General features: G+C 44.9%; 3 protein-coding genes and 1 long non-coding RNA gene across 5 annotated transcripts; 1 reads left to right on the top strand and 3 right to left on the bottom strand.

Annotated features, from left to right (window-relative positions):
* Window positions 1-38625: 38625 nt before the first annotated feature.
* LOC115480151 lies at window positions 38626-173341 on the bottom strand. The gene is made up of 3 exons (XR_003943790.1): window positions 173064-173341; window positions 106762-106876; window positions 38626-38796 (listed from the first exon to the last, which is right to left on the bottom strand). It is a non-coding gene; the product is annotated as an uncharacterized LOC115480151 (long non-coding RNA).
* LOC115480149 (mRNA decay activator protein ZFP36-like) lies at window positions 63668-67525 on the bottom strand. Its single transcript, XM_030218633.1, has 2 exons — window positions 67406-67525; window positions 63668-65852 (listed from the first exon to the last, which is right to left on the bottom strand). The coding sequence occupies exons 1-2, from the start codon at window positions 67439-67441 to the stop codon at window positions 64938-64940; spliced, it is 951 nt and encodes a 316-aa protein (XP_030074493.1). The 5' UTR covers window positions 67442-67525; the 3' UTR covers window positions 63668-64937.
* A 752-nt stretch (window positions 173342-174093) lies between the features above and the next one.
* On the bottom strand, window positions 174094-184166 carry LOC115480150 (mediator of RNA polymerase II transcription subunit 29-like). Its single transcript, XM_030218634.1, has 3 exons — window positions 183928-184166; window positions 175531-175615; window positions 174094-174801 (listed from the first exon to the last, which is right to left on the bottom strand). Exons 1-3 carry the CDS (start codon window positions 183954-183956, stop codon window positions 174571-174573), a joined length of 345 nt encoding a protein of 114 aa, XP_030074494.1. The 5' UTR covers window positions 183957-184166; the 3' UTR covers window positions 174094-174570.
* Window positions 184167-189968: 5802 nt separating this feature from the next.
* Window positions 189969-208683, top strand: LOC115480559 (suppressor of cytokine signaling 5-like). 2 transcript variants are annotated; one of them, XR_003943843.1, is made up of 3 exons: window positions 189969-190104; window positions 206004-207965; window positions 208064-208683. XR_003943843.1 is itself a non-coding variant. In XM_030219323.1 (2 exons), exon 2 carries the CDS (start codon window positions 206197-206199, stop codon window positions 207493-207495), a length of 1299 nt encoding a protein of 432 aa, XP_030075183.1. In that variant the 5' UTR covers window positions 189969-190104; window positions 206004-206196; the 3' UTR covers window positions 207496-208681. The 2 variants fall into 2 exon arrangements, 1 of the variants encoding a protein (XP_030075183.1); XM_030219323.1 differs by having other exon boundaries at window positions 206004-208681.
* The last annotated feature ends 17384 nt before the right edge of the window (window positions 208684-226067 follow it).

The following is a 226067-nucleotide window of genomic DNA, read 5'->3' on the forward strand; positions in this document are numbered from 1 at the left end:
ACTCGGGCGGCGGAGAAAGGAAAACACTGTCCCTTAAGGTATCCTCTAAAATTGCTGTCCTCAAGCCACTAACTGGTGCTTTATCCACAAAAGCTCTTTAATCTTGTCAATCATGGAAGGAATGGATCCTGAGAAAGGACAAGAGCCTCCCCCTTGTGCCCCTTCTGCTCTTATAGGCTACCAAGTGTATATGGGTGGAGTTACTGTTTGTCCCACTAATATTGGGTAGGGTGAGGGGAGCATTCATTCTGCAGGTCTATGGGCCTCATGACAGGCTGGGGGGGGGGGGGGTGGTTCTAGAATGAGAGAATAGATAGTGGGAGGCTTTAACCACTGAAGCCAGCTTTTCTCTGGAAAGAAGCAAACCCATGTAGTTCTTGTTCCCTTTGCAGATATTGGAAAAAGGGTTACACCTGTGAGTAACCAAGTAGTGTGTTACCCAGAGGACTGTGTAACAGACTCATAAGAACACAACGTAAGAACATAAATATTGCCATACAGGGACAGACCAAAGGTCCATCAAGCCCAGTATCCTGTTTCCAACAGTGGCCAATCAAGGTCACAAGTGCCTGGTAAGATCCCAAAACAGTATAATACATTTAATGCTGCTTATCCTAGAAATAAGCAGTGGATTTTCCCAAGTCCATTTTAATAATAGCGGATGGCCATTTCCTTTAGGAAGATAGTCTAACCTTTTTTAAACCCCGCTAAGCTAAATGCTTTTACCACATTCTCTGGCAATGAATCCAGTTTTATCATACATTGAGTGAAGAAATATTTTCTCTGGTTTGTTTTCAATTTACTACTTAGCAACTTCATTGCGTGCCCCCTAGTCCTAGTACTTTTGGAAAGAGTAAACAAGTGATTCACATCTATCCAGTCCACTCCACTCACTATTTTATATACCTCTATCATATATCCCCTCAGCCGCCGTCTTTTCTCCAAGCTGAAGAGTCCTAGCCACTTCAGCCTTTCCTCGAAGGGAAGTAGTTCCATTCCCTTTATCATTTTCATTGCCCTTCTCTGTACCTTTTCTAATTCCACTATAACTTTTTTTTGAGATAGAGTGACTCCCTAGGGTTTAGCTTATAGTCAGCATTCCTTTCTGCCCCCCACCCCCACCCCACATACAGCTGTCCTCTTTCATGCCTAGGCAGTGAATTCCAGCAAACAGCCTGGGGTGAGGGAGACTGCCTCCAGGACAGAATGGGGGGGGGGGGTGTCTCACAATCAAAGCAGCTGCTCTTCTCGCCCTTGAAGTCACATGCAGAAATCTTTGGTGGAGAAAAGTGCTGCCTTACATTGAGATGCATTCAGATGGAAAGAACAAGGAGTATGTGTGTTTGTATTGGGGGGGGGGGGGGCTTGATTCCTCTGAGGCGATTTCATCCTTAACAAAAGATAGAAATTTACCCCTTTCCCTCCCTCATGTATAAATGATCTGGAAAATGGAGAAACTAGTGAGGTGATTATATCTGCAGATGACAAAATTCAAAGTTGTTAAATAATGATCTGATTATGAGGAGTTACAGGAGCGTGAGACTAGGCATTTAAATTGAAGATGAAATCTAAGGTACACATGATTCTGTATACAGAAAAGCAACATGATCAGGCAGGGCCGGTCAAACCCGGTAAGCAGGGTTCAAGGGCCTGCCTTCAAGGGCGCCGCTGCGGCGCTGCACCACCATACCGCGCCGCCCTTGGTGCTTTAAATCTTTAATTTATCTCCGTTCCAGCAGCCACATCATTTGAAAGCCCTGCCCCATCTCTAGCCTTCCCTCCCTTCGTGAGTTCGTTCCGCAGTCCCGCCTTCTGACGTCATTTCCTCGAGGGCGGGACTGCAGAACGAACTCATGAAGGGAGGGAAGGCTAGAGACGGGGCAAGGCTTTCAAATGATGCGGCTGCTGGAACGGAGGTAAATTAAAGATTTAAAGCACCAAGGGCGGCGGGGGATGGGGGCGATTCGGGCGAAGGAGAATCGCTGGACAGGGGCAGGGTGGGAGAAGAGAGAAAGGAGATGCTGGGGGGGCGGGGCGCACAGGTGCCAGAGGGGGGCGCACGGGTGCCAACTCATCATCTGCAGGGGGGCGCCAGAGACCCTAGGACCGGCCCTGTGATCAGGCAACACCCCTGTCAAAACCAGGGGCGTAACCAGATCTCGGCGGGAGGGGGTCCAGAGCCCAAGGTGGGGGGGCACATTTTAGCACACCTCCCCCAGCCGCTGACCCCCCCCCCCCCCCCCCACTGGAACATGCAGGACATGCATGCAGGATATCAGTCAAGACTCACACCACAAATCAGCGAACGGGCCGGAGACTGGCGCCGAAGAAGACTAAAGCTGGCGGGGGTTGGGGACCCCCGCCAGCAAAGGTACCTGGCGGCGGCGGGAGAGGGAGTCGAAAGTAGAGGGGGCCAGGGCTAAATCTGTGGGGGCCCATGCCCCCACCTAGCTACGCCCCTGGTCGAAACATCAACAGTGGCTACCAGTAGAATATCCTTTGGACCCAAATTAACGTCCTACTATAAGCGACTGTATTACCCTTTTATCACCATCCCTCCTTATTTCACTGTTGCTTTATTCTTCAGTTATTTTATGCTCCTCCTTTATATAGTATTTGTATAAGCCACATTGAGCCTGCAGCTATGTGGGAGAATGTGGGGTATAAATGTGTTAAATAAATAAATATAAAATTTGGATTAAATCCAAAATACTAACTCTAGCCCACAAAGTACTTTTTGATGGCACACCTGCTTATCTAGCCACATCATTCTGTACACACCTGCTTGTACTCTTCAAATCCCTTAATGACAATAGACTTATTCTTCGTAATCCATAAAGAGCTAAATGGGAACCCATTAGAAATACTGCCTTTTCTTTGCAGGCACCTGCACTTTGGAACTCTTTTCCTCAATATCTACGATTGGAAAAACATTATACTACCTCTCGCTCTGCTTTAAAGATTTCTTTGAAGCGGCTTTTACCGTTGTATGATTATCTCTCTGCCTGTGGGGTAGGGGATTCAGCGATGAACAGTGGGGTCACAGTGTGTGAATGAATGCCTCTTCCCTCTTGGGATGTTTCTATTTTATTATGGAATTTTGCTTTTATGTCTTTCATAATATTTTGTTGTACATCGCTCTGACTTGACTGACAAAGAGAGCGATATATTAAGGTTAATAAATGCTAAACATGTCTGAAGTGATGCATAATGATAAAACACAATACAGCTGTATCCAGTGGGGGTATTAAACATTCAGGGGCGTAGGGCAGAAACTGGGGAGGGGGATCCAAAGCCCACTTGCAGGATATACATCCTGAGGCAGGCCTGGGACCACCTGTGGCATGGAGGCCAAGGGAAATTGTTCTGTTTACCACCCTCTACTGCTGGCCCTTGGAACTGCACCTTGCTTATGGGTGCAGCAGTTCTGGTCACCCCACCTCAGGAAAGATTTAGTGGAACTAGAAAAAGTACAGAGGAGGGAGATGGAATGATCCCCCTATGAGGAAAACTGTGATGGAATTTTTTAAAACAGTAATAGACTGAAAAAAAATGTTTGGGATAAACAGAGGATGCCTATATAGAAAGAGCATGGAATCAAAGCAAAATTAAGGGGCCCTTTTACAGAGCGGAGATAAGCCCAACGCGGGCTTACTGCTCGCTGTTCCGGGATTACCGTCGGCCCAATACGGCCGTCAGCAGTAGTCCCGCCCCGATCGCACGCCATTTCTGGGGGAAAAAGAAAACCCTTGAAAATGGCTTGCGGGGTGGTAACCCAGCAGTAATCAAACATTGCCGTGCACTGCTCGGTTACTGCCTGGTTAGTGCGGGAGCCCTTATCAGTGGCCATGTGTGTTTGGGGGCTGTTTCACCCAGTGGTGTACCGAGGGCGGGGCGGTGTGGGCTGTCTGCCCCGGGTGCACGCCGTTGGCTGTCGGCTCCGCTGATTCCCTGCTCCCTCTGCCCCGGAACATGAGGATGTTATAATGCCTTTGTATTGCTCCATGGTGGGACTGCACCTTAAATATTGTGTGCAATTCTGGTCACTGCATCTTAAAAAAGATATAGTGGAATTAGAAAAGGTACAGAGAAGGGTGATGAAAATGATAAAGGGAATGGGATGACTTCCCAATGACGAAAGGCTGAAGCAGCTAGGGCTCTTCAGCTTGGAGAAAAGACAGCAGATAGGAGATATTATGTTTAAATCATTTTTATTGGTAACAATGCTGAAACATCTGTATCCAACACAATACCTTTACGTGAATTAGAAAGCAATGTTAATATAATACAGTATAACCTTCACTAAAGAAACCCATACCCTATTGGTATCAACCGCCTTCCCACCTCCCCCCCCCTTGCCATCTTCAAAGTGAAATGAGTGGACTCGTCTCCATCACCAACCTCAACTTTTTCCCCTTATCTCACAATTAGTTTCCCCAACATGTACAGTCGCTAACGAATATCCATTTATCTCAATGAACTAGCGCAATTAGTTACAGAAGTCTTCATTAAAACCTTTTGAGTCCTCTTTATCATTATAGAGGTCTATAAAATAATGAGTGGAGTGGAATGGGTAGACCTGAATCGCTTGTTTACTGTTTCCAAAAATACTAGGACTAGGGGGCATGCGATGAAGCTACAAAGTAGTAATTTTAAAACAAATCAGAGAAAATATTTCTTCACTCAATGTGTAATTAAACTCTGGAATTCTTTGCCAGAGAATGTGGTAAAAGCAGTTAGCTTAGCAGGGTTTAAAAAAGGTTTGTATAGCTTCCTAAGAGAAAAGTCCATAAGCCATTCTTAAGAAGGACTAACGGGGAACATCCACTGCTTATTTCTAGGATAACCAGCATAAAATGTATTGTACTGTTTTGGGATCTTGCCAGGTACTTGTAACCTGGATTGTCCACTGCTGGAAACAGGATGCTGGGCTTGATGGACCTTTGGTCTGTCCCAGTATGGCTATACTTAAGAACTTATAAATTTAGAGTCTGTAGGAGGGCCTATTTTATTTATGATTAATAGACATCATCTAAGAAGTTAGAATAAATTAACACTGAACTTTCCCACTATGAAAAAATATGAGTTTGAAATCAATACGGGAACATTCATTTGTATTTCAGGGTGCTAAGATATGGAATAATATTCCTGTTGAACTTTACCAAATAATGCCATACGAGTCCTTTCATAAGGCCCTTAAAACGTATTTATTTCTAAATCAACAATCCTAAATTTATTAAGTGGTTGGAGATTTTATGAATATAGGAATGTCATTGGTAATTTTCTTGTAAGTTCCTTCTATTTGGAAGTCTTCCTGAGATTGTAATCCGCTTTGCATTATTTGGCTAAAGACGGAATAAAAATTAAACAATACAATGTAGCAATTAAAACCCTAAACTACTGGATCTACAAGAAAGCATTGGGGGTACACTGCATGGAGTAGAAGTTACCTCCTGCATGACTTGAAAAGGCTGGGCACTGGAATGCATATGGGAATGTGTACCCACTTTTAGGGGGTCTTTTACATAGGTACGCTGGCATTTTTAGCACACATTAAAAATAGGCACGTGCTAAACACTAAAGACGCCAATGTATTCTTACGGGCATCTTTAGCATTTAGCATGCCTATTTTTAACGCACGTTAAAAACACCAGTGCGCCTACGTACAAGACCCCCCTTATTGATTTATTTAATTTATTTTAGGTTTGCTTTTCTGAAGTAGGCTGTGAGGGGAGATATGATAGAGGTCTATAAGATAATGAGTGGAATGGAACGGGTCGATGCGGAACATCTGTTTACGCTTTCCAAAAATACTAGGACAAGGGGGCATGCAATGAAGCTGCAGTGTGGTAAATTTAAAACGAATCGGAGGAAATGTGTTTCTTCACTCAACACGTAGTTAAACTCTGGAATTCGCTGCCGGAAAAGGTGGTAAAGGCGGTTAACTTAGCGGACTTCAAAAAAGGGTTGGACGGCTTCCTGGAGGAAAAAGCCATAGAATATTATTGAATAGATGAGGGAATAATACAGTATTTCTAGGATGGGTGGGACGAATTGCTTGTTCTTTTGGCCACTGTCGGTGACAGGGTGCTGGGCTCGATGGACCCCTTGGTCTGTTCCAGCATGGCGATGCTTATGTACTTAAAACTGTAAAGCGGTTTATAGCTATTCTGCATACATAACGTGCAGGACGTCAGACTCACAGAAACAGAACGAAGCCTTGACCCGGAAAAAGAGGACCTCGGCTGGTGGGGGTTGGTGTTCCCCGCCATCAAAGGTAGGCAACGGCAGGGGAGGGTTGGCAGCGGGAGGGGGGTCGAGAGGGTCGTTGGCAGGGGAGGGGTCAAAGTTGTTGGTGGCGGCGGGTGGCGGCGGGGGGGGGTCGGCGGCACCAGGGGGGGGCTAAAATGTGCCCCATCACTTTGGGCTCTGGACCCCCCTCCCGCCGAAGTCTGGCTACGCCCCTGACGTGATGAAAGGGATGTTATTTCTTTTTCCACTGCAACTCCTTGTGACTGTGGGCAATGAAGGGTTAAGTGACTTGCCCAGAGTCACAAGGAGCTGCAGTGTGGGGGGTTGGGAACATACCTTTAATTGCACAATTAATTGTGATTAAAATATGAATCGAAATGCAGGCTTAATTTTTTTTTTAGGATTTATTCACTGCCTTTTTCATAGAGATTCACCCAGGGAAATGTACAGTAGGTACAGCTTGATATAAAACTTACAATATTGTTAACAGTGTAATAATAGTAAAACGACCAAACATAAGCACAAATACAATCAATGAGATAAACCTGAAGATGGCAAATTGAATCCTGGTAACAGGATTAACATGAAACAGTATCAGAAACATAAACATTTAACAGCACTGTACAACAATCATATAACAGGAATATAATAAATGTCATCAAAACATGAATGATACCATAATAGGCAGTATCAGTGGCATTCCTAGGGGGGCGGACACCCGGGGCGGCGCCCCGCCCCCCGGGTGCAGCACCCCCCCCCCCCCCCCCCCCGATGCAGCACGGACGCCCCCCCCCCCCGCCAAAGCACCCCCCCGGCGAAAGAACCCCCCCCCCGGGTGCATGCCGCTGTGGGGGGTGCCGCAGCGCGCGCCTGCTCAGCGTTGGCTGAGTTGGCGCGTTCGCTGCAGCCTGCAGCTCCCTCTGACCCGGAACAGGAAGTAACCTGTTCCGGGGCAGAGAGGGAGCTGCAGGCTGCAGCGAACGCGCCAACTCAGCCAACGCTGAGCAGGCGCGCGCCGTGGCACCCCCCCAGCGGTGTGCACCCGGGGCGGACCGCCACCACCGCCCCCCCCCTTGGTACGCCACTGGGCAGTATAAAAGATACGTAAGTACATAAGTATTGCCATACTGGGACAGACCAAAGGTCCATCAAGCCCAGCATCTTCTTTCCAACAGTGGCCAATCCAGGTCACAAATACCTGGCAAGTTCCCAGAAATAGTGGATTTTCCCCTTGTCCAATTTAATAATGGTTTATGGACTTTTCCTTTAGTAAGCCGTCCAAACTTTTTTTAAACTCTGCTAAGCTAACCACTTTTACCACATTTTCTGGCAACAAATTCCAGAGTTTGATTACACGTTGAGTGAAGGAAACTTTTCTCCGATTCGTTTTAAATGTACTACTTTGTAGCTTCATCGAATGCCCCCTAGTCCTAGTATTATTGGAAAGAGTAAACAGACGCTTCACATCTACCCTTTCCACTCCATTCATTATTTTATAGACCTCTATCATATCTCCCCTCAGCCGTATTTTCTCCAAGCTGAAAAGCCCTACCGCCTTATTTTCGAAAGAGCAAGACGCCCATATTTCGACCCAAATCGGGAGATGGGCGTCTTTCTCCCGTGGGCGCCCAAATTGGTATAATCGAACGCCCATTTTGGGCGTCTTCAACTGCAATCTGTCGCGGAAACGGCCAAAGTTGACGGGGGCGTGTCGGAGGTGTGGTGAAAGCGGGACTGGGGCGTGTTTATCGTCCAAGTTATTAAAGTTTAACAACCGGCTCTCAAAATTCTTTAAAAAATAACAAAGCCTGTGCGAGCTGGCTGCAGCACACAACTGGCTGCAGGTCCCATAATGCATCAGGATGAGGTTGGCAGAAATCCAGGACTGGTCTAAAATCTCCCTTCTGGAACTGGGTAAAAAAGATAGACACTAACACAGCTTGGTGTGTTGTGCAGTTTTAAAGTTTCTGTTTGAAACATGTCAAGCACAACACTTTCTGTGCTATACTTTAGTAGAGAGGTGTGGTAGCCGTGTTAGTACACTCTTAAAGGTTATCAATAGAAATCAAACAAAATAAAACATGGAAAAGAAAATAAGATGATACCTTTTTTATTGGACATAACTTAATACATTTCTTGATTAGCTTTCGAAGGTTGCCCTTCTTCGTCAGATCGGAAATAATGTGTTATTTGCAATGTGCAAATGTGTTAGCAGATAGTATATATAAGAGAAACATCAAAGCATTACTTTGACAGTCTGACAGAGTGGGAGGGTGGGGGTATGCATGGGGACATCAAAGCATTTCATTGATATACTTTATCAATAGAAATCAAACAAAATAAACCATGAAAAAGAAAATAAGATGATACCTTTTTTATTGGACACAACTTAATACATTTCTTGATTAGCTTTCGAAGGTTGCCCTTCTTCGTCAGATCGAAAATAAGCAAATGTGCTAGCTGCCAGTGTATATAAGTGAAAACATTCAAGCATTACTATGACTGTCTGACAGGGTGGGAGGATGGGGGTGGGTAGGAGGTATGCATGGGGACATCAAAACATATCATTGATATTCTAACAGGATGGGTGCGGCTAGGTGAGGGGTGGGGTGATCAACAGAGAAATACAGCTTTATGGTTTATAATGGGCTAGGAACCCCAGATCCTTGTTAAGTCCTTTCTGTTGGGTGTTAAAATATTCAATCATTCTGACTTCAAAGGTCTTACGCTCTTGTATGGTTTTAAAGTTACCTTTCAGTATTCTCACTGTGAAATCACTGGTACAGTGTCCTGGTTCTGTGAAGTGCTGTCCCAGCGGGGTGGGGGCCCTACTGGCTGTTTTGTTCATATGATGTTTATGTAAATTGAATCTTGTCTTAAGCATCTGGCCTGTTTCTCCAATATAGCATCCTTCGTTACATTTTTTACACTGAATGATACCACATTGGAAGAGTGGACTAACACGGCTACCACACTCCTCTACTTATTGATATACTTTGAAATGATTTCTTTTACTACCTGGTGACCCATGTACAAACTGTCATGCCAATAACATTTTTGGTTCTCTGTGCCTGTGTATTTCTCCATTATGTCTTTTCCTGTTTATTGCCACATGTTTCCTGAGAAATCAGGCTGAGTCTAGTTTGCTCTTTCAAGGTAACATCTGTTCACAAACAAGTGTCTGTTCTGTATTCAAATTTCCTAATGGGAAGTCTTAAAGAGCTTGAAACCAATTGTCCGCTCAGCTCCTGTGGATGGAAGCAGGAGGTGAATGAATGAAAGATTTCCTTCTCACAGATGTTTTAGTATCTTTATGGTAATTGAATTATAAATGCTTATGAGAAATGTGTGAAGAGCCTGTAGGCAGGGCTGAATCTGTAAAACAGGCCCTACTGTTCACAAGCTTCAAATCTGTGTCAGTTGAACCCCTTTGCATATCTAATGTAGATCTGCTATTTTTCTGTGTCTAAGAAGCAGTACAGGCTTGGGGAAATGGAGAAGGAGGAGCTCAGAGAGGGGTTCTCTTTCCTCCCCCACTCCTCTTTCTGTGGTCTGGGGGACTATAGCATAGGAGTGAGCTCTGTGGGTGCCAGAGGATGCTGAGCACCTCCGATATTGAGCAACTTTCTTCATTGTGTCCAGGGAAGGGTAATTTGTAATGTGCTTGGCACCAGAGCCGGTCAAACCCAGTAAGCGGGGTAAGCACCGCAGGGGGGCGCCTGCCTTCAAGGGCGCCACCATACCGCACCGCCCTTGGTGCTTTAAATCTTTAATTTACCTCAGTTCCAGCAGCCGCGTCATTTCAAAACCCTGCCCTGTCTCTAGCCTTCCCTCCCTTCGTTAGTTCGTTCCGCAGTCCCGCCTTCTGACGTCATTTCCTCGAGGGCGGGACTATGAGGGAACGAACTCACGAGGGAAGGAAGGCTAGAGACAGGGCAGGGCTTTCAAATGACGTGGCTGCTGGAACGGAGGTAAATTAAAAATTTAAAGTACCAAGGGCGGCGCGGTATGGTGGGGGATGGGGCGAAGGAGAATCGCTGGACAGGGGCAGGGTGGGAGAAGAGAGAAAGGAGATTGGGGTGGGGCGCCAACTCATAGTCTGCTGGGGGACGCTAGAGACCCTAGGACCGGCCCTGCCCCTGTCATTCTGAAGTGTTGGCGCCTATGGTAGAAAAGCCCATGTGTGCAAAGTTCAACTCCTTGCTTTAGTGCATGGAAGAGCACCTACAGCCCGGAGTGAGGAAGGGGATAAATGGGGCCATATTCTCCATTGCGGCAGAAACTTCTTTGAATATCAGGAGTAGAAGAAGGTGTCTGGAGAGGGGCAGGGGAGGAGACTTGATATTAATTCCCCCTCCCAGTCATTGGTTCCAATCTTGTTTATTTATTTATTTATTTATTTATTAGGATTTATTTACCGCCTTTTTGAAGGAATTCACTCAAGGCGGTGTACAGTGAGAATAAATCAAACATGGGCAATAGGCAATTACTGCCTATTTAAGATATGTGTTTTGCATTAGCTATAGAATCTGATACATAAGCCATCCGCACAGCAAAACATCAAATAAATCTAATAAACAAATAAATGAAACAAGCAAACTGCAAAAGGGAAAGGAAGACAGTGGGATAATGACAAACATCCAGAGCAGGCCTTCTCTCTTTTCACCCTAACTTTTCATGTTCCAGTTCTTTCTGAGCCCAGCTCTCTCTGATTGCTAGAAAAGGAAGCAAAGACTTATGGTTCTAAGAAATTGGAGGACTTTTAGATGATAACGTTACCTCTTTTTCTCCTGAAAGCAGACCTACTACTACTACTACAAATCATTTCTATAGCGCTACCAGTCGTACGCAGCGCTTCACAATTTAACATGAAGAAAAGACAGTCCCTGCCCAAAAGAGCTTACAATCTAAATCAGGACAGACAGACAGGACAAATAAGGGATAAGGGTAGGACAGACAGATAGGACACATAGGGAAAAAGGGACTATTGAAGAGAGGAAGACAAGATAAAGGTTACGAGCAGGTGGCAAGTTAGGAATTAAAAGCAGCATCAAACAGGTAGGCCTTTAGCCCGGATTTGAAGGCGGCCAGGGATGGAGCTTGACGAAATGGCTCAGGGAGTCTATTCCAGGCATAAGGTGCGGCAAGATAAAAGGAACGGAGTCTGGAGTTAGCGATGGAGGAGAAGGGTGCAATTAGGAGAGATTTGCCTAGTGAACGGAGATGTAGCCTATCATCATCTTAGGAGAACAGTGTGGTAGCTGAAGAAAAGTCTGTTAAAATCTCTTTGACACAGAGCCATGAGATCATATTCTGTGAGAATATATAATTCTTTTGTATTGACATGCTCACTACAGCTCTATTTTAAGTCTCCATACAGTGTTTCCTTGATGTATGGCTGTCCGCAGAACCTTTTCCCTTCCTGTAACCATAAACCTTGGAAAACATGTAAATGATTTTTATTAATGGACGGGTGGCCTAGTGGTTAGGGTGGTGGACTTTGGTCCTGGGGAACTGAGGAAATGAGTTTGATTCCCACTTCAGGCACAGGCAGCTCCTTGTGACTCTGGGCAAGTCACTTAACCCTCCATTGCCCCATGTAAGCCGCATGAGTGGGAAAGCGCGGGGTACAAATGTAACAAAAATAAAATAGATACTATTGGAGATTCTACATGGAATGTTGCTATTCCACTAGCAACATTCCATGTAGAAGGCTGCGCAGGCTTCTGTTTCTGTGAGTCTGACGTCAGACTCACAGAAGCAGAAGCCTGCGCGGCCACATTGGTGATCTGCAAGGGCTGACTTCTACATGGAATGTTTCTAGTGGGACTCTGGGCAAGTCACTTAACCCTCCATTGCCCCATGTAAGCCGCATGAGTGGGAAAGCGCGGGGTACAAATGTAACAAAAATAAAATAGATACTATTGGAGATTCTACATGGAATGTTGCTATTCCACTAGCAACATTCCATGTAGAAGGCTGCGCAGGCTTCTGTTTCTGTGAGTCTGACGTCAGACTCACAGAAGCAGAAGCCTGCGCGGCCACATTGGTGATCTGCAAGGGCTGACTTCTACATGGAATGTTTCTAGTGGGACTCTGGGCAAGTCACTTAACCCTCCATTGCCCCATGTAAGCCGCATTGAGCCTGCCATGAGTGGGAAAGCGCGGGGTACAAATGTAACTAAAATAAAAAAAATAAATAAATAAATTACTAAGGCGTGTAGGTGCCTTTGCAGTCCAATCCGCATGCCCTGGGCAGTAATTCCATTTTTTATGCGTGTCCGATATGCGTGGCACTAACCGGGTGGTAATTGGCAGTGTACCGTCCAGTTAATGCGTGAGAATTACCGTTAAGTCAGTAGGTAGCAGTAAGGTGTCAGGCCCAAAATGGACATGCACCAATTTTTATTTTGCCGCACGTCCATTTTCAGCCAAAAAAAAAAAGGCCTTTTTTGCAGGTGTGCTGAAAAATTGGACCTGCGCAAGTCCAATACATGCACCTACAACAGCACAGGCTATTTTTTGGTCACCTTAGTAAAAGGACCCCAGAGTTTGCTAACATGACATTACTTGATGAGTTGCAGTAAAATTGGTATGTACTTTTAATTCAGTTCACAAATGGCTTAACCATCAGAGAAATTAGGCATTCACCTAAGATAGTACCTTCTTTGGGGGTAGCACAGAGCAACTCCAGTCGAAGCAAAGTAGATCCTTTTAGCCAGATGAATTCAGAGCATTATCAGTCCATGCTTTTACCTATTTAATAAGTATGAAGTCCAATTATGTGTATTCCCAAGAAACAGACAGACAAACGATCCACAAGATCCTGACCAAGTGTTGAAAGAAACAGCAGATTGCCAAAAAATGAAGATCAAAAGAAGTCCAATTTATTCACCACAATAAAATAATAAATGGATACCTAAAAAAAAGCCCGACACTGCCCTAACAAGGTCTGCGACAGGGGCTTTTAAATACTGTCAATAAACACGTGGAAGGGCATTTTCAAATGGGGATGACCATCTCTAAGGGTGCCCAACTCTAAGGATGGTGCCGCGAAAGGGCGGGGCAACGTGTATTATCGAAACAAGATGGATGTCCATCTTTCGTTTCGATAATACGGTCGGGGACGCCCAAATCTTGACATTTAGGTCGACCTTAGAGATGGTCGTCCTCAGTTTTCGGCAATAATGGAAACCAAAGGCATTTATATCAAAAATGTCCAAATCCAAGCCCTTTGGTCGTGGAAGGAGCCAGCATTTGTAGTGCACTGGTCCCCCTCACATGCTAGGTCACCAACCGGGCACCCTAGGGGGCACTGCAGTGGACTTCAGAAATTGCTCCCAGGTGCATAGCTCCCTTACCTTGAGTGTTATTTTATGTTAGACCCGAGGCAGGCGTTTGTACGCCGAAACACGGCCCGTGTCGGGTCATTTTCATAATAAAAAGGACATCGATTATCTCAATCCCAGTGTTGCTTCTTTTTGTTTCTGTACTATTTTTGGATGCTGTTTTACCCTCTCTTTTGTGACTCCATTTTAAAAGTAGTACCATGTAACTTTCTTGACTGTCCCCTAGTCTTTGTACTTTTGGAAACAGTAAAAAATCAATTTACATTTACCCAATCTACACCACTCAGTATTCTGTAGACCTCTATCATATCCCCCCTCTGCCATCTCTTTTCCAAGTTGAAGCGCACTAACCTCTTCAGATATGAGAGCAGTTCCATCCCCTTCATCATTTTGGTCAGCCTTCTTTGAACCTTTTCTAATTCTGCTATATCTTTTTTAAGATACGGCACCCAGAATTAAACACAATATCCAAGAGATGAATGCAGAGATGAAACAGGAAGTGATGTCAGCGAGAGCAGGATGTGGCAAAGGGAAGCCTGTGGTGACGGCACAGGTAGTGGATATGAATTGTTGCTGCCGCCAGAATTGCTGGGCCATAAGCAGAAAGGAGCAGGTACTGGATCTGGAGGCGGAGGAGAGGGACACAGATGCAGGACTGGGAGGGGGGTGTTGGAAGGACCCGCCCATGTGAAATCTGGGCCCACCCAAAATGGCTGGTCTGGCTATGCTACTGGACTCCAGTCCAGTGGCGTAGGAAGGGGGGGGCGGTGGGGCGGTCCGCCCCGGGTGCACGCCGCTGGGGGGGGTGTCGGCTCCGCTGGTTCCCTGCTCCCTCTGCCACGGAACAGGTTACTTCCTGTTCCGGGGCAGAGAGAGCAGGGAACCAGCGGAGCCGATGCAGTTCCCAGCGACGTGCACTCGGGGGCGAATCGGCCCTCTCGCCCGCCCCTCGCTTCCTAATTCAAGTAAGAATTCACTTCGGGGGGGAGGGTGCGCTCCAGAGGGGGGAGGGTGCGTGCCGAAGGGGGGTGGGCGCCGTGCTGCACCCGGGGGGGTGCGCAGCGATGACCCGCCCCGGGTGTCAGCCGCCCTCGCTACGACACTGCTCCAGTCAACTTGTTTTACAGTTCAATTTCTCTGAACTTCTGTTGCAACAATGTCTCTTTGTTTGCGTAAATAGGATTTTCCTTTATGCAAAGTAAGCACTGCAACACAGTATTGTCAATGGTGGTTTTTAAATATGTTATTATTGTTATAGAACTTTTATTGCTCATACATTATTATTAAAGATCTTGATCATTTTTTATTTTATATTCTTTCATTAGGTATTTTTAGAATTATGTATATGTTGTTTTAGACAATTGAATTAATTTATATGTTGATTTTCATATTTTGTTTTTTGTATATCTGATTAAGTGTATTGTAAACCCCTGACGTAGCCTTTTCAGGCGAAACGTGGCCACGTTGGGTAACTGAAAATAAACCTATACAGCTATCCATTCTTCAGTCTGCTAACTTGATGCATATTACAGGTCAAATGACAAAATGATCTTCTAGAAATCAACTAAGGTTGATTTTTCCAAGTCCGAGAGGTATGAAATCATTAAAATCTTTGGCATCTTCTTTTTCATATTTATTTATTTGGTGGCAAAGACATGGAATTCATTATCTATAAAAATAACTTCAGAATCAGATTGAATTCATTTTAGGAAGGCCTTAAAAACAGCCTTATTTTTGAAATACAATAGTGTCTAAAAATTTCTAGCTTTTTTGGCTTGATGACTTGAAAACTCTGTGATAATGTTGTTGTAATTCCAAGGTAACTGACCTTGTCTCTGATTGTAATCCACATTGAACTTGATGTTTTATTTTTATTATTATTATTATTATTATTATTATTATTATTATAGGAGAGACTGGCTTTATAGAAATAGACAATGTGCGATGTATTGACTGGATGAAGCTTTGGGCTTTCCTTTGCGTGTGTGTAAGTGTTGTGCAATCACTCTTTGTTGGCCATCCATGTTATTTTCTGTTGTTCTAGTTTCTGATTATATATATGTGCTTGTAATCTGCTTAGTTATAGGCAGAATATAAATGAATAAATAAAATAAATATAGAGGGGTAGATATTTAAAAAGGATTTAACTGGGTAGGAAAGCTCCTACCCAGTTAAATCCTGCTGGTTGGCTCTGCCGCTGATATTCAGTGGCAACTTAGACTGGCTTGGTAGTTGGTAGGGGGATTCCTCAAGGATTTGGTTGAGAAACCCTGCTCTAATCTGAGGAAAAAACCTATACATATATATATACATTGTCCAAGACTGGTTTCCATAGACCCTATGATAATGCTACATATCCAAAATGCTTCTGAGTCCACACATTGAACAGAAATTTGGAGTCTGCTAGGGCTTACCAGTTACTGTGGCAGATTCATCCCACAGCTGCTACAATTACACAGTCTCTTCGGAATCTCACCAAAAATGGACAGATGAACATAAACATGAGTTTGTTGAACTACTGAAACATCTCTTGCCAGGGATGTTTTCATGCTTTACTTTGATCCCGGAAAGAAGACTGAGCATTTGGTGGCTGCCTGGCCTTTTAAGAGCAATTCTCATGCACGTGGCTGAACAAATTCAAGGCCATTTTATGGTTTATGTCAACAAGGCCCCCTTTCCAGTTGACCAGAGGTTCTCTCTGACAAAAAAAGAAGGATTTTAGAGTAATTTGACATGTTCCCATTTCCATTTCTACCCATATGGCTGTCCTTTTACGGATAAAATAGAGAACAAGTTTTAACAATCTTTCTCTTCATCTACCAGCTCACGTTGAGGCTGCAGTGCTCAAATACCAAAGCTATGATTGCAAAGTTGTCTGTTGGCCAGGTAAAGATAATTCAGCAGCCAGTTTCTCCAGCATTGCAATACTGATCTCACTACTCCACAGAGCCCCACTTAAAAGACAGTGACACACATCAGTTCACAGGGGACCTTCACAACCGGTTGGGTTTTCAGTATATCTATAACAACTCTGCTTGCGATACATTTGCGTTTACTGACATTCCAATATATGTAAATTCATCTCATGGACAATCACTGAGGATATCCTGAAAATCTGAATGATTGCGGGGTTCCCAGGACATGTTTAGGAAGCAGGCTTGAAAGAATTGAGAATTTTCCAAACATATCATGCAAAGACAATCACAAGCTGAAAGATGCTCCTAAAGCTGGGGGGCTGTCAAAGCTGATCTGCACCTCCCAGGGCTCTGCTGCTTGAACACGTCTCAAGGCATAAGAAAAAGCTGCCGTATGAGCTACCAGAGAGGTGGGTCTTATATGGCACAGAGTACAAAAAAGACAACCAATGGAACTTCCCTCACTTCAAGCTCTTCTCAAAGTTTATTGTAGATTTGGCAAACAAATGACCCTAACTTCACAATTGATACTTCAGAAGAAGCAAACAAGGCCAGCTACTTCCAAACTGAAAGGCCAGCCAAGAAGCAGAGCAATATAAAGAAACCCATATTGGTGCAGAAGACAGAAGAGTCGCCCACAACATCTACAGTTGATCTTCCTCTCACCACAGATAAAGTGAAGGATTTAAACCATTGGTCTTCACTAATTTTTAAGTCAGGGCCATTTTGGATCTGAATGAGCTGAACTAGTGCCATCAAATATCTTCCCATGCGAGGACATCCACCCCACCAGCCTGCCTTCAAACTTTTTGTTGCGTGTATTCTCAAGGAGACAGGCATTTCCAATTACATTCTCTTCCTTCGAGCATGTGGCTCTTCCTCCTATCCACTTCCCCCTTTCTGCCGTGCTTGGGTAGAGAGGCAGAGAGTAGCAGAACAGATGTCAGAATGATGATGAGGGCTGCCCTAGAGGTCTTCAGGGGCTGCCATTGGCTCCCAGCCCTTGCATTGAAGGACTTGGATCTAAACAGACATAAGAAACCTCACCCTTTGAGAAAGTGTCATGAGTTTTGAGAGAAACCATTGAAAGAGAGATTTAGATCAAGAATGTTTTCAGTGCTGGTCTAAATATCAGCCAGTGGCCAGTTAACTGAGGGGTGACAGCTGATACCCAGATATTCAATGCTAGGAGCCGCTCATGCATTGGCATTGAATATCGGGGGGTCAGTTTAGCCCGTGGTTGTGAATGGGTCAAATATCGCTTAACGCTGCAGGCTGAATATTGGACGATAAGAGTTTGTCTTCCATAAATGTTAGATTGGTATGTTATACTGGTGTAGTTATTAATATTTCTCAAAATAATATGTTTGTTTCTATATATCCATAAACAATTTGCAGTCACACTCCTTCATATAGTACATTAAAAAAAACTAACAAAAAGTGGAGAAAAAAAAGACCTCAGCTTCCAATGTTACGCTCCAGGGGCGAACTAAACGCCCATGAGCAACCAAATAGCCATCAGTGGTCTGAAAAAAAATCTCCACTTGTAACATTATCACTGTCTGTCTCAAAGAGTGAAACTGCAAAAATTTGCAAAGGAACAGAATCCAGAAAGCTGTTCAATGTCCATAATAATTGTACTTATCTTCAATTGTACTCAATCTTGAATCCACTTGCAAAGACACAATACATCCATGCACACCAGTACAAACAAACAAACACAGCCAATAATCCAATCCCGACAAAGAACCCTGTTTCACCACTGCTGCTTCAGGGGAAATATTACTGTTCCATGGCCTCCACCATTTTCAAAATGGCATCAAGGTCACAGAAATGCCCCAATTTAAAAATTTCCCATGAGGCCCTACTTTCCCACACTGTGGATATCCACAACGAATATGAATGAGATAGATATGCGTGTACTACCTCCCTAGTATGCAAATCTATCTCATGCATATTCATTGTGGATATTCTGAAAACCTGACTGGTTGGGTGTGCCTCAAGGAATGGGTTGAGAACCCCTGTCCTAGGCAACCACCTAGTTCACCTAATGGTTAAGCCAGCCTCAGATACAACTTATCACTCAAGGAAGTTAACATGGGCAGCAGAATGGGGTGGACCACAGGGGCCATGGCCCTACCATTTTTTTTGCCCCACATAGCATCAGGAACCACAGAAATGGAGTAGGGGAGTGGAGGAAGTAGGTAAAAAGCTTGATTTGTTTGGCCTCCTAAGAAGATGTTTTGTTGCCCCTAGAAGGTGATGTAGATAAATGCTGGTCTGTTACCAATCAAGCAAAAGGAATAAAGCTCTGTGACTGAAACCAAAGGAGTCTGCAAAGTGCTGATTACAAGCATTTTGAAAAGACCTGAGACCACATCCTTCCCTGTCTCCAAGAAACTTCAGTAAATGAGCATGGAAAGGAGATGAAACAGATACCTCAACAATAAAGCAGATGACCCACTCTCAGTGCTAGAAGACATTAGCCTCCCACACTGTAACCTTTCAGAGCAGATCCACAGGTCTTATCCCACCCATGTCTATCCTCAGTCCTTATTCTGGACACGGCAACTCCACCTACCATATCCCAGTCATAAAAATCCGTAGGCCTACCTCACATCTGTGACTCCCTGGGCTTTCTTCAATCCCTGTGATTCTCCAGGCTTTATTCTCTCCCTACAATTTGTTGTAGATGAGATGATGGCTGATCAGGCCCATCCAGTCTGCCCACTTGTCTTCCTGCCTGAAACCAGGAAAGCCAGGGTTTAAATCCTACTGCCACTCCATGTTTTCTTGCATAAGTCACTTAACCCTCCATTGCCTCGGGTACAAGCTTAGACTGTAAGCCTTCAGGGACAGGAAAATACCTACTGTAGCTGAATGCAAGTCACCTTAAGCTATAATTGAAAAAAGGTATAAGCTAAATTCAAAATCCCCTTCACTTAAATTCTTCAATCTGGGAGATGCCTCCCACCCAAATGTGTTTCCTCACTCACTGTCAGGCTCTCAGGGAGTCTAGCCAAGAGTGCCTGAATTCCTGTACTATTCTTACTACAAGATTTTATGTATAGTGCAGAGTTAGGGAACAATGTAACTCAAACTCACAGAGAACTATGCAGTGCTGGAAGGTAGAGAATGACACAAGGACAGAGTTTGTCCATGTCCCCACCCCATCCCTCAGGCTCTGTCCCGGCCCCTGCATGCCCTGTCTCTGTCCCCACCCCATCCCTACAGGCTCTGTCCCCTTCCCCCGCGGGCTCTGTCCTCATCTCCGCAGGCTCTGTCCTCATCTGCAGAAGCCTCGAACACATGATTTTATATTTAAATCTTTTTATTAAAGTATAAAAAGAAAAAATATTCTGTACAACTGTTGTTGATAAATCACAAATAGAAAACAATAATAACAAGCAACTATAATAAACCCCCACCCTCTACCCTTCAACCCCAATAATAGTTGACTTCTTCTACCCCAAGGAACACTAATCCATCCTGCTAAAATGTCCAGGGGTACAAAATACAACCCACTCTGTATTGCCTAGCGGGAGAGAAATATGCCCTATGATGCACTGTTATGATTTTTTAATCTGTGGATGAATAATAAGTCATCAATAATCTCAGGATTCAGTCTAGATCTCCTGTCTTCCACAGTGCTTCCTGTAATAGAAAATGTCTTTTCAGAAGATGTGCTGGTAGCAAGAATGCACAGGACCCCCCCTCCCCCCCGTGCCAATTTTGACGGTTGTGGCCAGCACTTTTGCTTGTTTTTCTAAAAAATCAAAACATCACCGTCTGCATCACTTGAACACGAATAACTGTCCAATTCATTAACAGCCTTCAAAGTAGAGAATGACATGGGGCAAAGTTTGTCCCCATCGCTGTGGGATGTCCTTGTCCCCGCCCCGTCTCTGCGGGCTCTGTCCCTGCCCCAACCCCGCGGGCTCTGTTCCTATACCTGTCCCCGCAGTTACTGCAGGTCCCCATCTTTGTGTCATCCATTACTGGAAGGCATCAACCATGATAATGTGTACAATTCTGGAGATCACACCTTTAAAAAGATGTAAACAGGGTGGAGTCAGTCCAGAAGGCAGCTGCAAAAATGGTCAGTGATTTTCATCATAAATCATATGGGGTCAGACTTAAAGACCTCAATATGTATTCTTTGGAAAAAAGGCAGGAGAGGAGAGAGAGAGAGATGTTTTGTATGTGCTTTTCTGGAGAGGCAGAATTTTTTGTTAAGGAATGTATTCCTGCTATGCTTGTTATTAATTATATGTGTATATTAATTATGTATGTGTGATTGTAACCCACCTTGGCTAAGGCAGGATATAAATTTTATATAAGAAGAGCCACACGGAGGTGGAAGTGTACTGGATCCCTAGGGACAACAGTTCAATGTAGAGCAGAGAGGGAGCAGGGACGGTAGGCTCTTTCCCATCAGTGAAGGAGACATATGGATGATAAATGACTTTATTGGATAACATCAAAGGTGACTCGACACAGCTGCTGTGTTTCGGTGCCAAAGCACCTGCCTCAGGAGTCTTATGATGTGATGTTAGATGGTAACATTGAGCACAAAAAAAAGGAAGTATTTGACGCGGTGGGATTTTTTTAACCCACAATTAGAAAAAAAGCAACTTTCACGGACTAATGAAGCGGCATTTAAATAGTGGCATAAATGCACAGGGGGCGAGTCTTTTTCAATTGAAAAGAAGCTTTGGAATGAGGATGAAGGTGAAAGAGGTCAGACTATCTCCCACTGAATATCTCTGCATAGCAGGCTAAGTACTATTTAACTGGCCAGGTTTTGTTTTTTTTACATTTGTACCCTACACTTTCCCACTCATGGCAGGCTCAATGCGGCTTACATGGGGCAATGGAGGGTTAAGTGACTTGCCCAGAGTCATAAGGAGCTGACTGTGCCTGAAGTGGGAATCGAACTCAGTTCCTCAGGACCAAAGTCCACCACCCTAACCACTAGGCCACTCCTCCACTGTTGCTACAGTCCATGTAGAAGTCGGCCCTTGCAGATCACCAATGTGGCTGCGCAGGCTTCTGCTTCTGTGAGTCTGACGTCAGACTCACAGAAACAGAAGCCTGCGCAGCCCTCTACATGGAATGTTGCTAGTGGAATAGCAACATTCCATGTAGAATCTCCAATAGTAGCAACATTCCATGTAGAACCTCCAATAGTATCTATTTTATTTCTGTTACATTTGTACCCTGCGCTTTCCCACTCATGGCAGGCTCAATGTGGCTTACATAGGGCAATGGAGGGTTAAGTGACTTGCCCAGAGTTACAAGGAGCTGCCTGTGCCTGAAGTGGGAACTGAACTCAGTTCCTGGGTTCCCCAGGACCAAAGTCCACCACCCTAACCACTAGGCCACTCCTCCACTTCAGGTTGTATGAAGCGCTGCAGATCTGAAATAGCTTTGTGCTATAGGAGATCACATAGTCCATATGAATTGCTTTATGATGCCTCCTGTCTGGTTTTTTCCTTCATTAAGGTTTGATGGGCTTTTCTGTATATGTGATCACCTTATGTTTTTTCACCACTTCTGCTCGGTTTTGCTGCTCCTTCTGTTTTTTTTCAATTTCTCATTGAGGAGTGACAGTTTTTCCCTATTTGTCAGGTACTTGTGACCTGAATTGGCCACTGCTGGAAACAGGATACTGGGCTAGATGGACCCTGGTTCTGACTCAGTATGGCTATTCTTATGTTCTTATGTAACAGGTGTCTAATGATCACAGCAGGAAGAGATTGTTACGACTGCTCCCATTGTCTTCCTCAGGGCAGCACTTCACTTGGCATTAGGCTGCTTCTGTCTATGGGCCTGAATCTTTTGAGTACCTAGCAATGCCTCTGACCTGATCTAAGGATGTTTCAAGTCTGCTACCGTGCTGACCTTCACCTCCTACAATGGTAGGTCATTCTGTCTATAAATCTCATACTGTATCCATTCACCTGGCCTCCCTGCCATGTCTAAAGTTTTGTTAAAAGTCATACAGCCACTAAAACTGTCATTGATATTAGGGTTACAACAACCAACTCTTAGGCAGCCAACTCTGGAATGCCCTCCCCAGACCCATCCGATCAATCAGAGACTATCTACCCTTCCGGAAAGCACTAAAAACCCATCCTACCCACAATTTAATCCTATGACCCATCTACTCAATACATATCCAGGTGACAAGGACAATGACCCAGACTACATCTCCCACCAAATCTCCCTATGCTTATCCCTTGTCCCATCCCCTCTACCCCCCCTCCAATGCTCACCTACCCCTTACTCCTACCTCTCCCACTCCCTTCACCCTTGCCCATCTCTACCCACCTATCTCTTTTACTATTCTGCTATAAATATCTTACATTGTCTCTATCAATACTCTGTAGTCCTTATTATTATGTAAGCCGCATTGAACCTGCTTTGAGTGGGAAAGCGCGGGGTACAAATGTAATAAATAAATAAAATGGATGTTCCATGCAAGTTACCCCAGTGCCGCCACTCCTGCCCACTGCCCTGTATTCTCATCTATTTGAACTTCTAAAATTATTTATGACTGAGAAACAATCAACCCCCTCCCTCTTTTTTTTTATCTCCTTCCCCTCCCCCCCCCCCCCCCCCCCCCCCCACCTGTCCTTTACACTGCTCTGTGACTGTCCCACATGGTTAAATGATGTCATGGTTTATCTTGCTTTTCCTCTTTCGGTAGGCTATTCCAGGCATCTATCATCTTGTCAATAAGAAGGAATTTTTAAAATCTTTCCTCTAAAATTTCCCTAAAGGCTTTAGCTCCTTCCTGGACTCTCTGGGCTTTTACTCTGTGTTTGCAAGACCCAAGGCTTTATTTGTGACCCACTGAGCAAAAAGGTACTAAAAGTAGGGTATGTGACTTATTTATACCATAAGACATAGATATCAACTACATAATACTGCAAAATTTCAGCCTCAGGTATGGAGTAATTACGTCTTTTAAAAAATGAGAAATGTTTATCAATAAAAAAAAGTAATTAACCCCTTAGGCTGTAGAATATAAAAAACATCAAAGCTGTGAAAAAAACTGCATAGTCCCTGCATATAGGGTTACCATATGTCCGGTTTTACCCAGACATGTCCTCTTTTGCCAGCCTGCCCGTTGGTCCGGATTTGCTGTTGTTTGCCGACTCTGGTCCCGGCGCCAATTCAAAATGGCTGATAAGAGTTAAGTGGCCTTGTGAGACTTCTGCAGAAGTCTTGCAAGGTCACTCTCGGTGGCCATTTTGAATCGGCGCTGATAAAGGAGGGAGCAAGACAGTCTCTGCAGCCATTCCAGGCAGGAAAGAGGGGGCTCTTTCCTGCCCCGAAGAGGTCACTAGGGCAGTACAGTAAGGTAAGGGGAGGGGAGGGGAGGATAGGACACCCTTAGGGGTGTGTGATGGGGGGGAGTGGGGGTGTGAAAGGGGTGGGGGCTAGTGTTACCATATGTCCAGATTTACCCGGACATGTCCTCTTTTTGAGGTCATGTCCGGGCGTCCGGACGGGTTTTGCCAGTCCGCCCGTTTGTCCGGATTTCTGGACAAACGGGCGGGCCTATCCTAGCCTCCCCTTCCCTTACTTACTATCTACTGCCCTGGTGGTCTAGTGACCTCTTCAGGGCAGGAAAGAGCCCCCTCTTTCCTGCCCGGAGCGCTGCCCTTGCCCTGCATCCTGTTGCTGTGATGGTCTCGGGATTCAAAATGGCCACCAAGAGTTGAAGCGGCCTCGCGAGACTTCAACTCTCGGCGGCCATTTTGAATCCCAAGACCGTCACAACAGGATGCAGGGCAAGGACAGAGCTCCGGGCAGGAAAGAGGGGGCTCTTTCCTGCCCCGAAGAGATCACTAGACTACCAGGGCAGTAGATAGTAAGTAAGGGAAGGGGAGGGGAGGTGACCCGGGGGAGGGGAGGGAATATGTGACCAGGGGGAGGGAAGGGGAATATGTGACAGGGAGAGGGGTGAGGATGTGAAAGGGGTGGGGCGTGGGTGGGACAGGGGCGGGGCATGTGTCCTCTATTTTAGGACAAAATATGGTAACCCTAGTGGGGGCGGTATGTGACAGGGGGCGGGGCGCGGCACATGTCCTCTTTTTGGGGGGAGCAAATATGGTAACCCTACCTGCATTGTCCTATTTTACTGACCCTGTAGTACACAAAACTTTCAAAAATGAAAGTTGCTCCTCCAAACTTTTATAACCTTTATCTCTGTTATTTGTAACCCCACTTTTGGTACCTTTTTGCTCAACGGGTCAAATTTGATTGCTGAGATGTCCCAGGAGTTATATTCTCTACCACCAGGTGGCAGGCTGGGCTCATTTTTTTTTCCAGCACTTCAGGTTTCTGTATCTTTGGAAACCAAAAACAGCAGAGACACAGCAGATGTCCAATAGTCCAAAGAAAGAGCAGCCAGGCGAACCAGCTAGTGGCAACAGCAGTTTATTAGTAGCAAGGTCTGATATGCACTGTCCTATCATAAAGATGTCTCAAAAACTGGGTGTTTTTCTTTGGACTATTTGACTTCTGTATCATTGGCCCATGCTCCGCAAAGCTTCAGTATCATTCAAAATATTATAGTTGCTGTATTCAGGTGTGCTGGTGTTTCTCCTTCCCTGCAAGTATCTGTCAGTCTCTTTCACAGTCCTGGTTCTGTGTTTCGGATACCTTTCATGTTAGATTCTCTCTCCATATCCACCCCTTTTGCAGCACTCTTCCTGTGACAGTCTCTCCCTCTCCTCTCCTCTCCTCCCCCCCCCACCACAGTTATAGTAACATAGTAGATGATGGCAGAAAAAGACCTGCATAGTCCATCCAGTCTGCCCAACAAGACAAATTCATATGTGCTACTTTTTGTGTATATCTTACCTTGATTTGTAACTGTAATTTTCAGGGCACAGACCATACAAGTCTGCCCAGCACTATCTCCGCCTCCCAACCACCAGCCCCGCCTCCCACCACCGGCTCTGGCACAGAACGTATAAGTCTGCCCAGCACTATCCCCGCCTCCCAACCACCAGCCCCACCTCCCACCATCAGCTATGCCACCCAATCTAGGCTAAGCTCCTAAGGATCCATTTCTTCTGAACAGGATTCCTTTATGTTTATCCCACGCATGTTTGAATTCCGTTACCGTTTTACTTTCCACCACCTCCCGCGGGAGGGCATTCCAAGCATCCACCACTCTCTCCGTGAAAAAATACTTCCTGACATTTTTTTTGAGCCGCCCCCCCCTCCCCCCCCCCCTTCAATCTCATTTCATGCCCTCTAGTTCTGCTGCCTTCCCATCTCCGGAAAAGGTTCGTTTGCAGATTAATACCTTTCAAATATTTGAACGTCTGTATCATATCACCCCTGTTTCTCCTTTCTCTCTGTTTCTCTCTTTTGCTTTTTTCGTGGCAACCAAAACTTGTGACAGAACTGAAGAATGCTGGGGACAGATACAGGAGTGGTTGTACCTTGGAGAGAGAAGAGAGAGAACGAGGACCAGACAGCAAGTATATAGTGATAGTAACATAGTAGATGACAGCAAATAAAGACTTGCATGGACCATCCAGTCTTCCCAGCAAGATGTATTGCATCATACCATATGCTTGAGTTTAACACATGCATACTTGATCTTGATTTGTCCTTGCCATTTTTGGGGCACAGACCATAGAAGACTGCCCAGCAGCACTGGTCTTATTTCCCAACTACTGGAGTTGATATAGTGGGCAAAGGACCACCCAATGCAATTTACAACAACATAAAATACACAATCAAACTCATTGATGGAAGCCACTTTGATGTCTCTGGGCATTATGAAGCTTCAAACTAGTAAATTTAAAACGAATCAGAGAAAATGTTTCTTCACTCAATGTGTAGTTAAACTCTGGAATTCGTTGCCAGAGAATGTGGTAAAGGCAGTTAGCTTAGCGGGGTTTAAAAAAGGTTTGGATGGCTTCCTAAAGGAAAAGCCCATAGATCATCATTAAAATGGACTTGGGGAAAATCCACTGCTTATTTCTAGGATAAGCAGCATAAAATGTTTTGTACTTTTTTGGGATGTTGCCAGGTACTTGTGACCTGGATTGGCCACTGTTGGAAACAGGATGCTGGGCTTGATGGACCTTTGGTCTGCCCCAGTATGGCAATAGTTATGCACTTATGCATTATTTATATAAATATACAATCATAATCATAATAATGCATATCAAACATAAATGCATAAAAAATCAATACATTCAAAATACATAACATAATATATATAAAAATATATTTTTTAAGAATTCATTTTCTGGCTCAGCAACAAGGATCTAACCCACTCTTCCTAAGTAAACCTCCATTTGTTCATAGAACCCAAAATGGCACAAATACATTGCTAAAAAGCAAGGATGGATTTCTTCAATATATTTTTTAAAATTCACAGACTGACTCCCTCCCTATATTCATGAATAGGTGGAAGCAGACTGCATTGACAGACTACAACAAAACATCAAAAGAAACAAATGATTCCACACACCCACAATTCAAAATAAAACAAGTGGGGAAAGCATGCAGAGTATGGTTCATGGAACTATGTATGTATCTATTTGTCTGTGTTAGTGTTTCTGTGGGTGATATGTGTGACTATGTTTACATTTTTTAGGTTGACTGTGTGTCTGTAAGCAGGAGCGGACAGAAGAGGGGAGGGGCAATTTGAAAGGAGCATTACCCTAAGAGCAACGTCTCAATATATTAATACTTCTATGCTGCAGGTGCTGGAACTCCATCTCACATAAAAATGCACTAGGCCACTCTTTGGAGTGTTTATTTCTCTGTGAACCTTGATCTAATTCAGTTTATTTTCAGACTTGGTGTGTTATTTCCCCTTCTTTGCCCCATGCCAAATTTGATTCCATTCCATTCCATTAAATTTGTGGGGGCAGGAAGGAAACACTTCTGTCTCTTCTGTAGGGGCGGACTGAGAGTGGTCTTGGCCCCCAGGCACTGAGGGTGGTCTGGGCCCCCTGCCCGGCCGCTGCCCAACACCCCCCCTACCACCGTGCTGGTGCACACCCTACCGCCGCAGCCAAAGCCCCCACTGCCCCGGTCCTACCTGAAGGGACCTGGTGGTCTAGTGGTCTCTGCGGGGGGGGGGGGGGGGGGGGGGAGGGGGGAGGGAGCATGTTCTTTCCTGCCCGCTGCACTGCCACTATTCCCCTGCATGCCAGCACTGCCGTGTTTCAAAATGGCAGCCGAGAATTCCCACGGTAGTCTCGCGGGTCTCGATAGTCTTGCACTACTTCCGCAGATAGTCTCGGTGGTGCCCGGCGGGGGGAATAGCGGCAGCACAACGGGCAGGAAAGAACATGTTCCCCCCTGCAGAGGTCACTAGCTCACCAGCGGCGTGCCTTTAAAGCTAGGACCGGGGAGGGCTGTAGTGTGGGCAGGCATCCGGGCAGAGCCTCTGGGCCCTTGGGCACTGCCCGGCTGCCCGAATGGTCAGTCCGCCCCTGCTCCTTTGCTATGCTCACACATTCCCTATTGACAGATTGTGGAATGCCTGAGCAATGGCAGCAGAAGGAGGAGGAAGTAGCGGCACTGCAAGAAATAAAGCTTCCAGCTTGTGGTCTGCCCCAGGGGCGTAGCCAGACAACAGATTTTGGGTGGGCATAGGCAAGAAATGGGTGGGCACCAAGTGTTCTTCCCAACCCCCACCAGAAAAATATCTGAGCTGGCAGGAAAACGCTTCTTTCCACCTTGGCAGTCTGCAGTAGGCATGCACTGAAAACTGAGCATGCACAAGTGCCAGTATCGTGGAGAGCAGCATTTTAATTACTATCAGGGGGATGTCTTCAGCTGGCAGAGCTTGGGATCCCCACCAGCTACCGCTATACGTGTGCTACTGTTGGGTGGGCCTGAGCCCTAAATGGGTGGGCCCTGGCCCACCCAAGCCCACCTGTGGCTACGCCACTGGTCTGCCCTACTGTGGCAGGGGAGATGTATAGCAGCACTGTGCCAAAAGATGTGCAAGTGGAGCAGTCACACAGGATGTAAATATGAAGGGGTACAAAAATTGCTCTCAGCCCACCATCTCCTCTCATCAGTGGTGATGAAGCATGTGGGGCAGGGGCAGCAGTAGGAACGTGTCACAGGGCACACATAGAGCTTGCAGGGGTGTAGCCAGCCCTCTGATTTTTTTTTGGAGGGGGGCATTCCTTCTCCCCCCCCCCCCCCCCCCCCCGCCACGGCATGTTAAAAATAGCTTTGCTGGCAGAGATGCCGAAGACCCGCCAGCCAAAGAACTTCACTAGTGAGCCACTCCCCTCTCCCTCGTGCTGCTGCAGGAAACAGGAAGATGGTGATATGTCTCTAGCCACCAACTACTGGACACCCGAGCATGCTCAGTTCTTGCACGAGCTGACTATACGCGAGAAGTCCCGGAGTCGGACACTGGAGGCATGCCGCCAACTTCCTGTTTACTGCAGCAGCAAGAGGAGGAAGGGAGTGGCTCAGCATGAAATTTCTTTGGCTGGTAGGTCCTTGGCATCCCCACCAGCCATGTAATGGGTGCTGTAGGTTTGGAAGGGGCATGAGCCCAAAGCAGGGGAACCCAGGCCCCCAAGACTCCCCCATGGCTACGCCACTGTAGCTCAATACATAGCTAGTATTTCCAACTTACCCAGTGCCAGCAGGGACATTTTAGGCCAGTCCTGATTTTGACTTACTCCTTTCATCAAGGACATCAAGGTGCTGGTTGTCAGGACCGCCTTTTCCCGTCTTCAACTTGCTACCTGCTGACATTCATTTCCGCCGGCTTGGCATTGGTGTGGCAGAGCTGGTGGAGGGAGGCGGGGCTGGTGGTTGGGAGGCGGGGATAGTGCTGGGCAGACTTATACGGTCTGTGCCAGACCCGGTGCTGGGAGGCGGGGCTGGTGGTTGGGAGGCGGAGATAGTGCTGGGCAGACTGTGCCGTGAAAATGACAGTTACAAATCAAGGTAAGATATACACAAAAACTAGCACATATGAGTTTGTCTTGTTGGGCAGACTGGATGGACCATGCAGGTCTTTTTCTGCCGTCATCTACTATGTTACTTTCACTTCTTCACGGCAGCCCTTTGCTGATATCGCCAGCTCTGCTTCCCTGTGATGCCCTGTCCACCAGCCTAACCGAGACTTTGCGAGTCAAGACCTGATTTTAGACTTTTTCCTTCCTTCCTCCTCTTTCTGCTTTCCTCTCCCTGCCTACTCGTTAATTTGCTTTTAGATTGTATTTATATTCCCTTTCTCTTTCTGTTCCTTCTACCCTTCCATTTCTCATTGTCTTTGATTTAGTTTTATTTATTAGTTCATTGTAAGCCGCTTTGGGGCTGCAACACTGTGGCAAAAGGCGGGGGGGGGGGGGGCGTATAAATGGCCTAAAAATAAATAAATAAATAAATAAAAAATGTGCTCTATTAGGCCAGAAGCAAAGCCAAGTTTTGATGTCAGGGGAAGCAGACCTTTTGGTGGGAGGCTGCAAGCTCAATTTGCATAGGTGCCAGTTAATTCAAAATCTGTTTGGGGGGGAGCAGCCACTCCCCTTGCACCCCACCTACCTACACCTCTTATTCAACCCACAACAGTCAGCAATGTTAAAGCCGCTGACAGCAGCAGGCTGAATGAATTAGACCTGTCCAGGCACCATTACGCTTTGGCTATCAGACATGAGACCACCGCTCACTCCTCTTCCTTTTGCTATCTTGCCCCTGCGCTATGGTATAACCTTGCCCCCCTCCCCCGCCCATCTCCAGATCTCAAAAGAAAACCTAATTGCATTCAATTCAAGACTGCCTTAAAGACCTGCCTCTTTGGCCAGGCCTTGTCATCATCATTCTAGCATTGAATAGCCAGGTGATTGGAGAACCCGGAAGTTATGTGAGTACTGGACATCATTTAGTGCTGGAGCCAGTACCTGCATACTTAACTGGGCAGATAGGATTGCACACAAAAATAGTCCTTTCTGCCCGGTTAGGTATTCAGACGCACTGAATATCAGCGGAGTCTACATATTTTCTGGCTCTGCCCTGGCATTAACTGGACAGTGCCATGGTGGTCAGAGGGGATACTGAGTGCATTGCCCAGTTAAGTGCCACTGAATATCCCTCCCAGCCCAATGATTGGAGTTTAAGCAAGTAGAAGCCTCTCCTGCCCACTTAAACCTCTTTGAATATCTACCACATATCAATTCGCAAGAGAAGAGAAGGGAGTAGTAACAGTCTAAATATGGAGCGTGTAAACACTAATTAACAAAACATACAGGGTGTCATTATACGAAACTTACAAAAGGATTCTTCAAGTGCACTGGAGTTAATATGAGAGAACCGGCTGCTAAGGAAACATATGAAAATTAGTCCTTAAAATTCATCAGCCCTGGTGGAAAGTGTCAGAAAATAAACAGGGGGGAAAAGGAAAGGAAACAACTCTGCCCCAAGAAAAGACTGACATTGGCAAGAAAAAGGCAATGAATTATCAGAAAATCAGAGAGAGGGGGGCCTGGGGAAGGACAGGAAGAGAAGGATGCATACCCAAGAATTATAACTCAATTGAATATTCTACTTTTGACCCACTGGGCCTTTGGAGTTATGGACTGTACAAGCAACCAGTGATGGTCAAAGGGCAGTGGAGTGCTATGGTCATATTTGCCAGCCTTATGAAAGAGTCTGAGTGGGGGAGCAGCTGGAGTTTTGTTAATAGAAGACAGTTTTGAAGCCACGAAGGAGAGTTGTAACAGTCAAGATGTTTAGAATGAGAGCATGAATGAGAAAGTGGGACTTTCTTATCCAGCATCTATCTGACAGTCCATTATTTCCAGAGTATGGGGAAAGAAGAATGAATGAAAGCAGATATTTGTTTATCAATAGAGATGGGAGTCAAGCTGGACCCCCAAAATGGTCACCGACTCTTCAAGACTCATTGAACTGCCCAAGAAGACAGGAGCCAAGTTGGGCAAGACTGCCCTTTTCGAGAAACAAATGGTGACTGATTTTTGCAAGTTAAGTTGCAGACAGTGTTCTAGTCAAGCAGCAACTGTGTTGAGATGAGAGTTAAGGAAGTGGTGGGATCAATACAAGTGAAAATCTGAATGCCATCTTCTTAGGTGAAACTGATAGTACTGAAGCTCTGAATTAGTGTGAAGAAGCTCACTGACTCTTTTTATGCTCTTATTTGGTCATTATGCTGTTAATAAAATTGTAAATTTTATGTGAAGTTGTACATGCTTTTACACTGCCTTGGGTGAATCTTTTCATAAAGGTGGTTAATAAAGTCTAATAAATAAACACTGAATAATGTGGGAGCCAAGATGAAAACCAAGGGACACCACAAACTCAAAGTAAGAGGGTTAAGGGAAAGGGAAATTGGACTTGATATACTGCCTTTCTGTGTTTTTTTATAACTACATTCAAAGCAGTTTACATATATACAGGTACTTATTTTGTACCAGGGGCAATGGAGGGTTAAGTGACTTGCCCAGAGTCACAAGGAGCTGCAGTGGGAATCAAACTCAGTTCCCCAGGATCAAAGTCCACTGCACTAACCGCTAGGCTACTCCTCCACTCATTCCACCAATAAGAGCCAACCTCATCAGTGATGTCACAATGGCTTGATTGCCCAATACTTGGCTCACTTCTGATATTGTGATGTCATAAGGGACAGGGGGGAAAGGGAAATGGGACTTAATATACTGCCTTTCTGAGGTTTTTGCAACTACATTCAAAGCAGTTTACATATATTCAGGTACTTATTTTGTACCAGGGGCAATGGAGGGTTAAGTGACTTGCCCAGTGTCACAAGTAGTTGTAGTGGGAATTGAACTCAGTTCCCCAGGATCAAAGTCTACTGCACTAACCACTAGGCCACTCCTCCACTCATTCCACCAATAAGAGCCAACCTTATCAGTGATGTCACAATGGCTTGATTGCCCGATACTTGGCTCACTTGTGATATTGTGATGTCATAAGGGACAGAGGGGAAAGGGAAATGGGACTTAATAAACTGCCTTTCTGAGGTTTTTGCAACTACATTCAAAGTGGTTTACATATATACAGGTACTTATTTTGTACCAGGGGCAATGGAGGGTTAAGTGACTTGCTCAGAGTCACAAGGAGCTGCAGTGGGAATTGAACTCAGTTCCCCAGGATCAACATCCCCTACACCAGGGGTAGGCAACTCCGGTCCTCGAGAGCCGCAGGCAGGTCAGGTTTTCAAGATATCCACAATTAATATGCATGAGATAGATTTGCATACCATGGAGGCAGTGCTTGCAAATCTGTCTCCTGCATATTCATTGTGGATATCCTGAAAACCTGACCTGCCTGCGGCTCTCGAGGACCAGAGTTGCCTACCCCTGCCCTACACTAACCTCTAGGCTATTCCTCCACTCCTGGACTGGCAGTTCCAGTCTACTAGAAAAGCTCTTTCCAATAAAGATGACCACTGTTCTCTCTTAGCTAAGCAGGAGTCTTCTACTTACAGTCCTGCCAGTGGGGGGTGCTGTTTCACTATCACATTTTCAATAGCGAGTGACTGACAGGCAAGCTCTGCAGGACTCCAGGGAACTTGTCTGTCCCAAGAAATTGAAAACATAATATTGAATTACCACCACCCACTGGTAAGAATGCAGTTGGAGGACCCCCGCTAAGCTTAACTGGAACAGTGAAGATGACCTGAACCAGGAAAAGTCTGTACTTCCCAAACCCATTCCCTCAAGACCTGTTAAGAGCTCAGGTCTATTAAGTCAAATGGTATCCTTACAAGGTACTAGTGAGCAGGAATAGAGGGATCTAAGTTAGTTTTCTTCAAGAGAAGTTGAACTCTTGCTGACTGCCAGCAGTTAGGAATAGATCCTGTGACAGACTAGAATTAACCATTGAAGGGATGAACTGAAAGAGTCCAAGCTGAGGATCTTTAACCAGTGTAGAAGGCAAAGGATCAGATGCTGAGACTGAAGGCTTGGTTTGAAGGGAAGTGTAAAGGTCTGCCATGAATGAGATGTTCTAGAGGGGGATATTGATAGACCCAGGAAGGTTAGAGCTTACAGGCAATGAAGGTGAAGAGAGCATAGCTGCAGGAAATAGCTGTTCCTTGGGGACCAAAATCTCAGAGAGAAAGAAGTTTGGCAATTTCCTCTGAAGAGTGGAATGCAACAGCAAGTCAATCATCCTAAGGAGTTGTTTTAGGTAGTTTCAATGAGAGTAGATTCATCTAGAGTAGGCTCTTTTTTTTCAGCTTTGACTTTGGATTTATAATTTGCAAGTGGCTTCTGATCCCATAAAGCATCGGGACAGTATCTAGCCCTGGACTAAAATGCCCCTACTGGAACTGGGTCAGTTGGCAACTATGGGGAGAGGGGGAGAAGAGTAGCTGACCACAGGAGTGGGGAAAAGGAACTGAAAAAAAAAAGAGGAACTGGCAAAAAGGTTATGAATAAGGGACAGATGGGAGAGCGACAGACAGGAGCTGAAAGATGAACAATAAGAAAAGAAGGGGACTATGACAGGGGATACTGACTGGGAAAAGTGACTATTGCTGTCAGAGCCTGGCAAAGAGGAAGGGGATACAGGCTGGAAGAGAAGGAAATGAACTATGAAGGTGAGTTGAGAGAGGGGACATGGGCTGAGAGTAACATAATAACATAGTAGATGATGGCAGATAAAGACCTGTACGGTCCATCCAGTCTGCCCGAGAAAATAAACAACAATGTATGTATACCTGATCTTGATTTGTCCATTGTTATTTTCAGGGCATAGACCGTAGAAGTCTGCCCAGCACTGTCCTTGTTCTAAAACTTTTGAAGTTGTTATCGAAGCCCTTGAAAAGCTCCATTCCAGCCCATCCAAATCTATCCAGTCACAGTCCGGGCACAGATCATAGAAGTCTACCCATTACTGGCTTTGCTTTCCAATTACTAGTATTGCCACCTAGTCTCTGGTAAGTTTCTTTGGATCAATTCCTTCTAAACAGGATTCCTACATGTTTGTCTCATGCATTTTTTAATTCTGTTACACTTTTCATCGCCACCACTTGCCACAGGAGTGCATTCCAAGTATCCATCACTGTCGGTGAAAAAATCCTTCCTGACATTATTCCTGAGTCAGCTTTCCTTCAACCTCAATTCATGTCCTCCAGTTCTATCACCTTCCCTTTTCTGGAAAAGGTTTGTTTGCGGATTAATACCTTTAAAATATTTGAACATCTGTATCATATCAGCCCTGGTTTTCCTTTCTTCTAGGGTATAAAGTCTTTCCTCGTATGTCTTGCTACACAAACCACACACCATTTTTGTTGCTTTTCTTTGAACCACTTCCAGTCTTTTTAAATCTTTAGCAAGATACAGCCTCCAGAACTGAACACAAGTGGGATCTCACCAGCTTGTACAGAGGCATCAATACCTCCTTTCTTCTGCTGGTTATACCCCTCTCTATGCAGCCTAGCACCCTTCTGACCATGGCCGTCGCCTTGTCACATTGTTTCTTCACCTTCATATCCTCTGACACCAACACCCCAAGGTCTCTCTCCTGAGTCGAGCTTACCAATCTCTTCCCTCCTATCTGATACATCTCTTTTGGATTCTTATGTAGCTGAAATTGCGTGTGTTGGGGTTCCAGTATATGCAATAATAAGGGAAGGGAAATGGGACTTGATATACTGCCTTTCTGAGGTTTTTACAACTACATTCAAAGCGGTTTACATATATTCAGGTACTTATTTTGTACCAGGAGCAATGGAGGGTTAAGTGAATTGCCCAAAGTCACAAGGAGCTGCAGTGGGAAGTGAACTCAGTTCCCCAGGATCAAAGTCTACTGCACTAACCACTAGGCCACTCCTCCACTCAGAAAGGTTTGGCTAGCTTCTTAAAAGAAAAGTCCATAATCCATTATTAAAATGGACTTGGGGAAATCCACTGCTTAAGCAGCATAAAATGTATTGTACTGTTTTGGGATCTTGCCAGGTACTTGTGACCTGGATTGGCCACTGTTGGAAACAGGATGCTTGGCTTGATGGACCTTCGGTCTGTCCCAGTTTGGCAATACTTATGTAGCTGAAATTGCGTGTGTTGGGGTTCCAGTCACTTAACTTGCCCAGAGTCACAAGGAGCTGCAATGGGAAGTGAACTCAGTTCCCCAGGATCAAAGTCCACTGCACTAACCACTAGGCTACTCCTCCACACAGTGATGAAACTATACTGCTAGAACAGCGCAGAAATTAGCTCGACAATGCTCAAAAGAAATGGTATGCAAATTATATTTGCACTGTTAAAACGAAAGCAAGGAGGGGGGAGACGTGCTTGGCGCATGAACAGAAGTGTTTCACGGTAAGCCCAGCTCCTGTGTGTATACGCAGGCAAACCTGAACATGAAGCACACATTGGCATCTGTTTTCTGTACATTTAAATATAAGCATTTCAATTTCAAATTTTTTTTTTTTACTTGGAAGGGCTTATATTTAAATGCAAGAAACAGGCGTTAATGACTGAAGGAAAGATGAAAAAATTAGCACTATCACATTGCCTAGTTCTGGATGAAACTACAAAACAAAAATGGGAAAGAAGGTAGCTAGGAACCAAACCATATAATATTAAAAAAAAAGAAAACACGCTAATTTAAAAAGAATTCTGGCATCAATTGGCAGTGAAGTCTGACATAGACAAGCAGATGATCAAAAGCCCCACGCTGTTCCAAACAGCATTCTAAAATAGCACTGGAACAGTGCAGGGCTTTACCGACGATCCCCCCCCCCAGGTGGGTGACCGAGCCCCCCCCCCCAGCGACAGGGGGGCTGGAGGTCCGCTGGACCTCCGGTTCCCCCCCCCAGGTTCTGGAAGGGCTGGAGATCCAGTGGGTCTCCAGCCCTCGCTAGTCCCCCAGCGAGGGGTCCCTGGTGGTCGAGTCCCCCCTACCTTGTGTGTAGGAGGAGGGAGGGTAGCCTGCCTGCCTCCCTCCTCTTCCTGCGACGCCACAAAATGGCAGCGCCCAGCCCTGCCCAGTGTATCCTGGGATGCGCTGGAGGGAGAAACTCCCTTATATCGTGTATAGCCCCGCCCAGCGTATCCCAAGGATACACTGGGCAGGGCTGGGCGCCGCCATTTTGCGGCATCGCAGGAAGAGGAGGGAGGCAGGCTACCCTCCCTCCTCCAACACACAAAGTAGGGGGGACTGGACCACCAGGGACCCCTCACTGGGGGACTAGGGGGAGCTGGAGACCCACCAGATCTCCAGCCCTCCCTCAACCTGGGGAAGGGGATCATCGGGGAAAACCGGATATCCAGCGGACCTCCAGCCCCCCTGTCACTGGGGGGGGGGGGGTTGGTTGGTCACCTTTGCTGGGGGAGTTAAGGGGGGCTGGGATCGTTGGGAGGACCGGAGGTCCGCCAGACCTCCAGCCCCCTGTCCCTGGCAGGTTTGTTGTTGGGGGGAATGGGGGCCTGCCAGCATGTAAATGCATGCTGGACAGGGCTCACTATTCCTCCCCAATGATCTGCAAACCCTAACGCCAGCTCAGAGCTGGCGTAGGGTTTGCCACAGCCAGCGACCCAATCTTTGGCGCGCTGGCTGATCATTGGGGAGGAATACCTAATGCCCTGTTTAGCATGCATTTGCATGCTAGTTGCGTTCAGAGCCCTCAAGCGTGTTGTTTCACGCGCTCGAGGGCTCTGATCATGGGGCGTTAGCAAACGCCGGCACTAGTATGCTGCTAACAGCAAAATGAGGAAATACTGTCATATTTAGATAGTCCAAAGATTAACTGTATAGCTGTGTTTTGCATGGTTTCAGGCGAGTTCCCCCCCACCAATTCCCCCCAAGACAATTCCCACCTAGGACAACTCCCACCAAGGACTTTCCCCCCCCCAGTAATTTCCCACCCACCCTAGCCTTTTTTTTTTCTACTGACTATAACTTCTTTCTTGTATTGGGTCCCATAAACTCTGGTAATTTGTTACAAATCGTAATCAGTGTGTAATTTTGAGGGGCTGAATTAGGTTTAAACCTAGTTTGGGAGGGTGTGGGGGGGGGGCATTGCCTCCCCCTCACAACATGAACTGCAGTTTGTATTTATCTATTTATTTATGTACTTATTTATGACATTTAGATCCCAGATTAAACATGAATTAGGTTGAAACCTAGTTTGAGGGTGTGAGGGGGCATTGCCTTCCCCCCCAAACAAACTGCATGTCCGGAAGGGGAAAGAGATGTGTAAAAGATAATGTTGTTGGGGGGTGAGGGGGTACAGCCCCCCCCCCCTCGATCTGGAAGAGGAAAGGAAGGGAGATTACTTGCTTGCCTTGTGTGTTTTGTATTTTTGGGGTTATGGGTGGGAATTGTCCTCCCTGGTGTGGTGGGAATTGGTTCAGTGGGAATTGTCCAGATGGGAATTGGTGAGTGGGAACTGACCTAGAACTGTGCAAAACAGTCTGGAGTCTCCTTAATAATCCCTTCGTGTAACCCATATACACAGAATTACAATAGTCAAGATATGACAGTAATAACACATGGACGGCTCAAACTGCTCAGCTTCGAAAAAAATGTTGAATTAAGAAAAAGCATTTCTTGACTAACATGCTAACCTGTGCTTCCATAGAGATGGAACTATCAACCCTATATGATCTTCTGGACAAAAAGCCTTTGAACCAGTTTAAGACAATCCCCATGATTCCCACACCCTCAAGATTTTGTAAAAGGAGAGCATGAAGGTGGAAGTCCAACTTAGACATCATATTGAAAATGCCCCTCTATGTAACTTTGCAAGTCTAAGTGCTTTGAAAATACACCTTCATATTACTATGTTATTAGATTTTTTGAAGGTGTAAACAAATGTATAAATAAAGGTGAGCTAGTTTATTTAGATTTTCAGAAGGCATTTGCTTGATTTATTTTGAATGATGATCTGTAATCTACTCAGAAGTTTGGATGGCTTAGCTACAAATAAATAAATAACATCATCCCTCATAAGAGATATCTTTGCTTACACCCTACGCTGTATATTAAAATGTTTTATTGTGTATGGTATTGACACTTTGTATTGTTGTTTGACTATTTTTACTGCTGTAATTGTCTATCGCTTATGTTTGACTTATTCTTGTTGTACACCACCTTGAGTGAATTCCTTCAAAAAGGCGGGAAATAAATCCTAAGAAATAAATAAACAAGAGACTCCTCAGGAAATTGAAACGTCATGCAATGGGGAGTTTTGGCCAATGTGGCATCCTGAATAGAGGCTGCTGCGGGAGCTCTTCACCTCTGGTGCTTAGTCTTGATGTTTCTGCTCAGATCTGGAATGGGGATGAAAAGAAATGATGATCTGTCAGTTCCCTCCAGCAACCTAGCAAACTGGCACTGCAACAGACACTGGAGTGGAGGAGTAGCTGATAGCCTGGAGAACCAATTCCCACTGCAGCTCCTTGTGACTCTGGGCAAATCACTTAACCCTCCATTACCCCAGCTACAAAAACTCAGATTATGAGCCCACTAGGGACAGAGAAAGTACTTGCACATAATAAATGTAAACCACTTTGTACCACAGAAAGGTGGTATATAAAATCCCATTACCCAATAATTGTATTTATTTTTATTTATTTATTGCACCAGTATCCCACATTTTCCCACCTATTTGCAGGCTCAACATGGCTTACAAAGATCTGTTATGGTAACAGAGAAGAAATACAATTGGTGTTGCAAAGGGATAAAGAAGACAAGAAGATCAGGTTATGTCATCCACAAATTTGACCATCACCCCTATTTCCAGATCATTTATGGATATGTTAAACAGCACAGGTCCCGGTCTAGAACCTTGGGGCACTCTACTGTTGACCCGTTTCCAATCTGAAAACTACTACTTAGCAGTGGCGTAGCCACAGGTGGGCCTGGGTGGGCCAGGGCCCACCCACTTAGGGCTCAGGCCCACCCAACAGTAGCACACATTTAGCGGTAGCTGGTGGGGATCCAAAGCTCCATCAGCTGAAGACTTCCGCCTAATGGTAGCAAAAACGCTACTCTCAACGATACCGGAACCTGCGCATGCTCAGTTTTCAGTGCATGCCTTCTGCAGACTGCCAAGGTGGAAAGAAGCGTTTTCCTGCCAGCTTAGACATTTTTTTGGTGGTGGTGGTGTGGAGAACACTTGGTGCCCACCCACTTCTTGCCTAGGCCCACCCAAAATCTGTTGTCTGTCTACGCCCCTGCTACTTAGTCCTAATCATTTTCCTGTCTTTTAGCCACTTTCAATCCACAATGAGATATTGTCATTGCATTACTTACTTTTTTTTCATATTTTCCATAATTATAATCACAACATTTGTGGGATACAAGGAAATAATTAAAACATTTAAGGAAACTTAATTATCAAGAAAAAAAAAACCCATTCATCCACAATACATGTAGGCCAAGATCAAGAAAATGAAAAGAAAAAAAAAACAACACTAACACAAGAAATATTCTTAATTAACAGTCTCCAGTTCTAGACAGCACGTCATAGCCAGCCTAACAGTGAACAGAAGTGCTTACATAAGAACTCTAACTTCCTCTTTTGACATAAAAAATTCCGATAATTGTTCAGGGTCAAAAAAAAAAATACATCATTTACTCTCAAATGTAATCGCATATGGACAAGGAAATTGAAGTACAAAACTCAGTCCCAGGGTTAATGCTCTGGGATGCAATGCCACAAACCTCTGACATCGCTTCTGAGCTCCTCTAGAATAATCAGGAAATACCCTAATTTTAGGCCCTAAAAACAACTCATCATCACACAGAAGCTTTTACCACATTCGAGTCATTTTCCAAGGAAAAAAGTCACTATTAGCATCATTCTTTGTGTGATAACCTCCAACGAGGATTCCAGGAACTCAGTTAGATTTGAGCTAGTCTCATCCTACAGAATCAGCGCAAGTTGGCAAAGATAAATATTGAGCTTGCACTATAGATAACATTAATGTCTTCTAGTTTTATTTATTTGCTGCATTTGTATCCCACATTTTCCCACCTATTTGCAGGCTCAATGTAGCTTACATTATGCCGCAATGGCGATCGCCATTAACGGAATGAGAATTACAGAGTAGCGTTTCAATTATGGTACATAAAATGTCAAGTAAATTAGAAGAAATAAACAAATAATTCATGTCAGTATATGAGATAAAGGATAAGGAATGACGTTCAATAATAAGAAAGTGAGTAAAGTAACCAAATTAAGAGAATTCAATGCTGGCTTGTTCTGGTACATTTTTGATATTAAGTCTTTTATGGATGATTCTTTTTATAAGACTCTTTGAACAGGTTAGTCTTCAGTAACCTCTGGAAGGCTGTCAGATCGTGCGTTATTTTTACAGCTTTCGGTAGTGCGTTCCATCGTTGCGTGCAAACGCAGGAGAAGCTAGATGCATATATTGATTTGTATTTAAGTCCTCTACAGTTGGGGTAATGGAGGTTTAAGAAAGTACGTGATGACCTTCTTGTATTTCTAGCTGGTAGGTTTGTAAGGTTAGTGTATTGGAGGTAAAGGGAGGGAGGAGTAGATTTATTTATTTATGGTGACATGTGGAGACTGAAAGAGTCGGGGTCTTCACATGCTTTGGATGGGAATTTCAAATCTCTCGCATATACTTGTGCACCATTTCAAAAAGAGAAATCACTGGTGATTGTGGAATGTGTAAAAACCTTAAAGTGTTCACAGGATTGTGAAGATTTGCACGAAGAACTTCCGAGTCTTGGAGACTGGGCATCTAAATGGCAGATGAAATTTAATGTGGACAAGCACAAAACGATGCACATAGGGTAAAATAATGCAAACTAAAAGACCAAAATGCTGGGTTCTGAGATAGGAGTCACCACCCAAGAAAAAGATCCTGGAATCACTGCTGGCAAGATGTCGAACTTTTCAGCCCAGTGTGCCATGGTTGCCACAAAAGTAAATGGAATATTAGGCATATTTGAAAAACAATGAGGGAGGGGGGGGGGGGGGGAGGGATGATGACGACCCTGGAACACAGAGGAAGGGGGGGATGACCCTGGAACACAGAGGAAGGGGACGACGACCCTGGAACACAGAGGAAAGGGGGCATCAAACATAATTCCAAAGGAATATTATTCCAAAAGCAAACTGCCAAAAACAAAAAGGAACAGGAAAATAAGGCCTTGAATCTCACAAATTTAATAGTAGGATAAATCAGAAGTAATTGATTACAACTTCTAAGGGCTGCATTGGAATTTAATAATTTCAATAACTGAGACAAGCCCTCCGAGCAATTGCCTTCCAAGATTTTTAATACTAGGCATAACACCTTAAAATAAATACAGGCTTGCACCGACAACCAATGCACCTTCCTCAACAAAGAGGTCACAAGGTCGCCACAAGATTTACAAAAAATCAATCTTGTAGCTGAGTGTTGGACCAGCTGAATTTTATGAATCAGCTTAGAAGTTATACCTAAATATAGGGAGTTGCAGTAGTCCTGTAAAGTAAGAATCGAAAGTTGCAAAATAATTCTAAAATGGTCCCTCAAGAAATAAGAGCATAATAGACTGGGCTGCTTCATCTTAAAATAAGCTCTCCTTACTAAACTATTCATCTGAGGCTCCATAGTCAGAGAAGAGTCCAAAAGCATCCGCAGAACTTTTGATACCCTTTCAATATTAAGTTGAATTCCATCACTAATTTGAATAGACTGTGGGATGTTTGACAGATTAAGAGTACATCATAACATTTTGGTCGTTCATCATTAAGCTTGAAATGTACAGAGATTGACCACTCTCTAATCCTCCTGATACACTTATCAATAACAGATGAAATAAGATCTACATCATGACTGATAGGAACCAGCACAAAGATATCATCAGCACCAGTGGCGTAGGAAGGGGGGGGGGCGAGGGGGGGCGGTCCGCCCCGGGTGCACGCCGCTGGGGGGTATCGGCTCCGCGCTGGTGCACTGCCCTCTCTGCCCCGGAACAGGTTACTTCCTGTTCCGGGACAGAGAGAGCAGTGAACCAGCGCGGAGCCGACACACCCCAGCAACGTGCAGTCGGGGCGGATCGGCCCTCCCGCCCGTCCCTCGCCGCAGGTATGCGGTCCGGGGGGGGAGGTATGCGGTCCGGGGGGGGGGGTGCGCCGCAGCAGGAGGAGGGTGCGCCATGCTGCACCCGGGGGGGGGGTGCGCAGCGGCGACCCGCCCCGGGTGTCAGCTCCCCTCGCTACGGCTCTGATCAGCACATAACAACATGAGCTCATCTGAATACCAAAACATTTGTCCAAGTGAGCTCATATATAAATTATATAAAGAAGGGAAATAGGGGAGTCCTGTGGTACCCTACACGGGGTCTTCCATGACGACGAATAAGTACCATCTTTCAACATCAAGTTCTGTTTTTCAAAAAAAAGATGTAAGCCAACTGAAAACAGGGCCCACTAATCCAACTCCATAAAGTAAACCTAATAAAATCTCATGATTAGCTGTATCGAAGGCTGCAGAGATGTCAAACTGCAACAAGATCGCCTTCTTAGTGACAACAATAGGATCTCAGTACTATGAAAGGATCGAAACCCATGTTGGGAACTGAGCAACAATGTACTTCTAGCTAAATAATCAGAAAGTTGAGTACCAACCACAAACTCAATTAATTTAGTGAGAAAAGGAACATTTGCAATTGGCCTGAAATTGGAGACCTGAGACAAGTCTCTATCAGGCTGTGGTCAGGACAAGGGGTGCTGTACATTGGGCCTGTGATATGGTGATCTGGGGCTCCTCTAGTGAGCCATGGGCCTTAGGCCCACATTCCCCTTACACATAGGCGCCCCGTATAAGAGGCTTGGGAAGGCTAAGCCTCCCCAGCCCAATCGTGGACTTCCCTTGGCTGCTAGCCTGGTGGGGCGCAGGGGGAGTGGTCGCTCCCCCAAACAGATCTTTAAAAGAGATGGCGCCTAAGCAACAAATGCTGCCTCCTCCCCCCTCCCGCGCGAGTCTTGCACCTCCCCCCCCGCTCTCACCCGTCCACGTGGTCACTCCAGCCTGAGGCGTTCTCCCTCCGACAAATATGGATTTAAGCTCCACCCCTGGCCTCACCCCTAACCCGCCCCTTTAGCCTCCCCAAACAGTTGGGCCACCGACCGCCTATGCCCTTACAGACAGAAAACCAAGGGACTCCATATTGCACTGGCCTATACCACTGCACCATTCTGAGACACACAGGCTCTACAGTCCCTTTCCGAACAAACTTAGAAAGCCTCAACTCCATCTGAGCAGTGGATAGGAGGCAGAACATGTTTAACCACACACATAGTTCCCTGTATCCGGCAAATCTCCCTCCTCAGCCCAATTTTAAACACCTTCGTCCAAGGCAGACAGACACTACCTACTTCAGGGTGTAACCAGGGCCTCCAGTGGGTCGGATCAGTGGACAAACCTATCACCTCCCCCAGCTGACATCACTCTAACCAGTAAAACCGAACAATGATGTACTGGGCAAGGACCCAACTCGTCCCTACCTAATACTTTCCCCCACACAAGGTTTGCAAACCCACCTAGCTAAGTCCCACTTACTTCTTTGCCGTAACTAACTGTCTGTGGAGGGGAGGCCTAACCTTCTCCTTTGCACAGTGGACAGCACAGCTTGAAGCCTTTACCTTTCTCCCACATAAAGGCCACAGCTAGACCATCCCAAGAACTGATCTTTCATGGTCTCCCTCGAACTGAAAGTCCTCTGACAAACACGAGAAGTATACCTTCTAGAATGTGAACTCTTCATGCCCTCAGAAGACAACACAGCCCCCTTCTGGTACTCAAAAGAAAGTGTAGCCCCTTCCAGGCTTGCCGACATCATCTCCAAGGCATTATAGGGAGCCATCAAGCTCACAGGAACCAACCTTAAAAAAAAGGGGGGGGGGGCTTAATCCAAAATAAACCATTCATGGTACTCACTGAAGGAGTTTACCCAATGTTGGGGGATGCTCAAGCACCCACAGTACCCACAAAGTAGGCACCTATCATGAAGCTCTGAGTAATGCCCGTCCCTCTGATGTATGGGCCTTTGTGATCCTATGTCGAATGCACCCATCCCCTGCGTTAGCCATCAGGCCCAGAGTTGTCTGGTCCTCCATGCACACACATGCTATACACTACTGCCCCGACTGTGCAATCCACACCCTCGACTGGCTCAGCCACGTAGCCCTCCAAATAGGGCCTCCTATGGAGCAGTGTCCCCCCCCCCCCCCCCAATGCCACAGGGCTTATAGACATATTGAACTAACTTTAGTATCTCTAGCTTCCCAGTATCGCTAGCCTCCCAGGCAGGTCAGTCGCAACCCAACTGTGGCATGTTGCCTCTTGAGAATGTCCTGGTTGCAGACCAACCAACGCAGGTGGAATGTTAACAACATTCTGCTTGCAGACTGGGGTTTACTGCTCTCTATCCTCCATTACAGTTTGGGTTCACCCAATTTCTTATGCATTGACTATTATTACCTATAGGCAACCCCACCTCTCTGCTATGCTATGTTCTCATTGCATCCCGATCCTACCAGGTTCTCATTCTTGATCATGGCCCACCTAAGAGAACCTCCATACCAACAGTTATAGAATGCATCCCTGATCCATTCAACCTCAGTACACCAGCTTCATGCTGACACCTGTTTCACACTGACTACTTTCTCTCTCTTACAACTGGTGGGCTCAGTTTCATCCTACCACAACACGTCTCGGGATGTAAAGGACACCTAGAGGCCATTGGTACAATTCCCTTTATATCCCTTTGCTCGTGAGTCACCTACATGTGGCTGACGCATCCTGCTTGTCCTAAGAGAAAGCGAGGTTACTTACCTGTAACAGAAGTTCTCTGTAGACAGCAGCAGGGGTGTAGCCAGACAGCAGATTTTAGGTGGGCCTAGGCAAGAAGTGGGTGGGCACCAAGTGTTATCCCCCCAACCAAAAAATTATCTCAGCTGGTGGGAAACTGCTTCTCTCCACTTTGGCAGTCTGCAGCAGGCATGCATTGAAAACTGAGCATGCGCAGGTGCCAGTATTGTGGACAGCAGCATTTTCGTTACCATCAGGGGAAAGTTTTCAGCTGGTGGAGCTTGGGATCCCCACCAGCTACTACTAAATGTGTGCTACTTTTGGGTGGGCCTGAGCCCTAATTGGGTGGGCCCTGGCTCACCCAGGCCCACCTGTGGCTACACCACTGGACAGCAGGATACGTTACCACACAACCCTTCCACCTCCCAATTCTAATGAACCCAGACAAGCTTGGAACTGACAGAGGCAGGAAGTGGGGATGCCTGGGCTGGCCCTCCAAGGGTACTACTGTATTTTTGCAAATATAACCCATGGGTTGTACACTTTTTTACAGTTGCAAGATGCCTGGTGTGGGTAATACTCATCTTTACATTTCATGGCCACAGTGGAGGAAGCATTCTACAGTACGCAATTTTCTTTTTGGCATTGTAAACTGACTAGCAGTAATTTAAAACTTTTCTTTATATTGGCTTACCTTGCTTTTTCTCCTCGCTACCACTGGTGGCGTGTTTCAGTCGCCTTCGCCCACACTCCCTCGCATGCTCAGTTCAGCAGCATGAATTGAGCATGTGCGAGAGTGTCGGCATCAGCAACTGAATCCTGCCACTGATTTTATAACGGAACACCCGGCGGGGAATACAAAGGTGTGGGCAATGTAAAACAATTTTTACATTGCTCTTTCTTTTCTGTAGATTATACAGTAACATAGTAACATAGTAGATGACGGCAGAAAAAGACCTGCATGGTCCATCTAGTCTGCCCAAGATAAACTCATATCTTGAATTTGTACCTGTCTTTTTCAGGGCACAGACCGTATAAGTCTGCCCAGCAGTATTTCACGCCTCCCAACCACCAGTCCCGTCTCCCATCACCGGCTCTGGTACAGACCGTATAAGTCTGCCCTCCCCTATCCTCGCCTCCCAACCACCAACCCCTCTTCCCCCCACCTGCTCCGCCACCCAATTTCAGCTAAGCTTCTGAGGATCCATTCCTGCTGCACAGGATTCTTTATGCATATCCCACGCATGTTTGAATTCCGTTACCATTTTCATCTCCACCACCTCCCGCGGGAGGGCATTCCAAGCATCCACCACCCTCTCCGTGAAAAAATACTTCCTGACATCTTTTTTGAGTCAGGAGGTGCAGGTTATATCCGTGAGCAGGGTATATATGCGGAAAAAAAAGGCCCTTAAAAAAAAAAGGTGAGGTCTGGCTGAGCTACTGGAGAGCATTCCATCCAATGGGGCTGTCAGATAACTTCACCTACATGTGGCTGATTTACCCTGCTGTCTACAGAGAAGTCCTGTTACGGGTAAGTAAGTAACTTCGCTTTTAGAACAGGCAGCACCCTGAGCCAGTGTTTCACCTGGTCCATAGGTTGAGCCAGTCCTGCAAGTTAGGGCTCTTCAGCTTGAAGAAATCTATAAATTCCAGAGAGAGGTGGAAAGGGTAATAAGGAAGAGTTGTTTGCCCTTTCAAAAAGCACTAAGGCCCAGATGCATCAAACAAACGTAACAAAATCTAAATCGTTAAAGTCCTTAACGATTTTGAAAAACCGAAGCATGCACCAAAAAAACAGGTCAAACATGTTCGTTACGGTATCCAGAAGTACAATGTATCACTGAATCGTAATCCCCATCGTAATCGGCCCCTAAATCATGCGCAGAGCAGCCAAGCATTATGCTGGCTGCTCTGCGCATGCCACAAACGTCCAAAAAAACCCACAACACAAACACGTGGCTCCCCACTTCCCCCTGCACTAACCAAAACATAAAAAAATCCAAATAGATCGGGAGGGGGCAAAGGCGCACGTCAGGAGTGTCCTGTATGGGTGCCCTTGCCCCCCCCCCCCCGAGATCGCCGCTGTTCCCCGCTTCAGCCGGTTTTAATAAAAACAAACCTCCAATTTTCTCATCCCCGGTCCCCCTCCCTTCCTGTGTTTCCTGTCCATTGCTCCAGGGCTCCACCTCCCGCCATCCTCCGCCTCTGCCCCCATGCCCCGCCCCCTGGGATCGTTGCCGCCGCTCCCACCCTCCACCGGACCCCCCCTCCACATTACCGTCCCGTGCAGCGCTTCTCACCTGTATGTGAAGGTGCTGCACGGGATAAAACATCTGATCGCCAATTGCTTCTCCCTTCTCCGACGTGTTGTTCCTGGGCCCGCCCTCCATTGACGTAAGTTACCTACGTAGATAACTTACGTCAATGGAGGGCGGGCCCAGGAACAACAGACTGACGTCGGAGAAGGGAGAAGCAATTGGCGATCAGATGTTTTATCCCGTGCAGCACCTTCGCATACAGGTGAGAGGCGCTGCACGGGACGGTAATGTGGAGGGGGGTCCGGTGGAGGGTGGGAGTGGCGGCAACGATCCCAGGGGGCGGGGCATGGGGGCAGAGGCGGAGGATGGCGGGAGGTGGAGCCCTGGAGCAATGGACAGGAAACACAGGAAGGGAGGGGGACCGGGGATGAGAAAATTTGGAGATTTGTTTTTATTAAAACCGGCTGAAGCGGGGAACAGCGGCGATCTCGGGGGGGGGGGGGGGGAGCAAGGGCGCCCATACAGGACGCTCCTGACGAGCGCCTTTGCCCCCTCCCGATCTATTTGAATTTTTTTTTTGTTTTGGTTAGTGCAGGGGGAAGTGGGGAGCTACCGGTTTGTGTTTTTATATAACTTTTTTTTTTTTTACATGCCAGCTTGCATTTTTAAGGTGCAGGAGGGAGCGGGGAGATGACAGCTCAGCCCTGAACGACAGGTCTGAGAGCTCGCTAAATTTGTCACTTTAAATGATTCGTTAGAATCGTCGGTATGGTTAGTGCATAGCGAATTGTCCACATTTCAATGGTAGTTTCTGGTTTGCATTCCGTTTTCGTTATCTGCTAGTTGCTTCAGAAAAAGGCCTATAATGCATGCAACGGTCGCAAATTTTGTCGTTAGAGGGTCATTAAAGGGTCGTTAGAGTTTTGTGCATCTAGGCCTAAGAGGACACTCCAAGAAAATAATGACCAGCCCACAATTAAGCTCTGGCATTTGTTGCCGGACTTCAAATGGAAGTAAAACCCGGCTGGCTCAATTACTTCCATTGAAAGCAATGGAAGTAAAAACCCGGCTGGCTCAATCCATCCTCCTTTTTCTGGAGCCATATGGTAACCCTAGGTTTGGGCAGGTTTCTAGAGGAAAAATACATTTAAAAAAATTATTAGCCAGGTAGATTTGGAAACCTACCACTTTCCTGGAAATGAGCTTATATAAAATCTGACCTATTTTTAAGATCTGTCTGGTACTTCTGAAAAGAAACTGGGAGTTGGGAGAAAGGATGAGGAGCTGAAAGGTGCAGAAGGCTGGGAAATGACTTGTGTGAAACTGGAAGTGAAAGGGACTATTAGGGCGGCAAACAGTGAGAAGAGCCCCTCTCAAGAGGGGGAATTATGCTGGAGAGGAGAGACATAAAGGCAGGGGTGGGGGGGAGAAGGTTGGAAGTGCTCTAGGAGGCAATTACATGAAAGACTGAAACAAGTTGTTGAAAGACACAGGGAGAAATGAAAACAGAAATACTAAGGAGAGGACGAGGGTAGATAAAGTTTTAGAAGAGAAGGAATGAGAAGGCAGAGAAAAAAAAAAGAGAAGACCAAAAACAAGCGGGGGAGGGAGGGACAGATCAAATTTTAATTGAAAAAACTCGCTTAAGATTGGGGGATATTTCTGTGCTTGGTGGCCTGTGTCAGAGGTGGGCTGGGGGAGTGGGTAGCCGGTATCTGCCTTTCTCTATCTAGCCCAAAGGTCACCCACCACCAGGGGTGAATGAGAGTATTTACAGAAATAACAGTGGTGGGGGCAGAGGAGGTTAGAACGGAAACAGCACAGCACACTGTGGTCCACAAATGTCCCTTTTAACCCTCCCCCTCCCCTGAAGCTGGCCAGACCGAGATGCAGCCCCGATGTTATGTCACTATGTTGTGTTACTAAGGTCTGTCTTTTCCTGATCCTCTTTTCCTGCCTCTCGTTTCTTTTCTCTCCTGCGCTCGCTTTGCGGGTGTGAGGTAAGCTGCCTCTGCTGTCACAGCAAATAAACAACATTGGGTTACCAGAGTTCAGAAGAAGAAATCTATTTCCCAAGAAAGATTTCGTAAACTGCTAGTTAGGTTGCTGAGCAAACAGAAAAACCCAAGAAAAAAAAATAGCCAGAGTGGGAGAGAGAGAAACAGAGTAGAGTGGGGGAGGGTGGACGGAGAGGGAGGGGACATAGTTGGCAACACAAACAAGATATCAGCCTTTCAATCAAATTTCCTGGCGCTGACTGAGAGGGAGATAGGGCAGGAAGAAAACCACAAGGCTTGGAAAAGTCCTGTGATGACGCCCTGTATCTAAACTTGGGCTGTAAGCTCACTAGAGCAGGGACACGCAGCTGTCCGCCTCTAAGCACGCAGACAATGCATGGCAGATAGATTATAAAGCAGAAAGCAAAAGAGTCACTGATGGGGAAGGGCTGTAGCCCTGGGTTCCTGGGGTGGGAAGGAGAGCTGGGTGCAGGGGTGGGGCTGCTTTGCCTTCAGAGTCCAGCTGTTTGCAATAGCTGGGATGGTTTTGCAGGCAGCTGAACACAGCTGCATTCCTTAGCTAGATGTGCCCAAGGCCCCTGCGCCCACTGACAGCTTCATTCAGAACTGAAGTGTCCCTCTTCCACTACTGCTACTACTTAACATTTCTAAAGCGCTACCAGGGTTACGCAGCGCTGTACAATCTAACAAAGAAGGACTGTCCCTGCTCAAAGGAGCTTGCAATCTAACAGAGGTGGCCTGCTGTCTCTCAGGCTACAAAATGCTAGAGGGGGGGGGGGGGGGGTTGGACCCCTAGACTGACTTGACTGCCGTTTTGGAGCCAGTGAAGACTAGGTGTCTGTGGCTAGTAACTTGTGTCATCTTTTGGGGCCTAGTGCTGTTTCTCAGACGTTCCTGTTCTGTTTGCTCACTGTTGCTTGGGAATAGATGTGAAAATGCTTCCCGTTTTCCATTTGCCAGAGCTGAATTTCCTGTTATGGGTTGCCCTCTGGCCTTGAATGTTTTCATTCCGAGAAGCTTTTACCTAGAACAATGTGAAAGAACAAAGATTTATGTGCCTGAAAGTTGCAAAACCAGGTCCCTTCTCAGTACATTGTCCTTCAGAGGGCAAATGCCTGTGTCAGATGGGAGGGTGGAAGGACCTGAGTTACCACTGGGTATAAGGATGTGTGCCTTTCATAAATACACACTCAGATTAGAAACTTAACTCACAGACCTTTAATTACCTTTCAGCCAGCAGCCTATCACACATTAACTAGGTGTGCTAGACCTTTAAACACACCTTTACACCTACACACCCTAACACATTACCCATAGTAAGCACACATGGATTCCTGTATACCAGGTGGCACTCCTTTAGCATACACACTCACAGTACATGCACATACTACACATATAGACACAGACGCCTATACAGACACACAGAACCTTCCATTTGTCTTATCTGTATGCTAGAATGTAAGATCCACAGGAACAGGATTGTTTCTCATATGCATAGACTAGCCGTTAAGCCCGTAACAACAGGCTAGTTTTTTGTTTTCCTATGGCCTCCCCCCCCCCCCCCCCCCCCCGTCCACCAACCCTGCTCTCTCCCCTGCCCTCCCTCCATGTCCAGCAACCCTCCTCTCCCCCCTCCCATCCACTCCATCCACCCGTGTCCATCAACTGTTCTCTCCCCTAACCTCCATCCTCGGGCTCCCAGCCACCGCGATTGTGACCTGTGCCCTGCCGTCCCCGCCGCCGCCATTTCGCCGTCCCCCCCGGCGTCGCCCCTCCTCTTTCCGCCGTCGTCATGTCGTCAGTTCTCCATCGCTGCGTCTGTTTCCCTCAGTTCCGCCCCCTCCTTCCCTGCCTGCTCCCTCCTCCTCCAATTTCCACCCCCATGTCCAAGCCCTCCTCCCTATTGGGCTGTACTGCTGGTGGAGGCGGGGCTTGGACTTCTACACTCTCAGCGTTCCGACTCTACTGCGCATTTGCAGGTGAGTCGGTCACTTGCCGTTTATATGTTTGATGTCAACATTTCAACATGAATTATTAGGAAACGGATAGAAAATAAGACAAAGAATACTATAATGCTTCTGTACCACTGCATAGTGCAATCACACCTTAAGCATTGCGTGCAATTCTACATGGTAAGATAGTAAATGACGGCAGATAAAGACCTGCACGGTCCGTCCAGTCTGCCCAAGATAAACTCATTTCACATGGTATGTGATACTTTATACGTATACCCGAGTTTGATTTGTCCTTGCTATTCTCAGGGCACAGACCGTAGAAGTCTGCCCAGCACTGTTCTTGTACTAAAAGTTATGAAGCTAACGTCGAAGCCCCTTAAAATTTACACTCCAGCCCATCCATATCTATTCAGTTATGAGCAGGGTATAGACCGTAGAAGTCTACCCAGCACTGGTTTAGCTTCCCAATTACTGGCGTTGCCACCCAATCTCCACTAAGATTCCGTGGATGCATTCCTTTTAAACAGGATTCCTTTATGTTTATCCCACGCATGTTTGAATTCCATTACCATTTTCATCTCCACCACCTCCCGCGGGAGGGCATTCCATGTATCTACCACCCTTTCTGTGAAAAAAATACTTCCTGACATTACTCCTGAGTCTGCCCCCCTTCAACCTCAATTCATGTCCTCTAGTTCTACCACCTTCCTGTTTCCGGAAAAGGTTTGTTTGCGGATTAATACCTTTCAAATATTTGAACGTCTGTATTATGTCACCCCTATTTCTCCTTTCCTCCAAGGTATACATGTTCAGGTCGGCAAGTCTCTTCTTGTACGGTTTGCAATGCAAATCCCATACCATTTTTGTAGCTTTTCTTTGCACCGCTTCCAGTCTTTTTACATCTTTAGCAAGACACGGCCTCCAAAACTGAACACAATACTCCAAGTGGGGCCTCACCAACAACTTGTAGAGGGACATCAACGCCTCCTTTCTTCTGCTGGTTATACCCCTCTCTATGCAGCCTAGCATCCTTCTGGCTACGGCTGTTTCCTTGTTACATTGTTTCTTCACCTTCATATCCTCTGACACCAACACCCCAAGGTCTCTCTCCTGAGTCGAGCTTACCAATCTCTCCCCTCCTATTCGGTATCTCTCTTTTGGGTTTCTGCACCCCAAGTGCATCACTCTGCACTTCTTGGCATTAAATTTTAACTGATAATATCTACAATTCCACCACTGTTTATTTCTATATCATATGTTCATATATATGTTTTTTTAAATATATTTTTTAAATTAATATGTAGTGCTCAGAACTTGCTCGGGTGCCATGCACCATATGTTATAGAATCGGCCCGCAACATCCAACCATTATTGCACTGGTCCTACCTGCCTCCTAGTTTGAAACCATTACAATCGATCATAAGTATTTGACCACTACTGACTTGTAAATAAGATCGCTTATCTGTAGACGGTCAATTGGTGCCAGTGATAGGACTGGTGTCGATGCTGCTAGACCTTCCACCCTTGTGCTGTAGTGAAGTTAAAATTCTAGTTTCGTCTTTATTCCCGACGTATCACTAGAATTATACATCAACACTGGCCAATTTTGCAATTACATCCTCAATTTAAAGACAAACCGCAAATAGCATACAGCAGGTCTAAAAATATGGGCGAATTTTTATCGATTTTTAGACATGCACGCCCTCGATCGGCAGCAACAGAAGGAGGACGTAGTAGCTGTCAAAATTGCATATATTGCCCTCATGTGATGCATACTACTTTTGTCAACAATCCTGCCACAGGCAAACGATTTACATTGAGATCTGAGACGGACCGCAATACTGCCCAAGTAATGTATGCCATCTGCTGCCCATGTTCAAAATGGTACATAGGACAGACAAAGCGTAAGATCAAACAACAGACAGGAGAACACCTAAGTAACATCAGGTTAAACAAAATTGATACTCCATTAGTGGCACACTGGCAGGCAAAAGGCCATGGGGAATCTGACTTAAAATATGTAGTTCTCATTCGCATTCAATTACAGTGGGGGTGGGGGGTGACATTACATAGTAACATAGTAAATGACGGCAGAAAAAGACCTGCATGGTCCATCCAGTCTGCCCAACAAGACAAACTCAAATGTGCTACTTTTTGTGTATACCCTACTTTGATTTGTACCTGTCCTCTTCAGGGCACAGACCCTATAAGTCTGTCCAGCACTATCCCCGCCTCCCAACCACCAGCCCCACCTCCCACCACTGGCTCTGGCACAGACCGTATAAGTCTGCCCAGCACTATCCTCGCCTCCCACCACCGGCTGGCTGTGCCACCCAATCTCGGCTAAGCTCCTTAGGATCCATTCCTTCTGAATAGGATTCCTTTATGTTTATCCCACGCGTGTTTGAATTCTGTTACCGTTTTCATTTCCACCACCTCCCGCGGGAGGGCATTCCAAGCATCCACTACTCTCTCCGTGAAAAAATACTTCCTGACATTTTTCTTGAGTCTGCCCCCCTTCAATCTCATTTCATGTCCTCTATTTCTACTGCCTTCGCACCTCCGGAAAAGGTTCGTTTGCGGATTAATACTTTTCAAATATTTGAACGTCTGTATCATATCACCCCTGTTTCTCCTTTCTTACAGCTAAATTAATGCAGCAAGAGCAGAAATTAATATATCTATGGGACACGGTACAACCAAAGGGATTGAATAAAGAAGTGGAATGGTTAACAATATAATTGAAACACTCGTTGCATTATGCTGGGGATCCATGTATAAAAAGAGCGTCTCAGGTTGGCGCAGGGTTCGTGAAAGCAGGGAGGAGTCAGAATCGAGATCGCTCCCGGTAAGCCTTTCAGTGAATGTTTATAAATAGATATAAATATACGGTTGTTGTTTAGAATGCAGTACATTAGCAACCATATGCTTTAAGCCTTATACACAGTTGTGAAATACCATTCCCTTGAGAAAGCCATGATGCTGAAACGTGGCCCCACATCGGGAATAAAGACGAAACTAGAATTTTAACTTCACTACTGCACAAGGGTGGAAGGTCCAGCAGCATCGACACCAGTCCTATCACTGGCAACAATTGACCGTCTACAGATAAGTGATCTTATTTACAAGTCAGTAGTGGTCAAATACTTATGATCGATTGTAATGGTTTCAAACTAGGAGGCAGGTAGGACCAGTGCAATGATGGTTGGATGCTGCGGGCCGATTCTATAACATATGGTGCATGGCACCTGAGCAATTTCTGAGCACTGCATATTAATTTAAAAAATATATTAAAAAACATATATATGAACATATGATATAGAAATAAACACTGGTGGAATTGTAGATATCAGTTTAGCACACCAGCTTGAACGGAGGAGATCCCTAAATATAGTATTGATTACATTTTAATTGCCAGACTCTCCACCATTCTAACTTTTAGAGATCCCTTCTAATTATTTCTACTCCCTCCAGGGTATCCACTCTATTGTCTATCTTCGTGTCATCCACAAAAAGGCAAACCTTTCCTTTTGCTGTATCTCAAAAAAGGTATAGCACAATTAGAAAAGGTTCAAAGAAGGGTGACCAAAATGATTAAGGGACGGAATTTATCTCATATTTATTTATGCATGCTTGTATCCACTGTTATCTAAAAACAAGTTTCAGTTCAAAGTGGCTTACAACTTACAGTAAAATTTCAGTAGTGTTTTATAGTTGTGACCTAAAAGAGGTCATTTGTAGCTCATGTGGTTAGCTATAGAATTTTTTGAAAAGGTATGTTTTTAGTTCTAAAGAGGTTAGGGCTCTTTAGCTTGGAAAAGTGGCAGCTGAGGGGGGATATGATAGAGGTCTACAGAATGCTGAGTGGTATAGAATGGGTAAACGTGAATCAATTTTTGTACCCTTCCAAAAAGTATAAAGACTATGGGACACTCCATGGAATTACATGGTAATACTTCTAAAATGAATAAGAGGAAATATGTTTTATTCAGTGTACAGTTAAGCAGGGCCGCCCAGAGCCTGGGCCCGGGAGAAGGCCGCCCCGCCTCCGCCCTCCCGCCGCTGCTGCCCTCCGTCGCTCCCCCCACCGCTGCAGTCCCCGGTCTCACCTGCCTGCCTCCATGGCTCTGGGCCCCCTGCATTCAAAGCGGCAATCGCAGATCGCCTCTTTTCTGGCCTTCCCTCCCTGTGTCCCGCCCTTGTCTGATGTAACTTCTGATGTGACTGCCACTTCGAATGCAGGGGGCCCAGAGCTGAGGAGGCAGGCAGGTGAGACCGGGGACTGCAGCGCCGGCAGCCTGACCTCGGCGCCGGGCTCCCCTTGGAGGCCCGGGGAATGTTGTCCCCCCTGCCCCCCCCCCTCTCGGCGGCCCTGCATTGCCGGAGGATGTGGTAACAGCGATTAGCACATCTGAGTTCAAAATAGGTTTGGATAAGTTCCTGGAGAAAAAGTCCATAATCTGCTTTTGAGACAGACATGGGGAAGCCACTACTTATCCCTGGGATCGATAGCATGGAATGTTGCTGTTCTTTGGGATTCCGGAATCTTGCTACTCTTTGGGTTTCTGCCAGGTACTTGTGACCTGGATTAGTCGCTGTTGGAAGCAGGATACTGGGCTAGATAGACCATCGGTCTGACCCAGTATGGCTATCTTTATGTAATGTTCTTATGATTGGGAGCACTAAACACAAGATACATTTCCTCTCTCTGGATAATATGGAGAAGCTTGCTCAATATTGGGGCGGGATGTGCAAATGATGCAACCACACATGGTGCAAGGGGAACAGAGTGCACAAATCGTGTTGATTCGGATGTATTTCTGGTTGGTAGGTCGATCAAGTCTGTCATGTATCCCGGTGCTTCGCCGTAGATAATTTTGTGAACCATAGTACAAACTTTGAAGACGATGCGTTCCTTGATTGGAAGCCAATGTAGTTTTTCGGAGGGGTTTTGCATTTTCAAATCGTGTTTTTCCAACGATTAGTCTTGCTGCCGTGTTTTGCGCGGTCTGAAGTTTCTTTAAGGTTTGTTCTTTGCATCCCGCGTAGATTCCATTGCAGTAGTCTAGATGACTTAGTACTATTGATTGTATTCGGTTGCAAAATGTTTCCCTGGGGAAGAATTGTTTCACGCGTTTGAGTTTCCACATAGAGTAGAACATCTTTTTTTGTTGTGGATTTTACTTGGGTCTCTAGGGTTAGGTTGCGGTCCAATGTAACGCCGACTATTTTGAGGCTGTCTGAGACTGGAAGGCTGTAATCTGGGTTAAAGGCTTGATGGAAAAGCCAAGACTTCAGGGCTGCCTTGAATTTTTTCAAAGACAGTTCTGCTTGGATATCATGGGGAAGTGAGTTCCAGTAAGAAGGAGCAGTAAAGTAAAATGCCTGATATCTTGTGGATTCAAGCACTGCTTGTTTGGGATTGGGGAGAATCAAGCAATAATTGTTAATGGATCAGAGAAGGGGAGCTGGGGAGTACGGGATAGTGAGGTTTGCCAAGTATTGCTGTAACCCTGTCCTAAAAGCCTTGAAAGTCAGTGTCAAAAGTTCTTGAATAATTCTTTGGTCAACCAGAAGCTAGTGATGTTCCTGAAGAAGAGGGGAAACAGAGAACGTTTATCGTGATATAATTTAATTGTTGTATTTTGTAGAGATTGTAATCGGCATAGATTGTAACGAAAGGATCCCAAATAAACTATTCTAGTAGTTAACAATGAGAGAATTAGCTTTAGCTTGTGAAAAGTATTGTGGTTAAAGAATAATTCCCTGAGAATAAAGAAACCAGATTTACAGAGAGACCAAATCTGTGGGGTGAAGATTAATTGAGAATCTAGGGCAATACCTAGATATCGAAAGGAATGGACTGGTGGAATCAGCGCTCTAAACAGATCTAAAGGAACACTTGGAACTCGGAGGCCCCCACTGAACTAGCATACCACTGTCTTATCTTTATTCAGTACTAATCTATAGTCAAGAAGCCATTGTTGAACAGAGAATAAATAATCCTGTAAAGTGTAATAGATGAGGCATAAAGAGTAATGAAAGGAAATTCCATAGGATTGAATCAGAATAGCAAGAGGACTGAGGAACAAACTGAAAAGAAGGGGGGACTCCACAATGCAAAGGGCAAGACGAGGCAGTAGACTGAGAGGTGGTAACCTGGAAAGAACGACCCAAAGGAAAAGAAGTGAAGCAGGCAAGTATGGGCCCTCTCAGTTCTAGCAAGCTAGGACGGGATAGTAAAAGGGAGTAGTTGAAGGCTGCTAATAGATCGAGAGAGACAGCACAGCTCAGGAGAGGGACCTTGGGGTGATGGTGTCTGAGGATCTCAAGTTGATGACACAATGCAACAAGGCATTGGGCACGGCTAGAAGGATGCTAAGTTTGGATGTGTCTACATGTATTCCTGGGTTAGTAAACCCATGTTGTGTGTATGTTTATATTACGGAAAACAGATTGAGCCAATCCAGGTTATACTTCCATTGCTTTCAATAGAAGTAAAACTCAGACTGGCTCCATCTGTCCTCCTTTTTCTGGAGCCATGTGGTAACCCTGTTTATATATACATTTGTGTCCTGTGTTGATGTATGTATGCTCTGAGACTGCTGAGGGATGTCCATTCTAGAGAATGACACGGGGACAGGGGCCCGCAGTAACTGCGGGGATCGGTGGGGACAGATCCCACGGGGAGGGAGCAGGGACAGGGACAGATCCCGCGGGGATGGGGACAGAGCCCAAGGGGGATGGGGACAAATTTTGTCCCCATGTCATTTTCTACTTTGAAGCCTGTTAATGAACTGAACTGTTATTTATGTTTGAGTGATGCCTACAACAATATTTTGATTTTTTTGGAAAAGCAAGAAAACATGCTGTCCACAACTAGCAAAATTTGGAGGATCCTGCACATCCTGCTACCAGCACATCTTCTAAGAAGACATCTTCTATTGCAGGAAGGACTGTGGAAGACAGGAGAGCTAGACTGAATCCTGAGATTATTGATGACTTCTTATTCATCCACAGATTAAAAAATCATAACAGTGCTTCATAGGGCATATTTATCCTCTCTAGGGCATACAGAATGGGTTGTATTTTGTACCCCTGGACATTTTAACAGGGTGGATTAGGAGGGTTATTATAGCTGCTCGTTGTTATTATTGTTGTATTCTATTTGTAATTTATACACAACAGTTGCACAGCATATTATTCCTTTTTATAATTTAATAAAAGATTTAAATATAAAATCAAAAGTGTTCAAGGCTTCTGCAGATAGGGGCGGGGACGGAGACAGGGCTTGCGGGAACGGGGTGGGGATGGAGACAGAACCTGCAGGGATGGGGTGGGGACGGAGGCAGAACCCACTGAGACCCCTGGGGGGGGGGGAGGAGGTCTGTGGCATTAGCACTAATGATTAAGGACCTCATGACCTATCTTTGGCTAAGGACTGAAGGTCAAGGACTATTTATTGAAACCTATGTGTGTGGGGGGGGGGGGGGGGGGGGGGGGGGGAGAACAGCAGAGAAGAAAGAAAGAGGGGAGAGGAAAGGAGATGGCCTAGCAGGAGCGTTATGGCCATGCACCAGTTGCACAACTTCTTTCTCAGTTCTGCCGATTTTTGGCCTGTGTTAAGATAGTCTTGTGGCTGAGTCACTTCCTGTTGTGTGCACAGACTGCAAGCTCCACTTCCTTCTCTGACAGCTCTTGGCAGGAACAAGAACCCAAGAGGTGCAAGAGGCTGCTCAGTCTGATGAGCCAGAATATCAGTTGAGGCAGACCCTATACAGGAAACCCCTGCAAATCTTACTGACTGTTCTGCCCCCGAGTTTTTCCTTGGAGACAGCCATTTCCTCCCACCCATTTGTACTTCTCACTCAGTCACATCTAGGGCTGGGAATTAGGGTCATGAGCCTTTAATCACAACTTCCTGAAGATTTCTTCCCTATTTTTATATTCTTCTCCATGCCTCCTCGAGTATATCTGGCCACTATAGGTGTCATGGCTCTTTCCCTCTGAGGTCGTCGACGTCGCCCCCCCTCCACCTGCCCCTTTTCGTCCACCACCGGGCTGGGCCCCCCAGAATTCAAATCATAGCGCCTCCCCTCGACCTTGCTCCATGTGAAAGAAGCGCACCAGCGGCAGTCTGCAGATCGCCTCCCTTCAGGCCTTCCCTCCCTGTGTCCCACCCTCGTCTGATGTAACTTGCGCGAGGGCGGGAAGGCCTGAAGGCGATTTGCAGACTGCCGCTGCTGCGCTTCTTTCACACAGAGCAAGGTCGAGGTGAGGCACTATGATTTGAATTTAGGGGGGCTGAGCCCGGTGGTGGATGGAGGGAGGGGACTGCGGCGCCGGGCCCCCCTTGGAGGCCCTGGGAATTTTGTCCCCCCTGCCCCCCCCTCTCGGCAGCCCTGCTCTGAGGGCTGTGAAGGCTACCTCTGTAGCACCCCCCACCCATGAAGAGAGAAGACCTGACTTGGGGATCAAACTACAGATCTTCCATACACTTGCCATCTGAGCCACTGGACCTGCGCAGTCCTAAACCTCATAGGAAGTGGTCTTGGACACCCCTTGTTTATCTCAGGAACTTATCTCCTCTGGTAGAGAAGCAGAGCTGATAGGAAAAGTCCTGGGCTTGTTTTAGAGTAATGTGGCTCTAGTTTCTTCACCCTACAAACCAAGGGCGTAGCTACGTGGGGGTATGGGCCCCCATAGATTTGGCCCGTGCCCCCCCCCCCCCCGCCACCAACCCCTTTGACCCCCCTCCTGCCACCAACCCTCCCCGCTGCCGTCAGGTACCTTTGCTGGCGGGGGTCCCCAACCCCCGCCAGCTGAAGTCCTCTTCTCCGGCGCGGCCGCGTTGCTGATCTGTTTCTGCGAGCGTGACGTCCTGCATGTCACTCACAGAAACAGAAGCCTGCCCTTGCAGATCAGCAACACGGCCGCGCAGGCTTCTGTTTCTGTGATTCTGACATGCAGGACATGAAGCCTGCCCTTGCAGATCAGCAACGCAGCTGCGTAGGCTTCTGTTTCTGTGAGTCTGACGTGCAGGACATCACGCTCATAGAAACAGAAGCCTGCCCTTGCAGATCAGCAATGTGGCCGCACCGGAGAAGAGGACTTCAGCTGGCAGGGGTTGAGGACCCCCGCCAGCAAAGGTACCCGGCGGCGGGGGAGGTTGGCGGCAGGGGGAAGAGCGAGTCGAAAGGATTGGCGTGGGGGGGGGGGTCTAAGGTGGTGGTGGCGGCGAGGTAAAAAATGGTGTGGGGGGGGGGGGGCTAAAATGTGCCCCCTCCCGCTGAAGTCTGGCTACACCCCTGCTACAAACATATAGAAAATAGGTAGTTCTTAAGAAAACAGGTGTGCAAAAACAGAGGGTTTGGCCGCAGTGCTGGCTCGGAGGAAAGCTGGCCTGCCTGAGCCTGTTTTCAGTCTGCCAACCCACTTAAAAGTCTGTTCTTCTTTAGGTGAAGTGTATAGTGTAAGGCCCACTACGCACACCACCCCTCCTAGTGCTGGCTCTTGCCTGGTTTCCATAGCACAGCTTGTGTTCCTGGACACAGCCTCCATGCATCAAGGGGGTGCTTAATACCACAGGAATGAAGTCATTGCTCAAATTATATGTTTGAAGCCATGCATCATGTGTGTCGTATGTACAAGAAATTTCCTGCTTAGTCTCTCCCCAGTCCATCTGCAAAGTAATCCACACTGTGTCTTATGTACTAGCATCCCTGTAGAAGACAATGGGAAACCCTCATTACTAGATTTGGCCCTGAGTGCAATGGGGTCACTATATGTACCTGGGGGGGGGGGGGAGCCCACAGGTCTACAGGGCATGGGGTCCCTTTCTGTGATAAGCGGAGAGGAAGAGGAGAAAGGGAGCAGTGGACAGACAGGGAGACAAGTCATAGGAAGGAAGCACAGGCAAAGGGAGAGGCAGATAGGAGAGAAGAGACCCAGCAGTGGCAAAAGGGAGACACATTGGGAGAAAGAGACAGGGTGCAGTGGAGAGGAGACACGGACACTGGGAGGAAGAGACAGGAAAGGGGAGAGGTAGACAGGGAGAGGAGACAGCAGCAGAGAGAGAGGGAGACAGGCACACTGGGAAGAAGAGACAAGGGAAGAGGCAGACAGCGAGGACAGAGAAGAAACAGTGGAATGGAAGACACTGGGAGGAAGAAACAGGAAAGGGGGAGGCAGATAGAGGAAGAGAGAGCGGAGACAGGGAGCAGTGATGAGAGGGAGCCACAGATATGGAGGAAGAGACAGGCAAGGGGAGAGTGTGTGAAAAGGAGCAGTGGAGAGAGGGAGACACTGGAAGAGACAAGCAAGAGAAGAAGCAGAGAGAGAGACAGGCAGGCAAAAAAGGGAGCAATGAAGAGAGGGAGACAGACACAGGGAGGAAGAGAGAGGGGGAGAGGAGAAAGGGAGAGGTGATGAGAGGGAGATAGACATATGAAGAGACAAGCAAGGGGAAAAGCAGAGAGGAAGAAGAGAATGGGAGCAGTGGAGAGAGAGAGACAGCCAGGGGAAAGGCAGAGGAACAGAGACAGGGAACAGCAGAGAGACAAAGAGGTCTCTCTCTCTCTAACTGTACCCTCTATTTACTTTCCTGTTTGGACTTTGTATTCTTCTGTTTCTAGTTTTTATATACTGTTTGAAAGAACAGCAGTATTTCAAATCTAATAAACCATAGAAGTTGGCAAGGAGAAGAAAGGGGGAGAATTTCCTGAATCTGGGAGACAGATGTGAAGAGGAAAAGCCAGGCAAGGAGAGGGAGAGGCAGTGTGACGCAAATTAACTTTGTACCTGGGATTATTTCTCCCAACTCCTTCCAATGACCCCGGCCTCATTCTGTGTTGGATGTTGTGGCAGCAGTCAGCAGATGAACTGTAACCTTTGCTTAGCTGCATCCAACGTGGGTCGTGGGTCGTCAGGACTGCATAGGGAGGGGGCACTGCAGAAGCAGGCAGATACAAAAAACACTGGGGGGGGGGGGGGGGGGGGGGAGGAACAGCAGAATTCAGCAGGGAGGACTGGGTTATCTATTTTTTTTTTTAAATGGTCCATCTCCCTGTTACAGCCAGCAGGGATGAGGTTTCTCAAGGGAATGGGGCAGTGGCATAGTCAAAGGTGGGCCTGGGCCCACCCATTTAAAGCTCGGACCCACCCAACAGTAGCATACGTTTAGCAGTAGCTGGTGGGGATCCCAAGCTCAGTCAGCTGAAGACTTCCCCCTGATGGTAAAGAAAACACTACTCTTCACAATACTGGCACCTGAGCATGCTAACTTTTCAGCACATGCTTGCTGTGGACTGCCAAGGTGGAAAGAAGTGTTTTCCCACCAGCTGAGATATTTTTTAGTGGTGGTTGGGGGGGGGGGGGGGGGTAGAACACTTGGTGCCCACCCACTTCTTGCCTAGGCCCACCCAAAATCTGTTGTCTGGCTACGCCCCTGGAATGGGGAAGAGGAAGTCACCCTGGCTGGATGCACTTGGGGATCTCTTGTGAAAAGCTGGAGTGGGACATTCACCCAGCCATTCTATTCTCCACATGCTCTCTGTGCCTGTATAGTGCTGTGTACACCAACAGTGCTTTGTAAATAATCATCACTTCCCAAGGACTGTACAGTGCTGTATACAGACAGCGCTTTGTAGATAATTTCTCAAGGACTGTAGTGCCATGTAAGCTGATTGTGTTTTATAAGCAATAATCACTGTCCTATGACTATGCACTGTCCTGTACCCTGACCATGCTTTGTAAATAATCATCAGTGCCCTAGGATTGTACAGTGCTGTGTATGCTGACAGTGCTTTATAAGCAATAATCACTTCTCTGTGACCCATAATACTATGCACACAGATGGCGTATCATAACCAGTGATCACTGCCTAGGGATTGTGCACCCTGATAATGATTTATAAGCAATAATCACTGCTCTGACTGTATAGAATTATCCGTATTAATGGTTTATCATAAGCCATAATCACCAGCAAGGGATTGTTTAGTTCTGTGTAATCATGACTCTGTAGCTACACATGAACTGTGTTCATTGGTGGAGCTTTATAAATATTATTCATTACCCTGTGACTGTACAGTGCTTTGTACACTAGTGGGAAAAGAATCATAGGCTGAAGACACTCATCATTACATCACACTTTTATTTGCAATTAATCACATGAAAGATACGCCGAACATTTCAGGACATACAGTTTATTACTCTTACACAAAAAAAATATATTATTTTGAAATATTACAAAAAGATAAATATATATAAAATTTGTTTCCTTCTGAATAAATAGGTTACATAAATATACATTATAGGTAAACTTTTGCATTAGAATGAGGCTGGGTGCATGATTAGTAGTTCAAAATTTCCATTGCTGATAGAGGGGTTTCATTTTCCCTTTCTACACTGGAAAAATTATTTTTGGCAATTTCAGCCAGTGGTTGCTGATGTATTTTCTTTACGCAGTGTTGGTGTGGTCACACTATCACGTGTGCCAGCCTGTGCATCAGTGACATTACATTATCATATGTAACCCTTTGCCACAGCTGTGACACACTATCACACATGTGACCCTTGAATGCCACTCTGCCATAGCTGTGATCCTGTGACACAGCTGTGCCAGTTTTGCACATGCATTGCACTCTTGACATCTGTGCAGGAACCACAGGCGTGATTTCAGCTCAGCAAGAAAATTGTATTGAACTAGAAAGGCCCTGACTGGTGGCTCTGCCTTGCAGAGATGAGGCACTCTGCGCCCTATAACACCCTCCCTAAAGACTTGGAACCAGCCAACAGCCCTTCGGGAGAGGGGGAGCACCAGAGGGCAGGCAGTACAGTCTCTAAACTCTGTCTTTTCTCCACAGGTACTGCCAGAATCGGAGGAACATACCTCCCAACTCATCCCTTCCTTCCCCCCCACCCACCCACCCAAATATTCCCATCACCACAGCAATGGCCCCAGCACTAACATGTCCCTGAGTGCCACTGACAGGTGCCTTGCACAGCGCAGTGGGCTAAACCCTGCTACATAAACCCAAGGCCCCGAGCCCAAGTTAACCTCCCACACCAAGGCCTGTTACCAGACAGCTTTTTACATGAATAGAGACCGTGGATGGCATTATGGCAGAAAGCCTCAAACAAATCTAGCTTCTTCACAAGATTTACACCCACATGCCAAGTATCTTTGGCTAGAGTTTTGCATTAAGTAGAGAAGGCACCACAATGTCACCCCTTGGCTCACCCCTGGACAGCAGTGGCTTTATTGACGGACACAGAATGAGTTGAACCTGCTGCCTTTGAACAGTCTTTGTAGACATGGGAATTCACTTGTGCAAACCAAGCATATATGTATGTATGTGTGAATGCATGTGTGTGCATTAGCTCTTTAGGGCAAGCATTCCTGTTCAGTCGGACACAGAGAGACGGTTGAAGATAGGCAGTCGGTTGAAGATAGGCAGTTGTCTGCTGCTGCTACTTGTGGGCTCAAAAACGGGAGAATCGGAACCACTCAGACTGCTAGAGCTACTGTAACAGTCCTGGTCAGACAGGGAGCTGGCTGAGGAACTGCGGACCATTGGCTGTGGCCCAAGAAAGTCATTTGCTGGTGGCCGGCACTGTGGCATGCTGGGGGTCAGCCATGGACTGACCTTAGCACAGTGGCAGCTGCAGCAGCCAGAACCCACTGGGAGGTCAGCAGGTGGTGGGGAAATGGAGGGCTCAAGGATTCCCGGTACCCCTGAGAAACTGAGGCTCTGGCGCAAGTGGTGGGGCAAAGGAATGCCCATTTCCTCACGATAATGGATGAAGTTACAGCGGGAGCCATACGGGCACTCCCCATATTGGCAGAATTTGCGGCACAGTTCAGTCTTGTACTTGGGGTGACGGCTTAACGTGCGCAGTTCTTGGGATCCATGTGCGAACTGGCACTTATTGCCGTACTTGCATTTGCCTGTTTCGCTGTAGGTCCGGCACAGCTCTGTTTTGTAGCGACTGGAAAGGATGGGCACAGCTGGCTTCAGAGGTGGGAATCCTGGAGGAGGAGGCACTGGTGACCTGGTGCTGCTGTAGCTGCTCATGGCGCTTTCAGTGAGACTCAGGGAGCGATCAGTGCGGAACAGAAGCCGGCTCGAGTCGGGGGTAGGACTCCAAGGGTTCTGCAGGAGCCAGTGCAGGTCTGGCAGCTGCTCCCGGCTGCTGCTGTTGCTGCACTGTTTGCCAACTGCCAGCTGTGTGCTGCAGGTTGAGTGCCGGCGGTGGTAGCTGCTGCTCTTCTCTGAGCAAGCATCAACGTCCTCCGGTATGTTCAGGTTTCTGAGATTCTGCAAGAAATTAAAAATGTGAGGAGGAGATTGGAACAGGTAACACAGTCTACATTACTCTAACACTCACTGCTTCCCTGGGTTCGAACCTACACAGGTGTGCACCTGGAATGAGATGAAACGATTTTCTGGACTGCTCGTTTCCTGCTGGGAGGTACCTGGATCTTTCACTGATTCAAAGCTAAATAGTGCACAGAGATTTCACAATAGTATTGTGACTTGTTTTTCTTTAATTAATATTTCCCTGGTAACAGCACTGGTGCCTGCGCGAAGTGGCGAACGGGCAAGAAATACCAGTATTTCCTGAATAAAGAATTATAACCCTCTTGCACCACAGAGGGATGATCACCCTGAGTTCCCCACCCCTGCCAGAAGCAAGGCAGGAGAACTGGATGAGCCTGCCTTAAGCCTATCTGGGATTCTGGGGTGGGAGTACAGGAGGCATCAGCTCTAGAAAAGCTGGCTCTCTACTTCTGTGTGGGCTGAGCCCTTTAGGGGTAAGCATAAAGGAGTGTTGGAATTTAAGAATAAACAGATGCACAAGAAATTAAGGGGGTGGGGAAGCTCAGAAAAAGTGACAACAGCGCAGTGTGTGAATGGAGAGGGACAGAAAGGTATAAGGGAAATAGGATGGGCAACAAGGGAGAATGAGAAAGATGGGGTGACAGGGTTGAGAGGCGACGAGGAGAAATTGGGTGAGAGATGACATTAAGTGTGTTGTAGGTCTTAAGGTTATATGTGATTATTACAGGTCCTTCAGCTGGTGGCAGTGGCAGTTCCTAAAGCCTGAGCTTATGCCAGCTGCAAACCGCTCCCTGCTCATTCCCTCTCTTCTGTCACTGTCTCTCTCCAGCAATTTTTCCCGTTCCTCCCTTTTACTAACAAGTGACCACTGTTTCACTGGACATTTTAACACAATCTCTGCTCTGGCTTTTATCTTTAAGCATTGGAGCCAACATTTCAAAATGATTGGGGATGCTAAACCCAATGGGCACAGTCAAAGCGGGGTGCTCAAGCACCCACAGAGCTGACTCCTATGGCTCTAAGAAAGCATTTGAAACCCTTCCTGCTTAGCTCATGCAACCCCAAATGCTGGAGAATGGTTGAAGGAAAACTTGAAAAACAGGGTGTGGTTATAAGAGTTCCCAGTTTTATTCCCTCTCATTCCCCAAAAGCCTCCAAAACAAATTCTGTCCGATACTGGCAATACAATAAAATAAAAAATCAGGGGGCCAAAAGGATCGGGAAGCTATTGGATAAAGAGAAAAAGAGTTGGGACAGAAGCCACGTGTTATGAGACGACTGTACCTGAAAATATCATTTCGCAGCTAAAGTACAAACCGGTTTATTTGAAGGCGCAGGGAGAAGGGTCCAAAGGATAAGACATCGACTCCCCCAAAACGAAACTCATCTCCACCCAAAGTTCCCACATCAGCAGTTCTATCCCATTCAGAGACCTCTGCGTGGTAGTCAAGCGCCCCCCACCCCGATCAGACAAAAGGCTCATTTCCCCCCAGCTCCCTGTGACTGTCTCCGATCCGGCTATCGCTTACCTCAATGAGAGTGTTTATATCCAGAATGGAAGACATGGCCGCAGTCACTTATGCTCGGCTCTCAACTGTCTCTGGTCAGTTCGGATCCGGCTTCCTTCCCCTGATCCTTCGTCTGCTCGGGGCAGCAACTTTATAGGAGGCGATGAGAAACGCCCCTGGGATGACCTCACTCTTCCCAGCAGCCCAGGCAGTAAATCAGTAAGCAGGAGGGAGGGAGGGGCTGTTGTATAATGCTGTCGATACTGTACATACAGGGATCCCATTTTTCCGTGGGGCTCAGCATCCGGTCAGAAATGAACATTTTCTCCCAATCTCTCCCATCGTCCCTAAATTGTTTTCTTTGATACGGGTTCTCTCATTTATTTATTGTTTTTCTTCTTTATAGTCAACAGGATTAATAGGGCTAAACTGAACACAAATTCCCCCCCCCCCCCTCACTGGGTACAGTGAATCTTGAGGGCGCTGCAGTGCACCCACCACTACTACTACTTATCATTTCTATAGCGCTACTAGATGTACGCAGCGCTGTACACTTGAACATGAAGAGACAGTCCCTGCTCAGAGTTTACAATCTAATTAGGACACCCAAACAGACCAAACAAGAGATAAGGGAATATTAAACTGAGGATGATAAAATAAGGGTTCTGAACAAGTGAATAAGGGTTAGGAGTTAAAAGCAGCATCAAAAAGGTGGGCTTTTAGCTTAGATTTGAAGACGGCCAGAGATGGAGCTTTACTACTGGCTCAGGAAGTCTATTTCCAAGCATAAGGTGCAGCAAGATAAAAGGAACGGAGTCTGGAGTTAGCAGTGAAGGAGATGGGTGCAGATAAGAGAGATTTACCCAGTGAATGGAGTTCCCAGGGAGGAATGTAGGGAGAGATGAGAGTGGAGAGGCACTGAGGAGCTGGCACATCTGTGACAAGCTCTGCCAGTCTGCGCTCGGATCTACCGCTTGTCATCCAGCAGAGGGCGCACACGAGAGCGCCTCACTCTTTCACTACAACACCCTTGCTCCTTTCATTAGTTTTCCCAATACTAAGTTTTCATAGAAGAAACATTAAAGCTTTTCTGCTTTTCTTTAGGCAACAGTGACAGGCCAGGGTAATGCCAGTTTCTTGTGGCAACTCCTGGATCAATTTTGCAACATATTGCTGCTCTTATGTGGCACAGTTGCATAAACTTGATTTATTTTACACATTAAATAATATACATTTAATAGAGTCGCAAAACAAACTAGCTTTTTTGTGTCTGAATAATTTAATTCTTTTGGGAGTGTAGGGGCGGGCAATCTAGGATGGGAGAGGAAAGGGAAGAGAGAATGAAGGATGGGGAGAGAAGAAAAGAGAGGCATGAAGAGAGGGAAGATTCTAGAACAGCAGGGGGAGGGAAAAATATAAAGGCTGGGATGGGACGAGGGAAAAGGCAAACAGATTCAGAGATCTAGAGAGGAGGGAAGTGGTGGCCATCTCCAAGCTCAGTCCATGCTCTCCTTCATATCTTCACTATCTTTGCTTTCCTCCAACCCACCCTGATCATCTGTACCACCCTTCTCCCCTTTTCAGATGCCCCCTTCTCATTTGAAATGTAAATACCTACACACACACACACACACACACACACACACACACACACACACACACACATAAACCCTCCCCCACCCTTTTTCATATATCCCCATCCTCCCCAATCTCCTCTTTATTTTTTCCTGTACTTCTCTCCACTCCCCTGCTAACCATCATAAGAGGAGGATGAGAGTGGATGCATCTGAGGCCATAGGAGCCAGCTCTGTGGGTAACTTGAGCATCCCCCACTATTGATAAAATTATTTTACAATGTCCAGGGAGGGGACATTTCCATTGGGTTTAGCACCCCCAATCATGTTGAAAAGTTGGCTCCTCCTGCCTTGAACTGCATCTTTAAAGTAACAGTTGAGCCCTGGGTGGCATAAGAGGAGGAAGACTTGGGTAGAAGTATTGATTCTGTTCTCCTCTTGCTGTCCTGATCAGCCCTGGGAGAGGGAAGGGTTACAGTGGTCTGCTAATGGAAGCGGTTGGCAACCTCTGCTTTTCTGAACTGATTAGATCCCCAGTGTCCTGGAACCACTGGGCTGCAGTGCTCAGGAAGGTGAGGGTAACTAGGTGATGCCACTCCCCAAGGGGAAGCGGGAGGAACAGACCAGTGTGGAGGTGGGCTGCAGGTGAAGGATAAAAGGGGACGAGTCAGTTGGCTTGGCCCTTTTTCTATTTCCTGTTTCTGCCCTCCCAACCACAACGTAGCATGGATGGTGATGTAGATGTTGGGAAGGCAGGTTCCTGAGCCAATGAACTGGAGCCCTTGGAGTTGTGCTGTGAAGGGTGCGGTACAGCTGGGGAAGAAAAGTTAGCACTGCTCAAGGGGCATAAATGGAGTCACAACAGGAAAGGGCACAAGCATCCACCCTGGACTGCAGATCAAGGGCTATACGCATGTATGGAAACTGCAGACTGTATCTAAGTACATAAGCATTGTCACACTGGGACAGACCATCAAGCCCAGCATCCTATTTCCAACAGTGACCAATCCAGGTCACAAATACCTGGCAAGATCCCAAAAAAGTTCAATAAATTTTATGCTGCCTATCCTAGAAATAAGCAGTGGATTTCCCCAAGTCATTTTAATAACAGTCTATGGACTTTTCCTTTAGGAAGCTGTCCAAATCTTGTTTTAAACCCCGCTAACTGCCTTTACCACATTCTCTGGCAATGAATTCCAGAGTTTAATTACATGTTGAGTGAAGAAAGGTTTTCTCCAATTCGTTTAAAATTTACTACTTTCTAGCTTCATCACATGCCTCCTAGTCCTAGTATTTTTGGAAAGAGTAAACAAATGATTCATGTCTACCTGTTCCACTCCACTCATCATTTATAGACCTCTATCATATCTCCCCTCAGCCATCTTTTCTCCAAGCTGAAGAGCCCTAGACATTTCAGCCTTTCCTCATAGGGAAGTCGTCTCAACTCCTTTATCATTTTCGTCACCCTTCTCTGTAACTTTTATAATTCCACTATATCTTTTTTGAGATGTGGCGACCAGAATTGCACACAATATTCGAGGTGTGGTTGCACCATGGACCAATACAAAGGCATTATATAACATCATCATTTTTGTTTTCCATTCCTTTCCTAATAATAGCTAACATTCTATTTGCTTTCTTAGCCGCTGCAGCACATTGAGCAGAGGGTTTCAACGTATCATCAATGATGGCGCCTAGATCCCTTTCTTGGTCTGTGACTCCTAACGTGGAACCTTGCATTACATAGCTATTAATTGGGGTTCCTGGCTCAGGATAGGAATTTTTTGCTTGCTGTGTACACATCCAATAAAGCTGCAACCTTGTAGGTCATCATATCATTTCTTGTGTGATTATTGAAGGGTACCGGGGGGGAGGAAGGGAGTATACGGCTGCATGATTATGGGGAATTCTATTGGAAAAGGGTTTCCTCAAGGCTGTAGAATCACAGAAAACTGGTGGGGGGGGGGGGGGGGGGGAAGAGAAAGAGAGCTTGTCTATGATTCATTGGTTATGTTGAGGCATTATCATCTTTTGTTCTAATTTGCTCATCTATTTTGACCTGAAGGGAGTTTTGGCATCATAAAGTTAAACAAATATGGTAAGGTAGTGCAGTAAAAAAGTATCATGATTTTCCTATAAATCTTAGACACGATGATAAAGACAATACAGCATATCCAGTCTGCCCATCCATACCAACTACTAAGCTCTATAATCCCTCATCTACTCGACACGTGGTTCTGATCTCCATCACAGCCACCTCCTTTCCTTAAAGAAATACAGTGCACTCCATTTAAGTGCACGTCGGATAAGCGCATGCTCTGTTTAACTGCATGCCGTACTTCGGTCCCGTTTTTGGTGCCATCAATTTCTATGGGGACAAACTTCGGTTTAGCGCACCACTAATAAGTGCAAGATTTGCTTATATGCATGGTTTAAGACCGCTCCTCTGCAGGGAAGACTCCGCGTAAGCGTGCGCAAGGAATATGGAAGCTGATTGGCACGTGACAACCAACAAGATTTCAAATTTACCGCCCCTTTAACTGCCACAGGCAGAATAAGTGAACGAATGTTGTTAAGAGTGTACACTGGGGTCGTCATCGTCGTCGTCATCGCGGCAGAACTGTAAGACTAACACTGGCTGAACGAATAGAAGTTCTTACAAAATTAGAAAACAAACAAAGTCAAGCATCTATTGCTAAAGAATATGGTGTCAATCCCAGTCAAATTTCATGTCTTGAATCAGAAAGACCAGTTTAAGCTTCTCCTATTAACCTACAAATGCACTCGATCTGTAGCCCCTACTTACCTCTCTACCCTCATCGCCCCTTACATTCCTACCCGTAACCTCCGCTCTCAAGACAAATCCCTCCTTTCAGTACCCTTCTCCACCACCGCCAACTCCAGGCTCCAACTCCAGGCTCCGACCTTTCTGCCTCGCCTCACCCCATGCCCGGAATAAACTCCCTGAGCCCATACGCCAGGCCCCCTCCCTGCCCATCTTCAAAGCCTTGCTCAAAGCCCACCTCTTCAATATCGCCTTCGGCACCTGACCACAATACCTCTATTCAGGAAATCTAGACTGCCCCAACTTGACATTTTGCCCATTAGATTGTAAGATTCTACCCCTGATATCTCACCTTGCATCCAAACCAAAGTTTCAGCGTGCTTGTCTGACATTGCTGTCTGGATGTCTCAACGCCACCTGAAATTAAATATGACCAAAACCGAGCTTCTCATTTCCCCCCCAAACCCACCTCCCCGCTCCCCCCGTTTTCTATTTCTGTTGATGGCTCTCTCATTCTCCCTGTCTCCTCAGCTCGAAACCTTGGGGTCATCTTTGACTCTTCTCTCTCCTTCTCTGCTCATATCCAGCAGATTGCCAAGACCTGTCGTTTCTTTCTTTACAACATCCGTAAAATCCGCCCCTTTCTTTCCGAGCACTCTACCAAAACCCTCATCCACACCCTTGTCACCTCTCGTTTAGACTACTGCAATCTGCTTCTTGCTGGCCTCCCACTTAGTCACCTCTCCCCTCTCCAGTCGGTTCAAAACTCTGCTGCCCATCTCATCTTCCGCCAGGGTCGCTTTACTCATACTACCCCTGTCCTCAAGACCCTTCACTGGCTCCCTATCCGTTTTCGCATCCTGTTCAAACTTCTTCTACTAACCTATAAATGTACTCACTCTGCTGCTCCCCAGTATCTCTCCACACTCGTCCTTCCCTACACCCCTTCCCGTGCACTCCGCTCCATGGATAAATCCTTCTTATCTGTTCCCTTCTCCACTACTGCCAACTCCAGACTTCGCGCCTTCTGTCTCGCTGCACCCTACGCCTGGAATAAACTTCCTGAGCCACTACGTCTTGCCCCATCCTTGGCCACCTTTAAATCTAGACTGAAAGCCCACCTCTTTAACATTGCTTTTGACTCGTAACCACTCGCCTCCACCTACCCTCCTCTCTTCCTTCCCGTTCACATTAATTGATTTGCTTACTTTATTTATTTTTTGTCTTTTAGATTGTAAGCTCTTTGAGCAGGGACTGTCTTTCTTCTATGTTTGTGCAGCACTGCGTATGCCTTGTAGCGCTATAGAAATGCTCAATAGTAGTAGTAGTAGTAGTAAGCTCCTTTGAGCAGGGACTGTCCTTTTTTGTTAAACTGTACAGCGCTGCGTAACCCTAGTAGCGCTCTAGAAATGTTAAGTAGTAGTAGTAGTTTATCAGACGTCAAGCTTCTTTGGGTCACAACGGTTAAGTGTACGCTCCGGTTAACTGCATGCATTTCTTTGGTCCCAGACCCTTGCACTTAAGCGGATTGCACTGTATTTCCATAGATTACTCCTGAGTGCATCCCCTTACCCTTTTCACTCTCTGTTTTTGTTGTTGTTTATTTTTCATTCCTATACAGTTTACAAACTACTGACACTTCCCTTCAATTTGCATCTAACAAAGTTGAGTGCCCTCAAAAGCCTAGACCTCACTAAATTGACCTCTATAAAGTTCCAGGGGTCACTGTGTTGTTTCTGCTTCCTTCGACTAACAAGACTAACCTTCAGGAAACTTTTAGCATGCTGAACTGTGGGTTAAAACATATTGGGTCCACTATTCAGCCTGTGATGGTCAGCAATTTTTAATAAGCTGCTGACTGCTGCAGGCAGAATTTTACCCCGATATTAAATGAGAAATATTCAAATACAGATCTCCAGACAATTTTAAACAAATTAAAAATATTTATTAATACACTCACAATCACTCCATCTCATTCATACTTACCAACATATTATTAACAGCTTGAACCAGTGAAAGCACTAAGTATAAAAGTCCTTCAGATTAATATGCAATCAAATAGAACTTTTATCCAAGGAAAGACCTTTATGAGGAAAAAGTGTGTTGCTCAATGCTCTCTTACCACCAAATAGGGAAGCACCACAGAACAGTAAAGAGTTCATGTATGAAATATCACCAAACGATGAATTAACACTCCACTCTGTGAATGCTAATATCCAAATTAACTTCCTACTTCCTGCGACACAGCAAACTATGGACCTTACTAGACTTCTATCACTACCCCCTCTGTATTTGCTTGATGTTTTATACGATGTTTGTTACATGCTTAATACTGTTACTATGTATTTGTATTATTGAATCGGAGCCTACCTCTATGGTATTGTGTAAGCCACATTGAGCCTGCAACTAAGTGGGATAATGTGGGATATAAATGTGTTAAATAATAATTAAAAAAAAAAAGATATTGCCAAGTATCAGTTCTCCAAATATACAGCAGATCCTTCAGATGGACTCAAAATCTTCACACTCATCAAAGCTACACCATAAACGTTAGGTTGCCAGTGGGTCAGCTTTCAGTACCTTATAAAATTGCTCCTGAATGTGAGACTGCATTCCATGTATCTTCTTCAGGAAAAGCAAATAAAATCCCGCAGGAATAACATGCAAAGCATGTTGACAGCATCCTACACTCCAGCCGATATTAAATGCCAGGCCTAATTTGGGCACTGGTACTAAATATCCGAGTGTTGCCTGGCTACTGCCTAATATTCAAGGCCTGTACCCAGAGAACTATCTGGGCAAGTTAGGACACCTATCTGTGGGGTCCTACTGATCGGATAGGTTTCCGAGCTGCACTGAATATTGGTGGTGTCCTGATAACTTCCGGATTTGCCCTAACTCCATCTCTGGCACTCACTGGTTAGTACTGCAGCAGTTTCTCTGCATTTTCAATGGCACCATCTAGTTACATAAGTAATGCCATACTGGGAAAAGACCAAAGGCCCATCAAGCCCAGCATCCTGTCCCCAAAAGCGGCCAATCTAGGTCAAGGGCACCTGGCAGCTTCCCAAACGTACAAACATTTTATACATGTTATTCCCAAAATTGTGGATTTTTCCAAGTCCATTTAGTAACGGTCTATGGAATTTGTCCTTTAGGAAACCGTCCAACCCCTTTTAAACTCTGCTAAGCTAACCACCTTCACCACATTCTCCGGCAACGAATTCCAGAGTTTAATTACGCGTTGGGTGAAGAAAACTTTTCTCCTATTTGTTTTAAATGTACTACACTGTAGTTTCATCGCGTGCCCCCTAGTCCTGCTATTTTTGGAAAGCGTGAACAGACGCTTCACATCCACCTGTTCCACTCCACTCATTATTTTATACACCTCTATCATGTCTCCCCTCAGCCGTCTCTTCTCCAAGCTGAAAAGCCCTAGCCTCCTTAGTCTTTCTTCATAGTGCCACTGTAAAACTGTAGTTCCTTTCCCTCTCTTATATTTTTGTTATTTTAGACTGTAAACTGCCCAGATCTGCGAGTTAGCTTGGGTGGTATAGTAAGTTTTAATGAATATAAACTATTTATACCCTTGGGACATTTGAATATCTCTGTCATGCTCCCTCCCACCGCCTCTACCCCAGGGGCTTAGCTACAGGTGGGCCCAGGTCCACCCAATTTCCCCTCAGGCCCACCCAGTTTAAGCGCCAAAAAGTACACAGCCACAGCCTTTCTGCCGTCGCGGCTCAGCCACCCCCTGCCTGCTTTTTGGCAGTCAGCACTGGCAGGCTCTTTTGGTCCTCGTAGACCTGCGCTGCATTGCCATTCCGCGCTGCATCGCTCTTGCTTCTCGCGCTCCATTTCCGATCTGTTCAACTACTACCTTCTCGGCCGCTGTGTCTGCATCACTCTGGTTTGGTTATTTTGGTATGTAAAGAAGCTCAGCTGCACGCTGCACTGCCTTGCTCCCTGCAGTGCACATAGCACGATGGCGCCGCATGGGAAAGGCTGTCGGCTGTGTCGCGGGCGCGGCGCCTCCACCCTGTGCCTACCAGCTGGGTCTAGATGATTTTATTTATTAGTCTCCTCTCAAATCGATCATAGCAGCACTCCCCTGCGGCCCCACACAACAGGAACAGGAGCCAGGGTGCTTTTCTGCACCACATGCAAGCAGCTGCCCAGCAGGTAAAATACATATATTTTTTAAAATTTGGGGTGTCATGTAATGTGTTCATACTCAAGAGTGTAATCAGAATGCCCCACCCAGAAGCTCACTACCAGCCAGCATTTTGATTACTCTTGTAATCAAAATGATGGCTCTGATGGATTATGGCATAATTTAACTGTATTTAAAAATATTGTTTTTTTTCCCTCCATTAAGTATGTATGTGGTTTATGTTGATGCAGGGCAGCTGTTGGGCAGACTACTTAGAAATCCATCATCAAATGTATTATTTTGTAATAGCCCAAGAAACACTACTCATACATAGAGCCCACCCATATTAGCTATGTGCCCATCCAAAATGTCAGGTCTGGCTACGCCACTGCTCTCCCCCTGCTGTATATATTTTGGTCCTCAAGTCTCATTTCATAAGATGGTGGAGACTCAGCAACAGCCAAGACAAGGTCTCTTTAAGGACTTGTACAGAGGCATTATCACTTTTTGCAGCTGTAATGCCTTTCCCTTTACTCCCTACCATCCCCTCGGGCTCTGGTTGCAATGTGCTCCAGCCATGAAATCAGACAGGGTTACCCTAAAATTCTTTGCCTATTTATTTGCTACATTTGTACCCCACATTTTCCCACCCATTTGCAGGCTCAATGTGGCTTACATTATATTGCAAAAGATATAGTTATGAACAGAGTAAGAAGTTTGTTCTAAATTAACATATTACTATGTAAGAATTAAGGATTAAGGTCACACCCCATCACACATTATTCTTTAGCGTTTCTGTTCCTAAAATACATGACTCAGTCTCTACTTTTTTGTTTGTTTGTTTTGTTTTTAATCTTAGAAGGCAAACTGCAGATCACACTTGAACCTTTCTCAGTTACTTTCCATTCAAGTTCTTCTCTTTCTAGCAGCAAAGTGACAAATCTTCCCAACAAGCCCTTCCACAGCATTGACTAGAACTGTCACAACAGAGAGTATGATTGTCACAAGCTGCCAGGAAGTTACTGAAAGAAAGAAAACAACTCTTATGGACTGTTTCCAGCCTGAGGTTCTTGAGCTGCCATAGCCTCCTCGTTCCCTCTGTGCTGACTCACTTTGCACAGACAGCAGACCTGTTCCCGTCACTCCCTGAGCCCTTGAAGAAATTTCCCCTGTCCCATCTGACTGTTCTTGTTTCGCTTTTCTCCCAGGTATAATATAACTGTAAACAGAGCAGAGAATCAGTGCACTCCATTCTGGGACCTGAAGCCACCCTGAGGGATGGTGACTCAAAGTGGCTGTTCTCAAGGTTCTGCACGTCCCATGAGGGAACCTTCTGTATTTACCCCTGAAGAGCTCCAAAAGGCTTAATCTGCAGTTACAACTACAACAACAAAAATATTATATATTTAAGTGATAAGCAGAGATAGAACTCCCAAGTAAATTATGCCAAGAAACTAAAAAATGCATCAAAGCACCAAAGATACTACACCTTCCTGGAGAGTACACTCAGGACAGAAGGGTATAGGACAGTGGCATAGCCACAGGTGGACCTGGGTGGTTGGGGTCCACCCACTTAGTGCTCAGGCCTACCCAACAGTAGCATATGCTTAGCGATAGCTGGTGGGCAGTGGTGTGCTGGTAAATGTTTAACAACAGGCTCTCTCCCTGGTCCACCTCTGTGCCCCCCCCCCCCCAAATTGCAGAGCTGGCTATAGACGGGGAGAGAGCCTGGGGGGGGGGGGCAATGTATTACTCTCTCCAGGAAAATAAAATTAAATGCTCCCAGGTTCCAATTTAATTCATGTTTAATGTGGGATAAAATGCCATAAATAAGTAAATAAATATAAACTTTTAATGTTGAGCGCCTGATTCTCAAAGTGGACATATTCCAAACACTATAATGAAAATAAAATGATTTTTTCTACCTTTGTTGTCTGGTGACTTTGTTTTTCTGATCATGCTGGCCCAGTATCCGATTCTGCTGCTACCTGTCCTCTTAACTCCGTTTCCAGGGCTTTCTTTCCTTCCATTTATTTCTTTACTTTCCGCCTTTCTTCTTCATTTCTTGCCCTACATCCGTAAGTAAAAGCTGGTTCCTCCGCAGACTTGACTGTCCAGTGGACCCAGCTTCTGCCTATTTTCTCCATCCATGTGCAGTTTTTCTCTCTTCTTTTTCCTTCTTCTCATCTTCTTCCTCTCTCTTCCCTTCCCTCCATCCATATCCAGCATTTCTTCTCTCCCTTCCCTCTCCTCCATCCATGTCCAGCATTTTCCCCCTCCTCCCTCCATCCATTTCCAGCATTTCTCCTCTCTCCCCTCCATTCATGTTCATCTCACTTCCCTCCCCTCCTCTCCATGTCCAGCATTTCTTCTCTATCCCTTCCCCTCCATCCATGTGCATATCCTTCCTCTGCCTTCCCTCCCCTCCATCCATGTCCAGAATTTATTCTCTCTCCCCTCCATCCATGTGCATCTCCTTCCTGTCTTCCCTTCCCTCCCCCCAACCATGTACAACAATTCTCCTCTCTCTGTGCCCTCCCCGCCATCTATCTGTCCAGTAACCCTCCTCTCCCCTGCCCTCCCCTCCATCCGCCCATGTCCAGCAACTCTCCTCTCCCCTGCCCTCCCCTCCATTCACCCATGTCCAGCAACTCCTCTCCCCTGCCCTCCATCCATATCCAGCAATTCTCTTCTCTCCCCTGCCCCCCTCCATCCATCCATACCCAGCAATTCTCTTCTCTCCCCTGCCCCCCTCCATCCATCCATCCCCAGCGATTCTCCTCTCTCCCCTGCCCTCCCCTCCCGCTCCCATCCACGTCCAGCGATTCTCCTTCACCCCCATCCTCCCCTCCCATTCATATCCACCTGCCCGCCCTCTTCTCCCCCCAACATCCCCCCCAACAGCCATCGAAGCAGCTGCGCCACTGAAAGCCCTGCCCATCTCTAGTCTTCCCTTCGTGAGTTTGTTCCCTCAGAGTCCCGCCCTCGCGGAAAGAGGAAATGACGTCAGACGGCAGGACTCAGGGAACGAACTCACGAAGGGAAGGAAAGAGAAGGGCAGGGCTTTCAATGACGCGGCCGCTTCGACGGAGATAATAAAAAAAAGATTTAAACCCCCCCAGAGCAGCGCGAGGCAGGCGCAGGCAAACGAGGGCTGTGGGAGGTGAGGTAAGCGGGATAAGCATGGCTTGTGGTGCCTTCCTGCTATGCTTACCTCATTTACAAGAGCCGGCTCGCCGTGCAGAACAATCGGCTCGCAAGATCATAAAGAATTTAACAACCGGCTCTTGCGAGCCAATGTGAGACGGCTCCAGCACACCACTGCTGGTGGGGATCCCAAGCTCCGCCAGCTGAAGACTTCCCCCAGCTGAAGACTTCCCCCTGATGGTAACAGAAACCCTACTCTCCATGATACCGGCACCTGCGCATGCTCAGTTTTCAGCGTATGCCTGCTGCAAACTGCCAAGGAGGAAAGAAGCGATTTCCCGCCAGCTATTTTGTTTGGTGGTGGTGGGGGTGAGAGAACACTTGGTGCCCACCCACTTCTTGCCTAGGCCCACCCAAAATCTGTTGTCTGGCTACGCCCCTGGTATAGGAGCAAGGACGCATGAAAATACAGGGCTCAGCTTCTACCAGTGCTAGTGGTGCAGCTCAACAGCCCATGTCTTCTCTTCACAACCACCCCAGGAACACAAAGTTCTAACTAGTGTAATGTGTCTATAGCAGGTGAGAACGGAGCACACTGGGGATGATGAAGACCTTGAATGTTTTGTCCTTAATATACAGCTGTGGCATAACTCAAGTAATGGGGACTGCAGAGGAAATAAGGGGTCCTTTTACTAAGGTGCACTGAAAAATGGGCTGCGGTAGTGTAGATGCGTGTTTTGGGGTGCACAGAATTATTTTTCAGCACACCTACAAAAAAAATGTCCCCCCTTTTTTTTATGGGTAATATGGCCTTTATCTGCTGTCATGTTTCAACAAACAGAAGTGTGGCAAAATCAAAATTGCCGCGCGTCAATTTTGGGTCTGAGATCTTACCACCAGCCATTGACCTAGCGGTAAAGAATCCGGGTTGTAATGACCTATGCATGCCAAATGCCACTTGGCACGCATTCGTTATGCGCACCCAAAAATAACAAATATTTATAGGAACCGCACCAAAAATGAAATTACTGCAAGAGCCACGCGGTAGTCAGGCAGTAACTCCATTTTGGCGCACGTTGGGCGCGCGTAGACGCTTATGTGGCTTAATAAAAGGGTCCCTAAGTGTTTTATCCTTAATATAACGTTATAGAGCATAAAATGTCTCTGCTATTCTGCTCTGCACTTCTGGCCAGTCCTGGAATCTCACCATTCTCCCCCTCCCTGATTCCTGCCTGCTTCTCAGGCCTCTCTCTCTCTCCTTCCCCCCTCTGTGGCACAGTAAGACAGAGGGAGCAGCAGCCTATTGGCAACACTAGATTCATTCACGTGGCAGATAACGCCTCTCCTTTTCCTCCCGCATGGTTCCGATCAGCTGTTTGAACCATGGGGATGGGAAAGTACAGTACTGATTCTCTTAACAACAACATAAAAAAGACCATGGCAGGGCTAATGAGGAGTTTCTCCCTTCACTCCAGCTGCTATAGGGAAAAGGAAGCAGGTCCAAAAAGGTTCTGTGCCAGCCATAGGAGCCAACTTTTTAAAATTATTGGGGGGTGCTAAGCTCAATGGAAATAACCCCTCCCTGGACACATACAAGGAATTTTCTCAATATTGGGGGTGCTCAAGCACCCACAGCACCCACATAGTCGGCTCCAGTGGTGCCAGCAACCTGCAGCAGAAGCCTCATGGACACCATTAGGAAGTGGAGCAGGTTGCAGCAGCCAGATTATGTCAACAAACACCTTCCCAATGCTGCCCCCATCAAACTGTGCTGTATAAACCAACCCTGTTTGAGATCTCTCCTGGTTCATCTGTGTTGCTGTCTGTGATGCTTCCTGATTACGGAAATAAATATTAGGGATTATCTTTTTGTCCTTTGCTAAGACGGAGGAGCTCTTTGAGGCCTTAGTAATATCTGCAGAGAAGAGAGTCACATTTAGTACTATACTGATAGTGATTGCCATGTTAGTCCACTTGAAAGCAGAACTTTAAAAGTTAAGCAATAAAAGCAAAACAAACAAAAAAGCACACCCAAAGTATAAGGTGATACCTTTTTATTGGACTGTCTTAGTATATTTCCCGACAAGCTTGTGGAAGATAACACCCCATTTCTCAGAACTGACCAAAATAAGCAAAAGACAACATTACTAGAAAATATAAGTGAATCATAAACCATTCCAATGACAATCTAAAGGGGAATGTAGAAAATGTGAAGAATAATATTAAAAAGACAAGAAATACATTCACATAGACATAACATCGGATGGCACAAAGCAGACCAAAATAGTAAAACACGTTTCAGGACCAGAGAAGTGCATCAATGATTTTATAATCAGAATCAGAACTGGCCCAATGATTTCTGATGCCCTAAGCAATCCTTTATTCAGCACTACACTCCTATCCAAAGGTTTCCCCTCTGCCCACAACTCTGTGGTATCTCCCCTTCCCCCTCCCTGGTGGCAAGCATCGCTTTCCCTCACCCCTCCAGCCAGCATTTCCCCTTCCCTTCCTACCCTCCAGGTGAAAGGTAGCCAATATCTCCTCTTTCCTTTCACTTCCTATCCTCCTTCCAAGAGCCATGTGGTCAGTATCTCCTTCTCCCCACTTCCTACCTTTCCCAGACACCCAGATACTAGGTGGGTAGCCGGACTGTGCCCTGCTGCTGTTATTGCTGCCAGCCTACCTCCCTCCAAGCTGAGACTGCAAAAACTCAGCATGGTGCAGGGCGTTGAGCACAGAATTGCTGTCACATTCCCCCCTCCACCCCAATCAATACACATTTCCTGTTGGCTTAGGGGGAGGGGATGTGGCAGCACTTAAATGTGGCCCCAAAATCTGCCTTCTCTAGGCAGATGCCTAGTCCACCCAGAGACAGGCTCACCCTAATCAGGATACTCAAGGGAATTTTAACACAATCCAGGAACAGGAGACATTCAGAACCAAAATGATCAGTCATTTTGAAGCTGGAAAGGACAGATTTAAATATCTGGGTTTTAAAACTAATTATGAGCCATAAAATTCTACTGCTTGTCACCTGATTACCCATCAATCTTCCCTCCCCCCCACTCCACCCTTTCCCCTCACTGGAATGTTTTTATGATTCATTCACCTAGAAGGACATCTGGAAGGGCCCAGCTAAATCCAAACTAGTCAAACAATGTATGAAGTTAGTCCAGTAGACAGATGTGAGCTTTGGTCATTTATTATTTAAAATCTTTCATTTCTGTGCATTCAGTTCTACACAAGGCAAATCATAACCTTTTGGCTTGGCTGCCAGGAACCTTTTGATGAAGGTAATTGATTTACCCTGCAAACTATAGGATAGAGAATGACACAATGACGAGGGTCCATGGCAATCAGCGGTAAATCTGCAGTAATGGTAATAATTTTCACAGAATTTGCAGGGATGGGGACAAACTTTGTCCTCATGTCATTCTCTAATGAGAAGTTTCTGGCTAACTGATATTCCGTAAGAAGGTACCTAGAATAGGCTTCAAATAGGGGTTTTCCTAACACCTAACTCAGTGATTTCCACAACTATCCTGAGAGAACCCCAGCCAGTCAAGTGCAGCTTCAAACCAGTCACAGGATCCTATTCATAAGCGCTTTCCCTTCTAATTTTGTGCCGATGCAGAAAGCTAATGTGGACAGACTCCTGAGAACATTAAAGAGTCATGGAATAGGAGGCAATGTTCTGTTGTGGATTAGGAATTGGTTATTGGACAGAAGACAGAGGGTAGGGTTAAATGGCCATTTTTCTCAGTGGAGGAGGGTGAATCGTGGAGAGCCACAGGGATCTGTACTGGGACCGGTGTTATTTAACATATTTATAAATGAGCTGGAAATCGGAACAGCAAGTGAAGTGATTAAAATTGCAGATGCTACAAAACTATTCAAAGTCATTAAAACACATACAGACTGAAAAATTGCAGAAAGACCTTAGGAAATTGGAAGACTGGGCATCCAAACGAAATTTAATGCGGACAAATGCAAAATGATGCACACTGGGAAGAATAATTGAATCGCTGTTATTGATGCTAGTGTCCACCTTACATAAGAATATAAGAATAGCCATACTGGTTCAGACTAATGGTCCATCTGGTTCAGTATCCTGCTTCCAACAGTGGCCAATCCAGGTCACAAATACCTGGCAGAAACCTACCCTGGGAGTCAGCACCCAAGAAAACAATCTAGGTATCAATGTAGACAGTACGGTGAAATCTTCTGCCCAGTGTGTGGTGGTGGCCAAAAAAGCAAACAGGATGCTAGGAATTATTAGGAAAGGGATGGTGAATAAGACCAAAAATACTATAATGCCTCTGTATCACTCCATGGTGCAACCTCACCTTGAGTATTGCGTTCAGTTCTGGTCGCCATATCTCAAAAAAGATATAGCAAAATTAGAAAAGGTTCAAAGAAGAGCATAGTAACATGGAGGGGCATTTTTGATATGACGTCTAAGTCTGACTTTGGATGTTTTGCACAAAATGTCCAAAATCCTAATAGGAAAGAAGGTCATTTCTGAAAAAGTACCATTTTGAACAAGGTTTTGTGCTTTTACTTTTTTTTGGACCATTAAAAAAAAAATTCCAAGTGAAAAACATAGAAAATCAAGCCATTGGGATATAGGAGGGGCCAGCATTTATAATAGACTGGTCTGCCAGACATCCCAGGAGAGCAATGGGGCACTCTAGGGGACACTGCAGTGGACTTCAAATAAGTGCTCCGAGGTACACATCTCACTGTTGCTCCTTTATCTTGTCTGTTGAGCCCCCCCCCCCAAAAAAAAAACCCCCATCCAAAACCCACTACCCCCAACTATACATAACTACAATAACCCTTATGGGTGAAGGGGGCACCTATATGTGGGTACAGTGGGTTTCTGATGAGTTTTGGAGGGCTCAAAGTTTACACCACGTGTAACAGGTAGGGGGAGGAGATATGGGCCTGGGTCCACCTGTCTGCAGTGCACTGCACCCACTACTAGACCACTCAATGGACCTGAATATAACATCTGAGGGCTGGCATAGAGGCTGGTAAGTAATGTTTTTAATCACATTTTTGGGAGGGGGGTCAATGAGCACTGGGGGAGTAAGGGGAGGTCATCCCTGATTTCCTCCAGTGGTCATCTGGCCATTTAGGGCACCTTTTTGTGTCTTAGGCAAATAGGTCTAGCTTAAAACGTTGTAGTTTTAGTCTTGGATGGTTTTGTTTTGTTCCATTATGTCTGAAAAACATTAAAGTCTTAGGAACACCCAATTCCTGCCCTTAACATGCCCCCTTGAGATCTGGACACACTGCAGATGAACAGCACAGAAAGAGTCTGAAAAATAGGTTTTGAAAATTAATTAGACATTATTGTTAGAAAAACATCCAAATGCTGCTTTATACCACTTTTTAGATGTTTTTCTCTTTTGAAAATGAGTCCCATAGTAACACAGTAGATGACAGCAGATAAAGTCCTGTACGGTCCCATTCAGTCTGCCCAACAAAATAAATTCATAGCATAAGGTATGACTGTAGAAGTCTGCCCGGCACTGTCCTTGTTCTAAAACTTCTGAAGCTGTTATTGAAGTCCCACTCCAGCCCATCCAAATCTGTCCAGCCACGATCAAAATACAGACTATAGAAGTCTGCCCCAGCACTGGGTTTCCTTCCCAGTTACTGGTGTTGGCATCTAATCACCGCTAAGCTTCTATGGATCCATTCCTAAATAGGATTCCTTTGTGTTTGTGGCATAAATATCGGTGAGTAGATTTAGGCGCAGAGGGGTATATTCTATAGCAATGCGCATACATTTTGGAACGCCCATTTCCCTGACCATAATCATGCCCCTTTTTGGCTGCACGCATTAGAATTTGGACGTAGTGCGTTGCAGAATATGCTTAAGGCCCCTTTTTCAAAGAGGCGGTAAGCCCAATATGAGCTTACCACTCGCTAAAAAGGAAGAACCGCAGGGCTACTGCAGCAGCCTGGTGGTACTTCCCACCCCCAGCGTGCCATCATATCTGGCACTACAAAAATATATTTATTTTTGTGGCGCTGGTAGGTACCCGGCGGTAATTGAGCAGTGCTGTGTATTGCCTGGTTACCACCAGGTTAGCGCTGGAGCCCTTACCGCCATCTCAATGGGTTGCAGTAAAGGCTCCCCCCACCCCCGAAATGGCCATGCGGCAAGTGCTTCACTTGCCGCATGGCCATTGCTTTTTTAAAAAGACCTACCTTTTACCAGCTGCGGTAAAAGGGGGCCTTGGCGCGCATCAAAAAGATGCACCGACACCAGCGCAGGCCCTGTTTTGCCGCAGCTTTGGTAAAAGGGGCCCTTAGCGAGTTGTGCGTGTAAATTCAAATTATTGCCAATTAGTGCTCATTATTGCTTGTTAAGAGCTGTTATCAATACTGATTAGCTTGTTAAGCCAATTAAGTTATGCGCATTGTTATAGAATACACTGGATTTCAGCGCAGAATACTAGGCGCAATATATAGAATCATGGAAAAATTAGCAGTAAGCTGGTATTCTATAAAGGATGCTCTGTACAGAGCAAAGAAAAGCTACAAAAATGGTATGGGATTTGCATTGCAAACCGTATGAGGAGAAACTTGCTGACCTGAACATATATACCTTGGAGGAAAGGAGAAATGGGCAATGTGATACAGACTTTCAAATATTTGAAAGGTATTAATCCGCAAATGAACTTTTTCTGGAGACGGGAAGGCGGTAGAACTAGAGGGCATGAATTGAAGTTGAAGGAGGGCAGACTCAGGACTAATGTCAGGAAGTATTTTTTCACGATGGTGGTGGATATGTGGAATGCCCTCCCATGGGAGGTGGTGGAGATGAAAACAGTAATGCAATTCAAACGTGCGTGGGATACACACAAAGGAATCCTGTTTAGAAGGAATGGCTCCATGGAATATTAGCGGAGATTGGGTGGCGACGCAGGTAATTGGGAAACAAAAAGGGAGCTGGGCAGACTTCTACAGTCTGTGTCCTGAGAAAGGCAAGGACAAATCAAACTCGGGTATACATATAAAGTATCGCATGCCATGTAAAATGAGTTTATTTTGTTGGGCAGACTGGATGGATCATACAGGTCTTTATCTGCCATCATTTACTATGTTACTATTTTACTATGATTATCCCATGCATTTTTTAAATTATGTTACTGTTTTCATCTTCTCCACCTCCCGCAGGAGGGTATTCCAGGTACATACCACCCTCTCTGTGAAAAAGTACTTCCTGACATTATTCCTAGGTTATCCCTCCTGCAACCTCAATTCATGTTCTCTAGTTCTACCACCTTCCCATCTCTGGAAAAGATTTATTTGTAAATTAATGAAGCAACCAAAATAATAAAGGGAATGGAACTCCTCTCATATGAGGAAAGGCTAAAGAGGTTAGGGCTCTTCAGCTTGGAAAAGAGATTGCTGAGGGGAGATTGAGGTCTACAAAATCCTGAGTGCTGTAGAACGGGTAAAAGTGAATCAATTTTTTGCTCTTTTAAAAAGTACATAGACCAAGCTATGCTGGAGATTGAAGGTCAATGAGTGAGGTTTTTCTCGTGGGCCCCATAGAGATCTAACACCAGTTCTGACATATGTATATTACAAAAACTAACATAGTCTAATAATCAATAAATAGAAAATACAATTAAGTTTTCTACCTTGTTGTCTGGTTATTTTATTTTTCTAATCATGTTGTTCCCAGTCTGTGGTTTCCACCTTCTTCTGTCTTCTCTTAACTCTTTTGCCAGCCTCCTTGTCCACCTGGCATTTCTTCTCTGTCCATATCCATCATTCAACTCTCCTATCTCCCCTCTCTCTATCTTATTTCTTGCCCTGTCTAGCAGCACTTCTGTGTCCTTCTCCTCCCTCCCCATGTCCAGCATCACATCTCTGTGTCCCTATCTCTCCTCATGCTCAGCTTCTCCCTTTATTCCTCCTTCCCTCTTGTCCTCTCCCCCAGGACCAGCATTTCTCTTCCTTCTCTCTTATCCTCCCCTCCCCCTTCCATTCAGGGTGTTTCTCCTCTCTCTCCCCTTTCCATTCAGTATCTGCTCTTTTTCTCTCCCTTCCATCCAGGGTGTGCCTTCTTTCTCTTCCCCCTTACATCTAGTCCCTTCCATCCAGAGTGTGTCCTCTTTCTCTTCCCCCTTCCATCCAGCCTCTGGCTTTCTTCTCTCCCCCTTCCATTCAGCCTATGCTCTCCTTCTCCCCTGCCATCCAACCTTTGGCCCCTCTCTGTTCCCCCCAATCCAGCATCTGCCTACTCTCTGTTTCTTCCTCCCACCCTGATACCCCTGCTGCTGCTGCTACTGTTGCTTCTCTAGATGAGCAGCAACAGTGGCAGCAAAAGAAGTTGCACTCACTGAAGGGCCAGACTCTTCACTGGCACGGCTGCCAGCTCTGCCTCAGAACAGGAAGTGTTGTCCAAGGGGGAGGGACCAAAAGCCACGCCTATCGAGAGTCTGGCCCCATAGTGTGTAGCTTCATTTGCTGCCACTGCTAGAGAAGCAACAGCAGTAGAGGCAGGAGGGAGGTGGGGAAAAGTCCCAGTGCTCATGCTGCACACAACTTTAAAAATGATGAGTGGCTGCGCAGCCTAGAAGGAACATTGGCCGGGAGCCAGAATGTGTGAGTGTGTGATAAAGTGTACAAATGTGTGTGTCACATGCTGAATGCATGTGACTTGACATGTCTGGAACTGGACAGTTATTTATGATCAGTTAATGCTGACAATGATGTTTTGTCATTTTGGAAAAATAAGTAAAAGTGCTGGCCAAAACTAGCAAAACTTGCATGGGGGATCTTGTACATTCCTGCTACCAGCACATTTTCTGTTGTGGAAAAGATTGTGGAAGGAAAGAGAACTAGACTGAATCCTGAGATTGCTGATGACTTGTTATTCGTCCACAGATTATAATCATAAAAGCATTTTGATTAAAATTTTAAAATATACATATTTAATGTTTTTCTTTGGTTACAGGCCTATAGAAGGCCTAAACTTCAAAGCTTGTAGGGGTGGGGATGGAGACAAACTTTGTCCCAGTGTCATTCTCTACTATAGGACAACTTTCCTGTGAGAGAGAGGATTCAGATAAGGGGAAGACGTCTCAAGGTTGAAATTAGCAAGTAAAATGGTGTTAGTTAGATATACTGTTGGTTTGTTGGATTAATCTTGCATTGATAATGTATACGACTATGGTGCAGTTTATCAGACTATTTGCATGTGTTGAGGGGCATTTTCAATAAGACGTCTAAATCTAATTTTGGATGTTTTGCAAAAAACGTTTAAAAAATAGTAGGGAACATGAACATAGACATTTTCAAACCAGAAAAACATTCAACTTTTTGTTTCAAAAATGGCCATTTGCTAGATGTTTTTGTGCTCAGTGTGTGTCTATCTTTTAGGACAATTTTCGAAAAACCAATCAAGGGAAAAATGTACAAGAACAAGCCATTGGAATGTATGGGGGGGGTGGGGGGCAGCATTCTTAGTACACTGGCCATACAGACATCCCAGCAGAACAGTGGGGAACACTAGGGGGCACTGCAGTGGACTTCACATAAAAGGTCCCAGGTACACATCTCAACTTATATTGTAGGGTGAGCCCTCCAAAACCCACCAAAAACCTCCTGTGCCCAACTGTACACCACTATAACATAGTAACATAGTAGATGACAGCAGAAAAAGACCTGCACGGTCCATCCAGTCTGCCCAACAAGATAAACTCATATGTGCTACTTTTTGTGTATACCCTACTTTGATTTGTACCTGTCCTCTTCAGGGCACAGACCGTTTAAGTCTGCCCAGCACTATCCCCGCCTCCCAACCACCAGTCCTGGCACAGACCGTATAAGTCTACCCAGCACTATCCCCGCCTCCCACCACCGGCTCTGGCACAGACCGTATAACAACAACAAAGAGAGTCCAAATCTCCCGCAAAAAAACAAGAAAACAACAAAAAGGAGGCAGAAGATATCCAGAAAGACCAAACTAAAATCCCAGATGTCAAAAAGCCAAAATCCTTTATTAAGACCCTACACGGTCCGTGTTTCGGCCAGAGAGGCCTTCTTCAGGGGTCTACAGTTTGGCATTTACAGATATTCTTCCAAAGATGCTCACAAATTGAGACAATCTCCGGGTGCTATCCAAGCAAAACATAAATTCTATAGTCTATAGTCTTTGGAAGAATATCTGTATATGCCAAACTGTAGACCCCTGAAGAAGGCCTCTCTGGCCAAAACACAGACCGTATAAGTCTGCTCAGCACTATCCCCGCCTCCCACCATCGGCTCTGCCACCCAATCTCGGCTAAGCTCCTGAGGATCCATTCCTTCTGAACAGGATTCCTTTATGTTTATCCCACGCATGTTTGAATTCCGTTACTGTTTTCATTTCCACCACCTCCCGCGGGAGGGCATTCCAAGCATCCACTACTCTCTCCGTGAAAAAATACTTCCTGACATTTTTCTTGAGTCTGCCCCCCTTCAATCTCATTTCATGTCCTCTCGTTCTACCGCCTTCGCATCTCCGGAAAAGGTTCGTTTGCGGATTAATACCTTTCAAATATTTGAACGTCTGTATCATATCACCCTTGTTTCTCCTTTCCTCCATGTTTAGGTCTGCAAGTCTCTCCTCATACGACTTGTAACGCAAATCCCATACCATTCTCGTAGCTTTTCTTTGCACCGCTTCAATTCTTTTTACATCCTTAGCCAGATACGGCCTCCAAAACGGAACACAATACTCCAGGTGGGGCCTCACCAATGACTTATACAGGGATATCAACACCCCCCTTCTTCTGTTGTTCACACCTCTCTCTATACAGCCTAACAACCTTCTAGCTACGGCCACCGCCTTGTCACACTGTTTCGTCACCTTCAAATCCTCAGATACTATCAAGTGAGCCACCTCTTTGCATGTTAGAACAACTTAATGGTTGTATTTTGTATAAGGTGTAATTGCTGGACAAGGAATGGATGATGATTTCTGGAATTAGGAAAACTACAGAAGGGTGACAAATTAGAAAGGGGATGGAATGGCTCCTTTATAATAGCCCTTATGCCTGAAGGTGTCACGTATATATAGGTACAGTAGGTATTTAGTTTTTTTTTTGTAGGGCTCACATGTTCCATCACATATACCAGTTAGAGTGAGACCTGGGCCTGGGTTCCCTTTTCTACAGTCCATGGCACTGACCACTAGGCTACTCCCAAGACCTGCCTGCAGCTCTAACAAGAATGGCCATCATATGTGAAGCTGTCATACAGCCTGTATGTACTGACACTGTTACATCTTAGGGGGCTGGGAGGGGAGTCAGCAACTACTGGGGAAGTAAAGAGGGATATGCCTTAATCCCTCCAGTGGTCATTTAGGGCACCTTTTGGTCACTTAGTTGTGATTGAAACAGGTCTAGACAAAAACATCTTAAGGTTTAGCCCTAGACCTTTTTGTTTTGTTCCATTATTGCACAAAAACATCTATCTTTTGGTGCCACCCGTGTCCCACCCAAAACATGACCCTAACACACTCCCTTGAAATCTGGACAAACTGTGGAGCAAAACATCTAAAGTAAGTGTGTAAAAAATTGCAACTTGATGTTTTGTTTTTCTTTTTAGAGAAAAATGTCCTTCTACCACCTTATGACTTTTTTTTTTTAATGAGCCGCATTGTGTTCCAATATTGCATCATAAAGAACTGTCTATATGGGGTTGGCATAGTGGCAAATTGCTGACTGCTCTGTTTGGATGCAAGTGTCTAATCAAGATACGACTCTGGTCGTCCTATTGGGCAGGCTGTCATTTACTATGTTGTATTACATAAGTAGTGCAGGGGTTCTCAAACCATCTCGGGACACACCCAGCCAGTCCGGTTTTCAGGTGCTATCTCCACTGTATATACAGATCTCTCTCTCTCTCTCTCTCGTGTATATTCATTGTGGGTATTCTGAAAACCTGACTGGCTAGGCCTGCCCTAAGGACCGGGCTGAGATCCCTGCGGAGTGGGACTAGTCCATTTTATATTATTATAGCTGGACACAGTAGTTTTCTCAAGATCCTTTTTTCTTCCAGCTCAGCAAAACCAGGGTTGGAATCTGGTATGGGCTTGCTCAATATTGGGGGTGCTCAGCACCCACAGAGTTGACCCCTATGATCTCAACTTATATTGCAGTGATGGTCGTAGTCTGAGGCCTTACAATTATGGGTTTTAAATCCAGTCATCAACCTCTGCAGCATCTCCAGCCAACTCAGATATATATTAAATAGCAATAGCCACTGGATATGCATGCATAACTTTCAACAGTATTATGTTCGTTTTTAATGCAATTTGTATTGTGAATTTATATGTTTAAAGTTCAGCTGTATTTTATGTTGTTTTTATTTTTATAATTATCATGTTATCTGCTCTGAATTGCAGATAACAACATAACAACATAGTCCAAACTCAAAGCCCACCTCTTTACCACTGCTTTTGACTCCTAACTCACTGTCATTTATCCTCACCTCTTTATTCCCTTACCCTTAATTGTTCTGTCTGTTTACCTGTCTTATTTAGATTGTAAGCTCTTTGAGCAGGGACTGTCTTCTGTGTATGGTGTACAGCGCTGCGTATGCCTTGTAGCGCTATAGAAATGATAAGTAGATAGAGAGATAGATACCAGGGATCTTCTACCATGGTAGTGCATGGTTTAAATACTGTGAGGTTTCAGTGGCACGGTAACCTTATAAAGTGAAGTGAATAACTAGCTTATTTCTGTGGATGTTCAGCAATCCTATCCAAATAGTATCACTGAAAATACACATATAACTTTAAATGAATAACGTATCTGGTTACAGTCTGACTTGAGCAAAGAAAACAAAGAAGTTACTGGTAAATAGCTGATCACCTGAGTAGCTTTTCACTTTGCACCAACAGTGCATCAAATCATGCCCCATTTTAACACAAAGTAAGTTCCCCCAGTTAATAACAGGAAAAGGATTTGATATACTGCCTTTCTGTAGTATAATCAAAGTGGTTTACATATTACATACAGGTACTTTTTCTGTCCCTAGTGGGCTTACAATTTAAGTTGTGCGTGTGTGTTTGTGTGTTCTGGGTTTTTTATTTTGAATCTGGGGCAATGAAGCGTTAAGTCACAAGGAGCTGCAGTGGGAATCGAACTTGGTTCCCCAAGTTTTCAGTCCACTGCACTAACCCACGTCAAAAATTACGTTTTAATTTGCTTATTGAATTTGTACTGATTGAATTGTCATATGCTATCATTATGTTTTAAACATTGATGTTTTGTTTAAGATAAGTGGGTAAAAAATATTAAATGTAATATAAAGTTATACAGTAACTCTTCTACTGGAAAATTTGGGGCAGTAGAAACTTTATTCCTTTATTTTTTTTGTACGCTATATATTAAGAAACATTCTTGATACAGAAGCAAGCACTCATGATCATACTACAGAAACGTAAGTATAAAATGAAAGAAAAATATACACAGGTACTTCTAATAGCCCACAATTAGTGTGAGGAGACCATCAAAAGCATTTTTCAGAAGCAAATGTTATTATAAAAAGAAGCATGGTGACCTGACTTTACTACCAGCTAATTGTTAACATTAACAATATAGCTTATATTCCACTCCATACCTCGCGGTTTAGAGCAGATCACATTATACAAGAAGCTGGACATTTCCAGGAAGAACAATCATCCAACCCTGACATTCAAGAATAAAATGAACCCAGTCTACTTACTATTGCAAAACACATTTCCTAAATAAATAAGTTTACATTTCTTATGAAACTGAAAATAACTTGAAGAAGAAAATAGAAGGATCTCAACATCTTTATCAAGGCAGGCAGCCTGAAATGAAATAAGATTATTACAAATCCTAGGTCTTTTCATAGTTTTTAGAGAAGGAAAAACAAAGCTGTTGATCTAGTAATCCTTGATTTTTTTAGAAAAAATTAAAGTGGGATAGAAAATACATGGGAGCTAATCCGTGAACTACTTTACATACAATAAAAGAATTTAAACAAAACTCTGGCATGAACTAAAAGCCAGTGACTTTGTAAAATACGGTAGTACATCATATTTTTTCAAAGAATATATCAAACCAAGAGCAGTATTTTGAATAGATTGCAGCCTAAGTCCCAAGTAAACAATGTTACAATAATCTAACATTATTGGAGTGGAGGAGTGGCCTAGTGGTTAAAGCACCGGTGGTCTTGCAATCCAGAGGTGGCCGGTTCAAATCCCACCACTGCTCCTTGTGATCTTGGGCAAGTCACTTAACCCTCCATTGCCTCAGGTACAAACTTAGATTGTGAGCCCTCCTGGGACAGAGAAATATCCAGAATGTAACTCACCTTGAGCTACTACTGAAAAAGGTGTGAGCAAAATCTAAATAAATAAATACTCAAAATTAGAGATTGTACAATGAGTTGAAAATGATCTTGGTCAAAATATTTGTATACCTGCCTAAGATTAACTCAAAAACACCTTTTTCATTATGCACAAAGTATTAACATTAAATTCAAAAGACAATTTAGAATCTATTAGGATTCCTAATACTTAAAGGAGAAAATTGGTAGTTTGATTTGTATCAAAAGACTAGCGAGGTTGGGAGTAACTAGCGAGGTAATTAAATTTGCTGATGACACAAATTTATTCAAAGTCCTTAACTCGCGACAGGATTGTGAAAAATTACAGAAGGACCTTACGAGACTGGGAGACTGGGCGGCTAAATGGCAGATGACGTTTAATGTGAGCAAGTGCAAGGTGATGCATGTGGGAAAAAAGAACCCGAATTATAGCTACGTCATGCAAGGTTCACGTTAGAAGTTACAGACCAATAAAAGGGATCTGGGTGTCGTCGTCAATAATAAACTGAAACCTTCTGCTCAGTGTGCTGCTACGGCTAGGAAAGCGAATAGAATGTTGAGTATTATTAGGAAAGCTATGGAAAACAGGTGTGAGGATGTTATAATGCTGTTGTATCGCTCCATGGTGCGACCGCACCTTGAGTATTGTGTTCAATTCTGGTCGCCACATCTCAAGAAAGATATTGTAGAATTGGAAAAGGTGCTGCGAAGGGCGACTAAAATGATAGCGGGGATGGGACGACTTCCATATGAAGAAAGACTAAGGAGGCTAGGGCTTTTCAGCTTGGAGAAGAGACAGCTGAGGGGAGACATGATAGAGGTATATAAAATAATGAGTGGAGTGGAATAGGTGGATGTGAAGCGTCTGTTCACGCTTTCCAAAAATACTAGGACTAGGGGGCATGCAATGAAACTACAGTGTAGTAAATTTAAAACAAATCGGAGTAAATTTTTCTTCACCCAACGCATAATTAAACTCTGGAGTTCATTGCCGGAGAATGTGGTGAAGGCGGTTAGCTTGGCAGAGTTTAAAAAGGGGTTAGATGGTTTCCTAAAGGATAAGTCCATAAACCACTACAAAATGGACTTGGGAAAAATCCACAATTTCAGGAATAACATGTATAGAATGTTTGTACGTTTGGGAAGCTTGCCAGGTGCCCTTGGCCTGGATTGGCCACTGTCGTGGATAGGATGCTGGGCTCGATGGACCCTTGGTCTTTTTCCAGTGTGGCATTACTTATGTACCACCATCTCTAGGCTGTTTGGGAATCACAAAAAATGTCTCTCCTTCGGAAAGTCAATGGGCACTAACAAGGAAAGCAGATCTTTCAATCTTAATATAAAATTATATAGTATAATATGCATCTCTGGCCGTCTTCAAATGTAGGCTAGAAGCCCACCTTTTTGAAGCTGCTTTTAACTCCTAACCCCTGTTCACTTGTTCAGTACCCATGTCTGTTGTATCATTCCCACCTTAAATAATTTTCTTATCCCTTATTTGTCCTGTTTGTCTGTCCCAATGAGATTGTAAGTTCTTGTCAAGCAGGGACTGTCTCTTACACGTTCAACTGTACAGCACTGCATATGTCTAGTAACGCTATATAAATTATAAGTAATAATAATAATAATCTCATCTTCAACTTCGGGGAGGGGAGGGGGAAGGGGTGACAGCAGCTCTCTTTCAGACTGGGATCCTCTGTTGGGTCTGTGAAATGAAACCGAGACCAGCCGTTCCTCTGGGAAACTAATACTGGTCACACTGCACTAGACTGAAAGTATGAATGATGGTGCTGGGAAACGGTAAATATTTCTAAAGCTGTGGTGAGTCAAGGATTAGACCCTGTAACTGAAGCTTGTAGAAACAGGAGACAAAGAAACACCTCTCCCTGCTGCCACCCCCCACCCCCTTGGTAGTGTCAGGGTTCACCTTCTGTTACTGAACTCACAGGAGGAGGGAGAGAGAACAAGGTTATTACCCTTCACAATATCAGTTGAAAGAATTATAACCAGGTAACTTATCAGAGTATGGACACTGTCATCAGATAACTTATGTATCTGGGACCTCTATTCCACCCCCCCCCCCCCCCAAAAGTAAATTTTAATCTAAATTCTCAAACTTACTTCTTATCCTGAGAAAGCACTATCCCATACATAATTCAGCATGACATTGGACACATGTGGCAAAATTCAGGCTCCAGCTTTATGACTATATAGCAAAGTAAACACGGTACCCAAGCCAAAAACCATCAGAAATAAGAAGTAAATGTTAAGGCTCACTCTGGGAACCAGCAAGGCTGCTCTCGTCTGCAGCCCTCTGGTGGGGCAAGGGGCATGAAGCAAAGTGGCCCACTCCTATCAACAACTTGGCCCAGTGTGAGCCTTGTGGAGTGTCTGGGGTTTTACACCCTTAACAGGGGGCTGCTATGGGGCACCTTGCTGCTTTCAGCCCCAGTCCATAAAAAAAATCACCTCTGGCTTGGGTACACCCGCCACCGTGACAGCCAGTATGCATCTGTCCCTGCATTTATAAGAGGTGGGGCAGAAAGAGGCCCTCGGAGGTTGGCTTTTAACCCCAGCCGATTCAAGCTCCCCCCACTCAATGGGGGTTCAGCTGCAGCAGGAATCGGCAACTGTGGTTTCCATGCCTGAAAGCTGTGGGGAGGGGCATAGTGGCTCCCACTCAAAGAACGCATCACGTTCAAAATATGTACCCTAGTTCACAAAATCATTCACGGAGATGCCCCAGCCTACATGTCAGACCTGATTGACTTACCACCCAGGAATGCTAAAAAATCATCCCGCACATTCCTCAATCTTCACTTCCCCAACTGTAAAGGTCTAAAATACAAACTAATGCATGCATCATCCTTTTCTTACTTGAGCACACAATTCTGGAATGCGATGCCGCGAAATCTGAAAACGATCTACGAGTTAGCTAGCTTCCGCAAACTACTGAAGACCCATCTCTTTAACAAAGCATACCACAAAGATCAACAAATGTGAATCCCTACACATATATCCAGAATTGTCTTACAACATTTGCTTGTTACTCTACTATCATGTTTCATCACTATCATAGTACCCAAGATCCTTATGTTATACTAAATGTATATTCTCCTATACATTTCCATCATTCATGATGTATTGTAAGCCACATTGAGCCTGCAAAGAGGTGGGAAAATGTGGGATACAAATGCAATAAATAAATAAATAAATAAACTCTTCCTCTCTATGATTCCCAATGTGTCTATAACACATGAACCTTATCCAATCACCAGGGGCGTAGCCAGACTTCGGCAGGAGGGGGGGCCAGAGCCTGAGGTGAGGGGGCACATTTTAGCCCCCCCCCCGGTGCCACCGACCCCCCCCCCCCTGCCATTGCCGGACCCTCCCCCCCCCGCCACCAACTTTCACTCCCCCCTGCCAACGACCTTCTCGACAGATCAGCCAGGCTTCGTTCTGTTTCTGCGAGTCTGACGTCCTGCACGTACAACGTGCAGGACGTCAGACTAGAACAAAGCCTTGCGCGGGATTGGGAAGAAGAGGACCTTGGCTCGGCTGGCGGGGGTTGGGGTCCCCCACCAGCAAAGGTAGGCAACGGCAGGAGGTGGGTCGAGAGGGTCGTCGGCAGGGGGTCCAGGGGCAAATCTATGGGGGCCCAGGCCCCCGTGGCCCCATACTGGCTATGCCACTGCCGACCACACTAACTCCTTGTATTTGTTTCACTACTGGAGATGGCGAACGCCTCTATGGGACAATGTAAGCCACATTGAGCCTGCAAATAGGTGGGAAAATGTGGGATACAAATGTAACAAATAATAATAATAATAATTGACTGCCATGCACCTTGGACTGTCGTCTCCCAATTACGACAGAAGACTATGGAGTTTAGGTATTACCACTTGAGGACTGTATCCAAAGACATTGACACTACAACCTGTTTACTGTTTGACTGGCAGAATAAAAGAAATCTTCAAATAAATAGGATTATCAAACACAAGGCATAATCTCCAGACTTGTACACCCCAGAGCAAATGCAGAGCATTATCACTGGATTACAGCACCCTAGAGTATTACATTCAGAAGAATAGATTTCTACACCCCAGAGCATGAAATCTAGGATGTTTTATTATCAATTAATTAGGCACCAGACTATCAAATTCAGAGCTCTCCTGCTGCATTACTACATCACAGAGTACCAAATCTGGTATCGCCACTGGATTATTGCCGAATCTAGAGTATTTGGTGGGAGGGATACAGCTACCAGCTTTAGAAACAGAAGGATCTCTGTTCTGCTGAAGAGAGGTTTGGCCTTGCTGGAGTTGTGGATTCTCAGAGATCCTGTCACTGGGAGAGTAATAACTCTCTCCAATGTTTGCCAGGGCCTCTCCCTTAGTAACCCTTAGCAGGATAATGCTATTTACTGTCTCTAGGGCTCTGGAGAGCTCCACTCCTTCCTTTTGCCTGTAATCAGAACCATAGAATTAACCCTGAGATAACAGATAGTGCAGGCAGGCAATCAAGCCAGCCCTGAAAGGTGTAGTCATTCCAGACTCCCTTCTGCACACTTTCTGCAGACAGAAAAGGAATATATGGTTGCATATTAACCCTGGAATAACAAGGGACCCTTTTACTAAGCTGGTTTAGGCGCTAATGTGCACTTAATGCAAGAAAAAAAAAACAAGGCATAGTGCCCCTCAGGTGCACGGAGCCGCCAATAACATGGCGTTGTGCCCAGACGAGCCTGCGCAAGGGATGCAGCGGGGTGGGCGCTGGGCGGTAGGAAAAATTTTCCTACCATGCATCGGCACCCCGCTGTGAGAGGAGGAGTGAAGCCGGGGGGGGGGGGGGGTTATAATCCCTGGGAACAGCCCAAATGCCATCTTTGCACGGCGTTTGGGCATTAGCCTGCACCCCTCCCTTCCTCCCTAATTGTTGGATAGAGCACGCAGGTATTATGTCGCAGTTTAGGGCGGGTGTACCCAAGCCTGATGGAGCTAAGCTAGGCAGCCGGGACAACTGCGCTTACGGTTGAGCGGGGAGCTCTGGTTACTGTTTGTGTCAGTCTTGCTAATGGCAGCGGACTGTGTTGGCATTTTAAAGCTGGAAAGTTTTGGTTGGCTTAGGTATACTCAGTGCAAGCTTTTGTTGTATTTAAATAAAGCTGCAGCCAAATTGTTGCCACGTTCATAAAATACCTTGAGTCCTGTTTTTATTTATGTCATCATGAAGTCCTTGGCAGGCACGAGAGGTCTTGACTGCCTATGTTATGGCCTAATGCAAGACACACTAAAGCATTCTGTGTTTTGACATCTGTGTAAGCTACGCACACGGTATTTATTGTTTTGTTCTGGTTTTTTTTGAGGGGGCATGTTAGGGGGAGAGAATGGACACGGATGGGATAATCAGCTACTGCACTGACATTACCACTGCGCTAACTGGTATGCATGTTCAGCGCTTTGTGGGCCACACTAAGGATGTCTTGAGCGTGGCCTTCTCTACCGATAACCGCCAGATTGTCTCTGGCTCTTGGGACAAAACCATCAAGCTCTGGAACACACTGGGTGTCTGCAAGTACACAGTGCAGGTGAAGGGGGATCTGCAAAACATGGGGGGTGGGGAAGCTTGGGAATACATGGCAGGGTTTGGCTAAAAGACCACCTTTTTGATGCTGCTTTTAACTCCTAACCCTTATTCACTTGTTCAGAACCCTTATTTTATCATCCTCACTTTAATATTCCCTTATCTCTTGTTTGTCCTGTTTGTCTGTCCTAATTAGATTGTAAGCTCTGTTGAGCAGGGACTGTCTCTTCATGTTCAAGTGTACAGCGCTGCGTACGTCTAGTAGTGCTATAGAAATGATAAGTAGTAGTAGTAGTAATGTTCATAACTAAGTGCCCTTAGTGCCTCCTAAGTGGGAGGCAGTAACAGCTCCTGTGTTTTGTTTTGTTTTTTAAATGGCCGCCTGCTAATGCTATTAGCGCATGGCCAGAAAAAGATATAATGGAAAATTGCCTCTTTTATGGCCTTGCTAGAGACCAGTGTATGAGAGTGATAAGGCCATTAGCAGGCTTAGTAAAAAGGCTTCAGATAGTTCCATGTTTGCTTAAACTACCTCAGGGTAATTGAGGGAGTGGGTGTTAAGAAATTAAGCTGTAAAAAGAGTTCAGACACTGACAAAGATATAGAAGTGACTGTATTAGCGAATTACAATGCCTGGACACTATGTATTATAAGCACGTTGTGTTAAGTGAAAAGTTAATAAAAATCATTTAAACATAAACTACCTCAGGGGTATCTAATACTGAAGTCCAGCACAATGGTCAAGCTGAGCTGGAACCCTTTTAGAGATCCCGGAACTGAACATGATAGGAGCGGAATGAGACCAAGGAGTGCCTTAACGCTGTGCAAGGCCACAGGAATGAGAACATAAAAACTGGCACATCTCAGCTTCATGTGACACCCAGGATTTGGATATGTGAAATGAACTGAAAGTCCTAATGAGTGTTTCAACTAACTCTGTGTGATATTTTGGGATTAGGAGTACAAAGAATGGAGTGTCTCGGGGGCAATTTCTGCAAATGGGTTCTTTTTTGCACATACCATGACAGTAATGAACCTCACTCCTAAACCAGCTGTGTTTGACAGTCTTCGATTATTTATGTTCATGTTTATTGTACTTCCTACATTGCCTTTTCTGCAGTAACAGCAAAACAATTTACAATACAAATATACATTAAAAAAAAAAGGCAAACTGAAGAACAAATGCAAATAACACACATACCCACATATAAAAGTGCCTCTCTTTCCCATATTGCAGTTCTCAGGATCCAGAACTGGCCACTTTGCTAAAAGCCTTATCTAAGAAAAGTCTTTAGACCTATTTTGAACTTCTTGTAAGATGTTTCAGTGTAAAGAGACTCAGGCACAGATGCATCAACCATACGTTAAAAAATCAAAAACGTAAAAGTCCTTACCAAAGTTGAAAAAACGAAGAATGCACTAAAAACAGAAGTCCCACATGTTCGGTTCGGTATTTGAAAGTCGAATGCATTACAGAAGTGTAATCCCCATCGTTAATCTGCCTGCAAAGCATGTGCAGAGCAGCCACAAACGTCAAAACCCAAAACAAACAAACAAAAAAAAACACGTTGAAAATAAAAGGGGCAAAGGCGCTCATCAGGAGCGTCCTGTATGGATGCCCTTGCCCCCCCCCCCCCCCGAGGTCGCCGCTGCTCCCCGCTTCCGCATGTATTAAATAAAAAACAAAAAAACAAAGTTTAGCAGCCCCGGTCCCCCTCCCTTCCTCTCTCTGTTTTTCTCCTTCACCCACAGCTCTGCCTCTGGCCTTCCTTCGCCCCCGTGCCCCGTCCCCCTGAGCTTGTCGCCGCCACTCCCCCCCTCTACCGGACCCCCCCTCCGCTTTACCGGCCCGCGCAGCGCCTCTCACCTCTGTGTGAAGGCGCTGCATGGGCAAGAACAGTTGATCGGCGATCAGTGCTGCCTTCTCCGACGTCCCTCTGTTCTTCCTGGGCCCGCCCTCCTCTGACGTAAGTTACCCATGTCAGAGGAGGGTGGGCCCAGGAAGAACAGAGGGACGTCGGAGAAGGCAGCACTGATCGCCAATCAGCTGTTCTTGCCAGTGCAGCGCCTTCACACAGAGGTGAGAGGCACTGCGCAGGCCGGTAAAGAGGAGGGGGGTCCGGTAGAGGGGGGGGAGCGGCGGCAGCAACGAGCTCAGGGGGCAGGGCACGGGGGCGGAGGATGGCCGGAGGCGGAGCTGTGGGTGAAGGAGAAAAACAGAGAGAGAAAGGGAGGGGAACCTGGGCTGCTAAACTTTGTTTTTTTGTTTTTTATTTAATACATGCAGAAGCGGGGAGCAGCGGCGACCTCGGGGGGGGGGGGGGGCGGGGGCAAGGCCGTCCATACAGGACGCTCCTGACAAGCGTCCTTGCCCCCTCCCAATCCTTTTTTGATTTTGTTTTCGTTTCATTTGTATTGTATGCAGAGGGAAGCGGGGAGCCACATGTTTGTGTTGTTTATTTTGTTTTTCAACATGCCAGCTTGGAATTTTAAGGTGCAGGGAGAAGCGGGGAGATGACAGCTCAGGCCATACATTTAATATGTCGCGCTAAATGATTCGGTGTAATCGTCGGTATTGTTAGTGCATCCAGAATCGTTCACATTACAATGGTAGTTACTCGTTTGTATTCCGTTTTCGTTAGCTGCTTGCTTCGTCAGAAAAAGGCCTTTAATGCATGCAAGGGTTAGGAATTTCCTTCCTTAAAGGGTTGTTAGAGGGTCGTTAAGGTTTAGTGCATCTGGCCCAGAGGAAGGGAATTCCACAGAGATGGAAAGTAAACAAATAAATGGCTAGCAAGTAAAAGGCTAAATGCCTGGTTGATTCTAAAGCCAGCAGATGACTGGAGTGCACAAGATGGCATATAACACAGTAACATAGTAGATGACGGCAGAAAAAGACCTGCATGGTCCATCTAGTCTGCCCAACAAGATAAACTCATATGTGCTACTTTTTGTGTATACCTTACCTTGATTTGTATCTGCCATTTTCAGGTCACAGACCGTAGAAGTCTTGCCCAGCACTAGCCCCGCCTCCCAACCACCAGCCCCGCCTCCCACCATCGGCTCTGCCACCCAATCTCGGCTAAGCTTCTGAGGATCCATTCCTTCTGAACAGGATTCCTTTATATAACAGAGCAATAAAAACGGACAGGGCCAGATACTCAAGTGTGGGGCCCTGTGCAGACCTATTTAATGGGGCCCCATCCTAGCCCTGCCCCTGCCCCGCCCCAGCTCCACCCCACTGATAAGATTATTCAATTTTTAGAAAAACTTTTATTTATGAAATTTCAAATAAAGACAAATGAAGCTAAACGTACAGAAAAACTGATTGAAATAATAAGCACAATGCTATCATGAACCCCCCCCCCCCCTCCCCAGAAATTATTCAGTTCAAGTCCACTACAATTAGTAGTTCCAATTCTCATAACCCCGGGGGGGTCAGAGGTGCGGACACACAATCTCTCCACTGCAAAACACTATACACAAACTATACACACACTCATAACCTTACCAAACCATAACAGCACTAATTCCAAGGACAGGACGAGCTACAACCTTATGCGTGGAAAGGCAGAACTGTAATTACACCAGGCTCTAAAACATCAATACACTACCTCGTGAAAAAAAACAAAACAAAAAGGGCTGCAAATACTACACGCTAGCAGGATACTGCACCTTGATCACACATGAAAAACACATGACACAACAGATATGAAGGCAAAATACTGAACTGGAAAGTTACCTCAAGAAGTTAGACTCGGCATGCAACAATACTAGAAAAACTGAAACTTAACATGCAAAATATCACAGATCCACATTTCCAAAAGCTGACATATTCCAATTAATAAATTCTGAATAAAATACTTTTTCTACCTTTGTTGTCTGATCATTTAGTTTTTCTATTCGCTTTGGTCCCAGTGTCTTCTGTTTTATGCAGTGTCTTCTTTCCATTTGATATTTTTTCTCTCACCATGTCCACCATCCTCCTGTGTCCTTATGTGTCCTGTCTACCATCTGTAGCCCTGTCCCTATCCTTTCTCCGGTTTCAGCATCTGCTTTCAAAGTGTTCCGATCCAGCCCTTAAATTCAGCAATTTTCCCTCCATCCATATCCAGCATTTCTCCTCACTCCCCTCCATCCATGTGCATCTACTTTCCTCCCCTCCCCTACATCCATGTCCAGCAATTCTCCTCTCTCCCCTGCCCTCTCCTCCATGTCCAGCTATTTCTCCCTTGGCCCTGGCCTCCCATCCATGTCCATCGATGCTCCTCTCTCCCTTTCCCTCCTCCATCCATCCATATCCAGCAATTCTCCTCTCTCCCCTGCCCTCCCTGCCATGTCCAGCAACTTCTCCTCTCTCCCTGGGCCCTGCCCTCCCATCCATGCCCATCGATGCTCCTCTCTCCCCTGCCCCCCTCCATCTATCCATGTCCAGCAATTCTCTTCTCTCCCCTGCCCTCCCCTTCATGTCCAGCAAATTCTCCTCTCTCCCTGGGCCCTGCCCTCCCATCCATGTCCATCCTGGTCCATCGATGCTCCTCTCCCCTTCCCTCCTCCATCCATCCATATCCAGCAATTCTCCTCTCTCCCCTGCCCTCCCTTCTATGTCCAGCAATTTCTCCTCTCTCCCTGGGCCCTGCCCTCCCATCCATGCCCATCGATGCTCCTCTCTCCCCTTCTCCCCTCCATCTATCCATATCCAGCAATTCTCCTCCCTCCCCTCCATGTCCAGCAATTTCTCCTCTCTCCCTGGACCCTGCCCTCCCATCCATGTCCATCTATCAATGCTCCTCTCTCCCCATCCTTCCCGCTCCCATATCCACCTGCCCGCCCTCGTCTCTGGTTCAAATCTTCTATTATTTAAATTTACCTCCGTTGCAGCAGCTGCGCAGCGTCAGTGAAAGTGATGTCTGACGTCTCTCCACCAGCCTTCCCTTCGCTCGTTCGTTCCCTCAGTGCCCCGCCTTCTTCTGACGTCATTTCCATGCGAAGGCAGACACTGAGAGGGAACGAACGAGCGAAGGGAAGGTTAGAGACGTCGGGCAGCGCTTTCACTGACGCTGCGCAGCTGCTGCGACATCTGAGGTAAATTTAAATACTGGAGCGGGATTGAGCGGAGGAGGCTGAGGCGCACCGCACGGGGCCCCCTTAAGCGTGAGGCCCTATGCGGCCGCCCCGGTCGCCTCGGCCTAAGATCGGCCGTGTATCCGGGTATAGGAAGCCAGCTAAAACACAACCCAATATTCAGCACTTAACTGGCTATGAAAAACCACATAAAGTGGAGGAGTGGCCTAGTGGTTAGAGCACCAGTCTTGCAATCCAGAGGTGGCCGGTTCAACTCCCACTGCTTCTCCTTGTGATCTTGGGCAAGTCACTTAACCCTCCATTGCCTCAGGTACAAACTTAGATTGTGAACCCTCCTGGGACAGAGAAATATCTAGTGTACCTGAATGTAACTCAACTTGAGCTACTACTGAAAAAGGTGTGAGCATAATCTAAATAAATAAATAGAATAAATAAAAGAGAGGACTATGCTTTATGTGGTTATCTTAACCAGCTGACTCCACCAAGGCCACCGAGGGGCAGGGCCGCTGCCACAACAGGATTGAAGATTGAAATACCTTGACTGGGGGGGATCTCCCAAGGGGCAGGGCTGCTGCCAGCGGGCCCGGGGCAGAGCCGCTGCTGCAACAGGATTGAAATACCTTGACTGGGGGGGGGGGATCCCGAGGCCCCGCCAGCAGAACACATCTTCCTCCAGCACTGACTGCCTACCCCTGCGGCTGCTTTTCCTCTCAGGGCATGCTCAGTTTCAAAACTGAGCATGTGCACCTGAGAGGAAAGCATCCACTCAGCAATGGGCAGAAGAACAGTGCTGGAGGAAGCTCTGGGTCCTCCCTAGCCTCCAAGGGGGGGCCTGTCGCTAGAGTTTTCTCCCTCCTGCACCTGTCAGGATGAGATCACTAGGGTCCTGTCAGAGAGAGAGAAGCGCTGGGCCTGGGGAATTTTGCCCCCTTTGCCTCCCCCCCTTCTCAGCGGCCGTGGACTCCACCCCGGAACGCATAAATAGCTGGTTTTGGCTTAGGCACTAACCAGGCATTTTCAGCGGTACTATCTGGTTAAATGCTGCTGAAAATGCCTGGTTAGGCCTGGATGGACGATTTAAATGGCCAGGTGGCCAGGAGCCACTCCTGGCCATTTAAATCATTTTGAATATCGGGCCCCCATATATTTCAGCATATCTTATAAAAAGCCTTATGAGTCAGAATAAGACTCTTAAATGTTATCCTGTATGAAAACGGAAGCTAACACTTCTCTATTGATAGAGATGTGATGTGATCATATTCTAAGAATAACATAAAAGTTTGACAGCTCTATGTTGAATTATTTTTAAGTTAGTTCTAGATCCAAGTCCTTAACACTATTATAGACAGAATTACAGCAATCGATCTGTAAAATCATTAGTGTTGGAAAAAGGATATTCAATGCAGAAGAGTCTAAGTGCATTAAACGATGCCCTAATAGTAGCAGAGACCTGGGTTTGAAACACCAGTAGTTGATCGATGGTACCGCCTAGAATCTGGACTGAATTAACCAGTATGACAGGGGAGCCTAACGACTTCTGCAATAACCAGCCTGTGACCCACACTATTAATGTTTTACCAGGTTTAGTTTTAGGCAATTATTAGCAAGCCAGAGGGTTACTGCATGTACACCAGAATTAAGGGAAGGAAGATCTGGGATACATAGATTTGCATATGGACTACTGCAGCTGTACATGACACCCTAGATTTCCAACACAGAGAACTGAGTGCCTCGTTTGTATGTGACACCCTAGATTTCAGACACAGTCCCGAATGTCTTGGTTGTATGTGACACCTTAAATTTAAAGCACAGAGAATTAAGTGCCTCAGGTGTACGTGACACCCTAGATTTCGGGCACAGGTTGTGACACCCTAGATTTCAGGCACAGAGAACTGAATGTCTCTGTTGAACACGACACCCTATTTTCCAGACAAAGAGAATGAAGTGTCTTGGTTGTGTGATTTCAGACTGGAAACAGATGAAGCTGGGTGCCTATGGATCGACAGAGCACAGACTGAAGGCTTTTGGTCCATGCTGTGGGAGTGCTGGAATGTCCTAGATGCACTCTGGCTGGGCCTGGATCTCATTTTCTCTGCTCTCTGGGACAGGCAGAAACATGCAGCACTGATTCATACCTCCTGCTGGCCTTGCGCAAGTGCTGAGCTCAGCAAACTACCCTCAGGAAACTGGAATTAAGAGTTTTGTTTCTTAAGCATGGTGCTAAGTATAGAATTAATGACAGCATAAAAGCCGAATATTTCTACAGTGCTACAAGCCGGGGGGTGGGGGGCTAGCTGCAATTCCTGTCTGTATTGTATTTTTCACAAGGATCTACCAGGATGCTGTTTAGATTGAATGTGACATCAGATGCACACTTCCCCATGAAGTGTGACACGTCAGTTGTTAAATTCTTAGATGCCAAGTGTGAACCATCCCAAAGAGTACAAATTACTCTCTCAAGGAGTGATACTGAAGGCTAAAGAGTGAGATTTTAAATATGGTGCATCTGGGGTATAAATGTAGAAGGATTACAAGTATCAGCAGCTAGAAGTATGTGTGCACAGGTACCTGTAGAATAGATGCAGGGAAAAAGAAATGAGGCAGTAGACAGGAAGGTGTGCTCAGATTTCTTCCTACTGGATATGCCACTTGGATTTTCTTCCCTTAAGCTTACCTCTCATGAAAGTAGTGATCAGGACGGATCAGAACACTGGTGATGAGCTTCTCCATGGACAAGCATATAAACTCCTAGTGGGTAGTGGGGGAGGCTTGGCATCTCTGTGGCTTTCCTACAACAAAAGGTCAGAGAGAAATGTGCATGTTAATAAAGATAGCATAGTCTGGCTTGCAAGGCCATGCCCGTGGCAGCTTAGGATCAGAGGGAAGCCAGTCCAGAAATATGACTCAACTGCACTTCCAAGAACGTTACCTTTCCCCCTCCTTCTAAAAAAAAATCATTCCACCATTGGAGTCCCGTTACTTTAGTAAGAAACAAAAATTATTTATGGCCCACAGTGCACTGAGCATCATACACAGATATAGCGTCTCCCCCACCAAGAGCTTAGAGATATAGATCTTTCAGGGCTACAGAGGGCTAGTCATGTGCACACGTAGGTTCTACCCAGTACTTCACCCTGACACATATTGAGCAATCTTTGCTTAAAAGTCCTCTGGTTCAGGGATCATCTCCTGAATCTACACTGCAGCCTTCTGTTTCTCTGAAAACGGAGCCACTACCAGAAATACCACAGCATTTAATCAGAGATGTAGCCATGAGTGGGCCATGGCCCCTCCAATCTGGAGTCAGGACCAGCCCCCTCCCCCAAATCAATGTTGGCAACTCAAATCAATTACAGGAGAACCGGATACGGTATCAACATCCACATTTTCCTAGTGCCCACCCCATGTTAACCTCAGGCCCCACCAAAACTCAATTCTGGCTATGCCAGTGCATTGAATCAGGAGACAGATTAATAGCAAGCTAGGACAGACTGTGCACCAGCACAGCAAGGATGCTGCTGTGTGTGTTCTTGTGTGAGATATCTGTCTCTATCATGTTAGGGTCTACAACCCCTGTACTAATGGAACAACACAGAGAATAAGCTTGTACTGAACTGGGGTGGGGGAAGGGGGTAGCTCTTTACGCTGCCTCAGAGCACTCAGGGGCAGATGCACAAAGTTTACCGTGGTCGCAATGTTTGCTTTAGACCGGCTGTAGCCGGTCTAAAGCAAACAATATGTAGCGTCTAATGCACAAAGGGGTTTGCGTGGCTTTAACCGTGTGCCATAGCTGCTACCAAAATCCTATGCAAATATATTACAATGAGCTCATTAGTATCATAATTAGCATTCTGTGCAATGCACAGAAAGGAGCAACCACCTTTAATGTGCTAGATTTTATGGCAGGTCAGGAGCTGTCGGAGAGGAACCCTCTTCATCCACAGTAGCAACTCCAGGGCTGACCCCCTGTACAGTTCCTTTCTGAATATATGTAAACCGCTTTGAATGTAGTTGCAAAAACCTCATAAAGGCGGTATATCAAGTCCCATTTCCCTTTCCCTCTTCAGCATCTGCCTCTCCATCACCCCTGGCCTAATGCAGGTAGCCCTCCCCACCTTCTGGCACTTTGCTGATCTTTATTTCTCCTGCCAATCCTGGAAACAACTGATCCTGTTCTGTGCACGTGCTAGGCGCTTTCAGTGGTCAACACACAAAGCAGTGGCGTAGCCAAGGGTGGGCTTGGGTGGGCCCAGGCCCACCCACTTTGGGCTCAGGCCCATCCAGCACCAGCATAGCTATAATGTGGCTGGCAGGGATCCCCAAATCCCACCAGCCGAAAACTCCCAACAACTGTCCCTCCTGCATACCTTGTAAATAGCAGATTTTCGCCTTCAGTGAGCAGTGACTGCTCGCACCGGCCCCCATAGCCTTCGCTCTGATGTATTCTTGCCTAGGCAGAAACAGGAAGTTGCATCAGAGGGAAGGGTATGGAGCCAACATCAGCAGTGTGTATTAGTTGCTGCCCGTTGCTGGTGAAAATGTGCTATTTAAAAGGTATGCGGGAGAGGGAGGATATTTGAGAGACCATATGGCATGCAGGTGAGAGACCACATCATCTGTGGGATGAGGTGGGGTTCTTCTGCCCACCCATCTTGAGCCCAGGCCCACCCAAAATTGGGTGTCTGGTACGCCCCTGACACAAAGGTTGCCATTAAGTTTCCATGCATCTCATTTGCATGCCATCCCCTTTGTGCATCGGTCGCCGTTGCGAGTTGCGACTCACTAAGTTCATTCACTTGTGGCTGCTGTATTTAACAGTGATCTTTGTGCATGGGCCCCTCAGTGTAGCTTGCAGGATGCTGGGTAGAAAAAGGCAGTCAGTTGCTTGTCCACCTTTTTTGAGGTCAGGCAGTGAGCAAGAGGAGCCCAGTGCAATCTAGATAGAAAGAGGGCCCCTAAAATAAATGTTTAAAACACTTTCTAAAAATATCACTTTGGTGTTACAGGAAGAAAAGTAACCCTGGGAAGTTCTGTGCCATAGGCAGAAACATGACAAGAGAGAGGACTTAAGGAGGAGGATGGGGTGGGGGAGGAGGAGGAGGAGGATTGGATGTGGACAGCTGGGAGGAAGCCTGCACCCAGCCAGCAGAAAGGAGTTCAGAGCCTGGGTGTGTTCTAAGAGCAGTCACACAGGCCAACTTGCTAGTCACACTTAAAAACAGAGCAGAGAATGAGGTTCCTTTCACCAAGAATCCTACAGCTGTGAAGTTGTGCAGCTGCTGGTTAAGGATACGCCATAGACACAAAGTAGGTCAAAACTTGGATCCTCTCATCCGAGCTCTGCTAATCTTAGGAAGGAATGCTGTCCAATCCATCTCCACTTAATTAGAAACCGTTGCTCCATGGCTCAAATGAATAAGATTTTCCACACAGTCAGGGGGTGAAATCCCTGCAGATGCACAACATTTAGACACAGAATGCCAGAAAGAAACAGCTTGGGCCAGCCCTACCCACAGTACTAAAAGCACACCTTCCCGTTCCTCCACAAAGGCCACGCTATGCATAGAGGGGGCAATATTCAACTGGCGGCAAAGGTATTTTTGTTGTTGTTGTAATCTTTAATACATCCAGAAATGGCTTATATCGTCTTTTGCTTTAACACTATCATGTATTTCACTACCATGTAACCCAAAACCCTTTGTAAAACCAAATGTATATTCTCTTCTACTTCCAGTATCCATGATGAATTGTAAGCCACATTGAGCCTGCAAAGAGGTGGGATAATGCGGGATACAAATGCAATAAATAAATAAATGCCGGCTGAATTGTAGCTGTTCAGTGCCTGCACCAATCCAGGTACTGGGACTATCTGGGCAGTTGGCAGCCTGCCAGGAGTTACTTGTGTACCACTAATAGTTAATGGTGGTATCTGGATAACCACCCAGTTAACTTAGGACAACTGTTTTGCTTTCTTAAATTAATCACATTGTTATCCAGCTATTGCAGAGAAGGGCGACGAAAATGATACAGGGGATGGGACGACTTCCCTATGAGGAAAGGCTAAAGTGGCTAGGGTTCTTCAGGTTGGAGAAAAGGCGGCTGAGGGGAGATATGATAGAGGTCTATAAAATAATGAGTGGAGTTGAACGGGTAGATGTGAAGCGTCTGTTCATGCTTTCCAAAAATACAAGGACTAGGGGGCATGCGATGAAGCTACAATGTAGTAAATTTAAAATGAATCGGAGAACCTTTTTCTTCACTCAACGTGTAGTTAAACTCTGGAATTTGTTGCCAGAGAATGTGGTAAAGGCAGTTAGCTTAGCAGAGTTTTTAAAAGGTTTGGACGGCTTCCTAAAGGAAAAGTCCATAGGCCGTTATTAAATGAACTTGTGGAAATTCTACTATTTCTGGGATAAGCAGTATAAAATGTTTTGTACATTTTTGGGATCTTGCTGGGTATTTGTGACCTGGATTGGCCACTGTTGGAAACAGGATGCTGGGCTTGATGGACCTTTGGTCTTTCCCAGTATGGCAATACTTATGTACTTATATCAGTAGTGCCAAGTAACTCCCGTCTCCATCTTATCTCCACCTGTCTGGCATTAACCAGATAGTGCTATGGCAGTCTCCCCTGGTCTGAAAACCTAGGGGTCACCCAATCAATGGAAGATAACCGAGTAGGGGCCTCTCCTACCCAGTTTTATCCATGACACAACCAACTATCGACCAGTAGCATCAATCCCCCTGGTAGTCAAACTAATGGAAAGTATGGTAACCAAACAACTTACCAACTACCTAAACAAATTCACAGTACTGCATGAATCACAGTCAGGATTTCGATCCAACCACAGCACTGAAACAGTGCTAACCACTCTCATAACCAAATTCAAACAATTAATTGCAATCGGAAACAATGTGCTTCTCCTACAATTTGACATGTCCAGCGCGTTCGACATGGTCAGCCACCAAATACACTCGAACATCCTAGACTACTTCGGGATTGGAGGAAACGTACTTAGATAGTTCAAAGGCTTCTTAACAGCAAGAACATATCAAGTGATATCAAACTCAAAAAAGTAAACACAATGGAAACCTGAATGTGGAGTACCACAAGGATCACCGCTCTCACCAACCCTTTTTAACTTAATGATGACACCTTTAGCCAAATCGCTATCCAACCAAGGACTCAACCCGTACATCTATGCAGACGATGTCACAATATACATCCCGTTCAAACACGATCTAACCAAAATCACAAATGAAATCAAACACAGCCTCCAAATAATGAATTCATGGGCGGATGCATTCCAACTAAAGCTAAACGCAGAAAAGACACAATGAGGCTTATTTTCAAAGCACTTAGCCTCCCAAAGTTCCATAGAAACCTATGGAACTTAGCCTCCCAAAGTGCTTTGAAAATATGCCTCATTCTGTCCTCACAATATAACACAAACAAACCCAGCACCATAAACACCCCAGACTACACCCTTCTGGTCTCAGACAGTCTGAAAATTCTGGGAGTCACAATTGACCGAAATCTCACACTCAAAGACCATGTGAAAAATACTGCCAAGAAAATGTTCCACTCAATGTGGAAACTGAAAAGGATCAAACCTTTCTTCCCAAGGGAAATATTCCGCAGCCTGGTACAATCGATGGTGCTAAGCCATCTAGATTACTGCAATGCCATTTATGCCGGATGCAAAGAACAAATCATTAAGAAGCTTCAAACTGCTCAAAACACAGCAGCCAGACTCATATTTGGGAAAACGAAATACAAAAGCGCCAAACCCCTAAGAGAAAAACTACATTGGCTCCCATTAAAAGAACGAATTGAGTTCAAAGTTTGCACCCTGGTCCACAAAATCGTTCACGGGGAAGCTCAGACCTATATGTCAGACCTCATAAACTTGCCTACTAGGAACACAAAAAGATCAACATGCACATTCCTCAATCTCCACTACCCCAGCTGTAAAGGACTAAAATATAAATCCACATATGCATCCAGCTTCTCCTACATATGCACGCAACTATGGAACGCACTACCGAAGGCCATAAAAACAATGCATGACCTCACAATCTTCCATAGACTACTGAAAACTGACCTGTTCAAGAAGGCTTACCATAACGATCCATCCTAAATACAATATAATTAGACTTTACATGGACTAGACAAAACCGAACTCTTGCCACTTGACTGTTTAACCTCATTGCTATTAATGAAAACTACGCAATACGCACTACCACTTTATTTCTTATGTCGAAAATGATCTCTCTATAGTCGATGACTTAACTTATGTTACAATTCACTCTATCACTCAGAAACCTCTATGCAATACCATAATGTATTCTTCTTTACCATGTATGTATGCACCTTAATGCAATATCATTTGTAATTCTGTACCTGGAAATGGTGATCACTCAGAAACCTCTATGCAAGGGGTTCCTAACCACGCGATCATACCAAGTTACATCTAATTCGACTACATCAGCCAAATGGATACCTGAATGCGGAGTTCCACAGGGATCCCCCCTCTCACCGACCTTATTCAATTTAATGATGATACCCTTGGCCAAACTACTATCAAACCAAAACCTTAACCCATATATATTCGCAGACGACATAAAGATCTACATCCCATTTAAACAAGACTTGAAGGAAATCTCGAAGGACATCAACCAAAGCCTACATATCATGCATTCATGGGCGGACGCATTTCAGCTGAAACTCAACGCAGAAAAAGCCCAATGCCTAATACTCACCTCTCAACATAATACGAACAAATTCACCACCATTAACACACCAACACTGAGTCTTCCAATTTCGGACACCCTAAAAATTCTTGGAGTTACCATTGACCAACACCTAACACTTGAGAACCATGCGAAAAACACAACCAAGAAGATGTTTCACTCAATGTGGAAATTAAAAAGAGTAAGACCTTACTTCCCAAGGACCGTCTTCCGCAACCTGGTACAATCAATGGTACTCAGTTATTTTGACTACTGCAACGCACTCTACGCTGGCTGCAAAGAGCAAATATTCAAGAAACTTCAAACAGCTCAAAACACTGCTGCTAGACTCATATTCGGCAAAACAAAATATGAAAGCTCTAAGCCCCTACGAGAAAAGCTACATTGGCTCCCACTTAAAGAACGCATCACGTTCAAAATATGTACCCTAATTCACAAAATCATTCACGGAGATGCCCCAGCCTACATGTCAGACCTGACAGACTTACCACCCAGGAATGCTAAAAAATCATCCCGCACTTTCCTTAATCTTCACTTCCCTAACTGTAAAGGCCTAAAATATAAACTAACGCATGCTTCAACTTTTTCCTACTTGAGCACACAATTCTGGAATGCGCTGCCGCGTAACTTGAAAACGATCTATGAACTAACTAACTTCCGCAAACTTTTGAAGACTCATCTCTTTGACAAGGCATACCACATAGATCAACAAACGTGAACTCCTACACAGAAACCCAGAACAGTATTACAATATTTGCTTGTTAAAACTACTATCATGTTTTATCATCATCATGTTACCCAAGATCTTTCTGCAATTCTAAATGTCTATTTTCTTATGTATTTCCACTAATCATGATGTATTGTAAGCCACATTGAGCCTGCAAAAAGGTGGGAAAATGTGGGATACAAAGGCAATAAATAAATAAATAAATAAATGTCTTCTTCTTTATCATGTATGTATGCACCTTAATGCAATTTGTAATTCTGTATCCGGAAATGGCGATCGCCATTACGGCATAATGTAAGCCACATTGAGCCTGCAAATTGGTGGGAAAATGTGGGATACAAATGCTACGAATAAATAAATGTAACAGACCCAGAGAGGAGTTCTTCAATTTGCTGGAGTTTGGAACATGTCAAGGCTGATCTGTGTAGAATTAGTAACAACACAGACCAGGGGTGGCCTGACCATACAGACAACCGGGTAGTGCCCGTGGGGCCCGAGGGTCTGGGAGGCCCAGTGCCTTTCCTCCTCCCCCCCCCCCCCCCGGGCCTACTTGAAGGGCCCTGGTGGTCTAGTGGCCTCTTTGGGGGCAGGAGTGGAGGAGTAGCCTAGTGGTTAGTGCAGTGGACTTTGATCCTGGGGAACTGAGTTCAATTCCCACTGCAGCTCCTTGTGACTGGGCAAGTCACTTAACCCTCCATTGCCCTTGGTACAAAAATAAGTACCTGAATATATGTAAACTGCTTTGAATGTAGTTGCAAAAACCTCAGAAAGAATGTAGTTGCAAAAACCTCAGAAAGGCGGTATATCAAGTCCCATTTCCCTTCACCTTCCCCACTCTTTCCTGCTTGCTGCGCTGCTCTGTCCAAATGTCCAGCATTGCCGCATCTTCAAAATGGCTGCCAAGACCTGTAAGACTGCTGCAGGAAGTCTCGGCAGCCATTAAGAAAAAGTGGCAGCGCCGGGTAGAGCAGCGGCTGTGCTCACGAGTGGGGTTCTTTCTTACCCCCACCAAAGAGGGGGGGCTGTAGTGTTAAGGGGGTGCTAGAAATGGCAGTGGGGGCGGTGGGGACCCAATGAGCCCCTCTGCATGGAGGCCCAGATCACTGTCAGTCTGCTCCTGCCTTTTCACACCCCCCCCCCCCACACACCTGTGTATGGGTAGAAGTGTGTAGATATAAAGGTGTGAGAAGATGTGTGTAGGTGTGTGTAGCTAATAAAGTAGTACAGTAAATTATGGTACAAAAAGGCCAACTGGCTCCACCAGTCTGCCCAGTTATACTGGTCCACATTGCCAAAGAAACAGCCCAGCTGTCAGCTGCAAAACCTTGACTGCATATAGGATATTGCTCCTTACTAAAGTCAGCTTTTATTGACTTTTTTTTTTTTGTTTCCCACCAATCCAAGCAGTTGAATAAACAAAGTTTCCACACCCACATCAACACCAATCAGGTTTTCCCCAATACCACCGCCACAATCCAGGCAGCCACTAAAACCAGTGAAGCCACTGCTCAAACATCCAGTGGCTAAGGTCTTATTAACCCTCCATTGCCCCAGGTATAAGTAAAAATAATAAGAAACAGCATAAGGAAAGTCAAGTCAAATGCAAAGCGCTGATAGGGAAGGCTAAGAGGGACTTTGAAAAAAAGAATGCATTGGAGGCAAACACACACAATAAAATTTTTTTTAGGTATATTAAAAGCAGGAAGCCAGCAAAAGAATCGGTTGGACCGCTAGATGACCAAGGGATAAAAGGGGCGATCAGTGAAGACAAAGCCGTAGCGGAGAGATTAAATGGATTCTTTGCTTTGGTCTTCACCGAGGAAGATTTGGGAGAGATACTGGTGTCAGAAATGATATTCGAAGCTGAGGAGTCAGAGAAACTGAACAAATTCTCTTTAAACCTGGAGGATGTAATGGGGCAGTTCTACAAATTGAAGAGTAGCAAATCTCCTGGACCAGATGGTATTCATCTCAGAGTACTGATAGAACTGAAAAATGAACTTGCGGAGCTATTGTTAGTAATATGTAATTTATCCTTAAAGGTTATCAATAGAAATCAAACAAAATAAAACATGGAAAAGAAAATAAGATGATACCTTTTTTATTGGACATAACTTAATACATTTCTTGATTAGCTTTCGAAGGTTACCCTTCTTCCTCAGATCAGAAATAAGCAAATGAGGTAGCAGATAGTATATATGAGAGAAACATCAAAGCATTATATACTATCTGCTACCTCATTTGCTTATTTCCGATCTGAGGAAGAAGGGCAACCTTCGAAAGCTAATCAAGAAATGTATTAAGTTATGTCCAATAAAAAAGGTATCATCTTATTTTCTTTTCCATGTTTTATTTTGTTTGCTTTCTATTGATAACCTTTAAGAGTGGACTAACACGGCTACCACACCTCTCTACTAATTTATCCTTAAAATCGAGCGTGGTACCGGAAGATTGGAGGGTGGCCAATGTAACACCAATTTTTAAAAAAAGGTTCCAGAGGAGATCCGGGAAATTATAGACTGGAGAGTCTGACGTCAGTGCCAAGCAAAATGGTACAGACTATTATAAAGAACAAAATTACAGAGCATATTCAAAAGCATCGATTAATGTGACAAAGCCAACATGGATTTAGTGAAGGGAAATCTTGCCTCACCAATCTATTACATTTCTTTGAAAGGGTGAACAAACATGTGGATAAAGGTGAGCCGGTTGGTATTGTGTATCTGGATTTTCAGAAGGCATTTGACAAAGTACCTTATGAAAGACTCCAGAGGAAACTGGCGAGTCATGGGATAGGAGGTAGTGTCCTATTGTGGTTAAAAACTGGTTAAAAGATAGAAAACAGAGGAGTAGAGTTAAACAGTATTCTCAATGGAGAAGGGTAGTTAGTGGGGTTCCCCAGGAGTCTATGCTGGGACCGCTGCTTTTTAACATATTTATAAATGACCTAGAGATGGGAGTAACTAATGAGGTAATTAAATTTGCTGACGACACAAAGTTATTCAAAGTCGTTAAATCGCAGAAGGACTGTGAAAAATTTGAAGAGGAACTTATGAGACTGGGAGACTGAGCATCTAAATGGCAGATGGCGTTTAATGTGAGCAAGTGCAAAGTGATGCATGTGGGAAAGAGGAACCCGAATTATAGCTACGTCATGCAAGGTTCCACGCTAGGAGTCTCAGACCAAGAAAGGGATCTAGGTGTCGTCGTTGATGATATTTTGAAACCTTCTGCTCAGTGTGCTGCTGCAGCTAAGAAAGCAAATAGAATGTTAGCTATTATTAGGAAAGGAATGGAAAACAAAAGTGAGGCCGTTATAATGCGTTTGTATCACTCCATGGTGCGACTGCATCTCGAATACTGTGTTAAATTCTGGTTGCCGCATCTCAAAAAAGATATAGTGGAATTAGAAAAGGTGCAGAGAAGGCAAAGAAAATGATAAAGGGGATGTGACAACTTCCCCATGAGGAAAGGCTAAAGCGGCTAGGGCTCTTCAGCTTGGAGAAAAGGTGGCTGAGGGGAGATATGATAGAGGTCTATAAAATAATGAGTGGAGTTGAACGGGTAGACGTGAAGTGTCTGTTTACGCTTTCCAAAATTACTACGACTAGGGGGCATGCGATGAAGCTACGAAGTAGTAGATTTAAAACGAATTGGAGAAAATTTTTCTTCATTCAACGTGTAATTCAACTCTGGAATTGGTTGCCAGAATGTGGTAAAGGCGATTAGCTTAGTAGAGTTTAAAAAAGGTTTGGACGGCTTCCTAAAGGAAAAGTCCATAGACCATTATTAAATTGGACTTGGGGAAAATCCACTATTTCTGGGATAAGCAGTATAAAATGTTTCGTACTTTTTTGGGATCTTGCCAGGTATTTGTGACCTGGATTGGTCACTGTTGGAAACAGGATGCTGGGCTTGATGGACCTTTGGTCTGTCCCAGTATGGCAATACTTATGTACTTATGTAGTAAGTAAGTACCTGTATATACTAAGGCGGTATATCGTTCTCTTTCCCCCTTATTGGTTTTGTCAGACAGTATCTGCCCGCTAAACTGATGCGTCAAACAATTTAGTTTTTGTGAATTTTGACATGCTGGTACTCATTCAGCCTCTCCAATGCCAGGCCTTTCAACACTGTTCCTACCACCGCCTATGATCTAAGCATATTCAGGTTCCATTACATACTGGCCTTCCCTACATCCATTGCTAGGCTATCTCAGCGTCCTCTTCTATTTTTACAGTCCTATCTTAATTCAACATTTAGGACCTCTTCTATTGTTACCATCAAACTGCATAACATCCATACAGCTGGATGCAGCTGGGCAAGGGAAGATTGAATGTTTTACTAGTTTTGAGCAGCTGGATGGGACAATCAAAGCAGTTTACATTTATTACATGCAGGTACCTTCTGTCCTTATGGACTACCCCAATCTCCTTGGAAAACTGATGTAGCTGTACTGATGCTCTTAAGGTTGTGTGTGTATAGGGAAGAGGGAAGGAGAAGAGATGTGGGGGTATATGTAAATGCAGATGTGTTTGAACGTAGATATATAATTTGTGAGGGGGGTTTAGGTGAAGGCAAGTAAGTGTGTGTGTTGTGGAAATGTGTGAGTGCATGTGCATGAGAAGGTTAGCAATTATTGTATTTGTGTGTATCTATGACAGCTAAAATTAAAACCCCCAAAAGCAAATTATTTAAATAAAATGCAGAGAGGAACAATGTAAAAGTATTTAATCCCTTTCCTTTTTATCAGTCTACAAGTAAATTACAGCACAGCCAGATCTGGAATAAGGAGAGAACAATTTACGGCGTATCAACTTTGGGGCAAAGTCTATGGCTATTTTATACCTGTGAACTTTGCTCCAAGTTCCAAGGTGCAAATTCGGGATGTGAACGGAAAACATTTTTAATTCTTTTTTTTTTTTTACTTTTTCTTTTGTTCCTATCAGACATTTGTTTGGTTCATTTCAAATATTTCTGTTAATAACATTTTTTGTAATGTGTATTAATAGACTTCAAGAAAGTTAAATCAATTTGACGCGCACCAAATGTTTTTGAAGGCATTCTTTAAAAAAAAAAAACCCTAAGTGCGTGCTAATGAATACGCATGCCCAGTGAAAGTTTGTACTTTCTTTCACTTTAAAACTTGGGCTCTCTTTGGGAGAGATATAGCGAACTGTTGGGTTTGGAGGCTCAACAGCAAATCCCGCTGAGATATTTCCATTCCCACCTCAGAGAGTCTACGCAGGACTTTGATTTTTCAAAAGTGGTGAAGCAATGAAACCCAGAGTTGGGAATTAACCTTCATGAGGAGCAAATGAAAAGACAACTACTAGCTGTTGTAAACCTTACAGAGAATGTGGCATGGCAAGAGACACAGATGAAATTCATACTGAGACTATATTTCGCCACGCAGAACTTGGAAGGCAATGCTAAAAGAAACTGACACCTGCCCTAAATGCAAGGCAACTGGGGCACACCTGGGTCACATGTTTTGGATGTGCCCGGGGATGCAGAAATTCTGGAAGGACGTGGGATTACATGTGTCTGCATGCTGGCATACGGGCTGGAAGACAGACCCGGGGCAGTTGTTTGATCGCTTTATCAGCAGAGAGCGCATGCCAACGAAAATGAGAGCATTCTTACAACGCATGGTGCTCATGGGAAAAAGGACAATTTTGCAGCTGTGGAGAAGCGAGGAATACCCTACCACAGCGCAATGGTGCACAGCAATGCTTCAGATGTGCTCCTTGGAAAAAAGGGGCATAAAGGACTTATCCTATAAACAGGGCGACTCCTTTAGTGCCACGTGGGCACCTTTTTGGGACACACTCACCCCAACTGCCCAAAGTAGAATTTTGAACTTATGAGGGGGGGGGGGGGGGTTAGGGATGGGAGGGGAGGGTTGGGAGGAGGAAAATGTGGACATTGTGTTTGTACACTAGTTGGCTTCAGTCCTGTTTGTATCCAGTTAATGGTTGATTAGGATGTATACAAAGAGCCTGCATGTGTGATTGAAAACGTTCAATAAAGATGAGTAAAACAAAAAAAATACAAATCTTTCTCCTTCTAGCACACCTAAAAATACGAGCCTTGTTTCATAACATACCTGTTTTTAGGGGCCCTTTTACTAAGGTGCGGTAGGCCTAACGCAGGCTTACTGCGCACTGAAAGGGCATTACTACAGGATATGCTGAGGCATCCCATGGTAGTTTTTCGCTCAGCGCATGTTAATCCCACACTGGAGGGAGGTGTGCCCATGGGCATAGAGTAGGCCTGCCCATGGGTAAACCCCGCGGGCACACCCATAGAGTAGCGTGGGCACATTATTGCATGCTACCCAATTAGTACGGGAGTATCACAGGAGCCCTTATCGCCTTCTAAATAGGTGTAGTTAAGGGCTGCCATGGTAACAGCCATGCGCTAATGGGAAATTAGCACATGGCCATTACAAATATATATGGCAAGGCGGCCATTTTACCGCCACACTAAAATTGGCCAAGTGCATAGAAAACCCATGGACCTTCACTAGCACCTGCGGCAGTAAAAGAACCTCTTAGTTATATGGAGGGAGGGCAATTTTCAGACAGTCAGCATACTTTTTACCCATGTAAATGGCTTTGAAAATTACTCTCCCCATTATTCATCTGGCATAAAGAATGCTCTAGTTGGTGCCAGAGAAAACGTGGAGGGGCATAATCGAACGCGAACGTCCATCTCCATGGGCATCTATGTCTGAAAATGGGTACATGAAGAGGCGGGACAGACCGTATTTTCGAAAAAAAATGGGCGTCCATCTTTTGTTTCGAAAATACGGTTTGGACGGACCAAATGCCATGGATTTGGTCTTTTCTGAGCTGGACGTTTTTTTTTGGGTTTTTTTTGCGATAATGGAAAATAAAAACGTCCAGCTCAGAAACGTCCTAATCCAAGCCATTTGGTCGTGGGAGGGACAAATGTACAACACCGCCATAGCTCTTAGGGGTGAAGGGGTTAGGGTGGTGGACTCTGGTCCTGGGGAACTGAGTTCCCACTTCAGGCACAGGCAGCTCCTTGTGACTCTGGGCAAGTCACTTAACCCTCCATTGCCCCAGGTACAAATAAGTGCCTGTATATGTAAGCCGCATTGAGCCTGCCATGAGTGGGAAAGCGCGGGGTACAAATGTAACAAAAAAAAAAAAACTACAAGTGGGTACAGTGGGTTTTAGAGGCCTCCCATTTACCACCACAAGTGTTACAGGTGGGGGGGGGGGGGGGGGGGACGGGCCTGGGTCTGCCTTTCTGAAGTGCACTGCAGTGATCCCCGATTCCCTCCAGTGGTCATCTGGTCAGTTGGGGCACTTTTTTGGGACTTGTTCATGAAAAAAAGGGTCCAAAAAAAGTGACCCAAAATCGCGGTAAAAACGCCTTTTTTTTCGATTATCAGCTAAAGACGCCCATCTCTCCTCGGCCGATAGCCACGCCCCAGTCTCACCTTCGCCACACCTCCAACATGCCCCCGTGATCTTTGTTCATCTCCGCGATGGACTGCAGTTGAGGACGCCAAAAATTGGGTTTCGATTATACTGATTTGGGCGCCCACAGGAAAAGGACGCCCATCTCCCAATTTGGGTCGCTTTTTGGACGCCTTTCACTTTCGAAAATAAGCTGGACAGTAACATAGTAAATGATAGCAGATAAAGACTTGTACGGTCCATCCAGTCTGCCCAACAAGATAAACTCATTTTACATGGTATGCGATACTTTATACGTATACCCAAGTTTGATTTGTCCCTGCCTTTCTCAGGGCACAGACCGTAGAAGTCCGCCCAGCATTGTTCTTATACTAAAAGTTCTGAAGCTAACGTTGAAGCCCCTTAAATTTACACTCCAACCCGTCCATATCTATTCAGTTACGATCAGGGCGTAGACCATAGAAGTCTGCCCAGCACTGGTTTTGCTTCCCAATTACTGGCGTTGCCACTAAGATTCCATAGATCCATTCCAGGATTCCTTTGTGTTTATCCCATGCAAAACATTTTGTTGTTGTTGTTATTGTTAAGGGGGAAGGGGAGGGTCTGGTAGTTTCCCCCAGCTTCTGTATCATTAGAATTAGCCTCTACTGGGCTATGCTGATTGGCTACATTCCCACACCCAGGGTTTCTCCTATTTTATAACCTTTGGTAGCCCAGTCACTGTATAAACAGTTCAGTCCCTGGTATTGTGTGTGCGTGTGTATTTATTTATGGATTTAGTTAATATCTTTTTAGCAGTTCAGAGCAAGTTACAGTTCTTTCCCTGTCCCTGGGGGGGGGGGGGGGGGGGGGCTTACAATCATAGTTTTGTGCCCAAGGCAATGGAAAAGCAGTGGAACTTCAACCTAGCCTTCCCTGATTCTCAGCATACACTGCTCTAACAACTAAATTATTCCTCCACTCCCACCCTATGTCTACACAAAAGAAGTCACAGAGACCTTGAAGCAGGCAGAAGGCAAAAGAGAAAACCAGAAAGAAAGAAAGAAAGAAAGAAGTCAGAGTCACAGGGCAGAGACCTTGATGGGGAGGAAGGCTCCTGCAAGCCTCATACTGTGTTGTCAGGTGTATTACTGGTAGCAGACAACCACAGCCAGCCTGAAACTGACATCATGGTATCTCAGTCAAATAAAGCTGTAAAGCACTAGAGAAGGTAAGGAAAGATCACATGAGGCTGATGTCACCGGCCTAGTAGCGTCACATGCGCTCAGTAAAAGACAACAACATGTTATGAGTAATACCAGCCCCTGGGAACAGAGAGTAAGGTGTTACAGTATCTTACATAACCTCAGGCAGAACAGTACACAGAACCCAGTGTCTCATCCCTGGGGTACGTTTTGGTGTTATACCAGGGGGCACAGCCGGACAGTTTGTCCAGGTGTCTCTCTGGATATGATGGAATGAAGCCTAGTTTAGTGTGCCTATTCTGGTGTATTGTACTCCTAGGAGAAATGAGGTGCAGCTTGGCTTGCTGTGCCTGTTCTGGGGTACTCCTGAGGGTGATGGGTGAAACCTCGCTTGTTGTGCCTGTTCTGGTGTGTGTTTTCTTTGAGTGTCTGTCCTGGTAAGTCTGGGTGTAACGGGGTGGTATACCTGTTCTATGTATCTCTCTGGGTGGGATGGGATGGGGCCTGGCAGGGGCATCCACAAAAAAATGTTTCTTTATTGTAGGGGGGGGGGGGGGGGGGAAATAACAAGAACCATAGGTAGGTATAAAAGCATAATCATAGCTATAAAAACTATTGGCGTGGAGGAGTGGCCTAGTGGTTAGAGCACCAGTCTTGTAATCCAGAGGTGGCTACTTCAAATCCCACTACTGCTCCTTGTGATCTTGGGCAAGTCACTTAACCCTCCATTGCTTCACGTACAAACTTAGATTGTGAGCCCTCCTGGGACAGAGAAATATCCAGAGTACCTGAATGTAACTCACCTTGAGCTACTACTGAAAAACATGTGAGCAAAATCTAAAAAAAATAAATATTAGCCATTACAATCCAGAGAAGGGGAATGATTGCCCCCCCCCCCCCAGGACATACAGTTTTGTCTTGCTGTCTTGAACAGGCTTACTGTGTGTGTTTGCCCCACCAGGCATTACAAGAGCTACTGTACCTTGCACTCTGTAGGTCCAGCCCCCCTCCCTCAGGGTCTGCGAATACCATGACATCATTGTGTTTGCTAAAACAGTCTACTGAAAGCAAGGCTTCCCAGAATCAGAATTAACCCCTTTTCTACCAGACACCTGCACACTGCAGTAAATATTCATGACAGCGGAGCCTCAAACAGAAAGCAGACAATCTGTCTAGCTAGACAAAAATACATCAGCTCCCCTACAGATACTCTGACATACAAATGTAGTGAGGTATATACACCCACACACACTCTCCGTCTCTCACACACTCAGATTCAGGGAACTTTTATTTGCTGAAAAGTTTGAACACAATTAATCAAAATAACACATGAGATTAAAAAACAAACCCCCCAATATATTATATATATATGAAAATACAACAAAGACAATTCTAAGGTACTAGTGCTGGTCTGTATTGTCTCTGGTTAGATTGTGTTGCTACAGTTAATCTTTCTCCTATTTGCTCCAGGATTATACTGAATTTTCCCTGTACTTTATTTTGTACAGTGTTTTCATATTTGTTTTTGGGTGGTTATATCTGTAGCTCAGTCAGAAATAGGATTTGGATCCAGTGCTATTCTTTTTTATTCACAACAAACTGGGAAGTTTTCTCTGACTTTTTTTTGTTGTTGTAATATCTCTCAATGTCTTCAGACCAATCACCACAGTAACAGCTGTAGCCCCAAAGCAAGCCACTAGAACACCAAGGTAAAACGAGGTATGTGCGGGGAGGGAAAGCAAAGTTCCGTTAGTTTTATGGTTCCACGAGAACCCTGCAGGACCCGGGTCAATCCCCGTGGACCTTGGTCTATCCCCATGGGATCCCTGCGGTCCTGGAGGGGATGCCGCAGGATTCTATCCTCGCTATCCTCGTTCCCATGCAGCTCTCAACTCCACACCACTCAGGATTTTGTAGACCTCAATCATATCTCCCCTCATCCGTCTCTTTTTCAAGCTGAAGAGCCCTAACCTCTTTAGCCTTTCCTCATATGGGAGCAGTTCCATCTCCTCTATCAATTTGGTCACTCTTCTTGGAACCTTTTCTAATTCTATTTCTTTTTTGAGAAATGGCGACCAGAATTGAATGCAATACTCAAGGTGAGGTTGCACCATGGCGCAATACAGAGGCATTATAATATTTTTGGTCTTATTTTGCATCATTCTCCTAATGATTCCTAGCATCCTGTTTGCTTTTTTGGCAGCTGCCGCACACTCAGCAGAAGATTTTAGTGTATTGTCTACAATAACACCTAGGTCTTTTTCTTGAGTGCTGATGCCTAAGGTAGATCCTAGAATCAGGTAACTATGATTCAGATTATTCCTCCCAAAGTGCATCACTTTGCATTTGCCCACATTAAATTTCATCTGTCATTTGGATGCCCAGTCTTCCAGTTTCCTAAGGTATTCCTGCAATTTTTCACAGTCTGTATGTGTTTTGATAATTTTGAATAGTTTTGTGTCATCTGCAAATTTAATCACCTCACTCATCGTCCCGATTTCCAGATCATTTATAAATATGTTAAATAGCACTGGTCCTAGTACAGATCTCTGTGGCACTCCACTATTCACCCTCCTCCATTGAGAAAAATGGCCAATAACCAATTCTTAATCCACAGAAGGACATTGCCTCCTATCCCTCGACTCCTTCATTTTCTAAGGAGTCTCTCATGAGGTACCTTGTCAGCCTGTGGTAATCTAAATACCCAGTGTATCTGAATGTAACTCACCATTAGCTATTACTGAAAAGGTGTGAGCAAAATCCAAATATATAAATAAGCAACAGCTTGTATATTTTTGCTGGAAAACACCACTAGACATGCAAAAGAATAGATTGGTGTTGCAAAATCCAGCTTACACCATAATGGACCCCTCTTCCTTCTCCTCTGTACCGTTACACCACAACTGGTTTTGAAGTGGCTGTTGCCTCAGTGATCAGTTAGAAAACTCCAGCTGTTCTGCCTCCGATTGCTGTTTCTGTGCTATATTGAGGTGATAAAGGAGCAGGCATTGCTTGAATTCTCAGTAGTTGGGTTTACTGGGGCCTCCCCAAACGTGAGGAACTGAGTGTGAACAAAGCACACGGAGTCATTAAGCCTCAGCAGGATATATAAAGCTGAGGGCAGCCAGACCACCAGCAGCTTCTTATGACTACACCTAACCACCTGCTTTCCTATTGTTACAAGATTCAGATTAAATGAAAGCAGTTCATCCGCCCCAGAAGAACGTTCTCACTGTGATATGAGACATTGCCAGACTCAGCATAGTACTCTCATTGCAGTGCAGCATACTTCTAAGCTTTGCACTTTACTTTCACTGCGAGGCGATACTACCAGGTGTGCCATTGCATGCTCACTGCAAAATGACAGGGTGGGGCATAACTGAAAGGGACGCCCAAGTTTTGCTGAGGACCTCCTCGCAAAATGTCCCCGCGAAGGGGTGGGGAAACCTGTATTATCGAAACAAGATGAGTGTCCATCTTTCTTTTCGATAATACGGTCGGGGACGGCCAAATCTTGACATTTAGGTCATCCTTAGAGATGGTCGTCCCTAGACTTGGTTGTTTCTGATTTTTCAGCGATAATGGAAACCAAGGACGCCCATCTCATAAACGACCAAATGCAAGCCCTTTGGTCGTGGGAGGAGCCAGCATTCCTAGTGCACTGGTCCCCCTGACATGCCAGGGGGACCAGTCCTTTAGATTGTAAGCTCCTTTGAGCAGGGACTGTTCTTCTTTGTTAAATTGTACAGCGCTGCGTAACCCGGGCAGCGCTTTAGAAATGTTAAGTAGTAGTAGATACGCTAACTGCCGTTACCACATCCTCCGGCAACGAGTTCCAGAGCTTAACTATTCTTTGACTGCAACAATATTTCCTCCTATTTGTTTTAAAAAGTATTTCCATATAACTTCATTGAATGTGCCCTAGTCTTTGTACTTTTTGAAGAGTGAAAAATCCATTATCAAGCCATTCCACAAATTCACCATCCTTTCCATGAAAAAGTATTTCCTTCCCCTTTCACCTTCATCCTTTGCCCCCACATTTCAGAGCTTCCTAAATCAAATCCCACTGTAGCTCATGTGATATTGGGCAAGTCACTTAATCTTTCATTGTCTTAGGTACAAACTTACCTCCTCCTCCCCCCCCCCCCCCCCCCCGTTTACTAAGCCACACTAGCAGCTGCTGTGCGCTAATGCCGACATGGCCCATTCAATTTGAATGGGCTGTGTCGGCATTGCCATGTGGCTTAGTAAACAGTGGTGTTAGATTGTAATGTAACTTACCTTGAGCTACAACTGAAGGGGTGGGGGAGCTAAATACAAAAATAAGTTTGTCTGCACTATTCTGAGATTGCACAACTGCCATACTTCATAGGTGCTGAGATGATGATTAACTGCGCAGTACAGAAGTTCAGAGAAGAACACAATGGAGAGCTAACAAGCTGTTTACTTCTAGATTGGACTATATAAGTACATAAGTAATGCCACACTGGGAAAAGACCAAGGGTCCATCGTGCCCAGCATCCTGCCAACGACAGCGGCCAATCCAGGCCAAGGGCACCTGGCAAGCTTCCCAAACGTACAAACATTCTATACATGTTATTCCTGTAAGTGTGGATTTTTCCCAAGTCCATTTAGTAGTGGTTTATGGACTTGTCCTTTAGGAAACCGTCTAACCCCTTTTTAAACTCTGCCAAGCTAACCGCCTTCACCACGTTCTCCGGCAACGAATTCCAGAGTTTAATTATGCGTTGGGTGAAGAAACCGTTTCTCCGATTTGTTTTAAATTTACTACACTGTAGTTTCATCGCATGCCCCCTAGTCCTAGTATTTTTGGAAAGCGTGAACAGACGCTTCACATCCACCTGTTCCACTCCACTCATTATTTTATATACCTCTATCATGTCTCCCCTCAGCCGTCTCTTCTCCAAGCTGAAAAACCCTAGCCTCCTTAGTCTTTCTTCATAGGTAACATAGCATACCTGGGTTTATTAAGCTTTCAGACAAGACGGTTGCAGACTTTACAGAATACTGCAATTAGGCTCCTTGGAAAGGCCTGGATCTTTGATCATGTGACTGTTTTGTTTATTAAGTATCATTGGTAATCCATTACCTTTTAGGAGTAAGTTTAAGATCCTATGTATAGCACACAAATCATAATGGGAACAGAAACCACTGTGTCTAAGTAGGTGGACAATCTTGTATACACCCGCAGGATGTCTTAGATCAATGCTGGATTATAAGACGTCAAGTTCTTCTCTGTCTAAGGTGTTCTAGACTGTCACAAAGGAAAAGGCCTTCTTTTGGCTGGCTCCAACAATATGGAATGACCTGCCTAAAGAAATTTGTTTGGAAGTTAACTAAAAAAGGTTTAGGATGCCATTGAAATCCCATTTCTTTAAGCTGGCTTCTAACCTGTAGCCCGGGGTGTAGGGAAGTCTGCTGTGTCCTCTATTTTATATCGAGTTTGCTTGTTAAAAGAATGTGTTGGGAGAAAGAATGCAATCTTTGGAAGTGTCAGGTCTGTCCTTTCTTTATCCGATTTCGATTTTATTTTGTAAACCGCTCTGATCTGGTAAAAGGTGAGCGGTATATCAAGCTGCTTAATAAAAAAATAATAAACATAAACAGATCAAGAAAGGCCAAATGATGAGTTCCTGAACAATGAAAGCAGCAGCGGAAGCTTAAGTTGAAAGCGCATCCATGACATGCAGAGCTCTTGCAGTCACTACTGTATCCTAGTGTGTGGTTACTGACCTGTAGTAGCCTATGAAGTTACACATTAACAGTGGGGAAACTTGGAACTGAAAACCAGGGACTGACTGAGCACCTGCTTGTGACCTTCAGACTAGGAGAGGCTGTGAGGCTGGAGGGGGCAGGCACAAGGGGAAGGATGAGTAAAGCTAGCAGGGAGCAGTGGAAAGATGAAGACAAACAAGCAGATAGTGAAGGACTGCAAGGAGAAGATGGAGGATATGGTGAGACAGAGGATAGAGAGCTGAGGTGGACTTGAAGAGAGAAGCAGAAATGATAAATACAAGAAAGGTTAGGAGTATGACAAGGGATGGAGAAGAGATGGGTAGAAAAACAAGGAGATTCAGGTTAGATATTGAAATGGGAGGCAGAAAGGTGCAAGATGAAGATTAAAGCTAGGTGAGATGTGGTATTCAACAGGGGTAAGAAGTAAAGAAAAGTAAAATGGGAAGTGAAATAAGAGTTTTGTTTGTGGAGGAGGAAGGATGAAACAACATGGAAAGAAAATTAAGAAAAGGAAGACAGACAAGTGCAGATACTGCTGAACTTTACAACAGAAAAAAAAATATTGACAATAGTTTCCATTTGGAAAAAAGGGCCAGCCTTAGCACAACACAACAGGCACCATCATGCAGGGTTGCCATGAGAGTGGAGCGGGGGGGGGGGGGGGGGGGGGGGCAAGATTCCCCAGGCCTGGCATAGACGTCGCTACGAGGTGACAACTGCTACCCGAACAAATGGCTTGCCACACTGGTTTTGGTAGGCGTAATTGGCATTTTTTTTAACCTTCTTCCTCCTGCCCCACGGAGTTTTGTATCGCTCTCATCCTTCCCTCCTCTCCTTTGGTGGTCCTCCATTGTTTCTGCAGGCTGCCAGCAGCATCAATAAGGAGAGCAACCTGCCTCCAACTGGCACCAGAAGCGTTCCCTCTGCTGCGTCCTGCCTCCTATGTTAGTACTGCTAGATTTCTCAGCAGCTTTTCAATAGAAATCAAACAAAATAAAACATGGAAAAGAAAATAAGATGATACCTTTTTTATTGGACATAACTTAATACATTTCTTGATTAGCTTTCGAAGGTTGCCCTTCTTCGTCAGATCGGAAATAAGATGGAAGATAACTTAAGATGGAAGATACCGCATAGAAGGCTACCACACTTCAGCAGCTTTTGACACTGTGGATCATGATATCTTGCTAGCACGACTGACAGAAACAGGTATCAATGGTACAGTATTTGCCTGGTTCAGATCCCATCTATCAGACAGGCAACAATCTATAATGATTGGCAGCAACTCATCACCACCATGAACACTGACCTGCGGGGTACCACAAGGATCGATACTGTCACCTATTCTGTTCAATATCTACCTCAAGCCACTAGCTGAGCTGATTCGGTCAATGGACACTCAGTTCTACATCTATGCGGATGATGTGCAGCTACTCATACCAATTGAACCTGACTTACCTACAGCCTTGAATAAACTGATTACTTGTCTAACATCAATTCAAGAATGGGCTAAACACAACAAACTTTGCCTGAACCCAAGTAAAACCAAGCTTTTCTGGGTCCCTAACACAAGTGGATACATACCTGACATCAAAATCCCTGTTGGGAAGTATGAACTCCCCCTCAAATCACAAGTCAGGAACCTTGGAATACAGTTAGATTCAACACTTACTCTGATTCCCCAAATCCAAGCAACCTTCAAGACCTGCTTCTACTATTTGCGACAGCTATGCTGCCTCTCTCCTTACATCGAGAAGGTAAATCTTATCCCAGTTGTGTATGCCATGGTAACATCAAGACTGGATTACTGCAATGCACTATACAATGGTCTGACTACAAAGGGCCTGCACCAGTTCCAGTTGATTCAGAATGCAGCAGCAAGACTCATAGAAGGTTGCAAGCGACGTGACCACATCACACCATTTTTGTAAAAACTTCATTGGCTACCAGTACAATCCAGGGCTAAATTTAAAACTCTATGTCTGATCTTCAAGGCCCTGAAAGGAAATGGCCCCGAGTATCTAAAGAATAGGATGATCCTCCACACACCGCCAAGGACACTAAGGTCATTCCAAGGACTTTCACTAACTACACGCTCTCCAAAAGACATTACACAATGTGATACCTGCAAGCGAGCCTTCTCCAGAGTAACCCCCACCCTCTGGAATGCATTGCCTGAAAAGCTCCTCTTAACACAAGACTACCTCTACTTCAGGAAGAAGGTGAAAGCCTGGCTTTTCAACCAAGCCTTTAATGGAAGTAACTAACTTGTTAATCTCACTCACACACACAAGGATTGACTCGGGCTACACATACTGCAGTAGGACATTTTTTATCCACTCCTACCCTGAGATAATATTTAACCATCTCTCTGACCTCACGTGCAACTTTCTTCAAATCAATCACCTTACTTTCTAATTCTTCCTACTTCCTTACTCATCTATATGTTACAACTTTGCTTTACCCTTCACTACCAATTATAATGTTCTAGTACATATGGAGGCATATTTTCAAAGCACTTAGCCTTCCAAAGTTCCATAGGTTTCTATGGAACTTTGGAAGGCTAAGTGCTTTGAAAATATGCCTAATTGTGTTGTCATTGCAAGTAGTATACCATGCCATACTGTGTATTGTTGTTCGAATATTTTTACTGCTCTAACTGCCTATTGCTCATGTTTGATCTATTCTTACTGTACACCACATTGAGTGAATTCCTTCAAAAAGGTGGTAAATAAATCCAAATAAATAAATAAACAAACATCCTGTGTTTGTATAGGTGGGACACAGAGGAAAATTCTTCCGGGGTCAACCAGAGGCAGCTTGCTCACCTTACTGACACTGCTGGCAGCCTGCAAAAATTCTGGAGGACTGCCAAGGACGACAGCAATACTGGACCACAAGGAGGGGGAGGGGGAAGAGGGGTAAAAAGAGATGCCAGCCTGTGTGGAAGGGGAGGAAGATATATGCCAGAAGCAAGAATGGGGAGAGGGAGGGACAGACATAGCCAGTGTGTTTCTTCTAGCAAAAAAAGTGCCGGTACTCAAATGCCAGGCCACCCTTCAGGGGTGGGGTGATCACTGAGGGACCCTCCCCACAATAGCCAGACTCCCTGCAACCAGTCACAGAATCTATGACAAGGCAGAACTGGTGTGTAGAGCCTGAGCTCTTTCTTTAAAACTTAAGGACCATTGGTCAATTTTAGCAGACAATGGAAAAGGTGCCGGTACTCAGTACCCCCAAGTACCCCCTCAAAAAAAGCCCTGGACATAGCAGACCACTGGGGTGGGGGGCGGCAGGGCCCTTAAGATTGTTTGCCCCGAGCCCAGAGTTGTCTCTTGGCAGCCCTGCCATCATGTGTATATGTTTAGGAGGCCTATAATGGAAACTTGCACTCAGATCAATGTGATTGTACCACCAGTGAGATCCTCAAAGGCCACCCATGCCATGCCAGACCCCTCCCCCTCCTCCCCTGAGCTTAGCTGCAGAGTTGCAGCATCTCAGTATAAAAATCTCTCTACCCCACCCCCAAAATTCTGATATAAGTAGGAGCTGAAAGAAGGAGCAAGGAGGAAGTTCAACAGCTGCTATACTAAATAAGGAAGGAGGCTCCTGGAAGAAGGGGGGGGGGGGAGTATGTTTGGAGGGGGCTTTTCAGGCTATGCTCCTTTGTCTTTTTCTGATACATGCTTTTCACTTCCCCTGCCAGTTTCACTTCTCATTCTCACAATGGTGGCTATGGAACACAGAAGGTTCAGTGGCCACTTCCTGTGCAGATGTACAAAGGCCAAATTACCAAAGAGGAAATGTCTCTGGCGCACAGGAAGCTGTAGAATATGCGCTGCTCCCCCATTTCTCAACCTTCTTTTACTTTTTTCACACAAGACATGTGGGATGGTATCTTGTTACCAAAAATACCCCAGTGATGCACAGGTGAAATTCTGGATTGCACACAGGGCTTGCGATGCAGGTGATGGGGATAGGCAGGGTGTTTGTTTAGTGGTGTGTGGGCTGATTATGCTCACACACATCCATACCCTCAACCACTTGTGCAGGGTTAGGGTTAGGGTCTTTGTTATAGTAACATAGCAAATGATGGCAGATAAAGACCTGAAAGGTCAGTCCATCCAGTCTGCCCAATAAGATAAACTCATTTACATGGTATGTGATACTTTATATGTATACCAGAGTTTGATTTGTCCTTGCCAATCTCAGGGCACAGACTGTAGAAGTCTGCCCAGCACTGTTCTTGTACTAAAAGGTCTGAAGCTAATGTCGAAGCCCCTTAAAATTTACACTCAAGCCCATCCATATCTATTCAGTCACGATCAGGGCGTAGACCGAAGTCTGCCCAGCACTGGTTTAGCTTCCCAATTACCGGCATTGCCACCCAATCTCCGCTAAAATTCTGTAGATCCATTCCTTCTAAACAGGATTCCTTTGTGTTTATCCCATGCACGTTTGAATTCTATTACCGTTTTCATCTCCACCACCTCCCACGGGAGGGCATTCCATGTACAGTGGGGGAAATAAGTATTTGATCCCTTGCTGATTTTGTAAGTTTGCCCACTGACAAAGACATGAGCAGCCCATAATTGAAGGGTAGGTTATTGGTAACAGTGAGAGATAGCACATCACAAATTAAATCCGGAAAATCACATTGTGGAAAGTATATGAATTTATTTGCATTCTGCAGAGGGAAATAAGTATTTGATCCCCCACCAACCAGTAAGAGATCTGGCCCCTACAGACCAGGTAGATGCTCCAAATCAACTCGTTACCTGCATGACAGACAGCTGTCGGCAATGGTCACCTGTATGAAAGACACCTGTCCACAGACTCAGTGAATCAGTCAGACTCTAACCTCTACAAAATGGCCAAGAGCAAGGAGCTGTCTAAGGATGTCAGGGACAAGATCATACACCTGCACAAGGCTGGAATGGGCTACAAAACCATCAGTAAGACGCTGGGCGAGAAGGAGACAACTGTTGGTGCCATAGTAAGAAAATGGAAGAAGTACAAAATGACTGTCAATCGACAAAGATCTGGGGCTCCACGTAAAATCTCACCTCGTGGGGTATCCTTGATCATGAGGAAGGTTAGAAATCAGCCTACAACTACAAGGGGGGAACTTGTCAATGATCTCAAGGCAGCTGGGACCACTGTCACCACGAAAACCATTGGTAACACATTATGACATAACGGATTGCAATCCTGCAGTGCCCGCAAGGTCCCCCTGCTCCGGAAGGCACATGTGACGGCCCGTCTGAAGTTTGCCAGTGAACACCTGGATGATGCCGAGAGTGATTGGGAGAAGGTGCTGTGGTCAGATGAGACAAAAATTGAGCTCTTTGGCATGAACTCAACTCACCGTGTTTGGAGGAAGAGAAATGCTGCCTATGACCCAAAGAACACCGTCCCCACTGTCAAGCATGGAGGTGGAAATGTTATGTTTTGGGGGTGTTTCTCTGCTAAGGGCACAGGACTACTTCACCGCATCAATGGGAGAATGGATGGGGCCATGTACCGTACAATTCTGAGTGACAACCTCCTTCCCTCCGCCAGGGCCTTAAAAATGGGTCGTGGCTGGGTCTTCCAGCACGACAATGACCCAAAACATACAGCCAAGGCAACAAAGGAGTGGCTCAGGAAGAAGCACATTAGGGTCATGGAGTGGCCTAGCCAGTCACCAGACCTTAATCCCATTGAAAACTTATGGAGGGAGCTGAAACTGCGAGTTGCCAAGCGACAGCCCAGAACTCTTAATGATTTAGAGATGATCTGCAAAGAGGAGTGGACCAAAATTCCTCCTGACATGTGTGCAAACCTCATCATCAACTACAGAAGACGTCTGACCGCTGTGCTTGCCAACAAGGGTTTTGCCACCAAGTATTAGGTCTTGTTTGCCAGAGGGATTAAATACTTATTTCCCTCTGCAGAATGCAAATAAATTCATATACTTTCCACAATGTGATTTTCCGGATTTAATTTGTGATGTGCTATCTCTCACTGTTACCAATAACCTACCCTTCAATTATGGGCTGCTCATGTCTTTGTCAGTGGGCAAACTTACAAAATCAGCAAGGGATCAAATACTTATTTCCCCCACTGTATCTACCACCCTTTTTGTGAAAAAATACTTTCTGACGTTATTCCTGAGTCTGTCCCCCTTCAACCTCAATTCATGTCCTCTAATTCTACCACCTTCCTGTCTCCGGAAAAGGTTTGTTTGCGGATTAACACCTTTCAAATATTTGAACGTCTGTATCATGCCACCCCTGTTTCTCCTTTCCTCCAAGGTATACATGTTCAGGTCGGCAAGTCTCTCCTTGTACAGTTTGCAATGCAAATCCCATACCATTTTTTGTAGCTTTTCTTTGCACCGCTTCCAGTATTTTTACATCTTTAGCAAGATACAGCCTCCAAAACTGAACATAATACTCCAAGTTATTAATGTCTAAGCAGTGACATGGAGCTCCGAGAAGCACAAGCAGATAACCAGCACAAAATCTTTGCAACCTATCAATTCTCTGTCCCAGCTTGTGCTTAGATTTTACCTTTAACTGCAGCAGGGGTGGGCAACCTTTATACACAGAGGGCCGCATGAACGTCAGTGCTATCTCTGACGGGCCACAACATTGCGTAATGTCAGAAACAGAAATGCACAGAGTTCCATAGACCTGTGATAAATAAGTAAAAATTTAACTAAAAGTGATGGAAACAAAATCGCCAAAAGCCTGTGACGTTTTGTGTGCATACTTACCATAGTCTCGTGGGCTGGAGGTTGCCCACCTCTGGGATACGGCATGATTCCCAGTTTCATGCACAATAAGACTTTATAAACTTTTGATATTTGGATCAATGATTATTATGCTGAATAGTGACTCTCTATAATCGATGATGTCTCTAATGTATGTTGCAACCCAATTTATTCTCAGGAACCTTCATGCAATACCATAATTTATTCTTCTTTACTATGTATGTATGCACATGGTGTATAATATATATATATATATATACCATGATCTGTTCCATATATGCTATGTTCCATGTATGTAAGCACCTTAACGCAATAACATCTGTAATTCTGTTACCCGGAAATGGCAACCGCCATTACGGCAAATGTAAGCCACATTGAGCCTGCAAATTGGTGGGAAAATGTGGGATACAAATGCTACAAATAAATAAATGTAAGTTTGGAGGCAGAAGCTGAATGGCTTGCTCCATGAAGGTATGATGGTCCATTTCTCATTACTATTACAAGGGTTTGTTTTGGTTTGTCCAGTTTGTTTCCAACCTACATTGCTCTTTTTTGGTGGATTCCCAGTTTCCTGCGACAGATGGAGATAGATTCTGCAACAATAGAAAATTTGTCCAAGTTTTTGAAAATATTTGGCACATTGGCATATCTTTTAATTATTTTGCATTATTAATGTAAATGTTCTTTGACTATAAAAATAGTTTTCCAACCTTGCTCTTACTGAATATTTCAAGGAGGAACTGTGAAGGAGATGATTTTTTTTTTGGTGGTGGGGGGGTGTTAATGAGTGGAAATTGCAGGGGAGGTACAGAGTAAGGATTAGGAATGAGGGAGGACTGTTTGATGAGGAGGGAAAGAGGGAGGATTGGGCACAGGGGTGGGGAAAAAGGAGGGAAGATTAGGATGATAGAAAACGATGAGGAAAGACTGTGATGGGGATGGAAGGAGGTTCTGAAACGACACAAAAGATATGGAGGGGAGGGGGGAAGAAGATGGTTCTGGGATCCTATGGGAATCCAGAGAGAAGAGAGAGATATGTCCAGCCCCACTCTAGCTCACATGCCTTCCTCTATCCTCCTTCCCACTACTATCTTCAACTATCGTCTTTCTTTTTTCTTCTCTCCTTTTTTTGCCCCCATTGCCTAGAAACACACACACACACCTATCTCCCATCCCCTCTGTCACTCAAACCTCCTACCTCCTTTATCATACACCACTCCTACCACCAGGGCCAGTCTTAGGCAGGGGCGACAGGAGCGGTTGCACAGGACCCCGTGGCACTCCCTCCCGCTCCCTGCCATTGCATGGCTGGCGCAACCCCGTAAGCACGGCAGAGGGGCATTGACCTCTGGAGGGCGCCACAAGCCATACTTACCGCCATCAAGTGGCTCACAGTTCCAGCCCCAGCTGCAGGCAGCTCTTGGTCCTCACCTACCCACCCTCAGCTTCCTGACAGCTCTCCTTTCCTTCCTGCCACCCTGCATTTAAACCTTTTATTTTACCTCAAGTCACAGCAGTGGCAGCAGTGAAAGCAGCAGGCTCACCTCCAGCCTTCCCTTCCCTCTGTGTCCTGCCTTCCTTTGATGTAATTTCCTGTTTCCACGAGGGCAGTACACTGAGAGGGAAGGGAAGGCTGGAGGTGAGCCTGCTGCTTTCACTGCTGCCGCCACTGCTTGAAGTAAAATAAAATATTTAAATGCAGGGTGGCAGGAATGAAAAGGGGATGTTGTGGAAGAAGAGGGTGGGCAGGTGGGGTTGGGGTTGAAACTGGAACTCGGGGGCTGAAACTCCAGGCTCTGCCCTTTCTGTCTCGCCTCACCCCATGCCTGGAACAAACTCCCTGAGCCCATACGCCGTGCCCCCTCCCTACCCATCTTCAAATCAATGCTCAAAGCCCACCTCTTCAATGTCGCCTTCGGCACCTAATCACTACACCTCTTCTCAGGAAATCTTAACTACCCCAACTTGACATTTCGTCCTTTAGATTGTAAGCTCTTCTGAGCAGGGACCGTCCTTAATTGTTAATTTGTACAGCGCTGCGTAACCCTAGTAGCGTTCTAGAAATGTTAAGTAGTAGTAGTTAGTAGTAGTAGTAGGTGGGGGCTGGGGCAAGTCACTGGACATGGATGGGAGGGGAAAGCAGAGGAGAATCACTGGACATTGATGGGAGGGGAGGATAGGGGCAAAGGAGAATCGTTGGACATGGATGGAGGGGAGGGCAGGAGAAATGCTGGACATGGATGGAGGAGAGGGAAGTCAGGAAGGAGATGCACATGGATGGAGGGGAAGGGAGAGAGGAGAAATGCTGGACATAGATGGAGGGGAGGGAAGACAGAGGAACTAGATGCACATGGACGGAGGGGTAGGAGAGAGGAGAAATGCTGGATATGGATGGAAGAGAGGGAAGACAGGAAGGAGATGCACATGGATGGAGGGGAAGGGAGAGAGGAGAAATGCTAGACATGAATGGAGGGGAAGGGAGAGAGGAGAAATGCTAGACATGAATGGAGGGGAAGGGAGAGAGGAGAAATGCTAGACATGAATGGAGGGGAAGGAAGACAGAAGAGGAGATGCACATGGATTTAGGGAAGAGAGGAGAAATTCTGAACACAGATGGAGGGGAGAGGAGAGAGTTGAAAAGCTGGACATGGATGAAGAGGAGGGAAGAGAGAGGAAGTGAGATGAACATGGATGGAGGGGAGGATAGAGAGGAGAAATGCTCGGCATGGATGAAGGGGGGAGAAGAAAATGCTGGATGGAGGAGAGGGAAGAGAGAGGAAGGAGATGCATATGGATGGAGGGGAGGGAAGAAAGAGGAAGATGATGCATATTGACAGAGATGAGGGAAAGGGAAAAAAGAAGAAAAACTGAACATGGATGGAGAAAATAGGCAAAACCTGGATCCGCTCTATACCTCCTCCAGTCAAGTCCGTGGAGGACCCAGCTTTTACCTATGGATGTAGGGCAAGAAATTAAGAAGAAAGGAGGAAAGTAAAGAAATAAATGGAAAGGAAGCCCTGGAAATGGAGTTAAGGGAACAGATAGAGAGTAGCAGAATCAGAGACTGGGACCAACATGATCAGAAAAACAAAGTCACCAGACAAAAAGGTAGAAAAATTTCATTTTATTTTCATTTTAGTGTTTGGAATATGTCCAGTTTGAGAATTTACATCTGCTGTCTTATTTTGCAATGTATAGCAATGTGTTTCTTTCTGTTTTTCTGGTATTGTGCTGCATGCAGAGTCTGTATGCTAATTTGGTTTGTGTCATTTTGGGTATACTGGAGCGTAATATTTTCAACTATTACTGTTTATATGCACCATGGCTAATAAAAGGGGTGTGGCTAAATGTGCCAACATTGTCCAGTTCAGCACACTATTAGCAGCCAAGTTCATACAAAGTTAATTATGTTCAGTGGAAAATAAATCTGTTGCCTCAGACTGTTTCATTACTGTTACCAAGTATTACATATTAAGGGGATTCACTTTAATTAATTTATCCAGTCCTTACATGCACATGGTTTTACTTTTTAAACCCAAAGGTTTCCTATGATAGCATTTTACATATTTGAATGAGTTTTTCTGTACAAGTTTTGCTTGATTTGTCTTGATTTGAAATAAAAAAAAATGTTTAAAACACATCTTGTCAACAAGGGGTGGGGCCCACTGAACTGGTCTGCATAGGGCCCCGCAATTGCTAAGACCGGCCCTGCCTTCCACAGCTGTTCCTCTTTCCCATTTCTTTTATAAACTCCCCCTCTCCCCAACTCCAGGCTTCCTATCCCAACTTCCTTGTCTTCCAGGTCCTCTTTCATATAACCCCCCCCCCCCAATGCTGATCATGTACGCCTGGGGCTCGACTGCTTATTTGAATTACAGAGCTGTATAGTGTCCTAACAAGTCAAAAGGCAGAGGAGATTATATGCTTCTGCTTTCCTCCTCATCTTGCCATGCAACTAGCATGAGAGCGTAGGGGAGTAGAAATGCATCACTGCCATGGATAGCCAGCCCCTGAAAAAAAAGCCAGAAGGATGCTTGGGTGCATCAGGAGAGGAACGACCAGCAGGAAAAAGGAAGCGATAGTGCCTCTGTATAAGTGTCTGATTAAACCCCATTTAGGAGTACAGAGTACAATTTCAAAGACCACACCTTCAAAAAAATAGAAACAGGATGACGTTGGTCCAGAGGGCAACTATTAAAATGGTGAGTGGTGTTTGTCATAAAGTGTTAAAAATCTCAAAATGTACTTTGGAAGGAAGTCACCAGAGAGGAGGTGCGACAGAGACATAAAAAAAATCTTCATGATATAAATGCACAGGAGGCGAGTCTCTTTCAACTGAAGAAAAAAAAAAATCCTGGAATAAGGGGACATGGGACGAAGGTGAAAGGGGATAGAAATAATCTAAGGAAATATTTCTTTATGGAAAGGGTAGTGGCTACGTGGAATGGCATCCCGATGGAGACTGTGGACACCAAGACTGTAACCACCAAATTCAAGAAAACGTGGGACAAGTACAGAGAATTTCTAAGGGACAGGAAGAGATTGTGGATGATATAGGTCCTCTAAAGAAGAGGAAGGTATAGTGGATAGTGTAGATGAGTAGAGTACATAGGCCATATGGTCTTTATCTGATATAATTGGATCCAGTCCCCAGATGATTCTTCAAGGACCAACAAATTCCATAGCAGGCCTTCCCATTACTTTATCTTACACCTCAGGGACCCTGGGCAAGAGGTAGCGAGAGAGTGCGAAAGACAGTCTACTCACACTCTGTCTTGCTAATTCCAGCAGATGTTGGTATTTAAGGTTGAAAGTAGAGCAGGAGAGAGAATAGTTTACTGCTGTTATTATTGGGGATAAATCTTTTTCAAGCCCTTTGAACTGTTTCTAACCAAAGAATATCTTGGACTAAAAATAACCCTTGCAGGTTTTCAAACATAAACAGGAAAGAGTGTAGGTGTATGTCTCAGTGTGAGGGGATGTTGTGAGCAAAGGAAGGGTGTTGTCTCTATACTCAATACCACACGTTTGGTTTGTGTAGGGAGGAGGTATTTCCAGCCACAGCGGCAGAGTAACTTGCCCCCGGTATATAAGTTCATCTATGTATCTAAGTCCTGCTCTGGACAGAATAGAACAGGAGGAGAGGTCGATCCAGCCTACGTGAATATTTATTCTCCGCTTCTTCTGAGGCTGCCAGGCATTTATAGTTTCACCTGTGATGGTGGCTTTTATGATGTGGACACAAACCACGACTTTTCAACTTATATTGTGTAGCACATGAGTTCTGGCCTGGACCGTGATTCCAAGATTGAATAATAAGTAGCACACTACAGCACTCTCTGACTACTGCTACTGTCGACCACTTTCCATTATGGCTTTTTGGAGATATTGCTCCAGTCCAAACTATTTTAGTAAGAGATGCTGGTGTACCTTTTCTCATTGGAGCAATTTCTCAGCTAATGTGGGCTGTTCATTGTAAAAGGGATTGCAACTACTGAGAACTTGAACTGGCTTACTGTCCGAGTCAGGTAGAAACCAGCAACAACTGAGCAGGTAGTTTTAGGTCCTGAGCATGCCCTGAAATTAGTGATTTGATGTACTTTAGGAAGGGTTTGAAGACATTTTTTCCCTTATTATTAAAAGTTAGTGTTTAATTTTAAGGCTCTTTGAAATTCGTTTTACTCTGGCTTGTTGTGTTTCTCTTTTTTTCTGCTTTATTTATTTTGCCGTAAACCATTTTGAATGAACTTTGTTCACTAAATGGTGTAAACCTTGACAAGGATGATGCTGCAGCCTGAGCAGAGAAAGAGGAAATGGTGGCAGAAGAGGACACGAATGGCCCATCTAGTCTGCCCACTTCCAATGCCATACAATAGAGCTCCCTTCCTCTCAGGCTCTACTTCCACATTCCTCATATACTGCTGCAGCAGAGCTGGGAACCCGCACTTACCATCCAACAAAGCACACATGCTGGCATCACCGACTCACTCCATTTCCTTTAATATTAAAAGAAGTATCATGGTAGTCATTCTCACTTCTGCTTGGTGGTTCGACCGGTTCTGTTTTGTGCACCAACCCCACAACTCTATGTGAGATTCCGCAAAATAATTCTGTTACCTTCGCCTCCTTCCTGAGAACCTCTGCTGGTTTCTAATGGGTATTGCCGACTCTTGCCGCCTCTCTGAATGCAAAGGAGAACACAACTTTCTGTCATGGCCTCTTCTGAGTAATCCCTGAAATCCTAATGTCAGCAGGAAAAATGAGGGCAGAAGAGGGAGAGGCAGTTGGAGAAGCTGACGTGTGCAGGCTCTGGGCCTGGGGCAACAGCCATGGGGATCTTGAGGTTGAATCATCTCCCAGCCCCCACATTGAGCAACAGTGCAGCCCTGCTGCAGAAATACCCAAAGGGATGGGATGGGAACAAAGCACTAAGAATTTCTCAGATGTCAAAAAGTAAAGTGAAGACTTCATGTGTTGTAAGATGCAGCCACAAGAAAAAGTTAAGTCACCTGTGTGCTGTAATATTACAGGCACTTATGAGCCAGACAAACTCGCATGGCCTCATGTCTTAACCACAGGTCCTGGCCCAGCTGCAAGCTTTATATTAACTATCCAGTTCTGTAGCAGGTTACTGGAACCATGAGGCGCCGAGTGTTGTCAGAATGTGGAAATGTTGCAAAGCAAGCTGCATTTTCCTTCCTGAATTAATGTATGAATGTAAGGAGTCTGGTCTGGTGAATCAGGGGTTAACGATCACTAAGAATCACCAGCATTACTTGCTGTAACCAGGTTATTTCCCTCAATGAATGTATCTGGGAAGTGAGTATGGCTGCTCTGTAATAGGGTGATGAGGTCTAATTGCTGTTGGTTAGGAAAGTGAACAGTTTCAGTGCTTTGTAAAGGAGGAAAAAGCTGATAGCTGTTGGTGAATGGCATGATATAGGTGCTCTATAATGGGATAAAGAAGAGTGAAGGATGTGGGGGCTCTGTAACAGGGATGAAGAAAGCAGACAACAGTTGGTTATGGAAGGAAGGATGCGATTGCTCCTCAGTGGGGTAATGGTAGCTGTTTGTTAGGTGAGCAGATAAAATGGAGCCGTCAACATTTTTAGTTTTAGTAACATTAAAAAGTTAAGCATGGAAGATATAGATGTGTGTGAAATTATTCTTTTAATTTATAGGGGGGGGGAAGAGGTATAAATATGCAGAACATAGGTCTTCTGTGTCTCAAATGTGTGTATAAAGAGTCAAATGGCGTGTGACTGGTTGATAAAGTTCTTCTCTGGGGAAAGGTGTGTGGGGGCGGGGGGAGGCTGTGGGAGTGGTAAGAAATATCTAAATACTTCCCCATCATGTTCCACACATGCTTTGGTGGCTGCAATGAGTCATGATCAAAGCCTCAAGCATTTCAAAACAAATACAAAACAACCCCTCGATTTAACCATGTGCTAATGACTCTGCAACCAAGACGCTCTTACCGTAAAGTCAAGACAAGTCATTGGCCATCCGAGATTGCACCAACAAAGAAGAAATATTAGGCAAGGGTTCAGAAATCCAGGACTAATAAACTGAAGAACGGACCCAAGTTCCTGTCATAGTTCAGGATAAAAGCGAGCAACCACAGTTGGATCCTAATAAAAAGTGTGTTTGCAAGATTGGAAGTTTAAGAGTTTTCTTCCTCCTTGTGCCTCACAGAGAGTGGGTGGGAAAACGGACTAGGTAGCGCTATAGAAATGATTTGTAGTAGTATGTCAAAACTGATAGAAGATTCTGATAAACTTGAATGGCATGACATTACTACTACATGTGCATGCAGCCACAGTAATACCTATAGGGAAAACATTTAACACCCCTCCCCCATACTTATTTTGGACCAGCAGTTCCTCATCTCATTCTTCCAGCTCAAACAGAAGTGAAGCCAGAGCTGGAATTCCAGCACCATAAACCTTCATTCACAACTACCTAGGGATTTTATTTTCCCCTCTTTTAATACATAGAACCCCCCTCCCCCGTTACTAGTTTCATCATTACAGCAATGGTCCTGAAGCTGGGAGTCACACAACAAAAACTCCTTCTCGAATCCTGATCATGGGCCTTAAACCTAGGCACCAGCTATCACACTCTCCAGTGGTTGTGAATACTGGTGCCTTAGTATTTTGAGTCTTATGTAACCTCCCAGGGTGAGGAACAGCCAGCCCTACTCCCCAGGAATTCGAATCAATACAGGAAGACTAGATATGTTCAAAGTACTTAGCCTTACAAAGTTCCATAGTAATCTATGGAACTTCGTAAGTGCTTTGAAAATAAGCCTCTGTAGTGGCCACAATAAGAAACAAAAAAAAAAGCCCCAGAATGAGGTCTTCTTTTCAGCACCCTGATGGACACAGGAAGAGGATACTTCTCTTGTGGAAAATAATGAACAGAAATCTCAAACCAGGGAGATTACTGACCATTATCTGAGGTTCTTGTTTCATTGTAAGCAGCCATAAACAAATATTTGGATTGGTGAAGTAGAAGATAAACAGAAGACAAAGGAAGATCCATATTTCTACAGCAATACAACAAACAGGCAAGGCAAGGATCGGGAAAGGCTAAGAGGGGGTAAAATCAATCAGTAGTCCATCAATGGAATAAAACAAGCTTTATTAACCACAGACACTTAACAGAAGGCAGCCAACAACCCAACAAAGCCATGTTTTGGCAATGTGCCTGCATCAGTCAGCCAAATTATCAATTATATAAGCATAAATACTAGACTTGAGCACACACAGGAAATTGCAGGATATATATGCATATCAAATAAAAAAAAGCCCTCAAATAGTATTTAAAGCCCCCCCCCAATCAAAACATGAAGCTTATTGTGTTTCTAAAGGTTACTGTGGGCTATGGGGGAAGGAAGAGCGAGGGACAAGTGGGAACTGGGGATGAGAGACTTGTACCCCACTTCCCGGCTCTGGTACTGCAGTCCAAAACCAATGCAGCAGAGCAACACCTTGCTGAAATTTGTGTTCCGACACCCACACTTTCATTTCCCTTTTCTGCATGGTCTCAGGTGACTATGCAGTTTTTGCTTCTCAGTATATGAACCAGATAGCTTAACAGCAAGCCATTGTCAATAAGATGACTCATTTAGTTCACGGTGACACAGAAACAGCTGAACAGGGTGGTGAAAGAGGACAATTTTATATGAAAGGATGATTACGCAGGAAAAGGCACAAATGTTGCACCTATTTTAGAAAGGCACCATATGCACTGACCTGTGTGTTTTCATTGCATCCAAATTCTTGATCTGGGAGTGAGCTGCTTGGTAATAAGTAGAATTTCCTCTTAGTGGACATCACTGACTGATATTTGAAGAGGAAAATTCAGTGTTATTAAATGAAGTTCGGACTGATACTTACCAAAGGATTCCTCCAACTTGGTTTCCTAAAGGAAGAGAGTTTGCCAGAAAGCTTTTGCTAGCTCCTACTTTAATTAAGGTGATAGACAAATGCATATGTAGGGGGCAATTTTTTTTTAATATACTTGAGCATGTAGAACTCAAGTAGGCACTCATAAAACTGCCCTGGGAGATACAAGAGACATTTAAATAACTTTGCAGCATAAATACAGAGTTGTTTTTTTTTTTTCCAACTGAAAGTTCGAACTGGAATAACAGGATTAAGGTGAAAGGAGTCAGGAATAATCTAAGGCAGGGGTTGTCAACCCAGTCCTCAGTACACACCCAGCCAATCAGGTTTTCAGGATATCCACAGTGCATAAGTATGTGATAGATTTGCATATAATGGAGGCAGTGAATGCAAATCAATCTCATGCAAATGTATCCCAAGGACTGGGCTGAGAACTCTTTCTCCGAGGACAAGCAGGCTGCTTGTTCTCACTGATGGGTGACGTCCACGGCAGCCCCTCCAATCGGAAACTTCACTAGCAAAGTCCTTTGCTAGCCCTCGCGCGCCCGCGCGCACCGCGCATGCGCGGCCGTCTTCCCGCCCGAAACCGGCTCGAGCCGGCCAGTCTTCTTTTGTCCGCACTCGGTACGGTCGTGTTTTCGCCGTGTCGAGCCCCGGAAAGTCGACCTCGCGCGTCCAATTTGTTTGAACGTGTTTTTTTCCTTCGGGAAAGCTTTGTCCTAGTCGGGAAGTGCTCCGGAAACCCCCCGCCGGGTTTCGTGTAAATCCTCCCCGTACTTCCAGCTTTTTTGCCCCGGTAAGTTTTCTTTCGTCGTCGGGGTAGGCCTTTTTTCGGCCTCGGTCGAGATTTTTTCTCCCTCTAAATTTGGTGCTTCGAATTTCGCCATTTCGGCTTTTGATTTCGCCGGCGTGATTTTTCCGCCCATGACATCGAAGCCTTCCAGCGGCTTCAAGAAGTGCACCCAGTGCGCCCGGGTTATCTCGCTCACTGATCGACACTCGTCGTGTCTTCAGTGTCTGGGGGCCGAGCACCGCCCTCAGAACTGCAGTCTGTGTTCCCTGCTTCAAAGGCGGACTCAGGTAGCGAGACTAGCCCAGTGGAACGTGTTGTTCTCGGGCTCTTCGTCGGCATCGGCACCGGGATCTTCGAGTGCATCGACGTCGTCAGCGTCCAGACCATCTTTCTCGGCCGCCCCTGCATCGAGTGCATCGAGGCATCGGGCCTCTGCATCGGCGCCGAGACATCGGATAGCTGCATCGACGTCGGTGGTACCAGGACCTCGTCTGCTGATGTCGTCGGACGGTGGTGCATCGGGTGGAGTGCAGGTGAGGGCTGTCCATTCCCCTGCTGGTGGCGGTGAGCCCTCGGGTGGGTCTCCGCCTACCCTGAGGGCTCCTGCGGTACAGCCCCCCCGAGATCGACCTTCTTCAGTCTCGGCCCCGAGGAAGCGACGGGTGGATTCGACGTCCTCCTCGTCGGTGCCGGGGAGCTCCGGTGACATGCTCCGGAAGAAATCGAAGAAGCATCGACACCGGTCTCCTCCCCGTGTCGGCACCGAGAGCTCTGGGTCGCCGAGGGATTCGGCACCCAGCAGGCATCGGCACCGAGAGGACCGCTCACCCTCTGTTCAGGAGGTGTCGATGCGCTCCGCTCTGGACAGCCCGGAACAGCCTCCACGCCCGGAACAGGTACTGACGTCGACGCCTGCATCGACCTCTCAGCCTTTCTCTGCAGCCGCTCTAAACGAGAGCCTCCGGGCCGTTCTCCCAGAGATTCTGGGAGAGCTGTTGCGCCCTACCCCTCCGGTACCGGCGGTGCTTGCGCCACCGGTACCGTCGAGCGTGGCGCCGGCTGGCCCATCGCCCAGGTTGAGGTCCCCGACGTCGGTACCGCGTGCGGTACCGACCGCGGCCACCTCCCAGGAAGGCTCCCCGACTACGTCGGCGGAGGGAGCTTCGCCGATGCGGGCGAGGGAGTCTACCTCTCGACGCCCCCATCGTGGACAGGGTTCCACGGAGTCGAGCAGGGCGAGGTTGCAGACACAGGTCCGTGAACTTGTGTCTGACACCGAGGGTGAGGCCTCGTGGGAGGAAGAGGAAGATCCCAGATATTTCTCTGACGAGGAGTCTGGGGGTCTTCCGTCTGATCCCACTCCCTCTCCTGAGAGACAGCTTTCTCCTCCCGAGAGTCTGTCTTTTGCCTCCTTTGTCCGGGAGATGTCTACGGCCATCCCCTTCCCGGTGGTTGTGGAGGACGAGCCCAGGGCTGAAATGTTTGAGCTCCTGGACTATCCTTCTCCACCTAAGGAAGCGTCCACTGTTCCCTTGCACCATGTCCTGAAGAAGACATTGCTTGCGAACTGGACCAAACCATTAACTAATCCCCACATTCCCAAGAAGATCGAGTCCCAGTACCGGATCCATGGGGACCCAGAGCTGATGCGCACTCAGTTGCCTCATGACTCTGGAGTTGTGGATTTGGCCCTAAAGAAGGCTAAGAGTTCTAGGGAACATGCTTCGGCGCCCCCGGGCAAGGACGCTAGAACCTTAGACTCCTTTGGGAGGAAGGCCTACCATTCCTCTATGCTCGTGTCCAAGATCCAGTCTTACCAGCTCTACACGAGCATACACATGCGGAATAATGTGCGGCAGTTGGCGGGCTTGGTTGATGCTCTTCCCCCTGAGCAAGCCAAGCCTTTTCAGGAGGTGGTCAGGCAGCTGAAGGCGTGCAGAAAATTCCTGGCCAGAGGAGTTTATGACACTTTTGATGTTGCGTCCAGGGCCGCTGCTCAAGGTGTGGTGATGCGCAGGCTCTCATGGCTGCGTGCCGCCGACCTGGAGAATAGAGTCCAGCAGCGGATTACGGACTTGCCTTGCCGTGCGGATAACATTTTTGGCGAAAAAGTCGAGCAGGTGGTAGAGTCTCTCCACCAGCGGGACACCGCATTCGACAAGTTCGCCCGCCGGCAGCCTTCAGCTTCTACCTCTACAGGTAGACGATTTTTCGGGGGAAGGAAGACTGTTCCCTATACTTCTGGCAAGCGTAGGTACAATCCTCCTTCCCGACAGCCTGCGGCCCAGGCTAAGCCCCAGCGCGCTCGCTCTCGTCAGCAGCGTGCGAATCAGCAAGGCCCCGCGGCTCCCCAGCAAAAGCAAGGGGCGAGCTTTTGACTGGCTCCAGCAGAGCATAGCCGACATCCAAGTGTCAGTGCCGGGCGACCTGCCTGTCGGAGGGAGGTTGAAAGCTTTTCACCAAAGGTGGCCTCTTATAACCTCCGATCAGTGGGTTCTCCAAATAGTCCGGCAAGGATACACCCTCAATTTGGCCTCTCAACCTCCAAATTGTCCACCGGGAGCTCAGTCCTACAGCTTCCAGCACAAGCAGGTACTTGCAGAGGAACTCTCCGCCCTTCTCAGCGCCAATGCGGTCGAGCCCGTGCCATCCGGGCAAGAAGGGCTGGGGTTCTATTCCAGGTACTTCCTTGTGGAAAAGAAAACAGGGGGGATGCGTCCCATCCTAGACCTAAGGGCCCTGAACAAATATCTCGTAAAAGAAAAGTTCAGGATGCTTTCCCTGGGCACCCTTCTCCCCATGATTCAGCAAAACGATTGGCTATGCTCTCTGGACTTGAAGGATGCCTACACACACATCCCGATACTGCCAGCTCACAGACAGTATCTGCGATTTCAGCTGGGCGCACGCCACTTCCAGTACTGTGTGCTACCCTTTGGGCTCGCCTCTGCGCCCAGGGTGTTCACAAAGTGCCTAGCTGTGGTAGCAGCGGCGCTTCGCAGGCTGGGGGTGCACGTGTTCCCATATCTCGACGATTGGCTGGTGAAGAACACATCCGAGGCAGGAGCCCTGCAGTCCATGCAGATGACTATTCGCCTCCTGGAGCTACTGGGGTTTGTGATAAATTACCCAAAGTCCCATCTTCTCCCAGTGCAGAAACTCGAATTCATCGGAGCCCTGCTGGATTCTCGGACGGCTCGCGCCTATCTCCCAGAGGCGAGGGCCAACAACTTGTTGTCCCTCGTCTCGCGGGTGCGAGCGTCCCAGCAGATCACAGCTCGGCAGATGTTGAGATTGCTGGGCCACATGGCCTCCACAGTTCATGTGACTCCCATGGCCCGCCTTCACATGAGATCTGCTCAATGGACCCTAGCCTCCCAGTGGTATCAGGCCGCTGGGGGTCTAGAGGACGTGATCCACCTGTCCACGAGTTTTCTCGAATCCCTGTATTGGTGGACGATTTGCTCCAATTTGACTCTGGGACGTCCCTTCCAAATTCCTCAGCCACAAAAAGTGCTGACCACGGATGCGTCTCTCCTGGGATGGGGAGCTCATGTCGATGGGCTTCACACCCAAGGAAGGTGGTCCCTCCAAGAAAGCGATCTACAGATCAATCTTCTGGAGTTGCGAGCGATCTGGAACGCTCTGAAGGCTTTCAGAGATCGGCTGTCCCACCAAATTATCCAAATTCAGACAGACAATCAGGTTGCCATGTACTATGTCAACAAGCAGGGGGGCACCGGATCTCGCCCCCTGTGTCAGGAAGCCGTCAGCATGTGGCTCTGGGCTCGCCGTCAAGGCATGGTGCTCCAAGCCACATATCTGGCAGGCGTAAACAACAGTCTGGCCGACAGGTTGAGCAGGATTATGCAACCTCACGAGTGGTCGCTCAATTCCCGTGTGGTGCGACAGATCTTCCAGGCGTGGGGCACCCCCCTGGTGGATCTCTTCGCATCTCAAGTGAACCACAAGGTCCCTCAGTTCTGTTCCAGGCTTCAGGCCCACGGCAGACTGGCGTCGGATGCCTTCCTCCTGGATTGGGGGGAAGGTCTGCTGTATGCTTATCCTCCCATTCCTCTGGTGGGGAAGTCTTTGTTGAAACTCAAGCAAGACCGAGGCACCATGATTCTGATTGCTCCCTTTTGGCCGCGTCAGATCTGGTTCCCTCTTCTTCTGGAGTTATCCTCCGAAGAACCGTGGAGATTGGAGTGTTTTCCGACCCTCATCACGCAGGACGAAGGGGCTCTTCTGCATCCCAACCTCCAGTCCCTGGCTCTCACGGCCTGGATGTTGAGGGCGTAGACTTTGCCTCTTTGGGTCTGCCAGAGGGTGTCTCCCGCATCTTGCTTGCTTCCAGGAAAGACTCCACTAAGAGAAGTTACTTCTTTCATTGGAGGAGGTTTGCCGTCTGGTGTGACAGCAAGGCCCTAGATCCTCGCTCTTGTCCTACACAGACCCTGCTTGAATACCTTCTCCACTTGTCTGAGTCTGGTCTGAAGACCAACTCCGTAAGGGTTCACCTTAGTGCAATCAGTGCATACCATTACCAAGTGGAAGGTAAGCCGATCTCAGGACAGCCTTTAGTTGTTCGCTTCATGAGAGGTTTGCTTTTGTCAAAGCCCCCTGTCAAGCCTCCTACAGTGTCATGGGATCTCAATGTCGTTCTCACCCAGCTGATGAAACCTCCTTTCGAGCCACTGAATTCCTGCCATCCGAAGTACTTGACCTGGAAGGTCATTTTCTTGGTGGCAGTTACCTCGGCTCGTAGAGTCAGTGAGCTTCAGGCCCTGGTAGCCCAGGCCCCTTACACCAAATTTCATCACAACAGAGTAGTCCTCCGCACTCACCCTAAGTTTCTGCCAAAGGTTGTGTCGGAGTTCCATCTGAACCAGTCAATTGTCTTGCCAACATTCTTTCCCCGTCCTCATTCCTGCCCTGCTGAACGTCAGCTGCACACATTGGACTGCAAGAGAGCATTGGCCTTCTATCTGGAGCGGACACAGCCCCACAGACAGTCCGCCCAATTGTTTGTTTCTTTTGATCCCAACAAGAGGGGAGTGGCTGTAGGGAAACGCACCATATCCAATTGGCTAGCAGATTGCATTTCCTTCACTTACGCCCAGGCTGGGCTGGCTCTTGAGGGTCATGTCACGGCTCATAATGTTAGAGCCATGGCAGCGTCGGTAGCCCACTTGAAGTCAGCCACCATGGAGGAAATTTGCAAAGCTGCGACGTGGTCATCTGTCCACACATTCACATCTCATTACTGCCTGCAGCAGGATACCCGACGTGACAGTCGGTTCGGGCAGTCAGTTCTTCAGAACCTGTTTGGGCTTTAGGATCCAACTCCACCCCCCGAGGGCCCTGTTTGTTCTGTTCCAGGCTACACTCTCAGTTAGTTGGTAAATTTTTTAGGTCAATCTCAGTTATGTCCTCGCCGTTGCGAGGCCCAATTGACCAATGTTGTTGTTTTGAGTGAGCCTGGGGGCTAGGGATACCCCATCAGTGAGAACAAGCAGCCTGCTTGTCCTCGGAGAAAGCGAATGCTACATACCTGTAGAAGGTATTCTCCGAGGACAGCAGGCTGATTGTTCTCACAAACCCGCCCGCCTCCCCTTTGGAGTTGTGTCTTCCCTTGAAGTGTATTGTCTTGCTACATACTGGACTGGCCGGCTCGAGCCGGTTTCGGGCGGGAAGACGGCCGCGCATGCGCGGTGCGCGCGGGCGCGCGAGGGCTAGCAAAGGACTTTGCTAGTGAAGTTTCCGATTGGAGGGGCTGCCGTGGACGTCACCCATCAGTGAGAACAATCAGCCTGCTGTCCTCGGAGAATACCTTCTACAGGTATGTAGCATTCGCTTTATGGAAAGGGTGGTGGATGCCTGGAGCAACCTCCCAGTGGAGGTGGTAGAGACAAAGACTGTTCAGAATTCAAGAAAGATCCGCTGTGCTTCTCCCATCTAAAAGGAGAGGAAGGGATTGTAGAGATTGATAGATGGTATAAGACGGGCAGGCTGGATGGGCCATATGGTCTTCAGCTTATGTTATTTTTTAAAGTTTTTTCACATACAACTTGGAAACAAGTTGATGTCCCCATGCATACCTCCAACCCTCCTCCATCCTCCCACCCTGTCAGACTGTCATAGTAATGCTTGAATGTTTTCACTTATATACACTGTCAGCTAGCACATTTGCTTATTTCCGATCTGACGAAGAAGGGTAACCTTCGAAAGCTAATCAAGAAATGTATTACGTTATGTCCAATAAAAAAAGGTATCATCTTATTTTCTTTTCCATGTTTTATTTTGTTTGATTTCTATTGATAACCTTAAGAGTGGACTAACACGGCTACCACACTCCTCTACTTAACTTGGAAACAAGTAATTCAGTAAGCTCATACATAAGTGAATATATAAGGAGAAAAAAAGCCGCGAGAAGCACCTTCACCCCGCAAGACAAGCGGGTGGAGGGCTAGGACTTCTTCATCATCGGCAAAAACCTCCTCATATTCTTAGCCTGCCTTCCCTTCCAACATCAATTTGTAGCAACTTATTAATTGTCTAACTTGCTTTTGTTTGATTGACATAGGAGGTACTTAGCTTAAGAGACAATTCTTTTCTCTAGGGCTCCTCCGTGTTTGCCATAAGGAAAATAAACACACACACTGACACATGCATGTGCTGGTGTGAACAGGCATAGAAGGGCAAATTTCATAAAATACCTGTATAAGTACCAAGCCTGCTTTGCCTATCCTCCACCACCAGAACGCCTATATGCATATCACATAAAAGCAGGTACTACAGGAGCAGTTCTATAACATTACTTGCATTCCCCTGGATTCTGTATAGATCACCCAAATGTGGGTGTGGATCCCAGATCCATATGTAAATGAATTAGTCAATGAGGCACTAAATTACTGGAGTTAACAATCACTTAATTGGCAGCAATTAGGAGTTATACGCAGATCTGTCCTACGCCCTATAACATGCAAGCCTAAATTTCATGGCGTGCAACCCCAAATGGGGGTGTGACCATCAGAGGACATGAGCAAGTCAGGGGTGTTCCCAGGATTTAGGTGCAATTTTACAGAATACCTGTATTTGTGTGCCTAACTGCCATTAGCCGGGCATGAGAATTTATACCAGCCTTCGGCAGGCATAATGGCTCATGACCAAAGTTAGGCGCAAAATACGTGCTAAGCCAGTATTCTGTAAAGGCAGTTCCATGCAGAGCGTCCTTTACAAAATTCTAGTTTAGTGCAGATCATCCCAGCACCTAACTTTGGGTGGATTTATGTAAATCTAACAAACATTAAGAACTGGGTCAGTATCCTGCTTCCAGCAGTGCAGCAATCCAGGTCACAAGCACCTGGCAGAAACCCAAATAGTAGCAACATTCCATGCTACAAATCCCAGGGTAAGCAGTGGTTTCCCCATATACATCTCAATAGCAGACTAGAGACTTTTCCTCCGGGAACTTGTCCAAACCTTTTTAAAATCCAGATGCGATAACCGCTGTTACCACATCCACCAGAAGCAAGTTCCAGAGCTTAACTATTTTTTGAGTGAAAAAAATATTTCCTCTTTGTTTTAAAAGCATTTCCATGTAATTTCATTGAGTGTCGCCTGGTCTTCGTACTTTTTGCAAGAGTAAAAATCAATTCACTTTTACCTGTTCTACACCACTCAGAATTTTATAGACCTTAATCGTATTTCTCCCCCCCCCCCCCCCCCCAGCCATCTCTTTTCCAAGCTGAAGAGCCCTAACCTTTTTAGCCTTTCCTCAAATGAGGGGAGTTCCATCCCCTTTATCATTTTGGTTGCTCTCCTGAACATTCAGAATTCTATAAATGGCGCTTAAAATTGTGCATGCAAATTTTGGGTGCATGTTTAAGAAACCTATTAGTGTCAATAATTGGGCGTTACCAATTATTGGTGTTAGTTGGAATCAATTTGGACATACCTGGCCATTTTGCTAAGCGCTATTCTGTATAGATGCATACACAAATCCTTTAGAACGCAACTGAAAAGGAGGCATGGCCATGGGCGGGTCTGGGGTGTTCAATAAAGATGTGCACACTATTACAGAATTCAGGGGATCTGTGCCAAATTTCAGTTGGTGTAAATCCTTGTGCCAAAAAGTTGGCCCAGATCCCAGCACTATGCGTTCTTCCATAAAAGTGCCCAACTCAGAGCGCTGTTTATAGAATAGCCCTCAACATGCATTTCAGCGTCCAAAATTTGGGTGCCATTTACTGAACATAAAAACATAAGCATTGCCATACTGGGACAGACCATAGTTCCATCAAACCCTGTATCCTGTTTCCAACAGTGGCCAATCCAGGTTACAAGTACCTGGCAAGATCCCAAAAGAGTAAAACAGATTTTATGCTGCTTATCCCAAGAAAAAGCAGTGAATTTTCCCAAGTTCATTTTAATAATGTCAGTGAATCAAAACCCTGGTCCTGGAGGCACCCTAGCCAGTCAGGTTTTCAAGATATCCCCAATGAATATTCACGAGTTGCATGCAGTATGCAAATCTCACTCATGAATATTCATTGTGGATATCTTGAAAAACTATCTGGGGTGCCTCTAGGACCAGGTTTGGGAATCACTGGCTTTTGGATTTTTCTTTTAGGAAAGTATCCACACTTTTATTAAACCCTTCTAAGCTAACTGCTTTTATCACATTCTCTGGCAATGAATTTCAGAGTATATTTACATGTTGAGTGAAAAAATATTTTCTCTGATTTGTTTAAATGTACTGCTTAGTAGCTTCATTGTGTATCCCCTAGTCCTAGTATTTTTGGAAAAAGAAAACAAGTGATTCCTATCTACCCATTCTACTACACTCAGAATTTTATAGACCATCATCATATCTCCCCCTAAGCTGAAGAGCCCTGGCCGTTGCACAGCCTTTCCTCATAGGGAAGTTGTCTCATCCCCTTTATCATTTTCATCACCCTTCTCTATGCAGGTATTATAGCATTCTCATTTTTGCTTTCCATTTCTTTCCTAATAATTCCTAACATTCTATTTGCTTTCTTTGCTGCCACTGCACACTGATCCGAGGTTTTCAATATATCAACAATGACACTTAGATCCTTTTCCTGGGTGGTGACTCCTAATGTGGAACCTTGTATCACATTGCTACAGTTTGGGTTCCTCTTTCCCAGACGCATCACTCTGCACTTGCTCACGTTATTTGGTTTTCAACTTTTACAAATTTAAACTGTCAAAACACACCTAAAAGAAAGATAATATAAAAGAAAAACCAAAGTGAAAGGAAAAACACACAAAAAAATTGCATTACTACTCAATTCCACATAACAGGGAAGAGTTCCACTTCATAGAGAAGATAACAAGAGAAATATAATCATTAAGGAATCAGTATGAACTTACTTTAACTACCTTAACCTATGAAAAGAACAATGTAGGTTTAAAAAGAAAATAACTCATGAAAACAAATTACTTTACTAAATCCTTTTCCTCAAGAAATTTTTTCAATTGAGAAGAATCCCAGAAAATGAAACTATTACCAGCTAATGTAATCAAACATTTATATGGAAATTTAAGGAAGAATGTTCCTCCTGCACTTGCTCACATTAAATGTCATCTGCTATTTGGTTGCCCAGTCTTCCAGTCTCATAAGGTCCTCTTGCAATTTTTCACAATCTTCTTATGATTTAACAACTTTGAATATCATTGCCAAATTTACTTACCTCACTAGTTATTCCCACCTCTAGACCATTTATAAATATATTAAAAAGCAGTGGTCCCAGCACAGACCCCTGGGGAAGCCTCCATTGAGAATACTGACCATTTAAGCCTACTCTCTCGTTTTCTCTTTTAACCAGTTCTTAATCCACAATAGGATATTACATCCTATCCCATGACTTTCTAATTTCCTCAGAAGTCTTTCATGAGGTACTTTGTCAAATGCCTTTTGAAAATCTAGATACACAATACTGACCGGCTAACCTTTATCCACATGTTTATTCACCACTTCAAAGCAATGCAGTAGATTGGTGAGACAAGTTTTCCCTTGACTAAATCCATTATATGTGAACATATGTAAGTAAATGCTAAATTTCCAATTAAGCACTATTCTGCAAATACCCGCTTAACTTACATAACACATTTCCAAGAAGGGTGTAAACATGGATAGTGCAGGGTGGGGCTCACACTTACACGTGTGAATTATAGAATGCTATAATTCACGCATGTAACTCCAGCATTTAGGGACTAGGGTAAGTGCTTGTGCCTACATGTTAAGCACGTATACCCAGTTAGGTTACTAATCTGTCAAGGGAAGCAGGGGCCTATGTTCCTTGCTAGGACAGGCTCCCACTAGACCCTGTTACAGAACTTCCCTCTGTTTATCTGCACATATTTTTACACAGGTAGACCCTGGGTCCAGTTTATGTGCATATTTGAGCATGTGTGTGTGGGGGGGGGGGGGGGGGGGAATCCATTTGGTTTGTGCTTGCTACGGTCGGTCATAGGGACTGAGCATTCTTCCATGTCTTCTGGTCATTCTCTCCATTGTGATCCCCTTTTAAGCCAGGACTCACTTTTAACACTAAAATTCCCTCTTTAAATATAAATTACTACCAAGTAGTTATCCGCCACATCAAGAATTAAGAAGCACAGGGGAAGTCACTGTTTACTGCTCCAGGAAACAAGTACACGTTCATCCTTCACCCCATGACAGCAGACCCTCTTGCTTCCCCAGGCTTTCTTTTTAGTTGTTTCAGGCCTACCACTGGCTTCTATCAGTGAAGGCCCTCTAAGTGTAGAACACCAGTTCCCAGACTGAAAACTGCACTCCACAGAGCCATTTTTCAGAGGAGAACTTGGTGATAGACACATCAGTGTGATGAAATGGTGAGTCCCACATATGTCAGCCCTGGAAGACCCCATTGATGTGAGAGAACACAGTAAGAAACTCAGGGGTCAGGGAGTCCCTCTGTGTAAGTTGGGGATACTGGATAGCTCCAGTGATAAGGAACATGCTGAGAAAATAGGGAGAGGAATAGAAAATAAGATAAAGGTGATAATGCCCCTAAGGCTCCAGTGAGACCTCAATTAGAATAGTGTACAATTCTGGAGACCACATCTTCATAAAAACATATAAACAGGATGGAGTTGGTCCAGAGGGCTGATACTAAAATGGTCAGTGGTCTTCATCATAAAGCGTATAGGGACAGATTTAAAGATCTCAATATGTATACTTTAGAAGAAAGGCGGGAGAGGGGAGATATAATAGAGAAGTTTAAATAGCTATGTGGCATAAATGCACAGGAGGCGAGTCTCTTTCAAATGAAAGGAAGCTCTGGAATGAGAGAGCATAGGATGAAGGTCAAAGGGGATAGACTCAGAAGTAACCTGAGGAAACACTTCTTCACGGAAAGGGTGGTGAAATTCATGGGGCAGCCTCCTGCCAGAGGTGGTGCAGACAAAAACTATATCAAAATTTAAGAAAGCTTGGGACAGGTACACAGGATCTCTAAGGGAGTGAAAGGGAGAGTAGATGGCATTTTTCTCTGTTTCTAATCTATGGAAATATAAAGGAGCAGGGGAAAAATGTTGAACCCCATCACCTTTATAGGAGGGGAAACCGTTCTGTTCCTTCTTTAATCTCATTGGTCAATTATGGCAACAGAAATGTGAAAGGGTGAGAGATTCTTATAGAAATAAATGCATCTCCTGCAAAACAAATTGATACCGTCAGTAGCTTGTACGACACAGAATAGTAAAGCAGCTGTCTGAATATTAGGAAGAGAAACGGGGAATTCCCCATGTGTTCTGAGAAGTGCCTTAGGATCCAGGGGAAGTGCAGAGAAAGACAGCAGATAGTAGCAACCGACTCTGAGATAGCCCTTCTCAGACTAAAGGCTTACATGGCTTATAATTAAGAATAAGGAGGGCCTATTAGTCACCGTCAAAGACTTCTGGATTCTTAAGCAGTGTGTCAGGCAAACTAGTAAATGAAAAAGAGAAAGGAGTGAGGATCAGGGCTGACATTTAGTGTTTGGGATCCTGTACTATCACAGCACACAGCCTGGACTTTCCCAGAGGAAGGTGGGTCAGAGCTTCCGGGAAACTTCCCCAATCAGAGGAGTAACTTAGTAATTAGAGCAATGGGCTGATAACCAGGAAAAGTCAAATCCCACTGCCACTCTTTGTGATCTTGGGTAAATCACTTAAACTTCTATTGCCTCTGCCACGAAAAATAGCTGCTGTACCTGAATGTAATTCATTTTGGAGCTACCACTGAAAAGAAAAAAAAAAAAGTGAGAGCTAAATCCAAAATCCCTCTTTCCAAATGAATTCCTCCTCTCGGGGGGGGGGGGGGGGGGGGGGGGGGAGATCTCTCACACTAAACAGTTAAGTAATTAATCCGAGTTCCTGTATTTCAATCCAGTCACTACCATTAATAATATAATATAAATCAAGCAACTGCATTTCCAAGTTTGCATCAATTTATTTCTCTTATAAATTCCACTTATAGTTTTATCATAACAAAGAGTGTGCTCCTATCTGCATTCACTCACTCTCAAACCACATTCATACATCTCACAACAAAACTCTGTATTTCTGTTTTAAAACAAAGGAGATCCCATGATCCTAGACTAGCACTCCCTGTAAGCAAATTAATATAGTTGTAACATAGTGGTACACGGCAGAAAAAGACCTGCATGGTCCATCTAGTCTGCCCAACAATTTAAACTCATATGACTACTTTATGTGTATACCTGACCTTGATTTGTTTCTGCCATTTTCAGGGCACAGACCGTAGAAGTCTGCCCAGCACTAACTCCGCCTCCCAACCACCAGCCCCGCCTCCCCTCACCGGCTCTGCCACCCAATCTCGGCTAAGCTTCTGAGGATCCCTTCCTCCCGAACAGGATTCCTTTATGTTTATCCCACGCATTTTTTAATTCCGTTACCGTTTTCATTTCCACCACTTCCCGCGGGAGGGCATTCCAGTTGATTCCTTACTAATATGTTAAGGTATTTAGCAACACAGTTGTTTTATCACTTTTCTTTTCAAATTTGAATTTACACTTAACACAAAAGTCACTTGTCACTTTCAGGAAGCCTCAATTCATAATTATGTTTTTCCATCCACATGCTAAGATATTAGCAACACAGTTGCATTATTACTTTTCTTTTCAAGTTTGCAATACTCTTAAAAAGTCACTTTAAAAGTCACTTATCTTTTACAGGAAGTCTCAGTTTATAATAATGATGTCTTTTCATCTGATCTAACGATTTTTCTTCTAGCTTCACAGCTGGTATCACGTGATAGTTCTTACAATTTCAACATCATTTCCACTAGTGTCACGGTCCTTCCTTGGTTATTCTCCTATAGGCTCATTATTACACCTTCCGTAATGGTCCAATAATCAGCACCAGACGTTACCATAATGATTAAACCCAACGCTTGCACTGCGTTTCGCCACCTGGCATCTTCAGGGGTTTAACTACAATAAAAATAGAATAAAAGCAGATACAGCACCCCGCTACAATACAGCATTACTCTTTTATATTTTAAACTACTAAATAGTACATATTCCCATACCTCTTATCTTCTTACCGGCTGCATACCCAGGATTGACCCCAAGGGACCTGGAAAAATGGCGCTGAAATCTGCTCGAACGATGGTGCTTGTGCACATTTATCAAAAGCAGGAGGAGCTATATGTGACCAATCAGTGACCAGAACTCACAGCCCAGCCCACTCTACTTCCTTGTTGAGCCCACACAAAGACCGTACCCCATCCACATATTAATCTCTGTTGATGCCAGGTGGCGAAACGCAGTGCAAGCGTTGGGTTTAATCATTATGGTAACGTCTGGTGCTGATTATTTGACCATTACCGGAGGTGTAGTAATGAGCCTATAGGAGAATAACCAAGGAAGAACCGTGACACTAGTGGAAATGATGTTGAAATTGTAAGAACTGTGATACCAGCTGTGAAGCTAGAAGAAAAATCGTTAGATCAGATGAAAAGACATCATTATTATAAACTGAGACTTCCTGTAAAGGATAAGTGACTTTTAAAGTGACTTTTTAAGAGTATTGCAAACTTGAAAAGAAAAAGTAATAATGCAACTGTGTTGCTAATATCTTAGCATGTGGATGGAAAAACATAATTATGAATTGAGGCTTCCTGAAAGTGACAAGTGACTTTTGTGTTAAGTGTAAATTCAAATTTGAAAAGAAAAGTGATACAGCAACTGTGTTGCTAAATACCTTAGCATATTAGTAAGGAACCAACTATAAGCTGTTAACTTGCTTACAGGGAGTGCTAGTCTAGGATCATGGGATCTCCTTTGGTTTAAAACAGAGATAAAGAATTTTTTGTGAGATGTATGAATGTGGTTTGAGAGTGAGTGAATGCAGATAGGAGCACACTCTTTGTTATGATAAAACTATAAGTGGAATTTATAAGAGAAATAAATGGATGCAAACTTGGAAATGCAGTTGCTTGATTCACACTAAACAGAGGATACTAAAACAAAGGCTACAGCACTCTATTCCAGTATTAGTTTTTATTTTATTTCCATTTTGCTCACACCTTTTTCAGTAGTAGCTCAAGGTGAGTTACAGTCAGGTACTCTGGATATTTCTCTGTCCCAGGAGAGCTCACAATCTAAGTCTGTACCTGAGGCAATGGAGGGTTAAGTGACTTGCCCAAGATCACAAGGAGCAGCAGTGGGATTTGAACTGGCCACCTCTGGATTGCAAGACTGGTGCTCTAACCACTAGGCCACTCCTCCACCCCAAAGAATTTTGTTACTCTTTGGGGTTCTACATGGAATGTTGCTACACTTTGAAATTTTGCATGGAATCGTGTTATTCTTTAATTCTAGAATCTTTATTTATTTAGATTTTGCTCACACCCTTTTCAGTAGTAGCTCAAGGTGAGTTACATTCAGGTACTCTGGATATTTCTTTGTCCCAGGAGGGCTCACAATCTAAGCTTGTACCTGAGGCAATGGAGGGTTAAGTGACTTGCCCAAGATTACAAGGAGCAGCAGTAGGATTTGAATTTAGTTTGTAAATTATCTCCTCCTGCATTTTTCAAACTTTTAGCTTATAAATATACTTTATCAAAATATGTAAAATCACCATGCCAATAAAAGCTATCTGAATCCTAAGATATAAAACAAAAGACAATCTTTCTAGTTCATCTTGTCGGTGTAAGTGGAGCACTTAGAATACATCTCTGCCTTCCCCTCTCCTACAATCTGTACAGTGCATACAACATATCAACTTTATTTACAGGGTTTAGTTCATGCCTTTCAGTAGGAGCTCAAGGTGAGCCACCGCATCTCAAAAACAATATAGCAGAATTAAAAAAGGTATAGAGAAGGGCAATGTAAATGATAAAGGGAATGGGACGACTTCGAAACATAGAATCATGACAGCAGATAAGGGCCCATCCAGTCTGCCCTTCCTCAGTAACCACTAGCTCCTCCTTTTCCTAAGGGATCCCATGTGCCTGTTCCATGCTTTCTTAAGTTCCCACACAGTCCTCCTCTCCACCAGGCCATTCCACACATCCACCACCCTTTTCATGAAATAGTATTTTCTCAGATTCCTCCTAAGCTTATTCCCTCTTAACTTCATCCCATGTCCTCTCATTTCAGAGTTTTCCTGCATTTGGAAAAGGCTCACCTCCTGTACATTACCGCCACTAAGGTTTTTAAATGTCTCTATCCTATCCCTCTCTCCCACCTCTCTTCCAGCGTATACATGTTGAGGTCCATATGCCTGTCCCTAAATGTTTTATGACGGAGACCGTTTACCAATTTGGTAGCCGCCCTCTGGATCGACTCCATCCTGTTTACTATCTTTCAGTAGGTGCAGTCTCCAGAATTGCACGCAATACTCCAAATGGGGCCTCAGAAGAGGGCACTATCACCTCTTTTTTTCCTGCTGGACTTCTCTATGAGGAAAGGCTAAAGTGGCTGGGGCTCTTTAGCTTGTATAAAAGATATGATAGAGTGGAATAATGAGTGGAGTGGAATGGGTAGATGTGAATCGCTTGTTTACTCTTTCAAAAAATACTAGGACTAGGGGGCATGCGATGAAGATATTAAGTAAATTTAAAACAAACCGGAGAAAATATTTCTTCACTCAATGTGTAATTAAACTCTGGAATTCGTTGACAGAGAATGTGGTAAAAGCAGTTAGCTTAGCAGGGTTTAAAAAAAGGGTTGGCTAATTTCCTAAAAGAAAAGTTCATAGACCATTATTAAGATGGACTTGGGAAATCCACTGCTTATTTCTACAATAAGCAGTATAAAATCTGTTTTACTATTTTGGGATTGGCCACTGTTGGAAACAGGATACTGGGCTTGATGAACCTTCTGTCTGTCCCAGTATGGCAACGCTTATGTTCATTCAAGTATACTAGATATATTCCTTTTTTTCTTACAATCTAAGGGCTTCTTATCAAGCCACACTAGCAGCTCCCGGTGCAGTAATGCCAACAAAGCCCATTCACTTTGAATTGATAAAAGAGGCACTATGTTTGTATCCGAGACAAAGGAGGGTTACTTGTCCAAGGATACAAGTGAGGTCATATAAAATTGGTACCAATTTGAAACATAATGTGCAATAAACCGCATAATCAAACTACCTTTCTGAATTCATGAGGATCTGACCTCATTCAGCACTTGTGGCAACTTATTCCACCAATTTTATTTTACCACTGAGAATCCTCTGACTGTTCCTTTCCAATCTTGTTTCCTTTAGTCCTGGTATCCTTTAAAAAATCCTTTTCCTTGGCTCTTAGTACGTCACACAGAATATAATTGTTTCCCAACAAGTACATTGGGCCCAATGGTCTCCTGATTTTAAAGTCAGTATAACTAATTTGGGCATTTACCCCTCCCTCCTATACTGTTCTAATCCTGGCAATGCAATATGTTAAGCTGCATCCCTATGCTTCATCCTACAGTGCTGCTCTCCCTGCCTGACCTGCCCTAGATCAGCTACGGAGATCTGCCAGTCTCTTGCTGCCCCCTAGAGGCAGGCAGCAGAATCTCACCAGCCTCAGGCCCAGACACATGTCTTCAGGTACATGTCCCCCAACAGGTCAGTGCTCAGAGGACAAAAGCATCTTCTAGAACACTCATAGTATTCAGTCCTCTCTCTAGAGTGAACACCTGCCTTTGCCTCTCCCTATGACAGTTCTAGCTTCAAAGAATTTTGGATGGTATACAACAATGTTCCTCAGCTAGGTAAGTTACAGCTTACAATTGTGCATATTACTAGATCTCCTAATATTCAGACTGCTGTTTTACCATTATCTGTTGTATAGGCCACTGATGGTAGCAACTACTCCATTTGCACCACTTTTTCTTTTGTAGGAGATGCACTTCTGTCAGAATCTGTACACACACCACAAACACAACACCCTCCTCAAAATCCAGTACTCTCGTCAACACAATCCCTTGGCACCAATGTTCCCTCTAAGCTGTGCAAGAGTGCACTTGCACAAAGAAAACAAATTACTCTGTGCAGGGATCCTTATTTGCTCAAAAAGGCGAGGGCCAGGCAGCAGGCCCACCACAATCCCAACAAGCTGCTTGGGCTGCTGATACGTGCTGCAACTGATTGCTGCCATCATCTGTCGTCGATTGGTCCTTGGGCACACCCAAGGGCCTGCCTTGCCCTGCACAGATGGTGTGTATCGCATTCCCTGCATTTGCTGCTGTCCTGGCTGCAGCCCCTGTCCCTCTCCACTAGCGCCTGCCTCTATCACAGCTGCTGCTAAATATGAAGTCCTGTGTCTGGGTGCATTCCATGCAGCTGACTTCTGCCACTGCTGCCCGACACCAAACTGATTTCTGCTATCTTTGATACTTTTAGATTGTAAACCGTTTTGACTCGCTTGACAAGAAAGGTGGTACAGCAAATTCAAATGAACCACCCGGTAAACCATGAAGGTAGGAGACCAACCGAATTTCATTTTCAGATTCGGCAACAAAACTGGCCCGAAATCCAGGATTGGGTTTCGGCTAAAAATATCAGTGCATTTTTGGCTGAAACTCCCCAACTCCATCCCCAGTCTGTGCCACCCCTCAAGCCAGATCAGTCCACCCTTGACAAAAAAATCCGTCCTTCCAGCCGCCCACCAACTCCACTCTCCTCCCACCCCGGGGCTATCTTCTAAAAGCTCTGGTCATCCAGTTGGCTCTTCAGAGCAGATGCGATTCAGAGTCTCTCCTGCTCCCGTCTGTTGATAGTGCAAATGGTGGCCGAGACTGCCGCAAGAGGTCATGACCGCCATTTTGAGATTTAAAATGGAATGAGCAGGAGCGATTGGGAATTGTCCCTGCCCATGCCAGTTACAATTCCAAAATAGTGGCCGCAAGGCTGTCATGGGAAGTTGTGGCCGCCGTTTTCACTATGCAGTGGACAGAGGAGTGACTCTGGACTGCTCCTGCTCCAAAGAGGCCACTAGACCACCAGAGCTTTTAGAAGGTAGGCCCACAGAGGGCAGAGTTGGCGGGCAGCCTAGGAGAATGGATTTCCATTGGGGGGGGGGGGGAGCTATGGCTTCAGCTGAAATTAAGCGGCAAATTTTGGCCAACAATTTGACTTCAGCCACAACTGAAAGTCCCAGTTTGACGCCCTCTACATGAAGGTGAGCTATAAAGAGAGAATGGTGTATTCAGTAGATGATGTGGGCAATAGAAAAGACCAGGTTTCAAAAGGATCTAGCCCTGTGGTTACATAGTAAAAGTTAATTAGGCAAAAACTGAACTGTTTTAAGGGCTGGGGTATAATGTTCATGTGTGGTTTTGTCTGTCAGCTAGTACAAACATCCTCAGTGATGTTGCCTTACAGGGCCAAATAAAAATTAGCCCCATGTTAGGAGTGGAGGCATAGCCTAAGGAGAAATTAGATCTTACCTGCTAATTTGCTTTCCTTTAGTCCCTCCGGACCGGACCAGGATTGGACTGATGGGTTGTGCTCGCCTACCAGCAGGTGGAGACTGAGAAAAAACTCTGCCTCTAGAGAGCCAATAGGAGCCCTGGCCATGTGCCCTTAGCCTCAGTATTTGAATAACAAAGCAGGAAAGAAAGAAAGACCTTCTGTGCCGTATGGAATCCTAGCAGCCACAAAGCACTCGGCAATGCCAAGTATCAGAGCTCACCAGCAACTCTCACCAGAGAAGTGGTATGGCCCGATATGTATTACAGCTCACCAGCAACTCTCACCAGAGAAGCGATATGGCTCACCAGCAACTCTCACCAGAGAAGCGATATGGCTCACATGTAATATAGCTCACCAGCAACTCTCCCCAGAGAAGTGGTATGGCTCACATATAATATAGCTCACCCGCAACTCTCACCAGAGAAGTGGTATGGCTCACTTGTCTTATAGCTCACCAGCAATTCTCACCAGAGAAGTGGTATGGCCCACTTAAGATTTTATATATATTCCATCAACTGAGCTTACCAGCAACTCTCACCAGAAAAGTGGTAAATCATATTTAAGGTTTTATAGATATTCCAGCAACTGAGCTCAGCCACAACTCTCACCAGAGAAGTGGTATGGCGTATTTAAGGTTTTATAGATAGATTCCAGCAATTGAGCTCACCAGCAACCACCAGAGAAGTGGTATAGACCACGTAAAGTTCTGTATATATATAGTATTGTTCCACGAATCGTAAAGGAATGAATACACTTCCTACTGAATACACTTCCTACTTAATAAAAGAAGCTAAAGAGTAGAGAGAACATGGGAGGGGCCTGGTCCGGTCCGGAGGGACTAAAGGAAAGCAAATTAGCAGGTAAGATCTAATTTCTCCTTCCTTAGCGTCCCTCCGGACCGGACCAGGATTGGACTGATGGGAAGTACCAAAGCAGTAATCTGAAGGGAGGGACCTTATGAAAACTGCAGAGAAATGTTCATGCTGCATAGGCCACCTGGCGACAACTAACATGTAGTGTGTCCCAATGAGCAAAATAAAATGAAACTAGGACTAAGTTGCCAACTTACCAATGTGCACCGAGAGCACCAAAAATCGCCATAGTAAGAATAGAGCCCGCTTCTGAAGTTGTGGAATATGTTGTAATACGCTGTGGAACTGCCCTCTCAGCGAGAAGAGAAATAGACATTCTCATTTCCTTGATCCTTCACGATATAGCGGGTTAGAAACAATGAAAAACTTTTACGCCTACTGGCTAGAAGGACAAAACCAATAAGAAAAAACCGATTGGGAAAGGTGAAAACTTTAAACTACAGCAGACCGAAAAGAAGTTACCAACCGTAGAAGTATTCCACACATAGATCTACTTGCTGCAATGGCTACTGGGAAACACTGCTTGAAGAGGAAAACTTTATAGAAAAAGTTATGGCTACTAGAAAACAGAACTTTAAGAGTCTGTTCACCTAGTTCACCTAGCTGGTGGACGAAGCGGGAGGTACAGGTGCAGGACTCCTTTAAGAAACCACTTTGACAGTGGATGCTGCATAAGCGTGCGGTTGTCAACAGTATCATGCATCACTGATAGAGCTGCCAAATGAACTCTAATGGATGAGTAAGACAGACAAGATTTCGCAAGATGCAGAAGATATTCCAAAACATGCAAAATGGATACTGTTTGTGGAATGAAGTGGCGAGAGGAGTACCACAGAGTGAACCGTCGCCACTTTGATTCATAGGACTTTAATGTAGATTTCTGTCTGGAAGCAATTAAAACTTGAAGTACTTCCTGCGAAAATATCAAAGATGTTGCAGACCCAGTAACCACGCCATAAGTTTGAGTGACTGGGGGTCCGGATGTAGAAGGGTGCCTTGGTTCTGCGTAAACACCTAGTGAGATGATGGAAGAAACGCATAAAGAAGGCTGAAAAACCCCTGCTGGACGTTGGCATCTGTCCCTGTCTCCGTCAAGACTGTTGCTGAACGGAAGAAGCAAGAAATGTTCGTGAGCCTGAAGGCAAAAAGAGATAGCCCTGAAGTGTCGCAGTGAGGAAGTAAGGCTGAAAAAATGAGAGTCCATTCACCTAAATGCAGGGTGACACAACTAAGAAAAAATGAGTACAAACTCAAGAGTATACTCTTAACTCCTCCTTGGCGGATGACATAACCCATTGCCATGGCAAGGACCAACATAGCTCTCTCCGCCTTGTTTGTCAGTAGGGAAAACAAAATTCACCCGAAGGTAAAACGAATTGCTGAGGTCCCCCAGAAAAAAAAAAAAATATATATACAAAAAAGCTTCTGCCAAAAAGTGTACTGCACGAAGCATCCCAATGACAGAACTAAGGTTCTTGAGATAACTAGATGACACTTAAATAGCGCGATTGATGACCCTGAGATTCGCAATAGGATGAAGGAAAATTCCTTCTTGGGCATTAGAAAGTAAAATTGCATTCTGCAGAATAGAGCGAGGAAATGGCCGAAGGCCCAAGGTCACCAAGAAAAATATAAACTGGGATGATTGCAGAGGAGACAAAAGACTGTGCGCCAACCTGACTAAACAAAGAGAAAATCAGAGATATCTGATGAGAGATCAAATGAGAGATCAAATGAGAGGCCTGGCTACAATCACCACCCAACCTAGAGACTGTAAGAAATGCAACACCCGGTGCGTGACCTGAGAACTCTGCTGATAAGACTTTCTCCAATTAGGCAGTCGTCTAGGTAAGAATGAAATGACCCTAAGAGCGCAATGAACATCCTCTTAGATCTATAAAAGAACGGAAGAGAGAGTACTGCTGAAAATGACCGGTTAATGCATAAGCAAAAAACTAGCCATTCTCTGGATCCTGAGGAGAAGAGGAAGGGTGACCAAGGACACCAGTTAAATAGGGCTACAAACTCCAACCCTATCTCTATGGCGTTCCATAGTTGGGTAAGTTCTGAATATAGAAAGTTCTGAATATAGGAGTCCACCAGCTATGGTAGTACGCTCCGGACAGAAAAAAAAAAATTGTCCCAGTATGAACGTCTGATTCACCGGCCTGTAATTTCTTGGATCTCCCTAATCCACATACCACTAATCCACGTACCACGGTCATGCGTCCTCCCTCACTGAGATGTAGATTGTAAGCTCCTTTGAGCAGGGAACGTCCTTCTTTGTTAATTTGTACAGCGCTGCGTAACCCTAGTAGCGCTCTAGAAATGTTAAGTAGTAGTAGTAGTACCAGACTCACACCCAATAGATATGAATGTTGAGCTTGTTTCAGGTTAAAACACCGAACCTAGGCCCAGGGTCCCCGGTGTTCCTAGTGGTGAACAGCCATGGCAAATATTGTATGCGTTAGTTTGCAGAATTACTGCAAAGCCTTGCTTTTGGAGCAGAGATTTCTGTTCGATACTCTCGTGAGAGGTTTTTTTTTTTTTTTTTTTCTCTTTAATGCTGTTCTGGCTGTAGAAAGGTGGACATTTGAGCTTCCCCAGAATGGCAAAACTTATGTACCTATGCCCATTAGATATGAATGCTGGACTTAATGGACTTTAGGCCTTACCCAGCATAACCATACTTATGTACCTATGGTATAAATACACAGGAAGTGAGTGAATCCCCTTCCAATTGAAAGAACACTCTGGAGTGAAGGCGCATAGAATGAAAATGAAAAAGGACAAACTTGGAAATTACCTGTAACGAAAAAAGTGAAGTTGTGCCACAGCCACTTGGTGAAGGCGGTGTAGACAAGACTGTATCTGAATTCAAGAAAGCTTGATATAACATCAGGTCTCTAAGGAAGAGGAAGAGATAGCAGATGGTATGTATAGGCATACTGGACCAAACCAGGATGTTTATAATCTGCCAATGCTGAACTGATAGAGTAGAGACAAACACGAGTAGATGGTTTGAGGACCGTCCACTATCTTTAAGTGAAAGGATGACTTTATTCTCTAAGTGACCATATGTCCTGTAAAAACCAGAAGAAAGCTAAAATGAAATATGAGAGGCTTCAAGGCAGTTGGAAAAGAAGGGAAGACATGAATAAAGCATGCCTGCTAAGGCAGCTGAGTGACTGGGAGCTTGGTAGACAGGACTGTCCCTCAGAGAATATGAAAGAGCTGATATATCCCCATGGCATCTGAACAATATACTGTATACCTCTAGAGAAGGCTTCTTAAAGTCGGAAAAAGAAAACACTGTATAACACTACAGCCATTGAGAGTGTCTGTTAAGTTCTTAAAACACTATATAACATCATAGGCATGGAGTAAAATGCTTGAAAGGAACTAAGTTATTATGGTCAGAATTGCAAAGTACCAATCAATTGACTCTTAGACAACGTAGTCCTATTCACCAGGGAATGAGAAAGACAGAAATTTACTCTATGCCTATAGAGAAAGTTTCTAAAGTTCTTAAAACACTGTATAATACTACAGCTATTGAGGAAAATGCTTGAAATGAATTATGATATTATGATAAGATGTAGATTTTCCACCAGGCAATGAAAAATGACTGAGCACCAGAAAAAACTAGTGTTAACAGCCCCGTGATACATAGAAATTTAAAAGAAGAAAAGCTTGTTATATATCCATATATGAAAGGAGCCCCCTTTCAACCAAATATTGCCTGCTGATGTGAAGAGCATTTTAGAATACGCCGTTCAGCACATACAAAAGTGTACACATCTTGGAGCCGAACTGCTCTATGAACTGCAGCCTTACCTTCAGCAGAGAGATCCCCGACTGATAAGATGGAGGGAGAAACAAAATGGCCGCTGTTCGCTCCACTGGCCCTGTGGCGATCGTCGACAGCGCGCCCGACACCTCCGAACAAGCGGAGCCCAGTGGAACGGTGAAGAAACAACAGCCGGCGAAAAAGGCCCCGAAAAAACTGAAGGCAGCACCGGACCCGAAGAAACCTTGAAGGGAGAGCAAAATTTACACGTTCCGGCTGCGTGAACTGCGCGACGCTGACCGACAGCAGCTGTTTGAACTTTTAAGCCATATCGGAAAAAACAGGTGGCTGCGCTTACGCGGTTCGCACCTTTCTTTTTTTTTTTTTAAACTGCCGCCGCCAAAACGCAAGAAAATGGAGGAAATTAAATCTGACGAGAAAAATCGCTGTTTAAAGTCACAGATACTGAATTATTTTCTTCTGTTTTTTTTTTTTTTTTTTTTATAACCCCTCAATCATAATAAAACACTGGAGCTGCCTGCTCGTTAGAAGTCTGGGGAAAGAAAGGCTGCTTCTTTGAATTTCCTTTTATTTGATTTAATTCTTTTAAAGCAGCTACCTGTTAAAAGTGGCTGCCTCTCCCAAAGACGGTACACCTTTCCAGAGAAAGGGACGGCCCTTCCCTGCTAAGCCAGGGAGATGGGGAGGAAGGGGGGTGGACTCGAGACACCAGAGTTTAACACCCCCGAGGCTGTCAAAGAAAGAAGAGAAAGGAAACCCTGTCAAGCCTCTAAATAAGATTCCAGGCACAGAAGAATTATCACAAATATCTGTAATATCTAAAGAGAAAAGGAGAGAGACTAATGGGCTCACTTCCTACCTGCTGGGAGACTGAGAAAATACTGAGGCTAAGGGCACATGGCCAGGGCTCCTATTGGCTCTCTAGAGGCAGAGTTTTTTCTCAGTCTCCACCTGCTGGTAGGCGAGCACAACCCATCAGTCCAATCCTGGTCCGGTCCGGAGGGACGCTAAGGAATAGTGCAATGGACAGAACTGGGCAAACTGTGTTTGATTCCCACTGCAGCTCTTTGTGGTCCTGGGCAAATCACTTAATCCTCCACTGCCCCAGGTACAAAAACTTGAGTCTACCTAGGAATGTACCTGCACATCATACATATTACCCTTACCTTATGCTTTCCAACAGAATTGTATTGTGCGCGTGTGAGGCGAGATATATATACGGGAGGTGGTCACACAGGCATAGCGCACGTGTTTTATTTTGGTATGTGCAAGGAACCATTTAAAAGTATCCAATATTAATGCATTATTACTACTAACAAAAATATATTTCATTAATTTGTCTTGTTTATTGTTGCCACTTTTAACCGATAGCATTAGCTTCCTCCTCACCCAAGTTTGGTTGGTGGAAACCTTTTACACATGGGTTGAACATTTTGTACACAAGCCATCGGTCCTTAGAGTAACAATGCACCAAGGATGATCTCACAATGCTGGTGGCATACAGCTCCCAATGCAAGCTTTTTAAATTAGCAACTAACAGTTTCAAAAGCCCCACAAAACAGTCACTGTCTGCTGCAAAGGTGCAGGAAGCACTAGCTAGCATACACAATTCAGACAGTGTCTGCCACTGGCATGGATTTAAAGGGCAGAATGCGGATCTCACAATCCTAGGTGCCACCAACCCGATTAAAAAGGTTTTCCAAGCGCATCTTGGTTCACTGCCTATACATATATCTTATGAACTCCAGGAGGCTCTTGGGACCCTGACTGACAGTGTCAAGACAAGCATTAGCAGTAAATCAGAGAGTGAGATAATCTCCAAAAGACGCTGGCATAAGTACAAGGCTCATACGTGTCATGGCATGCCCAAAACTAACTTGGTCAGAAATATTATTCTGGGAGTACTCTGGGGGGGAACCCCTATTATTGTGTCTTGGGGTACAGTTTCTGGATACCTTTGTGTCTGTACATGCATGAAGGGGAATTTAGAACACTGTGTTCACAACATACTTGCATGCACCTTCCTAGAAAAGTAGGGATCAGGTCAGCAGTGCCCTTGTGTTTGATTTGTACCAGTAAGTTTGCCCATCATGTGGGCAGTCACATTTGTTTACAGACAAAATCCAGAAGCTGTTGCAAAATAAAACAGCAGAAGACAGCAGTTATTTCTGTCAATGTGTGGAGGAGTAGCCTAGCGATTAGATCAGCAGTTTGAGAAACAGACACGTTTCTCCCACCAGCACTTTTTGTGATCTTTGGCAAGTCACTTCACCCTCCATTGTTTCTAGTATAACTTAGACCGTAAGCCAACTTGAGTAAGGAAATGACTTATGTGCCTGATACACATATACCCCCGGATCCTATAAAGGATGCTCAAATTTGGGCGCAATCCTGAAATGCAAGCGTAACTAAATTAACAATAATAATTGGGCACCACCAATTACTGATGTTAACTGTCACCAATTTGCATTTGTGTGCACATCTTGCCACACACTATTCTCTAAGGCTGCATGCCCAAATCCCATAATATGCAACCCAAAAAGAGGTGTGGTCATGGGAGGACTGGGTGGGGGGGGGGGGGGGGAGAGGAAAGGAAAGGGAGAAGATACCAGATTTGTCCAGCTGTGTAAAAAAAATTTGGTATAGTGCGCACGCACGCGGAGGGGTTATAAAAATCGCATATAAATGTGTGCATTATAAGCATAAAAATATGGTAGGTAGATCTGAAATGTCAAACAGCTAACAGACTAAAACCATGCCCACGATTATATTGCTGAAAAATGAAAACTCAAGAGACTCTCCACCCACCCCCCACCCCCAACCATTGATCCCTCACACGTTTCTAGCGATACCTTACAGTTCTGTTGATTCTAAGATAAAATTGGGTTAAGATGTGGTTTGGCCTTCAGATAGGGGCAGATGGAGATAGAAAAGGCTTTAACTATTGGCTACAGTCTCCTACCCCTCTGTTCCCACCACACTGAGACCTGGGCTTATAACCAGATTTTTCAACCTGTTCCACCCATGGAAAAATTATTTTTCTTGTTGTAAGTCACCAAGCACGTTCTGAACTCTTATCTTCCTGCTCTTTCCCCTCTACCATAAAATCAGACTCAGACTCATTCGTCTTTCCACCACCTCAGCAGACATTTGTTCTGCTCATCACTTCCTTATTAACAGTTCTGACCCTTCCCATACATCTATTTTAAGCTTTCTGCTCTGCTGTTGACACTAGACTAGACCACACCATCCTCCCTCTGCCCTAAACCTTTACACCCACTCTCTGTCACCACTGGCTTTTTCTCTTGGTGTGTAGCTGGAAGTTGGGATAAATGGAGACCATCTCCTGGCTATTTCTGATGTGGTCTTTATTCAACTCACTTTCTCCTTCTATAACCTGTCACTCATCATACCATTGTCCTTTGCCACACTTTTCAAATCTTTCTGCCCACATGGCTCATCGAAACTATACAAAACACTAAAAGGTACTGATGAAGTCCACACAGTCACACAAATCATACCGACAAACACAGTCTTCATCAGGGGATTCTTTCAAAGCAGCAAGATATGAATTTTCATGTTCAGATCATCATAATATTTCTATTGGGACGCAGCAGGGTAAAGTGCTCTGCGCCACCAACCACGAAGACTGTGTTTGTCGAAACACAGCCTGTGTTGGGTCATTCTATCAGCATATTTGATTGGCGGAATAAACTTTGGTCACCCCAAACATTGTGGTTGGTTTTCTCCGCTTTTTTGGTTCGATTCATAGACACTATAACCTTAATGCTATCTCCATGTGTTGCCTCATTAAAAGCTCCCAACTGAGCTCTGCATTCTCATCTCACACCACCATCTTACCTATAGCCTATAATCTCTTACCACCCTTTAGTCATGGCCTTTCCTCACCTAGCCCCCTAATCCCCAGACCTGCCCCTCTTTGTTCGGCTGCTGGGCATTTATTTGGCTTCTCAGCAGCACTCTTCACTTTGCTTGCTTGTGTACTAAACATTTCTCATTGATTTCATGCTTTCTTGCTTTAATGCTCAGTTCTGTTGATTTTGCACTATACAGAAATGTAGATAGCAAAAAAAAAAAAGAAAAAAAAAAAAGAGAGAGAGCAAAGGGAAAACCCAAGGACACACTTCCACATAGGACAGAACATATCGTGCCAGACTAAAGCAGCAAGAGGAAGGCAAGGGTTGAAACAAAAGGGGGAGGGAGGGGGGAGAAGAGGGTATGTAAACACACAAGAGTAAAATTTCCCCTATCACCGGCCCAGACTCCACACATATAGTTCTTGTGCCAGGAAACTAAATCCCATCCTTTGGCAAAAAAAAAAAAAAAAAAAAAAAAGCAAGCACAGAAGCTTTTTCCACCTCATGCATGTAACAGGCTGCCTCACGTGTTACATGGCACCTGGATCTTTGGGAATGTGCACTGCCAAAATCTGTCACATGCATGACTTATGCAAGATAACCATAAAAAAAAAACCACCTAAGAAGGCTCTTTGTTAAAATGAGGAGGAATTCCCTGGAAGCTGCTGCTGCTGGAAAGGAAACTCCCACCAAGTACAGCATGGAAAAAGCAACTTGCGTCAGAAAAGAAATTCTATTCCTCTGGTGAAGATGTGCCTGTCGACGTATGGCTTCCCTTGAAGGCAGAAGAACAGGAAGTCTTCCAGAAACATCTGCTTTTCCTTTTAAAAGGCTAAGAAAAGCAGCACATTCCTCATGTTAATAACCACAGCTGGACAGAGGGCCAGGTTCCAGCTAGAACAAAACCTCTCTCAAAGGAGCTGGAGGAAGCGTGTGTGTGTGTGTGTGGGGGGGGGGGGGGGGGAATAGTAGAAAGTACAGCCTGTTCCTACACAGTCTGCCAACCCCCACCACATTCCAGAAAATCTCTGCAAGGCAAACATACGTCATATTCAGAAGTTCCAGTGCCAAGGGATGGAGAAGCACTGTACAAAGAGGAAAACAGCTACAGGCACTCTACACGAACACCGCATGCAGCCATCACAGAAGTAAAAGCATAGCAGAGACATGGAGTTTTCTTTCCTGCTTTTGCTCAGAGTGTAACTTCAAGATGCAATGCATCAAAAGGTGGAATTCATGTACACAAATTCTTCTGTGATCACTGGCCTGGATTAAGTGACTAATTCCCCTGTGTCTCAAACTTTTTCCTACTCTCCAAGATTAATGAATAAAACAAGATAGCTTTCACTGCTATCACCAGACCAACAAACTGCAAAGGTTCAGCACCAGTGAGTTTGTAGCACAGCCAGCCTGCAGGCAGCAAAACTGTTAAGGCTGCAAGCATTGTGAGTTAGACCCATATCTATCTGAGATAGTTCAGCTACAGTGGATTCTGCCTGGAGGAAAGAGTGACTCAGATGACCTGCTAGGGTCCCCGTCAGTCTACCACTCTTATGAAAAAGGATTGTATTAACTAAACACTTTCTATGCATAACTCGCCCAAGGCAGCTTCCATAACTCCGAATACCATGACATGATCCCTACAAACTGGAGTCTTGCTGAGCCAGGAATGCCAGCAGTTTTATTAATAAATGTGCACACAGATTATTAAATACACATAGCTGCCAGAAACAAAAAACTCAAGAGCTTGCCTCCCTCCCTCACCCCAATTAACTGCATGGAGAACTCTCTACTCCAATGTCATTTCAAGGTGTTAGAGGTGGTCAGTCCGCTCAGAATCTATTGTTCAATCTGATCACAGGGTAGTAGTTTTCTCCTGGATTCTGTTCCAACTGTAGAAATCCTGGATTCTGTTCCAACTGTAGAAAAAGCAAGAAACCATAGGTGCCATCCTCTCCAATCTGGATGAAGCCTCTCTGCAATTGCTTCTGACTAGTCCCTGTCATCCTTATGCGTAGGCAGGAGAAGTCTGCCTGAGCAGCTTTTGGCTAGACATAGTGCCATTCCCATCCTGCTTCTGATCAGTCACAGTGTCCAAGGAGTTTGTTTATACTGCTTCTGGTCTGTCACAGACCTCCCTGGTTTGGGGGAGCCTTGCCTGTGATCTTTTTAGAGCATTCCAGCAGGGCATTGTGGATGTCCTTGGCACAGGAGATCTGCGATTTGATCATGCTCAGGTATTGGGTGTAGGGAAGGCTCTCCGCCTGCACTGCATCTGGTTTGGTAGCTGTTGGGACCAGAGTCGGGGAATGCTTTGTACTGTCGAAACTCTGCGACAGGCATTCATAGGCCAGCCTCTGAGAAGCAGAAAACACAACACACACGTATATCAATGTGAGAAGAAAGATGTGGCTGCTACAGCAGTCATAAGCAAGGACCCTGAACATTCCTGCGCTGTGACAGCTTGGGTTTATGCACTGCGGACTAACTTCTCCAGAGCTGCTATTCTTTACGGATGAATATATTATAGGAATACACTCCCAAAATTCCAGCCATTCCCTGGAACACACACGAGAGGTACATTCAAGAAAACATAAGTGATGTCATAGAACAACGCACTGGGAATCAGGAGATTAGGACTCAAATTCTGCCACCAACACTTGTGATGACCTTGAAGAAGTCACCGTGACTCAAGTACCTGCTTAAATTGTTAGATCTCATACCTGTGTATTTGTTGTAAAGCTCCTCAACCTAGGACGCTATTCAACCTTTCAGTGTAACACCAGACATGCCGCTTAGGTACATGTCCCCACAGTTTAACTCCTAAAGTTTGAATGTCACATTGCTATATGTGGGCAGAAAATTGTACCAGCATCCACACTGGGAAGAGATTCACCGCCTTGGGTGAATCTCTTCATAAAGGCAATTAATAAATCTCAAATCAATAAATAATTAAAGTAGTTGAAAGCTCAAAACCCAGAACTATTGGGCCTCGAGATGACTGGGAAATCAAGATCTTTAGAAATAAGGAGAGCTGTATGCGTTTACCATGCCTAAACCAGCGTTTCACAGCAGCAAGTACTCACCAAGCATGGCTCCAGCTGATTGCAGAGTGCATAAAACTCCTCCAGGCTTTTATCAAAGCGCTGCACCAGACCATCTGCGCTTTTCCTAGAAAGAGACAGACACAGAAAAAATACCCATTCTCCCTCAACCCAGAGCTATGAAGCAGTAAAGGAGATCTTGCATTTTTCCCCTCATCCTAAACGAAACCATAGTGCTGTTACTGGCAGATTATGCACCAGTGGGTCCCAACACTCCCTATCCATTATCACTGAACAGCTGGACCAATGTAACAAATGAGAGCAGAAGATGACCAACTAGTCCATCCAGTCTGCCCAGTTATTCCTGTTCACATTGTCTTTGAAGGATGAACCTCTAAGAGCATGACTGCTTGTAGATTACAGCTCCTTATCTAGAACAGACTCTTGCTCTACTGTACTTCACCTTACTGGCTAGCTCAGTATATAAAATCAACTATTTAGTTCACCCCCAGCACTTCTACCCATCCATGAGCGACTTAGTGGTTAGGTGCAGAGGGCTGACACCCAGGAGTACTAGGTGCGATTCCCACTGCAGCTCCTTGTGACCCTGGGCAAATCACTTAATCCTCCATTGCCCCTGTAGTGGAGCAGTAGCCTAATAGCGTGCGGTGGGCCGAGATCCTGGGGAACTGGATTTGATGTCCACTGAAGCTCCTCGTGACCCTGGGCAAGTCACTTAACCCTCCACTGTCCCAGGTTCAAATACTTAGATTGTGAGAACATTTAGGACAGAAAGTACCTGTACAGATATTTGTGTTTGAACCGCTCTATGCCTATGAGCGGTATATCAAATGCGTTCAATAAATAACAATCCATCACTAGCAGTGTTGCCATTACCAAACATACAGCCTTCCAGCTTCCCGGTGCAATGATCTCATCATCAGCAGTGTGTAGCCTGACAAAGGTTAACACTATATAGACATACACAATGCTGTACAGATGCACAAAAAGAAGCAACCCCTGTTACACTGAGCTTACAATATGATCAAAGCACACAGATGACATCTTAATAGTTCCATTTGTGTTATTACTATACTAGCAGCCTGTCAAACATATCCAACCACTAATTAATTATCTCTATTTTTGTACAATTAAGGATCATCTTGCATACCCCTTGCCTTCTATAAGACTGTCACTGTTTTATATCACAATGGTGGTGCTGAGCCTACCTCTTTTAAGCCTTATATCAGACTTTGTTCTAGGATTTCTTTTCTATTTGGGGAGTTCAAAGCTTTAAAGAAGGGACATAGACACTAAGCAAAGACCAGAAACATTTTGTGGAGCTTTAGCCCTTTTCCTCCTTGCCATACATAGGTATGCTATATTGCCAAGCAAGACATACTCAGAACATGTTAACCTTACTTCACCTGCACTGTCAACTACTGAACTTTAACACAATACCACTTGATTTCTTTCACGGGAAAAAACTTGTACACTTGACTGCTTAACTTACTTTATTATGTATGAACTTTAATATCACTATGTATTTCTTGATCCGGAATTGGCGATCGCCATTACGGTACAATGTAAGCCACACTGAACCTGCAAATAGGTGGGATAATGTGGGATACAAATGCAACAAAATAAAATAAAGAAAGGGGTTTTAGGTCTGCTGGACCATATCTGGAATAGAGCTTACATGTGCCCATCTGTAGAAAGAAAAGAATAGTAGATTAAATATTTATGTCATTGACAGGGTCTAGATGAAGAACGTGACAGGTAACAGATAGAAATGCTGTCACTCCTGAGAAACAATGATAATAGCTACTGAAAAAAAAACCCCACAACAAAAGTTCAAGCCAGTACTAATACAGGCTACATTAACAAGTGAAAGTGCAAAGGCAACTGGAAAAAAAAAAAAAAAAACCTACCCTACAAGAATCCTCTCTTTCCCAGAAAAAGTCTCAAACGAGTGGTGGTGAACACCAAAAACACAGCAATTGCATGAGCTTTGTTTCATTTTGAAAGCAGGCAAAGTCACCTTCTACTCTGACATGCCCTGATCATTTGGTTTGGGAAAAGTCATTAGACAGCAACAATTGTGTGTGTAGTACTTGTGGATCCTAATATGAAAATAAACAAAATAAACTTCACTCAAGTCTGTGAAGTGCCACTCTCTTAATCATTGTGCATGAAGTTACTGAACTGTCATATAAACCAGGTATATCAATCCAAGTGTACATGTAGCCGAAAGAGGATACTAGCATTTATATAGGATGTAATATAAGGAAAGCTAATTTTCTTTCCTTTAGTCCCTCCGGATTGGTCCAAATGCTTGGGTTATGCATTCCTACCAGCAGAGGGAGACTGAGAAGTTCCGACTTCAGGACCACTCTATGACTGTGCTATGCAGTCTGTCTAATCAGTAGTTCTTAACAAAGCCAGTTGAAGACCCTCAACCTTCTTTCCCTTGCATTATGCAACTTAAAAATAAAAAAGTTTCATTCTTGATAAAGAGCAACAAACCAAGACCAACCAATTATAGAACAGCTGAAAACCATTTGCAAAAGGATTCCTTCATGCACCACTGCCTCTGCTAGCAACCTGAACAAGTCTTCACCAAAAAAGAACAGCTGAATAATGGTGGATCCTGGACCAAATCTGGAGGAACCAAAGGAAAGAAAATTAGCACGTAAAGTCTATCTTGCCTTCCTTAGCATCCCTCCAGACCGGCCCACTGACAGGGCCTGCACTCCAAAGGCCACATCCTGCTCTGTCTGCAAGTCTGTGTGGTAGCATTCTACTAAAGAATGCAAGGGCAACCATACAGCCACTTTACAAATTACCAGCAGGTAAATAAGCATGGTCTCTACCAAAGAGGCTGTTTGCCAATGGCACTGGGCGTCCCTTGAGACTGTACGATGAAGTGATTGCTTTCTTAATCCACTATAGTGGCTTTAGAAGCTGCCTTTCTGTGCTTCTGTCCTCTGAACAGAATGAACAAAACCTGAGAGTCAAAGTCCTCTGTCCTACAGAGGTACTCTTGTAACATCTTTCTGACGTTCAACTGATGCCAACAGTTGCTGTTACTATCCCTTTTGCTTCTCCCAGAACCGGGAAGGCAATACTCTGATGTGAAAGGCCGACACCACCTTAGAAGAAAGGAACAGAAGAACAGCCATATTGGATAAGACCAATGGTCCATCTAGCTCAGCAGTGCAGATAAAAGTGGGATGTTTGACCACGGAAAAACAAATCCTGGAAACGCTTTTTCAAGATTATTGTTTCCAGGATTTATTTTCCGTGGTCAAACATCCCACTTTTATCTGCACTTGTGTATTCCCGTGGGGCGTTCGAGTTCTCCGTTGCATTGCGGATTCTTTTTACCATCTAGCTCAGCATCCCGTTTCCAACAGTGGCCAATCCAGGTCACAAGTACCTTTCAGAAACCCAAATAGTAGCAGCATTCCATGCACTACTACCTTCTCTTAAAACAAAATACAAAGGGCTCCCTGCAAGACAAGACCTGTACCTGTGAGATCCTTCTAGTTGAAGCAATAGCAACCAGAGACACGGCAAAGCGACATCTTCACCATACACTGTCTTAAGGGCTCAAAAGGGGGATGCACCAAGACCAACAAAATCAAATTCAAATCCAAGGACGGAACTAGAGAGCGGCAAGGAGGATGAACAATAAGCTTGACTCGTGTCAAAAACTGAAGCATATCTGGGTGCAAGGCTAACAATGTACCCTGTACCAAGTCCTCGAAAGCATGCCAAAGCTGCTACCCCAAACCCTGAGAGAAGTTAAGAGCACTTTTTTATTGAGACCATCCTGCAAAAGTCTAAAATGATTCTCTTGATGTGGGCAATATAGGTCACCTTCTGATCCCAAATCCAATTTTCAAAAATATACCACACACTATCGTAGGCCAGAGATGGACCTCCTACGGGAATTTAATATAGTGGAAATTACTTTTTGAGTATCCTCTTTTGCAAATGTCCTCTCAAAACTCAGAATGGAGACGGATCCAGCATCAGCACTGGTCCTTATACCAATAGGTCCTCCTTCACTGAGTGTGCCATTGGTACTCTGACTGCTAGGTGAACCAGATCTCTGTACCAAGGCCTCCTTGGCAAATGGTGCCACTAGTACCACCAAAGTCCCATAACCCTCAATTCTCTAAAATTGCTTGATCTAGCAAAGACCATGGTGGGAAGACAGAGCAGTCTGCTGAGAGGCCAGGTATGCACCAGAGCATCAATCCCTTCTAACTTTTCTTACATTCTTCAGTTGCAGAAGAGATGTACTTTTTGCATTGCTCACTGATGCCATCAAGTCCATCACTGGCAAACCCCAGTAATTTATTACTATGTTGTTGAAGGCATACTGCCCTAGGCTCCATTCTTCAGGATCCAATAGGCTCCTGCTGAGGAATTCTGCCTGAACATTTCAATGGAGTATATAGCTGGAGTAGCAAAGACCTGACAGATGAATCTGCCCAGGATATCAGGCTTGTCATCTTGGCCACCACCTGAAAACTTTGTCCTCCCACCAGCCCCGATGATTCAGATAGGCTAAAACTGTCATGTTGCAGACAGGATCCTCACTGCTCGAAAGGATTCCAAGGATTTCCGGGCAGATAAGACAGAATAATAGCTGTAAAGTTCCATCTGTTAAACTTAATACCACTTCCAGAAACATTTTAAACATCTTTCGCAGAAATTTTCAAATAAGTGTGCCTAATCACATTGTCCATATTTTCCATTTTAGAATGAATCAAAATGACAAATCTGTTCACATTTTCAAAATTTCCTACAACAGATTCTAAGAGAGCTATTTTCTCTTCTTGAGCAGTATACATTAACATTAGTATAGAAGCAAAAAAAACCCCTGAGATTTCACTTTCCTTTACTAGTTCTTCAAATCCAAACTAGTGAAATCCATTTTTCATAAAACTATGTCTGCTGTGAATCTCATTGAACTCAAGGGTCTTACTTCACATGTTCTAGGGCTTCTCCAGCCTCAACAATGAACTTTTGTAAAATAAATGTGATGCTACGTTCTGCATGAATGCTGATACACTCTTACAGCTATACATTTACTTATTTATGTATTTAGATTTTGCTCACACCTTTTCCAGTAGTAGCTCAAGGTGAGTTACATTCAGGTACACTGGGTATTTCTCAGTCCCTGGAGGGCTCACAATCTAAGTTTGTACCTGAGGCAATGGAGGGTTAAGTGACTTGCCCAAGATCACAAGGAGCAGCAGTGGGATTTGAACCGGCCACCTCTGGATTGCAAGACCAGTGCTCTAACCACTAGGCCACTCCTCCACATATATACCACTGTGTTGGATGTTCCTGGCTTACTTGAGTCAGCAGCTCAGTATACTATGCAGATTAACATGTGTGGCACAAGTTTAAGTGATATGTGGATTCTCTCAAAATACCTGCCAGATCATCTTGAACCTCCTGACATGTTTTGAAAGTTTGATATGCATTAAATGCAAAACCAAAAAGTTACTGGTTTAGAGAATGGCAAGTGTGTGTGTATGTGTATTCATGTAATACTTGGATTAAAGAGTTCTCACATCCCCTTCATCTTGAGAAGTCAGGAAATCTGATGTGGCTAGGATAAACACAAAAAAGTTATTAAGGGGACATACAGACCTAGGAATCTCCACCTTTTCTTTGGAAATTAAGATTTATAAAAAAAAAAAAAAAAAAGAAAGAATTGAGAATCTCATAAAAATAACCTTGACCAATAGGATGGAGAAGGAATGCAAGTACCCAGAGAGTAGACAAAGGAAAAACAGCTGGTAGGCCCATGCAACAAAAATTGAGATCTGCAAATCCCAACAGAGACAGAACTGGATATTAGTGTTAATAGACATATTTATTTTTTTTATTATTTAAAGCATTTATATCCCACATTTTCCCACTGGTTGTAGGCTCAATATGGCTTACAAAAGCATATCAGGACTACAGTACTAATAGTAAATTTAAACAGTACAAACAGTAAATTAAAGATTGACATTATATTGAACAACAGAATAGTAAAGAAAATAGGTTTAAGTGTCACTGGAATTTTTGAAACCAAAGAAATTGATCAGATTAAGTTGCATCTGGAGAGTAGACCTTTTTGAATAGGATGGACTTTAATAAGTCCCATAAATAGGCCATTCTGAGTAAACAAATGGCAGGAGGAGGAAAGGCATAGTTCTTTATGTAAAAAGATGAGGTTCTGAAGTGCAGTTGGTCTCTCCAACAGACTGCAAGTCCTATAATAACTAGAAAGTCTAGTGAAAGCACAAGCACTCACGCAACCAGGTCCATGTGTAGCCTACCAGATAAAGACACATGCTTGGCCCACAGCCACAATAGTGTTGCTGGCTAATATTTAGATTATTTAGAGCTTTGAGCTGAGGCATGGGAAGGGTGGGTGCTGCAGAGAATTAAGTGCTGTGAAATACAAAGAAACTAAATAGGTCTGCTTATATAAGAAATCTGGCAGATCGAAGGATACGTCTGCTAAGGATGCGTTCTAAGTCTGTACAGAATAACTAGGCAAACTGGTTGGGCCGGTTGGTCTTTTTACCTCTACTATATTACTATTAAATACATTTAAATCTTGTGTACTATTGATACTTTGCAGGTATTTGCACGTCTATCAATTCCATTTTGCATTTTACGTTCCTGCATGCTTATTTCATTCACTGCTCTTAAGGACCCTGCTTTCAAAAATTCAGCTTGCATGTACCAGGAAATCATGTCTGGAACAAACTGCCTCTGAAGGCTCATTAGACCACCAATTATTTATACTCCGGTCTCAAAAGAAAAGAATGGCTTAACCAGTTTTCTTTTTGTTGGATTGGGACATTGTTTTCTATTTGTGCATGTGTTCTTGCAGTTTTCAATGTCATAAGATACATTTTGTTTTATTGACCTCTCATATTACTAAGGACTCTTTAGCGAGTCAGAGTGTCCTCGGATATGATTAAATACCTTCCCACCTCACATCTAAGAATTAAGGGACCCTTTTACTAAACTCTGTTAAGTGCTTGTGCACACTTAACATAGGAAAAATGGCCTAATGCAGGATGCGCTGAGTTCTGTATTATTTTTGCCATCTGTGCACAAAGTTTGTTTTTTTGAGGAAGCATGTCAAGGGTGAAGAATGTACATGGAAGCGCTATTCAGCTAGCGCACTAACATCACCAGTACGCTAACAGGTTAGCGTGTCCATAACGCAGGAGCCCTTAGCACCTCCTAAATATGAAGCGGTAAGTGTTCCTGCATTAACTTCTTTTAAATGGCCACACATTTCTAATGCTAACATTAGCGCACAGCCAGAAATGTAAGAAATAGAAAAGTACCTCTTTTATGGCTGCGATGGAAATGGACTTAGTACATGAGAAAGACCCATGTTAGGGGCTCTTTTACTAAGCTGGGCTTAGCGCATCCTAACTTATTAATTACTTCTGTTTGAAAGTCATGCGCCATGTGATTTACAATAATGATCTACAATAATAAAAACCCCGTCTCAGAGGCTCTAATGCAACTCATGCACCAATTTAGTAGCCCTAATTTGGAAAGCATTCACTGTGAGATGCCCTGCAGAAAAGGTCACAGTACTCCAAGTGAAGTCTCACCAACAAACTGCAGAAAGGCATAACCATGTCTCTTTTTCTGTGTAAATTTTTTTTATTGGCCGCAATTGCCAAATACCATGTCTGAAAGTCCATCCAGTTAAGTTTAAACAGTCAACATCAAACAGCAAAAGAACCTTCTCAGCCCTACCACTCCCCCTTGGCTTCCCTTTTTCTACTATTATGTCACTCCTCATGCAGTCTAACGTGACCACCACCTTGTCATACTGTTTTGCTACCTTCTAATTATCATACATAAATCATCTTGTGTCTTTGCTACCTTCTAATTATCATACATAAATCATCTTGTGTCTTACCTGTTAGGATCAAAGACAAGTGATTTGCATGGGATGAAATTCAGCAATGATGATTAATTAGTGACATTTAGTAGTAATTAAAAAAAAAGTCTGTACAGAACTAACAGGTTAAGCACATTCACGTGGTGAAGGCACAAGATACTCTTTAGTGTGTTAGGTCCCCCCCCCCAAGGTTACGTGCACAGTCTTTAGCACAAGATAACATGAGTTTAAGGACAATCCTAGATCTACACATTAAATTGCTGATATTATTTAGTCAAAAATGCTGAAAAAAAGTAATAAATGTAGATATTGGGGGCTTGACCAATATTTTCTGTTCTTTGGATGTCTCACCCAACTGTCTACTACACCCCTGAATCACTACACAAAGTTTTGCATTTTTTATTTTATTATTATTATTTAGTATTAAAACCTAACTGCCAAACAGCTGACTGCTCCTCGAGTTTTCTTTGATTACTTTTTATACTCACTGTCCATTATCAATGCTCATGCTCTGCATTATTCTCCTCTGCAACCTTCAATAGATGGCAAAAGGGGGATACACCGCTTTTGGACGCAGATTCCGGCCACTCACTCGTCTCATACGTGGCCTTCATCAGATGTAGAAAGTACTTTTTATACTGATAAGCACACCCCACTAGGAACCAATATGCCAGAGACTAGATAATTCCCGAACTGAGGGTAGGAAGCTAATTATGACAGGAGTAGGAGGCGATGATCTCACCTGCAGACTCTCTTTTAACTGAGAGATTAACATTCTGTATTTCTGTACCGGGTCAAAGTGCTGCTGTTGTGACACCATGGCCTGTGAGCCCTGGATCTGGGACATCTGCAGAGGCATGGATTGCACCATGAAGGCTAGAGCCGAGACCGGCGGTGAAGAAGGGAACGCCGGGGCTGAAACCGGAACAGAGCGCCGGGGCTGTGTGGACCCGCCAATGCCATCTCTCTTACTTCCGGTTCTCGGCGCCCGCCCTCCTCAGCCCTTTTGGGGTTCGGATTGGACGACTTCGGAGAAGGCAGGGTCTTGCTCTCTATCATTTTCAAGCCCCTCTTGGTACGTACGTACGTGGTGGAAGTGACGTTTAGATGAAGCCATGGTGATGGGGCAACTGTTATGTAGGAAGTTTAATGGAGCAACTCGCTTGATTTCAGAGTTGACCGTCGGCTCAGCTGTCTATTAATAATTAAAAAGAAAATATAAGGGGACGTTTTGCTTCTTTTGCTAGCGCTTGACTCGGAGTTTGATCTAATAAATAACAGTTACCAAATTCCTTTGCGTCAAGACACAGAAAAACGCAACTCCCGTCATGCTCTTGTGTAAAGTCCCCGGCAACTTACTGTAGCACGTTTATCAAACCTGGACATTTTTTTTAAATTCTGTATATAATGAGTATGCTTCCGTTTCAATTTCCTAAGGCCTTTTTTTAAAGGTTTTAGATAGTATTATTTTGTAAGGAAAAATAAGCCTGCTAGAATTTCATTATCTAAATTACCTATGCCACGCCATTTAGGAGGTCTGAAATTGCCAGACTTCTTTATATATCAACAGGCATTTTTACTAAAAGGAGTAGTAGCATGGCTTAACGGTTCTAGTGTGCCTGCTCCTGCGTGGCTTCTTTTGGAACAAAAGATGGCTCATCCTCTTTCATTAGACTAGTTTCTATCTTTATTGTCATCTTCCGCCAGTTACCTCATGGCCCATTATTTATGACACTCTTAAGCAAAGGTGTGCTAGCAGGGCTGGTCTTAGCAAGTGCAGGGCCCTGTGCAGACCAATTTGGTGGGGGCCCCGTCCTAGCTCCACCCCATTGATTATTCAGTTTTTAGAACATTTTTTATTTATGAAATTTCAAATAAAGACAAATGAAGCTAAACTTGTACAGAAAAACTGATTGAAATAATCACGATAGAAATTATTCAGTTCAAGTCCACTACAATTGAACCACACATCTACTCTGTGTCCCAACACTCCCAGCATCACTCTCTCAGACTCATCTCCTCATTTTCAAACTATCTGCTCCCTGATCTCTCCATGGGTGGTTGGTGACTCAGCTATTTAGGGAGGCTAAAGTGGGTGGGGTTAAGGTGAGGCTGTGGGGTGGAGCTAGGGTGAGGTATGTGGTGGAGTGCAATGGAACAGAGCAAGTTAAAACCTTTGGAGTTGGCAGCAACGCCTATGTCAGCAGTAAAAGAATGGTGGGACACTTTTGGACACAGTAAGGAAGGAGTCCTTCACTTTGTGACTCTGTTGCACCTGTATCAGCTGTCTCATCGGTACTTCTGTTACTGATGGTAATATGCACATTGAATGCACTCCAGGAATTATGTGCTCCCCCCCCCCCCCCCAAAAAAAAAACCAAATCAAAATAGTGTACCAACATAATACAACATATTGCTGTTGCAATTGTAAGCTCTTTGAGCAGGGACTGTCTTCTATGTTTGTGCAGCGCTGCGTACGCCTTGTAGCGCTATAGAAATGCTAAATAGTAGTAGTAGTAGTGCTCATGTGAACAAATATGTTCAGTAACACTGCAACAGAAATCTTCTAGTTAATAGCAACTATATAATGGTTGCTAAATGGCCACTAGGATTCAGATATGCTGGCATTTATTTTATTGTTGAGTTAGCAAACATGTTTGGAATGTTTTACATGCATTAGCTGTACCTAATATTTACAGCAGAAGTCTGAGAGCCAGGGAAGCCAGGGTTCAAATCCCACTACTGCTCCTTGAGATCTTAGGTAAGTCATTTAACCTTCCATTGCCTCAGGTAAAAACAGATTGTAAGCCCTTCAGAGATAGGAATATTACTATTGTACCTGATTGTAAAACATATTCAGCTACAAATGAAAGAGGCATGATCAAATCCAAAATCCAGTACCATGCATATTGTGCAGTAATATAAAACCCTACAAAATCACTCAGGACCTATAAAGCAATTCTACAATACCATAGCAGTATTAACTTCCAGTAGCCACAAATCAAAAGCCTTCCTCTGAAAAGGCAGCACTGTCAACATTGCAGTGGGCACTAGAACATCAATACTCCTATAGGAAAACAAGCTGGATTAGTACAGATGAATCCTACACATTCAGCGCTGTCAGAAAACCCATTCTTTTTCACACATGAACACAGGTAGACCCTCATCAAGTATAGAATAACCAAACTAAAAATAGAAATATGTAGATAAAAATTTAACTGGACCCCCTAGAAGCCAGACTCTGCATAAAGTGCAACATGAGAGAAATAGTGACACATATCCATCTGTACTGTGCAAAATAAAAGGATAGCAGGTGTAAAACTGACATATTCCAATTGTTAAATGTAAAATTAACAAAGGGAAATGGGACTTGATATACTGCCTTTCTGAGGTTTTTGCAACTACATTCAAAGCGGTTTACATATATTCAGATACTTATTTTGTACAACAAATAAAACAAAAATGGAAAATAAGGTGATACCTTTTTTAACTAGGTTTTGGAGGCTAAAACCTGTTTCAGGTCAGGACAGTATATTACTGTTGTAGTATGTTTGTCCCAATTAAGGAAGGAGATTTTGGCCTTCAAAGCAAGTCAAAGTGTAATAAGTTAATCCAATAAAAAGGTATCACCTTATTTTCTGCTTTTTTCCTTTTATTTATATCTATTAACTTTTAAAGTTGTCTAACATGACTACCACATTACTTTACCCTAAATTAAAAATAAAACTTTTTTGTACCTTTGCTGTCTGGCCATTTAATTTTGTTCTGTTGGTTCCAGTCTCTGGTTATTGCTTATTTGCCATTTTTTCTGCTTCTGGCTTCTTCCTTCATCTACTACATCCAACTCCAACACTGATCTGTTTCTTTCAGCTTTATTCCATTTTTTTGTGTCTCTATCCATTCAGATTTCATATTATCCAGTCTTATCTCCCTCTGTATTGCATCTACTTACAGCTTTACATCTCTTTCCCTCACCCAGACTCTCATTCTCCTTCCTCTTATTCCCCCATCTTTCATTAACTGTTTCCTCTCTCTCTATACCCCTGTCATCTAGCATTTTCTCTCCCTCTCTCTACCACCTGCCATCCAGAATCTTCTCTCTCCCTTTCTCCAGCACCATCCCACATCTCCTCTGTCTGTCTTTCCCTGCTATCCAGCTTTTCCTTTCTTGTCTCTCTCCCTTTGTCATCCAGCATTTTATCTAATTCCTGTTTCCCACCTCTACCATTCAGAATCTCCTGTCTTTCTCCCTTGCCCCACCATCCAGCATTGCCTCATCTCTCTATCTCCCCTCCACCCTTGTACCATTCAGTGCTATCTCTCTCTCTCCCCATACAGTATTGCCCCAATGTTTCTTTCTCTCTCCCCCTGCAGTATTGCCTGTCTCTCTCCCCCACCATTCAGCATCTCCACTTCCCCTCCCCTCCGCCACCATACAGTATTGCCTGTCTCTCTCCCCTTGGTATGCAGTACTGCTCCTATCTTTCTAGCCCCTCCCATCCAGTACTGCTCCATCTCTTGTCACACCACAGCTAGCACTGCCCCTTTCTCTCTCCCCTCCAGCCTTGCCCCACTTCTCTCCTCTTCAACTAGCTAGCATTGCCCACCTATCTCTCTCTCCTAACCCCCACAATGCAGCACTTTTTGGCTCCATTCCTCCTGTTTCCTGCTTTGCCGGGTCCATGCTAATTAATGCAGAGTGAAGGGCAATGCAATATGAGAAAGTGGTTTTACAGTGGGCAGGAAAGGTTGCAGTTGGGGCTGGGGAGGCTTCTTATAGGAGTGTTTTAAGAGAAAAGGCAGTCTTCTTGGAGATTATTTTGGGGTTGTATCCTTTTTGTTTGAAGGATTCAGTCAGGATTTTGAGGTATTTATCTCTGTCTCTTACATCAGAGCAGATGTGGTGGTATAATGTGGCTTGAATGTTTTTTCTTTGTGAAGGGTAGAAGCTAGAGTTGTGCATCTGTCAGTCAGTTTCTTGTAGATAGATGCTTTTATAAAGCCATTGTTGATAGAGATTATGATGTCTAGAAAGTTTACTTTTTCTGTGGAATAGTAAATTTTGAATTTGAAGGATGGTAAGCATTGAAAGAACTGTAAAATTGTCTGAGTCTCTTCTCCCTTTAGGGGGTAGACAGTCAGATATGCATGTAAAAATGTCTCCTCCAGTTCTGCCATGAAGAGGTTTGCATATTGTGGTGCCATTCTAGTCATGATTTGCAGATAAATACGATTATTGAAACAGAAATAGTTCTGAGTTAGAATAAATGTAATTAATTTTGTAATAGTTTCTGGTGTATATTGGTAGTCCTGGGGTGGATGTTTTTAGGAATTTATCACATACAACTATGCCATCTGCATGGGGATTGTTGTTGTATAGTGATTATACATTCATTGTGATCAGAAGAGCACCTGGCAGTAGCTGCTTGATGTTTTCCAATTTGTTCAGAAAGTCTGTGATGTCTTGTATGAAGCTGTTTGTCTTGTGCACATCTGAGCGTTTAAGAATCTCCTCTATAAGTCCAGATATTTCTTCTGTGAGGGTGCCAATACCAGATATGGTTGGTCTGCGTATTAAGCCCATTTCTAACACAATGTCAAAGAAAGCTTTTTTTTGTTAGTTTGTTTCATTAATGGCCATGTGATCTTAGCATTAACAAGCAGTTGTTTAAAAAAAATTTACCTTGGGAACACTTACTGCCTCCTATGTAGTCTGTGTTAAAGGCTCCCATGTTATGGACTTGGTAACCAGTTTGGGTGGTGGCAAAGCACACAAACTAGCTCATTAGTGCATCCATACTCATTCTCTGCCCTTAACATGCTCCCACCAAAAAAATAAATAAATAAAAATTGTGATTTACACACATATGGTAAAACTAACTTTGCAGCTCCCACGTTAAGCCATTTTTGATGCCTTTGGTGCTTGTTAGTACCAACCCAGCTTAGTAAAAGAGTCCCTGTAACAGGCAAAAACGTTATAACTTTCACTTAAGAGCAAATTTTTTTGTGCCTTCGTCACTGTACTTGTAAAACACCCATTTAATATTTTTACTTTTACTGCAAAAAAAGGTTTATCCCTGCCTCTGTTGTAAATTTCTTAAGCCAGTCATTTTTGTTTCCCTGGGAGCAATAGCATTAAGCCAACTGTACTCTCAACATAGGAGCCAACTTTTCAAAATGATTGGGGGTGTTAAGCCCAATGGAAATAACCTTTCCTTGGACACATACAAGGAATTTTCTCAATACACCCCCAGCATCGGCTCCTATGGTATTCAACGAGCCCCAGTTCCCTGAGTTTCCCGCCAAGCCCAGCAGCCTGTCCCTGACATTCCATCCCTCAACCGTTTTCTTCTATCTCGTGTCGTCTGCCAGTCACACGCACCCGCGCGCATACCTCCCTTCACGTCCTCACCCAAACTCGGTTCTATTTTTACGTCGCTCCACAGAACAGCTGCCTGTTATGTCATTGGTTCCCTCCGAGTCCAGGAGTCCTGCCTCCTGGGCCGCTTCACTTCCGGTTTTGCCTCTCTGCCTTCCTGTTGTCATGAGCGCGACGGCCCGGGGGCCTCACTTCTGCCGGCTAAGGAAAACAGTCTGCTTGTAGTGTAGTCGTGAAGGCTGTTTCAGGTTTCTCCCCCTTTAAAAGGGCAGCACTGGGCAGTGATGTGAGTAAAAGCCAAACAAAAATGAACCTTTGTTTATGGAGGGGAATACAGGGTGTGGTGAGTTGTACGTTGGGCGAGGTTTATCCGGGCAGCAGCAGCGCTGGATGTTACCCGCGACTGTTCTTTTGTTGAAATGATGGGTGGGTAGGGTTGCCAGCTGTAAATTTGTATGGAGATTTTTGTTTTTTTTTGAGGGGGTCGTTTTTAGTATATTAGTGAAAATGTGAGCAGTGCTATCGGTGTAGGCTCTGAGAATCTATGAATAGGCAAGTTTGTTGATAGATGGTGCAGTGGGTTAAATATATGCTCTAGTTTAGTGTTTTATTACCAGTAATATAAGTTGTTTTAATTCTGAAGGCTTTCCTTCTTAACCGAGTTACCTGTGATTGCCAGCACGAAGCTGCAGGGTTAACTTTGACAGGCAGAAAAACACACACATCGAAAAGATTACTTTGATTCTGGTCCTGCATGTGATCTGATCCAGTCTGTAATTCGACTATTCGCAGTAGGCAGAACAGAGTTGGGGGGGGGGGGGGGGGCACTGTAAGTTTCATGGGACCTGCAGGAATTTACTAAAAGCCTTTTGTATTCTGTTCCGTTTTGATCGAGAGAACAGGAGAGATACACAATGATTGAACCTGGCAGCGGCTAATAAGGGGGTAGAAAGGGAGCTGTAGAGGAAAAAGTAGACTAATGGTCAGAGCACTAGAGTGATAACCAAAGTTCAAATTGGCTCCTTAGTGATCTTGGGTAAATCATTTATAACCACCTACTTAGCTAAAATGCCATCCAAACCGTTTTTAAACCCCACTAAGCTAACCGCTTTTACTACATTTGCTGGCAACGAATTCCAGAGTTTAATTACAGGTTGAGTGAAGAAATATTTTCTCAGATTCATTTTAAATGTACTACTTTCTAGCTTCATTGCGTGCCCCCTAGTCCTAGTATTTTTGGACTCCACTCATTATTTTATAGACCTACTAGTAAAAAAAAGGCCCGTTTCGTAAACAAATGAAACGGGCGCTAAGAGTGTGTATATGTATGAGTGTCTGTGTGACACAGAGAAAGTGTGTGTGTCTGAGTGAAAGAGAGTGTGCACAGGTAGGTTGAAAATGAAGACAGCAGTGAAATTTTACATAGGACAGCTGAACCATTTGAGGCGTGTTTGTGTGTCTGTGTGAGAGAGTGTGTATATATGTGTGAGTGCGTGTGTGGGTGAGATACAGGCAGTGTAAGTGTGTGTGTGTGTGTGTGTGTGTGTGCGTGCGTGTGTGTGAAAGGGTAGGGTCAAAATGAAGAGACAGCATTATAATTGTACATAGCACAGCACAAACATTTGAGGCAGTTCTTGCCTTATCTCCCCTGCCGCCCCCTCCATACCCAACGATTCGTTCCTGGTCTTCCATCCCCTCTGTGTCCCGTATGTGTGTGTGTGAGAGAGAGAGGTGCTAGCAGTCCCTGTGATAGTGGCAGGTCAGTTGCTCATTATAGCCAGTTAAGAGTAAGAGTGTGTGTGTATCTGCTGGTTTTTTTCCTTCCCTCATATGCCCTCCGTGTCCGTTGTTTGTGTGGAGAGCAGAGATCTATATGGTCCTTTTAGCATTGCTGTTGACGTCGCGTAGCAACTGTTGCTGCTGGTTTTCATTGTTCCGCGATGTGTCTTATGTCACGTTCCGTCGCTTAGTAACGGGTTCACTATGCGATTGGTTGAGTGTCATTGGTCCGCCCTCGACGTCATGACATTTTACATATGGGGCGGGGCCAACACTCATGCATTTAGAACGTTGGGACTTTTTGGAGGCTTCAGAACGTTGGAGGTGTGTTTTATATAAAGAGATCATATCTCTCCTCAGCCGTCTTTTCTACAAGCTGAAGAGCCCTAGCTGCTTTAGCCTTTCCACGTAGGGAAGTCGCCCCATCCCCTTTATCATTTTTGTCACCCTTCTCTGTACCTTTTCTAATTCCACTATATCTTTTTTGAGACGCGGTGACCAGAATTGAACACAATTTTTGAAATGCGATCGCACCATGGAGCATTAAAGGCATTAAAAAGTAAACCTGTAATAGAGCAAGGTGAGGGCTAAGCTGGGGAGTTATGGTCACTAAATGATCTCTTAATAAGAGCCCCTTGTCTCTACCTGGGCTAGTGTACAGGGAGGGGGAGTATTTCTTCTGTAGTTACTCCTCCCTTATCTGAGGAGGGTGCTACATACTTTTTGTGTGTGTGACTTAACAGCAGCTGTACATGCGGTTGTAAGACCTGTTTATCTACTCCTATTTTAACAGATATATTTTCATCAATGTTTTCTGATTTCGTGTGCATTTTTGCCTTGTCAGCCACCCTTATTTTCTCTTGTGTGAATGTTTCATCTCCACTTACATCCTATGCTGTCTATTAAAATGTTTCAATGGTATTCTTTTGACATTATAAGTAGCATACTATGCCATAATGTGAATTATTTGATTATGTTTACTGTTGTAATAGCCTATTGTCTATGCCTGCCTTATTTTTGCTATACACCAGCTTGGATGAATTTCCTCAAAAAGGCAGTAAGTGAACACTAATAATTAAGTTCCCACCTGGGGCTGTGACATCCATAACCACAAATCTTGTACGCCAAGCAAAAAGCAGGAGTAGGAATGACCACTGAGCTGAACTGCTTCAAATAAAATACGTCTCTATTAATATTTGCGTGAAGACAGCATATCAGATAAAAGTATCAGACTCCACTGAAGCACGGACTCAACACAGTTGGTGTTTTGGCCTATGCCTTCATCAGGAGTCCAGGTCTTAGAGCAAATCAAAAACAAAGTGCTGAAGAAGACAAGCAGTCACACAAAAGAACTGGTGCATTTCTTGGTCAGTGCGTGCCATACTACAATGGGTCAGAAATTGTGATTACAGCACGTGCTAGTAACGTCTCTTTACTCAGAGCTCCATTTACCACTACCCTCTGTCACCTTCCACTCAACTTGTTTCTAACCCATTCAGCCTTACTGAGGGCACTTGTTTTATTTATTAGTCATCTATGTGGCACTGTGTCAAAGGCTTTGCCAAAGTCTTAAATACGCAACATCTAGGGCTTTCCCTTGATTCAATTCTAGTCACCTAGTCAGAAATTAATTAGATTTGTCTGACAAGACTTGCCTCTGGTCTTGTAATCCATTGGATTCCAGAAACTTCACTAGTGTTTAAGAAGCATTCCCATTAATTTACTTACCACAGAAGCCAGACTTGCTGGCCTGTAGTTCCTATCCTCTTCCTTACTTCTGCTTTTGTGGACAGAAACCACACTTGCCCTCCTCCAGGACCACTCCTGACTCTAGAGAAGTATTGAAAAGGTCAACCAGTGGAGCCACCAGAATTTCCTTAGTTCTTTCAGTACCCTCAGATGTATTCCATCTGGCCCCATCGCTTTATCTACCTTTACTTTAGCTAGTTCCTCATGAACAGAGTCATCTGAAAATCCTTCAGGATGTACCACACCTCCATTCCTATTTGTGTTTGTCTCCTGTGGTCCTGCTCCCAACTCTTCAGCTGTGAACACAGAACAGTAATAAGCAATTCCTTCTTATCTTTATCACTTTCTACTTATTCCTGTCCTTCACCTTTGAGTCTCAGTGCCACTTTTGCACTATCACTAACATATCTAAGAAATGTCTTGCCCCCCCCCCCCCCCCCCCCCCATTTTACCGTGCTGGCTATTTTTCTCTTCATTTGCATCTTTGCTTTCCTGACTATTTTACCAGCTTCTCTCTCTTTTTTTTTCATATATTGTTACCAGACTTCCTCTTTCTGCAATCTCTTCTAGTTTATGAAGGCTAACCTATTTTTCCTTACCTTTTCAGCTACTACTGTGGAGAATCAAAGTGGCCTTTTTTTTGTCTTACTTTTTCTTTTAAACTTGTTATTGGTGAATAGAACACAGTACAAAAACCTAGCTTAACATAAGAGTTTAACACTGCATGACTCATCCGTGTCACCTGTGTGCGCCATTCATTTTCATTTTTTATTAGCCCCCCCCCCCCCCATGTCTGTAAGTGTTCTAGCTGACTGCCCCTGAAACTGTTCCCAGAGTTTATAATAGATATTTGACTTCTGATTCCTTTGGGAGAGCCTCATACATTCTGAAGCAGTCATCTGAGACATCTGCATTCTACTGCTGAACTGTTGCAATATACTTCATTTTGCCAAAATCAGGGCCCACAGGAGAAACTTCTGCTGGTGCTCTAGTAGCCCTTGGTCTGCCAATTCTGCATGGAGTCTTAAAGGAGGAACTTATAGGCTTGCTCACACAATGCTCCCAAAATACATTCATAAGTACATAAGTACATAAGTAGTGCCATACTGGGAAAGACCAAAGGTCCATCTAGCCCAGCATCCTGTCACCGACAGTGGCCAATCCAGGTCAAGGGCACCTGGCACGCTCCCCAAACGTAAAAACATTCCAGACAAGTTATACCTAAAAATGCGGAATTTTTCCAAGTCCATTTAATAGCGGTCTATGGACTTGTCCTTTAGGAATCTATCTAACCCCTTTTTAAACTCCGTCAAGCTAACCGCCCGTACCACGTTCTCCGGCAACGAATTCCAGAGTCTAATTACACGTTGGGTGAAGAAAAATTTTCTCCGATTCGTTTTAAATTTACCACACTGTAGCTTCAACTCATGCCCTCTAGTCCTATTATTTTTGGATAGCGTGAACAGTCGCTTCACATCCACCCGATCCATTCCACTCATTATTTTATACACTTCTATCATATCTCCCCTCAGCCGTCTCTTCTCCAAGCTGAAAAGCCCTAGCCTTCTCAGCCTCTCTTCATAGGAAAGTCGTCCCATCCCCATTATCATTTTCGTCGCCCTTCGCTGTACCTTTTCCAATTCTACTATATCTTTTTTGAGATACGGAGACCAGTACTGAACACAATACTCCAGGTGCGGTCGCACCATGGAGCGATACAACGGCATTATAACATCCGCACACCTGGACTCCATACCCTTCCTAATAACACCCAACATTCTATTTGCTTTCCTAGCCGCAGCAGCACACTGAGCAGAAGGTTTCAGCGTATCATCGACGACGACACCCAGATCCCTTTCTTGATCCGTAACTCCTAACGCGGAACCTTGCAAGACGTAGCTATAATTCGGGTTCCTCTTACCCACATGCATCACTTTGCACTTGTCAACATTGAACTTCATCTGCCACTTGCACGCCCATTCTCCCAGTCTCGCAAGGTCCTCCTGTAATCGTTCACATTCCTCCTGCGACTTGACGACCCTGAATAATTTTGTGTCATCGGCGAATTTAATTACCTCACTAGTTATTCCCATCTCTAGGTCATTTATAAATACATTAAAAAGCAACGGACCCAGCACAGACCCCTGCGGGACCCCACTAACTACCCTCCTCCACTGAGAATACTGGCCACGCAATCCTACTCTCTGCTTCCTATCTTTCAACCAGTTCTTAATCCATAATAATACCCTACCTCCGATTCCATGACTCTGCAATTTCTTCAGGAGTCTTTCGTGCGGCACTTTGTCAAACGCCTTCTGAAAATCCAGATATACAATATCAACCGGCTCCCCATTGTCCACATGTTTGCTTACCCCCTCAAAAAAATGCATTAGATTGGTGAGGCAAGACTTCCCTTCACTAAATCCGTGCTGACTTTGTCTCATCAGTCCATGTTTTTGTATATGCTCTGCAATTTTATTCTTAATAATAGCCTCCACCATCTTGCCCGGCACCGACGTCAGACTCACCGGTCTATAATTTCCCGGATCTCCTCTGGAACCTTTCTTAAAAATCGGAGTAACATTGGCTACCCTCCAGTCTTCCGGTATTACACTCGATTTTAGGGACAGATTGCATATTTCTAACAGTAGCTCCGCAAGTTCATTTTTTAGTTCTATTAATACTCTGGGATGAATACCATCAGGTCCCGGTGATTTACTACTCTTCAGCTTGCTGAACTGACCCATTACATCCTCCAAGGTTACAGAGAATTTGTTTAGTTTCTCCGACTCCCCCGCTTCAAATATTCTTTCCGGCACCGGTGTCCCCCCCAAATCCTCCTCGGTGAAGACCGAAGCAAAGAATTCATTTAATTTCTCCGCTACGGCTTATTCCAAACGATTGATCATCCCAGATGAAAAATGCTGAAGCTTGGGGCATTCTAGAAAGTGATACACTAAGCTGCCCCAGCCCATCTTCCCAAATACCCATGGACTTCCCACACATTTTGTAATATAGACATTATACAGTAGTTTGGATTGAATTTCATGTAGATTCATATCAGGGATAACTTGTAAAGCTAAGAGAAAACTAAGGGACAGCTCTTTCTCTGTTACCTCCTCCCCAATCTGTGAGCTCCAGTTCACTGCTAGTTTGATTAAAAAAATAGGGGGGGGGGGATATGGTCTCTGCTCCCTTCCCAAGCTGTACCAAACTGCCAGTATTATGACATACAGGCATCTGCATAAAAAATAGTGAGGGGGTATCTATCCAGTGTTTGGGCTCCTCAGACACTGTAATAATGCCTAAGTTAAAGATAGAAGAAAAAGCATGCAGTAATGAGATTCCACTTTAATTGACAAGATTTAAAAGAAATGTCACTTGCTCCACATATCTATAGCATCCCTGAAGCCACTTTCCAAAGGGGGATGTATCTTGACCTACAGGGAAGTCGGGGTTGTTCACAGATTCCAGGAAGTGAGAGGGACCCACTGATCCCCCGCCTCCAATCTGGCCCTCCACCACTCCCAAGCTATCATCAGAGGGTGCAGTAAAGGTGATTAAACATACTCTCTTTCCCCTTGAATGGCATTGAATAATGTGTGTGGTAAGGTATCATCTGACCAAATGTATGCTGGTGCATACATTTCATGAATCCACTGCAACACAGCTACCACATCTATATAAATAATTCTCACCTCCAATTCTGAAGCTCACTGTGTGCCATGGAAACACTGAAGCCCTGTACTGTTGTAGCCTGTCAGCACCACTCACTCTCACTCATACACCTGCCCTCAGCCACGCCCCATCCGGACATAATTTGCAACCCCAATATTCTAATGAAGCCCCCAAGCTCCACCCACTTCCGTGAAGGGTTCGTTCCTTCGTGGTGGTGAAGCCTCTCCACTGACCATGTCTCTCTGTCACGCCCTCGCGTCGAACGTGATGACGTCCAGGGCGCAACAATTTCCATCAACGACAGGAACGCTACGGAAAGGGAGGAGTACGGAAATGATGACGTCGACGGCGGAACAATTTCCATCAACAAAAGGAACGCTAAGGAAATGGAGGAGGGAAACACGCTCCAGTGCGCCGACGAAAACAAAATGGCGCCGAAAACGAGCGTACACACCCGCCACAAAACCGCTTGGGGGCCATGCAGGCAGCCAGAGAGACTCAACGTCGGAGGGTGCGATGGAGGGACTTACAATCATGCCGTCCCGCCAACACCTCAACGACAACGTGGATGCAGCACCTCACAGGTTTGCTTTCTTTTGAGTGTATGGTGATGACGGCTGCATGGGGCAGGGGAACCAGCGATTAACCAAATTGCCTTCCTTGCTTACACTGCACTACATAGCCTTATCTCCACGCCTGTCTACAAACAGAGGGGGCAGGGAGGACCGCATGCAACTTGGAGGGTACGCAGGGAGAGACCGGGGGAGGGGGGGGAACCTTGCTAGCGCCCGTTTCATTTCATACAGAAACGGGCCTTTTTTACTAGTCATAGAGTAAGATCAGGCAGGTTAACTCCTCCCCTCACTCTATCTAGGTGAGTTTATTATAGTGAATCTGTGCCCATCGGGCTTTCCATATGAATGAAGTCAGTATCCCCCCGACTTGCCATTTCATCTTTATACATGAGCCAAAGGGGCATCATTTGGAGAGGGTACAGTAGCTTTAGAAGAACCATGTTAACCAAAGCCACTTGTCCTAAGGAGGAGATAGGTAAATCTTTCCAGCTGTGACAGAAGGTCTTGATAGAATCCAATTTCTCCCTTTATTTTTCTTATAAATAATGGCGCATCCAAGTTCAGATATACTCCCAGGTATTTTAATGGACCCCTGGACCATGTCAATGGAAAAGATGGGAGCTGCTGGCTCTTGCACTACCTGGGATGGCTACACACACAAAAAAAAAATCAATGTGTCATCAGCCAAGGGTTGATTTTGTACTCTGGGGACCAGATTGTAATCCCATTTATGCTATCAGATTGCCTAATTTTGCTTACCAATGGTTACACAGAGAACAAGCATAGCTGACAGGGGCAACCCTGTCTTGTGACCCCTCTCCCATGCCAATGTAGGTGAGAGATCTCCATTTACCAAACTCTGTGCAACGGGATAGCTGTATAGGGCATACACACCTGCCAAAAATTCTCTCATGATGCCAAACAGATAACACCCAAGAAGATGATCCTATATTTTACCAAACGCTTTTTCTGCATCTAAGCTAGTGACATCATCTCTTGGTTGTCCTCCGCTTGTCTCCAGTTCACTCAGCGCTTTAAGAATATTTGTAGAAGTGTACCTTCCTGGTACAAAGCCAGTTTGGTCTGGGAGTATTAAAAATGGTAAAAATTTCCCAAAACGGGCTGCCAAAATAGTAGCAAAAAGTTTAATGTCCTGGTATAATAAAGAAATAAGGCAATAGTCCAACAGCTCGTTATCCTTGCCTGGTTTGGGTAACATTACAGTAGTAACATGAGTCAAATCTGCCTTGAAGTACATGAAGCCTGGCAGATTTCCCTGAAGGGGCCAAATAAATGATTCTCTAAAAGTTTTTAACATTAAGGTTCCAGGCCTTTAGGCCCAGGGGCTTTTTACCAGCTTAAGACAATTGCTTGTTTTATTTGTATCCCCAAAATTGGGGCATTATGGCTCACCATCTGGGCTGGTGTCGAGGAAGGGAGCTGCAGTCCACAAATGAACTCTTCTCTGATAGCTACATCTTAATGGCCCCTATCATACAAAAATTGATAAAATTGTACAAATGCTGTCTGGATAGCTACCGCTTTGGTTACCAGGGAACCCAAATGTTTTTCTTTTATGGGCTATCACTTGTTTGGCTGTCCTATGCATAACTGCTCTGCTAATGTGGCCAGTAGCTTGCCCATCTTATTGCCCCACCTATGGGGATTATATTTATTTAACTGTATAGTCCTCGCTGCCCTCCCATATGAGGAATGGCAAAAGTGGTTAGGGCTCTTTAGCTTTCAAGAGACAGTGGACGGCAGCTATTATAGAGGTCTATAAAATCCTGGGTGGCGTAAAACAGGTAGAAGTGAATGGAGAAATAAGATCTTATCTGCTAATTTTCTTTCCTTTAGGCTCCCCAGATCATTCCCAATGAGTGAGTATTAGGCCCTCCTTCCAGCAGATGGGGGAGACTGAGAAACTTCTGAAGACTTGTCTGTATTAACCCCTGTGCAGTCTTGCCCCCTTCAGCATTACACCAAGATGGTGTGAACAGAACTCCCTGAATGCACATAGTCAATGGGGAAACAAAGAACAACCAGAATAGAAAGAAATGCTGTAGCTCATCCTAGAACCTGGTTGTTCACTCGAGGCTGGCTAAAGGCTCAGCCTAAGAAAATGTCATAATGTTGCTGGGTTTTTTTTATTCCTCCTCCTGCAGAAAGATCCCACTAGTATCCAGAATCACACCCCGAGGAGACCAACCTAGGAGTGGCCTAGTGGTTAGGGTGGTGGACTTTGGTCCTGGGGAACTGAGTTCGATTCACAGCACTGGCAGCTCCTTGTGACTCTGGGCAAGTCACTTTGTTGCAGGAATTGGGATAGGAATTTGTGATGCTTCAGGAGTCAGACAGCACACACCAGAATGAGAGTGAAATCTTCTTTATTTGCCAGCAAACAAAGCAGGACATCAGTTCTAGCTCTCTTCTCCTCTCTTAGCTCTTTGTGTCTTTCTCTCAGCTCTCTGTGTCTTTGTCTCAGCTGCTTCTCTTCTTATGCTGTCTCTCCTGTTGTCTTCCAGCTTTCTTCCTTTCTTCTGAGCTCCTTCTGACGTAAACTGCTTCTGCTCCTACTTAAATAGGGTCCTAAGCCCTCCTCCTAGCCTAGCCCCCTTTACTCCCAATTGGTTTAAGGAATAGATTGGTCACCTTGCCTCAACCAATCATTACTTTTGAAATATCAGTTACATAGGTTTGGTATTCCTCAAACTGACCCAGTCCTACACTTAGCTTATAATTAATCAAGGAGACGAGAGCTAACTAGCCCTGACCTCGTTCACCTATCAGCTTATATATTAAACCAGCCAGAACTGCAGATAAGTCTAACCACATGTTGATCTCCTCAACTGCAGTCTTAAACAGCAGACAAAGAGTAATACAGAATTTAACAGACATTCTACATTTAACTACACAGAGTAAACATATTCTAAATATCAAAAACTTGTAAATACTAATCTATTGCCTCTCTCTAAACAGTATTTCTTCTAAGCATTTTAAACTAATCCTAAACAAACAGCCTGCTATATACCGGCTCATAATAGAATACATGTGTTTGCTTAGCAATCCATCCCTCACAAGGTTGAAAGAAATTCCTGTGTCTGACCTTTCTAACCCAGCCCAGCAAATGTAAATAACTTAAACCAGATAACATTCCTTCACTTGCTAGCAGAACTGAGAATTTAAAATAATATCTGAGCACCTTTAAACAAAATTAACCCTTCATATGATTTCTCAGAATTATTCAATTTCTTTTGCTCACTGCCTCAACTTAACCCTCCATTGCCCGCCGCATTGAGCCTGCCATGAGTGGGAAAGCGCGGGGTACAAATGTAACAAAAAAAAAAAAAAAAACCCCCAATATAACATGAAAGAATGCAGAGAGAAGGGGGTGGGAATGGTCTGGAGAGTCTAAAAGTAAAGAAAATTAGCAGTTAAGATCTAATTTTGCCTTTCATAAGTCTGCTCCAGACCATTCCCAACAAGTGGGAAGTACCAGAGCAGTACCTAACAAGGGCAGGAAACAGACAAACCCTGAGACAACACCATAGCCCCAAAGTCTGCCTCCCAGCGAGCCTGCACATCCAATCTGTAATGCTTCACAAACGATTGGGGGGGGGGGGGGGACGATGACCACAGGGCCACCCGACAAATGTCCAGAATTGGAATGAAGGAACAATGACGACCCCCCCCCCCCCCCCCCCAACAAAGCACCACATCCCAGAAGGCCGAGTCAGAGAGGGACTACTCTCCCGGCTCCAGCAGATGGCAGCTGAGGGAGTCTGGCGCCAGATTGGAGACTCCCATAACATGAGCCGCAGAGAGGTATTGGACATGGTGCTCGGTCAAGGACATCAACATCTCCACCTCCAGAGCCAAAGGATGATTTTGGGTACTTACCCTGATGATTGATGTAAGCCACTTCTGTCGTGTTGTCCGAAAGGATGCGCACAGTCTTGTGTAGAAGAGGAAGCTGGAAGGCCTGGTCTCCAAACAATTGCTGGGCCACTTGGTCTCAGTGGCAGACTAGAGGCCCTGCGTCACATGACCCTGGCAATGGGCTATTATTATGCTCTTTGATTGAGAACCTGGTTAATCTGTTTCCGGATCTTTATGCAGTTTTGACGTACACTTTCCTCTGCTCAACAAGTAAGGAAACCCCGTAGGGAGTGAAGCTGTCTTGTCATAAGAACATAAGAATAGCCATACTGGGTCAGACCAATGGTTCATCTAGCCCAATATCCTGCTTCCAACAGTGGCCAATCCAGGTCGCAAGTGATAAATTCTTTTTCCTTGTGTGTGCAGATAGTATCTTTCCCCTGAGAACTGTGTTTCCTGCTTCCCACAAAACTATAGGATCAAATTCTTGAGGATCATTATCTGTAAGGTAGTGACTCAATTTTTCCTGGAAAAATTTTCCCGAAGTCAAGTCTAAGTAGAGAATTGGGTTCATCCTGCAACCACAAGGGGCCTTTTCCTGAGTCCCAAATCCACCCCAAACCATACTGGTCTGATATCACCCCATCATCTATTCCAGCTCCTCTCACCAAAGACAAAAAAGAAGGATAAGGGGAAAGGGAAATGGGACTTGATATACAGCCTTTCTGAGGTTTTTGCAACTACATTCAAAGCTGTTCACATATATTCAGGTATTATAAGAGAATATAATCTTGCCTTGCATGTACTTTGTGCACTTGAAAAAAAAAAACATAATTATGCTACTCCATGTACAAAATGCGCCAAGCTGCCCAGGTCATTCATGAGAAAATTAACACCTTTCCCTTCTGTTCCCTTTGCAGCCCCCCCCCCCCCCCCCCCCCCCCCCCCCGTCTATTAATGGATTAGCTGTGATGTTAAAATTCCACCCCCCCCCCCCCACACTATTAGTCGATTCTCTAGCAGTGTGGCTAATGGGTGCAAAAAAATCTGTGATAGTACAAATTAGGTGCATTTAGAACACAAAACAATCTTTTTTTCCCCATTAAGTTCTCCCAGCCGTATTAGATATCTGCCTTCAGGGCCTTGTGTAATATTATGTATTAAAGAAGCAGTCACTTTGTGTACGAGTACTGCTATGCCCCATTGTCTAACATTAAGAGGCAAAAGAAAGTTTTCTCACCCCATCCTTTTTTCAATTTGGTGTGAATTGGTAAGGTAGGTTTCTTTCATACTCAATATGTCCACCTTCATGCATCTACAAAGCTCAGTATTTTTGTATGTTTCACTGGAGAATGAATGCCATCTACATTCAAGGTGGCTGCTCTTATGCTACCCATCCCAACAATGTGAGAATACATCTGACAGCAGCTTAATGTCTCCAAGATTAGGTCTAATAGCAGCCTCCCAGCTGAACCACCCCAGTAAATTACTACAAAAGCAATACCATACAGCAACTCCTAAATGGGATCCCTATCCTACCCATCCCCACTATCCCAAAATCACCCTAAAATCCCCCCAGCCCCATCAATCCGGCCCCCGATCCTTCCCATGCGCATCACCTCATCCTGAAAGCGTAACCCTCAAAAGGAGCCAATCCAAACAGTCCCATATATGCACTCTTCCACCAATAAACGCATCCCTCCTGTTATCTACCCTTATCCCAACCATCCTGCCAGTACAGCTCCCACCCGGCTTCCCCCCCCCCCCCCCCCCCCCCCCCCCCAAAACCCCATGCTCGTACATAACAAAACGTAAAAGAAAGTAGAATAACCTTATTAGAGCATCCACTGACTGTCCACACAGAGCATAGTCAACAATATGCATACTGTAAGGAAGATAACATTAAGTAACGCAGAAGCCTGGAGATTGATAAATGCTCTTGAAAGTCATAGGCCAGCAGGAACTGCTCTCTGGGTGTTATACCACTCCACCAGGGTGCAACCTCCAGTAATATATGTCATTGAAACCCAGAGGGCAAGATTCGATTGCTAGCACCCAAAGAGCACTGCCTTGCCTGAGACCACAAGAATGTCCAACAAACTTCTCTGCAGGCTGAGCCCTGATAGGCTAACCTGATTACTTAGAATTGTCCACACCAAGATAACCTGATTACTTAGAATTGTCCAGACCAGGATTAAATGTACTAGTGCTGGAGCACATGTATTTGGATGCAAGCTATCACTAGTATATAACCATACCGCCACTCTGGAAAAGTACAGTCTTAGGAGAGGAAACAGGGCACATATATAAATATCAGACTTGAAAGCAGGCGCTGTTGAAACACTTAGTATCAATCCTAGTGCATCACCTAATAGGAATTATCCAAGAAAGTGCAAAGTTCCTCCCTCAGCTTGCAGTTCTCATACGAGATTCTCACCCTAGCAAATTGGGAGCAATATGGTGCCAGTACCTTGCACTGTTCTGAAATTTTAGCTGAAAAATCCCAAACATTAGCAGTTTTGACCCTTTAAATTCCAAGTGGCTTTTCTTACAGAATTCCAGCGGCCTGACCTTTATGGCATAGTTTAAGAAGTGCACTGTTATTAGACTGAGGCCTTCCACTTTCTTTCCATCGTACACCAATATGATATGCTTTCTCTACGTGTACTGGGCCTGCACTTCTAGGATGGCCCACAGTCTGAGGAAGCCAATGTTCATCATCTCTATCAGTTCTGTGCCCTTCACGTTCTCTGGTATGCCATTAAAAAACGGATATTTTTGCAACTCTCATGATTCTCCTGATCTTCTATTCACTCTGTTAGGGCTCTTACTTGTGCTTCGAGTGATCCCAGCCTCTCCTCTGCCACCGTTGCTCGGTCTTCTTGGGTAGAGATGTGCTCTTCAGCCTGTTGGAGGCGTGCAAGTGCCCAGCAACACATTCTTTGATTTCTTCCATAGTTGTGTGCAGTTTAGCAAGCTTATCTAATAACTGGGAAAGATGCCGCATACAAACTTGCACTGTGTTTTCTTACAAAGCCACCAGAGCTGCCCCCGATTGCTGGAACATAAGCCTTCTCTCTGCTAAGCCACGCTGCTTTAATCGGCATAACTGGATTAAACAAGCAGATCAAGGCATTTGAATTAGACCATACGGTGCCCCACACTAGACATTCCAGCTCAGTTAAAATCCGAAAGTTATTCCATCTTTAGTTTTAAGCAAAAGACAGGGGATTCTTAAGTCAGAGAATCAGAGTCACGCCTCAAGGCATCTGCTCATGCTGCCACCATCACGTAACCCCCCCCCCCCCTCCACACACACACACTTTTATTTACTTTCTTTACAGAAAAGTTTGTTGCCCTTACAATAGGTTCTTTCAGTTTTACTTACTGCTTTCCAATTTCTTCCAGTAATACTCTTATTTCCTCCAGTATGTTGTCGTCTCTAAGAAAAATCATGAAAGATCTTATCCCCCTACCAGGCAGCTAATCATTGGAGATCTCTTCCTATTGAGCTAAGATTGGATTACTTTTATATGTCTTTTCGGAGAAGCCTTTAGACCTATTTACTAGATATATTTCTGATGATTGATTGTATAATTTAACTAGTTTATACAATCAATCATCAGAAATATATCTAGTAAATATTTAACACTTGATGCTAGATTGTAATTGTTTTTAATTAACTTGCTTATTGTATTTTAAATGTTTCTTTTGTTAACCACCTCAAACCCTGTTGGGAATCTGGTGTTATAGAAGCCTCAGATTAGATTAGGTTCCCATCTAGAAAACTCCTTGAGGTAATCCCCCATCTGAACAGTTGTTTTTGATTACTAAAGCCTTCACTTTTAAATGAACCCTCTTCACACCATCCAATGATTATGATCCTCCACTATAACATCAGAAACACTCTCCCCCGTTTATAAGCACTAAATCTAGCCTCGCTCTATACAATGTGGGTTCCATTACCAACTGCTGGAACAGATCTCCCTGTTTCTAAAATTATCTCTTAGTCATACTTCCCCTTTCACAGCTATATTTTAAGTGTCTTTAATTAAACCTGTGTATTGCTGTCTGTAAAAGAGGCCTGTAAATACCCCCCTTGACCCTGACCTGACTTCCCAACTCTACATAGAAATGAATTTATCTTTCAAAATACAGTGCCTGACCCCTAGTGGTGCATACTGACTCTTAGCAGATTAGGTGGCACCCTTTTGAAAGATGGTGGCACTGAAGGCAGGAGTGTTTAGGCATCACTCCTGCCTTTAGAGGGGGATGGGAGATTGGCAAGTCCAAGAATCACAATGAGGGCCCCTTTGGCTCTTGGGCCTTGCAGTGAACACTGAGCTAGAGTATATCTCTCTTTACTGAAACAAGTTTTATGAGAGGCAAACAACTTTCTACAATGGAAGATTCAATATGCTCTTCTTTCTGGTTACTCCCTCTCTTGCATCATTCATCTCAGTTGTTAGAGTAACAGAACTATTGATTGAATGTCATATAGTAATTTTGTATATTTCTGTTGCAGCTTCTGCTGGCACTCCTCTTCCTGAATATGAAAACAGAGGAAGGGAAGGTGGTTTGTGTGTCCACAAGAGAGTTGCAGCTTTACCTCTTCATCCCACACGGACTCTCTCTGCCGACACTCACTGCCTTTCTGTACGCCACAAGACAGCAACATTGCCAGTCGTTACATTTAATAACAGGTCTGAAGCCAAAAGATGTCACAATTGGGCGAGGGCAGTGAGCAAGCCAAAAACAAGGGGGCGAGGCCCAAAGTAAGGCAGGGCAGGTCTGAGGAGAGAAAAGAGGAGGGTGGCAGGCAGAACAGGAAGAGCCGGCATCTGAACAAAACAACAGAAAAGCAGCCTGCAGCAGCCGGCGAACTCCCTTCTCCAGAGAGACAGCTATCGCTGGCAGATGAGACTGTGCCCTCTCTACAGGAGTTGGAAGGTCTGGAACTCTGCAAGCTTCCCAGCAAGTCACTAAAGCAGAAAATCCAGGATGCTGTGGGCCAGTGTTTTCCTATTAAAAGCAGCAGTGAGCAGCCACAAAGTTTGTCTTCCTCCCATCGCAAGATTCACCTAAGTGAGTTGATGCTAGATACATGCCCTTTCCCAGCAGGGTCAGACTTGGCCCACAAGTGGTACCTGATAAAGCAGCACACAGTTCCCATATCCCAGCAGAGTGGCTTCCTAGAGAGCTGTAGCACTGTGGAAGACGAGGACGACAGACTGCGGGAGCGAAGGAGGATTAGCATTGAACAGGGGGTTGAACCTCCACCTGATGCACAGATCCACACCTTTGAAGTCACCACACAGGTAAACCCACTGTACAAACTAGGACCTAAGCTAGCTCACGGCATGAATGAGCTGGCAGGAGACAATCGTGCCATGCTGCAGGTACGTCAGGAAGAGGAGATAAAAACAGGGGTGGCAGAGCACATGAGCCCAGGAACACTAGAAAGGCTGGAGGAACGAGATGGCTTTCGAGTGCACACACAGATTGACTACATACACTGCCTGGTGCCAGACCTGCTGCGCATCACTAACCTGCCCTGCTACTGGGGTGTGATGGACCGCTATGAGGCAGAGGCTGTTCTGGAGGGGAAGCCAGAGGGGACCTTTCTGCTGCGGGATTCAGCTCAGGAAGATTATCTGTTCTCGGTCAGTTTCCGGCGCTATGGCCGCTCCCTGCATGCTCGGATTGAGCAATGGAACCACAACTTTAGCTTTGATGTCCATGACCCCAATGTGTTCTATGCTACCACAGTGACAGGCCTGCTGGAGCACTACAAAGATCCCAATACTTGCATGTTCTTTGAGCCTCTGCTCTCTACCCCTCATAACCGGACACTGCCCTTTAGCCTGCAGCATCTGTGCCGTGCAGTGATTGCCAGTTGTACCTCTTATGATGGTATAGACAACCTGCCCATTCCCAGCTCTTTGAAGGCATATCTGAAAGAATACCACTACAAGCAGAGAGTACGAATCAGGAGGCTGGATGTGCAGTGGAACTGACTGGCTTTTTCTGCCACTTAATATTGCTCTGAAAAAAAGGATGTTCTCACTTCCTCCATACTTGAACAGATGGTTCTAATGGTTCTAGCAGCTTACAGCCATTGTGATACTAGAGTTAGCTGAATACTTGATTCCTGGTGGTGTGTGAATGAAGTTGGAACATTGTAGGCAAGTATGTCTGCTGCTTCTTGGATACATTTGAGTAACACTGGAAACTACAGAAATTTTGAGAACAAATTTCATGCTTTCATTTTTCCTCTCCACCTTTGGGAGGCAGAGACTCATTTCAGAATGCTTCTCACTCATATTGCTATGAAACGTGGCCCTGAGGGGATGACACTAAAAGCAAAGATTACTGTTCACGTAGGTGACAGCACATTTCCAATACTGTTGGTTTAAATCCTATTAGCTTGAAATGCTATTTGAGTTCTGATAAAAGAAAACTGCAGTTTTTAGAAGTACATGCACAGGTAAGTGTGAGCCTCTTCAGGGATGTTAGTATTTATAGAGTAGCTTCTTTTCTACTCCTGTTTCTTTCTTGTCTTACCTGCTGTTTAACCTTTTCTAGGTGCCTGTATTCCATTGGCCAATGATATCCTAAATGTTCTTAGTTTTGATCTTCTCAGGGAAGACAGCTTGAAACTTAAAGGAATAAACTTACAAAATGCACTACAGCTAAGAAAGTTAAAAAGGGAGAAAATTGTAGAGGTCTGAGAACTGCAAAAGCCTGAAACTAAGGGTATTAGTATGTGTCCAAGACACAGAGCCTCTGTTAGGCTGTAGCTGAGTTTAGATAACATATGTTGTTAAAATGCTAGAGCTCCAAAGTGTGGGAACCAGTGTGGCTGGCTATGCCTCAGAGCTCAAAGTTGGGTATTAAATTAACTGTTCAAATTCCATGATTGTTATATCCTTGGGGGGTGGGGAGGGGAGTGTTATAATGGTTATCTGGATTTGGTGCAAGGACTACCACAGAGTGTGATACAGGATTTTATTTTGGATGGGAGGGGGGGAGTATAGGATTATTTTTGTATTAACAAAAAGTTACCATGTTATTTGTCATTGTTTGGACTTGTCTTGCTACTTAATAAAAATTAATTATTCAAAATGCTACAGCTCCCTGGGTTGTGGTTAGTTTGAGGTATTTAAAGCCAGATGTATATCAATGAAAAGTAGCCTAGATAGGTGCAAAAGCAGACCCTTTCAGAGAATTAAAGCATAGGCAAGGGCCCAGCCTCCTACACAGAAAACAGCTACTGTGTGATTACTGGGATAGAAAGAATGTGACTGTTATTTATTTGTTGCATTTGTATCCCACGTTTTCCCACCTCTTTGCAGGCTCAATGTGGCTTACAATACATCATGGATACTGAAAATGAGAAGAGGATATACATTTGGTTTTACAGAGGATTTTGGGTTACATGGTCATGAAATGTTAGATAGTGGTATTACAGAACACATTAACATACATTAGGAATACAGATAGTGGTATAGCAGAAGACATTATAAGACATTAGACGCGTTACGAAGTTTCTGGGTATATTTGGAGATTTTTACATGTTTTGATCTTTGTGGTATATCTTTTCAAGGAGATGAGTCTTTAGTAATTTACGGAAGTTGGCCAGTTCGTTGGTCGCTTTCAGATTGCGTGGTAACGCGTTCCACATTTGCGTGCTCAAATAGGAGAAGGTAGAGGCGTGCATTAATTTGTATTTTCAGACCTTTGCAGTTGGGAAAATGAAGATTAAGGAATGTTCGAGAGGATTTTTTTTGCATTCCTGGGTGGCCAGGTCTATTAGGTCTGACATGTAGGCTGGGGCATCTCCATGGATAATTTTATGAACTAGGGTACATATTTTGAACGTGATTCGTTCTTTGAGTGGGAGCCAATGTAATTTCTCTCGTAGGGGTGTCGCACTTTCATATTTTGGTTTTCCAAATATCAGTCTGGCTGCCGTGTTCTGGGCTGTTTGGAGTTTTTTGAGTATTTGTTCTTTACAGCCGGCGTAGAGTGAGTTGCAGTAGTCCAAATGACTGAGTACCAGTGATTGTACCAAGTTGCGGAAGACGGTCTTTGGAAAAAATGGTCTTACTCTTTTTAATTTCCACATTGAGTGGAACATCTTTTTGGTTATGTTATTCGTGTGATTCTCAAGTGTTAGGTACCGATCAATGGTGACTCCTAGAATTTTTAGGGAGTCCGAGATTGGTAGATTTAGTTTTGGTGTGTTGATGGTGGTAAATTTGTCCATGTTGTGTTGTGAGGTAAGTACTAGGCATTGTGTTTTTTCTGAATTAAGTTTCAACTGAAATGCATCTGCCCAAGAATGCATGAACTTTGGTTGATTTCGTTGGAAATTTCACTTAGGTTTTGTTTCAATGGGATGAAGATCATTACATCATCAGCGTATATGTATGGGTTGAGGTTTTGGTTCGATAGTAATTTGGCCAGGGGTGTCATCATTAGGTTGAATATGGTCGGTGAGAGGGAGGATCCTTGTGGAACTCCGCATTCAGGTATCCATGTGGCTGATGTTATCGAATTTGCTGTCACTTGGTATGAGCGTGTAGTTAGGAACCCCTTGAACCAATTGAGAACTTTGCCTCCGATGCCGAAGTATTCGAGGATGTGTAATAATATTCCATGATCAACCATATCAAAGGCGCTTGACATGTCGAATTGTAGAAGTAGTATGTTCTTGCCGGTTGCTATCGTTTGTTTGAATTTGTTCATAAGAGTAACTAGTACGGTTTCAGTACTGTGATTTGAGCGAAATCCTGACTGGGAGTCGTGTAGTATTGAGAACTTGTGTAGATACTCTGTGAGTTGTTTGGTCACCATCCCTTCTGTTAGTTTGGTAATTAAGGGAATGGATGCTACCACAAATCCACAATTCCGGGACTAACATGTATAGAATGTTTGTACGTTTGGGAAGCTTGCCAGGTGCCCTTGGTCTGGATTGGCCACTGTCGTGGACAGGATGCTGGGCTCGATGGACCCTTGGTCTTTTCCCAGTGTGGCATTACTTATGTACTTACGATCTATAGTTAATTCATAGGCATTTTTCTTTGCATCTTTAGGTATGGGGGTGAGTAGAATGTTTCCTTTCTCACTTGGGAAGAGTCCATTTTGTAGCATAAAGTTCACGTGGTTCGTTAGGTCTGTTATGAATTGTTGAGGGGCCGATTTCATAAGATTATTTGGGTATATATCTAATTTGCAGTGAGATTTGGCGAATCTTTGATAATATTTCGAATTCAGTCCAAATCCTATCTGCTGGGTATGCTCCGGGGTCTGGGTCTGGGAGTGTGGTGTATTCGATGGGGCTAACAGGTATTTTGAGTCGTCGTTGTATGATTTTCTCCTTGAAGTACTTCGCAAGGTCTTTAGCTCCTGGTGCGTCTTTGCTGTTATTCATGACTGGTGTGGTGTCGAACAATTTGTTCACGAGTTGGAAGAGTTTGTGTGTGTCTTTGTAATTTGGTACAATTTCAGTTTTGTAGTATAGTCTTTTGGATTGTCTTATGGTGTATTTATATTTCCTTCGGAGTTGTTTCCAGGCGTTAAGGAGAAATTAGATCTTACCTGCTAATTTGCTTTCCTTTAGTCCCTCCGGACCGGACCAGGATTGGACTGATGGGTTGTGCTCGCCTACCAGCAGGTGGAGACTGAGAAAAAACTCTGACTCTAGAGAGCCAATAGGAGCCCTGGCCATGTGACCTTAGCCTCAGTATTTGAATAACAAAGCAGGAAGGAAAGAAAGAAAGACCTTCTGTGCCGTATGGAATCCTAGCAGCCACAAAGCACTCGGCAATGCCAAGTATCAGAGCTCACCAGCAACTCTCACCAGAGAAGTGGTATGGCCCGATATGTATTACAGCTCACCAGCAACTCTCACCAGAGAAGTGGTATGGCCCGATATGTATTACAGCTCACCAGCAACTCTCACCAGAGAAGTGGTATGGCTCACTTGTACTATAGCTCACCAGCAAATCTCACCAGAGAAGCGATATGGCTCACATGTAATATAGCTCACCAGCAACTCTCCCCAGAGAAGTGGTATGGCTCACGTATAATATAGCTCACCAGCAACTCTCACCAGAGAAGTGGTATGGCTCACTTGTCTTATAGCTCACCAGCAACTCTCACCAGAGAAGTGGTATGGCCCACTTAAGATTTTATATATATTCCATCAACTGAGCTTACCAGCAACTCTCACCAGAAAAGTGGTAAATCATATTTAAGGTTTTATAGATATTCCAGCAACTGAGCTCAGCCACAACTCTCACCAGAGAAGTGGTATGGCGTATTTAAGGTTTTATAGATAGATTCCAGCAATTGAGCTCACCAGCAACCACCAGAGAAGTGATATAGACCACGTAAAGTTCTGTATATATATAGTATTGTTCCACGAATCGTAAAGGAATGAATACACTTCCTACTGAATACACTTCCTACTTAATAAAAGAAGCTAAAGAGTAGAGAGAACGTGGGAGGGGCCTGGTCCGGTCCGGAGGGACTAAAGGAAAGCAAATTAGCAGGTAAGATCTAATTTCTCCTTCCTTAGCGTCCCTCCGGACCGGACCAGGATTGGACTGATGGGAAGTACCAAAGCAGTAATCTGAAGGGAGGGACCCTATGAAAACTGTAGAGAAATGTTCATGCTGCATAGGCCACCTGGCGACAACTAACATGTAGTGTGTCCCAATGAGCAAAATAAAATGAAACTAGGACTAAGTTGCCAACTTACCAATGTGCACCGAGAGCACCAAAAATCGCCATAGTAAGAATAGAGCCCGCTTCTGAAGTTTTGGAATATGTTGTAATACGCTGTGGAACTGCCCTCTCAGCGAGAAGAGAAATAGACATTCTCATTTCCTTGATCCTTCGCGATATAGCGGGTTAGAAACAATGAAAAACTTTTACGCCTACTGGCTAGAAGGACAAAACCAATAAGAAAAAACCGATTGGGAAAGGTGAAAACTTTAAACTACAGCAGACCGAAAAGAAGTTACCAACCGTAGAAGTATTCCACACATAGATCTACTTGCTGCAATGGTTACTAGGAAACACTGCTTGAAGAGGAAAACTTTATAGAAAAAGTTATGGCTACTAGAAAACAGAACTTTAAGAGTCTGTTCACCTAGTTCACCTAGCTGGTGGACGAAGCGGGGGGTACAGGTGCAGGACTCCTTTAAGAAACCGCTTTGACAGTGGATGCTGCATAAGCGTGCGGTTGTCAACAGTATCATGCATCACTGATAGAGCTGCCAAATGAACTCTAATGGATGAGTAAGACAGACAAGATTTCGCAAGATGCAGAAGACATTCCAAAACATGCAAAATGGATAGTTTGTGGAATGAAGTGGCGAGAGGAGCACCACAGAGTGAACTGTCGCCACTTTGATTCATAGGACTTTAATGTAGATTTCTGTCTGGAAGCAATTAAAACTTGAAGTACTTCCTGCGAAAATATCAAAGATGTTGCGGACCCAGTAACCACGCCATAAGTTTGAGTGACTGGGGGTCCGGATGTAGAAGGGTGCCTTGGTTCTGCGTAAACACCTAGTGAGATGACGGAAGAACGCATAAAGAAGGTTGAAAAACCCCTGCTGGACGTTGGCATCTGTCCCTGTCTCCGTCAAGACTGTTGCTGAACGGAAGAAGCAAGAAATGTTCGTGAGCCTGAAGGCAAAAAGAGATAGCCCTGAAGTGTCGCAGTGAGGAAGTAAGGCTGAAAAAATGAGAGTCCATTCACCTAAATGCAGGGTGACAACTAAGAAAAAAATGAGTACAAACTCAAGAGTATACTCTTAACTCCTCCTTGGCGGATGACATAACCCATTGCCATGGCAAGGACCAACATAGCTCTCTCCGCCTTGTTTGTCAGTAGGGAAAACAAAATTCACCCGAAGGTAAAACGAATTGCTGAGGTCCCCCAGAAAAAAAATATATACAAACAAGCTTCTGCCAAAAAGTGTACTGCACGAAGCATCCCAATGACAGAACTAAGGTTCTTGAGATAACTAGATGACACTTAAATAGCGCGATTGATGACCCTGAGATTCGCAATAGGATGAAGGAAAATTCCTTCTTGGGCATTAGAAAGTAAAATTGCATTCTGCAGAATAGAGCGAGGAAATGGCCGAAGGCCCAAGGTCACCAAGAAAAATATAAACTGGGATGTTTGCAGAGGAGACAAAAGACTGTGCGCCAACCTGACTAAACAAAGAGAAAATCAGAGATATCTGATGAGAGATCAAATGAGAGGCCTGGCTACAATCACCACCCAACCTAGAGACTGTAAGAAATGCAACACCCGGTGCGTGACCTGAGAACTCTGCTGATAAGACTTTCTCCAATTAGGCAGTCGTCTAGGTAAGAATGAAATGACCCTAAGAGCGCAATGAACATCCTCTTAGATCTATAAAAGAACGGAAGAGAGAGTACTGCTGAAAATGACCGGTTAATGCATAAGCAAAAAACTAGCCATTCTCTGGATCCTGAGGAGAAGAGGAAGGGTGACCAAGGACACCAGTTAAATAGGGCTACAAACTCCAACCCTATCTCTATGGTGTTCCATAGTTGGGTAAGTTCTGAATATAGAAAGTTCTGAATATAGGAGTCCACCAGCTATGGTAGTACGCTCCGGACAGAAAAAAATTGTCCCAGTATGAACGTCTGATTCACCGGCCTGTAATTTCTTGGATCTCCCTAATCCACATACCACTAATCCACGTACCACGGTCATGCGTCCTCCCTCACTGAGATGTAGATTGTAAGCTCCTTTGAGCAGGGAACGTCCTTCTTTGTTAATTTGTACAGCGCAGCGTAACCCTAGTAGCGCTCTAGAAATGTTAAGTAGTAGTAGTAGTAGTACCAGACTCACACCCAATAGATATGAATGTTGAGCTTGTTTCAGGTTAAAACACCGAACCTAGGCCCAGGGTCCCCAGTGTTCCTAGTGGTGAACAGCCATGGCAAATATTGTATGCGTTAGTTTGCAGAATTACTGCAAAGCCTTGCTTTTGGAGCAGTGATTTCTGTTCGATACTCTCGTGAGAGGTTTTTTTTTTTTTTTTTCCCTTTAATGCTGTTCTGGCTGTAGAAAGGTGGACATTTGAGCTTCCCCAGAATGGCAAAACTTATGTACCTATGCCCATTAGATATGAATGCTGGACTTGATGGACTTTAGGCCTTACCCAGCATAACCATACTTATGTACCTATGGCATAAATACACAGGAAGTGAGTGAATCCCCTTCCAATTGAAAGAACACTCTGGAGTGAAGGCGCATAGAATGAAAATGAAAAAGGACAAACTTGGAAATTACCTGTAACGAAAAAAGTGAAGTTGTGCCACAGCCACTTGGTGAAGGCAGTGTAGACAAGACTGTATCTGAATTCAAGAAAGCTTGATATAACATCAGGTCTCTAAGGAAGAGGAAGAGATAGCAGATGGTATGTATAGGCATACTGGACCAAACCAGGATGTTTATAATCTGCCAATGCTGAACTGATAGAGTAGAGACAAACACGAGTAGATGGTTTGAGGACCGTCCACTATCTTTAAGTGAAAGGATGACTTTATTCTCTAAGTGACCATATGTCCTGTAAAAACCAGAAGAAAGCTAAAATGAAATATGAGAGGCTTCAAGGCAGTTGGAAAAGAAGGGAAGACATGAATAAAGCATGCCTGCTAAGGCAGCTGAGTGATTGGGAGCTTGGTAGACAGGACTGTCCCTCAGAGAATATGAAAGAGCTGATATATCCCCATGGCATCTGAACAATATACTGTATGCCTCTAGAGAAGGCTTCTTAAAGTCGGAAAAAGAAAACACTGTATAACACTACAGCCATTGAGAGTGATTGTCTGTTAAGTTCTTAAAACACTATATAACATCATAGGCATGGAGTAAAATGCTTGAAAGGAACTAAGATATTATGGTCAGAATTGCAAAGTATCAATCAATTGACTCTTAGACAATGTAGTCCTATTCACCAGGGAATGAGAAAGACAGAAATTTACTCTATGCCTATAGAGAAAGTTTCTAAAGTTCTTAAAACACTGTATAATACTACAGCTATTGAGGAAAATGCTTGAAATGAATTATGATATTATGATAAGATGTAGATTTTCCACCAGGCAATGAAAAATGACTGAGCACCAGAAAAAACTAGTGTTAACAGCCCCGTGATACATAGAAATTTAAAAGAAGAAAAGCTTGTTATATATCCATATATGAAAGGAGCCCCCTTTCAACCAAATATTGCCTGCTGATGTGAAGAGCATTTTAGAATACGCCGTTCAGCACATACAAAAGTGTACACATCTTGGAGCCGAACTGCTCTATGAACTGCAGCCTTACCTTCAGCAGAGAGATCCCTGACTGATAAGATGGAGGGAGAAACAAAATGGCCGCCGTTCGCGCCACTGGCCCCGTGGCGATCGTCGACAGCGTGCCCGACACCTCCGAACAAGCGGAGCCCAGTGGAACGGCGAAGAAACAACGGCCGGCGAAAAAGGCCCCGAAAAAACCGGAGGCAGCACCGGACCCGAAGAAACCTTGAAGGGAGAGCAAAATTTACACGTTCCGGCTGCGTGAACTGTGCGACGCTGACCGACAGCAGCTGTTTGAACTTTTAAGCCATATCGGAAAAAACAGGTGGCCGCGCTTACGCGGTTCGCACCTTTTTTTTTTTTTTTCATTTGTTTAAACTGCCGCCGCCGAAACGCAAGAAAATGGAGGAAATTAAATCTGACGAGAAAAATCGCTGTTTAAAGTCACAGACACTGAATTATTTTCTTCTGTTTTTTTTTTTTTTTTTATATCCCCTCAATCATAATAAAACACTGGAGCTGCCTGCTCGTTAGAAGTCTGGGGAAAGAAAGGCTGCTTCTTTGAATTTCCTTTTATTTGATTTAATTCTTTTAAAAGCAGCTGCCTGTTAAAAGTGGCTGCCTCTCCCAAAGACGGTACACCTTTCCAGAGAAAGGGACGGCCCTTCCCTGCTAAGCCAGGGAGATGGGGAGGAAGGGGGGTGGACTCGAGACACCCGAGTTTAACACCCCCGAGGCTGTCAAAGAAAGAAGAGAAAGGAAACCCTGTCAAGCCTCTAAATAAGATTCCAGGCACAGAAGAATTATCACAAATATCTGTAATATCTAAAGAGAAAAGGAGAGAGACTAATGGGCTCACTTCCTACCTGCTGGGAGACTGAGAAAATACTGAGGCTAAGGTCACATGGCCAGGGCTCCTATTGGCTCTCTAGAGTCAGAGTTTTTTCTCAGTCTCCACCTGCTGGTAGGCGAGCACAACCCATCAGTCCAATCCTGGTCCGGTCCGGAGGGACGCTAAGGAAGTGTGGGATCGTCTTTCCTTTTATTCCAAGCACGTTCTAATTTCTGAACCTGTGTTTTGAGTTGTTTCAGTTATTTGTTGAACCATGGAAATGGAGATGGTTAATTTTTATTAGTCATACAGCAGTTTAAATTTAAGATATCTATTTTGTTTTTCAAAGCTATTGTATTAGTTGATATAGGAGAAGAGAAGGCAGCAGCAGACATTTAAAAAAATGCAGCAAATTCCAAAATGTCTTATCTAGTCTACCCAGCATCTATTTGTCTTACTTTGGGTATTGCCTGTCTAACTCACAGCCACCGTTCTAGAGCAGAAATCAAATCTAGTTATATAAAACTGTTCATGTAGGTTGATTCTGGATTAGAACAGCTGTTGACATTATTGATCCTGCTATGAAATAGGGCTTTTAAAATGAGAATAGGATGGGGAATTTGGGGGGGGGGGGGGGGAAGGTACATTACTTCCATGATCCCCCCCAGGACACTTTTTTTTAATACTGTTTACCCATTTTGATTATTTATAAAATATTAAACATTGGAAATCTTGTGCATTTTGCATTGGGCTTAGGGATACAAGGATTAAACTTACAGTGCATATATTGGCAGAGATTTAATAGCCCTGTGGCACTAGCACCAGCACAGTGAAAAGAAATTTCATTTCACAATGGGACTGTTGGAAATAGCATAGCCATCTATTGTGCTACAAGAGGAAAACCAAACAAAATTGGCAGTATTATATCCATATAAAGAGAAAGAACTAGATGGAAAAGACTAAGTGAAAGCACTCTGATTTTATTGAAGGGCATTCTCTTGCTTTAAGGAGTAGCTATTTATTTATTCACTCTGTAGGCGAGGGTCCTCTTGAAAGTTATTTGACTTTAGATCGGGACTTTGAATATCAATATATTTGCCCATTACACTAGCAAATTGGGGCAATTAAAATCTGGAGTTGTGTTGTTTAAGAGGTAACATACCCTGCAACTTCTCTAATAGGATAATAGCCCACTCAGGGCCATGTTTACAAAGGCAAGCTAGCATTTTTAGCGTGCACTAACCACATCAATGCCCTTATCTCCTAAAATACTCAACCTCACAATGCATACTAGACCCTTGTCCTAGTTACCTTATGAAGGAAGCCCCTAATATATTCATTAATCTGCTTCAGCATATCTCCTTCCTGCTATTCCACAGTACTTTTCCCTGATAATAAAGGCTAACACTAATACCAAAAAACAATTCAATCACCATAACTGATGTAACAAACTACAGCCCAGTAGCCTCCATTCCTTTGATGATAAAGGCGATGGAAGGAAGAGTAGCAGCACAAATTGGGGATTCGTAGCGAGGGGGAGTTATACAATGTCTGTTTCAGGCTTTGGTTTCGTTGTGTTGCAAGGTTTGGGTATTTAGGTTGGGTCGGTGGGGTATGCCTTTTCGAACAGGTTTGTTTTTAGTGGTTTCCGAAAGTTTAGGTTTTCGTACGACCCTATGCTAATTTCTTTTCTGATACTAGGGTAGTAAGGACAGTCTCGGCGCTATAGCATGGTCTGAAACCTGTGTAGTAGGGAGAAATGTAAAAGGTAATCCATAGTTGTCTATAACACATGAATCTTCTTCGACCATAATAACTCTTTGTATTTGTTTCCCTGCTGGATATGGCGAACGCCTCTACGGTACTATGTAAGCCACATTGAGCCTGCAAATTGGTGGGAAAATGTGGGATACAAATGTAACAAATAATAATAATGCAGTTCGATATGTCTAGCACATTCGATGCAGATCATATTATCCTACTAGACAATTTTGGCACATGTGGCAAAGTCCACAAATGGTTTCATGGATTCCTGAAATCAAGATCTTACAAAGTGAAAATGAAAGGAACCTTATCCTCTCCTTGGTCACCAGACTGTGGCATCCCTCAAGGCTCTCCATTATCATTAATGTAATGATGTTGTCGCCACTAGGTAACAGACTAGAAACAGCAAGATTCAAAACATTCATATATGTTGATGTTACCATATACATAACCTTCAAAATGAACATTCAAGACATCTTAAAAAAGGCAAAACTTAGCTTAAATTTGATGGAAACCTGGGCCTCAGAATACAAACTAAAGCTAAATAAAGAAAATACTAAATTCATGGTCATTACCAACCTATTTGGCCAAAACGACTACAACAGTTTCACAATTGACAACACTTCAGTAAATTCTAAGTATAATTATGAACACTTCACATTTGATACTCAAGTTTCCTCAGTAATCACAAAATCTTTCAGGTCTCTTTGGAAACTAAAAAAAGATCAGACCCTATTTCTCATCAGAAACATTTAGACTATTGGTGCCAATCATTAACGTTCCTTAGCATCCCTCCGGACCGGCCCAGGATTGGACTGATGGGTTGTGCTCGCCTACCAGCAGGTGGAGACTGAGAAAAAAAACTCTGACTCTAGAGAGCCAATAAGAGCCCTGGTCATGTGACCCTAGCCTCAGTATTTTCTCAGTCTCCCAGCAGGTAGGAAGCGAGCCCATTAGTCTCTCTTTATAGGATTTATATCTATGTAGATTGGTATTCTGGTTTTTTCTCTCTCATTTATTTCTGTGCCTGGGGAAGTTTATTAGAGGCTTTTTGGTGCTTTTCTCTGCTGTTGTCAGCCTCTGGGGTGTCACACTCGGATGTTTCCGGGTCCCTCCCCCAATCCTCCCCATCTCCCTAATGTTCTCTCAAAATTATTAAAAGGGAAGGGCCACCCTTTCTGAGGAAAGGTGTTTTGCCTTTGGGAGAGGCAGCCAGGTTGTAAAAAAAAAAAAAAAAAAAAAAATCGAGAGAACTTGCCCCACTGACTGAATGAGCAGACAGCTCCGTTTGATTGCAGGGGAATGCCTTGTTGGCTGTGATTCAGCTGTGTGAAAAAAAAAAAAAAAAGGGGAAAACTGAAAAGTAAAGCTGCAGCATTGTGTTTCAGCCCTCTTTCAGAGTAGTGCTGTTTTTGCTTTAGCAGTGCCGTTTGTAGTCCCGTTATTTATTTATTTAGCAATACCTCGCCGGGAACTTGCGCGAACCGCGTCGGCGCGTGCACGGGTTTTCCCTCCGAAATGTCGGAGAAGTTGAAGAGGTGCGCTGTATGTCAGCGGCGAGGCGTTAATGCCTCAGGCGCTTGTAAATACTGCACGGCGATTGATGTTTCTTCTGCCCCTCTCCCTCCGTCGACTTCGGGGTCCGTTTTGGCGGTTGGCCCTTCTTCTCCCGCGACGGTGTTAGCGTCGACAGTGGAGGCCTCAGATTCGGGGGGTAGCGCTGGAGTTTTGGCGCGAACGGCGGCCATTTTGAGCCCAGCTCCGGTTCTTTCTGCAGGGGGTCCGTCTGCTTTGCGCAGCTCTGCGACCTTAGCTGATACAGAATCGGGAGTTATTTTACAGGCTGCCAGCTCTCAGGCAGGGGGGTTTCCTCCTGAGTTTGTTCTACAGATGTATCAGGCGTTTTTAATGCAGAGGGGCAATTCTGGTACAGCAGTGTCACAAGAACCTGTCACTACTACCCTCCCTCCCAAGAGACCTAGGGTTTGGGACATGCAACTGGAATCTCTTTCAAATCAGGATCATGATATGCCCCTTTTAGAGGAGGAAGAGGAATTAGTGGACAATTCTTGGGAAGATTCTTCTTTAGATCCAGACGCTGTACCTTTGGCTCAGGGGGAGGATCCTGCGGTGGCTAGAGTGTTCCATAGAGAGGATTTGCAGGATCTCATTTCTATGGTATCCTCTACTTTGCATTTTGAGGATCCCCTTCCTGACTCAGGGGTCCGAAAGGTGGATATTTTGGTTAAGGGTTCCAGAGCCTCCACAAAAACTTTCCCTATGCATCAAGATATTTGGGAGGTTATTAAACCTCAATGGGAAGTCCCGGATGCGGCCTTTCGCCCCTCTAAATCGATGCAGTTTCTTTATCCTCTGCCAGAGGCTGATAGAGCCTTACTTAAGCTTCCGGTGGTAGATGCTGTGGTCTCGGCTGTTACCAAGCGCAACACGGTTCCAGTGGATGGCGGAACCGCGTTGCGCGATGCTCAGGACAGGAGACTTGACACTCTTCTTAAGAATAGTTTTCATGTTTCTTCTCTGGCGGTTCAAGCGGCTATTTGTGGTTCTCTGGTGGCCAGAGCTTGTTTTCGTTGGGCGGAAAGAGTTTTGGACCGCTCTTCTGATGATTTAGGAGCCATTGATGTGGAAGTGGCTAAGATTGAGACGGGCTCTGCGTTTTAGCTGATGCTCTGTATGATCTGTTGAGGGCTTCTTCTAAGTCCTTGGCCTTGGGGGTCGCTGCCCGTCGCTCTCTTTGGTTGAAAGGTTGGTCGGCGGATGGGGCGTCCAAGTCTAAATTAAGTAAATTCCCTTTTAGAGGCTCCTTTTTATTTGGTGAAGAGTTGGATAAGTTGGTTCAGTCCCTGGGGGATTCTAAGGTCCCGCGTCTTCCGGAGGATAGACCTCGGCAGTCTAGTCGCGGGGCTTTCTTTGGTCGTGGTCGCATGCGTTCTTTCCGTAGATTTCAATCTGATAGGGGTCCTCAGTCTCAGAAACCTCGTTTTTTCAACAGGACTCAGTCCTTTCGCGGTTTCCGCAGAGGAGGTAGATTCTCAGCGGCGAATTTTCGCTCCCCTTCGCGGGCTTCCCAATGAAGGTGCGAAGGGCTCTCCTCTGATTCCCGTTGGAGCTCGGCTGGCTCAGTTCTATCAGAGGTGGGCCCAAATTACTTCGGATCAATGGGTCTTGGAAGTTATTCGAGACGGTTATGCCTTAGAATTCGCAAGGCCCATTTCAGACGCCTTTCTGGAGTCTCCCTGTCGCTCTCGTCTCAAGGCGGAGGCGATTCGGGAGACTCTACAGAGGCTCTTGGACCTTCAGGCCATTTGCCCTGTCCCGCCGGCGGAGCGCAAGCGGGGTCGTTATTCCATTTATTTCGTGGTCCCAAAGAAAGAAGATTCCTTTCGTCCTATTCTAGACCTCAAAGCTGTCAACCGGGCGCTCAAGGTGACAAGTTTTCGTATGGAGACTCTTCGGTCAGTAATAGTAGCTGTGCGCAAAGGGGAATATCTCACTGCATTAGATCTTACAGAGGCGTATTTGCATGTTCCCATTCGTCCGGCTCACCACAAGTTCTTGCGATTTGCGGTTCTAGGTCATCATTTCCAGTTTCGAGCGCTGCCTTTCGGTCTTGCGACAGCACCGCGCACATTTACCAAGATTATGGTGGTGGTGGCAGCGGCCCTCCGGAAAGAGGGCATTCTCGTCCATCCTTACTTGGACGACTGGTTGATAAGGGCGAAATCTTATCAAGAAAGTTGCCAGGTCACGGAACGAGTGGTAGCGTTCTTACAGTCCCTAGGTTGGGTGGTGAATCTATCCAAGAGCAGTTTGGCTCCCTCGCAGTCTCTCGAGTATCTGGGAGTTATCTTCGATACGGCGAGGGGTCAAGTTTTGCTTCCGCAGGGCAGGATTCTGAAGCTCCGGTCGCAGATTCTGAATTTGATACATCACAAGGTCCCTTGTGCTCGGGATTATCTTCAGGTTCTCGGATCCATGGCTGCCACGATAGAGGTGGTGCCTTGGGCCAGAGCTCACATGAGGTCTCTTCAGTGGTCTCTTCTGTCTCGGTGGTCGGCGCAAACGGATTCGCTTCTGAAAAAGTTGCCTCTGCGCAACCGGGAACGCGTCTCGCTATTTTGGTGGCTAAAGATGCAGAATCTCACGGTAGGGATGCCATTGGAGTCTCCTCGGTGGATTCCGTTGACGACAGACGCCAGTCTCCGAGGCTGGGGGGCTCATTGCCTAGGTCAGTGGACCCAGGGTCTCTGGTCTCCGCTGGAAGCAGCTCAGTCCATCAATTTTTTGGAGACCAGGGCGATTCGGTTGGCTCTTCAGCACTTCAAGTTTCTCCTGGTGGGCAAAGCAGTACGAGTGCTCTCGGACAACGCCTCAGCGGTGGCTTACATCAACCGCCAGGGAGGAACGAGGTGCCGTCTGCTGTGTCGAGAAGCAGAAAGTCTTCTCGCCTGGGCAGAGTTGCACCTCACAAGCCTCTCAGCTTCCCATGTAGCAGGAGTGGACAACGTCCAGGCAGACTTTCTCAGTCGTCACACTCTCGATCCAGGGGAATGGGCTCTCAGCGATCAGGCGTTTCAGTTGATAGTACTCCACTGGGGTCTTCCAGTGTTAGATCTTTTCGCCTCAAGTCTCAATTCCAAAGCTCCTCGCTTCTTCAGTCGCCGAAGAGATGCAAAAGCGGAAGGGGTCGACGCCCTCTTGCAGAGGTGGCCCTCCGGTCTTCTTTACGCGTTTCCTCCATGGCCACTAATAGGTCGTCTCCTGCAGAGGATCGAGGAACACGGGGAGCCGGTAGTGTTGGTAGCACCGGACTGGCCTCGGCGTCCTTGGTATGCGGATCTGCAACGTCTGTTGGGGACGACTCCTCTCCGACTTCCAGTGCACAAGACCTTGCTGGTACAAGGGCCTGTTCCTCATCCAGACCCGGCTCGATTTTGTCTTACGGCCTGGCTCTTGAACGGGCCCGCTTAGCTAAGAAGGGTTTCTCAGCTCCAGTAATTTCCACTATGCTTCGCTCTCGTCGGCGTTCCACCTCTCTGAGCTATATTCGCACCTGGAGAATTTTTGAGGCTTGGTGTACAGATGCTGGCATTGTTCCTTTTCGTGCGTCGGTACCTCAGATGTTAGATTTTCTGCAGCGAGGCTTTGATAAAGGACTTTCGCTTTCTTCTCTAAGAGTGCAGACGGCAGCTCTGTCCTGTTTCAGAGGAAGGATTCGTGGTAAGTCTTTGGCCAGTATTCCCGAGGTGGCCCGGTTTTTGAAGGGAGTTAGTCTTCTTCGTCCTTCGGTCAGGCCAATCTTTCCATCTTGGGACCTTAATCTAGTCCTTTCGGCTCTAACGAAGCCGCCTTTTGAGCCGTTACTAGCGTGTTCTCTGAAGGATTTGACGCTTAAGACAGTGTTTTTGGTGGCTATTGCATCGGCCAGGAGAGTCTCAGAGTTGCAAGCCTTTTCCTGTAGATCTCCATTTCTGGAATTTTCTAAAGAGCGAGTGGTACTTCGACCTGTTCCTTCTTTTTTACCCAAGGTCGTGTCTCGGTTTCATATGTCCCAGTCGGTTTTCCTTCCTGTGCTAGGATCGGCCTCAGGCACGAGGGAGCAGCAGAACTTGCGTACTCTGGATGTTAAGAGAGTTCTTAAACGATATATCGCAGTTACGGACGATTTCCGTCGCTCGGACCATCTTTTTCTCCTTTTCGCTGGGCACCGCAAGGGCTTGTCAGCTTCTAAGCCCACTTTATCTCGGTGGATTAAGGAGATGATAGCGTCTGCTTATCTTTTAGCAGGCAAAACGGTTCCTGAGGCGCTTAAGGCTCATTCAACACGAGGGCAGGCAGCCTCATGGGCGGAGTGCTCCTTGGTGCCTCCAGAGGAGATCTGTAAGGCGGCGACTTGGTCTTCTCTTCATTCCTTCTCTAAGCATTACAGACTTGATGTTCAGTGTCGTCAAGAGGCGGTCTTTGCATCCCGAGTGCTCACAGCGGGTTTGCTGGGGTCCCTCCCGTAGGACTACTGCTTTGTTACGTCCCATCAGTCCAATCCTGGGCCGGTCCGGAGGGATGCTAAGGAAGGAGAAATTAGACCTTACCTGCTAATTTGCTTTCCTTTAATCCCTCCGGACCGGCCCAGGCCCCTCCCGAGTGCTATTTTTCATTCTACATTGCTGTGTACAGATATTCAACTGTCGTCTTCAGAGCTGTTCTGCAAGTTAGACAGTTAAAGGATTTGCATACTGTTCTCCAAGTTAAATGGTTATATACTTCATTATGTTATGCAAGTTGAACAGTTTCAAGAATTTCATAGTTTTATGTTATGCAAGTTGAACAATTTAAACAAGTACAAAAAGCTGTACATAATTGGCCATACCTCAGCTCTGAAACGAGTTGTTGGTGAGCCCTCTGTCACGGCTAAGCCGTAGTTGTAAGCACGTTTATCTGGTGCTTCCTGGCTGCTTGGATTCCTCATGGCACAGAATATAGGTTCTTCTTTTCCTTTCTGCTTTGTTATTCAAATACTGAGGCTAGGGTCACATGACCAGGGCTCTTATTGGCTCTCTAGAGTCAGAGTTTTTTTTCTCAGTCTCCACCTGCTGGTAGGCGAGCACAACCCATCAGTCCAATCCTGGGCCGGTCCGGAGGGATTAAAGGAAAGCAAATTAGCAGGTAAGGTCTAATTTCTCCTTATCCCAGTTCAATTATTGTAATGCCATATATGCTGGCTATAAGGAGTACCTATTGAAAAAACTCCAAACAGCTGAAAACATTGTAGCCAGGATCATGTACAAAATCTCTTGTTTTGAAAGTGCCTCCCATTTATTAATCAAATTACACTGGCTTCTCATCAAAGCAAGAATCACTTTAAATTATGTACCTTTATCTTTCGTCCTAAATGGCACAGATCTAGACAAGTAACATAGTAGATGTATGGTCCATCCAGTCTGCCCAACAAGATAAACTCATTGTATGTGCTACTTTATATGTATACCTGACCTTGATTTGCCCTTGCCCTTTTCATGGCACAGACTGTAGAAGTCTGCCTGCCACTAGCTTGCTTCCCAATCTCCGCTAAACTTCTGTGGAACCCATTCTCTGGACAGGATTCCTTTGTGTTTATCCCACACATTTTTAAAATTCTGTTACTGTTTTATCTCCCCCACCTTCCAAGTATCCACCACCCCATATGTTACCATTAAGCCATTAGTGCCCAACGTTCCCATATGGGATTTTATTATGGGAACATTGGGCACTAATGAATCAATAAACTTACCTCAAAGAAACGCTAAATATGAGGCAAGAAACTATCTCAGACTACACCTCCCATGATCTACAAAACTGTCCACTCTGCAGACTTCACTTACCTAGGAACCAAATGGTGGAACTCCTTATCACCCAAAATAAACACAGGAATATACTAGATTCCGCAAAATCCTCAAATCGTTCCTATTCAAACAAACCCTCACAAAGAACAACCATATCTCAAACATCTAATTATTACCTGAATTGGATAGTACTCTATTTACCATTAACCTTCTCTTTGCTTAATGTACAATTTCTCATTCATAATAGATTTTCTAAATTTTAAACATCCCATAGCTATCCCAGTACTTTTATTAT

The sequence above is a fragment of the Microcaecilia unicolor genome, chromosome 11, assembly GCF_901765095.1.
Source record: "Microcaecilia unicolor chromosome 11, aMicUni1.1, whole genome shotgun sequence".
Taxonomy (NCBI): domain Eukaryota; kingdom Metazoa; phylum Chordata; class Amphibia; order Gymnophiona; family Siphonopidae; genus Microcaecilia; species Microcaecilia unicolor.

Excerpts from the sequence above, each read along its gene's own strand:
- LOC115480149 (XM_030218633.1), bottom strand. The coding sequence starts at position 67,441 with ATGTCTTCCATTCTGGATATAAACACTCTCATTGAG. Across the intron at positions 65,853-67,405 it reads ATATAAACACTCTCATTGAG|AATCTCAGAAACCTGAACAT; the intron begins GTAAGCGATAGC and ends AATTTCTTGCAG.
- LOC115480150 (XM_030218634.1), bottom strand. The coding sequence starts at position 183,956 with ATGCAGAGCATGAGCATTGATAATGGACA. Across the intron at positions 175,616-183,927 it reads ATGAGCATTGATAATGGACA|GAAAAGCGCAGATGGTCTGG; the intron begins GTGAGTATAAAA and ends GTCTCTTTCTAG. Across the intron at positions 174,802-175,530 it reads ATCAGCTGGAGCCATGCTTG|AGGCTGGCCTATGAATGCCT; the intron begins GTGAGTACTTGC and ends TCTGCTTCTCAG.
- LOC115480559 (XM_030219323.1), top strand. The coding sequence starts at position 206,197 with ATGTCACAATTGGGCGAGGGCAGTGAGCAAGCCAAAAACAAGGGGGCG.